Below are 288,358 nucleotides of genomic sequence, written 5' to 3' on the forward strand. Positions count from 1 at the left end.
TTCTACCTTGAAAGGCCAAGGAAGAATCACACAGCCTGTGAGCATAGGAAGACCATGTAAATCCAGCTCCTTACATCAGGAGTGAAGAGTACAGGGTCCTGATGGTATGTTGCTGATCCCTGGTCAGTTAGGTGAACATTGGGTTTTGCTCAGTTATCAAAGGAGCATGATTCATAAAGCTTTGGAGAAATTTGCTGACTGTCCAGTTCCGTTTAGTTGAGTTTATAAGACAGAGTGTTTCTTTGTGTACCCCAGGCTGTGCTCTGTGGCTTCTGCCTTTGTTTCTGTTGTTTCTGTCCACTGAAGGGCAGGGTGGAGAGTGAATGTCCTGTAACAGACATCAGAAGAAAAATTGTCCTGCACTTAGTTCAAAGACTTCTCAGGTCCACTCGACTCGTGAGTAGTCAGTGGACAGCATTTGAGACAGGGTTCTCAGCAGAAAACATCACACAACCTCCCACCATTATCTATTGGGATTCCACTTGTTATCTATTGGGCTTAACTGCTTTTTAAGAGCCAGATAGCCTCAGCTTGTGATAAACTTCCTCTCACGTGGATCTATGAAAGACACTGGAGTATGAAGTGACAAGTGAAATCATCTTACCAGCTTGCAGTGAGGGTAGTCTCATTGATAGACTTCTCAAACATGGTGGTAATTGTTTGCAATTAAGAAGTGCAGTGGTAGATTGCATCCTCCCTGGGTGTAGTTTCTTTTCCGTATGACTGCAATTCCTTCCACAAAAGAGGTGTGGTATACTTTTCTGTGTCTTAATTTGAAAGTCCCATGTGGTTTGCTTTAGTCAACAGAACATTAGTGGTTGAGACGTGATCAAAAGCTTGGAAAGTGTTGTGCATTTGGTCTTGCTCTCTACCTTCACCATAAGAAGAAACAGCCCATTTTAGACCACTGAGTCTAAGAAGGAGGATGAGAATGAGATGCAGTTGAGTCACTCCAGCTTAAATTAGCTACCTACAAATCAATATAGATGCTTGTGAGCTAAACAAATACTCACTGTATGCCACTGACAAATTATGGTTGCTTGTTATGTGTGATATTATTATAGTTATAGCTAACTGATGGGGAAGCATTTCTTTGAATAGAATAACCAGCTAAACTTCTGTTCAAACTGGAACATTTTGGAAGGAAAAGAGATACTATTAAAAATTACATGGATCGGGTATAGAGTGACCATACATTCTGGCTTAGACAGGACAGTCCCAGTTTACAAGTGTTATCTTAAGCATCTGTTCATCCTGGCAGAATTCTTGATGTTCCAGAATTAAATAAGTTAAAAATAAATAAACAGCCCATTTTCATTCAGTTTACTTATTTTGTTGCAATTTATTCAATGCTTGCTAGGAACAAAGCTGACCTTAGGTGACTTGCACTTGCTTAGGCAAGACAAGAAATGGATAAAACTGTCATCATTGTCTAGACTATTGACATTTGTAGATTTTATAATCAGTGTTATAACTTGTTATGGCAACCATGTCTGTTTCAGGTAGAAATTTAAAGTTCTGTAGGGGCATGGTTTGGACTTTCTTATGTCTTAAGTCTGGTCTGCCTTAATTAATAACTTAGTGAGGGGGACTTGCCAACTGTCTTGCATCTCCTACTTAACTCGGCCTCCATTATCTTTTCTTTTTTAATTTCTAACTCCTGTGAATTGGGAAAATGCTCCATTGCAATAAAACAGTGTCCATCAAGTGACAAAAGTTCCATAATGAAAATCTGAAAAAGTGACTAACTTGTAGTATGGTTATAGACAAAGGAGATATAAAACTCTGAAAAGAAAAAGGCAGAAACTGTAGAAATCTGTAGTTACACATTTTGAGGTTAATCTCTTAGGACTAACTACTGTTCTAAGCAGTGGCAATACATAGATATGTATGTCTGTATATATTGAGTGGGTGTGTATCTATGTACCTTGCATCATAAACTCTTACTCCTCTACCCCCAATTTTCTTGTGGTAATCAGACAGCACTAGATGGAAATGGGAAGGTTCAGCCTGGGACCTGCAGACTACTTAATTTTCATACACTTTTTTTTTTTTTTTTGAGACGGAGTCTCACTCTGTCGCCCAGGCTGGGGTGCAGTGGCCGGATCTCAGCTCACTGCAAGCTCCGCCTCCCGGGTTCACGCCATTCTCCTGCCTCAGCCTCCCGAGTAGCTGGGACTACAGGCGCCGCCACCTCGCCCGGCTAGTTTTTTGTATTTTTTAGTAGAGACGGGGTTTCACCGTGTTCGCCAGGATGGTCTCGATCTCCTGACCTCATGATCCGCCCGCCTCGGCCTCCCAAAGTGCTGGGATTACAGGCTTGAGCCACCGCGCCCAGCCTAATTTTCATACACTTTTAAATTGAAGTGAAAACACACATAGAAAAGTACACAAATCAGTTAATTACCACAAAGGAGACATAAGCATGCAACTTCCCAATCTACAAGGCTTCTGGAGGGGGCGTGTAGGTTTGAATCCCTGATCAAATTCTCAAAACGCGATTAGGCTTAGGCAGCACCAAATGTATTTAGCTTTAAAAAAAGATGCAGATCAAGGACTAACTGCATCATCACAGAGACTTCAGGTGCTCGGCTACAGCTTCTGATGACCCAAATCACCACTCATGGTGGCATTTTGGTTACAAATTTGATGAAAGGGTAACACAAATGAATCATATCAGCATAGGAAAGCAACCAAACCTGGGACTTTCAACCTAAATACCTTGCTGTGTATCTCTATTCTTTTGCCTTTAAATTATGAGTTATACAGTGAACAGTTCTAATGGCCATTCATACACCAGTGTTCAATATGTAGCAGGCCCTGAGAACCTTTTCTGTCTTCACAGTTGATGTTATAAAGAATAGAATATTGACCCCAGTAGCCCTCCTCATGCCCCTTCTCATTAAAACACAGCTCCTCCTGGTAAGCAGTATCATGACTTCCATAGGTTATTTTTAAAGTTTATGTAAAACAGTAATATACTGCATACTATGTTTTGGTTGCCATCTTTTGCTCACCATCAAATTTTAGAGCTTCATCAATGTCATTGCATGTAGCTATGGGTTTTTTTTAATAGTATTTCATTGCATGGGTATAGCACAATTTATTCATTCTACTGTTGATATTTGGATTGTTTCTAACTTAAAACTAGAATAAATAATTTTGGTATGCATATTCTTGCAAATTTTTTTTGGTACATATGTGCATGTATTTCTGTTGCGCATATGCTTAGGAAAGAAAATACTTGGTCCTGAAGCAACAATCATGTTTAACTTACATAGATAATAGTGTCTTTTCTGAGGTGGTTGTACCAGTTTATATTCCCAAGAATAAACGTTCTATTGATGTACATGTTCCAAAACTGGGTGTTGTCAATAATTTTTACTATTGCCACTATTGTTGGTGTGTAGTGGTAATATTATTGCATTTCGAATTCTAGTTCTATGTTGAATCATAAGGTTTAGGAGCTTTCCAAATATATATTGTTCATTTGAATATTCTCTTTTGTGGAGTGTCTATGTGTAGGTCTTCTTTATTTTTTGTATTGCAATGTTAGTCTTTGTTTTTCATTGGTAAGAAATCTACAAATTCAAAACATTCTTTGTTGTTTATAGTTACAAAAAGGTTCATTCTCCACCCTCTCTTGTCTCTTCATTTCATTTCAATGGTATGTTTTAATGAATAGAATTTTTCTAGTATAGTTTAATTTAGCCAACTTTCCTTTTATGGGTTGTACTTTATTCTGTTTCTGATTGTTTTTGTAATTCAGATTATGAGAATATTCTTTAATATAATCTATGTACTCCATTGTTTTATTATTTAAAAAAATTGAAAACTGATAGAACAAATAATTTCTTATCGTTCTTCAGGAACATCTTGAATATTCTTGGCTTTTGTAATTTTCATGTAAACTTTAGATTAGCTTGTTATTTTTCTCCCAAAATGTCTGTTTAAATTCTAATTGAGATTGCATTCAATCTATAGATCATTTTCAGGATAATTGACTGACATAATCTTCACAATAATGATTTATCTAATTGATGAACATGACTAGCTCTCCATTTGTGGAAGTCCTTTAAAAATTACTCTCAATAATGTTGTTTTTATTTTTTGGTTAGAGATCATATATATGTTTTTATAGATTAATCTTAGGTATTTGATATTTTTGGTACAACTGTAATTTATATCTATTTTTAAATTTCATTTTGTAATGACTGCTGGTATAGGAAAACAATTAATTCTTTTTTTAGAGATGGGATATTGCTATGTTTTCCAGGCTGGTCTCAAATTCCGAGGCTCAAATGATCCTCCCACCTTGACCTTTCAAAGTGCTGGGAATGTAGACTTGAGCCACTGCACCTGTCCTAATTTTTGATATATTGACCTTGAAACCAGAAATGTTCGATACACTTATTAATCATTTGCCTGCATTAACATATTTTATATATGTAATTATGTCATTTACAAATAACAGTATTGTTTCCTCCACTCTGATTCTTTTATCTTTTTTTTCCTTTTTTTCCCCCTTATTACACTGAGCATAACCTCCAGTGTAGTATTTAATACAAGTAGCATTAGTGGGCATTTCTATAGCATTCCTGATGTTTCAAGGAAAAATTTTAACATTTTCTATCAAGCATAATTTTGCTGTAGGTTTCTGTGTGTGCATGCTTTCTCCTTTGACAAATCAAGAAATCTACCTTTGTTCCCAGCTTTCTATTAGTTATTTTAAAAATTAATGTGAATGAATATTGAATTTTATTAAATGCTTTGTCTGTATCAGTTGAGATGATCATGGTTTTTCTCCTTTATTCTGTTAATGAGGTGTGAATTTCAGTGACTGTTTTCAAACCTTGAACCATTCTTTTTCCTAGAATAAGCCCAGACTCTTCATAATACATTATCTTTTTTATATATAGCTGAATTCAACATTAAAATGTTTTCCACCTATGATTATTATATCATCCTATGATTTTCTTTCCCTTTAATATGCTTGACAGGTTTTGGTATCAAAGTTATGCAAATCTCATAAAATGAACCTGGATGTTTTTCCTTTTATTCTAGTGTGCAGAAAAATTAAAACCTGGTGATAATTTTTTTCTTGAATATTTGGTGAACTAATTGATAAAGCCATCTTGATCTGGATTTTTTTTTCATTGATATGCTGTTAATTTTAAATCTAATTTTCTAATGGTTACAGGGCATTTAGTGTTTTTACATCTTATATCAGTTTTGATAAAGGATTTTTTCAAGTAATTTTTTATTTCAACTGAACACTGATGTGTATTTTTCACAAGAAAATCCTCATAATATTATCTTTATTATCTTTTTGATGTTTGTAATATTTGACCTAGAACCTCCCTTATCATTCTGGATATTGCTTATCTTTTCTTTTGCTCATATTCCTTAAATCATTTTCACCATGTGTTTATCAATTTGATTAGTTTTTAAAAAATCTTTAACTGATTCTCCTCATTGTAATTTTGGTTCCTATTTCTCTCTATTCCTATCTATATTCTTGCCTTTTTTTATCCTTCATCCTTAAGTATGATTTGCATTCCTTTGTCTAACTTAATAGGATAGCTGCTGGTAGTGTTCATTTTATGAACTTTTTTCTTTTTGAATAATAGCTATTAATATATGAAAACAATGTAAGGCAATAAATAAGTTATGATTCCATTTCTAAGAAACTTTAGCTGTATCCTACAAATTTTGCTCTTTTTCTAATCTTAATTCATTTCACATATGTGTGGTTTCTATCATCATTTCTTTTTTGATTCCTGGTTTGTTTAACAGTGTTCTGGTTAACCTCCAAAGATTTAGATATTTTTTTCAGTTACATTTTAAAGAGCTATTTCTAACTTTATTCCACTGTGGTCAGAGCAGAGTCTGTCTGATTTGTATCACTTACCAATTTTAGAGATCCTCTTTGTAGACAGCATAAGGTCAATTTTTGTAAGTGTTCTGTTTGTACTTACAAATAATACATATTTTTCAGTGATTAATATACACAGTTGTGTCTAGCTTATTCATTTTGTTGGTTAAATCTTTTAAAACATTGTTGAATTATTATTTTTTGATCTGCTTGATCTTAGAAACTACTGAGAGAAGTGTGTCAGAATCTCTGGTAAAGACTTGTTGAATGGTTTTGACCAAAATTCTGATAGTGGTATAAACAACGAAGTCTAGGCTGAGGAGGTCTCAGATGGAGATGAGGAACTTCTTGGGAACTGGAGTAAAGGTCACTGTTGCTACGGTTTAGCAAAGAGACTGGAAGGATTTGGCCTTTGCCCTAGAGATCTGTGGAACTTTGAACTTCAGAGAGATGATCTGAAATTGGAGCTTATGTTCAAAAGAGACATAGAGCAAAACATTGTGGAAAAATTGCAGCCTGACGATGTGATAGAAAAGAAAACCCATTTTCTAGGGAGAAATTGAAAACTGCTGCAGAAATTTGCATAAGTAATGACCTGAATGTTAATAGCCAAGTCAAAGGCGGAAAATGTCTCCAAGGCATGTCAGATCTTGGTAGTAACCCTTCCTATCAGAGGTCTGGAGGCCTAGGAAGGAAAAATGGTTTCGTGGACTGGGCCTAGGGCCCAGCCCCCTGCTGTGTGTAGCCTTAGAACGTGGTGCCTTGTGTCCCAGCAGCTTCAACTCCAGCTGTGGCTAAAAGGGGCCAAGGTACAGCTCAGACCATTGCTTCAGAGGGTGCAAGTCCCAAGCTTTGGTGGTTTCCTGTGGTGTTGAGCCTGTGGTTGCACAGAAGTGAAACATTGAGGTCTGGGAACCTCCACCTACATTTAAGAGGATGTATGGAAACACTTGGATGTCCAGGCAGAAGTTTGCTGCAGGAATGGAGCCCCCATGGAACACCTCTGGTAGGGCAGTGCAGAAGGGAAATGTGGGGTTGGAACCCCAACACAGAATACCCCTGGGGTACTGCCTAGTGGAGTTGTGAGAAGAGGGCCACCGTCCTCCAGACCCCAGAATGGTAGATCCGTGAACAGCTTGCATTGTGCACCTGGGAAAGCTGCAAGCACTCAATGCCAGCCCTTGAAAGAGCTGCCCAAGGCCGTGGGAGCCCACCCCTTTACATCAGCATGTCCTGGATGTGAGACTTCGAGGCAAAGGAGGGCATTTTGGAGCTTTAATATTTAATGACTTTTCCACTGGGTTTCAGACTTGCATGGCCTGTTTTAGGCCACTTTCTCCCTTTTGCAATGTGAACGTTTATCCAATGCCTGTACTCCCATTGTATCTTGGAAGGAACTAACTTGTTTTTGATTTAAAGGGTCATAGGTGGAAGGGGCTGCCTTGTCTCAGCTGAGACTTTAAACTTGGACTTTTGAGTTAATGCTGGAATGAGTTAAGACTTGAGGAATTGTTGGGAAGGAATGATTGGTTTTGAAAACTTCCCTTGTCTTGGATGAGACTTTGCCTTGGGCTTTTTAGTTAATGTTCGAATGAGTTAAGACTTTGGAGGACTGTTGAGAAGGCATGAATGGTTTTGAAATGTGTAAAAGACATGAGATTCGGGAGAGACCGGGTGCAGAATGATATGGTTTGGCTCTGTGAGCCCACCCAAATCTCATCTTGAATTTTAATCCACATGTGTAAGGGAGGGATCTGTAATCCCCCCACGTGTTGATGGAGGGAGGTGATTGGATCATGGGGGCAGTTTACCCCCTACTGTTCTCATGATAGTGAGTGAGTTCTCACAAGAGCTGATGGTTTTATAAGTGTCTGGCATTTCTCCTGCTGGCACTTCTCTCTCTTGCTGCCTTGTGAAGAAGGTACCTGCTTTCCCTTCTGCCATGATTGTAAGTTTTCTGAGGCCTCCCCAATTAAACATTTTTCCTTTATAAATTATCCAGTCTTGTGTAGTATCTCTATAAGATTGTGAAGACAGACTAATACAGTGGGTTTGTTATGTAGTTAAACTTGAATCATGGGGGTTTGTTTTACAGATTATTTTGTCACCCAGGTATTAATCGTAGTACCCATTTGTTATTTTTCCTGATCATCTCCCTCTTCCTACCCACCACCAACCCTCAAATTGGCCCCAGCATGTGTTGTTCACCTCTGTGTTCATGTGTTATCATCATTTAGCTCCCATTTGTAACTGAGAACATGCAGTATTTCATTTTCTGTTCTCGTGTTGGTTTGCTAAGGATAGTGGACTCCAGCTCCATCCATCTTCCTGCAATGGATATGATCTCTTTCTTTTTTATAGCTGCATAGTATTCCATGATGTATATGTACCACATTTTCTTTATCCAGTCTATCATTGATGGGCATTTAGGTTGATTCCAAGTCATTGCTATTGTGAATAGTGCTGCAGTGAACATACGTGTGCATGTGTCTTTATGGTAGAAAAATTTATATTCCTTTAGGTGTATACCCAGTAATAAGATTGTGGGTTGAATGGTATTTCTTTTTTTAAGTCTTTGGGTAATCAACACCCTGTCTTAAATAATGGCTGAACTAATTTACGCTCCCACCAAGAGTGTGTAAGCATTTCTTTTTCTCCACAGCCTCACCAGGATCTGTTATTTTTAGACTTAATAATAGTCATTCTGACTGGTGGTATCTCACTGTCATTTTGATTTGCATTGTGCTAATGATCAGTGATGCTAAGCTTGCTTTTATATGATTGTTGCCTGTATGTGTGTCATTTTTTGAAAAGTGGCCCTTCGTGTCTTCTGCCTAATTTTTAATGGTTTTTTTTTTTTTTTTGTATATTTGTTTAAGCTACTTAGAGATGCTGGATATTAGGGCTTTGTCAGATGCATAATTTGAAATATTTTTCTCTCATTCTGTAGGTTGTTCACTGTGTTCATAGTTCATAGTTTTACAGAAGCTCTTTAGTTTAATTAGATCCCATTTGTCAGTTTTTGATTGTTACAATTGCTCTTGGCATCTTTATCATGAAATATTTGCTCATGCCTGTGTCCCTAATGGTATTGCCTAGGTTGTCTTCCAGGGTTTTTATAATTTTGGGTTTTGTATTTAAGCCTTTAATCTATCTTGACTTAATTTTTGTATGTTGTGTAAGGAAGGGGTCTAGTGTTTCAATCTTCTGTGTATGGCTAGCCAGTTATCCCAGCACCATGTATTGAATGGGGAACCTTTTTTTCACTGCTTCTTTTTGTAAGGTTTGCCAAAAATCAGGTAGTTGCCAATTTGTGGTCTTTTCCTGGGTTATCAATTCCATTACATTGGTTTATGTGTCTGTTCTGGTAGTAGTGCCATGCTGTTTTGATTACTGTAGCCCTCTAGTATAGTTTGTTGTTGAGTAGCATGCTGCCTCTAGCTTTGTTCTTTCTGCTTAGGATTGCCTTGGATATTTGGGCTCTTTTTTGGTTCCATCAGAATTTTAAAAGAGTTTTTCCTAGTTCTGTGAAGTCTTTAATCCCTCTTGAGTAAATTTTTTATAAGATCTAAAGAAGGGGTCCAGTTTCAGTTTTCTGCATATGGCTAGCCAGTTTTCCAAGCACCATTTATTAAATAGGTTATCCTTTCCCCATTGCTTGTTTTTGTCTCACTTGTCAGATATCTTATGGTTTTAGGTGTGTGGTCTTATGTCTGGGTTTTCTATTCTGTTCCATTAGTCTATGTGTCCGTTCTTGTACCAGTACCATGCTTTTTTGGTTACTATATCCCTGTATTATAGTTTTAAGTTGGGTAGCATGATGCCTTCAGCTTTGTTCTTTTTGCTTAGGATTGCCTTGGTTACCTTGGGCTCTTTTTTGGTTCCATATGAATTTTAAAATAGTTTTGTCTAGTCCTTTAAAAATGTCATTGGTAGTTTAATAGGCATATCATTAAATCTATAAATAGTTTTGGGCAGTATAGCCACTTTTACAATATTGATTCTTCCTATCCATGAGCATGGAATGTTTTTCCATTTGTTTGGATCATCTCTGATTTCTTTTAGCAGTGTTTCGTAGCTCTCCTTGTGGAGATCTTTCATCTCCCTACTTGGACGTGTTCATAAGGTTTTTGTGTTTGTTGTTGTTGTTGCTGTTGTTCTTCTTGTTTTGTTGCTGGCAATTGCAAATGGGATTGCATTTCTGATTTGGCTCTTAGCTTTACTGTTTTGGGGGTGTAGGAGTACTAGTGATTTTTGCATTGATTTTATATCCTGAGACTTTGGAGAAGTTGTTTATTAGCTTAAGAATCTTTTGAGCCAAGACTATGGGATTTTATAGATATAGGATCATGTCAACTACAAACAGGAATAGTTTGACTTCCTCTCTTCCTGTTTGAATGCCCATTATTTTTTTCTCTTGTCTGATGGCTCTCTCTAGGTTCTAATACTATGTGAATAGTAGGAGTGAGATAGTCCTTTCTTGTCTTGTGCCAGTTTTCAAGGGGAATGCTTCCAGGTTTTGCCCATTCAGTATGATATCGGCTGTGGGTTTGCCATATATGGCTCTTATTATTTTGAGGCACATTCCTTCAATACCTAGTTTATCATGAGTTTTAAAGAGTTTTTAACATGAAGAAGCGTTCAATTTAGTGTAAAGTCTTTTCTGCAACTATTAAGATAATTATGTGCTTTTTGTCTTTAGTTCTGTTTATGTGATAAACCACATTTATTGTTTTGTGTATGTTTAACCAACATTTCATCCCAGGGATAAAGCCTATTTGATCGTGGTAGATAAGTTTTTGATATGCTGCTGGGTTTGGTTTGCCAGTATTTTGTTGATGATTTTTGCATTGATGTTCATTGAGGATATTGACCTGAAGTTGTGTGTGTTTGTGTGTGTATACGTGCATGCGCGTGTGTGTGTGTGTTTGCCAGGCTTTAGTATCAGGATGATTCTGGCCACACAGAATGAGTTAGGGAGGACTTCCAATTTTTTTTTTTTTTTTATCTTTAAGTTCTGGGATACATGTGCAGAACATGCAGGTTTGTTACATAGGTATATGTGTGCCATGGTGGTTTGCTGCACTTATTGACTCATCCTTCAACTTCCCTCCCCTTGCTCCCCAACCCCCAACAGGCCCTGGTGTGTCACTCCCCTTCCTGTGTCCATGTGTTCTCATTTTTCAACTCCCACTTATGAATGAGAACATCTGGTGGTTGGTTTTCTGTTCCTGTGTTAGTTTGCTGAGGATGATGGCTTCCAGCTTCATCCATGTCCCTGCAAAGGACATGATCTCACTCCTTTTTATGACTTTGTAGTATTTCGTGATGTATGTACCACATTTTCTTTATCCAGTCTATCATTGATGGGCATTTCTGTTGGTTTCATGACTTTGCTCCTGTTAATAGTGTTGGAATAAACAAACATGTGTATGTGTCTTTATAGTAGAATGATTTATATTCCTTTGGGCATATACCCAGTAATGAGATTGCTGGGTCGAATGGTATTTCTCTTTCTAGATCCTTGAGGAATCCCACACTGTCTTCCACAGTGGTTGAACTAATTTACATTCCCATCAACAGTGTAAAAGCGTTCCTATTCCTCTATAGCCTCGCCAGCATCTGTTATTTACTGACTTTTTAATAGCCATTCTGACTGGAATGAGATGGTATCTCATTCTGGTTTTGATTTGCATTTCTCTAATAATCAGTGATATTGAGCTTTTTTTCATATGTTTGTTCACTGCATAAATGTCTTCTTTTGAGAAGTGTCTGTTGATATCTTTTGCTCACTTTTTGATGGGGTTGTTAGTTTTTTTCTTGTAACTTTGTTTAAGTTCCCTGTAGATTCTGGATATTAGCCCTTTGTCAGATGGGTAGATTGTAAACATTTTCTCCCATTCTGTATGCTGCCTGTTCACTCTGATGGTAGTTCCTATTGTTGTGCAGAAGCTCTTTAGTGTAATTAGATCTCATTTGTCAGTTTTGACATTTGTTGCAATTGCGTTGGGCATTTTCATCATGAAGTCTTTGCCCATGCCCATGTCCTGAATGGATTGCCTGGGTTTTCTTCTAGGGTTTTTATAGTTTTGGGTTTTACATTTAAGTCTTTATTCCATCTTGAGTTAATTTTTGTATAAGGTGTAAGGAAGGGGATCCAGTTTCAGTTTTCTGCATATGGCTAGCCAGTTTTCCCAGCATCATTTATTGAAGAGGAGATTCTTTCCACATTGCTTTTGTCAGGTTTGTCGAAGATCAGATGGTTGTAGATGTATGGTGTTATTTCTGAGGTCTCTGTTCTGTTTCATTGGTCTATATGTCTGTTTTGGTGCCAGTATCATACTGTTTTTTTTTTTTTACTGGTGCCTTGTAATATAGTTTGAAGTCAGGTAGTGTGATACCTCCAGCTTTGTTCTTTTTGCTTAGGATTGTCTTGGCTATACAGGTTCTTTGATTCTGAATGAAATTTAAAGTAGTTTTTCTAATTATTTGAAGAATGTCAATGGTAGTGTGATGGAAATAGTACTGAATCTATAAATTACTTTGGGCAGTATGACTATTTTCACAATATTGATTCTTCCTATTCATGAGGATGCAGTGTTTTTCCATTTGTGTCTTCTCTTGTTTCCTTGAGCAGTGGTTTGTAGTTCTCCTTGAAGAGGTCCTTCATATCCCTTGTTAGCTGTATTCCTACATATTTTATTCTCTTTGTAGTGATTGTGAATGGGAGTTCATTCATGATTTGGCTCTCTGCATGTCTGTTGTTGGTGTAAAGCAATGCTTGTGATTTTTGTATATTAATTTTGTATCCTGAGACTTTGCTGAAGTTGCCTATAAGTGTAAGGTGTTTTAAGCTGAGATGATGGGATTTTCTAAATATAAAATCATGTCATCTGCAAACAGAGACAATTTGAATTCCTCTCTTCCTACTTGAATACCCTTTATTTCTTTCTCTTGCTTGATTGCCCTGGGCAGAACTTCCAATAATATGTTGAATAAGAGTGGTGAGAGAGGGCATCCTTGTGTTGTGCTGGTTTTCAAAGGGAGTGCTTTTGCCCATTCAATATGATATTGGCTGTGGGTTTTTCATAAATAGGTCTCATTATTGTGAGATATGTTCCATCAATACCTAGTTTATTGAGAGTTTTTAACATGAAGAATGTTGAATTTTGTCAGAGGCCTTTTCTGCATCTATTGAGACAATCGTGTGGTTCTTGTCTTTGGTTCTGTTTATGTGATGGACAACGTTTATTGATTTGCATATGTTGAACCAGCTTTGCATCCCAGGGATGAAGTTGACTTGATCATGGTGGAGAAGTTTTTGTTGTGCTATTGGATTCAGTCTGCCAGTACTTTATTGAGGGTTTTTGGCATCAATGTTCATCAGGGATATTGGCCTGGAGTTTTCTTTTTTGTTGTTGTTGTCTTTGCCCAGTTTTGGTATCAGGATGATGATAGCTTCATAAAATGAGTCCCTCTTTTTCATTGTTTGGAATAGTTTTAGAAGAAATGATACCAGCTACGCTTTGTATTTCTGGTAAAATTAGGCTGTGAATCCATCTGAATCTGTGCTCTTTTTGATTGGTAGGCTATTAATTACTGCTTCAGTTTCAGAACTTGTTATTGGTCTATTCAGGAATTCAATTTCTTCCTGGTTTAGTCTTGGGAGGGTGTATGTGTCTAGGCATTTGTCCATTTCTTCTAGATTTTCTAGTTTATTTGTGTAGAGGTGTTTATAGTATTCTCTGATGGTAGCTTGTATTTCTGTGGGGTCGGTGGTGATGTCCCCTTAATCATCTTTTATTTGTTGTATCTATTTGATTCTTCTCTCTTTTCTTCATTATTAGCCTAGCTAGCCATGGATTTTATTAATTTTTTCAAAAAAACTGCTCCTGGATTCATTGATTTCTTTGAAGAGTTCATGTCTCTATCTCCTTCAGTTTAGCTTTGATCTTAGCTATTTCTGGTGCTTGTGGATTAGTTTGCTCTTGCCTCTCTAGATCTTTTAATTGGTGATGTTATGGTGTATATTTGTAATCTTTTAGCTTTCTAATGTGGTCATTTAGTGGTGTAAATTTCCCACTTAACATTGCTTTAGTGCTGTCCCAGAGATTCTGATACATTGTCTCTTTGTTCTCATTGGTTTCAAAGAAATTCTTGATTCTGCCTTAAATTCATTATTTACCCAGGAGTCATTGAAGGGCAGGTTGTTCAATTTTCATGTAATTGTGTGATTTGGAGTGAGTTTCTTAATCCTGAGTTCTAATGTGTTTGCATTGTGGTGTGAGAGACTGTTTGTTATGATTTTACCTCTTTTGCATTTGCTGAGAAGTGTTTTACTTCCCGTTATGTGGTCAATTTTAAAATAAGTGCTATGTGACACTGAGAAGAATGTATAGACTGTTGATTTGGGGTGGAGAGTTCTGTAGATATCTATTAAGTCCACTTGATCAAGAGTTGAGTTCAGTTCCTGAATATCCTTTTTAATTTTCTTTTTCTCTGATCTGTCTAGTATTGATAGTGGTGTGTTAAAGTCTCTCACTATTATTGTGTGTCTAAGTGTCTATGTATGTTTCTAAGAACTTGTTTTATGAGTCTGGGTGCTCCTGTATTGGGTGCATATATGTTTAGAATAATTAGCTCTTCCTGTTGAATTGTTCCCTTTACCATTATATAATGCCTGTCTTTGTCTTTTTTTACTTTTGTTGGTTTAAAGTGTATTTTTTCAGAGACTGGTATTGAAGCTCCTGCTTTCTTTTGGTTTCTGTTTGGTTGGTAAATTTTTCTCCATCCCTTTATTTTGAGCCCATGCACGTCTTTGCACATGAGATGGGTCTCCTGAATACAGCACATTGATGCATCTTGACTCTTTCCAATTTGCCAGTCTGTGTCTCTTATTTGGAATATTTAGCCCATTTACACTTAAGGTTAGTATTGTTTTGTTTGAATTTGATCCTGTCATCATGATGCTGTCTGGTTATTTTGCACACTAGTTGATGCAGTTTCTTCAGAGTGTCATTGGTCTTTACATTTGGGTGTGTTTTTTGCAGTGGATGGTACTGGTTTCCCTTTCCATATTAATGCTTCATTCAGGAGCTCTTGCAAGGCAGACCTGGTGGTTAAAAAAAATCTCTCAACATTTGTTTGTCTGGAAAGGAATTTGTTTTGCCTTTGCTTGTGAATGAAACTTAGTTTGGCTGGATATGAAATTCTGGGTTGAAAATTATTTTCTTTAAGATTTTTCAATTCTGGCCCCCAGTCTCTTCTGGCTTGTAGAGTTTCTGCTGGGAGGTCTGCTGTTAGCCTGATGGGTTTCCCTTTGTAGGTTACCTGGCCTTTCTCTCTGGCTGCCTTTAACAGTTTTTCCTTCATTTTGACATTGGAGAATCTGATGATTATGTGTTGATTATGTGATGATTATGGGTTGATCTTCTTGTGGAGTATCTTAGTGGTATTCTCTGTATTTTCTGAATTTGCATGTTGGCCTGTCTTGCTAAGTTGGGGAAGTTCTCCTGGATAATATCCTGAAGTGTGTTTTCTACCGTCTTTCCATTATCCCCATCTCCTCCATGCACTCTAATCAATCATAGATTTGTTCTTTTTATGAAGTCCCATATTTAATGAAGGCTTTATTCATTTCTTTTTATTCTTTTTTCTCTATTCTTGTCCGCATGTCTTATTTCAGTAAGTTGATCTTCAATCTCTGATATACTTTCTTCTGCTTAATCAATTCAGCTGTTGATACTTGTGTATGCTTCATGAAGTTCTCATGCTGTGTTTTTCAGCTCTATCAGATTATTTATGTTCCTCTCTAAACTGATTATTCTAGTTAGTAGCTCCGCTAACCTTTTATTAAGGTTCTTTGCTTCTTTGCATTGGGTTAGAACATGTTCCTTTACCTCAGCAGAGTTTTTTATTACCCAACTTCTGAAACTTACTTCTATCAATTCATCCATCTCATTCTCCCTCCAGTTCTGCATCCTTGCTGGAGAGGCACTGCAATTATTTGGAGGAGAAGAGGCAGTCTGACCTTTTGGGTTTTCAGCATTTAATCATTGATTCTTTCTCAGCTTCGTGAGTTTGTCTAGTTTTGATCTTTGAGGCTGCTGCTTTGGATGGGCTTTTTGTGTGGACTTTTTTGTTGATGTTGTTGTTGCTTTGTTTGTTTCTCTTTCAAGGGTCAGGTCTCTGTTCTGTAGGACTGCTAAGGTTTTCTGAGGATTCACTTCAGGCCCTATCCATCTGGTTCACTACCATGCCTGGAGATGTCACTCAAGGAGGTTGGAGAACAGCAAAGATGGGTGCCTCCTCCTTCTGGGATCTCTGACCTCAAGTGGCACCAACCTGATGCTAGTAGGATCGTTCCTGTCTAGTCTGTCTGACAACCCCTATCAGCGAGTCTCACCTCGCTGGGTGGTATGGGGAACAGGACCCGTTTAATGAAGCACTTGGCTATCTCTTGGTGGAGGGGATGTGCTTCACTGGGGGTGAAACCCACTTGTCTGAAACTATCAGGAGGAAGGGTAAGTCTGCTGGTCCACAGAGTCTGTGGTCACCCCTCCCTCTAGGGGCTCAGGCCTTTGGAGATCAAGGTTCTGTCCATAAGCCTATGGCTGGAGTTGGAGTTCCTGCAGGGAAACCCCACCCAGTGAGGAAGGATGGGTCAGGGTCAGGCCTGTAGAGGCAGTCTGGCCGCAGTCTGCCACAACCAGTGTTTTGGACTGTGGGGGACACCTCTTGGGACCAAGTCATCCAGCCTTCCTGTCTCCAGCAGGGTAAATGCGTGGCCTGGAGCTATAGAGATGGACACTGCCCTTCCCCCACCCAGGGAGCTTAGTATGTTAGGCATTTATGAGTCCAAGTGCTGGCTGCTGCCCCTCCCCCAGGGAGCTCAAAGGGCTTAGCAGGCAGCTGTAGCTATGGTGCTAGTCTCCTCCCCCCTCAGGAGCTCAAGAGGCTTAGGCAGGTTCCAACTGAGAGGCTGCAGGGCTCTGAGTTCGGGATCCTAGGACCTGCTGGCATGGGTTTGTGAGTGGGTTGTAAAGTTCTGTGGAAAAAGCACGGTTTCCCTGGCTGGGTAGCGTGCTCCCGCACCACCTCCCTTGGCTTGGGCTGTGGGGTGGGATCTCCCCTGCCCTGTGTGGCTTTCAGGTGGGCCACTGTACCACACTGCCTTTCCTTCCTCTCCATGGATCATGCCAACCACCTAGTCAGTTCTGATAAGAGAACCTGGACACCTTGGTTGCTGGTGAAGGATTCACATGCTAATTATGGTTCTTTTCCATAGGAGTCTCTGATCACCGCTGTTTTCTAGTAGGCCATCTTGGCCCTGCCCCTTCTCCTTTACATTTTTGGAACAGTTTCAGCAGGAATGGTATCATGTCTTCATTGTACATCAGGTAGAACACAGTTGTGAGGTCATCTGGTTCTGAAGTTTTTTTGGTTAGTAGGCTATTTATTACTGCCTCAATTTCAGAACTTGTCATTGGTCTGTTCCGTGATTCAGTTTCTTCCTTCTTCAGTTGTCAGAGGGTGTATGTGTCTAGGAATTTATCCACTGCTTCTAGATTTTCTAGTTTATGTGCATAAAGGTATTCATAATGTTCTCTGGTGTTTGTATTTCTATGTGGTCAGTGGTATTATCCCCCTTGTCATTTCTGATTGTGTTCATTTGAATCTTCTTTTTTTTCTTATTAGTCTAACTAGTGGTCTATTCTCTTAATTAAAATAAAAAACTAGCTCCTGGATTCATTGATCTTTTGAATGATTTTACATGTCTCCGTCTCCTTCAGTTCACCTCTGATTTTGGTTATTTCTTGTCTTCTTCTAGCCTTAGGGCTGATTTGCTCTTGGTTCTCTATTTCTTTTCATTGTGACCTTAGGTTGTTAAATTGAGATTCTCTAACTTTGATGTGGGCATTTAGTGTATAAATTTCCCTCTCAACATTGCCTTAGCTGTGTCCCAGAGATTCTGATGTGTTGTATCTTTGTTATCATTAGTTTCAAATAACATCTTGATTTTGCCTTAATTTCATTATTTGCCCAAAAGTAATTCAGGAGGAGATTATTTTGTTTCCATGTAATTGTATAGTTTTGAGTGAATTTCTTAGTCCTAATTTCTAATTTGATTATGTTGTGGTCTAAGAGATAGATGGATATGATTTTGGTTTTTTCCATTTAGCTGAAGAGAGTTTTATTTCTGATTATGTGATTGATTTTAGAGTATGTGCCATATGGTGATGAGAAAAATTGTATAGTCTGTTGTTTCTGGGTGGAGAGTTCTGTAGATGTCTGTCAGGTCCATTTGACCCAGTGTTGAGTTCAGGACCTGATTATATTTGTTAATTTCTGTCTTGATTATTTGTCTGATATTGTCAATGGAATGTTAAAGTCTCCCACTATTATTGCATGGGAGTCTAAATCTCTTTGAAGGTCTCTAAGAACTTGCTTTCTGAATCTGGGTGTTCCTGCATTCGGTGAATATATATTTAGAATGGTTAGGTCTTCTTGTATAACATGATCTTCTTTATCTCTATTAATGCTTTTTATCTAACAGTCTGCCTGTTTACTATAACTATACAAGCTTCCTTTTGTTTCCTTTTGTTTAGTTTTCTTCAAGATATTTTTTAACCCTTCTACCTTCACGTTCTGTATCTTTATATCTTTGAGATGTCTCTTGAAACTGCATATAGTTGAGTTTAATATTTTAAACATTGTGATTGTGTTAACATTTGGAAATTTAACATCTTGAAATTTAACCTAAATACTGATATGTGTGGTTTTAATTTCACATCCTCAATCTATATTTGATGATGTTCAGCATTTTCCCTCTTTTCTTTGCCTGGATTAATTTTTCATTACATGCTTTCATCCTCTATTAGCTTATTATTTGTACATAATTTTACTTTTTTTAATAGCTGTTATAGTATGTGTCCTTGACTTAATGTTTGTTGTAAGTTTCTGTTTTTCTCTCTTCCCTGAGACTATGAGTCCTAAAATTCTTTAAGTCTTTTTACCTCCTTTCTGACTTACAGTATTGCTTAGGGGTGTATATTAATTAAAAATATGCTTAAGCCTCACAATCCATTATTGCTAATGTTTGTCACTGTGAATATTTATTTCAACTTCCCATACACTTATTCTTTAGGTTGCTCTTCATTTATTGTATCTCTGAGTTTCTCCCTGGGATAATTTTTTCTTCTGCCTAAGGAAATTCCTGTACTATTTCTTTGATAATAACGTTTCTGTTTTTATTTTTCTAACTTTGATGTGAGCATTTAGTGCTATACATACATTTCCCTCTCAACATATAGAGTGTACAAATATTTTCTTTTACATTTTTTTTTTTCAGGGAAAATATTTGCTGACTGTAGAATATTAGATTGACAATTATAGCTTCTGTGATTAATTCTGTTGAACTTAGCTTCAATTCTATTTTTGATTATTTGAAATTGAGTTGTCTTTTATTCCTTCAGCTTTTAAAAACAATCACTTTGGATATGAACAGACACTTTTCAAAAGAAGACATACAGGCAGTCAAAAGGCATATATAAAGAAAAGCTCAACATCCCTAATCATTAGAGAAATGCAAAACAAAACCACAATGAAATACCATGTCACACGAGTCAGAATGGCTATTACTAAAAAATAAAAAATAAATAAAAGATGCAGCCAAGGTTGCAGAGAAAGCAAATGCTTATATACTGTTGATGGGAGTATAAATCAGTTCAACCATTGTGGCTGCAGTGTGGTGATTCCTCAAAGAGCAACAAACAGGACTACCATTAGGCCTATCCATCCCACCATTACTGGGTGTATACCCAAAGGAGGATAAATCTTTCTACCATAAAGACACATGCACACGGACATTCATTGCAGCACTATTCACAATAGCAAAGACATGGAATCAACCTAAATGCCCATCAATGGCAGATTGGATAAAGAAAATGTAGTATATATACACCATGGAATACTATGCAGCCATAAAAAAGAATAAGAACATGTCCTTTGCAGGGATGTGGATGCAGCTGGAGGCCATTATCCTTAGCAAACTAATGCAGGGACAGAAAACCAAATGCCACATGTTCTTATAAGTGGAAGATAATGATTAGAACACATGGATTCAAAGAGGGGAGCAACAGACACTGGGGCCTGTTGGACGGTGGAGGATAGGAGGAGGGAAAGGATTAGAAAAAATAGCTATTGGGTATGGGGCCTAGTACCTGAGTGATGAAATAATTGTACCACAAACCCCCATGACACAAGTTTACCTATGTAACAAACATGCACATCCTGCACATGTACCCCTAAACTTAAAGCAAAAAAAAAAGCACTAAGTTTTTTTCTTTTGATAACTTTTTACATGTGTTTTAGTGGGTTTTCATAGCATTAATCATGTTGAGAGTTCATACTTTTCGTAAATTTGTAATGATAAATTTCCTCAGTTTTGTAGAATTCTCAGCCATTAGATTTTTAAATACTGCTTCCATTACATTTTCTTGTATCTCTCTTTCTGGGGTTGTAATTACAGATACATTATATTTTTTTCCTGCTGCATTCTTCTTATACTCCTTTGCCTCCTATTCCTTTTGTCTATCTTTTTCTGTTTTTTGCCTTTTTAAATATTGATCCTTCATTATTGATATTTTCTCTGACTTTTCTTGAAATTCATTAAATCTCCCTTTTGTTCTGTCTAATCTGCTTTTAATTTTATCTCTTTAATATCAGTTGCTTTATTTTTCATTTTTAGGATTTTGATGAGTATTCTTTTTCCTATTTTTGGAGAAAATCCCAATCTATTTTTTTAACTTAGATAGTTAACTTAAAATCTATGTCTTATGAGTCTATTATGAAGGTCTCTTATGGGTTTATTTCTATCATATGTTGTTTTTCTTGGCTTTGTAAAATGTTCTTGCTCTTCAGTAGCTGGTAATATTTTAAATTGGGTTCAGGGTATAGTATATGAAAGACTTAGAGATGATGTGAACGTAAAATTTTGTTTTCTGTTTTACCTTTCTTTGCAGAAGATTCATTTTTGTTTCTCACAGTCATCAGATCATCTTACCCAATTAGGACTGGAATTGATATGTCTGGACTTTAGGCTCATAAACAGGGATGATTTCTAGTTCACCCCTTTTTGTAAAGTGGTTGATTTCAAGGTTGATATCTAGTCCACCCCTTTTGGTTAGTCTCCCTCTTCTCCTTGCATTGTATGCCCTGAACTCAAATTCATATTTCTCTTTTGCTTTGACTGTCAAAAGCTCTGAAAAGTTGCTCAGTGTCTCAGCAGCATCTTGCAGAACTGGCAGATAACCTGGGTAAAAGCAAGTTCAGTTACCTGGTTTTTCTTTGTCTCCCAGATATTGGCCTGTAATTCTTCACTCTTTTTTTAAAAACTCAGTGATACATTCAAATGGATGTTCCCGTATACTTTTATCTAGCTATATTTTAACTTAGAAAGTTGAACATAATTCCTTGTCTCCCATTACTGGAACTGGAACTCTGCATTTAAGGGGATATTGAAGGAAAGGACAGTGATCTGAACATGACATGGAAGAAGTCAAGTTTGGATATGTTGGCAGAACATGGATGACTAACTTGTCTAAAACAGGTCACTCAGTATGGGGATAACAGGAAAAATTAATGTCCATTGAGATCAGATGGTGGGTTGGCCGTATGTACACAGGCAGAAGCTTAGACTTTATTCTTTTGGTGAGTGGTAAAGCACTTGGAATTTTGGAGCGAGGAATGAAATGATTTAAGAGGCATTTTTAAAAGATTAACAGAATACTGCCCTGCATGCACTGATACCATAGGGTATTATATCTGAGGTCAGGACGAGAAGTTAGTATCACAGAAAGAATATATTATCCTTGCTTCTGGTGTCTGTTCTTGCCCAAGTTTTATTTTCTAGAAACTCTAAAACAGGGTTGATTTCTAGTCTCCCTTTTTGGAATGGTGTCTCCCTCTCTCTGTTGCATGCCTTGACCCAGACTCAAATTCATAATTCTCTTTTGCTGTGAATGTCAAAAGCTCAGCTCAACTGTTCTTGCCTAGAAATGGCTAATTTATTTTACATTTGGATATCAGAATTTTGGGTGATGGGATATTCTGAATAATTATATTATATTAAAAGCCAGTGGTGTGAGGAGAAAGACCGTTTGCTTCCTTAAGAACTGAAAATCTAGGGGGCCCTCAAAATTGGCATATGTCTAAGCTGTAGATCTGATTCTTAGACTCCTGCAGATATCTGCAAAGAGTTGATTTAAGTCATTTTGAATCATTAAATCTAATGTTTCATGCCTCCCCCTCATGGCAGATTGTAAAGTCATTATTTACATTACACATACTCCTTTCTTCATCAGAGAAACTCCAGTGCTTTGGAACTGAGAATATCAGAGCCATAAGGAACATTAGAAATCATTTTAACTCAACTTCCTAAATTTACAGGTTTGGAACTAAAGCCCAGATTACTTATGGGACATATCCAAAGTCATACAGGTGGCTAGTGGCAGAACTGGCAATGGAACTAGTATAATTTGGACAGTAGTCTTCAAGAGTATTTTTTCATTCCAAAAGAAATTTTTGAAGATTTAACAGGTGAAGGGTAACTATGAATACATAAATTAGAAAGTTAGATTATTAGTTCTCAGACAGGAATATACTGACTTTTAAAATTTCTGTATAAAATTCTAAGCATATAGATCAAAGATGGAATTCAGGGTACCCCCTAAAATAACCTGCATAATACTATATTCTGTGCATTTGTCTCTGGTAAAGATACAGCTTTCTGCCAGTTCTCAAAGGAGTCCATGAATTAGAAAAGATTAAGAACTACAATGTATAACTTTTTGGATTAGAATTAAAATCTAGCACTCATTGATTCAGCAATGTTAGTTTAGTGCTATTTCCTTGCCAGATACTTTGTTAAAGGCTGTGGATATAGAAGTAAATGATGCAGTTTCCGCCAGGACAGACCCCACATTCTAGCTTGGGAGATAGGTTATGTGATGTGGCAAGTCGGTGAGACAAACTACTGTTTGGAATATCTCATTCCCAGTTCAGTTATTTGTATATCAGATCAGTATCATTGTGATGGCCTGAATAGAAAACAGGAGTAATTACAGAATTAATCTAATTGTAAGATTTCTATACAGACTTCAAGTCATGTGGGTGTATCCAACATTATCCAAATCTATTTTACCTAAACTCTGCACAGACCCAGATCTGGTTTCTACATATAAGGCCATGTCGTACCCATTTTTTGATCAGCCGTCCAGTAGAATATCAGACGTAGAAGGCGTTCCCAATAAAAAGTTAACTTTTGTCAAGAATTTCTTTCTTTTTGTAATTTTTAAAATTTTGTGTATACATAGTAGGTATATATATTTATGGGGTACATCTTACTGCCTTACATAAAAATTCGCAAGTCAGTTAAGTTTCCCTAGGGATAAATGAAGAGGTTTTTTTCTCCAAATGGACTATAGCAATAAAGAAGCTGATGGCTTGAGTTAATCACAACATTAGGAATGGCCATCCAGCAAAAATAACTTGTTTGGATAATTTTTAACTACACCAAGTACAACATTTCTTAAATCAAGTCCACAGTGCCAGCAGCTGTCAGTTTGTTTGGGCGGGAAAGTTTCCTAAATTGCTAGTTATATGAAGGTAACAAAAGTAGTGAAACATCTCTAAGGCCCTTCACTCTTGCTAAAAACACAGTGAAGGAATATACAGATGCAAATGTGAATTTAAAAATCAGAGTCTGTGAAATTGCAGAGGGTATTTTCTGAATAAAAGTGACATTTTTCCTTTATCCTTAAGGGTAAACAGTATATAGCATAAAAGGTAAAACCTCCACTGACACTTCTAGTGAAAATAGCTTCTCCAAGAATTACAGTAGATTCACGATGGTGTTAGTTTACCTTGAATAGAACAGTCTATCCTGGAGACTCCATCAGAGAATGTGCATAACATGATGATGAAAAAAAAATCTTTGACCTACAAAAACCCATGATATTTTGGAAAACTAAAAACTAGTATCCTAGTTCCTCTAGCATCATTTAACACCATAAAAGTTAAGGGCAACTGCTCGGAGTTGAGTTAAGCATGACTCTGGCTCAAATATCCATTGAGTGGTGCTAACAGTGAGTTCAAGAATGTGTAAGACATAGTCAACTCACCTTTAAGACTGAAAGTCTAGTAGTGATAAGTTTATTTCCTCTGTTTCACTGGATTGAAATGCAGTGTGGCTACATTTTTGAACATAAAATTTAATAAATTAAAATTTGTATGCAGCAAAATATACCAATTTAAGTGTATAGTTCTATAAGTTGACACATAGATATACCCGTGTAACCACCATCTCAGTTAAACATAGAACATTTCTGTCACCCAAGAAGTTTATTTTACACCCCTTTGCAGCCAGTTCCTCTCCTTTCCCCTCGCCCCATTTTGCCTTATATAAATGGAGCCACAATATGAACTCTCTTGTGGCTAGGTTCTGTTGCTAAGCCTAATATTTTTTAGATTCACCCACGTGTGCATAGTTCATTTCTTTTTCTTGCTAATACCTTGTTAATGAATATACCAAATATCAATATATTACTTTCAGCTTTCTTGGGTAAACATTTAACAATGGAACTTCTGGGTTATTTGATAAGTCCATGTCTAACTTTTTAATCAAGTATCAATATGTTTTTAAAATAATTGTATTACTTGATTTTCTTTAGTATTATGTATGTGTATATATGTTATATAATCCCACCGAATCTGTGACTTCTCTTTTCACTTTATTAATAGTGTCTTTGGAGTGCCAGAAACTGATGAAACCCACTCTATCCATTTTTTAATGGTGTGATTCATGTCTTTCATGTCCTGTCTCTGAAATCTTTGCCTACCACAAGATCAGAAAGATTTTATACTATATTTTCTTCTAGAAATAGATGTTTTGGCATATGATCAATATCTCATTAATTATTACATATGGCATTAGGTAAGGGTCAGTTTTACTTTTTAAATATAGATATTTAATTGTTCAGCCCCAGTTTTTGAGAAATTATCCTTTTCTTATTTATCATGGTACATGTTCATGGATGTACACATACACATATACAGTATAAATGTTCTTGCTATTTATATATTTTATGGATATATATTTATAAGCTATGTTCTGTTCTTTGTTTAATATATAATTACGCCAGTATTATCCCGATTACAATTAAGCCTTGAAATCATGTAGTTTGATTCCTCTAGCACTGTTCTTTGTTTTCAAGGTTGTTTTGGTTATACTAGGTCCTTTGCATTTCCATTCACATTCTTTATTCAACGGGTCAATTTCTATAGGAATACTTGCTGGGATTTTAATAGCATAGCATTACATCTATAGTACAATTTAGGAAGAATTAATATCTCAACACAATATTGACTCTTCCAAGGCATGAACATAATATATTTGCAAAGTTAGGGGCTCAAAAAGATTGAATGCCCTGAGCAGTCACACAGTTGATGGCAGAGATGGAGGAAGTCAGACACAGATAACAATCAACACACTGCTGAATACTTCAGACCACTGTCCTTAAATGTATACATACCATAATATACCTTCAGCTACTTCATGACTGATTCAAATGTTTGGTCATTTCCTGCCTTTCAGAGGGTACTTGACTTCCTTAGAGTATTTCTCCTTACCTCTTTGAACCACTTATAAAAACACATTATTGGCCGGGCGCGGTGGCTCACCCCTGTAATCCCAGCACTTTGGGAGGCTGAGGTGGGTGGATCACGTAGTCAGGAGATCGAGACCATCCTGGCTAACATGGTGAAACCCTGTCTCTACTAAAAAACAAAAAATTAGCCAGGTGTGATGGCGAGCGCCTGTAGTCCCAGCTACTCGGGAGGCTGAGGCAGGAGAATGGTGTGAACTTGGGAGGCGGAGCTTGCAGTGAGCTGAGATCGCACCACTGCACTCCAGCCTGGGCCACAGAGCGAGACTCCATCTCTAAAAAAAAAAAAAAAAAAAAAAAAAAAAATTCAGTTACAGTGGAAAAATATTTCTTCTTTACACAGCCACACTATGGTCTCTAATGTTTAAAAGAAGAAAATCAGTCAGGTGTGGTGGCTCATGCCTGAAACCCCAACACTTTGGGAGGACTGGGTGGGCAGATCACTTGAGGTCAGGAGTTAGAGACCAGCCCCACAAACACGATGAAACCCCGTCTCTACTAAAAACACAAAAATTAGCTGGGCATGGTAGGGCATGCCTGTGATCCCAGCTACTCGGGAGGCTGAGGCAGGAGAATCGCTTGAACCCAGGAGGTGGAGGTTACAGTGAGCCAATGTTCTGCCATTGCACTCCAGCCTAGGCAACAGAGTGAGATTCTGTCTCCAAAAAAAAAAAAAAGGGAAGAAAATCACTTACCAAATGAAAGGTTTCAAAAAATATTGGTATCAGTATGTCTCTGCTATGAGCTTAACTTGATTCAAAAATGGATGGACTGGAGAAAAGTGATAAAACAAATAGTTCAGTGTATCAATGAAGAGTTTTATTATGTACATGATTTGCTTTTCCTTTTGATTGAGGGGAATGGATGTAAGGGGATGATGAAACATGGATTATAAATTCCACAATACAGAAGAGCAACTTTCTTCTGTATTTCAACTTCCACTCAAATATTTTTTTTCCTTAAATTACCTTGTTTATAACGTATTTCTTACATCTTGGAGGATTTTACTTGTTTCTCTTTATTTTCATGGGTCTCTAGTTTAACACCTGAAAAAAAAGAAGTGTGACTTCTCTGGTTTGAAAGCAACTCAACAAATCAAGTAGTTTCTCTGGACCTCTGCTTTAATGTCTAATACAATAATTCTTAAGTTTGATTGAACATGAAAATAAGTAAATACACTACCAAATGGCCCTGAGCCTTTCTGCTGTTCCTTTACCTAACACTGCAACATGTAAACACAATGTAAACAAACACAGACCTGACTCCCAAAGCTTGAAAGATTCATGGAGTTTTCTACAAAAAGGCCTTCTCCAAGGGAGGAGTGAGGCAGAAAATTAAACAGCTCCACATACAGTAAAATTTCTTAAAAATTTTCTTGAGCCATGCTCCTCACCAAGTCCCATGTGACACAGTGGATTCTGTTTCCCCTTTTCCCCTCCTAACCTTTGATTTCTTCACTCCCAAATATTTTCTTCTCCAGGTACCCCTAGTTCTTTTCTTAGAACCATCTACCTGTTCTTGGGGCTTACCTCTTCATTTCTCTCCATTGCCCTTGGAAATACAACAATAAACCCAGGCCAAATTGTTCACAGGATCCTACTTAGAAGGTGAGGGAGAGTATGTTTATATTTCATTGCTGTGGTCTCCACCACAAAGGTCATCTAGAGTGAACTGATGTTCAGCTCCAGTAGCCTGTGATGAGGACTCAGCTACCTGCAGTGAATAAGGTTACTAGAAGAAAGGAATGACGGATCTTTTGCTTCTGAAACCCTGGTAGTGTGGGGATCTGTGAAAACACTAGTCTTACAACACCAGGACTCTACTTGTGGTGTTGCTCCTTACAAAATCTATGCCATTGAATATGCTTAACCAACTTGAAACTGCTTTGTCACCTGTAAAACAGTGATGATTTTTGCAACAAATTTTTACCCAGCTCAGCTCCCTGATAGACAGTATGCTTATAGAAATTTGTAGATGACTTCTCCTGAGGAATCTGGCAGTATGGTTGGGTAGAGAGACATATTATAAACGTAATTATAAGAGTCTCTTTAATGTTATTGTAGATGAAAGAACAGAGTGTGGGAGAGCAAATGGAGCAACACTCTTTCTGGGTAAACCATAATGTGTTTTGAATTAGTAGTGATATTTGTTCTAGATAACATAAGATTCAGATGTTATTACCAGAAAGGAAGTATAGTTTTTGTTCAAGAAGTATACATTCGAATGCCTTTAGGAGTAGACAAGTGATATAAATATGCAAAGTGAAGGGGGTAGGTGGAATATTAAAGGGCCCTGGGGCAAATTGGAGAACATGTGCCTGTTTAAAGCTATTTAAATTATTTAAAACTATTCTGATTAAACAAACAAGTGTCTTGAGGTAAAATAAGATTGTACTGTCTTTTTCTTGACTTTTAAGTTCAGGGATACATGTACAGGTTTGCTATATAGGTAAACTTGTACCATGGGGGTTTGTTGTACAATTTATTTCATCACCCAGGTATTAAGCCTAGTACCCATTAGTTGTTTGTCCTGATCCTCTACCTCCTCCCACCCTCCACCCTCGAAAAGGCCCCAGTGTATGTTGTTCCTCTCTATGCATCCATGTGTTCTCATTATTTAGCTCTCACATATAAGTGAGAACATGCAGTATTTGGTTTTCTGTTCCTATTTTAGTTTGCTAAGGATAATGGTCTCCAGCTCCATTCTTGCATAGGACATGATCTCATTCTTTTTTATGGTTGCATAGTATTCCACAGTGTATATGGACCAAATTTTCTTTATCCAGTCTACTATTTTTTTAATTATACTTTAAGTTCCAGGGTACATGTGCATAATGTGCAGGTTTGTTACATATGTATACTTATGCCATGTTGGTGTGCTGCACCTATCAACTCGTCAGCACCCATCAACTCGTCATTTACATCAGGTATAACTCCTAATGCAATCCCTCCACCCTTCCCCCTCCCCATGATAGGCCCCGGTGTGTGATGTTCCCCTTCCCGAGTCCAAGTGATCTCATTGTTCAGTTCCCATCTATGACTGAGAACATGCGGTGTTTGGTTTTCTGTTCTTGTGATAGTTTGCTGAGAATGATGGTTTCCAGCTGCATCCATGTCCCTACAAAGGACACAAACTCATCCTTTTTTATGGCTGCATAGTATTCCATGGTGTATATGTGCCACATTTTCTTAATCCAGTCTGTCACAGATAGACATTTGGGTTGATTCCAAGTCTTTGCTATTGTGAATAGTGCCGCAATAAACATACGTGTGCATGTGTCTTTATAGCAGCATGATTTATAATCCTTTGGGTATATACCCAGTAATGGGATGGCTGGGTCATATGGTACATCTATGTGACCATATGTGTACATCTTGAGGAATCGCCATACTGTTTTCCATAATGGTTGAACTAGTTTACAATCCCACCAACAGTGTAAAAGTGTTCCTATTTCTCCACATCCTCTCCAGCACCTGTTGTTTCCTGACTTTTTAATGATCACCATTCTAACTGGTGTGAGATGGTATCTCATTGTGGTTTTGATTTGCATTTCTCTGATGGCCAGTGATGATGAGCATTTTTTCATGTGTCTGTTGGCTGCATGAATGTCTTCTTTTGAGAAATGTCTGTTCAGATCCTTTGCCCACTTTTTGATGGGGTTGTTTTTTTCTTGTAAATTTGTTTGAGTTCTTTGTAGATTCTGGATATTAGCCCTTTGTCAGATGAGTAGATTGCAAAAATTTTCTCCCATTCTGTAGGTTGCCTGTTCACTCTGATGGTAGTTTCTTTTGCTGTGCAGAAGCTCTTTAGTTTAATTAGATCCCATGTGTCAATTTTGGCTTTTGCTGCCATTGCTTTTGGTGTTTTAGACATGAAGTCCTTCCCCATGCCTATGTCCTGAATGGTATTACCTAGGTTTTCTTCTAGGGTTTTTATGGTATTAGGTCTAACATTTAAGTCTCTAATCCATCTTGAATTAATCTTCGTATAAGGAGTAAGGAAAGGATCCAGTTTCAGCTTTCTACTTATGGCTAGCCAATTTTCCCCCAGTCTACTATTGATGGCCATTTAGGTTGATTCCACTTCTTTGTTATTGTGAATAGTGCTGCAGTGAATTTACATGTGCATGTGTCTTTATGATAGAACAATTTATGTTCCTTTGGGTATATATCCAGTAATGGGATTGCTGGGCTGAATGGTTATTTCCGTTTGTGGCTCTTTGAGGAACAACCACACTGTCTTTCTCAGTGGTTGACCTAATTTACACACCCACTGAGAGTGTGTAAGTGTTCGTTTTTTTCCACAACCTCACTGGCATCTGTTATTTAATCAGTTATTCCAGCACCATTTATTATTAATAATAATAAATAGGGAATTCTTTCCCCCTTGCTTGTTTTCATCTGGTTTGTCAGAAATCTGATGGTTGTAGGTATGCAGTCTTATTTCTGGGTTCTCTATTCTGTTGCACTAGTCTCTGTGTCTCTTTTTGTACGAGTACCATGCTGTTTTGATTAATATAGCCCTGTAGTATATTTTGAAATCAGGTAGCATGATGCCTCCAGCTCTGTTCTTGTTTCTTAGGATTGCCTTGGCTATTGGGGCCCATTTTTGGTTCCACATGAATTTTAAAATAGTTTTCTCTAGTTCTTTAAGAAATGTCAGTGGTAGTTTAAATAGGGATAACATTGAGTCTATGAATTGCTTTGGGCAGTATGGCTATTTTAACTATATTGATTCTTCTTATCCATGAGCATGCAATGTTTTTCCCTTTGTTTGTGCCATCTCTGATTTATTTGAACACTGTTTTGTAATTCTCCTTGGAGAGATCTTTCACCTCCCTAGTTAGCTGTATTCCTAAACATTTTTTTTTTGTGGCAATTGTGAATGGTAGTTTGTTCATGATTTGGCTCTCAGCTTGACTATCATTGGTGTATAGGAATGCTACTGATTTTTGTACATAGATTTTGTATGCTGAGACTTCACTGAAGTTGTTTATTAGCTTAAGAAGCTTTTAGGTTGAGCCTATGGGGTTTTCTAGGTTTTCTAGGAACATGTTATCTACAAGTAGGGATAATTTGACTTTCTGTCTATTTAAATTCTCTTTATTTCTTCCTCTTGCCCGATCACCCTGGCCAGAACTTCTAACACTATGTTGAATAGGAGTGGTGAGAAAGGGAATCTTTGTCTTGTGCTGGTTTTCAAAGGGAATGCTTTCAGCTTTTGACCATTCAGTATTGATGTTGGCTGTGGCTTTGTCATAGGTGGCTCTTGTTATTTTGAGGTATGTTCCTTCAACACTTAGTTTATTGAGAGTTTTTAACATGAGTGGATGTTGGATTTTATCAAAAGCCTTTTCTGCCTCTCAACCTCTGACAGTGATAATTTCATGCCTAGTGTATTTGAGGAAAAGAGAGAAATCCAGGCTAGGATGTTTGGGGGTGTAGCGCAGAGGCAGCTAGCAGAGTTAGTGGGAAGCGAAGGGAGAGAGCACTTTTGGAATTAAATGTGAAGAGCTTTCTATATTGATCTTACAAGTTTGGTATTTATCTTGTAGACAGTAAGGAAGAAATGAGTTCTTCCATTAGATGTAGTGACATATTAAGGTGTGGTTCTTAGGGTAATTTATTACCCTTGGGAGAGCAAGGAGAGAAGATTTGATGCCAAGAGCTCAGAGACATGTTGCAAAAATCCATGTGGGCACCTATGAGACCTAAATCAAGAAAGTAACCTGAGGATGAAGAGAGCATAGTAAAGAGTGAGACCCGGTTAAAGGAAAGACTTCTGATACAGAATTAAGCCTGTCTCCTTGGAGTTCTTTTTGAGAGATAATATGGGTTAAAGCAATTTGTATCCTGTACAAGGTGAGCAGATATGAGGTGACACTGACTTTTTAGATGGAGCATGGCTGGGTTCAGTGTTGGAGGGCCTGATGCTTTCTTCTTTCATTAGTCACAGCCTCATGATCAGCAGCCTGGGTACGTAGATTTATGATTAGATCCCTCAGAGGCCGACTTCTCGTCTGCAGACGACAAGCCCTGATGCAAGCCTAAACTCAGCCATTTCATCTCAGTCTTGGTACTCACAACTGCCTTCTGCCACCATGGATGGCTTCTGTGAGCATTCAGCTTTCTTCACTATGAGAACTAAAAAGAGCAGACACTTATATCTGTAGAAATGTTACTCCATGTAAAAAAATAACACTAATACATCTTACAACTTCTAGCTAGAATATGTTAGGCTGCTGCTATAGCAACCCTAAAAGAAAGTATTCAACAAACCCCTACCTAATCCCCCCTGGAATCCGAATACCTGACAGTCACCCTCCTAGTGAGGCTGTCTCTCTTACATTACACCCACAAAGTGAAGACCCAAAGCAAAGAAATAGAAAATAACATCTTCTGACAATCTGCTTGTCATTTAGAAAAAGCTCACTGTATAAATGTCATGGAAACAAGCTGTTCTTGCAGAAAGAAAAGAAGAAAGCCCTGCCTCACTTGCTTCCCTTTCGATTTTAATCTTCCTAATAAAAGGGTAACACAAAGCAAATGTTAAGTGTTTGAAAGCAAATATCTCGAGCTCAGCCACAGTGTAGTTCAGCCTGCTGGTAGGCTCCAAGCAGCAGGAGCTCCGGATCAAGCTTTCTAAGTGAAGATCAACTGACTGCTCAAGGTGCCACCAGGAGAACACTAAGAACTCAAGAGACTTCCAGGAGACAATGAGATTTTTCTTCTAATTGGGACCAAGGATCCTTGCTAGGATACTAACTTCAAGGCCAATAAATTTCTGTTCAATTAATAAATACTCATGGGCATATAACATGCATAATTCAATATGCTTTGAATTTTTGAGCAATACCAAGAAAAACGCAACCCTCTTCTCTGTTTACAAAGAAGAGGTCTTGTCCATTCTCAGCTGAAGCAGAAGGCAAGGTATGGTAAGCCCCAAGGTGAGAGCCATGGAAGCAGTCCAAGAGTCCAGAGAAAGAAGCCTTCATTTTCAGTTGAGATTAGCAGGGAAGACTACATCGGAAGTTGCATTTGAGCTGAGCCCCAGAGGACAGATAGGAGTCTAACAGCATGATTAGGGAACCAAAAGGGAATCCCAGGAAATACATTAAATGAAAGCAAAGGAAAGAACATGAAGGGCAATATTTGGGGTGAAGTCATGGCAGGCCTTAACTAGCATATAAGCATGGTCCTATCCGGACTGGAGTCGAGTCTTAGATGCATTTAGCGTGTGTTTCGTTAGCCAGTATCCACACCACAGAATCTGCTGATTTGCTTGAGGATTTGAGAGCTTTGTGGGAAAGGAATTTTGTGGGAAAGTCTATTGTGTATACTGAGGGTTGATCTGTATAAATGTGTCTAGTAAAGGGGTTGGAGAGACCATAAACTAAATTGTAAAAATAAACTGCAGAGCCTCTGGAAGAGAAACTTCCAAAAAGGAAGAAATTACACGTAATGCATTAGACTCAGAATAAGGGCCTAGGAGTCAGAGAGGAGTGACAGACCTGAGACCTCAAAGCTGTGTATCTGTGGAAAGGAGAGGATTGCCAAACTTTTACAGCTTGTAACCTATAAAACCCTACAAAGTGACTCCTTTAAGAGAATAATAGTGTAGAGGTTTGTATTTCCTAGTCACTTCAATAGCTTCTGTTAGTGGTAAAGAGGGGAATTGTTACAAGACAACCCACAATAATCTAAGAAAAAGATCAGTGATACTTTATATGGTTGAAGAGGAAAGCAAAGTAGTGGTGGCATCAAGGCAAACAGCAGTTGGTACAAGACTCTCATATATACAGATCCTCCAGAGAGGACTAGGAAGCTGGGGAAGGATCCCTGAAAGGAAATGGCTTAGGACCTGAAGTTATCCAATGGGAAAATGCATCAAACTGGAGAATTATAGGTTTAACACTAGGACACACAAACTGGTGAAGTACCAAGAACATTTTGAGCTATGCCAAAATTTTGTGGTTGATTCTATGGGTAGCTTTTCAAGGTGCATCCTGCAACACACTCACCCTGTGGAGTCTGGGGCTTGAACCAAGGTGTCTGAGATGAGAAGATACTGGGATATGCAGAATATTGAGGAGACTTACAGTAGGCTGGGAAAATGTTATGGCCTGATTAGGCAGGTTGGATGCTATGGGAAAGTGAAGAAGGTACTAACAGGAACCATCTCACTAAAGAAATATCAAAGTTAGAGACCAGTTGCTTGTTTGGTTGGTTGATTCGGCATGGGTGAGAGAAGAAGCAAGAACGAGTGAAGAATTTCTATGGAAGTTTAAGAGTCAAGAAAATACAGCATGGCTATTGGATGAATGGGCTTTAGAATCAACTGGATTTGATCCTTCCTGGGTCACTTATCAAAAAAGGACCATGGGCATTAGCCCTCCTAAAAGTCTTTTCTAATCTGTAAGAGGGAGAGAATAGTGTCTGTATCTTAGGCTTAGCTCTTGGATTAAATGATATATGTTACGTCACATAGTTAAATGAATATTTGTCATGAAGATGGACCAGTTTAAATAAAACTGAAGCATTTGTTTTAAATAATAAAAATAAAATATTTTTCTGTTATCGTAGTGATTTCTCTTTATGATCCAAGCCAGGAGTGCTCTAGGATAAGATTTGTGAGATGCTAATGATTTACTGCAATATTTCTCAAATTTGAGTAAGGACTGAATTTTTAAATTACCATTAGTATTGAATTAATTATTCTCCTTTTAATGTTACCTAAATGTGCATAAACATAAAACTAGAGATAAGCTGTTTATAGTTCTTTTACAAATATAAATCTAGGACAAATTTTCAAAATAAATAAAACTATAAAGCCAGGAAAACTCAAATTATAAACATTAAGGAAACACAACAAATGATACTGAAATTGCAACAATGGTGTTAGATTTAATAGTAAAATTTTGGGGTCACACATTTGTGTTTGTTTATTTGGCTTTTTGTTTTTACTTTGGACAAACTCACACAGATTTAATAATTCAGTTTTACTTTGGCCTATTCATAAAATTATGTTACTAAGACATTAAAATTTTCAACCAGTTGGCAGTTGAGGAAAATTATAACTCACACTATAACATGCTCTGGCAATAAGCAAACATGATGCACCAATTTTATTACTGTTCTGAATAACTGCAGAACTATTTGGTTCATTGAACATCAGGTTAGCATTGCAGTGACATTGAAATTGATATTTATTTCTAATCCAATCATTGCTGGAATAAGAAAAATAAAATTCCTCGTTGCTAATTTACTATTATTACTACTAATGAACTAGTACTCAGGAAAGATAATTTGCAAACAATAACTGCACATAATATCTTTTAAAAATTGTTTTTGCTTTATTTATGCTTTTGCTGGCCATGTGGTAGATAAATTCTATTCTGCTCTATTACAAGCATTCTTTTATACAGCATCTTTTGAACTTTTTGGACAGAATATAGTTGCAAACTCAAATGTAAATGTGGGCACTGAAATTATTTGGCAGTTCCCATTTTTAGTGTTGTTTTCCAGATTCAGACAAACTCATGTGGAGAGTACAAAATTCAGCCTGCAGAAGTATAATCTCAGTCGGTTTGAAGTATCTTAGGATTTAACCAGAGTCGTGTTTTAGTTTCAGGGGTCTTTCTTCAGGGATAAGGCCTCTGGCACATGCATTTGTTTCTTGGAGTAATGATCCAAACTGGTACCTGTTGAATTGGCCACATTTTTGTCTTGGTTTTATTTTATTTTTTTTTTTTTTTGAGATGGAGTTTTGCTCTTGTTGCCCAGGCTGGAGTGCAATGGCGCGATCTCGACCTACTGCAACCTACACCTCCCAGGATCAAACAATTCTCCTGCCTCAGCCTTCTGAGTAGCTATGATTACAGGCATCCGCCACCACTCTTGGCTATTTTTTTCTATTTTTAGTAGAAATAGGGTTTCACCAGGTTGGCCAGGCTGGTCTCTGTAGGAGATTGGTCAGGGTGGTGGGAAAATTGATAGGGAGAGACACAAACCTTCTTGGAAGGCCAGGAGGTTTTGCAAAAGCTTAAGAACAAAGGGTAGATAACAAGGGAAGGTAAAGGAATTTATCGAGATACATGTGTTTACTTGTGTCTCCAGAAACCAACCTTCACTCATTTGTGTGCAGGATTGCTCTCTACTGGGGGATTGACAGTGTTAATTACCCACAAATTGTGTTTGCTCTGAGCCTTTGCCATTAAATCAGTACCAAAATAAATATGAGTGTCTCTGGCTTATCGGGGCTGCACTCTCGGGGGTGGTGCTAAGTGGTGCAGTTCCCAAGCCATGCTGTCAGGTAAGATACCTGTGTCTGCATACTTCTTTCATCTGTCACTTGGCCAGAGTCTGCAGGACAGACTTGGCAGGTCTTGAACTCCTGACCTCAGGTAATTCATCCACCTTGGCCTCCCAAAGTGCTGGGATTACAGGCATGAGCCACTGAGCCTGGCCTGTCTGGCTTTTCATTGTTCCATATCGGGTACTTGCATCCTCCATAGTTTATAGCCTCAGGACGTCAGGCCTCCAAACTTTCCTTACTGTGTCATTGTCTCCTTCACATGGGAAACATTCTACTGCTCCTTCATGAATGGCTTTGGAAAGTTTTGCTTGTGTCTGGCACATAGATCATATTGCAACTTCATTGCCAAATGATGGTGTGAAGAACACTGTGAGGTTGTGTCTTTCTATCTGCTTAGACATAACATGCAAACATTGTGTCTGCTTCTACACTACCACGGATGTGAGCCATTCTGGGGATGTGTCATCTCCCTGAGTTCTTCCTGAGGATTGGGACACAAGTGTATTCTATTCTAACTCTAAGTCTACCTAAGGGTACCATGACTTCCCTGCATCTTGGCCTGCAGTAATGCCGATTACAAGTCCCTCTATAGCCCTCTGCAGTAACCTTTATGTCTAAACTTTCTTGGTTTCCATCTAGTTTTTCTCCCACAAATCTTGCAGGGGACTTTAACAAAATCTTATTCTAATTGGTCCAAGTAAATGTGCAGAGCAGAGGACATAAATAGAGTTCAATAAAAATAGGACCAATATTTTTTTCCTTTTTGCCTTTTCCCCACTTCGTATGGAAGTCCAGCTGACCATTGATACAATACCATCTATTGAAAAAGCCTTGATTTTCTCTACTTCTCCTGAAGGCTACATGTGTTCTAAATCAAATGTTCACAAACAAGTGTCTGCTTCAGGCCTCTCTCTTCTGTTCCTTTCATCTCTATACCTTTGTCCATGTTACACTGTTGTTACTCATTCTACCTTTACGGTAAGTTTTGAGATCAGAAAGTGAAAGATCTTAACATTTGTTCTTTAAAATTGTCCTGGCATTCTTGGACTTTTGCAGTTCTTTAAAAATGTTTAAGCTATCTTTTCAATGTCCCCAAAAGATCTGCTGGAATATTGGAAGGAATTATATTGACTCTATAGATCAAATAGATAAGAAATAACATCTTTACATTATGGAATCATGTAATCTATGAATATACTATATCCCTTTGTTTTGGTCTTTTAAAATATCTTTATAATAAATAATTTTCTGTGTAAGAGTCTTTTATATCTTCCACTAAATTTACTCCTAGATATTTGATTTTTTTATGCTATTGCAAATTATATCTTTTAAACATTTTTAATTTATAATTATTTGTTGCTGATATATAGAATACAATTGATTTTTCTGTAATCTTTTACCCCTCAAACTTGCACCTCTCTTATTAATTTTATAATTGATTTGTAAATTGTTTTGAAATATCTATGTATATGATCAAATTGTATTATAATTATGTTATTACAATAATACTGTGTTGACAATATTATTCCTTTTTAGTCTTTATAATTAATTTCATTTTTCTTTAGTGTTCTATCTAGAACTTCTAGAAAAATGTTGTTCTCCTCAAGATCTTAGAGTATGAACTTTCAATATTTTATTGTTAAGTAAGATTTCTGTAGGTTTTCTGTACATTTCGAAAATTAGATTAAGAAAGTACCTTTTTCTTTCTAGTTTGCCAAATTTACTCTAACAAATTGCTATTTAATTTTATCAAAAGTTTTTCATGAGTCTGTGGAAGTTATATATTTTTTCTTTATTCCATTAATGTGGTCAATTGCTTTGACTGAATTTCAAATTATTTTGATTGAATGTTGAATGATAAACCAGTCTTGAAGTTCTTGAATAAAACCATATAAATGAATGGATACCTACATGCATACATATGTACATACATATATATACAGATTTTTTGTACCAATATATTCCTTAATTTTACATTTGCAAAATGTAGGAAGAATGGCTGATAATATTTTTTCCTTATGATAATGCTTTTTCAGGTTTTTGTATGGAGATTTTGGCATCCTCATAGAATGAATTGAGAAGCTTTTTTCTACTTCTGTTTTTGTTATTATCTATTTAAATATTTTGTGGAATTTATTGATAAGTATATCTGATGTAGGAAGTTTCTGTGATGAGGTTTCAGATTATAAATTCATTTAGTAATATAGAACTCTTCATCTTTTCTATTGCTACTTTTGTCAGTCTTCATAAGCTATATTTTTCTAGGAAATTATCCATTTTATCTAAATTTTCAAATTGATTGCTCGTAAATTGTTCATAGTATTCTCTTAGTATCTTTTAATGTCTATGGTATCATGTGTGATGTCTCTTTTATCATTCATCACATTGTCTGTTTGGTATGGTTTGGTTTTGATCTTGAGCACACTTGCCAAATGTTTATTAATTTTATAAATCTGTTAAAGAACCAACTTTTCTCCCTGATGATCCTCTATACTTTGTTTTCTTTTTCATTTTTTATGATATGCAGCCTTTCTTATATATGTATTTAAAGTTACATATTTCCCTCTAAGCATGACGTTCACTGCATACCACAGTTTTGATGTTGTATTTTCATTACTGGTCAATTCTAAGGAGGTTGCACTTAAATTGTGTACACCTGTGTTCTGTGTCCAGTAGACAGAGCTTTCAAGCAAAAAGCAACAGCCTATGTAAATACTCTGAGGTCCAAAAAGGGTCTGCGAGGTTCAAGAAGTGCAGGAAGATTAATATTAATGAAGAAAACAGAAGGATGTTATCTAAAGCATAGAGTAGAAGCTAAGAAAATTAATGAACTAGAATATACATCCAAAAGAGAATGCCCAGAATGCTATGCACAGTAATAAATTGAGGTTAGGAGACATGGAGTATAGAATGAGGATGTCTAATGTAAAAATAATTCTAATTCCAGTAAAAGAGACTGGAGAGATGTAGGAGAAACTATATTCAAAAATAAAACATAATTTTTCACAATTGATGAAATGTGTAATTTCCTAAATTCAAGAAGCATGGTAAGTCTCAAGAAAGATAAATATCTACACAAATCATAATGAAGCTACAGATCATCATACAATTAGAATTCAAAATTAATAAGAAAGGAAAAAATGTGTATATTTTCAGAAAAACCAATACAAAGTTTCATTCCAATTATAACAATATAAGCCAAAAGGCACAGACTCTTATCCAGTATGCATAAAAGGACTTTTACAAATCATAAAGAAAATGAGCAATATGTATATGAAAAGGTGTTTCACTTCACTATTGATCAGATAAATGTAAATTAAAATTACATTGAGTTACTACTAGACATTGACCAGGATGGCTAATATTAAAAAGACCAACAGTATTAAGTATTGCTGATGATGTAGAGCAATTGAAACTCTCAGATATTAAATGTAAGAATGACAAATAAGTACAACCACTTTGGAAAATTGTCAATATTTAACTGCTAAACTTGAATATACTCACATGCCCTATGCCTCATCAGTTTCACTCCTGTGTATATATCTAATAGAAAGGCATGAATATATCTCCTAAAATATACATATTCATGGTAATATTATTCTTGTTAATCAAAATTTTAAACAACAAAAATGAATATTAATGGTAGAAAATATAAGTAATGTGATGTAAGTATACAATGAAAATATAGTAATAGAAATGAAAAAAGTCACTGTAACTAGTTTAACATAGATGAATCTCACGGACATAATGTGGTATGAAAAATGCAGTACACAAACACATACTATATAATCTTACATATATAAAGTTTGAAATAAGCTGAAGTAATCCCTGCATTTGTTGTTAGCAGTCAGAACAATGGTTACCTTTGGGGAGCAGAGGTAAATGCCTGAAGAGGTCATGACAGGAGCATCTGGGGTCCTGGTAAAGTGCTGGGCTGTATAACTTGTGTACATATATGCATATGTATATTGTCCAAACACAAGCATATGGAACTTCAGAAAACATGTTTAAAATGCTTAAAGGTATTTACTTCGTAGTTCACAAAAAGGAAAGTTTAAGTTAAAAATTGAGCTAAGTGTCTAACTTAAAAAGTTCAAAAAAGAATACTGTTTAACACCAAAAACTGAGAATGAAAGGAAATATGAATTAAAGAGGAAGTATATATCTCAGAAAAGAATAAGCCCAAATAAATTTTAAGGGAAAAAAAAATGAAATACCTAAGAGGAGTATTTAGTAAAATTTTAAACAGGAACACAGAAGATGAGTAAGGCAAAACGTTGGATCTTGGAAAAACTAATAATATAGATAAACTTTTGGGAAATGTCATCAAAGTAAAAATTACAGAGAAGGTACAAATAAGTAATTGTAGAAATTTAAATGAAAGTCAACAATGGGTGTAGTAGGTTTTTAAAACTATAATAAAAGATACCATGAGTAATTTTACTCCAATAGAACTGAAAACAATAGAATTGTTCTTAGAAAATAAAAGATTTTAAGTGACTCAGCAAAGTGGTCTCTTCAATAAACTCATAACTGTTTCAAATCAGTCAGTGAGTGAGTGGTTAAATATCTTTCCTTGGAAAACTACAGGCCAGGTGATTTTCCAGACAAGTTCAAGCAAACTCTCAGGTGATAGTTAATTCCAATTTTATAAATCTAGAAAGAGAAAATCCTAAATTTTGATAAAAAGGACCACTGTAGCACAATAGGTACTTTTATACTGCTAGTACAATATAGCAAATTAAAATTTTAGGCCATTGTCATGTACGAACACCAAAGCAAAACTCCTAAATAAACTACTAGCAAATTAAAATTATCAAAAAATACTTACAATATCATAACCAAATTTATACAAATAATGTTTCATAATATGTAAAGAAAGCCTGAAGAATTATTAAATAAAATGCCACCCAGTAGGAACAAAATGGGCAAAGAAATGAATAGATAATTAACAGAAGAAGAAACCCACATGTCCAATAAACATGAAAAGTTTTTACAACTCAAAATCATTAGGTGATAGAACTTCACAGCTATGAGACAGCGAAAGTTAAAAACTGTGTTGACACTAATAGTTGACAACTATATGATACAGTATAAACAATTTTCCCCAGTTGGTAGGTTGTAAATAGGTTCTATTGTTTTGAAGAACAATTTGACCAATTTAATAAATTTCAAGATGTGCAAATTGTACAGCAACTCCACTCCTAGGTATGTAGAATAGTGCTACTCAAAGTGTAGTCCTCAGGCAAGCTTCATTCTATGAACTGTTGTGACCAGTCCATGAGGAAATGAGCCTAAATATTGAGAGTAGGCTAAAACTTTGATAATAATTTGATATCGCTATGTCACCTATTTTGCATTATACAAACATATCAGTCTAGGATCAATTGGAAATAAAAATCTGGTCTTTCCTGATAGTTTTAGAAGCATTGTTCTAGAACTGTTCTGAACATTCTCATGTGACTTGAGAGGAGAGGCAATGTTAATAGTTTATGACATACTAGATGGATGGTATGTTAATGGATGGTACTCTTTGTATCTGTAGATAACTCTATGGACTCCTAGACTCCAGTTGGCCAACTTTAAGCCTAAGAGGTGTTACCACCTCAGCTCACCAATAAGCCAATCATGGCAAAAAGGAACCTGCATAATGTTGTTTGGTGAGCTCTGCCCTAGCAACACTCAGCACAAGAAGATGCACAAGAAGATGTGTGCAAGAACTTTCATATCAGTACTGTGAATAACCACAGAAATATCAAAACTGACTTAAATGCCCATCAGCAAAATGAATATATTACAATAAACTATCCAGCTATGCACGTGCGCGCGCACACACACACACACACACAAATGAATCTCATAATTTTGAGCCTAAAAGGGAATTATCAGAAAATGCATATAGTGAAGCATTATATAAAATTTAGACATATGTAAAAATAGAGGATACACGTTATAAAAAGTATAAAGAAAAGCATGAGGAAGAGAAATACTACGTTCAGGATAATGATAGGGAAGAGAGGGAAGGAAGTGAACAGGACAGGCGATACCCTAGAGTATAACGGATTTCTTCTGTAGTTATCAAGTTTTATTTATCAAGCTGGGTGGTAGGGTGAGTGTATTGTGTTTAGATATTTCGGTATTATGAGAAATAATTTATAATAATTTTTAAGAGAAGTTCTGGAGCCAACCAATTTGGCAACAGGAGAGTTCTACAGAAAGCTCCATCACAGAAATGATTCAGAGTGGTTGGAGCCCAGGCAAGAGGCAGAGACTTGAGATGTCTTTTTTTTTTTTTTTTTTTTTAAGGCACAGTGTTGCTCTATGGCTCAGGCTGGAGTGCAGTGGCATAAAGTCGGCTCACTGCAGCCTCCCTCTCGTGGGTTCAAGTGATTCTCACGCCTCAACCTTGTGCACCACCATGCCTAGCTAATTTTTGTATTTTTAGTAGTCATGGGGTCTTGCCATGTTGGCCAGGCTGGTCACGAACTCCTGGCCTCAAGTGATCCACCTGCCTCAGCCTCCCAACGTGCTGGGATCATAGGTGTGAGCCACTGTGCCTGGCCTGAGATGTGTTGATATGCAAAGAATACAATTGTTAATATTTTTTCTTTTTTTTTTTTTTTTTCTTTTTCTTTTTTTTTTTTTTTTTTTGAGATGGAGTCTCACTCTGTTGCCCAGACTGGAGTGCAGTGGTGCAATCTTGGCTCACTGCAACCTCCACCTCCCAGGTTCAAGTGATTCTCCTGCCTCAGCCTCCCCAGTAGCTGGGACTACAGGTGCCTACCACCACACCCAGCTAATTTTTGAATTTTTTAGCAGAGACAGGGTTTCACCGTGTTAGCCAAGATGGTCTCAACATCCTGACCTCATGATTCACCTGCCTCGGTCCCCCAAAGTGCTGGGATTACAGGTGTGAGCCAACGTGCCCGGCCAATATTTTCAACCTCATTCTAAACAGTTCTAATGTCAGCAGGCTCATTTTGTGTAAAGGCAGCCCATTCCATGTTGGAAAACCATGATTTTGAATCAAAAATCTACGTTTTTAGGTCCTACTCTTGATGGTTCTTGTCTACATAGAACGAATCCATTCTAGTCTTCCAAGTATATGAAAACAAGTATCATGTCTCCTACTAGTTTTCATTCCTCAGGCTAAACTCACTCTAAAAACTTCCTCTTTAACTTAGTAGTTAACCTTGCATCCTATCTCACGGAAAAACAGAGGCCATTAGATGTGAAACATCTTCTCCCACCTGCACCTCCAAGTAAATCTATACCTGCGTCTAGCTTCACAACCTTCCTTTCCTGGATGTTGGAAAAAACCATAATCTCTTTATTCAAGGCTAATTCTTTCCTTAGTGTTTTTGAGTCCCTTCTTTCCCATTTTCTACCATTTCATGAGTTATCTACCTTCTAGTATGCTTTAAAAAGTTTTTCCATTTCCTTTGTTTTCATTAATGTCAGTAATATCTGAACATATGTTATCTGAAAACTCAAATGAAAGTGGAGATCTTCTTTGACCATTCTGACATTTTCACTTCTTTCCAGAGGTAACTGACATTATATTTTTGAATATCCTGTCATAAGTTTTCTATGAATTTGTGCATGTGAATATGAATGCAAAGACATATGCAGGTTTATGCTTTAGATATGTGGGCTAATTATTTATTTTCCAACTATTTGTAAAACAAAACATTAATAGTATTCCTTGGAGAGCTTTCCATGAGTGTGTGTAGATCTGTATCATTCTTTGTACTTTGGGTAAGAACTACTCTTTTTAAATCTGTCCCCTATTGATGGTCCTTTAGGTTCTTTGTAATTTTTGATATAATTTTAAACTTGCAGAAAAGAGTTTCTGTATGCCTTTCACCGAAATTCACTGATGGTTAACATTTTTCCATATTCCTTTATCAGTTTCTCTTGTTCCCTCTCTCTCTCTCCCACCCCTCCATTTCCTGAACCATTTGAAGATAAGTTGAAGACGTTATGCTCCTTTATGACAAATTCTTGAATGTGTATTTCATAAGAACAAAGACTTGTCTTTTATAATCGCAGTATAGTTAGCGGAATAAGAAAATTTAAGATTGATACAAAACTATTACCTAATGTACAAATTCAAACTTTGCCAGTTGTCCTTGTAATGTCGCCTAGAGTTGTTTTTCTCCTGGTCCAGAGTCTAATCTAGAAAGATGACTTGCATTTAGTTGTTACTTTGTCTCCTGTAATGTAGAATATTTCTTCAGACTTTCTTTTCTAACATTTTTTAAGAACATAGGCTAGTTTATTTATTTTTCGATCAGTTTACTTGTTTTGCTCTATCAATTGGATTGTCCAATATTTTTTCATTATTAGATTCATATTATGCTTTTTGGCAGGAATAACACCTCCGTGATGAGCCTCCTTGTTGCATAGTATGAGGAGGCATACGATATTGGCCAGTACCATTATAGGCGGTATTACCTCATTTCTTTGGTTAAGGTAGTTTTCAGTAGGTTTTTTTTTTTTTTTTTTTTTTTTTTTTTAATGAGACAGAGTCTCACTCTGTCGCCCAGGCTGGAGTGCAGTGGCCGGATCTCAGCTCACTGCAAGCTCCGCCTCCCGGGTTCCCGCCATTCTCCTGCCTCAGCCTCCTGAGTAGCTGGGACTACAGTGCCCACCATCTCGCCCGGCTAGTTTTTTGTATTTTTTAGTAGAGACGGGGTTTCACCGTGTTCGCCAGGATGGTCTCGATCTCCTGACCTCATGATCCACCCGTCTCGGCCTCCCAAAGTGCTGGGATTACAGGCTTGAGCGACCGTGCCCGGCCTAGGTTTTTCTTTTATTTTTCTTAACAATAAAATTACCATTAACCCCATACAATTAGTGAAAAATGTATTGCAAGATCTTTCAAGATGATGTAAATATCCATCCTCTTCCCTATAATCTTTCACCCACTGTAAGAAGAGTTTTCCTTTTTAATGTAAACATAGATTCTTATTTTATTCAGTGGATAACAACTACTAACATTACTATTTTTTGACGCCCAAACTGTGCCAGATTTGGCCAGTGAAAACTTCTTCAGGCTGGCCTTCATTTCCTTTTGATATGTCCTCACTATTTTTGAACATTTCATACCTTCTGGTGTAGGAAGATGTTCCATGCTCATGTTGAACTTTCTGGTTCTTGTCCTGGACTGAGCTATTTCTCCAAGAATAATGGTCTGAAGAATCCAAGATCTGCTCACTAGATTTGAGATTTTATTGCTCCCAGGGCTTTTTAGCAGACAGAATTAGGAAATGAAGACCCAATATATGTTAATACAAATTGTTGATGAAAAGAGTCAAATTCTGTAAAATATTTGAAAAGATTTATTCTGAGCCAAATATAAGTGACCATGGGCCGTCACACAGCCATTAGGAGATCCTAAGAACATCTGCCTAAGATGGTTTGGGTACCGCTTGGTTTTATATATGTTAGGGAGGCATGAGACATCAAACAAATACATTTAAGAAATACATTGGTTTGGTTCAGAAAGGTGGGACAACTCGAAGCGGTGGGCCAGACGGGTTTCCAGGCTACAGGTAATTGTAAACATTTTCTGGTTGACAATTGGTTGAGTTGATCTGAAGACCTGAACGAAATGAAAAGCAATGTTCAGGTTAAGGTAAAGGATTGTGGAGATCAAGTTTTATTGTACAGAGGAACCTCTCAGACAGCAAACTTCAGAGAGAGAGAGAGACCGAGCAGGTTGTAAAATGTTCCTTGTCAGACCTAAAAGGATGCCTAGCTCTTAGCTGATTATCTCCTGGATCTGGGAAGGAAGGAAGGAAAGCAAAGGGGGAAGGGGATTCCTATAGAATGCGAATTTTTCCCACAAGAGACTTTGCAGGGCAATTTCAAGGTATGGCAACAAAATACATTTTGGGGTAAAACATTTTGATTTTCTTCCTTGTTACGCCAGAGTCATATTGGAAAGTAAGTCATAATATACATGGTCAAATAAAAACCCATCTGATGAGAAATTATGGTTTAGAGGGCATGACTCCCCAGACCCCTTAGACAGGAATTTGGGCAAGATAAAGAATCAGAGCTTCATCCTCAAAATCAGTCTATCTAGCTTTCTTGCCTTCTCTCTCTCTTCTTTTTCTTTCTTTTCTTTCTTTCATCTCTCTGTCTTTCTTTCTTTTTATTTTGTTTCTGTCCTTCTCTCTTGCTCTCTCGCTCTCTCTCTTCTTTCTCTCTTCCTTTCTTCCCTTTATTTCCTTTCTCTCACTCTCTGTCTCTTAACTTTTCAGTTCAGGGGCACATGTGCAGGTGTGTTTTACAGGCAAACTTGTGTCATGGGGGTTTGCTGTACAGATTATTTCATTACCCAAGTATTAAGCCTAGTACTCATGAGTTATTTTTCCTGATCATCTTCCTCTTCCCACTTTCCACTCCCTAAAAGGCCCCTGTGTGTGTTGCCTCTCTCTATGTGTCCATGTGTTCTCATCATTTAGCTCCCACTTATAAGTGAGAACATGCAGTATTATACAAACATATTTCTATAACTATTTATATGTCCATAAATTCATACTGATGCCTCTAATTCCCATCCAACACCACAGGATTCTTCCTAGCCTATCTGCCAGCATTCCACATTCTAAGTCCCTTCTTCAAGAGAGAGAAACTTGTTCCCACTGTCAGTATATTTATTCATTCGCTCAGTATGCAGAAAGTCATTTCAGAATTGCTAACCAAAACTACTGCGAAAAATAAGCCTAAAAAATATCTTGGCATTTATTAGACTTAGGTTATTTAGTGACAACTGAGGTTATTTAGATTGAGGTTATTTAGTTTAAGTAGGGTTAATTAATTCATATTATACCAGTGTTAATTTCTTATTCTTGATGATGTTAACATTAAGAAAAGTGAACAAGGGATTATAAGGAAATGCTCTATATTGTTTTCTGAAACTTGTCTATAAAAAAGGAATTACTAATGTTGTTTCTCCCACAGTGCACTCACTTGATATGGTTATTTTTTCATTTGGAATACAATTTGGTTCATTTAGTTTTGTTTGTATTTTGTTTTAGGGTTTTCCCCCTATTCTCACTGATAGAATGCTTTGAGTATATAAAATATTAGCATAGTTCAGAAAGTAAAAATTATTCTTAAAAATATACTTAGACAAGTGTCAGTTACTCCCCCTTCCCTTCCATCCTCTTCCCACCTACCTTCTGTAGATACCATTTCATTCCTTTCTGCCTCATCCTTCCAGTGTGTCTCTTTTTTGCAAAAATAGTTTTTTTACACAAATACACTATTTATACACTTTTGCACTTTTTTGCACTTTTGCTTTCTTTACATTTATCAATAAATCCTGGAAGTCATTCCATATCTGGTCATAGATATCTTCCCCATTTTTCTGTACAGCTGCGAAGTTCTTCATTTTGAACAAATTTTAGAAATGAAGGCGTTCATGTTGCATCCAGTGTTTTGCAATGACGGTGATGTAACTAAGAATCTCATGGGTATGTACCTTTGTGATGTTGAAGTCGTGTCTTCAGGGTATAAACCTGGAAGACAGGTTTCTGGGTGAAAAAATCAGTTGTTAGATGCTGTCAGATTTCCCTCCAGAGGAATGTGCCCTTTTACATTCTCGTAAGAAAAGTATGGAAGTATCTGTTCATTTTGTTAACAACAAAATATGTTCTCAAGCTTTTAGTTATTACCAGTCTGAGAAAAGTGATATTAATATATTTGTATAGTTTTAATTTGCATTTCTCAGATTATGAATAAAATGAACATATTTTAATTGTTTAGAATTATATATATATTTTGTAAATCATCTGTCTTTTGCCCATTGTCCTATTTTCTATCGGGTTTTATAATTTTTTCCTTTCAATTATAATAATTTTTTATAATATTAGGGATTTCAGTTCTTTATCTGTGTTGTGTTACAAATATTTTTCCCAGTATATCATCTGCTTTTGACTTTGTCCTAGGAGCTTAGTTGAGGTGTTCTCCTTTGTTATTCAAAGTTCTTTTGTTTTTATGTAGTTAAATTTATCAGTCATGTATTTTATTGCCTCTGCATTCCAGAAAGCCCTTCACTCTACCTGGGTTTTAGAAAAATTCACCCATATTGTCTTCTATTACTTGTGTGGTTTCAGTTTTTATGTGTAACTCTTGGATCCAACTGGAGTTTAATCTTCATATGATGTGAAGTATGGCTCTGGTTTTACCATTTTTTTCCCACATTGCAATCCAATTGTTTCAGCCCATTTATCATAAAGTACATCTTTGTCTCGATTATTTAAAATACCACCTTTATTATATAATGACTTTCCAGACATACTTGGCTCTATTTCCAGAATTTCTGTTCTATTTCACTTATCTTTCTGTGTATTATTGTGCTAGTTCCAAGATATTTTAAATATAGATGTTTTATACCATGCTATATTTTTTTCTGGCAAAAAGACCACCAGCCATAGCTTTTAAAAAATAAGTATTTTTATTCTTATTCTGTCCATGTGAACTTCAGTATCGACCTGTGTAGCTCCATTTTAAAAAGCTTGTTAATATATTTTAAATTGGGATTGCATTAAATTGTAAAACTGAGGAGAACTTATATCTTTCTGATGTCCAGCTATTCAATACAAGTAGAAGAGATGTTTTCTAATCTGTTCAGGTCTACTTTTTTGTCATTCAGGGATGTTTTAAAATTTTGTCATGAAGATTTTGCTCATTTCTTGTTAAGCTTATTCCTAAGTATTTTTTTTGTAATTATAAATTGGGTGTTTCTCACTACCATTATATATACCAATTGATTACTGTTGTGTGCATCAAAGCTATTGATTTCTGCATGCTATTTTTTTTTTTGATATGGGCTTTCACTCATGTTGCCGAGGCTGGAGTGCAATGGCACGATCTTGGCTCACTGCAACCTCTCTGCCTCTCGGGTTCAAGCGATTGTCCTGTCTCAGCCTCCCAAGTAGCTAGGATTACAGGCATGCGCCACCATGCCTAGCTAATTTTGTATGTTTAGTAGAGACAGGGTTTCTCCATATTGGTCAGACTGGGCTCGAACTCCGACCTCAGGTGATCCGCCTGCCTCGGCCTCCCAATGTGTTGGGATTACAGGTGTGAGCCACCACGCCCGGCCTCGGCATGTTATTTTTTTAATTTAACTTTTAAGTTCAGGGATACATGTGCAGGTATATATAGGTAAACTTGTGTCATATAGGTAAACTTGTCTGTTATGTAGGTAAACTTGTGTCATAGGGGTTTGTTGTACAGACGATTTTGTCATTTACGTATTAAGCCTAGAAACTCATTAGATACTTTTCCTGAGCTCCTGCCTCCCTCCCACCTTCCACCCTCAGATAGGCCCCAGCATGTGGTGTTCTGCCCTTTGTGTCCCTGTGTTTTCATAATTTAGCTCCCACTCATAGGTGACAACATGCAGTATTTGGTTTTCTGTTCCTGTGCTAGTGTGATAAGGATAATGACCTCCAGCTCCATCTTTATTCTTGCAAAGGACATGATCTTGTGCTTTATTATGGCTGCATAGTAGTCCACAGTATATATGTACCCCATTTTCTTTATCTAGTCTACCATTGATGGGCGTTTAGGTTGATTCCATGCCTTTGCTATTGCAAATGGTGCTGCAATGAACAAACATGTGCATGTGTCTTTCTAGTGGAATGATGTATATTTATTTGGGTATATACCCAGTAATGGGATTGCTGGGGTGAATGGTATTTCCATCTTTCGGTCTTTGAGGAATGGCCACACTGTATTCCACAATAGTTGAACTAATTTACACTCCCACTGACAGTGTATAAGTGTTCCTTTTCCTCCACAACCACATCAGCATCTGTTATTTTTTGACTTTTTATTAATAGCCATTCTGACTGGTGAGAGGTGGCATCTCATTGTGGTTTTAATTTGCATTTCTCTAATGATCAGTGATGTTGAGCTTTTTACCATATGATTGTTGGCTGCATGTATGTCTTCTTTTGGTAAAGTATCTGTTCATGAACTTTGTCCAATTTTTAATGGGATTTTTTTTTTCTTGTAAATTTGTTTAAGTTCTTATAGATGCTGGACAGCGGACCTTATAGATGCTGGACAGCAGACCTCAGATACATAGCTTGCAGAAAATTTCCCCCATTCTATAGGTTGTCTGTTTACTCTGTTGATAGTTTCCTTTGCTGTGCAGAAGCTCTTTGGTTTAATTAGATCCCATGTATCAGTTTTTGCTTTTGTTTCCATTGCTTCTGGTGTCTTCTTGAAATATTTGCTGATTTCTGTGTCCAGAATGGTACTGCTTAGGTTGCCTCCCAGAGTTTTTTATAGTTTTTGGTTTTACATTTAAATCTTTAATCCATTTTGAGTTAATTTTTGTATATAGTGTAAGGAAAGGGGTTTCAATCTCTGCATACTGTTTTTATACCCATTCACTTGCTGAATTTTTGTCTCATTTGAAGTATTGTTATTGATTCTGTGGAGTTGCCAAGTCGTTTTATAATATTTGACAGAAAATAAAGCTTTGACAGTTTTCTTATAGCTCTAATGACATTTGCCTAAATATATTATCTAAGTCTTCCAGCATAATGCCTTATTACTACTCTTAGTAATGTTCTGAAGTTTGTATTTATTGCTAACAAATATTAATATATCTTAAGGATCTTTCTAGGTGAGTAACTTTAGATCTTCCGAATACTTTAAAGTTGTTAATTTGTATATTTGTAACAATTTATTCAGCAGTTTCTCTATTTAAAGACATTTGGAATTAAAAAGATATTAAAAGCGCAGTTGCAGTAAAAGCTCAAAGACTTTCCAGCATGGCTATAGGTGCTGGTGTTACTCTAAAGAAGAGACTGAGTGGTGGGATTGTGTGGATGTTTACCAGGGACAAAAACTGTCCACTTCCACCCTCCTCCCAGCTCAAAATACATGTTTATGCCCCCAGGTCTTTATAGTCTGGCCTGGGATTGCAGGGATAATTTGGTACAATAATTCCTCTACTGAAATTACCATTTGATGGAATTTTTACTACACTTTATTTAAAATGTTTCAAGAGAATAACATGAAGAGGTACGTTCCTAAGTTTCACTGTGTGTGATATGCAAGAACCATACAAACACTAGGCTGAAAGCACAGGTTCCTCTTGCCTGGAGTCTTGAGAGGAATCTTCACCAGATGTCTGAAAAGACTGTGAGAAATATGAGAATGCTCTTTAATAGTATTCTGATTGTGAAGTAATGTGGCAATAGAAAAACACTTTGCACTTGGTCCAAGTGTCTTGAAGTGCATGCTCTCTCTCTCACGCTCTCACTTGCTCTCTTTCTCTCTCTCGTGCACTCTCTCTCTCTATGCAAGTGACACCAAATAGGGAAGCATTTTGATGTTTCTCTCTCTCCCCATAATGAGGGTCTTGGTAGCTCCATTCATTGGCAAATAGAGACTGATCTCCTGGGAGCAGTAGACACAGACCTTGTCTCACTTGCTAAGAAAGTTTGTGAGTTTTGTCTTTCTCTCAGGAAAGGGAAACACTATTACTTATTTATTTTTCAGTCTTAAAAAGGAAATTTGAGAATTTTCCAAAACAGGTATATGCATTTTAAATTTTAATAGGTTGTCTTAAATAGCTTTGAACCAGTTTACGAGTATTCAGACAAGTAGTATATGAGGGACCTATTTCCCCTTACCTATTCCATACTGACATGTGTTATACTGTTAACACTTTGTCTACTGGGAAAAAATAACACCTTACTGGTGTCTTACTGCACAGTTCTCTTATTATCCGTCAGTTTGGTATTCTTCACATGTTTATTGCCACTTTTGTGAGTAGCCTGTGGAAATCCTTTACCTTGCTGTTTTCCTACCAGATTTTTGTCTTTTACTTATGGATAGTCCATATAGAGAGATATAGATCTATCTTTATATCTTTATCTAGATACAGATAACAATAAAATACTATTATATCCATATCTATCTACATGTATATATTCTGAATAAAAATGCCTTTTTGTCATATAGTATTGTAAATATTTTTTCTCCTGTAATTTTACCTTATATTTCAGAAACTTTCTAATTTTGCCAAAAGCAAATGTTTAAATTTTTTCCTTTGTGACTTTTGCTTTTTCTTTCTTGTGTGAGAAGGTCTCACACACTGTTAAGTCATAAAAAAATCCTCCTGAACTGTGTGTGTGCGCGCATGTGTGTGTGTCAGGCTTGGATCGTTATCATCTGGGGGTAGAGTAACAGTGTGAAGTTTAGCAGTGTGAAGCGGCACTGGCTGGGGCTCTGGCACAGTGTTGAACAGCAGCGATGACGCTGGGCATCCTCCTTCATGTCATGAAGGAGGATATGTCTAGAGTTTTGCTGTTACTTAGTATCTTGCAGATATGCTTTATCAAATTAAATAAGTTCCTCTATATTATTAGTTTACTATAAATATTTTTTGAATGAGTGTTGAATTTTATCAGATGTAGCTTTGGCATTGAAGTAATTATGTGATTGTGTTTACTCTGTTACATGCTGTGATTATATTATTAGGGTTTAATATTTTTGAAAGGCGGATCGAACTTTCTTGGTCATGCTGTATTATTGTCTTAATATAGCTCTGGATATGGTTTTCTAATATCATATTGAGGATTTTTACATGGAACTTTCCATGTGGATTGGTTTGTAGCTTTATCTTCTGTTTTCCTTGCCTAGTTATGACTTTAGGGTCATATACTTAGTAAAATAAGTTGCCTAACTTTATGTTATTTAATTCTCAGGGAGATTTTATATAAAACACAAAGTATTCTTTCAAAGCGACTGGTATGAGTGCTTTTTGACTTGTTATATTTTTGACTACATTTCTATTTCTTTTATAGTTATTTTTCTATTCATATTTCTACTAGTTCTTTGGCCAATTTTGGTAATTTTTTTTTGAAAAACTATATTTTTGGTCTATTACATTTTGATCTGTATAGGCTACGGAGATCTTAAAGTCTCCCACACAATTATGCTTTTCCTTTTATTTCTGAGAGTTTTAATGTATATGTGTTATTATTTAGTGCATACACTTCATGCAGCTTTCTCTTCAGTATCAATTGAATGTTTATCAGTCTAACATGGCATCTTTTTGTGATTTTATACTTTTCATTTGATTTACTTCAGTCTGAATGAACATTGCTACCACATTTTTGTTTGGACCAGCCTGAATTCTCCCCTGTAACTTGGGTTTTAGCTTGACCTGTCATTTTATTTTATTACATAAAAAGCATATATATGTATATTATTTTTAACCTAAGCTTGTATTTTCTATCCTTTAAACAGGTGAGTTAAACTATTGGTACTTGTTGTTAGGCTATTAGGTTTCATCTTCTTGCTTTGTGCTTTCTCACTTTTTTATTTTTTAAGCTTTCTTGCCTTTTTTTGTCTTTCCAAAATAGTTTCTACTTACAGTTTTTAAATTATCAGAGTCAAGAATAAGAATGTGTCATTACCTTTATTCTCCTTTATATGTAAATAAGTTTTCATTAAATGCCTTTGCAAAGGGGTTTTTTTCCCTCTAAATATTTAATCATTTAAATTATTTAGGCAATATTCCACTTTTGACTAGTTTTCAAGTCCTCTCTATTATTTATACAGAAGAAATATTCTCCTACTGTGGCTTTTCTGAAAGAGAGAGGGGATAGAAATCTCATGAAGATACAAAGGATTCTCCACTTGGGCTGCTTCACATTTACTAGGAAATGTCCACCTAATATTTTTATTCCCCACAGCAACCTGTTTGAAGACCCTTGCTATCAGTGATCGCTGTCAAAGACACTTATGATTTTCAAACTCCCCTAAAATATGTTTCAGAACACATATAAATAGGTTTTTAGAAAAATAAAGGGAAAAGCTCCTTACGCAATCATATTTAAGTGGTGCCAGTATTTCTTCGTAGCATATCACTTCCTCCTATAAACTCGAAAATAAAACTGTTGGTTAATTGAAAGTCCTGTTATGTATTCATCGTTAGTTTCCTCTCTGAGGCAGTGTGATCTTATCCAACAGAAAGACAGGTTAATTTTAGCCTTGCATTCCCAAAGCCCACAAAAATATGAATGTTCAACCTAACAATTCCATTTAAGCAATAAGACAAAAGTGGGAGGAAATGAGATAGAGGAAGAATTGGGTTCATGTACAACATGGAATTGTGCACATTTTATATGTAAAACCTGAAGGCCTACCTAGAATAGGCCTGTCTCTTCAGGTTCTACATATAAAATGTGCTTGAGCAGGTGTGTCCACTCCAGCCCACTCTGAAGGGATGGTGGATGGTATGGGAATCATTAGGCAGAATAATGTAGACGTAGAATATTATGGCAGAAGGATTTTGGTACACAGGATGCCAAATGTTTTCTTACCGAAGCCATTTTGATTTTTCCTTTACAGTGAAGGTATAGTTTAGACTCCATCTTAGTATCTCATATCATCCCTCATCGACCACCTAAGGAGGTCTGGTGGCCACAGTCTCTTCAGCAGGGGAGGTGATGGGCCTGGATGGCTGAGGGTTCATTGCCTGACCCAGGTTCAGCAGAGGTAACAGGGGGCATCATCTCAAAATGTCGGTGCAACACCGAGTGCGTTCTGTGATCTGTTGGATTTTTTTTTTTTTTTTATGACTCAGACCCACATAATCTCCCACTGTGCAGGTGTACTTTTCCTTTGAGCCGAACCAGTTCAGAGTCTGCAAATATATATATTTACCTTAGGAGAGGACACTACATTTTCACTGCCCTCAAATATTTTTATAAGTGACAGGACGGACAAACAAGAAATATTATCTGGTTTATAGGCTTCTTTATTTGGGAGTGGGGGGCATGGAAGGAAACCCCAGGGAAATTGATAATTTAAGTTTTTGAGACAGGAACTTATTCCCTTTAACTCGTTTTAGAAACAGATACTCCCTTTCGTATTTGCATCTGTAAAATGGAAATAATTGTAGGGTTGATGAAGGAATTAAAGGATTAAATGAGACCTGTCTCCAACAGAGATGAAGAGTTGGGTTATGGAGAGCGACTGCTTTCCTACTAAGAGGGGGCAGGAAAGGCAAGTTATTAACAGAGTAGAGAAACTCGAACAAAGTGTCTCTCTGTTCTACTCTGCTTGGCCACAGTCTGCTGACCACAGCCACCCTTAGATGCAACTTTTAGCTGGACCTAAGGTTAAGTAAGTTACTTACCGCAGGTTAATATAGTACTCCTGACACGGTAGCCCTGGTAAGTCTTCTTCTTCCCTCCCTTCCTTCCTTCAGTCCTTCCCTTCCTCCTTTCTTCCTCCTTTTCTTTTCCTCCTTCTCTCCTTTCTTTCTTCTCTCTTGCTCACTCTTTTGCTCTCTGCGATGGAGTGCTATATTTCTTAGGCTGGTCTCAAACTTGTGGCCTCAAGCTATCCTCTTGCCTTACCCTCCTAAGTAGCTGGGACTATAGGCTACATACCACTGAGCTCAGCCATGGTAATTTCTAATCACTTGAGTGTCATCTTTTATTCCATACTACCACCTAGGGAGCATGAGCCTGGGGCAGAGGAAACCATAACTGGAGAAAAAGGCTTTTTCTGGGGGGAACAAATTCTAAGTATTTCTAAAAATACCTGGAAAACTATATGTTTTCTATTTGTGGGTTCACTGACTCGTGACATATTTAACAGAAGAACTAGAAAGCAGCATTGACAGGGCATGTTTTTCCTTCCTAGTCTAACAAACTGGAAAAGATCATGTTCATCAAGGCTCTAGCAGTAGTGACCATGAGATGGAGAGAAGTCCTTTGTATTAGACTGCTCGTTGCAGGGTCTTCCAGGACTCTCAACATCTCCCAGGATTTTATTGATCAAACAACCCGTTTGATAATTTTTTTCTTAGTGGATTGCTTGAAGTCAGTTAAAATAGTGGTGTCCAACCTCTTTGGCACCATGGACCAGTTTCATGGAAGGCAGTTTTTCCTTGGACTGGGGGTTGTGGGGTGATAGTTTCGGGATGATTCAAGTGCATTACATTTATTGTGCACTTTATTTATATATTACATTGTAATAGATAATGAAATAACCATAGAACTCACCACAATGTAGAATCAGTAGGAGCCCTGAGCTTGTTTTCCTGCAATGAGAAGGGCCCATCTGAGGCTGATGGAAGATAGTGACAGATCATCAGGCATTAAATTCTCATAAGGAGCTCGCAACCTAGATCCTTAACATGCGCAATCACAATGGAGTTCGTGCTTCTATGAGAATCTAATGCGGCTACTGAACTGACAGGAGGCAGAGCTCAGGTGGTCATGTGAGCCATGAGGAGCAGCTGTAAATACAGATGAAGCTTTACTTGCTGTGCCATCACTCACCTCCTGCTGTGCAGTTCAGTTCCTAACTGGCCAGGTCCCCAGGGTTGGGGACCCCAAGTTAAAACACATAAATGGCATGAGGGTGTGTTACACAGACTAGGAGAAGTGGGTGGAGGCTCAGGACCTACAGGGATGGGTTTGAAAAAGTAAATGAGCCCTTTGGTCCAACTCTCAGGTGACCTTCCCAGCACTCCCTAACCAAACATCCTCTACTTTTCTGGATCATATTTATGAACAGATTTTGTGGAATTCCAAGAAGCAGAAAGGGAGTATGTCAGAATCACAAAAAGGATACATATATATATACACAGTCATGTGCTAAAAGTTAGCAGCAGTTAATGGAGGTGTTTAATATTTGCTACCTTTTGCCGTAAGTAGTAATACAAGTAACTACCATCGTTTGATGAAATAGATGCCAGGCTTTGCAGACTGCAACCCCCCCACCCCCCGCATAGCTGTGTCTTTTTAGGCTCATTTTACAAATGAGAAAACAAAAGTCTCTGAGAATCAATGATGTTCAAGTACACAGCGCTAGTGAGTGTCAGGGCTAAGTTCCACACCCAAGTCTGACTCCTTCCACTTTGCCATGTTATTTCTCAAAACTGAGCAAAGCTCAAAAATAGGAGGACTGTATTATTTAATCCATTGTTCCATGTTCATATTAACCCTAACCCCTAGCTTTTTATCCGAATTCCCAAATTCTGTTTTGGAGCATAATTACTTGATTACTATAGATGTTTTGATGGAGAGACTCTTGGAAAACAAATAGAAAGGGAGGAGAAACTAGAGAGAAACACATGAGATTTCCAAAATGTATTATCTGTCATGCATTTGGCTCATCCTCATTTCTGTAAGAGCACAGGGTCTTCTTTCTAGTGAGTAACCTTGACACTGAGGGTAAGTGGAGGAAATGTAAATTATTGAGGAAGGTGGTGTCATTATAATTTAAAATGATTTGCAGAAGCCAAATGGCTTGTGCTGGCTGTAGAGAAACAAGACCAGGTTGTGGCAGGCTGAGATGAGACAAACAGAACTTAATTATTATTAAGAATTCTGAAAAGCAAAATGCAAGTGAAGGCATTTATCACCACAAGAGCAGTCCTCTAAGCAGCCCTCAGAGGACTCTGCCTAATGTTCAAAGCCATTTGGGAGGAGACTTGGTAGCTCTGCCTAAAGTGGGGTTGATTCAGCAAATCACAGGCCAGAATGTCAATGTAACCGATGGGTCCCCTCCTCCTTTTAAAACTGTGGTTATTTGGCATTTAAAAAAATAGAAATAAAAATGATATTTACCAGTTTTCATATACTCCACATAGAACAGGAAACGAAAAATTGATTTTGAAGGATAAGAGAGTGACTTATTCTAGAAGAGCTACAGTTAAAAAGAAGAGAATAAATGCAAGGTAAAGAAATAGAAATTAAAATCTTTGTCCTCTCTCATCTTTGACAAGAGAAGCAATACATTATTCTTTCCCTAGTCCCCTAATGTTCTGGGGTGATAGTGTTCATTGATCTGTAAGATGATAAACTTCAGCTGCTACTGTGCCTTTTAGTCACAACAAAGGTAGAAGATACAATAATTAACTATATACATTGTAAGAACAAATTAATGTTTTTACAAAATTTCTCCTTACATCCAGTGTTTATACCAAATGCTTGATATATTCTTGTATGGAACCCAAAATACATACAATGAGATTTTGATTTCATCCATGAAACAGAAATCTTGATGAAGTAGGATCTTGATGTACATTTAATTTGGCAGTATGTTTCTATAACCAGTGTTCTTGTTTTCTTTCACTTATTATTAAAAAAAAAAAATTCCAAGCCTCATCCTCATCCAACAGAGGCCTATATAAGCTATATGAATGGACTTTAGTTTCAGCCATTTTGGATAGACAGTAAATGGCAAGTGGTTCTCATGCAATCTAAAGCAATCATAGTTTTATATCCTTGATATTGAAAGGAACTGTTTGGTTTTTAAATTATTTATGCAGAATGTTATGAATGTTATTTTATCCATTGGACTATGTAGGGTGGATCAAATATATCACTCTAGTTTGTGCTAAAGAAGGAAAAACATACTAGCAACTTGAATGTTGTAAGGTTGACAGCAAAGGGTATGGTGGAGGGGGACAAAAGCTTCTGAAACAGATTGCCCTGAAAAATGGAATATTTTTAGGTTTAGGCTGATACAAGCAGGTTGCTTTCAGAGCTGTCTAAAAGAAGCCTTATTTTTATGACGCATTATCCCTACCACCATCAGCTTTCTTGTAAACTCCTGGGAATAACACCACATGAGGAAATTCCATATTGCTATCGTCTCACACACGGTTCTTCTAAACCCAGTGGATTCTTAGAGCAAATCTGCAAACAGCTAGGTTTGTAGCAATAACCACTCAGTTCTCTTTCACACAAACTGACCTTAACCATCCAGGAAACAAGTGTCCTAAAACACGTGAAATTTACTAGATGCTATTCACTTGTGTTAAATATGTAAGTAAGTACAGACCAAGATGAGATCACTTACTAGAGGGTATGTTAGGAGTTAGGCTTATGTATGTTCATTATGCTTTTGTATGCAAACATGTATCTATGAATACACACATGTAGGCCCCAAACACTTAAAGTGCATGCTTGGCCTTTCATAATAAGTAAATGGAAAGATACGAAATAACTAGTTTAGAACTAAAATTCTGCACCATCTGTTTATAGGCAGTGATGTACCCTGATACTTTGTTCCTATAAATTCGCTAGTAAACTGGGAATTAAAAAATTATTGAAAGCATCTCTACTCCTTATTTATTTGTATATGTTCTGATAAAAGACTCACTTTCTACATTTTGAAAAAAAATTGAATTAATTAAAAATGAGACAATGCAACACAAAAACTAGTAAGCTATGCTGGTTCAAATGATTGATGCAAATGACTCGTAACAAGAGAAGAATCTTAGGAATAGGGTATAGAGGAATTTAAAGTCTTTTTTTCCAACCAGCTAAACTTTTGGCTATCAAAATTATCAGTGTGCATCAGATGATAATCGGCTATTTTACCTTGAAAATAATGTGAGAAGTGAAGCTTTAGAAATGTCAAGTGACCAAACAAGTATGTGCAGAAATTAACTTTTTTTTATTATATATCATATAATGTAGTAGTAAAGTTTGTTTGAAGTGCATGAATAAAAAGTTAGTGAAATTACAGGAGGAACAATCTATATAGCAATAATAGGTGCATTCCCTGTGCATCTGAAAGAAAAAAAAAGAGTTTTCACTCATTTTGGCCTAAAACTTAGTGTTCAGGTTCCCAGGATTCTGACATCAGAACCCGGATAACGCTGATTAGAACCATAGGGGCTTTACAATAAAAGCTAAAATATTGACCATATGATGGCAAAAAGTCTTATTTTGTGGTTAACTTATTCTCTTCTAGCTACTCTCTGATGAAGTTGGTGGCGCTGTGGAAGAGGACCGCCGCCTCCTGGACGAGGACCGGGACCGCTCAGCATTGTAAGTGACATGCTTGTCGTAGCTCTCCATCTGAGCCTCAATGAAATCTCTCTGCTGCTGCCTGATGGTCTGGCTTATGAGCCCAGGGAGGGCGTGGATGCTACCAATCAAAGTCTCTAATTTTGTTTCCAGGGTAACAATCCTCTTCTCGAAGTCTTCACTCCTTTCGTTTAAGTCAGAAATCATATCATACATGATATTCTGGGTCTGAAAAACAGGATTGAGAAGGTTAATTATACTTGCCCTGAACACAAACAGAGGTTTAGCTTCAGTCTCTTGCTGGTGGCATTCAGTATAACAGGGGTGTCAGCAAACTGAACAGCTCATCTTGCAAAGTCAAGTCATTGTATCTGTTCAATACCAGGATTTATAACAGAAATACAAGATCTTTGGTTCAGTTGTAGAAAATGTGGAGCAAGTACTGCTACTGGTGGTATGCCCAATGATTGTAGGCAGTATCAGGATAGACAAAAACATTTCAATTTAATATTTATATATGTATGTTAAAGGTTGTCACAAAGGTTAGTACACATCAAATTCATTTTGCAACACATAATATTAGGGCAGGGGTAATTTTTTAAAAATGGGCAGAATCAAAGAACAATAAATAATACAGAAGGATAAATAATAATACAGATGGTATTGGGATGTAGCAGAAATGTTGAGGGTAGAATATAAATGAAGTTTAGGATTAACTGGTTTTACAATTTTGTAATTTAAAGCAATACATTCCTAAATATTGTTTGTTATCCTTTGTTCCAAATTATAGGCCTCTCTCCATTGGGTCAAGTGGAAATTTTACAGATAATTGAGAGAATATTAGTTGAGGGAGATACTAAAGTTACCAGTCTACCTTATTGGCTGAGGCTCTGACTTACTGGCTAAGGCTTAATTAAAGCTAAGTGGTTAAAATAGGAAAATATTTCTGGATTCCTAGTGAACCTTGAAATTGACTGACTGTCTTGATCACAGGATATCCATAACTCTGATTTCTAGGTGTATTTCCTGAGTAGCCAAGAGACAAAGAGAAAGGACTGATCAGCTCAGAGCTAGAAAGGGAAAAGGCTGGTGAAGGGGAGGAAAAGGTTTTAATCTTAGTTTAGTGCAGACTTTCCCAAGTCTGAGATCCTTTCATTTAAGCTGTCCTTCCTTCTACTTCATTTCTCTTCTATCATATGCTCTTCTTCTGCTTACCAATCTTTTAAAGATGGTAAATGAACTGATAAGGGAGTTACCATTCAGAATATAGGCACCTTGTTTCAGTTTGATCAGAGACATAGTGCATACACTTAATTTTACTACGTAGTCTTGAGAATATGTGGACAGCATCCATTCATTTACAAAAATACTGAGCCTTTATGGTACGTACAGTCCTGTGGTCATAATAAGTACATTAATAAAGAAATAGCATCTTGCCTCACAGTGGTACTCTTGAAGTAAAATTACATCTCTGCATCATATTCCAATGTGGTCTGTTCATTTTTCCATAAAAATATCCATTAAAAATCATTTAACCGAGGAGTGATGGAGCTTGCCCATCTTTTTTTCATATGTCCAAGTAACAGCCACATTTATACACATTAATCGAGGATGTCTTCATACATTTATATATGTGTGCTGTCCAGTTTATATGCATGATATATGCTCTCCTAGGGTAAATCATTAAATACTTACCATCTTCATCTAGTAGGTGGTATTGATATACATTGAAATGAATGTAATTTAGATGCATTATTTAATGAGACTAGGACAAATACTTGTAATTTTTATGGATTATACTTGAGGTTTTAGTAAAATCATGGCTGATTTCTCAAACAAAAAAACAGTTTGTAAGATGCAACTGAGAGTTGCCTCTTTCAAAGCATTTGGGTAAAAGGCTGAACAATTATATAAATGCTATTCTAATACCACCTTTAGGACTCACCCAGGAAAATGCAATGTTTTGATAGCTGACAAATATTTATGTTTTAAGGATGGGTTTTATGTGGGGAGAAACAACCAGAAATTGATCCGATAAATGTTGCAAATAAGGTAGAATAATTTGGAGACCGTTAATGTACTTTTTAAAAAGTGGTATGATTTTGAAATAATGAAATGGAGAAAGAACCATAAAAAAAAGATCACTTTGGGGTGATAACTTTCATTTTAGGATGTAATTTCTGGTATCTTTTATTTTTATTTCAACTTTGCATTCTTTTGAGTTTGCTTAAAATACATAGAACAAAATTTAATTGATGAGTCCTATTCATTCCTGAATATCGCACTCACACCTCGGATGCAGTTCTGCTCTCATTGGGATGAGATTTACATGCAAATAAAAATCCCACAGGTACTGTCTCCTACTCCACTTAAGCTTCTTATGGTACTTCCAAATCACTGTAACTAGGAATGTTTTTAGAATGGGGTTGAATAACGTAACAGGGAAAGAGTACATTAAATGAGAGTTATAGAAACATTCTTTTAAGTTGGACCATCATTTTAGGAGGCTTTTTTGGTTTGATTTATTAATTAAATTTGGGTTGGGATCCTCTTGAAACATGAATGATTAGTGGCTGATTTCAAAAGATGCAACTATGAGGGCTAAGCACCTCAGGCTTACCTTTGCCAAGTCCACCAAGGTGTTTGCTTGGTCATTCAGTTTCCTCTGCTCCATTTTTACACTTCTTAATCTAAAAGACAGAATCTGATATCAGAAAGGTTCCCTTCTTTCTACAGCCATCTTATGCCTTCCAAAGAGCATGCACAAAATTGACAAGAGCAAATAACTGCATGGATAATGCCTTGAATATTTGGGGTAAGTCCAAACTGGTTATGTGTCTGGTTCAATGAGAAGCATGCTTCCCCAACACCGCAAAAAAGAAAGGAGAGAGAGAGCAATAGATGAGATGTCCTTAGGACAACTATTTACCGGTAAAGTTGAATTCAGAAAGACTCATAAGGATTTAACCATATGAGACAAAGCCAAAACATTCCTTAAAGCCCCAGTATCATGACAAATAGACATAGGAAGAAATATGCAAAGCAACTGGAATTTCATCGATGTTGGAGCAATGAGCACCTTCCTATGCCTACATGACTAGATACAGGTATTAGCCCTGTTTAGTCTGAAATGGATTGGGTTAGGTATTTGAACCTGATGAAAACACAGTGATAAGTGAGATTCTTATTAACAACAAAAAAAACTTTTATTCAACCAGCAGCAAGATAACACAAAACACATAATTATTATCTTTTTTTTCACTGTATTTTGTTTAACTTTTATCTTGAACTGCCATTAAATTTGAAGGGAGGCCAGACCATTTCCTAGGAAAAATTTCCCTTAATTTTCAGTGTAGATAAAAGTCAGAGGACAATTATAGTATCTGGCAGATGGAGTCTCTACTCGTAAGATTATGTTTAGCTACCGTTAAATATCATTGTATGTACCTGATGAGGAGTCAATTAAGAGTCAAAAAATGGTATTAGAAAACATTTTTAGGTAAGAACTCTGCTATTCTTTAACTTTATTTACTATATTATTTTTCAACAAATATTTATTCAGTGTTTACTGTGTACCAAGAAAGATTTTCCAATAAGACAAATGTGGTTTATTGTTCCTTAAGCTAACAACTAAAAGCTTTTTCCCAAAAGAGAAGTAGGTTCTTCTAAACTATTTAATGAAAACAAACAAACAGTCATGCCAATCTTATTTTACTTTGATGACAAGTCATTTTATAAAGTATAGTTTTAATGCTAGAGAGAGTATTTTGTATTATTTTTCAATTGAAATGAAAGGTAATTTGCTAGAGAGAGTATTTTGTATTATTTTTCAATTGAAATGAAAGGTAATTATGTAGAAGGAATAAAAACTCACAGGGCAAGATTTTACTGCCAGGGAGATTTCTATAATATGTTCATAATGTTCAGTGATTTTGTTCTGACACTAGGATATGCAATATGTCACCAAATCTGCTCTACAGTGAAGATGCAGTGCCTTCTGCCAGTAGGTTTAGCTGACACCTACCTACAACACGATCTTTACCAATCTACAACAGTTGAAGGTTATAACTTCTCATTGCGACTATGTGTTTATTAGAACACTGGAACGAAGTTAACTGGCTCCTTTTTATGCTATTACAGAGATGGAATATGTCCTAGTCTAAAATAAATTTACAAGCATGTATTTAGATCCAATATATTGTTGAGAAAAATTTCTCTCAGTAATTAATAGGGTTACAATTTTTGATGTGTGCCTTTGGAAAACAGGCAACTACCCCCACCCTATACCCCCTAAAAAGAACACTTAGACATCTGTGGGTCATTACACAGAAGTGTACTAAAGAAAGAGCAATGTACAACAGTGGATTCCATCCTCACTGACTCTAACTGGACCTTTAGTTTCTTTACATATGAAATGAAGTGTGTTAGATTAGAACAATGTTTCTGCACTGCTGGATTCATACCAACAGAGGTATTCTAGATGACTTTAAGTGATACTTAAGATGGAAAACAGTTATTCCTTTCAGTTCTCTTCTAATTCTTCATTACTGCAAGAAAAACGTCACAGGCTGGTCCCACTCTGTCTTTGTCTCCTAACACCTGCTTTAAAAAAAAAAAAAAAAGCAGAATCTCAGCTCAGAGCTTTCTGCAGGCAACAGCCTATGGCTAGAATTCAATAGCAGTATTCCAACTATCAACTGACAATTACCTTTACCTTTCTTCGTAATATTTTTAATCCATTTGTATAAAAATGGATTAAAATTTCTATAAAGGAATTTGTATCAAGTTTCATTTTCAAATTTAAGTTGTAGTATTGGTGGCACAGAAATGATGGAAGTTTGGGCTCTGGACCAGATGCCTCCAGTAAGTAATGAGTACAGAGAAAGTCCTGAATTCTACAAGTCAGGTTAGAACAGCCAGTGGCAGTTTCTTAGCTTAAGTGGGTACTTCATCTTGTAAACAACGGGGCCGAATTTACTTCTCTTGGATTACTATACTATGTCTGACAGTAGAATTTTGCCCATTTTATTTTCTACTAATCTGGAAAGCTGACATAGAGTAGCCCTATTCGATTGGAATTCCTTTAGATTCCGGAATCATCTTGTCTTGTTGTTTGTTTCTTACACTGCCTGTAATGTAGGAGAGCTGATAGAAAACGCCTGCTTAAGCTGCAGCTGCCAGAATAAAAGGTAACATGCAGATGTGTATTACACTTTTCCCCCCAAAAAAAGAAGAATAAGAAACATATGTTGATTTCTTCCTTGTGAACTTCACTTATCACAGGAAAATATCATGATTTTGGATCACATTTCCATAGCAGCAATCAGACTACTAAAATTCACAAATAAAGGGTCTGCTGGGTGCATGCAGCCAGTAGAAAATTCTGCAAATGTTGAAAGGAGCGGCTCACACAACTTACTTCCGAGCTCTATTTTCATTTTGTTGAAATAAAAAGACAAAACAAAAGAAAAGAAACTGTAAAATATTCTGGAACAAAATAACACAATGTGGTGTTCAGTTGTGCACAGGGGGCTCGATTCATTAGCTGGAAGATCCTGTTATGGTTCTGCAGGATTTTGACATATTGGCCAAAGAGAAACACTATTCCATGATCCTTCTTCATTGCTACTATACTTTCTCATCTTAAAGCACTCAGCTTCCTCCTGAATAAGAGTTCAGAAGGAAGAGCATGCATAAAGTCATCATGGCCTCTTGATATGTGATGTTCAAGTAAACAAGAAATATTTTTGCCTAATATGAATGTGATATGGTTAAAAGAACAATATTTGAAACAAAGGCATTATAATTGTTTTTTTGTCGGGGGGTACATCTTTTCCAAATTAGGACAACTGAGAAGCCTGGGGTTTCTGAAAGGCAGGTAATCCAACTCTCATGATATACAAATCAAGTAGATTGGATTTCTTGGCTCTGAAACAAATTCATGTTGGTCCATAGTTGAAATAAAAGAACGATAAACTTTAAAGGTAAGGTTGCTACCAGAAAAAGCGTTAAAAGTTAAGAGAAAGACAACACTTCATGGCACTAAGTGACAATCTAAAAAGAAAATCACTGAAAAGAGGGCACAGGCCTGGACAGTTCAGCATCCAGCAGAGGACAGAGAGGCTACGAAGTTTGGAAAAGAGAAACAGAGTTGAGACAGCAGGGACTGGGAGAAGCAGAGGGCTGCTGAAAAAGCACTCAGGACAAATCAGAGAGTAGGAGAGGCCAGGAGTGATCTATCGAATGAATTTTAACATTTTTCTTCAGCTAGTAAGGTCTGATTGGACCCAGTGCCGACAGATAAGGCTGAGGGTCTCAGTGGATCTGCACAGTGGGCAATGGAAGCCTTGCCCTTAGGAATCGAGCCCTGTGTGCTTTCCCTATGACTTCACTCCCTAACTTTCAATACTAAGCTAAAATGAAAGGTAAGTATGCATGATGAGAATGATCTAGCCAAACAAAGCTTGTACGAATAAACACAGTCACACTTTTACAAAGCATACACGTCCCCCACCTCAACGGAAACCCGGTTACCCCTAGATTAATTTATAAAGCAATTCAGAGCATTTCTGAGTTGCCTGAAGCTTATCTGCTTTAGAAGTACACATTGCTACAGAAGAAACAGAATAAGAAATGTCTGACAGAAGCAGAGAAACCACAAGTAGCTTCCTCTGTCACTCTGTCCAAATAGAGTATATTAAAAGACCCCGTGCAAGCGACTCCACAGTACCCACCATTAAGAAAGGGCCGACACGCCTTGTAGGGTGTATTTGCAACTTGCTTAGTGACAGTTTTTAAGCTTCCCCAAATACTCTTTTTTATAACATTTTAACGTAAAAGTGTAATAACCTACGGCAAAGTTGAAAGCATTTTACAGTAAAAACCCTACATTCTCCCCCAGGCTTTTGAATGTGAATGTATTCTGAACATAACAGTCCAGAACAGTCTTATATTACAAGATATAACACGAATCCCCACTGCACATGGCTACAGAACCGTATTACAAAAACGATCACAGCATTTTTTTGGATTTGTTGTTATATGAAAAATTATTAAAGGTAAATCACATGTAATTTTCCATTTGATAGGTCAGACTGACAGGAAAGGACCCAGATAAGATCCTGGAGGCAATGGGATGTGTGGCTGCTCAACACATAGACCGACCACACTTGCTTACTGCTGTGCCATCTCACACCCTTCCGCCCTGGACATACATATCTTCTCACATGCACTAAGGTAAGATTTCTTTTTAACATACTAAATATAGGTTAATATCAAAATATTAAAGGTACAAAAATGATTTTGCCATGGTATGGCCTGTGGACCTCCTGTATGAATGTTGGGGTTACTGTGTAGTATGGTTTTAGCAGGGGAAGATCACTCTAATAGGAGAGTTGTGCGAGGTGAGTCCCTTGAGGAAGATGCCTGTTCGACAGGAAAATAGGTTGAGGAACATGGAGGCGAAAGCTCAGCATCTCTGGGTGGGGAGGCAGGAAGCGTTCTCATTCTCTTCAATCTAAACTTCAAGGAATCAAGATGTCTAGGCAAGTGCTCCTGGGTGGTGGTTCTGGGTTATAAGTGTAACTGTAAGGTCTAGAGCAAGTTCCCTCTTGTGAGTCGGATGGAATATAATGTTCCTTTCTGTGTTTTTCCTTATTTTAAGAGTATTATTTGAAAACTACAGCCTTGTGTTTTCCTTACAAAGGGAGGAAAACCATAGTGGTGTGTCAAGTCACTGAGCTACAGAGGAAAGAGCATCACTATCGTAGGAAAGTGTGTTAGTAAAGCTGGGGAAAGAGCATGAGTGAGTAGCAATGAAGGCCAGATACTCTACCATATGTGCAGAGCCTGCCTCTACTATAAATCTCTGGTTACTTGAGTTTTAATTTCTGTGGAAGTATGAATCTGTCCATAATAACATATTCTACATTTTCAGTGATACCTATTTAAGCAGGGCAGTTCAATGGACAGGTTTTGTATTCTAGGGTAGAAGATGAATGCTTAGTAATTTCCCACAAAATGTTAGTGGTACCATATTACATATGAATTACCTGAATATGCAAAATAAAAATTTCAGCCTTTGAGTTTTCTTGTCTGTTATACTAGTTGGGTCTGAGAGACAAATCTCATTGGATAGCCAAAGCATCTTGTATTTGCCCACCTTTCCATTATTACCCTGGTAGGTTTCATAAGGAAAGCCACTGTTCTAAGCCACAAATGTGACCATATCTGCTCTTCTCCATACAGAAATGGTATTAAGAGCAAGTCTGCATGGCATGACAATCGATACCCACATGAATAATACTTACAGTAAGGATGCTGCCAGCCTGGAGGAGAAAGACCCTGTGCTTTAAAATTATCAATGCATCGTACTGGATGTAGATTGTTACTTTAAAAGTCTATGTTAATTATATAACAATGGAACAGCACAAAGGACTTCAACAATAGTGGTTTGGATAAAGTTAAAATAATGATAAGAGAGTAAAAGGTCTATACAAACTAGAACATTTAAAATGAACACAGCCAAATTTCTGATTAAATACTAATTTAAAATTCAAGTATTAAATCAGTTATATGCACTACATTCATATAAATATGTTTGAAGCTATGTTTAGAAAATAAAGCTAAAAATATCCTAGAGCAAACTATCTGAATAAATAGGTTAAATTAGGAAACACCATCTTAGCAGAAGTTATTCTAAAGAGAAACTGAGAAGACATTTTAATTAATATTCTAGTACTAATAAGTGATTTTTAACCATTAAAGGAACTGAGGTTATTCTCAGGATCTTACTGTGGAATGATTAAATTGCCATATAACATCTTCTGGAAACAAACATGACAATGTTTTCTTTTTTCTTTCCTTATGAAACAAGAACAACCAAGTGCAAAAATTGAAAGCCAAGGACACAAAAGCAGGATAAAAATGAAAAATGATACTTACTGATGAATAGCTTGCAAGAATTTTCGTTGATGTTTTCTTACTTTTGCATGATCTATCTTTTTTACTAGCTTTGTATTTTTGTAAATTAGCCATGTTTCCCTGAGTACATTGGCAGCTGCATTTTTTACCTGTTAAGAGAACAAACAAAGCAGTTGATAAATTCCAGAGCAGAATCCTTTGTAACTTTGCTGGGGGTCATAGTCTTCATCCCAAGGATCATGGTGAGCTGTAGCTTCATTTAGTAACTATGACTCAAATGCTATTTTTCTTGAATCTATGTCTTTTTAGAAGTACCTGTATCTGCCTGGGAACAACACTTAAATGGAAATAGAGAGATACTACCACTTTCTTTCTGCAGTAAATTCTATCCTACTCCTTCAGGAAACTTCTTTTTTATTCAACTTTTTTTTTTTTTTTTTAATCAAGAGGTGTTGAGTTCTCCACTGTGTATTGCAATTGTTGTCTCCATGTTCTTCCTTTCCCTGGAGAAAGACAAAATGCCATGAGGCCAAGGTTAATCCTGTCCTTTGCAAACCTGCTTGGTATTTCTGGCTGAGTACTACTGGAAAGGCATGTTTCCAGTGCTGAATGTATAAGGACACCCAGAACTGATAGCCTCCCAGAGTGACTTAGCAATCTGTATGCTTGTTAGCACACTTTAATTAACTAACAGAGTCTGTGTTATGATTTTGTTGGAAATTTAGGTACACTGCATTTCAAATGGATGGGAAAAATGAAAAGGGTGAAAGCATTGCAGTAACACTGCCAAGACCTACAGTAGCTGATGAAAGGCATGGATACTTAATCCAATCACTTGCTTTCTTGATGAAAGTCTTCAACAAATCCTGGGTGCTGATATAGGGCCAGCAAGGGCAGATTCTGTCTTCTTCCTTGCTCACACTATGGGATCTGATGACCCACAGCTTTCACTTGGGCTTTTGGATTACTTACTATAAGAAGTCGTTCCATTTAATTCTTTTGAGTGATGGATAAAGGATATTTCACAAAGAGAGTCACAGCTTACTGGGGTGCTAGGTGGAGGAAGATAACTTTTTTTTTTTTTTTTTGAGACGGAGTCTCGCTCTGTCGCCCAGGCTGGAGTGCGGTGGCCGGATCTCAGCTCACTGCAAGCTCCGCCTCCCGGGTTTACGCCATTCTCCTGCCTCAGCCTCCCGAGTAGCTGGGACTACAGGCGCCCGCCACCTCGCCCGGCTAGTTTTTTTGTATTCTTTAGTAGAGACGGGGTTTCACCTTATTAGCCAGGATGGTCTCGATCTCCTGACCTTGTGATCCGCCCGTCTCGGCCTCCCAAAGTGCTGGGATTACAGGCTTGAGCCACCGCGCCCGGCCGGAAGATAACTTTAAGAAAGGCAATAACTGGATTCTAAGTACTTGACTTTGTACTAACCAAGTCAGGTTGAAGTGATTAGCTAACATCGTAGGACTTCGGTTTTCTTGAACATCAGAAAGTTAGAGATAATGAATATTAAAGTTCCCTCAATCATTAGATTTACAATAAGAATGAGCTTTAGAATTATACTAAACTGTGGGCCCAAGTTTGTATTTATATTTTTCACTTTAGCAAAGAAAACATCAGGTTTGATAACTGATAGTGAATTCTTTTCCATGGAACTAAAAAGTTTTCTTTCTGAGCAAAATTATATTGCTGGAACTCATTTTAAGAAAATGAGTGGTCTTTTTACAGTAAAGCTTCTTTTAGGAGTGACTGGTTTGTAATGCACTGCCTCTGGCTATCCATTAGACTCTGTACATGGAGAGAATCCTCAGACCAACAGAAAAATGATCAACACAGAAGCCAAGTGCCAGCAATGCATATAAGTAACACCACCACCATCCACAGTGAAGCTAAAAGGAGCTCAAGTCAATTCTTCGATCCATCTTCATACTTCCATTTCCTCAGACAGCAGGGAGAGCCACCTTTAGAAGCTTTTTGCATCTGATCCTCATGTCCTTTCAAAGGTAAGGAAATGGGTGCAGCATGAATAGTCGTTATTTGAGGGCCTCGCTTTTAAGGAGAGAGGAGTGGGAAGTGACTGGCCAGCAGTCTCTGGGGTTGGAATAGCCTTTCCCTGTGAGGAAAGAGAGAGGCTCAGACCTCTAAGCAACTATAGATACCTGGAAGATTGGCAAGGGGCCCTGACAGAGGCTCTCTCTCTGATTTTACCAGTCCAAGGCATAGAGGAGAAGCCTAGATCCCTGCCTGGTGAGGAAAGTGGAAAACCAGATAAGAACCCTGGGTAAAAACCAATGGGTCAGAAAAACAGCAATTGAACACAGCAGTGCACATTGTAGACTTTGGGTATTAGACCTTTGTCAGATGGATAGATTTCAAAAATTTTCTCCCATTCTGTAGGTTGTCTGCTCACTTTGTCAATAGCTTCTTTTGCTGTGCAGAAACTCTTTAGTTTAATTAGATCCCATTTGTCAATTTTTGCCTGTTGCAATTGCTTTTGGCATTTCTGTCATAAAATCTTTGCCTCTGACTGTGTCCTGAATGGTACTGCCTAGATTTTCTCCTACGGTTTTTATAGTTTTGCGTTTTACATTTAAGTATTTAATGCACCTTGGGTAATTTTTGTATAAGCTGTAAAGAAGGGATCCAGTTTCAATTTTCTGCATATAGCCAGCCAGATAGATCTCCCAGCATCATTTATTAAATAGGGACTCCTTTCTGCATTGCTTGTTTTTGTCAGGTTTGCTGAAGATCAGATGGTTGTACGTGTGTGGCCTTCATGTCTGTTCCATTGGTTTATGTGTCTGTTTTTGTACCAGTTTACTATGGTGTTTTAGTTACTGTAGCCCTACAATATAGTTTGAAGTTGGGTAGCATGATGCCTCCAGCTTTGTTCTTTTTGCTTAGGATTGTCTTGGCAATTCCAACTCGTTTGGTTCCATGTAAATTTAAAAATAGTTTTTTTCTAAATCTGTGAAGAATGGCAATGGTAGTTTAATGGGAATAACATTGAAACTATTTAATTACTTTGGGCAGTATGGCTATTTTCATGATATTGATTCTTATCTATGAGCATGGAATGTTTCTCAATTTGTTTGTGTCCCGTCTGATTTCTTTGAGCACTGGTTTGTAGTTCTCCTTGAAGAGGTCCTTCACTTCCCTCGTTAACTGTATTCCTAGATATTTTATTCTTTTTGTAGCAATTGTGAATGGCAGTTCATTCATGATTTGGCTCTCTGCTTGCCTGTTGGTGGTGCACACTGATTTTGTATCCTGAGACTTTGCTCAAGTTGCTTATCAGCTTCAGAAGTTTTCGGGTTGAGATGATGGGGTTTTCTAGATATAGGATCATGTCATCTGCAAAGGTAATTTGACTTCCTCTCTTCTTATTTGAATACCCTTTCTTTCTTTCCCTTACCTGATTACCCTGGCCAGAACTTCCCATACTGTGTTGAACAGGAGTGGTGAGAGAGGGCATCCTTGTCTTGTGCTGGTTTTCAAGGGGAATGCTTCTGGCTTTTGCCCATTATGATACTGGCAGTGGATTTGTCATAGATGGCTCTTATTATTTTGAGGTATGTTCCTTCAATACCTAGTTTATTGAGAGCGTTTAACATGCAGGGATGTCGAATTTTTTTGATGGTCTTTTCTGCATCTATTGAGATAATTATGTGGGTTTTATGTTTAGTTCTGTTATTGTGATGAATCACATTCATTGATTTGCATATGTTGAAACAATCTTGGATCCTAGGGATGAAGCCAACTTGATCATGGTGGATAAGCCTTTTGATGTGCTGCTGAATTTGGTTTGCCAGTACTTTATTGAGGATTTTTTCATCAATGTTCATCAAGGATATTGACTGGAAGTTTTCTCTTTTTGTTTTATCTCTTCCAGGTTTTGGCATCAGGATGATGCTAGCCTCATAGAATCAGTTAGGGAGCATTCCCTCCTTTGTGATTTTTTGGGATAGTTTCTGTAGAAATGGCACCAGCTCTTCTTTGTACCTCTGGTAGAATTCAGTTGTGAATGCATCTGGTCCTGGGCTTTTTTTTTTTTTGGTTGGTAGGCAATTTATTCCTGCCTCAGTTTCAGAACTCATTATTGGTCTATTCAGGAATTCAATTTCTTCTTGGTTCGGTCTTGGGAGGGCATAGGTGTCCAGGAATTTATCCATTTCGTCTAGATTTTCTAGTTTATATGCACAGAGGTGTTTAATAGCATTCTCTGATGATTGTCTGTGTTTCTGTGGGGTCAGTGGTGATATCTCCTTATCATTTCTGATAGTGTTTGACTCTTCGCTCTTTTCTTCTTTGTCTGTCTAGAGGTCTATTTTAATTTTTTCAAAGAACCAGCTCCTAGATTTGTTGATTTCTTTTTGAAGGGTTATTTGTGTCTCTGTCTCCTTCAGTTCAGCTCTGATCTTGGTTATTTCTTGTCTTCTGCTATCTTTGGGATTTGTTTGTTCTTGGTTCTCCAGTTCTTTTAGTTGAGATGTTAGGTTGTTAACTTGAGATCTTTCTGGCTTTTTGGTGTGGGGATTGAGTGCTATAAATTTCCCTCTTAACACTGCTTTAGCTGCATCCCAGAGATTCTGCTACGTTGTCTCTTTGTTCTCATTATTTTCAAAGAACTTCTTGATTTCTGCCTTAATTTCATTATTTACCCAAGAGTCATTCAGGAGAAGGTTGCTCAATTTGCAGTGGTTTTGAGTTAAATTCTTTTTTTTTTTTTTTTTTTGAGACAGAGTCTCGCTCTGTCGCCCAATCTGGAGTTCAGTGGCCAGATCTCAGCTCACGGCAAGCTCCGCCTCCCAGGTTTACGCCATTCTCCTGCCTCAGCCTCCCAGGACTACAGGAACCCGCCACCTCGCCTGGCTAGTTTTTTGTATTTTTTAGTAGAGACGGGGTTTCACCGTGTTAGCCAGGATGGTCTCGATCTCCTGACCTCGTGATCCGCCCGTCTTGGCCTCCCAAAGTGCTGGGATTACAGGCTTGAGCCACCGCGCCCAGCCTTGAGTTAAATTCTTAATCTTGTGTTCTAATTTGATTGCATTATAGTCTAAAACTGCTTGTTATGATTTCAGTTCTTTTGCATTTGCTGAGGAGTGTTGTACTTCTGATTATGTAATCGGTTTTACAGTAAGTGCCACATAGTGATGAGAACAATGTGTATTCTGTTGCTATCAGGTCCACTTGATCCAAAGCTGAGTTCAGGTCCTGAATATCTCTGTTAATTTTCTATCTCAATTATCTGACTAACACTGACAGTGAGGTATTAAAGTCTCCTACTATTATTGTGTGGAAGTCGATGTCTCTTTGTAGGTCTCTAAGTACTTGCTTTTTGAATCTGAGTGTTCCTGAATTGGGCACATATATATTTAGAATAGTTAGCTCTTTTGTTGAATTGAACCCTTTACCATTATGTAATGCTCTTCATCTTTTTTGATCTTTGTTGGTTTAAAGTCTGTTTTGTCAGGAACTAGGATTTCAACCCCTGTTTTTTTTTTCTTTTTTTCTTATAGTTTCCATTTGGTTGGTAAATTGTCCTCCATCCCTTTATTTTGAGCCAATGTGTGTGTCTGCATTTGAGAGAGTCTCTTGAAGACAGCATACTGATGGGCAGCTTGCCATTCTCTGTCTTTTATTTGGGGCATTTAGCCTATTTACATTGAAGGTTACTAGTACTTTGTGTGAATTCGATCCTGCCATCATGATGCTAGCTGGATACTTTGCGGACTTACTTATTTGGGTGCTTCATAGTGTTAGTGGTCTGTGTACTTCGGTATGTTTTTGTAGTGGCTGGTAACGGCTTTTCCTTTCCATATTTAGTGCTTCCTTCAGGAGCTCTTGCAAGGCAGGCCTGGTGGTGATGAATTCCCTTAGCATTTGCTTGTCTGAAAAGGATCTTATTTCTCCTTCACTTATGAAGCTTGCTTTGGCCAGATACGAAATTCTAAGTTGGAAATTCTTTAAGAATGTTGAATATGGGCCCCCAATCTCTTCTGGCTTGTAGGATCTCTGCTGAGGGGTCTACTGTTAGTCAGATGGTTTTTTTTTTTCATAAGTGATCTGGCCTTTCTCTCTGGCTTCCCTTATCTTTTTTCTTTCATTTTGACCTTGGAGAATCTGATGATTTTGTGTCTTGGGGTAAACCTTCCTGTGGAGTACCTTACTGGGGATCCTCTGCATTTCCTGAATTTGAATGTTGGCCTGTCTTGCTAGGCTGAGGAAATTCTCCTGGATGATACCCGGAAGTATGTTTTCCAACTTGGTCCCATACTCCTCATCTCTTTCAGGTACCCCAATCAGTTGTAGGTTTGATCTCTTTACACAATCCCATATTCTCGGAGGTTTTGTTCATTCTTTTTCATTCATTCTTTTTATTAAAACTTTGCTTTTTTCAAACCTATAGCATATAGGTAATGACAACATTGTTTAAAAGGCTATTTTGGATCTTCATTTTCAACTTCCATTTCTTTGTTGTTGTTTTTATCTCCTGCTGCTTTCTCAGAGGCTTTTTTAGCATAACACTTCCACTCCTCGCCAATTCAAGGGGAATGCACCAGGGCGCCATATGCTCTCAGCCGCCCTTGCAGCAGCAGGGATAGATTCGTTCATGCTTCACCCTCTCTCTCTGGTTTTCCTTTAGGTCAGGTGTATGAGGCCTGGGTGAATGTTGTGGCTGTGGAACAGGACATAGCCAAGTGATTTATTCATTTCATGTGTTAACCCCCTGGGCTGTGAGCCAAGGACAATGTGAAAGCTACACAGAATAAATCCTTTAGAATTTCTGTTCCCTTGTTAAGAGACATGCAGGAAACAAAATTATATAACTGCATAATAGTGTTCTTATTATGGATCTGATTGAGAATTCTTAACAGATTAACAACACCCACAGTGGACATTAATATGTATAATTATCCTTTGTGGGGTATCTAGCAACTTTAAAAATTATGTCTGGGTTTTGGAATTGCTTGTTTTCAAGTTTCTTTCCCAAAAAGGTATTCTGGGGCTCAAACTACAAGATTTCCTGTTTGCTCAGAATGGAATGAATAGTAATAATAATATATTTCCAAAAGATACAGCATGATAAATATATTGCCCCTGTAAGGTGATAAACTGCGAATCTATTAAGTAGCTGGTCCTGTCTTATTAAACTAGGAGATAACATAATGGTATTATGTTTTCACTTCACAATCATTAGTTTATTCTAGATACATGTACCTGTTGGCCATTTTTGAATTGCAGAAAGTCACGTAAATTTTTAGCATTACACAAAACAATCTTCTCAGTGCTGATGTACAGTAAATAGTGTTCTGCTTTCAAATACAGTATTTTACTTGGTTAATGTAGTCATACAGAGAAACGACTTTTATATAAAATTGTTCCCCTGAAAATCTATATATGGTGAATAATTTTTCATAGAAATTGTTCAGTTCACTAAAGATACAAACTGGAAGACTTGGAATGTTACATTTTTTCCTAGGAGAATAGCCTATCTTTTAGCATTCATATTGCTTTTTTCTTTAGAGTCATATTCAGATTTCAGAACATCTGTGATTATTATTCCTGTTAAGCAGCAGAAAAAAATGATTTCTTTCTAGATAGTGTTTCAGGGAATAGTTGTATTTTTCTCTAATAAGTTACTAGATATGGTTTTTAGAATTCATTCAGCATTTTAGAATTATTTTAAAAGTTTAAATTATAAATGAGTCCATTTAGAATTTCCATAAATAAGCAAATGAAATCAAGTTCCAAGTAAATGATACTCATTACATTGATGACTTTGTATAAAATAATGAAAGGACTGTAAAATGGCTATTATTTGCATATACCATGTTGAGTATATATAATAAAGGAATGGGTATCATAAGAAAGCAATTTGTTTTCTTCTAGTGTCATTTTAACATTTATATCTTTATTATATCTTTATTTAGTGACATCTTGCCTATAAAAATGGATCTGTCAGCAAGTCTACTATTTTTCTCAGACCTATAAGAGACTCCAGTCTCAAGAAAAATACTGCAAAGTAGTTCCACTTTTAAAAAGTAATAATGAAATAATAGAATTATTAAAGCATGATAAGTATTACATAAAATGTAAAATTTGAAACCAGAACAGTACTTAATGGAAAAGCTTTCAACACAGGTTGAAATTCTGACAATTCAGGCAATATTATCCAAAGGAAGTTTAAAGTATACAAGAACTTATAACAAAAAAGCTGTAGCATCATCAGAAAACTTTGTCAGTTTGGGAATATGCTTTTTTCTTTTTTTTTTTTTTGAGACAGAGTCTTGCTCCTTCACCCAGGTTGGAGTGCGGTGGCGCAATCTCGGTTTATTGCAAGCTCCGCCTCCCAGGTTCACACCATTCTCCTGCCTCAGCCTCCTGAGTAGCTGGGACTACAGGTGCCCGCCACCATGCCCGGCTAATTTTTTGTATTTTTAGTAGAGACGGAGTTTCACCGTGTTGGCCAGGATGGTCTCGATCTCCTGACCTTGAGATCCGCCTGCCTCGGCCTCCCAAAGTGCTGGTATTACAGGCGTGAGCCACCATGCCTGGCCTGGAAAGATGCTTTTAAATTCATAATAACTGAAGGAAGATCACCTAAATCCACAGATCTAGATTCTGGATCCATAGTTCTCTAAAGGGGCCTCTGACTGGACTTTAGGGGACCCATGAGCAAGAGCACAAGTGCATTTTTCTGCCAAGCAGGAAGCATCTGAGATTTCACCTGATGTGCTGAGTGGTCAGTACTGGAAAAGCTTAAAATCTTTGGAATACTCGAATATGATACTTTAGCTGTTGATCCTCAACAGTTAACACAGCTTGCCAACCATATTTAGTATACAGTATATTTTTTATATGTTATTCCAAAAAAGAAATTACAATATATTCAGTAGACTCCACATCTTTTAAGAGAGATTATCCTTTCTAAGATGTCAAATCCTTGCGGAACAGCACATGAAAAGGTGGTTCTCTCCTCCAGGTGATTTTGTCTCGAGGGATTTTTGGTTGTCACAAGTTGGGGGCAGTGCTACTGGCATCTAATATGTAGAAGTCAAGTATGGTGATAAACATCCAGAACACACAGGACAGCCCCACACAAAAAAGAATTATTCAGCCAAAAGGTCACGAGTGCCAAGGCTGAGAGGCCCTGGAATACAGTAACTACACGATAAAACCAACCTGGAATGTCTCCCAGATGAAACTGGTTGACCTCAGTGAACTTCACAGCATATTTTCTATCAGCGGTGGTGGATGGCAGTGTGATACTGTAAATCTTGTACTCAAAGTCTTTGTCTTTTCTAACTCTTAAAATGTTTTAATAATTAAGATAGGGAATATCAATATTCCAACATAATATTTAGAGAAACTATATGCTTCCTTCTTAAGAGGAAATTAAAATCTGCTTATGAAACATGGAGAAGTCTGCCCAAACATGCTAACTTGGCTTTCTTATTTGTGATTCTGTCACTTTTTTTTTTTTCTGTTAAGATTTACAGGCAAACATATGGGTGACATGACATTTAAGGTATTTTTCTGCCTAATATCTTAAGTGTAGCATTAACTTAATTCCTGAGAAAATGCATAATCTTCATGGTAAAATAATATGGATTACAAGGGTCTTAATGCAAGTGTTCTTTTGAATATGATAAAACTTGTGACTTTAAAACACAAACTGTGCCAGCATAGAGCCCTGAAAGGACGAAACACGCACATGATGTAATACGCAAAACAGCTGCTCCAATTTATGGATTAGATGTAGACTAATTTCATATGCACGTATTTTTACCTCTCGTAGATCTTTAAAAGGCAAAAGGAACCCAGGCCTTTATTTAGCTCCTCATTGACCTTTTTCCCTGCACACTCTCATACAGGGATGTTCACAAGTTTTGAGAACAAATTTAGGAGTTTGAAGAAAACGGGAGTAAATCATGGAGAGTAGAAGACGTTCCAAAGTGGTAACTGTAGGCTGAAAATGTAGCATCTGAACCTGGGAGGCTCTGACTGTCTACTATAAATGTGGACCTACTACCTGCAGTGAAGTAGCACAGTAGTGTCTGATAGGTAAGACTTAGCATGAGCAGTCAATTGCAATTCATGTTTTCATTTCTTAAGTATAATCTTTATAAATATATATTTGCATTAAAATGACTGGCCTATTAGGAAGTATTAACCAAATTAAACAAGATTACTTTTAAATATACAACCAAAATCAAGAGTGAGTGAAACCACTGAAAGGTGGAACTATGCTTGAAATATCTATTGATTCATTTATGGGTAAAGTTACCAAGTTGACAATGTATTTTGTTATTTCCAGCAACAGCCTGATTGCATTCCACATTGGGCAGTTATTACACAGCAAGATGACTCTATTATAAAATAATTTTTAGTTATTTTTGACTTTGGTATTTGTCTCAAGTGACTATCAAGAAAGGCTAAAAATTGAGTCTAATAAAAACCTTTCTCTTCTTGCATAGTTTTCTACCTTGATCTGGTGACTTTGAGCAAGTTACCTAACTCCTTTGTGTCTTAGTTTCCACATTTATAAAATGGCCAGAATAACAGCACTTCCCTCATAAAGCTGTTATGAGGATGAAGTGAGTTTATACACATGGCACACTTGGAGCAGTTCCTGGCACAGAAAGTGCTCTTAAACACTGTGATTACTGTTTTCTTCTGCTAATAATTGGACAGTGGTTGCCCAACTGGATGGTATACTATTTTTAACATCTCTTCTATGGCCTGTAAGTCAAGAAAAGAGCCTGTTTCTAGCCCTGCCTAGGGCTTCTAAAAGTTAGTAGTGATTTCATATTTGTCTTTGCGACCTTGTCTTGAGAACAGTGACTTGATCTTAGAAGTCCAGTAAAACATTTTCAATCACCTTCCCATCAAATTACTATTTTACATTAATAGTATGTTCCTTCCTACTCAATCCAATAGTTGGTCTCTTCTTGTATACCACACTTAAATCTAAAGAAGTAGGCATACCTAACATTTATGTGACTTGCCTTCATCCAAATACCAAGACTGCTCAATTACTTCCTAACTGACCTAAAGTTAGAAATAGTCTATTCTCAAAATGTGATAAAATGGAATTGATTCCAAGAATGCCTATACTTTCAAACCATATCATTTCAGCTTCAGATGTCAAAATAAAAACCCTATTTCCTAACAGTGAAAAAAACACAATAATATTCTTTCTTTGAATATATATGGGTAGTGACTTACTCTTTTAGTCAGCTGAGTATCCATCATGAAATTGTGCACGTGTTTTTCTGCTTTGGTAAGTTCTAGCTTCCTTGCCACTACAGCTACCACCAGGGCTGTGCAACCAGCACCCTGAAAACAAGGAGAGAAGAGAAATCCAAAGCGTTACTACTTTGTGTCTCAGACACATTAGAAAATGTTTTGCATCAAATGTAAAAGTTTCTCAGGATTAAAAAAATAGCCTTCAATAAGTATTACAGAAAATGTGTGATCAACAAATGTAAGCAATGTGCCTTAAACTGGGATTAAAAATTTAGTTTACATATTTTAAGAACAAAAGCATATTTGGAGAAAACATTTCCATTACAAGAAATAAATGGCCTAAAAGCAACTTGGTGACTTTTTAAAAAACAGAGCAAATCAGTTATATACCTATAATTATAATAGAAACAAAGAACAAATGAGTAGATTAGCATAAATGTATATGGAGTAGAAATAAAAATTTTTCTGTAAAGAATAAACCTCTAATCTTAAGAAGAGATCAGCAGGCCTTCAAGGTGATCAACTGCAATGCACCAGGAATCAAAGCAATAAATTATCTCAGCATATACACAGCTTCAGAGTATTCCACACACACAAGAGGAAGGATAACAGGAAGATCACAGTGATCTTAACTTGGGCAACAGAGATATATGAAGTGCTGAAGGTAAGGGGTAACCATTATACTATTTTATAAGTTTACTAACATGACATGAGGAAAGGCACAGGTCATCTTCATTTTGAAAAAACCAGCAGTGTTCCTTTTTGAATTACAGACCATTGTTCTGATCTCTTGAAAAAGAGAGTCTGTGTGGTGCTCCCGCTTTGTGATCAAGTTGTGCTCATTCCAAGTTGTGAGAGTTTTCTTTGCTGAAAGACCAGTAACTACTTGCTGGGGCCACTGATTGGAGGGCCCAGGCAAGGTCAAGGTGCTGCAGCCACTTCATCAGTCCTGGGCATGGGGAACCTCCCAGCAGGGAAGGGGGCATGTGAGGAACTAGCTCAGGGGTCTGTGAAAGGGAAGTCACACCTCCAGGGAGAATCTCAACCCTGAGAGGACCTCAGGGGTCTGTGAAAGGGAAGTCACACCTCCAGGGAGAATCTCAACCCTGAGAGGACCTCAGGGGTCTGTGAAAGGGAAGTCACACCTCCAGGGAGAATCTCAACCCTGAGAGGACCTCAGGGGTCTGTGAAAGGGAAGTCACACCTCCAGAGAGAATCTCAACCCTGAGAAGACCACAGAGCCATCGACATTGCCCAGCTAGTCTCAACAAACAGATAACAATGTAAATAGCAGGACACAGGCAGAGACCACTGGGTAGAGGCACAGAAAGTAGATGTGATTTAGCTATTGAGTTATAGACCAGAGAATGCATCTTTGGGCTTACTGCATGAGTTGCTGCAACAAATCTGGCAGGAGGGACAAGATTGAGGAGAAAAGGAGAAAAATAAATATACTACCTGATCATCATGATCATGGAAACATGGCCACAATGAGCAGCCAATACTGCTTTAATATATTTCCAGAGGGCTTCAATAGCCTGTTCCATCTTGTTCTATGAAGAAATCAGTATCCTCAGAAAGAAAGTGCTACTGATCACATGATCAGAGAAAGAGGTTGCCAAGTATTTAGACATTCTGATTTAGCCCTCTGATTTTAAAGATGAGACAACTAAAGCAGAGTAAATTACTATTCAGTTATAAACCTTGATTAGCATTGACATATTTCCTACTCTTTACTTCATCTCTTAATATCTATATCTATATTTAGGATCACATACAGTTGAATCTCCATATCCATGGATTCAACTGGATTGAAAATATTTGGGTAAAAAAATGGATGGTTGCATCTATACTGAACATTATAGACTGTTTTCTTTTGTAATTATTCCTTAAACAATAACAAGACTGTTTAGCAACTATTTGCACAGCATTTACATTGTGTGAAGTATCATAAGTAATCTAGAGATTAAAATACACAGGAGGATGTACCTAGGTTACATGCAAGTAATACATTATTTTATAAAGGACTTGAGCATCCGTGAATTTTGGTATTCATGGCAGGAAGTGGGGTTCTGGCACTGAACCCCCATCAATACTAAGGGATGACTGTATATTCTTATTTGTGATTATTCCATAGTCATGATGCATTATGAAGCACTGTATTTCAAAGCAAGACAGGAAATTCAAATTCACCTATTTTATATGATACAGTGTGAATGTCTAAAAATCGAGCAATATGGTTAATTATCAAAATAATCAACATTGTTCCTATTTTGTAACTGGCATAACTTTTAAATTGGTAGTTTTTAACCTTGACTATAAACTAGAATCACTTGGAGAGTTTGTAAAATTCCTAGTGCTGAGACTGTGTGCCTCACAGCAAATCTTCATCTCCAGGGATAAAATCCACATGTCTGAATTTTTTTTTAAAGTTCTCCAGGTGATCCCAAGGTACAGTCACTGGTTTAGATAAAGGAGGATATGGAGTGACTATGACAAGCTCCATTAACCTTCTATTAAAACAAGAGGGTCAAAATTCTTATAAGAGTCATTTGACTGACTTATGAAGACATTGAAGAAGTGATAAACAAGGTAAGTAAACGCAGACGGTGTGATGTTATTTTGATGTTTTGTGCCATATGCAGACAATGAAAGCAATTTTTTGACAATGAAACCCGTATTTTAGATATGGGTACCAGTGAAAGAAAAGAATGCCCTTTGGAAGCATCTCTACCCATTTTATTGACTTTCAAACATCTACCATGAAGTCTAAAGAGTTCTAGCAGGCTGATGAGACCAAATCAGTGACCACTCATGATAGCACATGCTGGACAAACACAGGCTAGCCTTTTGCAGATAAGCTCCTAGGTACGACTCCTCAATCGCTGGGTTCTATGGGAACTTGGCAGCTCAGGGCAGCAATGGTTCTTTAATAAGCAGAGGTCATAAAAACCTGAGGGGCTCCTAACTACTAGAGAGACAGCCATGAGAGGGTAATTGGCATAAGAAGTTGAATATTGTTCTCCCCTGGCAGGTGGCCTCTGCTGAGATCTTTCTGGAAAGAAATCAAAATCCTAACAGGAATGGAAAATCACTGGAATCAAGAGCCTTGGACAGTGGATTTTTATTTGTGTTTATTCTTAGGCTCCATTCTTTTCTGCTACTGGCCCGTTTCTCACCGGGTGTCGTCTAAGACATGGGCATTAAAAACGAGTACCTCTGTTGCAAATTGGAAAAGAAATTAATCCAATAATTTAGTAATTATCAAAACTATTATCTATATACCTCACTCCATTATCCCAACTCTGCCCCTGTAAGTCATACCCCCAGAACCACTTAGAAAACTTTTTGTTCAAATACAAACCCCTTAACTCTTTAAGTTTTATTTCAGTGAGGAAAACCATAAACTTACATCTCCCTAGATTATTAAGTCGTAAGATAATGTGATATGTATAGAATCACATTTCAAAAAAGTAACCTTTATTTTTTAATTTTTAGAGTTATGCAAGATGAAGCTGGCTCATTTCCGAAAGCTTTCTAGGTTCAAGGTAAATTCCTGCCAACACATTCATGGTTCTAGTAATTTAAGTAATGGCATATTATTATTGTCCATCCAGTGTCTATTTTGAGGACGATTCTGTTTCATCAAATGAATAAGAATGGAAATAAGTATGATTTTACAACATTTTCTCCAAAGCTTGTCACCACCACAATCGATGTAGAAACAGTTGGGACTAACATATGTTACTCTCTGAAATTAAAATCCCTGTATGCATTTAACAAGATGAGTCATATTCCTTTCACCAAAGTCAGAAAATGTATCCTGGTTACTTTTCTCTCATTTCATTTATCTTCTTAGAAAAAACTTAAGCAAAATCACTAACCTGCCACTTCAAGATGCTTGGGCATCTAAAAAGAAAATGAAGAAAATGCAGTGTATTTCAGAAGGCAATATATTAAAATCAAAGGTTTAGGTTTCCCTTGGCGTGTTTATCATCTTTCCTTCTAATAGAGAAGATGTTGAAAGAGAGAAAACGGGGTAAGTTAAGAGGGGCAGAGGGAGAAGGACTTTGCTTTAGAAAAGGTAAGTAATGACAAGTGTTGTTAATGTTTACTACCCTAAGCCAAGCCAGATCAAACTGAAAAGACAAATGACAATTAGTTACTATTACCTGTATACCTCTAGGGAAATCCCAACATGTGGGGATAGTCTTAGATGCTGCCAAGTTAAAATTAAAATGTAGTGCTTTTCTCCACTGTATTCTTCTCCATTACAGCACAGAAACTGTAAGCCCTTGGATGTAAAAGAAGTTCAGGTATCCCATTTCCCTCAAAATCATGTATCACGTAATATTTGAAAAATTAAAATAAGTGACATATTTTTACCCTAAATCATCTACTTATGCTGATCCTGCAAATACTTGCAAGAATCATTTTGAAAAACCATTTTGGGATCAAGCTTTAATAACAAGGATACAAGCCTATGAAAAAGAGAAATTCCTTCATATAGCACACTGAGGAAAGGTTTTGATTATTGCAACTTTGCAAAAGACATCTTCAAAAGATTCAACATAATAATGAAATTTATATCTTTTAAAGAAATTCCAGAATCTTTACCACTACAGAGAATGGCTCTGATAAAAAACACTAATATTCAAAATATTCTAGTCTTAAAGTATCCTCCTGTGGGATTTATAATAGCTCCTAAAAGTTAAAAATTCAGTTTGATAGCCAGTTTATTAGACTATAATTAAAATTTATCAAAATAGTTAATTTGAAAAAAATCACGCTTTTATGTAAAAATAAAACAGCTTTAAGATCTTTCACAAATCAGCTTGCCCTCCAAAAGTAAGGTAAAACAAATACCTCAACCCATTGCCTGTTTTTCTGTCCCTGGGGCTGACTGACTCAATGTCCTAGAACCATAAAAACATTTTTACTATACTTGACTGACATAAATAATTATTCTTTCATAAAAATATGTGAAACAATCAATTCTGGCAAATAACACGTTATAAACCACTCTGCTTTAATATTATATCCCATAGGAGTTCTGCAAGGTTTCCTCAGGTCATGAAAATAAATAAGGAAGATTTGAAGACAAATTCTATCAAAAATGCCCTCTGAGTGTCTTAAAATACAAGTTGATATTTGCTCTAGAGGGTGGAGGTCAATTTCAAATGTCCTCATTGTAAGGGAAGCGGGGAAAGTGTGTGGTGTTTGAGCCCAGTGATTAAGCCTGGGCCTGCACAACCCAAGCCTCCTTTATAGTGATTTGCTTGTTCAGCTCATTCTTCTACTTTTAGGAAACTGGTCATCAACAATGAGTCATCCCTTGGTTTAAATCTCCTGATCGCAACAGTGCCAGTGTGACTGCAGGTACTTCAGAGATAGGAAAGGCAGCTCTGCCAATTAAAAGTGCTGATAGTTTAGAAAAATTAGGTGAAATTCTGGAGTCCATGAGCTGTGTGCTAAAAGATCACAACTTCCAGCTATACTTTCCTGTACCTGGAAGAAAGCAGCTGTCGTATTTCTTAAGAAATTTTTTTTGCCATCCACTTATGAAATTTCTTGGGGGGAAGTGAAGATCCCTAAGAAAGGGCATTGGTGGGGAATTTAGCCTTATGACTGAAAAGACCCATCACCCCTCCAGCTGCTCTGCACAAAATAGAAACTATTGTAAGAATTTCAAGATACATTCTTGGCACCGGGGCTTTATTTGATGAGATTCAGTGAACACACCAGAAAGAACCAAAAAGCAAGCAAATCGAAAGTTAAAACCTCTTCAACATTATTTGATACTAAACACCCAATGTCAAAGTGTATAAGACATTTAAAAAAATCCTTGAGTGTTTTCCACACTCAAACATTCAACACCTAGGAATGGCTTCAGATCAGTTTCGCATGATTTCTATGTACACTGGAAGGGGAAAACAAATCCTCAGATGGAAAGAGAGAAAGTTACAGGAAGAGGAGTATAATCGGACCTTAGGTTTCGCATTCTTTCGTACCAATCATTTCTTTTTTATGAGCTGTAGCTAATTTGTGCTGTTTCGGAACACCCGCTTACCGACTTAACAGGGTAGCGTTACTGCTCTTCAGGATGCAAACTGTTTAACTGACAACTGACGGAGTCACCATGTGATGTTGAACTAACATATACACCATGGAATACTATGCAGCCATCAAAAAGGATGAGTTTGCGTCCTTTGTAGGGACATGGATGCAGCTGGAAACCATCATTCTTAGCAAACTATCACAAGAAGAGAAAACCAAACACCGCATGTTCTCACTCATAGGTGGGAACTGAACAATGAGATCACTTGGACTCGGGAAGGGGAACATCACACACTGGGGCCTATCATGGGGAGGGGGGAGGAGGGAGGGATTGCATTGGGGAGTTATACATGATATAAACGTTATGCACATGTACCCTAGAACTTAAAGTATAATAAAAAATAAAAAAAAAAAAAAAAAAAAAAAAAATAAAGTGGCAAATAAAAAAAAAAAAAAAAAGATTTCTTCAGCACAGGGCAAAGTTAATGTGGAAAGATTATCATCAAATCTTAAGGAAAAGGCAAGGCTGCGTAAAGACTTCCGTCCTGAACTGACTTGTTTTTTTGCTCCTTGAATAAAATTTTAAAATGTAATTAGCACAGTGATTTTCAAATTGCTATGAACTGCAAAAGCTTTACGCGGTGCTTCTGTTTGCCTAGAACTACTAGTGGGATGGAAGAAACCTAAATCACTCATGTCTGAAATGTTCTTAGTTTTGTTGAGGGAGTCATGCTAGATGTTGTCAAAGTCTAGTGGTTTATAAATCATTATGAGAGAACCATTTATTGAATAACAACCTGCATCCCTAGGAATGAACAGATATTACTAGATATTTAAAGATAATTAAGCCAAAAAATCCAGTCATCCATACTGTAGTCAAAAGGCTACCAAAAGTCACCATAATTTTACAGAAATAGAGAAGCAAAAAGAACAAACGAGAAATCATCCCATTGTTTATCATGACCTTTACAATAATAAAGAGTCAGGTCCTCAGTACTTCCTCAAATAGCAGAAAGGTAGAAGAATAAACAGAAAACAAGTAATTACAACCATAATGGTTTTCTCTCGAAGAGTACTGAGTGATTTTCTTCTATTAGGCAATCCCATGACTTATTTTATAAAAATATTAATAATAAGAGATCTTGGTCTCTTAAGCTTTAATTCCCATATTGGTCTTGGATTTCTACATTCTCCATAGGCGTGTCTAGGTCACTTCCATCCATATGCTCTTGATCCCTAAGGAGCTGATGTGAGATGTAATCAATTACCAGAAGTGAATCCCAGGAAGACTGCCCTGTAGCCTAACTCCATGGGAATCTGCTTAGTCTAGAAGAAGAGATAATCCAACTCTACAAAGCATCCCAAATAGGTTACTCAAATATTAGTGAATTTCTCTGTATGCAAGTAAATCAATTTTGATCAAGTCAGTTAGGAAATAAGTCTGATCCTTATGAAGGAGAGGAAATGGAGCTCCTCAAGCTCAGAATAGAAGGACTCTTTTTACCATGAGCTTACAGGGCTGGAACAAAGTCATCATAAATTCCATTATGTATAATATTTTTGTATCCACATATATTTAATGGTACTATAACCTCTTTTTTTTTTTTTGAGACAGAGTTTTGCTCTTGTTGCTGAGGCTAGAGTGCAATGGTGCAATCTCAGCTCACCACAACCTCTGCCTCCTGGGTTCAAGCGATTCTCCTGCCTCAGCCTCCCAAGTAGCTCGGATTACAGGCATGTGCCACCACACCCGGCCAATTTTTTAGTAGAGACAGGGTTTCTCCATGTTGGTCAGGCTGGTCTCGAACTCCCAACCTCAGGTGATTCACCTGCCTCGGCCTCCCAAAGTGTTGGGATTACAGACATGAGCCATGGTGCCAGGCCATAACCTCTCTTTTTTAAGCAAAGTAAGATCAATAGTGAAACCTAAGCAAGAGGCAGTTCAAGAAGGTAAATAAAAGATTTGTACTATCAGATGAGACTCTGAAGGAACAATTTTTGAGACACGAGGAACAAGAAAATATCAAGGAACGATAAACATTTTGTAAAACCCGGGCAAGGTTAACCTCAAATTTGGCTCTCATTCCATGGCAAATAAGCTTGTACACATGACCCTTGAGTCACACCTGATTCGAGAATAAAAGAGGGTACCATCTCCACAAAAAGTAACACTAAGGAGGTTGTTTCTAAGAAGCACTAGGGGAAAGACTCCTCTGCAATTACCAGTTTTTATAAACAGCATCATTTATATCCCTTGTGGGATTCTTATGGGCCTTCTAAAAATACGTCTATGCAAATTACATTTCCCAAAGCATTATACCACATAATAAAATGCTATTATTTGAGGAATAAAAGGGAAGTGATCCAATAGTAAACAGATAATACAGCATACCAAGTATTATATTGTTTTAAAAGTTTACTATAAATAAAACTATCATTTTTCTTTTAAAAGCAAATAATGTTAAAACATGCCCCCAAATTATATTTTCTACAATTGGGACTTGAAATGGCCATCTCGTTACTACTGGGACATGAAAATTGACCCTATATTTTTATTTTCAAAGTTAGCTGCCTTATCCCAGTTGAACACTACTGAGGCGTAGAAGGATGCTGCCTCCCTGTCTACGCCAAGGGCACTCTTTCCTTCCCATTTAGCTGTGACTCTTGGAGCAGTCTTCCCAGGCGGCTTCTACAAGGGTGTGCACCCTCCACTGGCCACCACTCAGAGGCCCTCAAATGGCAAGCCTCTGCACTCTCCTGCCAGCCTGTGAGTGAATACAGTTAGAGGTGTTGAACAGGGTGCCTGATTTCAGAAATTCTGAGATTTTGGAACTTGCAGCACTCGTTCACATCCTCTTGTAGACAGAAACCTCACAAGGATCAAGATGACACTCTTTGCAGTAAGCAAACATTACAAAGTAGGTAAAGAATGCAGACAAGCGTAGGTCATTGAAAACTGTGCACCAACAATTTGAAACTACCTCTGGCTTAAATATTTAGAAGTTCATACCATATTATAATCACAGCTTGCTAGCCTCCGACTTCCTATACCTAAAACAAATGGAGCAAAAAAGCGGTCCTGGCTAGTCATGTGTGGAGGGGCAAAAAAGATGTCTGAGCCTGTTAGGCACGCCAGCCAGAAGAATGATGGCATGTCAGCAGCAGACCTTTCCCAAGTGTTCTACAAGACCTGGCCTCCTGTCCCTGCCTCATGCCAGGCCGCTTTCCCCTTTTGCTCTGTGTACTCCTGGCCCAATGACCTGGCTCCAATGTACTGAGCTCCTTCTTGCCTCATTGCCTTCAAATAAACCATGTCCTCTTCCTGGAATGCTCTTCCCACCTCGCTCCCTGGGTACGCACCCTCCTCACCTCACCATAAAAGTCAATTTTCTAGCGATGACTTCTCTGAGTAGATCCCATCCCTCTCCCCCAGGCACAAAACAGGTTAGAAGCTTTACTAGTTCACAGATGTAATGAACCATAATTTTTAAAATGTAAGTCTTCCCTCGTAAGCTCCACGAAGGCAGGGCAGTAAGTTTCTATCTTCTTTTGGTGTATTCCTAGAACCTAGGTCAGTGCCTGGCACTCAACAAACATTTGTTAAAAGAAAAATAAATATTATAATTAATATATCTTTAACCCTTCAATACATTTCAAGATAGTTATTATGGGTCATATTCTACAATTTACTCAAATTTGCACAGCTAGTAGGAGACGGGAGGACACAGACTTAAAGGACTTCCTGACTCTGAAGCCAAAGCTCCAACATCAAATTAGTTCATCAAATGACTGCACGCCCCCCAAGGGGCAAATGAACAGCTCTGCCTCTTCAACAGAATTTCATGATGAGAAGAATTAAGATGAAAACTATTGACATTCTCTCTCAACACAAAATTGATTTATTTATACTGATTTCCTGCTGATGGGGAAAAAAGTAGCTCACAATTACTTATGCACGTGGACTGAGTGGTTTAAGTGCCTTCTTGAGCGTAAATAAAAGAGATGTGAAGTATAAAGACACTTACCATAATTCCAGTAAGTAAGCAGACTCCTTTTCCACAGTATGTGTTAGGTACCATGTCACCATAACCAATGGAGAGAAAAGTTATTGATATCAACCACATCGCTCCAAGGAAGTTGCTAGTAACATCCTGTTGATCATGGTACCTGAAAAACAGCAAACAAAGCCAGTCCTTTATAATGAATCTCCAATATGATAGTTAAGAGTGGTTTGGTTCAGTTCAATGAATTTACTGTATCTTCTATAAACTGCTATATTTAGAAGTTTTCAAAGCTTGTGAATATAAATAAAATTAAGGTTCCATCTAAGCAATCCACGACATCAGAAACTGCCTCAACTCTATAAATCATCTGAAAGAGACTGGAAAATATGAAACAGATTTCCTCACTGGTGTAAGATGATACAGGCACGTTTATCTTGCAGACTCCTCCGGCCTCTGCCCATGTCTCGTCACTCCTTGCTCAGCTGATGTGCCAGGCTTAGGAGACAATATGCAGCTGCCCAATCTCACTCCACTTCTTTGTAAGCAAAATGAATCATGCTGTTCCCTTTGCTTGGACTGTCCTTTGCTACCTTGATTTCCTGAAGAGGGCTAACTCCTCCTCATCTTTCAAAGTAAGTTCAAGTGGAAGCCTTTTCCGTCTTCTCTTCCCCTCAGTGCCTCCCCTGTGCTCCCTGAGTATCGTGCACATCCCTGGATCACGGGACCATATTATAATAGGTCAATCTACCTGGATGTCCTTCATCCTTGAACACAGAAACTACTTCTCATCACAGAGTTCCTGCCCATAACCAGAGCTTAATAGAAGTTGTCTTACCAGTTACACACAAAGAACTTACAGTGGAAAAGAGGGAGAGGGATACAAAGTATCCTAATCATTCTTTGAGGTGTCAAATTTTACTGGTAAGGAAGAAAGCTTTTATATCAGAAACAGGTATCCTATCACACTTTGGCTGAATTAACAGTACTGAACAGTAACCCTCTGTGCCCATGATCTGGATACTGGTTTCATACAACAGCATGTATGCATACGACAGCAAGGCCATGAGAGTTGTCACCCTAGAAGAATTTGCTCTGGACGCACATTCTGTGTGGTCATGGGGCAGAGAGGCCCTGCTCTGATTTCTATGACAGTCAGGCCCCAGACTCTGGTCACTAGAGGACTTCCTTGCTTTTCAACCACCACTGGGAAAGACCACCACTCCTTCCCATCTCTCAGATAACACTCGGAGGGCTTTCCTTTCCTCATTTCTTGTTCTGCAAAATATACTGGTAATTGCGCTGTACTCATCATCTCCTGTTTCGCTCACTCAGTCCTGCCTTTCAACTCAATTCTCCATCTGTGTCTGTGCTTCAGGGCTGTGGTGGCACGGAGGCTGCTCCTAGCCAGAGCCCCAGGATTACCAGCCCCAGGATTAACCCTATATGCAACCTACACTGGGCCATGGCATTCTCTATGCTTTTTTCTTTTCTGTCTTTTTTTTTCTTTCCTGTCCCTCATCTCATGCCAAGCTTCCTGCTTCAAAAATTTAAAAATGCAGATTTATCTTATAGGGTATAAGCTTTTCTCCACAATATCAGTAGATCTTACACTCTATCTTTGGACATACAAGAGACCTATTCTTATCACATCTGTCCCTTTGCCTTCTTCCAAAGAAGAGAGAAGCTGAGAAATTCTGTTTCCTGCTACTGTGGACTAAGGAAAGAGCCTCTGGGCTAGAGTGAGTGGAACCCCAGAGAAAGGGCAATCACTGATCTCCTGGAATCAAAAGGAAGGGCATGTGAACAGGCAGCCAGCCTGGTTAGGAGCATCCTGCAAGTTTCTGGTGGCAGAGGTGCAGAAATCACCACTGTTTTTCACCTCCAAACAGCCTCCATGACCTAGCTGTCGAGTCCCCTCTCCCCAGAAAGTCTTGGTGTAGAGACTGTCACTGTCCAAAGGAAAGTAAAATGTATTCCTAGCATTCCAGGAAGACGGCTGAGTGCATTTTCCCTGAGAATCTTTGTTATCTTTGTTACATACCTAGGAAGATGCTCTGTGATCCGTGCTATGCTCAGCCACAAGATGAGCTGAGCGGGATTCTATGGACTGCTCTGGGAGCCAGCTATGCATACGTGTAACAGAGCTTCAATGGGAAGACGGGGTTTGCCTTCCAAAATCAAACTCTAGAAATCAGCTCTGGATTATAACCTATTAATAATATTGGGGCTCTCTAGTAAGTATCCCTCACCAAGCAATTTCCTAAAACAGGAAATATATTACCCTGTCATAAGTATGGGCTGTAAAGAGAGTGGAGGCAAAATAGTTCACTTCCTATTCAATTTTTAATTGTGAGATAAAGCTTCTTCTTAGCATGATTCATACACAGATGTGATACACTTAAGAGTTAATGGCTCTGGTTCCCTGATGCATATGTATGTACATACCATACTTACTGAGTGTTCACTATGTGCTCAGAGCTTAACTTGCATTTTCTCATTTGACGTATGTTTTAATGCATGGACAATCTTTGGCGAAACAGTACTATTCTTGACCTTCTCTGTATCAGCAAAGTGTCCTTAGATACTTAGTTTCTAGACACTTAGAAAATGTGCCTGGGTCCTCAAGTTATTTTTTCACTGCTACAGTGAGTGACCAGAACATTGTTATTAATATCTAGCTAGGCTGGCCAGGCACGGTGGCTCATGCCTGGAATCACACCACTTTGGGAGGCCAAGGTGGGCAGATCTCCTGAGGTCAGGAGTTCAGGACCAGCTTGGCAACATAGTTAAACCCCATCTCTAATAAAAATTCAAAAATTAGCCAGGTGTGGTAGTGTGCGCCTGTAGTCCCAGCTACTTGGGAGGCTGAGGCAGGGGAATCACTTGAACCTGGGAGGCGGAGGTTACAGTGAGCCAAGATTGCCCTGCCACTGCACTCTAGCCTGGGTGACAGAGCGAGACTCCTTGTCAGAAAACAAAAACAAACAAAAACCTACCTAGGCGTGTGGTTTTCATAGAGCAGCTAACTATGAAGAGAAGTAAGAGATTTCATATGACAAAGCTTTCTAGGGGTACCTTCATGGCCATTGCTGCAGGGAAATTTCAACTTTGGCATGGGTGTGAAAGTCTAATTTTTTCCTCCTGCAGCACTTTTTATTAAAAATGTTTTTCAGAGTTGGGGGCAATAAATGACTAAAAACTACAATGAAAAGCATCCACTGGAACATTTAGGCAAGGTAACTCTTTAGACACCTTTAATAAATGCTCAAATCTTAGATATACAAATTTCTTCCATCCTTATTGGCCAAATACTCTCAAGAAATATATCATTAAATCACTCAGTGAATATTTACTATATGCTGTGTGCATTACACTGCATCAGAGACTGTCATCCTGCACTGAAGGGCTTTACATAGAAACAAGCATCTTTCTAGAAGTTGGCATTTTAGGGTTTGGGATTCAATGATAAGTTATCCTTTTTGCTTACAAAATAATAAACCTGCCCTAAAAAATAGCTCAGAATAGAAAAATAACATCTCATACTAATGTTTACGTTACACTCAGACATACATGATTGTGAATATTCAAGATGAGGTACTCAGGAACCAAATTAGATACTATAAGAATAATCTCCTATTTTGTTTTTCAGCAACTCAGAAACAAATATTAGACTTTTCACAGGATGATATTATAATTTAGAACATTCCCAGGTTTTTAATCTATGACAGATTCACACACTGTGAATGATTAATATATATGTTTAAAAATATTCAAAACATTTTTTACAGAAGTTCACTTCACACACTTAGACAATTCCAAACTTCTTCTCTACAAGGAGAACTATTCTGAGAAAGGCATGAAGAAATGACTTGTACAAATTTCAAGTTTTGATCAACATGAATGCTGATTTAATAAAAACACATTCAATAAGATTAAAATTAGTGCAAGATGCCCGATAATCCCAAGCTTTTAAAATGAGGACTCTGGAGTTTTGGCATGAACTGCATGCTTCAGAGACAAAGATTGTAAGATCAGTTTTAATGTTTTAAAAGAAGCAAAATGTTCCTTTTCTTAGTTTCTATTCCAATTCATTTCTTCGTTCATTGCTGACTGAGGGTCTCACACTCTGTCTTAGATTACAAATATGACAGCTTTCTATAACGTCTGTGAGAGTTCACAGGAGTTATCTTTCCCAAGGAATCAGTGCCTTCTTCCCCATGAGAGCGGCGGCCTCTGGCCTGCGCTCCTGCCTAGCCTCAGCACCCACACACTAATGGCCGGCAGTTATGCTGTTCTCCTTTACAGCTCTCTTTCTCTGCAGGTGTGTTTCCTTCTGCTGGGAAACACATTCCCCCTTCTCTCTAACCCTCGTTTGTACTTTGAGGATCTGTTTGTGGGTCCCCTTCTCCAGACTCCCTGTAGCTTTTGGTCAGCATGATACTCCAAGCCTGGTTCCCTCCCTGTATCCCAGGAACATCTTGTAGATATCTCTAGCACCATTTGATAAATGTTACTTTGGGTCATAAGACAGGTAATGTGGAATTTGCTCATCTAACATGCCCTTAGAATAGAAATTATGAAGAATTTGAAGACAAAGACTATGCCTTATTCATTGTGGTATAGTCACAGATGCTTATAAAAATATAGCAGGGAATTAATATTTGAAGTAATTAGTGTGACAAAGGGAAACATGTCCTCAACTTGACTTGCCCTAGGCCACATGCTAGATTTTTAGGATCATATACATAGACATTCAAAAAGTCGATAAAAATAATTCTTGCTCATCAGTGAACATAAATTGGATTTGTCATGTTACGTTCCAAGATCTGTGTGCAACTTATAAGGTATTTTTATACCTGTAAAAATAATTCAGTCATGGAGGTTAACAGCTAACAAACTGTGTTCATTAATCCTTTTCTATTAAACTTACAAGTAATACTAAAAATGGCAAAAATATCTCATCTCAAATGTCAGCTCTGGTCTCAAATGTCAACCTTAGTGAGAAGTATTATGGAGATGTAAATGCAAGTGATCAATCCACCATCAGTTCTCTTTCTGGAATCCACCTCTCTCCTGAAATACCATTAAAGTGACAGCAATGCATTTTTTTTAAAGGTGTAAACCAACAAGAACAAAGGGAAATGAAAGGAGACATCAGAGAAGAAGAAACACATTCTTATGTGAATTAGTGTGTATCTTGCTTTCAGCCAAGATGGAGCAACAGAGAACTAGATTTACACTCTCTCCTGAAACAACTAAAAAAGCAGATAAATATTTGGTACAACGGTTGTCAAGACATTGGTTATCTAGCAACAAAGGACAGTGATTCTTGAGATGGAAAACAACTAAACTGAAAAATACAATTGCCCCCACTTTAATGACTAAAGAGAATCTCCCAGGTGCAGCTCAGGGAAGGAAACCTGGCACTGCCTGGAGCTCTCCCTCTGTTGAAGGACAGAGCTGGAAATCCAGGGAGGTCAAGAATTCAAAAGGGCAAAAATCAAGAAGGAGAGACCTGTACAGAGACACATGCAGAGAACTTCAAAGGGTTCTGCTTGGTTATTCAGCTGAAAACTCATCTATGTGAAGTGATGCAGTCTCGCTTCAAGATAGACTGCGGTAAAAGATACACTATCAGGTGAAGAAAGATTGTGCTAACATAGGTATAGTATGCCTAAGTGTGTAAGTGCAGTCATACCTGGGGGGATATTACAGGTTCAGATGCAGATCACTGCAATCATGCAAATATTTCAATAAAGCAAGTCACACAAATTTGTTTCCCAGTTTCTAAAAATGTTATGTCTATACTGGTCTATACTGTAGTTCTGTTGAGTGTGTTATAGCATGATGTTTTAAAAAACAATGTATATACCTTAATTGAAGAGTACTGTATTGCTCAAAAATTCTAAGGATTGAAGTCTTCAGTGAGTCATAATCTTTGTGCTGGTGGAGGGTCTTGCCTCAACGTTGATGGCTGCTGACTGATCAGGGTGGTGCTTGCTGAAGGTTGAGATGGCTGTGGCAATTTCTTAAAATAACACAGCAATGAACTCTGCCACATCGAGGGACTCTTTCTTTCAGGAAAGATTTATCTATAGCATATGATGCTATCAAATAGCATTTTACCCACAGTAGAACTTCCTTCAAAATTGGAATCAATCCTCCCAAACCCTGACACAGCTTTATCAACTAAGTCTATGTTATTTTCTAAAGCCTTTGTTGTCATTTCAACAATGTTCACAGCATCTTCTCCAGTAGTAGATTCCATCTCAAGAAACAGTTTATTTGCTGATCCATAAGAAGCAAAGCAAACTCCCCATACATTCAAGTTTGATCATGAGATTGCAGCAATTCAATCACTTCTTCAGGCTCTACTTCTATTAATATTTCTAGTTCTCTTGCTATTTCCATTATATCTGCAGTTACTTCTTCTGTTGAAATGTGACTCCTTTCAAGTTATCCATGAGGTTTAGAATCAACTTCTTCCAAACCCCTGTTAATGTTACTATTTTGACCTCCTTCCCTGAATCACAGATGTTCTTAATGGCATGTAGAATAAGTGAATCCTTTCCAGAAGGTTTTCAATTTACTTTGCCTAGCTCCATCAGCTATAGCCTTACAAAATGTATTTTTGAAATATGACTTGAAAGTCATAATTACTCTTTGATCTGTGTGCTGCAGAATAAATGTTGTGTTAGCAGGCATGATGAAAACAGCACTAATCTTGTACATCTCCATCAGAGTTCTTGGGTGACCAGGTGCATTGTCAGTGATCAGTAATAATTTGAGAGAAGTCTTTTTTTTTTTTTTTTTTTTTTGAGCAACAGGTCTCAAAAGTGGCTTAAAATATTCAGTAAACGATGCCAGAAACAGATGTGCTGTCATCCAGGCTTTGTTGTTCCATTTACAGGGCACAGGCAAAGTAGATTTAGTATAATTCTTAAGGGCCCTAGGATTTTCAGCATGGTAAATAAGCAGTGGCTTCAACTTAAGAGTCCCTAGTAGCATTAGTACCTAATAAGACAGTTCATGTGTCCTTTGAAGCCAGGCATGGACTTCTCCACTCTAGCTATGGAATTCCTAGATGACATATTTTTCCAATAGAAGCCTATTTCATCTACACTGAAAATCTATTATTTATTGTAGCCACCTTCAACAATGATCTTAGCTAGATCTTCTGGACACCTTGCTGTCACCACATCAGCACTTCCTCTTTCACCTTGCTTTTATGTTACAAAGATCGTTTCCTTCCTTAAACCTAATGAACCAACCTCTGCTAGCTGCAAGCTTTTCTTCTGCAGCTTCTTCACCTCTCTCAGCCTTCAAAGAATTGAAGAGAGTTAGGACCTTGTCTGGATTAGGCTTTGATTTGAGGAAATGTTGCAGCTGGTTTGATCTTCTATCCAGGCTACTCAAACTTTCTCCATAACCACATTAAAGCTGTTTTGTTTGCTATTATTCACGTGTTCACTGGAGTAGCACTTTTATTTTCCTTTGCATTCACAACCTGGATAAATGTTTGGTGTAAGAAGCCTAACGTTCAGCTTATCCCAGCTTTTGAAATGCCTTCCTCATTAAGCTTAATTATGTCTAGCTTTTGATTGAAAGTGAGAGAGATGCAATCCTTCCTGTCATGTGAACACTTGGACGCCATTGTAGGTCTAGTTGACCTCATTTCAGCATCATTGTGTTTCAGGGAATAGGAAAGCCAGAGAAAGGTGAGAGAGATGGGGGAACAGCTAGTTGGTGAAGCAGTCAACATGCACAACATTTATCAATTAGGTTTGTCTTCTCTTATGGGCTTGGTTCATGGAACCCCAAGATAATTACAATTGTAATATCAAAGATCCCTGATCATAAATCACCATAAGAGGTATAATAATAATGAAAAAGTTTGAAAAACTACGAGAATTACCAAAATGTGATACAAAGACACCAAGAGAGCAGGTGCTATGGAAAAAATGATGCCGATCGACTTGGTCGATGCAGCATTGACACTGTCCTTCAGTTTGTAAAAAATGCAGCATCTGTGAAACACAATAAAGTGAAGCACAATAAAATGAGGTAAGACTGTGAGCTATAAACCCCAAAGGAACCACTGAAATAACACACTGAAAAAGAATAGCTGAAAACTCAATAAAGGATAGAAAATTAAATATTAAAAAAAACCCAAGAGAGCCAGAAATAAAGGGGAAAAAAAGGACAGAGATGGAGAAAATAGGAAACAAATAGCAAGAGGTGAGATTTACATAAGCCTGTCTGTAACCACATTAAATATAAACGGTCTGTGTACCCCCAATTTGAAGGCACAAATTGTCACAGAACCCATGGAAGTGTCACAACTTGGAGAAACCAAGTATCACAAAATGCGTGGATCAAGTCCGAAGCTTAAAAGAGGGGAACTGACTAAACCTAAGTATAGAGGATGGTGAACACTCATGTGCCTGCCCTGCCTGGTACCAACAGACACCTCACAGGAGACAGGTTCATTCTCTGGGGATAGACTGGATACTCAGAGACTCAGGGTAGCCAAGGGCAGAAGAAGTGTTTGGGGCCTTAAGTTCAAGTTTCTAAGCTGAACAGTAGCATTTCTAGTCTCTCTCCTTCACTTCCCATATCTGACCCTAATATTAGGATGTGAGACTACAGAGAAAGAATATTTTTCCCTGGAGAAACTGGACTTCTCAGAAAAGACATGAATGTGTTAATATCAAGAATTCCTTCATGAAAAACTTAGCTATCACCCCACAGTGATTGTCATCAAACAGCCCTTACCGAGCTTCCAACTGGCTTCCAACTGCCATTCTTAATACAAAAGAATGGCAAATGATCAGCACACACTTGAATCTGATTTCTATAGAAAAGATACAAAAAGGAGGGAGGAAGAAAGAAAAACAGGAAGGGAAGGGAGGAAACAGAACAAACCTGAGATGATGTAGAGTGATGAGGGGACAGGATTCTTGAACTATGTAAATTATACTACAAAAAAGCTAAACAAAAACCTTACTATGCAGCCATAAAAAAGAATGAGTTCATGTCCTTTGCAGCGACATGGATGAAGCTGGAAACCATCGTTCTCAGCAAACTAACACAGGAACAGAAAACCAAACACCACATGTTCTCACTCATAAGTGGGAGTTGAACAATGAGAATACATGGACATGGGTTGGGGGCTGGTGAGAAAGGAGGGGGAGGGCATTAGGACAAATATCTAATGCATGTGGGGCTTAAAACCTAGATGATGAGATGATAGGTGCAGCAAACCACCATGACACATGGATACCTACGTAACAAACCCACACGTTCAGCACATGTATCACAGGAACTGAAAGTTAAAAAAAAAATTGCATTGATAGGAAAAGGAAAAGCGGAATACAACTATACAACTCCAAGTTATAATGAAAAAGTAACCATAATACAGTTAGATGTAAGTTGACAGAAATTTCCCAGAAAGTAGAACAAAAAGACAAAAAGAGAAGGAAAGAGGAGAACAAAAAGGATACATTTTTAGAGAATTAAAATAGAGGTTCCAACAACTATCTTTCCAGAAGGATAATATGGAAAGTGGAAGAAAAGAAATAAAAATGTTCTTCTATTTCTTTGACAGGAAAACTGGAAGGCACGCATCTATCTCTAAAGGGAAGATTCTACTGAGAATATGTATATGAAATAAGAAATGACCTAAGTCAAAGCAGATCACTGTAAATTTTAAAATACCAGGAATAAAGAGAAGATCTTAAAAAGTTTCTAAGAGGAGAAAAACAGACTGAGCTAAACATTCAAATGCTTGCCTCTAACATTATTTGTTTCAAGTAGTGTGTATGTGTGTTGGGAGGAAAAGAGATAGGCAATGCATCTCTCCTTGTTTTGTAGAGGGGAGTGATGAAAAATCTGGGAGTAGGAACTGAGCAGGCATAGATCAGGCCTTCTCTGTCTTTGGCTTGCCTGCAAAGCAGGTGTATGGGGTTTTCCATGTTGTAAGCTCACTGGGGACACAGAGTGACTCCCTCAGTGTGCGGGTATACCTACGACTTTTTTCAAATTCGGTGTAAGTCAGCAGAACATTAGAAAGTCCATGTTGCTGTAGGGCAAGTGGTGGTGTCCAAATCTGTTTAATTTCAATAACAAAGCTGATATTTCCATGTCCACCGGCTGCAGGCTCAGAGAAGTGAAAGGAGTATGATAAACGGTCTCCTTCCAAATTGCAACTATGTGCATGTAGTTTTGATTTAAAGTAAGGGCAAATAAAATAAGCGCTTCAATTAATTAGAACATATAAGCATAAAAAGGAATTCAAAGAAGGCACATATCTAAGTTCAAAAGGAAAAGAGCTGAGTGCCAATGGCTCAGAAAGAAGAGCTAACATGTATCTCTTACTTGTTGCTGATATTCATGCATAGCTATTCACTGTAGCTGCATATTCACCTGTGGCTGCATATTGAAGTCACCTGGGAAGGGTTAAAAGGAATCCTGTGCAAAGCCCCATCCATAAACAATGAAGCCGAGGTCACTGGGGGTGAAGCCATGGCACAGGGATTTTTTAAAAGCTCCCCAGATGATTTTAATGTGCTATCTAGTCTGAGAACCATCAATTAGCTTTATTTCAGGAGGAGTTTCTCATTCAATAACATAGTGAACATCTATCTACACGTAAATAAACTTTTGGAGGTACTGAAAATATGTAGATGAGTAAAAATAGTAAGTGTTCATGAGAAGCTTAAAATTTAGTAAGGGAGAAAACTGGTTGCAAGGAATAAGGTAATATGCAAGCTGTAATAAATGCGAACACCAGATGTAAAGACCTATCAAGAAAAAATATATGTAACAGATTGAAAATGATGACATGAGTGTCTAATAATGTTCCAACACTGACACCTAAAATTACAGTTCTAAATTCAAATAAAATGTAAAATCCAGTAAGTCCAAACACTTTAATAAAAACCTCCCTAAGTGAGGGTGCTCTGAAGTATAAATGCTGTAGTTTTATGTATGAAACTACTCTCTCTGGAACTAATTTATAGAACATATGAGAATGTAAACTGCCCCCAATCTATCTGACATTCTCATAGTCCTCTCCTTGCACTCCTATGCTTTCCCTATAACTGAGTTATGAAAACTTAAACATGGGTTTCGGATATTGAGGATTTCAATATAGACTTCCTTTAATATCAGTAAGTAAACAGAAGCAGCAGCGGCAACAGGCAGTATAATGTTGCTACATCTAAAGCTCGGCTTTAATTTAGGCAGGATTCCATTTTTTTTTTTTTTTTTTTGAGACAGAGTCTCGCTCTGTCACCCAGGCTGGAGTGCAGCGGTGCGATCTCGGCTCACTCCAAGCTCCGCCACCCGGGTTCACGCCATTCTCCTGCCTCAGCCTCCCAAGTAGCTGAGACTACAGGCCACCACACCCGGCTATTTTTTTGTATTTTTTAGTAGAGATGGGGTTTCACCGTGTTAGCCAGGATGGTCTCAATCTCCTGACCTCATGATCCGCCTGCCTTGGCCTCCCAAAGTGCTGGGATTACAGGCTTGAGCCACCGCACCTGGCCTTGAATTTTTATAAATTATATAATTCTTCATTGACTCTAAAATGCCAAAGTGAGTATTTTTACCTTGATTTTATTTTGCTCCTTTAACTTTGCACTTTTGGAATGTTTTCCTCTCTTCACTGAGAAAAATGTAAAAACTAACCACTTTTCTCTCTCACTGTGTGTGTGTACGCGCACGTATGTTTGGAGGGGCATGGTTCTGTAAAAGGTCCGGTTTCTTTTCATGCATTAACCTTGGCTAATGAGCATTTCATTCACACTTGGGATATAGACAACTTACTTTTTTGTCTCCAGACCATCAGTGGCTATGTTCTAAGAGCATAAGCTTACTTTAAAATAAAGTTCAAAGTCCCAGTGAAAAAGAAGGGAATAATGGAACATATACAAATTTTCAAACTTGAAGAATTACATTTCTCATGTTTCCCTGATATGTTCCCTAGATGACAAAGAGGTTTTGTCTTCTAACTCTATTATTCACTATACATTTCCATTTCATATTGGAATAAATGACTTCAGCAATGACTTATCTGTCAATAAAAGTCTCAGATCTCACACCTATCTAACTTTCTTTACTATGTTAAAAACCTATAAGAACACAGATGGTATCAATAATTTCCCCCAATTTATATATTATTAGAAAATTACATTTGAAAATTAAATGTTGATTACTACTGAGCAAAAATATGTCCTTATTTAAAATGAATTTAGGTCTAAGCTAAGAAAATTATAAACAGTTTTTTGGTATATACAATATCCAGTAGGTCAATCTGAAGTCAAGTGGGATACACAACAGTATTTTGTTAAATGCGTAACAGATACACAGCGTCCCTAACCCAAGGCAGCAACAAGAAAAAAAACTCTCCACTAATTTCCATAATTCCCCTGGGGGTGCTATTACTCCTGTTCTGAACCACTGGCCTAGAGCTTTGGGGCAGCTGGGACTCTAGTAATGGCCATCAGAAAATCTGGAGCTGGCTTCATATCAACACATCTGGAAAGCATTCACTACTAGAAAATCTTGGAATGTGCCAAAAAAGTCTGAAGAGAATTATATTCTCAAGCCCCTGATACTTTCTGGGAAATCAAAAAATATCAAAATCCAGAACAATGTTTTAACCAGGACTAGCATTTCTGACCAAGTTTCTCCTTTCTCCTGTTTCTTTTCTAACTTCCAGACCAGTGGGTATTTAAATCTTGCGGGGCAACCTCTATTCATTCAGTTCCTGCTGCGTGCCAGGCATCCTGTGCACACTGTGAGCTCCTCCAAGAGGAAACTGGAACCCCAGCAGACAGATGGAGCCATGCTCGACCAGGCCCAAAGATTCCCTTACCCAAAAAACCACTTTTTCAATAACACTTAATCTAATCCATGTCTGATGCATGCCAGGCTCTGCTGATAGCAGAGAGAGCATGTCGACACTGGCCTGGCGGATTCTATTTTTAGAAGCCCCCACCATGATTTTCCATGATGGGTAGCAGCCAGCTGATGCACAGCACCTCAGAGTCAAAGAACAGCATGGCGGGCAGTCACTAGGTGGCAGTGCCACACCAGTTTATCCCCACGGCTGCTCTGTAGAGTTCAGCCAGATCGGTGCCAGAGAAGGGCTGTGAGGGGATGTTGTGGGAATACCCTGCAGGGAAAGCCCCCACCCTGGGCACCTGGAGATGGTGTTCAACATGGGAAACAGAAGTCATGGCTGAAGCAAACAAGTCTCAGGCCATTCCTATGCCCAGCATCCCTGGGGTGTTACCAAGAATTTTAAGAGTTAAGGGCTCTCCTAAGGTAAGAGTGTATGTGTGTGTGTGTGTGTGTGTGTGTGTGTCTGGATGCTTAGTCTATTCTAAATCCAATCTAACGTAGCAGATCTGAGGAGGCAGCATCTGTACATTTCACCCCTCAGATTCTCAAGATCAAAGACCAGATCTTATCTCCTAAATCTGTAAGGAAAAAAAAAAAAAAAATCCCTGTGGATATTTTTAACTAGGCAATGTTGGAAATGAACTTGCATTTGAAGATATAAAAGTCAGGGTCTTGTTCACTTGCTCTGAGATAGAGGCAAGGAGGGATTGAGCTGGGTTTGGAGGTGCTGCCCCATCTCTTGTTCTGTGTGACCCACAGCAGTGCATCCTAACGTCTGAGCCTCACTTTAAGAGAAGAACAGACCATCTACCTCACCAGGTGGCTGTGAGCCCAGAGATAACAAAGCACTATCCAAATCCTCATCAGTGTACAGACTGTATGCTCCACATTCAGCAAGTTCTCTATTTACGTAAAAGTAGATACAAAGAAAAGTCATTACTTTTGGAAGCGGGCCTTCTTGCACAGAGGCAAGGTGACATACCTGAGGGCTGCTCAGAGCATGTGCAGCTTTGGTTTTGCTCCCTTCTACCCTACACTACGTTTTGCTGCCACTGCCAATGAGCACAATGACTAGTATCACAAAGAGCGAAAAGAGGACTGCAGAAGGAGACGAGGGAGAGGAAGAGGTTAGTCCAAAGGTCCCTTGGAAAGGCAGAAGCAACATGGGGTGAGGGTACAGCAGGCCACAAAATGAAGGCAGGAAGAAAGTGGGAAGTTCAGCGACAAGAAGTCCAAATGCAAAAAGAAAGCTCATGATCGTTCTGTGCCATTTTATTCCTGGGCCCCCTCAGCTGCCTCTCCTCCTACCAACGCTAGCACTTCAATCCCCAGGGTGGCAGGCCGAGGGAGGACGTACATCTCTGTGTCTAGTATCAGTCACGTATTCCTGAGAATTTTTGGACAGGGCTTCTGTTTAGGGCTCTCAGTCAACTGAAAAAGAAATATGCACCACGGATCCAAATCAGCCGGCTTAAGGTAGCCCATCTACAGTAGGCAGTGACCACAAATTGATTAGAAATTTTTAATTTTCAAAATACAGCAAATGAAAATTCCTACATAGAACAAACAATGACAAGAAGTCTTAGCCTCCACCACTTCATAGTTTCAAGCTATGCTTCTAGGGAAGCAGAACATTCCTGAATGTCATTGCATTATTCCTCGGAGAGAGATAAGAAGCAGGGAGTCAGAAAACTGAGCCACCAAACCCAGCGAGCAGAGAGTGTTCTCAGATGAAGAGGATTCCAGAGAGGCTGAGGGGAATGAGCACAGATTTTCTGGGAAGGTCATTTTCAAGGTTTACCAGTTAAATTTTCCCACTTCAATTCTAAAAATTAGTCTTAGAATGCCTCCTAATTGCACCTTGCTTGATTCAGCATGGGCAGCTAAAATATAGACTTCAATGCCAAAATTTCAGGAACTGAGTTAAAACACAGGTCTAGGTTCATGCAGGAGGAGCACAGCGTAGTGAACAAAGCCATGTCAAACTCAAACCATCACCACTAAGACCCACCAGTCCCCTACTACATAAACACTCCAGAACACCCTTGTAGAGATCTGCAACTGACATAATATGTTGTGTTAAAGCCAGAAAAATATTTTTATACAGGCAGAAAATAAAAGAAAAAATGAAGGGAAGAAAAGAAGAGTTGGGTAACAAGAAAGGAAGAGATGGGGAGCTTGAAAGTGAGAAAGTGAATGAAAGAGTGAAAATAACTGCAAATAAAGTTTTATAAACATATAAATGGTTGGAGAAAAATCACTACATAAATCAGGAAAACCCCAAAACTTTCAATGCTAGCCAGCCTACTAATTACTTTAAAAGTCAGCCTTGTTTTCCAGCACTATCCACAAATAGATCATGTAGCTTTCACCAGTTCCTATAAAGTTTCCAACTAAACCAGAAAAAAAAGGCAGCACACCAACATGGCACAAGTATACATATGTAACAAACCTGCACATTATGCACATGTACCCTAGAACTTAAAGTATAATAATAATAATAATAAGGCAATTCAAAATTCTTTCATTATTCTTAAATATTAATATTCTTGGAATTTAAAGTGATAAAAATGCTTCCTGGTTGAAGGTTTTCACCTGTAAAAGCAAAGAGGAAAAAGTGTGCCTTCATAAAGTGTGCTATATACTTGGCCCATCAAAATACACTTTTGTAAAATGACTAGCAATGACAAATACAGCAGACATTTTCCCAAACAGAATCACAATTTTGGCTCACCATATTGGTGTGATGAACTTTTTTTCCCCATAGGTAATGCAGGAATCAACAGAATGGAATACTGCAAAGGGAAGCCTGGAGAGAGGATAGCCTCCGCACTTTGACTGTTTTGCAGTTAACCAAAGGCCATCAAATATCAGAATTAAATCAAACAAACCCATGAGCTTGAGCTCAGTTGTGCAATGTGTGTCAGTCATCTCTCTTCAAAACAAGCACAGGGCATCTTCTTAAATTCCACTTCCGTTAAACTATACTTCCCAAACACGAACCTATCAAACCCAGAGCCACTTCCTTCTATTAGAATAACAAAATTAGACTGATAGTCAAACTCTTAGCCAAATACGATAGCTGGATCTAAAAGCATTCAGTTCTCAGTGCAGTGAACTTAAATGATAAAGGGCTACTAGACAGGTAAAAGCCAAAAGGATCAAAACCAGCTTTCTCCTCCATTCTACCAATCAGGCTAAGAATTACTATGTGCCCAGCTTGGTAACCACAGGGGTGCTCCAGAGGATATAAATAAGTATTTGTATGTGTTCTACATAGGCTTTGAGGAAGCTTATAGGAAATATCTGACCTGGAAGCATATTAGAACAGGAAATAGCAGATGTACTGCAGCATTGTTCAAAATAACTTTCTGCAAAAATAATGAAATTATTCCATATCTGTGCTGTGCAACATAGTGGCCACTAGCCACATGCTGTCTACTGAGCACCTGAAGATGAATAGTGTCAAATGAGGAACTAAATTTTTATGTCATTTTAATAAATTTAAATTTTTATTGATTGATTGATTGAGAGAGAGTCTTGCTCTGTCACCCAGTCTGGAGCGCAGTGGTGTGATCTCGGCTCACTTCAACTTCTACCTCCCAGGTTCAAGCAATTCTCCCACTTCAGCCTCCCAAGTAGATTACAGGCAATTAAAATTAAATTTAAAGGCCAGGTGTGGTAACTCACGCCTATAATCTCAGAAATTTGGGAGGCTGAGGCAGGCGGATCACTTGAGGACAGGAGTTAGAGACCAGCCTAGCCAACATGGCAAAACCCTGTCTCTACCAAAAAAAATTACAAAAATTAGTCAGGTGCAGAGTTGCATGCCTGTAATTCCAGCTACTTGGGAGGCTGAGGCAGGAGAATAGCTTGAACCTGGGAGACGGAGGTTGCAGTGAGCTCAGATCACGCCACTGCACTCCAGCCTGGGTGACAAGGCAAGACTCTGTCTCAAAAAATAAATTAAATTTAGCCATATGATGTTATTGGCTGCCATGTTGGACAGCAAGGACCAGAGAGCCAAGTTGTGAGATCCGCAGAACACATATATAAACGCTTTGATAACATGGCTATTTCAATTTAGCAATTAAGATTCACCCCGAACTTCCTCTTTGCCAAAGTAAAATAGGTCACAGAAGATATCATACTTGCCCCAACTTCCAAGATTTATATATACATATTTGACACAATAGTCTACGCTTTTCTGTCGTTCAGGTATTTTGTTGTGATGCTTCTTAAGAAATGAATTTAGACTCATTTTTATATATTAGTTTATTCAGACATGTAGTACTCCTAGTTCATAGGAAGACTGCACACAAGTACTGGGGCCAGGGGAGGAGGCCAGGAACCTCTATCCAATAATTCTGACATCCACAAGAAGTGAAGAATTATCCTAGTCTTCACGGGCTTGCAAAGCACCCCTGTTCTTTTTTATTAAGCCCATGTTGGTCACTTCCCGTGATCCTGCCCGTACTGTGGGAAACAGCTGATGCCCAAGTTGGAATCCACAAAAAGGCTATTGCAGGTTAGATGCTTTTGGGATTCATTGCTTTCCAAATCAAACAACTAGTGTGTCTCTCATTACCCAGTATTGAGATTCTGCTCACCTGGCAGGTACTGAAGAAATAACAGAAGCAAGTCTTAATTTACACATTTACAAGATAATTGTATATCTTGTTTAGTGATATGTATATTGATAGCAAACTACAGGGAGAAAGTCATGGAATCGGTATAGAGCTGATCTTTTTATTACTTTGTGTCTTGATGCATGTCAAACATTTTAAAACAGATGCTTCCAATAGTGTGACTATTTGTATAGCTACTTAGCTTACACAGAAATAGTTTTAAAACACAGTGTGAAGAGTAATGCAGCCAACTAAGGCTTTCTTTTGCTCTGTGCAATTTAATTAACGTGTTTGTTTCTTAACTTGTGTATTTTACTTATAAGTAGCATTTCTGTAGTGTCTCACGGATACAAAGGCAGCTGAACACTTCATTAAAATGTTGACATCTACAATTGAAAAGGGGTCTTATAATAACTGTCACCCATTTTTTTCTTAGTAAATGGAGATAAGGTATGTTGTAGGGCATTTTTGCTTTTATTAAAGATTTATCTGATCCAATTTACATACACATTATCATAAAAGGTGCTTATCCTGAAACCACTTGGGCATAGCTGAAGAAGGCCTGCTGCTCTTCCTAGAAATCCCCCAAATAGTCCCTGAAATAGTTTTTCTCTTTGCTCCCACATTGCATATATACATATACATGTATAGACACACACACATACATGCAAGCACATACATTATGTTACTACTGTATTCAGAATTGTGACCTCCCATCATGGACAAATCATGAACCATCTAAACTTTGTGTTCTAAATCAACAACATGCTGGTTTAGAAAAATAACACAATGAAGACCCACACTGTAGACTTGATGCAATGTGGGGTGCAAGGAGAAAAACTTTTTCAGAGGGTGTTTGGGTGAGGGGAGGTTCTAGGAAGAGCAGCAGGCTTTCTTCAGCTGTGTCCAATCCCCAGACTCATTTGGTGGGACAAGAAGGTGTTTTTGTGAAGCTTCCGGTCAGCACAGCACCCAGACACCCAAATGGTGCCCTCTCACCAGTGCCATTTATATGGCACACAGCTGCCCCTCTCTCACCAGTGCCGTATAATTATATGGCACACAGCTGCCCCTCTCTCACCAGTGCCGTATAATTATATGGCTCACAGCTGCCCTCTCTCACCAGTGCCGTATAATTATATGGCTCACAGCTGCCCCTCTCTCACCAGTGCCATTTATATGGCTCACAGCTGCCCTCTCTCACCAGTGCCATTTATATGGCTCACAGCTGCCCTCTCTCACCAGTGCCGTATAATTATATGGCTCACAGCTGCCCTCTCTCACCAGTGCCCTATAATTATATGGCTCACAGCTGCCCCTCTCTCACCAGTGCCCTATAATTATATGGCTCACAGCTGCCCCTCTCTCACCAGTGCCGTATAATTATATGGCTCACAGCTGCCCTCTCTCACCAGTGCCCTATAATTATATGGCACACAGCTGCCCCTCTCTCACCAGTGCCGTATAATTATATGGCACACAGCTGCCCCTCTCTCACCAGTGCCGTATAATTATATGGCTCACAGCTGCCCTCTCTCACCAGTGCCGTATAATTATATGGCTCACAGCTGCCCCTCTCTCACCAGTGCCACTTATATGGCTCACAGCTGCCTCTCTCTCACCAGTGCCGTATAATTATATGGCTCACAGCTGCCCTCTCTCACCAGTGCCGTATAATTATATGGCTCACAGCTGCCCCTCTCTCACCAGTGCCGTATAATTATATGGCTCACAGCTGTCCTCGCTCCGTATTTCTTTCATCTGTTAAGATGGTAGCTTCAAATACCAAGGTGCCTGAAATCAAATCGGACAAGCTGGAGTCACCTTTACCTATGTCTCATCCCTCAAATCAAGGAACCCTGATGTTCTGGGGCATCCACTTTAAAACATTCTCAAATTGAGCTTTTTTTTTTTTTTTGGCCTGGCCTCTGCGTGCCACTCCAGTCTTAATTTTTGCTTGTCCTGAACTTGCACCCTAAGCTCCAGCTGAAGTAATTTCAATTCATGGGGCATATATTGCTCTTACCCCTCCAGGACTCTCATATGCCGTCTTTTTTTTTCTTATATCTTAATCCCCACTTTGGCCTGTATTTTGGTCCTTCACATTCCGAAGTCAGTCATTTCTTCATACTCTAACCCCTCCTCCTCCTAAGAAGGGGTTACATATCCCTTGCTGTCTGGTCCATGGCACCTGGAATTACCACTACTTGTCCTGAGGAGTGGTCTCTGTGTCTTGCTCAAGGCAATATGCCCAGTGCTGGTTAGAACCATGCCTGTTACATGGTAGATACTCAAAAAAGAGAGTCTTAGTGAATGAGTAAGTGGGAGAATTCCCATTTCCACTGCCTTATTCTAGTGATGAGAAGACAAAGGCTTAGTCCATTGTAACAGGCATCTTAACCAGTCTACCTCTTTCCTTGACTCCAACCTCTCTCTCTCTATCATCCTTCTCATTGTTATGTGAGTTATCTTTCTAAAACAAGATGGTTCCCCACTGCTTAGAATGAAAAGTCCAATTGCTTTAGCATACACACCAAGTCATTAATAACTGAGTCGCAACTCACATTTCCTGACATTTCTTCTTATCACCAGCCACATGCCAAATTCTGCTGCCTTTGTCCCTTGGCTTCTAAATGTCTACCTCACTTCTCCATTTTCAACACCCATCCCGTCTAAAAAGTAATATCCTACTTCTCTTAGACTCAAGTCTATATGTACATTACAACACTTGTGTTAAATTGTAATTTTTGTGTTTTGTTTTTTGTTTGTTTTTGAGACAGAGTCTCATTCTGTTGCCCAGGGTGGAGTGCAGTGGCATGATCTCGGCTCACTGCAACCTCTGCCTCCCAGGCTCAAGTGATTCACCTGCCTCAGCCTCCTGGCTAGCTGGGATTACAGGCATGTGCCACCATGCCTGGCTAATTTTTGTATTTTTAGTAGAGAGGGGGTTTCACCATGTTGGACAGGCTGGTCTCAAACGCCCAACCTCAAGTGATCCACCTGCCTCAGTCTCCCAAAGTGCTGGGATTACAGGTGTGAGCCACTGCGCCTGGCCTGAACTATAAGTTTATTTTGCTATTTGTCTGTCTTTTCCAGTGGTCACTGAGCATCCAAAGGTGGGCTATGTCTGAAATCCCATTTACTAGCTCAATATTTGGCTCCCAATAGGAGCCCAATAAATGTTTTTTATAATCAATTACAAGAAGCCAAAATTATATAAGCCTAATCACTAAAGAAACTTCAAATGTGGAAGTTAATTGCTTTAACTAGGAACATAAAAGCAGAATAAATCAAAATTAATACAGCTGTTTTTATCTTGGAGCCAACAGAATACGTTACATAGAATATTTATGCTCGCCGGGCGCGGTGGCTCAAGCCTGTAATCCCAGCACTTTGGGAGGCCGAGACGGGCGGATCACCAGGTCAGGAGATCGAGACCATCCTGGCTAACCTGGTGAAACCCTGTCTCTACTAAAAATACAAAAAACTAGCCGGGCGACGTGGCGGGCACCTGTAGTCCCAGCTACTCGGGAGGCTGAGGCAGGAGAATGGCGTGAACCCGGGAGGCGGAGCTTGCAGTGAGCTGAGATCCGGCCACTGCACTCCAGCCTGGGTGGCAGAGCGAAACTCCGTCTCAAAAAAAAAAAAAAAAAAAAAAGAATATTTATGCTCATGCTTATTTATAGGCTTGTATAGTTTTGTATTGTAATCTGTTGCAACTTGAAGATTGCTCATGTAAGTCTCAACTTGAACAAAGTAACAAAATTTAACAAATTCAGAGAAAACCTGGATTTTATATTAATTTTGATTCATTATTCTAAACCTATTAAATTACCTTAAAATTATTAACCTGTCTCCCCAAGATAAAAGAACAAGCTCCTCAATAGGAAGGATACTCTGTATTTTAAGCATTTGCTAATTTGTGATCCTTGTGTTTTTGCTTTTTTTTTTTTAACTCTTCAGTTGGAATTCTGACTCTAGAAGAAAGATATTCCTTATATAATCCCCATGTAGCAGCACTTAATGATTCTAAAGTTCTTTCCCCATGTGAACAATGAAGACTATATGACAAAATGCTGGAAACTGCCTCCCAGACATACATCCTGAAGCAAAAAACAAATTTTTCAACTGCTGTTACCGTACTGAACAACCCAAGTTATGACCATGCATGTGTAATCACAGATAAAGAGGAACATGCCTCAATTCCAAAGGTTCTAATGATGACAATGCCCATAAGACAAAAGGTAACACAGAACTCTGCATAAATAAGTTGATAAGGCTGGGAGGTAATATATTTGCCTGATTTTAATGGAAATCAACAGAATAACTCATTACATAAAATAAAATGTACCCACAATAGAAAAATAGCACATATTGGGGAAAAAAACAATAAAAATCTCAGTATTACTCTATCACTTTCAGTTTAGAGAAAGAAAACTGCAAAGTACTGAAACCTACATTTCTTCTCCCTGAGTCCTTTCTCTGCATATTCATTGTCTATTTGTCTACATTTATGAATGACAAGTGGATCTCAGAAGCCATCCAGTTCAACTTTCTCATGTAATGGCCTAAGATACTGAGGCCCAGAAATGTGAAGCTTGTCCAAGATCACAAGGCTCATTATGAGCAGAGAAGAGTGATAACCCAGATCTCTTCCAAACACACGTTCAGGCTTCTTTTTAGTAAATCTGAGGTTCATGCACTGGAATATAGATTTCAATACCTGCCACCCATGGATCTATTTCATGTGCCTTCTCAGATTATTTCTACTATAAAAATTTTAAGAGCTTCTAAAATCAGTAACCTTCATTAAACTGCTTTCCTGAGAGCCCGAGGGCAGAAAAATAATTTTAGTAAAATCCACTTATTCATAGGAAATTAAATATTTCATGCAATGGATAACTTGAGATCCTTGTGTTCTTGTTCCCTTTTAACTCTTCAATCTGATTTAGACCCCAGAAGCAAGACAGTCCTTACATAATCCCAGTGAAGCAGTGCCTAGTGATTCTCAAGTTCTTTCTACATAAGAACAATGAACATTATGTGACCAAATGCTGAAAATAACCTACAAGTCTTCCACTGAAGCAGGAAAATTTCAATCAACTGTTAGCACTGTATTAATGAAACCCATGTGCTTAAGCCTTTTTTTTTTTTTGAGACAGAGTCTCTCTCTGTCGCCAGGCTGGAGTGCAGTGGCATGATTTCGGCTTACTGCAACCTCCGCCTCTTCTCCCGGGTTCGCAATTTTCCTGCCTTAGCCTCCTGAGTAACTGGGATTACAGGCATGTGCTATCATGCCCGGTTCATTTTTGTATTTTTAGCAGAGACAGGGTTTCACCATGTTGGTCAGGGTGGTCTCGAACTCCTGACCTTGTGATCTGCCTGCCTCAGCCTCCCAAAGTGCTGGGATTACAGGCGTGAGCCACCGCACTCGGCCTTAAGCATTTAAATAACTAGTCACTCCTTTGTTAAAAAACACCTTTAAAATCTCTTGTGCTGGCATGAGGTCCCTCTAAATGACGTTCCAATTTACCCTTCTGACCATGCTCACGCACTATGTTCTTAAACAGAACTACTAATTGTGTGTCCTCTCCTCCCCCTTGCCCACATCTCTCCCTCAGTTCAGAAGTGTTTCATATTCAGAAGGTCCTGTTCTCATGACACTTATTTTATATGCCACAGTGTTTTCCATCCCTCTCTCGGGCACATATCCTTTAGGCCCTGCACTGCTATTACTGGTGCACATCTCTCATCTTTCCTCCTAGACTGTAAACCCTAGGAGCAGGATTTATGGTCTGAGTCTTCTGTGGTTTGCCAATCATAAGCCCCAATAGTATCTGGCAAGGCATACTTCAAAGAGGAGGTGTTCATAGAGTTTTACTGCATGAGGGCAGGAAGGAGACAACTGTATCCCAGGACAGAACCACGGGAGCAGTTTGTCATATCATTGAGGAAACTGAGGTTCAGCCTGGTTGAAGGGACTTGCCAAAGTTCAGCCCATGTAGGTAAATTCCTTATGATTTCAGACCCTATAACCAGGTAACTTTCTGCATCAACTCCATTTTTAAATGCATTGTTTTTCCTTAAAATCACTCCATAAATGTCCGTGTCCTCCAAACTTGAATGAACAGAAGTTATCCTTTTCTTATATTGACAAATATTGACTCTCTCTCTATAGATATACAGTCAATATATGAAAATTATATATATATGTATATATATAATCTGTTCTGCTGTAATAGAGACACACTGAGAGGGATGTCTGTCCTCCATGTGAAATCACTCTAGATTGTGGTTTCAAATAATGTCACTTTTGTACTGTTTTGTTTATTCTGTTCCTAACCAGGTTGTCACTAACTTCTGTTATCCTCACTCCAGTGGCTTCTCTTTTTAATTTGCATTTCTTTGAGAAATGGGATTCTGAGCTACACTAAAATAGTATCCAATGAAAGGCAGAAAGCTATCCCTGAGTCCACCAATTATTTTTTCTATGAATACAGTAGATAAGCTTTAAAACATGCATTTTTGGCTACTCAGTGGCAGTCTTGTTTCTTTCTCAGTTTGAATTCTGGAGGGACAGGATGTGGGATAATAGATCTCTAGGAGCAAATTGAAGTGACCCGAAGTCAAGTGCCTCGTTTACTAAGCTCTTGTTTTAGATACATGTATCAGTGATCTATGTATGCCATGGCAGCATATCTGTAATAGCTTGCTGAGTTAAAAACAAACAGAATTATACTGTCATACGAATAGTCCCTGTTTTGAAAAAAAATTTCTACATTTACATACAGTTTGAAAGGATGCCACCCTCATAGTATCGTGACATTTTTCCTAGGAAAATAGTGTTTATTGCTAGGGAGGAGGGAAGACTTAACGGTATGTTTTTAGTTTAGTTACTTCTGGAGTTTTGATTTCTAATTTTTCTGCATTATTCTCTGAGAACATGAATTACACATTGATGCTAATTCTATGAAATCTATTGAGACGTATTTTATGGCATCACATATGGTCAATTACTGAAACAGTCTATGCGTGCTGGAAAGGAATGTATCTACTAGTTGTTGGCTACAGGGTTTAATATATGTATACTAGATCAAGCTTGTTAAAACTGTGTTATTCAAATCATCTATAATCTTTTTCATCTGCACGACTCATTAAATACTGAGTTGTATTAACCTTGCACTATAATAGTAAATGTGTTAATTTCTCTAGTTTGCTGTTTTATTTTATATATTTTGAGGCTATACAATTAAATATATACAAACAAGTTTAGAATTATTACAACTTTGCAGTTAATTGTAGCTTACATTATGTAATGATCTTTTTTATTCCTACTGGTTTTTGCTTTTAACACAATTTTTATCAGATATTAACATAGTGACACCAAACTCGTTTTGGTAAGTATTTACCTGTTGTATCTTTTCCAGTCTTTTATTTTCAACCCATTGACATACTTGTGTTAGATATAACTCTTGTAAGCTTTATATAAGTAGAATTAAAAAAATGAATAATATCATTTGTTGTGGTCACTAACATCTGTGAGTTTTAGCCATCACATTCTGTTCAAATTTCTATTAAAAAATTCCCTGTTTGTTATATGCTCCCTTCATACCACACATTTTCTATTCTCTATTTGCTTAGATGTTATACATTCTATTTTTACTACTTCACAGGTTATACTTATAACTTTTAATAAGACATACTTGATTGCAGACTTAAAATTCAAAGCCCCCCCACCAAGCTTCCCCTGAGTAGTGCAGGTGCATGGCCCTTAGAAGGCTTTAAATCTAATCACGCCTGTACCATGTCACCCAGCTCCTCAGTTCAACCTTCTTCACCCTCCCAAGTACTCATTTTTAGTGTTGTTTTGTTATTTGTAGACCCTGTTTGTTTACATTTATCCAGAGGGCTATATTTTCTTTTCTCCCTATTCCTTCTCACATTTCAGATGTCAAAAATCCTTTCTGGGATCTCATCCCTCTTTTTGAGGGAAATACTTTAGAACTCATTTTAGTGAGGACTTGGTGGTAAATACTCTCACTTTTTAATTATCTAATGCGTTTATTTTGCCTTTGTTTTTAAATTAAATTTATGAAGGCATAGAAGTCTTGGTTAGGAGTTAACTTATTTCAGCAGTTTAGAAATATGGCAGTATATTCCAGCTCTAGTTTTTTATGTTAGGATGTTCTAGGATCAGCAATCATTGTGGCAAGTTTTTTCCTTTCTTTTTCTGACTCCTTTTAAGTTCGTGTGTCTACATGTAGATTTCTTTTTTCTTTACTTGGCTTTGGATCTGTTAGGCTTCCAGAAACAGAGAATTCGTATCTTATTCTTTTAAAAAATTCCAGGCCATGCTTCCTTTTTTGTTATTTTCTTCTTCTGGAAATCCAATTTGAGACACTTAAAACATCTCATTGTGCTCATGTGTTTCTTCATCTCTTTCGTGTTTTCTATCTTCTTCTACAGAGATAAGGAATATGCAAATTTTGACAAATATTTGTTCAGTTCCATCGTCAAGTTTACTACATCTCTATAAATTAGCTGTGTCCAATCTGTTATTAATACTTTGCCTATCCACTGAGATTCCTCTTTGGTTCTTTTAATTTTTGTCCCAGTTTTCTTTTTTTTTCTTTTCTTGATAGCATACCTCTGTCTTACGCATTTCATTTTATGTTTCTTTAATCAGTTTAGACAGAACTTGTTTCCTCCTCTACATATCTGAAGTTCTGGGGGACACAGTATTGCATTTTTCTGTTTGGTGTTTCTGCTCGCTCACTCTGATGGTGGCTGCAGCTGCAGCCTTGGGTGGCTGGGTAGAGGGAGGCTTACGTCTTATGTCAGAAAAAACACCCAGTTGAACCTGAGTCAAGGTGCGTCCCTTCAGAGAGATTTGTGTTTGCTTCTGCCATGCAATTCAAGGGGTTGCCCACCAAGGATTTAAATGCTGATTTCTCAACTTGTAATATAATTTCAAAAGCATGTGTGAGTAGGCCTTTGGTTACATATTCTTTAGGGTAGACCACTTTCTACCCCTATAACCTCACCAAGCATACACACCACCCAGCCTGGGAATCAAGGCTGTTTTTATGTTTGTTGTTTAGCTTTCTTTCTGTGGTGGGAGATTTTATATTTAGTCTATTCTTTCATTATAGGTATATCCCTTTAGAGCAGTGGTTTTGAAATATGCTGTCAAGTTCTATTAGTACATAGTGAAATCAATTTAGTGTTGTGGTTCTTAATCTTGGTGGTGCATTAGAATCACCCAGGGAACTTTTAAAACCCTGACTCCTGGGCCACAACCCAAGACCAATGAAATTAGAATCACTGAGGGTGGGACCCCGGCATACATATTCTTATGGCTTCTAGGTGTCAAGACTGAGAACCACCATTATGACTAGCATTTTGTAATAAAACAGAATGGAGTACAATAGAAAAAAGAGTAGTTAACATTGATCCTTAGTAAGAACTGTGCACATTGCTACAAATTCTGCTATTCAGTGTGGTAAGAGAGAGACTATATACCATCTTCTAATATAAATTATATTCTTACTGTGGTTTTCTCTTTAAAAAAAGAACCTAAAAAGGTTAAGGCTCTTGATTACCAAGATTAGAAGTGGTCCTCAGAGTAGCTGAAGCGTGAGAGCCAGCTTATTACTTGCATTTCTGCTGATATGTTTACATACATACATGTAGGCATGTGGAGATTTCCCCTCCTTTCTTGGACATTTAGCTCTGGGCGTCCATTGGTCCAGCTTCTCTAGATGCTACATAAAAGGTTATGAGAATATCAAGTCTATCATTTTTCTGAATATAAAATTTCAGATTTCTTTATATACCGTGCTTTTTTCCTTTGAATTGTATTTGAATGCATGCACTATAATGTCTAAGTTAAATTTACAGTTAAAATATATTGTAATTACTCTATTAACATATTTTATAATGACACTACAGAAAGTTATTAAATGTGCTTTCCAACGCACTTGTTGCTGTACCAAGGCTGTCACATTTATCTGTAGAAAGAGATTCTCTAACATTAGGGTTTTGCAACTTTAGTTGTTCAGTTCATAAGAGCAACAGGAGTTTTCAGACAGGCAAATAAGAGAAAATAGAACTTAAAGAGGTGCCAGGGCAGCATTTATTTTTGACCAAGTGCTAAGGTAAGATGGCTGGTAGGCATGGTGACAGCATGCTAGGGGAATGTCTGAAGCATGGTGACATCACCATTTTCCCCCACAAATGGGGACAGGAGGGAGCATCATAGAGACTGTTTGTTGTTGTTACTGTTGTTGGCATGGCTAAACTACCCCTGGGAGCATTAGGGCACCTTCCCAAAGATCTTCTAGGTAAATACATATATTTTTAAGCGAGGCGTGAGATTAGATATTCTAGCTGCTAAGCCCCTTTTCTATCCTGTCCTCAAAAGATCAAAAGATGCAACAGAAATATTTTTTCTCTAATACCACTATGTCCCATCTCTGGAATTCTACACTTTCCTCTATTATAATCCTCCCAAATGCCAATGACCCAGCCAAAATTCCATCTAGTCACACCGAATGATGGGAATTAGTGTCCATACAGCAGTTCATCCAAACTGAGCTGACGCTAAGCATCTCATTATGTAAAACTTTCAACCTCCCTTTATGTTACTATCTGGCACTCCTACATTTTAAACTGTAAATATAGTAAGCGTGTTTTACTGGAATCACTATGCTCAGAAATGTCACACTCAGACCACAACACTCAAATGTGGCAGATTGCTGGCAATCTGTTTTCTTTCTCCAAGGAAGTAAAAGCTGTACAGTTGCTTTAGAAAAAGATAAAGAAAGAGATAAAGGTGAAAGGAATTATATTAACAGATTGGTGTAGATAACGTGGGGCTTTGTGTTTTGTTTTAACTGGTCACAACATTTAAACATGTTATTATGCTCCTAGAACTGGATGATAATCTTCTGGAATAGGTAAAAACTAAGAGAAAAAGAAATATTTAAGAAAAAGAACTAAGAAAGAAAGTTTAGAAAAGCCAAAAACAAATTTACTGACGACCCAGAAAAGATCTTACTCAAATATCACCCAGGCAAATAGATCCATGATTGCTTCTCAATGTCCTCTTCCCCAGACTCCTGATTTGCTACCTTCCCAGCAGAATGAAGATCCCCTTACAACACCAGAGAGTCCTACAAAAATGTTGGTTCTTTAATTTTAAACTATTGTATATTATGGGATCACATGTAGTTGGAACAGTCAAGTTAATCAGAAGGATTTGAATTATGTAACACTTTCAATAGTCCCCAAACTTGTCAATTTAACATTTTTATTTTCTACTTTTAGCTCTTGCCATATTTAATCTGAAAGAAGATTAACTGTTTTGAAGGAATAAACAGATTCTGCAGAGTACTGTTTATTTAACTATTGAGTCTTCACTACAAAAAGAAGCTAGACTAAATTAGCTTTTCCCCCTGCTATATTACAAAGCCAGTACAGTAATATCACCTCAACTAAAAGTGCTAAAATGTCAATAAACAACCCCTGCATTCATTCACATCCTCTCTTCCTCCACTTCTCTCTGTTCCCACTGTCTCTTTCTCTAGAGGCACTGTTTTCAATTCCTCAACTGTTGTTCCATTGTTCTGGGAAGAAGTCCATTTAATTCTGTGTACCAAATTTACTATGTTTTAAATGATTTCTTGGACAGATTCTATATATATATATCCAATTAGACTGTTTTGGTGCCAATTTCTCTTCTTGATACCTTTCCTTGAATGAAAGACTTGTACTTAAAGCTCAGCTTTTCTTGTAACACATGCATGCATACACACACACCCATTTTATAAATAAGAAAAAAAAAAAACCCCACAAATAAAAACCTAAATCTGTGCTGTCCAATATGGTAGCCACTAGCTCAAAATGCCACTTAAGTAAAATTAAATAAAATAAAAAATTCAATTCCTCAGTAATGCCAGCCACATTTCAAAGGCTCAATAACCTCATTTGGCTAGTGGCTATCACATTGGATAGTGTAAAAGAGCACTGCCATCACTGCAGAAAGTTCTATTGGATAGCACTGTTTCAAAGTTTCTATAGATTTTAGAAAAAATGCTAGGAAGCTGAACTGCATGATTCACTCATTGATTTTTTTCCCTTTCATACTTGTATGCCTTTATTTAGCCAAATTAAAAATGTACAGATATGTTTCATTAAATGTCAATGTTACACATAGTACAAAATATAAAGAAACAAAGTATCGTGAGGAAAAAACCAAACAACCCTCCAGCATGTATGTCTAGGTGGAATTTCATAATAAACAGCAAGGCCAAAGTCAGGACTCTGAATGCTGACTTTAGTTGATTTTCTAAGGCCTTATTCATCTGATCAAATGGCATACAAGTAAACCAAGATTGTTTAAGTTGAGGCATTTGTTGCCCTCCTAATTTTACTTTCATTTCATGATTCCGTAAGGGGAACAAAAACAATCACCTGAACTGATTATACACTAAAATACAAAACACTGTGTTACAGACTATCTCACAGTTGATAGGAAACCATTCCTAAATCTGTTACAGTGATTAAACACCTAAAACCTAAAAAGTACTACAAAACCCAGTGTAAAATACTGTAACCACTTTGGTACTTGTAAGTCCAAGCTGACAGAGTACATTCTTAAGGACAATTTCTCATTTCTGGTAGACATGCAGGGTGACGATGACCTACAGGTGTCATTTCATATTTCAAGTAAAATGAGATGACCGGGACTGATCCATTACAGCAGGAGGTGTGAAATGCAGCTTTGTAGAGCAAATGCACAAAGATTAAGACAAACAAGGTACAATGCGAACCAGTTCCAGGTTGTCAGAGATAAAAACCCCTACTTGAGAGAAAACAGAAACTAGCCAAATTTAAGGCATCCTTACAAAGAAGCGTAATGACCAAAAGTAAAAGTCCAAATGCTCATTAACTTATCTACTTAAGGAATTGTGCCTTCTTGAAGATAACCCAAAATATGATTTCACTGTAGAAGCAGCAACTAAACTGTTTTCATATTCATGTAAAAACATAAAAATACTTTAAAATGATTATCACTTAACAGTTCACATTTACTTATGATGTAGAATGCTTAAATGAAAAGAATGTAAAATCTGTAACTTAATATATAAAATTATAATCATCCAAATAACATTATAATGATCTTAAAAATATCTAAATCATTTAATTTTTTTAGAGTAAAAATAAAGCAAATTCTGTGATGCCTATACTCGGCTCTTTGATTGAACTAAAAGATTTTCTCCTGCTTTCCAAAGGAGTTTTGTTTAGAGTGAGACACCATCCACCTGATAGAATACTATGAAGTGATGAAAAATAATGTTTCTAGACTACCAGTTTCTGGCCCAAAGGAGTTTGAGAGTCACCGCTCCTATACTCACAAGAAAAAAAAAAAAAAGTGAAAAACTAAAAACCAACATTTTCTTAGATCTAGCAGAGAATTAAGGCCACAAGACAAGCCACCACCCTCAAAACTAGGGACACAGGTAGATAAAGAAAACCCGCAGCTTACCTGGAACAAAAACCACCCAGAAACCACCTCTGAAGCCAGCCTCAGGTAATGATACTTAAAAGGTAATTGACTATAATTGCTAGAGACGGTGCTCTCCCCAACTTCAGAGAGAAAACAAACTCAGGAAGGCTGATCCTGGGGTGAGGGCGGAGGAGAGGGGAGTGATGGGTTGAGAGTGGCATCACACTTTTCTAAGTTTAATTTGCAGGAGCTCCAATAGGATCTTAGGATAAAGATCACAGAAAAACCCCCTCCTGCTTCCAGTGGAGAAAAGGGAAAAGTAACCATTATATAAGCCCAGAACATTTTGTTCTTAACAATAGCTTGCCCTCATAGGAAATTATTTTACCAGACTCTAACCACCTTGGGTTTCACCAGAGCCCAAACACTTGGGAAAAGGGAAATACTCAATTACAGACACCTCATTCCCCATCTCCCCACCGGAGTGATCTGGCACTTGAGGGAAGGAAAACACCTCACTGCAGCCCCTTCTAGCCTTCCTGTTGCATCTAAATGGGAGAGGAAAAAAAACCTGAGAAGCATTGATGCAAGTCACAGCCCACAGACCTGTACTTACTAAACGACACTAATCACCAGACTACAGAACGGCTCCTTTCTTCTCACAGCTAACCACTACATCAATAGGGCTCTTGTATAAGACCAGGGGATTACAACAAACCGGTTTATCCCAGCTCCTTTTACCCAGTATCTTATGTCTGGCTTTCAACACAAAATTACAAGGCATTCCAAATAAAAAAGTTTGAAGACAGAGCAAGCATCAACCAGACTCAGAAATGGTAGGAATGTTGGGGTTATCAGACTGGGATTTAAAATAACTATGATTAGTATGCTAAGGGATCTAAAGGAAAAACAGGCAGCACACAAGAATAAATGGGTAATGTAAACAGAGAGATAGAAATTGTAAGAAAAAAACAAAAAGAAATGCTAGAGATCAAAACACTGTATCAAAAATAAAGAATGTCTTGATGAGCTTATTAGTAGACTGGACATAGCTAAGGAAAAAAAAAAAAAACTCTGAGCTTGAAGATATTTCAATAGAAACCTCCCAAACAGAAAAAAAATAAAAGTATAATTGATTTACTAACAAGGACAGAAAGTGAAATCATGTATAATACTTAATTAATACTACAGAAATCAGAAAAAGAGCAGAAGACAAAAAATAACAGAACAAGAGCAATGAATAGAAAATAAAGAAAAATATGATAAATAGTAATACAACTATACTAATAATCACGTTAAACACCAATGGTCTGAATACATCAGTCAAAAGAGGCTGTCAGAGTGAATAAAAACAAGACCCAACCATGTGTTGTCTGCAAGAAATCCACTTTAATAGTAAAGGCACATATGAATTAAAAGTAAGGTAACAGAATGACTTACCATGGTAATACTAATCAAAAGAAAGTTGGAGTAGCTATATTAATTTCAGAGAAAGCAAACTTCGGAGCAAAAAAGCCTTTCAGAGATAAAGAGGGGCATTACATAATGTTAAAAGGTCAGTCTTCCAAGGAGACATAACAATCCTGATTGGGTGTGGGCCTAACAACGGAGCATCAAAATATATAAAGCAAAAGCTGATGCAACTGCAAGGAGAAAAGAACAAATCCACTATTATAGCTGGAGATTTCAACATCTCTCTATTAGTAATTCACAGATTCAACAGGCAGAAAATCAGTAACGATGTAGTTGAATTGAGGACCACCATCAATCAATTGGATCTAGCTGACATTTATAGAATACTTTACACAACAACAGCAGAATACACTTGCTTAAGCCCACATATTCACTAAAATAGACATATTCTGGGCCATGAAAGATAACTCAAAAATTTTTAAAGAATAGAAATCATACAACATGTGCTCTCAGACCAAAATAGAATTAAACTGTAAATCAAAAACACAAAGATAACTGGAAAACCCCAAATACCTGGACACTAAACAATAAACTCTGAAATGGTATATGGGTCCCAGGACAATTCTGAAGAGAAATTTAAAAATATTTTAAAGTAAATGAAACTGAAAATACAATGTATCAAAATTTGTGAGATACACCAAAAGCAGTACTTGGAAGCAAATTTATAGCACTGAATACAAATATTAGAAAAGAAAAAAGTTTTAAAATCATTCAAGCTTCCATCTTAGAAAATGAGAAAAAGAGAAGTTAACCCCAAAGTAAGCAAAACGAAAAAAAATAAAAAATAAAATAGAGCAGAGATCAATGAAGTGGAAAACAGGAAGTCAATGCAGAAAATCAGAAAATTCAAAAGCTAGTTTTTTGAAATGATTAATAACATTGATAAATTTCATGACAAGCAAATGAAGGAAAAAAGACAAAAATTACAAACATTAGAAATGAAATAGGGGGCATCACTGCTGATTCCATAAAGTTTAAAGGATAGCAAAGTAATATTATAAACAACATTCTGCCCACACATTTGACAACCTAGATAAAATGGAACAATTCCCTGAATGACACAATCTGCCAAAAATCACACAAGAAAAAAAAATAACCTGAAGAGGCCCATATCTATTAAAGAAATCCAAAAAACTACTAATAACCTTCCAAAACAGAAAGCCCCAGGACAGGATGGGTTCACTGGTGAATTCTCCCAAACATTTAAAGAGGAAATCATACTAATTATCTACAATGTCTTCTAGAGACAGAAGCGGGGGTGGGAGGTTAAGTTTCTAACTCATTGTATAAAGCCAGGATTACCCTAATACCAAAACCAAAGACATGATAAGGACATAAGACTATCGACCAATATATCTCATAAATGTAGATGCAAAATTCCTCAAAAAATGTTAGCAAGTTTACTTAGGTAAAGTACAAAACACTTATACCACAGCTAAATGGAATTTATTCTGTGCATACAAGGCTGGTTCAACATTTGAAAATCAATGTAATCCATTAATCACATCACCAGGTTAAAAAAGAAAAATTACATAATCATATCAATAGATGTAGAAAAGGCACTTGACAAAAATCTAACACCCATTCATGGTAAAATCTACCAGGAAACTAAGAATAGAGGGGAATTTCCTCAACTTGGTAAAAAACATCTACAAAAAACCTACAGTTATAATTAGTTAATATCACACTTAAGAAACTAGATGCTTTCCTGCTAAGATCAGGAACAAGGCAAGGATGTCTGTTCTCATCATTCCTATTCAACTTTGTACTGAAAGTTCTAGCTAATAAAGACAAGAAAAAATAGTACACAGATTGAGAAGGAAGAAATAAAACCATCTTTTTCACAGATAAACGATTTTCTCTGTAAATCCCAAGGAAGGGACAAGAACACTGGAACTAATAAGTAAGTATTGCAAGGCTGGAGCATACAAATATAATATCCAAGTCTATTACTTTTCTATGTATCAGCAATGAAACAGAATTTAAAAAACAAAATACCACTAACACTACCACCAAATAAATGAATAATAGTTATACATCTAACAAAATATGTATAAGCTCTATGACGAACACTTCAAAGCACTAAGAAATCCAAGAAAAGCTAAACAAATATTCCATGTCCATAGATAGAAAAACTAACAATTGTTGAGATTTCAGTTCTTCTAACTTGATTTAAAGATTCAATGCAATCTCAACCAAAATTACAGCAACTTATTTTGTGGATATCAAAAAATTGATTCTAAAGTTTATATGGAGAAACAAAGAACCCAGAATAACTAACATAATTTGAAGGAGAAGAGTAAGTTTAGAGGAATAATACCATTTGACTTCAAGGCCTAGTATAGTGTGACATTAATCAAGACAGTGTGGTAATAGTGAAAGAATATACAAATAGACCAATGTAACAGAATAGGTGGGGTAGAAAATACCCTTATACAAGTATAATCAACTGATCATTGATATCGGCAAATCAACAGAGAAAGGACAGTCTTTTCCACAAATGATGCTAGAACAACAGGGCATTGACATGTTAAAAACCAGCTAGATACAGACCTTACTCCTTTCTACTCACAAAGAAAACCCCAAAACCCTTAAAATGGATCATAGACTCAAATGTAAAAAGGAAAACTATAAAAATCCTAGAAAATATATTAGGAGAAAATCTAGGTTTGCCAATAACTTTTCAGATACAACTCCAAAGGCACAATCCATGGAAGAAAACATTGACTGTGCTGGACTTCATTAAAATTAAAAGCTTCTCTGCTAAGGACACAAAGTACTAGCCACAGACTAGGAATATCCAAGAGATACAAAGAACACTTAAAACCCTACAATGAGAAAATGAACAACCCGATTTAGAAAGTGGGCAAAAGATCTGAAAGACACCACATCAAACAAGATATACAGATGGCAAATGAGCAAATGAAAAGACGCGCCACACCGTCTGTCATTAGGGAAATACAAATCAAAACAACAATGAGATACCACTACATACATACTACAATAGCCAAAATGGATTCTTTCTATTCTTTTTAGATTTTGGCCATTCTAATAGATACACAGTGGTATCTCATTGTTGTTTTGATTTGTATTTACCAGCATTTGTTGTTGCAAAAACCAATGTTGATATAGATATGGAGAAAAGGAACTCTCATTCATTGCTGGTGGAACTACAAAATGGTATGTCACTTTGGAAGACAGGTTTTCAGTTCCTTACAAAACTATACATATTCTTTCCATATGATCCATCTATCATGCTCCCAGATATTAACCCAAATGACTTGAAAACTTATGTCCACTCAAAAACCTACACATGAAATGTTTGTAACCGTTATATTTATAATTGCCCAAACTGGGAAGCCACCAAGATGCCTTCTAATGGGTAAATGAATAAACTGTAGTGCATTCAGGCAATGGATTATTTAGCACTAAAAAGAAATGAGCTATCAAGCCACAAAAAGATATGGAAGAATCTTAAATGCATATTGCTAAGTGAAAGAAGCCAATCTGAAAGGGGCATATACTCTATGAATTCAACTACATGATATGTTAAAATAAATAAAACTATGAAGACAATGAAAAGGTCAGTGATTGCCGGGGATTACGGGGACAGAATAGAGAAAAAAGGGATTAACAGGTAGACTGATGGGATTTTTTAGGGCAGTAGATATATTCACTGCATTAAAAGATTATTTCTTGAGAAATTAAAAACCAACAAATAAATACATTTTTACATAATTTTCACAGTAGTATTAAAATAGAATATATCTCAATGAAATTAGTTTATTTGATCTTTACCTGCGTTTTCAAAATGCTTTTATAATAAATATGCATACTTTTTATGCAAATATGCAAAAAACTAAGTTAGGCTTAAAACATGTTTTTCTAAAGAGTTCAAAACTAGTATTTTCTAGATATAAGGAATAGGATTATACTTTAGGAGGTATCAACTATTCCATTAGCATAATAAGGTACTGCAAATATATCTGAGTAACTAGCAATTCCCATTAAATGATAGAGCAGATTCATTTAATAATTGTCCCTTTAAGGGATTTTTATTTATTCTATTTGTTATTAAAACACATACATTCATTATTCTAATGAGAAACTCCTCATAAAACAGACTGAAATGAAAAACTACAGTCTAACAAAATCACTTTGTAAAATTGAGACCTAATACAGATTAAAGAGCTATCAACTTTTCATTGAATAAATATGAAAGATATAAAGAAACAGAGGAAGAGAGAAGAATCCTTGAGCAGCTCTTAAAAGAACTGAAATGAGTACAGCTCTGCCTTAACTTGAGACAGAACAGGCCCGAGGTATTATGGTGTTTCTCCTTTACCTTCTCATACATATAATGCCCTTTTCTAGGAGTAAATGCCCATTATGATGTGTTTTTATCTCACAAGAGATAGAGGCACAGTAAATGTAAGTCTGAATTAGCACTTTTAGATTAATGGTACCAATTTATCTATAATGGGTTGACTCTGTTATAATGCAGTGCTAAGAAGGCCCAAAGCCATCATTAAAATATTAAGCAGAATAAAACACTTAGCTTCCAAAGGCCTATGGGTCATTTCATTTATTCCCCACCTTATTAATAAGGCTATCCCTTAGCATTCCAAACTTATTTTCAAAGATTTTCCAAGAAAGAGATTTCCTTTATCTGGGGAAGGCCCCGTTTACCGACAGCTGCAAGGAAATGCTCCAGGAAAAATCAGCACATATGTGAAGAATATTCCTGTATAGTGCTTTTATCAACAAATGGAGTAAACTGCTCCAGGGTACAAATTCTATAAACACTGGGACCAATATTAACATAATAGGACTCTATAATAAACAAGAGTGGGATTGGTTTGACGGGAATTTAGAAGCCAACCAAATACCCAAACAGCAGCTTGGGCTATCTGCGACATCTATCACCCATTAGCTCCACCTATGGGATTGTCCCCACAGTGGCCAGTCCCACTCTGCTCAGTTGGTCCAGGTCCTAGTGAATGTTCCCCCTTTGTCTTCTTCCTCCCCTGCAGTCTGAATACTCCCATCAAACCCACATGTCACAAATTTTTTGTTATTGTTAATTGGAAAATATTTCAAAGAAATTGCAAGGTTCTTAAAATACCAGGTGAGCAGAAAATAGAGAACTTGGTGAGCTAGAAGTCAGGGAAGTTCCAGGACACATTTGCTCTTGGAAGAGGAGAAGGTACAGGGGGAGAAGAGAACAAATAAAGGAAATATGGTGAGTGCTGTGGCAGGACGGAGATGAATCTGGGTGCAGGTGGGTGGCTGGCGACAGGCGTGTTCCCACTTGGTTCAGTTTAGATGGGATCATTAAAAAGTTCCCCATTCCACAACAAGCAAACGTTTCTTGTAGTCTACAAAATGTGAAACTTTCCTTTCTCTGTGAGTGTGTAATGTTTCCTCCTACGGAACAATTCAGAAAGTTAATTTTATATGCTTCCATTAGAGAATCTAACTAAAAGCTGAGGGAAATGATTGGAAAGATAAAACTACAGTCACAAAGGGAATCCTGTAAGACGTGATACACTATGAGCAGTCCGGGTGACTCTTTCCCCTTCCCCCCTATGTGATACCAATACAAACGTCTAAAAAGAACTCAGTTGGCTGTTATTCTTCATTCTCTAACAGCAGTAAAAATGACGACAGTTTCAAAACTTAGTTCAAATGACCACAAATGTTCTAGATATTCACATTCAGCACAAATTTTAAAAATGAGGCGAGGCCTATAAAATCATCAATGAATTCTATCATACGTTTAAAGAAGAATTAATACTCACACTTCACAAATACTTGCAAAAAATGGAAGGAACATTTCATTTAATTAATTCTGTGAGTCAATATTAACCTGAGATTAAATCAAAGACATCACCAGAAAAAAAAAACTATACAACAATATCTTTTATGAATATGGATTTAAAAAAACTCAACAAAATACTAGCAAACCAAATTCAGCAACCCATACAGGTAAAAAGAATTACACAAAATGACCAAGTGGGATTTATGACAGGAATGCAAGCTTGGATTAACATCTGAAAAATATATAAGCATCTTGATAGACACAAGAGAAGTATTTGACAAAATCCACCACCCTTTGGATTTGTTCAAAGTATAAATGGGAAGCCACTGGAGGCTTGTGATTAGGAAGGTTATACGATCATTTTCACTTTTTTTGTTTTGTTTTGTTTTTGAGACAGGATGGAGGGCAGTGGCATGATCTCGGCTTACTGCAATCTCAACATCCTGGGCCAAGAAACCCTCCTGCCTCCGCTCCCCAAGTAGCTGGGACTACAGGTATGTGCCACCATGCCCAGCTAATTTTTTTTTGTTTTTTGTTTTTTTTGGTAGAGATGGGGTTTTGTCATGTTGCCCAGGCGGGTCCCAAACTTCTGAGCTCAAGTCATTCACCCGCCTTGGCCTACCAAAGTGCCAGGATTACAGGTATGAGCCACACTGCACCTGACCTTTTTTCACATGTTTTAAAAGGATCTTTGGCTGCTGGTGGGGACCTGAGTATGGGTGCAGGGGTGGCCACAGGGAGCCAAGGTGGAAGGCAATTACAGGAGAAATGCTTGACAACCTATTTTCCCTTAATAATGAGAATGGTGGTGACCTGGACTACAATGGCAGCTGAGGAGGTACTAAGAAGTTGAATTCAGGACATAATTTTTAAGGGAGAGTCAGTAGGATTTGCAGACAGACAAAAATTTAAAGTGAGTCTGTCAGCCTGTTTGTGTGTTTTTCCTGCAGCTATGATCTGAGGTTGGGTCCAGGCAGAGCAGGTGGAGCATCTGATTTAACCAAGGCTGGTTTTTCCAGGTAGGTATGGTGAACGGAGAGGATGAAAGGTTATTGAGGATGTGTGCAAAGGAGGGATTGTCAATCACTATGGACCATGTAAACTGGTAAGGTCAACAGACTGGCATTTGACACAGAGGTGTAAATATTTTTTAAGTAATAGGAGGTGTCCAAAAATTAGGATGCTTGAGATGAAGATTTTGAAAGTGTAGAGTTTTATTTACCGGGAGCATCAGCTTCGCCTGGGAGCCTATAAGAAATGCGGAGCCTAAGCCCCCATACCAGGCCTGCTTCTGCATCTAACTGCATTTTAACAGGACTTCCAAGGGACTTCTATGCACGGTAAAGGTTGTGAATCACTAGTCTAGGGTAGCACTATAGGAATGGGTGGCTGAGGTGGAAGAGAGGCCAAGAGCAAGAAAGCCAAGAACCTGGGAGTCTAGGATATGCTGTCTGTGTGGGTACTGATGGCATCAAGAATGATGACTGCTGAGGTGGTGGAGAAAGTTAGTACATCTTCAGGTGGAGCAGCCAGGAGGAAAATATGTGGAGAACTGCAACAAGAAAGAGCATCTAAAGCATGTGTTGCAAAAGTGCTGTCCTTTTAAGGAGCATGAGCAGGCGGTCTTTGAAGGAGCAAGGAGAGAGGGTCATTGGTCTGGAAGCAGAAACCAGGAGCAAGAAAGACGCCAGCAGCACCTCCAGTGAGGAGGTAATCAAGGTGTTCTGGTGAAAACAACCACCACCTGAGAAAGCTTCTGGAAATGCAGTGTCCTCAGAGGCAACCAGTTTGGGTTACAGACTGTAACAGTAACACACCATCTGACCCACTGCTGTCAAGGCGCCAAAAGCATCATAGCGGGCAGGTTTTGTTGCTTTGGGTTCTCTTAACAGTTCCAATATGCTTTACAAATATCTGAATCTCTAAACAGGAAATGCTTTAAAAGCAGGCAAAAGTTTATTTACATAATGTCTGCGTGGATATGAGACAGCAATATATGCATGCAACCGCAAAGATGTATAAGAGTCTTGTAAAATAAAAATGATATAAAGTCTTTATATAATGACTTTTAAGACTTTAAATAAACCCTTATATAGAATTTTAAAAATATTAACTTATTTGAATCCTTGTAGTACCCATATGAGGTAGGTACTATGGTAGCCCCGCTTTGCAGATGAGTACGTAGAGGGACAGGAGTCGGAGAAAGTTCCACAAAATCCCAAAGCTGGTAGGCAGTGGGGCTGGGATCAAAGTCAGGCTGTCCAGCTCCAGGACAGGGGCTATGCTCTTTGCCACTGGCTGCCTCTCTTCTACTCCATATAGAAAAGTTGCTTTGGAAAAAAAAACACACACACACACACACACAACTTTTTAAAATTACTTTTTTGTATCACTCAGAGGCTTTTTGGGCAAAAGAAACCTTAAACAAATTACGTTTACTTCCAAGGTAGACCTATCTCAACTTCATTCCAGACAGACAGGAAATCAATCTTACTTTTAAAGCGCCTTAGAAAAGTCCACGTCATTTCTTCCCTTAATAACTGGTTCGAGCGTCAAAGACTTCCAACTACCAAGATATTCCTCCTTATGCTTAACCTGAAGGACACATTGCTGTTGCAATTTAAGCCCGTTTTCCTTTTGTAGCTCTCTGAAGGCCAGCCTGTGAGACCCTGAAATTTTAAATCTATTTCATTTCAGCAACACTTTCCTCCTTCCTTTTTTTTTTCCCCCTTTCACATCCTAGAAATTTCCTGTGGCTGAATCATTATATTCACTAGACTATGTCTAAAACTCACCAACTGTGATTTCCCTCCTAATCTTTTCTTAACTTGGAGGATCAGCAGTCAGGAACATCATAAGGTATGGTGGGAGCATCATTATGTGACTTGAATGGAAAAATAAACCTCCATGGTGAGGCTTTGAGGACAAGCTCCAAGGAGATGTGCTGTTCTTGGGCCTCATTCTCAGTAAACACAACCCAGAGATCCTGGCTAAGCATGTATACATGGAGAATGGTGCCTTAGGCCCCAGACTCTTTGCCAGTGGCAAACAGTCACCTCCACCTGTGTCACTGTCACTACACTAGCAATGACCAGACCCCATGCAGTAATCACGGTAATATAATAAGAATTCAGCAACTCCTATGTCTGGGTACATTGAGTGTCTCAGGGGCTGAGAACTTACGAATTACCAGAAGAAAGCAAGTGTGTGCAATGACCCGCCCATGTGGATTACAGCCTATGCTGGGGTCTTAAATTTACAATGTAATATCTTTTGGAGTACCTGAAATTCCTTTAAAACATTTGAATATCCATCTTGGCTATCAAATAAATAAGTAAAATGAATTTAGCACAGCACTAGTCCAAGACGCTCATCTGCATAACACAATGGACTGCTTAGAAACATGGTGAGCATAACCCTGTCTACTTCCCCAGTGCCTCCATTAATGTTTGGCTAAACTTTATGCACTTATTATATAACCTCAAACTCACTAAAGCCTGCACAGCTGACTCCTACCAGGCCAGCCAACAAAGTTAGCTAACAGGGTAATGCTGCATTGGGTCTTGACGGTCAGCCAAGCCTGAAGAGCCCAGTCCCATCACTTACCTGCCAGGCAACCTGATAGGCTACCTTAACTCTCTAAATCTCAGACCCTCTAGCAGAGACATTAGGATAATCTGTATTTCTCGACTTTTTGTTTTCATTATTACTCGTCTAAGAAGACTTTTTAGACACCTGTTTCCCTAATTGCCCTCCACGATATTCTAACACCACAGGATACTAACAGGTCTGATTTGGTACTTTATGACTATTTGTATTTTAGATGTAAAAAGTAAAATGTGTTCACCACTCCCCAGCCAGAACCAATGTCTGCCCTCTTACGGGCAATATCACCCTAGAATGAATGAGATAATGATGTCTGTTTTTCAAAGTAGCTCAGCAAAGAGTTAGTGAGCACTAGGAGGCACCAGACATAGTCTGGATCTTTTCTGTCTTGGAGCTGATATCTGAGTGGTTTACAGAAATATAGTCATGCATCCCTGAGAATATGAGAACAGTTATCCTTTATTATAATGCATCGCTGTACTACACATTACTTGATTGTGCAAAATAATGTACATAGATCAACAAAACGTGATCACCTACTGAAGATACATCTCCAGAGTGCCTCCTGACAACTGCCAAATCATTGCAACATCACAAAGGCACAGAAGTTCAGGCTGGAAAAAAACCAATTAGCTAGTCTACCTCTTTCATTTTGAAAATTAATTAGTAAACCAGGTCCACTTTTCAATTTGAGTGTGTTTGTTTTTTCACTTCAGTTCTCAGGAAGGAAGCCTACAATAAAGCTACAAGCAGTATTTAGAATGCTGACAGGCAGAATCTCCAGATAGACCCTTTATAAACAGGTTTATGTCCTTTTTAAAATGTTAAACTTCAATGAAGGAAAGACAAATCATAAAAATTAAACCATGCTTTACCTTGATGATATATAATTCAAGAATAATTTTTAAAAATTCTAGTATGAGACTTATACATGTAGAAACATTGAGGAAACAAGCCTTATTCATTTTCACACAGTTCCTTATTTCTGAACTTTTCAATGAAGTATGGAGCTACAAACACTAAAGAAATGAAAGCTCGCATATATAGTCCCATAGTCATTTCATGGACATAACTGAAGGGAATGTTACCCTCTCTTTTTTTCCCTGCAAATTAAAGTTCAAGGTTAGTCGTCCTTAAATGAAAAATAATTAAATCATTGTTTTCCAGTTGCTTTTAGGAAAAAACCTCGTTTCCTAATTTTTACAGAGGCTGAATGAGTTCACAGAAGACTCATTCTCATAGCACTGCAAGTCGTGTCCTCCCTGTGTGAAAGAACACAAAACCCTGCCCCAAGGAGCGAAAAGACGGAACAGATGCTGCCGGGACAATGAAGAGGGAAGGCAGCACAGAGCAGGAAAGGGGACCTATCTTTCCGGGCTGCACAGACGCTATTGTTAGAGAGAACATACAATCCAGCCCAAGGACGTGTCTCTTGGAGCTGCCAACGGTATGTAAGCAGCAGCAGCAGAGAGAGATGACAAGGGGCTGTGACAGGTCACTTGGTGTATCAGCTTTTGTAACTCCACATGAAGGAGGCGGGGAGAAAGTTCAAGCACGGCCCACATTCACACATGCACCTCAAGTTCAGCTGTGATTCAAATGCTTTTAGAAAATCGATGTCTTACCACTAGTGTTTCTTTTTAGTAACAGCAACTGTGCTGCCAGTCAACGCTACCTCTAGCAGAAGCATGTACTCATCAGGCAGATCATGGGCTAAACCAGAAAGGGCAGGTCACTCTTGGGGAGGATGGAGAAGAGAGAGGCAATCAGTGTTTGTTACTTTAATCCTGCTCCCCTGTCCACCTCCTCATCTCTGTTGAGCTCAAATTTCCCCTGGACTAGATACAGGGCACCCTTTTTTGTCTACTTGTTTTTGAATGCATGTCAAAACCCCCAGATCCTGTGAGGTCTGAGATCTGAGCCGGGGCTGCATGTAGCTTCAGCCTCACCCCTCTCAGACAGCGCAAGAGTTATCCTCCAGCCCACTCTCTAATGTATTTCATTGGCTTATCAGCTCCTCATGGATCAGTTACAGTGTGCAGAGCATTGGGTGAGGCCCTATGACTTATCTGCACAGGAGTCAGTGGAATTCAGTGGAATGTCAATAACTCGCCAGTGTTCTCTCCCTGGGCCTAGAATAGAGCCTGGCATCAAGCAAGCACTCAATATGCAGCTGACAGATGGTTAAACGAAGCAATGCATGAATGAGAAGTGGACTCCGCATTAGGGAGCTTATGGTCAGGTGGATCCAACGTGAATGGCCATAGTAACATAGTTCCAGAACGATAGCAAGGAGAGGTTCTTAAGTAGGTTAGTGAGCATTTTGAAGCTCTGGAGAGGAAACACAATGCATTTAAAAATTAAACTGTTCCAAATATCTTAAACAGAAGGAACCCCACATTCGCATCAAGTAAACTCTGGTGCCATGAAAGAAAGCATCTGCCTGATTCTTCCTTCTTGTTCTGGTAAGACTGGGGGCTGCAGGGTCATGGGTAAGCCAAGAAATTCAGGTTTAACCAGCCAGCAAAGGCACAACTATTATTATTATTTCCTCTGAGGGAATTTGTATATATTTAAAAATAAAATAAATTGACTCAAGAATATAACAGGTTTTTTCAGGAGTTGGCAAGTGCATTCTTTAAGATTTCAAGCAGGAATGACCCTTTGTGTGGTTGACAGGAGGCAAGAATTAAATTAATAGTTGAACAAGGTAACCTTGAAAATCCCTCCCATCCATAACTTCCAAAATCCTGTGACTCTGACGCAGAGAATGTGTGCATTTTGTGACTGCTGGTGTAGGTCCTGTGGAATTAGCAATGTAGGACCCTTTAGACATGCACAAGAATCAGACTATATTAGCCCCTAGCTGAATTTCCCTAGTAATTGCCATGGGAATTGGAAGTTGCAGTATTTTGGGATTTATGCAGAATCTGTAATATTTAAAAGCATGACAGTTACGCCCCTTATTCACACCATGGCCTTGGGTAGAACAAATTGTAGTTATCTTTCATTTACTGAATTTAGAATTTTCATCATTTCTTCACCAGGCTTGCCTTCCATACATAACTTTATCTTTCATTTCACAGACGCCCAGGGCCATCTGATGTGAATTCCCCTAACTTCCCTTCCTGTGACTTGAGCCTTGACGTATTTGTCCTTTCTTCCTCTCCCATTATATAAACAATGTCTTTAGATGGAGGTATACTCAGGCTTGTCTTGACCACCTTCTTCTCTTCTACCTTTCAACAACTGGGCATCTACAAGATAAAATCCATCACTGCCCCTTCTTCAACTCTCTCCTCCTGTGTATATATTGTAAGTACCGACTCCATTTGCTACTTAACATACATTGGAAATCTTAGATTCCTCTTCAAACTTTCTCTCTGGCCTCTGTCTGGGTCACGATCCACCCTTTAATGGAGACCTCTTCCCACTAGCCTAGGCTACATGATAGCCTCTCAGCTGGCTTTCTTTTTTCCAGTGCTTCGCCTCTCCCAACTGCCTTTCAAAATGCTGCCAGGGTTTTCCTTCTAAAATATGAGCAGCATTTATATTACTCAGATAGCTAAAACACTTTAGGCCTGCTCTAGTGTCTCTAGGCGAGTTTCTGAAGGCATAAGATGTAGGCAGTGACACAGGCCAAATTTTTAGGAGGCATTTGAGATGAATTTCAGTAGCATAGAGCCTCAACATTTAAAAATATAATATCTCTTAGGAATTTATTTTCATTTTGATCCTCCCTTTATTCTTTCAGTATAGCTAAGAACAGGTGTCAGTTTAGTGCTCACAGGCCAGGATCATGCTTCTGATACGCGCTCATCTCCCTTTTTAACAAGCCTGCAGGTTCAGCTCAGAGCATTAGTGAGGGAACAGTGTCAAATTAAAATGTTGTAAGTGTTTGGTTTTCTGAATTTATTCAGAGCAAGTAATACAGGTTTATTATTATCCGTACTTATGGTAAGTCAAAGTATTTAAGAAAAATGTCAATGTAATAAAAGTTCTAATAAATAACAATGCCATTGGCATAAACATCACTAAGAAAGAATTTGGGAACATACCTATGGACTAAAATCCAGACTCCATATTTTCCCATGCATCAGTTCCAATTTAGCTTAATTTCCAACCGCAACCCTTCTTCATAAATTCTTCACTTGGACACAGATACTTCTCTGACCCTTGAAATTGCCCTGCACCTTCCCTTTCTCCATGCCTGTATTCATGCTGTTCCTTCTGTCTGGGATATCCCGCCTCGCTTTTTGGCCTTTTGAAACTGGATTTATTCTGAAGTCTCAAATCGTTTTCTTTCTAGAAAGTCTTCCCCTGAGTTCTGAAATTATGATTTAATGACCTGTTTGCTTGTCCCTTGATTACAGTGACTGCTTCTCTCTCAAATGACAATTTGTTTACACATGCATATACCTACTATATTGTAAGCTCCTACAGGGCAAACACTATGCCATTTTTTATATTTATGCTCCCCACAACCAAGTAGAAATGCCAATAGATATATGTGTAAATAAGATAATGGTAAGAAATTTTATATCTCTTTTCATTGCCTGCCTCTGGACCTGTCTGCAGGGTTTTTTCCTCTCCTAATAAATGAATACCTTTAGAAATAGGTCTTAATATAAATAAGGGCAAATCTAACTTACTGATTGGAATGCAACTTAGGAAACACTTCCTAAGTCCCTGGAGAAGTAAGCTTTTGATTAGCCTCTTTATTTAGGCTCATATCATACCATTCTGCTTTTCTTCTTGTGTCTTTTTTGGCGGATATAGGGGTGAATGGGAACCTATATTGCAATTTAATTAAATCTGAGGACATGATGAGGAATGACCTTAAAAATCAGCAAAATATCCTAAATTAGCCCCTGATTCTCTTATCCAACAACTATTTTCTGATCACTGGTTCTGTTCCAAGTTTAGTGCTTGGTGCCAGGCACAGAGAAAATAAGAGCTATCATCACTGCCCTAAAGGAGTCAAGCTGTGAATCAGCGGTATGGTACTCCATGAAAATTTGGGAAAATATCCCTTGTTTTACTTCAGGTAATGCTTAAGAGACAATGCATTCATTGAATACCAGCTTTGTGCCAGCTTATGTGCTGGGAGATGTGGATACTTCTATGTTTTAACTTTACTTGCCACATAACATGAATTGTAACTTTTACCTTCTAAGACTGTATCTGGCCAAAGAATAACCACGAGGCTGATAAAACTTATTATAAAAGCACCAATCATTTGTCTGGCAATAGAACAACCAACTTTAACAGAATGTGCTTTCTGAGAAATTAGTCAGATTAGTGCCAGTCATCTATAAGTCTCTGACGATGGTCTGCCCACATTTGCCCAAAGAAAACAGCCCACAGCTGTACACAAGGCAAATCCAGGAGACCACATGGTCAGACTTACTGAAGGGTATTTAAAATATGACACTTAATAATATATGACCTTGGTTTTTTTTTTTTTTTTTTGTTTTATTTTGGAATGCCTAGCCATTTCTAATACATAACAGACTTGTACATTCAGTCTTTTTTCTCTTTTTAGGGAAGAGTAATTGTCTTAAGTCTGTTTGAGCTGCTATATCAGAATACCATAAGCTGACTGGCTTATATAAAACAGACATTTATTTCTCACAGTTCTGAAGGCTGAGAAGTCCAATATCAATTCACAGGAAGATTCAGTGTCAGGTGAGGGCCCATTTCATGGTTCCTAGACAATCACCTTCTCTCTGTGTCCTCAAAGAGCAAGGGGCTAGGGAGCTCTCTGGGGTCTCTTTTTATAAGGACACTAATCCCATTCATGAGGGCTCCACTCTCATGACCCAATCATCTATGAAAGCCCCCAGTTGCAAAAATATCAACACACTGGAAATTAGGTTTCAACATGAATTCTGGAGGAACATAAAAATGTATTCTATCGCAGCAAGACATGTCTAAAATAGCCCCCCTGATTTGGAGACACCTCCTGTAGCAGCACAAGTTCTCTTTCTGATTGACTCACATTCTCTCTTTGTGCCTAGCAGTGATGTTGGAAAAAACTAACGAGCAGAATAGTTTTAGTAGAATACCAGTGACTACTGACAAGAAAAAACTGGGAAACGTAAGGGTGGTTCAAATGCCTTGGCTTCTTACAAGAAAGACCAAAAAGATTAATTTGACTTTGAATCAAGGTGGCCAAACTACAGATACATTCTTTTTAATTTATGGCCAGGTGCGGTGGCTCACGCGTGTAACCACGCCTGTAAACACTTTGGGAGGCTGAAGCAGGTGGATAACCTGAGGTCAGGAGTTCGAGACCAGCTGGGACAACATGGTGAAACTCTGTCTCTACTAAAAATACAAAAATTAGCCGGGCATGGTGGCGGCTGCCTGTAATCCCAGCTACTCAGAAGGCTGAGGCAAAAGAATCACTTGAACCTGGGAAGCAGAGGTTGCAGAGAGCCGAGATCACGCCATTGCACTCCGGCCTAAGTAACAAGAGCAAAACTCGATCTAGAAAAAAACAAACAAACAAAAAACAGATGCTGGGGAGGTTGCAGAGAAAAGGGAATACTTATACACTTCTGGTAGGAATGTAAATTAGGCAGGCAAATCACCCAAGGTCAGGAGTTCGAAACCAGTGTGACGAACATGGTGAAACACCATCTCTATTATAATACAAAAATTAGCCTGGCATGGTGGCAGGCACCTATAATCCCAGCTACTCGGGAGGCTGAGGCAGGAGAATAACTTGAACCCAAGAGGTGGAGGTTACAGTGAGCTGAGATCGTGCCACTGCATTCCAGCTTGGGCAACAGAGCGAGACTCTGTCTCAAAAAATGTTAAAAATAAAATTAATTAATTAAATTTATCTTAAGAACACCTAACCAACACGTTGGCTTTTTTTGTTTTTGTAAAATTTCATGTATGTTGGTTCACTAAAAACCATACATCAGGATTTATTCCTTCCTAGCAAAGACCATTCTATAAAAAAGAAACATATACTAAAATCAAGAATATCCAAGGCTATGTGCAAAATAGATCAAAAAGTAGCTAAGACAAATTAGACTGTATTGGAAAGATACAAAAATCTGCAGCATTCAAGAAATCAACTTGTTTTGAGAAAGAATCACCACTACAATTTTTAGTCATATCCCAAACTGTCTTAAATACGAAAGATATGGCCATCAAAAATAATGTGGAAGGGGAATATTATTTTTACTTAGCTTGAAAATTGCCATAAAATGATAGTCCTTTGGCCCACAGCAGACCCAGCCAAAATGAGCCAGACCTACAGCCTGTCTGAAGGATCAAATAGAATGAAGAAGTGGGGAGAGGCAAGCTACAATCTGAACATAATATAGAATTCTTATCATGCTATTAAAGTTCTGGATTGCCTATAAAACATGTTCTGTGAATTCTTTCTTAATTTAAAGTAAAAATGTTATCACAAACATGACATTGTCTCTGATATCTGCTATCTTAGACAAATTATAGCTTCTTCCTTTATACTCTTCTAAGGAATGAACGCTGTTTATGGAAAAGGTAGTATTGCTTAAGACAGATAACAGGCAAACTTCATAAGAGGTCTTAGTAGAGATTCCTATTAGAAAATCAAACAGGAATTATTTTAATCTTTTGCTGGTCCATTTCTCCCATGTTAAGTAACACAGGCTTTACTTGGTAGAAGCAGCCCTGCATTTGGAAGCAGAGACCAGGGGACAAAGGCAACCAGGGTATTTGATTATAGTACTCCACTAAACAGTAGCAATGAAGGTTATTTTATCCTTAAAACTGCCCTGCTTTTTGCATAGCTCAGTTTACATGCTGCAGGGAGAGATATTGCAAAAAGATTTTACATTATTTCCCTAGTCAAAGGAAAGGCATTCCGCCAATGTCCAATGACTACGTTTTGGAGGCTGATGTTCCAAGTCCATCCCAAGACCTGCTCCTCCACAGCTTTCAGATTAGATTTCTTAATGACTCAGTGTTGTACTGATGTTACCCAAGGTCAACGAAGTTAAAATCTAGGAGAACAGATTCCTCAAGAGATCAGAGCAATTCTTTCATATCTAACTGCATTCTCTGTAGATGAATGGAGAAGGTAGCTTTGTTTTGAGACAAGGTCTCACTCTGTCTCCCAGGCTGGAGTATAGACTCATGATCATAGCTCATTGCAGCCTCAAACTCCTGGGCTCAAGTGATCCTGCTGCCTAGGCCTCTTAAGTACTTGGGCCTGTAGGCACATGCCACCACACCCAGCTAATTTTTTATTTTTTAACTTTTGCAGAGATGGGGGTCTGGTCTTGAATTCCTTGCCTAAAGCAATCCTCCCACCTTGGCCTCCCAATTGGTGGGATAACAGGCATGAGCCACTGCACAGGCCAATAAGGTAGTTTTTATTTAGTATATGTAAAAATAAATTACTCATGCATCTAGCTAGTACTAGTCAGAAAGACTTAGGTTACTGAGTATGGTACTTGCACCTATCATCACTGGAACCAATGTCAATGTTTGATCATTGGTACCAAAAGTAGTTTATATGTAGTCCTAAAGATATTACAGTGATTATTTGGCAGGGGGTGGTACCTCCAGATTTAAGCTACAACAAATAGAAATCCATTGTCTGACCCCAAAGTAAAAATTTTAAAATGCTTTCACACTGTACTTAAAACAAATTTGACAAAATGATGCTACTTTAGATAAGAGGTTGGCAAACGTGTTCAGCATAAGGCTAGGTAATAAATATTTTAGGCTTTGTAGACTACATATAGTCTTTATCACATATTTTCTTTTTCCCCAAAACAATAAAAACAATGTAAAAACTATTCTTAGCTCTTAGGCTTCACAAAAACAAGTGGTGGGCCAGATTTGGCTCAAGGGCCATGGTTTACCAACCCCTGCTTTAACTAGCATACCACACTAAAAAGAATATTTTCCTTTTCTTAATTCTTGCAGCTATTTTTCCCTACAAAACATTATCAATAAGAAGCACAAATTAAGACACAGTCTAAACCAGATAAAATCTCTAATAAAAAGTTAAACTGGATAAAGAGCTATGAAAAAAAATTCTTATGTTCTTGACTTCCAAATTTAGTCGACGCAGACACATTCAGTTATGTGGTTACTTGAAGATATGCTTGTATGAGGAAGTAAAACATGGGGGTTTAAAACTCATGATCCTTTTTTCCCAGACGCAGTGGTGCGGATTAGCAGAAGTTCTGCAGACCTTAGTGAGCAGCATTTGCAGAGTGCATTTCCAAAAGGAGAAATGCTAGATTGCTATTCCTATTAGTGAGGCTTTCAGGAAATACCCAAGAAATTAAATGCACAGCAGGACCTAAGTTGAGTGGCAGTGATCTTAGCACATGGACAGTTTCATGAAAGGAAAGTTGAAATGCTGCTTTAAGGGTTACTCACAACAGTCACAAAAACTTTGGAGCTCTGTCACTACTGTTGCCTCAGAACAGGGTTCCCTTGCTTGCCAAGGCCCCCCCACTCCCCACCAGCCCCACTTGCCCCATGGCAAACCTCAGACAATGATGGCAGCTGCATAGCTGCTGAGAGCCCGTAAGGCAACATCCAAGATAAAAGATGAAGAAAACTCTGTCTGAAGTCTGTGTGCTCCAGCAGAATAAATGGAAATACTTCCAGGCTGAACACAGAGAAGGGTTTCAAGCAGTGCTGAACCATGACTGTCACGTTTCTGTGAAGCCCTCCTCTTGTCAGTCCAGCACATAAGGCAGGCTTTAGATTTCCAAGACCCATTTTTCTGCAGTCTTTCAGATATGCAGTAAGTGCTATTTTTGCTCCTGAATCACAGAAATTTTAAATTAACGCAGATTTCCTTATTAACCTTTGTTAACTTATTAAATGGTAAAACCCTGAGTACTTGCAAATGAACCAGATAAAATAAAGATGGAAGAATTATTTCCACATTTAATAGATAATATTCCCATTAGTAATCCTCTTCATAACGACCCTTTGTAGGGTTAAATTTCAACACTTTAAGTCCCTCATTAAGTATTAATTAGCATTCTTCTATTGCTATAACTGATAGGTACACATCTGTGCAGAAACATTTACCCCACAAGTCCTCATGGAATGACAGCAGTTAGTGTTCCTCTTGGCCTGATAGGATTAGATGACTTGTAAGGTTTTATCTGACCCAGATATTAGAAGGCTCTGAGCTCTGTGGCTATTCAGATAGTATCAAATACCCCTTCTACCATTGAGGAGCTTGGTTCAGATGAGGCTTTTGTACCCCATTTTTACATGGTATAGAATACCCTAAGCACTTAATGAACACCTTTGACCTGCAGAGAGAACTCATCTCCTAACCAAATCAGAGCCAGACAAAAGTTTCAAGCAACTACACCACTGACTACTGACTACAGTCTCCCTGGTTCTTTTTCTGACCACATCAAACCTGTCTACTGTGGCACCTTCATCCCTTTTACCACCCAACTATCTATCAGGCACCTACATCACAATAAATGCCAGTGACCTTGGTAGGGCTGAAAGAACAGAGATCTGATGATACAGTAGGCGAATGATGGATAAGAGGAGGAACAAAAGATATCAGTGTCATATTTCAAAAATGGAATCTTTAAACAGGGATTAAAAAAACCTAGCAGAGTGGCTTTTCACTTCACACTGACACCTCCCAACTTCTCAGAACCCATCTTAAAAGCAAAACAAAATAAAACAAAACAACAAAAACACCTTACTAAATAGTAGAAAGCACAGTAGGCAGATTATCATAATGACAATAAATATAAGAATACTCATTCCCTTCCAGTCATGTAGTAAGCCAGAAATTCTAAGGGCTGATCACCATTAAATTAGATTAAAACTAACGACCAAAGCTGATCTTTTTATATTGGGTATTTCATTTGATAACATTATGTCCTCCAGGACAAAAGCAGATTAATATTTAAACCAGATTAAAATTACTGATCTTTCTCTACTGGATGTTTCATTTCGTAAGATGCCCTCTGGTATAAAAGTTGTTATTCCAAATAATACCAAGTGGGCATTTAGGATGATTCCCCACAAATGCCTAGTGTAACCCAGTTTTGTTCAAAAACAGTTTATAATTACTAATATGCTCAATCACAATCATTTCTTTAAAGCAAGAAAGTCACTAAATTTAATTTTCCCCATGATCACTGATATAAAAGATATTTTCTGCTAATAAATTGGTTCTAAATAATATGTGCCTTATTTTGTGGCTTTCATATTTAAAAACCATGATTCTTACATGAGGTTTTATATGAAGTTCTAAAACCAGAACATTAAATACCAAAAGTCTGCAAAATCTTATTTTTAAATTATATCTTCTGTTAGAATATTAAATACAATTTAATAAACTGAAACAGTATATTTTATATGACACAGAAAGCTTTTAGAAGACTAAATCATGAGCAGAGATGTGAAGGCAAAGATATTAGACAGTAGTCACTCAAACATCTTTTGCTCCTGCGCTACTGAGAATATCGTATGTCAAAATCAATTGCCACATCCCTATGAGCTGTACTATAATATCCTGTCACTGTGATACAAAGCACAGTACAAAGAATGGTCACGGTCACAGAGTCATCATTTGGTCAAGCAGCCTGTGGCTAGAGCATCGTCCTTCCAAAGTGATGACTGTGGACGGTCACAAAACCCAGCAAGGTCACCTAAAAGGGAGGGAGGAGCTTGGTTTTTCACAATGTCTAGCTACATCCCTAAAACAGGGTCAGACACATTACATATGTTTGCTTTTGGTTATCAAGAAAGCTGTGGATCAATCAAACCAAATTACTACCTCAAGTAGGAGAGAAAATAAAAAGAATCTTAAAATCCCCATTGGAGGCAATTCAGGAACACTTAATCCTAAGTGAAAATATGACAGATATTCTCTGGGCTTCATTTTTCATAGTTACCACAACCATCAAAGCAATGCAAGAACTAGAAAGACTTTTAAAGCAGGACTGAAAAACAGTCTTTTTTTGCTCTTTCCTCTCTTTGCTGTTACTAGAAAATAGTGGTTACTAGAAAAGAAAGAGTTCAGGGTAGGAAAAGGGCAGCAAGGAGAGGCATGTGAAGCACGAACTGAACACGGGAGTTAAGCCTCTTCAAAGAGCTCACAGACAGCTGTGTGTGTGTAGCTGGCTTTTTTCCTGCATGGCTTTGGGAGGCAAGGCAAGACTGACTTAGAGAAAGCCAAGTGTACATAGCCTCAGCACATTCAAAAACAATGAGAATGAAAATTAAAACACAAGCCATGGAAAATATTTGCAAATCATATATTTGATAAAATACTAGTAATCAGAATATACAAAGAACTCTTAAAATTTAATAAGACAAATGCCCCAGTTTAAAAACAGGCAATTTGAATTGCCATTTTGCCAAAGAAGATACACAAAGAACTAATGATCACATAAAAGATATTCACCATTATTATTAGTCATTAGAGGATTGCAAAGTACAACCACAATAAGATACCACTTTATACTCACTAGAATGATTATAAGACGATAAATAAATGTATATTAAGACCACATATTTCTGTATGTTTATATACACACATTAAGACATATGCATATGGGTATAAACAGACACACTGGCATTCTATATATCCATATCCAGATATGACATATGTATGATCTAATATACACACACACACACAACTGACAATGTTGTCAAGGATGTGATAAAACTGGAACCTTCATACACTGCTGATTGCTGATGGGTTTGTAAAATTAAATACTCTTAGATGGCTACCTAAGAGAAAAAAAAAAAAAAAACATGTTCACCCAGAGAACTGTGTGCACAAGTTCACAGCAACCCTATTCTTAGTAGCCAAAAACAAAACACAAACTAAATGTAGATCAACTGGTGAATGAGTGACCAAATTGTAGCATATTCTTACAACAGAATAGTATTCATCAATAAAAAGGAACAAACTTCAATACACACTACAACATAGGCAAACATCAAAATCTTTAAGTAAAAAAGACCAGACGTAAAAGACTATATATTATTTGATTCAATTTATATAACAGCCTCAGAAAGGCAAATCTATGGAGACAGAGAGCATATTAGTGGTCACCTGGAAGACTGCAGGAGGGAGCAGGGATTTATTGCAATTGGGCACAGGGATTATGAAAGTTTTGGAGGGTAATAGAACTGTTCTAATCACTGTGTTCACTATGTTCACTATGAATTGTAGTGATGGTTGCATAGCCCCTAAAATTATTGGCTTGTAGACTTTAAATAGGTGGAGTTTATGGTGCATAAATTATACCTCAATAAAGTTGTTTCAAAAAATGACAAAGATCCTTTTTTTCTTTTTACACTGTAGCCAAAAATCATGATAAAATTCTACATAAAGTTTTTAAATTATAATATTTATTCACCAATCAATCACTGAATAATGGCCACAAACTCAAAATGGCTTTGACTTTACCACCACACTATGGTTTAAATATCTGATGACTGGGCCTTTTTCAGTATCCCTAATTATTTGACAGTGATCAGACTATTTATTGACCCATGGGATTCTGAATGAGAGACAAAACAGCACTGGAACTAGCAGGGTGGGACAGACTGATGCCCCTCTCCGCAGTGCCTCAGGAACCATCCATAGACTAGATATCGCTCTACTAGTCAGCAAGCAGTGGAGAAACAGTTCACATAGTCCCTCCTAAGAGACTCAAGCCAAGAGGCTTCCTTGAAAGACAGCAGGTGCTTTATTAGCTGACACCAGCTTGGGGATACAATACTAAAATCTACCTCATTCTCCATTCAATTCTCATAATAGTAAGCCAGTCCATTAACATGGCCTAAGGTTATAAAAGCTTAACATTATAATAGAAGGCAGATCTGTCCAAGCTCAGCAAATGTTTAAAACTTGTACATTTTATGGCATGTAAAGACACTTTTGTCTTGCATTTCTATGGTTATTTTAATACAATTAAGGAAACATTTTAAAATAAAGGGTATAAAATTTTAAAAAGTACAATGCAGAAAATCCAGCAGTAAGTAGGAAACACTTGTATTTTCTCCAACCAAGCCCGATCTATGTCCAAGAAATGTATTAATTTTCTTAAAGACAAAATGGCTTGAATGTCAGCATGTTTTCATTTAGACTTTATGTTCCTTCTTTTTATCTGGCCCAGTCGTTTTGAAGCTGAATTACATTAGAATGCTGCCCAGAAGTGCACACATGCATGCTGTCTAATGTACTATATGGATAATTACAGGAATTTTCAAAGTCAGAAGACACTTAGGATCTCTATTCCACGAAATATGTACATCAGCATGGGTGACAGGATGAGGAGGACCATAATGAACTGACTATGAGATCACTGAGGTTGAATTCCTGAGATGCAGAGCTTTTCATGTTTTTTTCTACGTGAATTTAACACTGCTGGTATTTTCAATCTGCTTGCTTTAAACTAGGATCTCAAAGCCCCTTGCCAACAAATATTACTCCTCATTATTCTCTCAGGAGGTAGACCAAAAAAAGTTAAAAAATAAAAACAAGGCCGGGCATGGTGGCTCACGCCTGTAATCCCAGCACTTTGAGGCCGAGGTGGGCGGATCACCAGAGGTCAAGAGTTCAAGACCAGCCTGGCAAACATGGTGAAACTCTATCTCTACTTCAAATATATTACAAATTAGCCAGGCATGGTGGTGGGCACCTGTAGTCCCATCTATTGGGAGGCTGAGGCAGGAGAATCGCTTGAATCCAGGAGGTAGAGGTTACAGTGAGCCGAGATTGCACCACTGCACTCCGGTCTGAGTCACAAGAGCAAGACTCCAACTCAAAAAATAAAACTACAAAAAACAAAACAAAAAGCACATCTACATAAGAAAGAAGAGAAAATTGAATTTGAGAGAGTACTGGATTTTCTTTCCATAAGACTTTAATGACCAATTTATTTGGCAAACATTATACTTAGCATTGATGTTTTGCAAGTCACAGATGCAGGATGAATGCTTTCAAACTGCCGACTTTTATAACTTGAAAGGGCCCATTTTAAAGTTATGACTCATTTATGAGCCTGAAAATGCTATATCTGTATGTATGAATCAGACCCACTTGGAAGTATAAGTTTACAAAGTATTACATTGCCGTCAACCACAAATTACAAATCCATTGATGAAATGCTTAGAGTTTACTTGGCAACAGCTGAGTCTTCAAGTGGTAAGAAATAATCTCATTATCCAATAATTATCCAATATTCCGTAATAAATCAAGGTGGATATATTTTCCCAACATTGCAATGCATATTTTATGACTACTTTTACAACTACTAAAGAAACTTGATCCCAAGTAACATGTTTCAAATTCAAGTAACTCATCAGGAAATTGGCACCTCTAATGGCCAGTGCTGGAAAAAGAGTAGGCCTCTGGGTGATTCTCCTGAAAATACAAAATAAAATCATGGCTGGCAGACCAGGAAAATGAGCTAGCACTTTAATATGTAGCTCCCTATTTCACATTCATCCTATGTAAATAATAAAAAACCACAAATAGAACAAGTGAAACTTTCAGATGCCATTCATCCCTTCCTCCATGACAACTGGTTTATGTTATATAAACAGATAAAAACCAACTGAAACTGTTTTGAAATGGAAAACTTGAAAATTAGAACACAGATCATTTAAGAACTCTACACAGAGTTGATCACATATTGAAACTTAGTTCATTTAAAAGCAAGTTCTACAAAGAAGTAATGAACACACATGGTGTTAGAGCAACAGACTAATACTGAGTTACTAAAAGACATCCACTGCAATGCTACATTAAGTTACCAGATGTAAACAACTACCATCCATTTTTTTTGTTTTATTGGTGCTCAGAGACAAGAGTATTCACTTTAACTTAGTATGTACAAAATTATATTCAATGTCCATATTCCATATGCAAGAGGGACCCCAAATTACATATTCTCTATAGGGATATAGAGAAACTGGGACCCCAGATTTCATATCCTCTACAAAATAGTGCTAAGAGACTAGAAATCTGTCTAGTTACAAAACGGGATATTCTCTCATCCCACAGGAGCTTCCCCTTAGCAACTCCTTCATACTACTGATGTCAGAAGACATAACCAATCAATCCTTGTGCTAAAAGCAGTTATTTTATATAAAACTTATGTTGTATGTAGTTTTATTATGGGGCATGATTTGACTGTAATATTCCACAATATACCATATGTGATGGTTAATTTTAGGTGTCAACTTAACTAGATTCAGGAATACCTAGAGAACTGGTAAAGCATTATTTCTGAGTGCGAGGGTGTTTCCAAAGGAGATGGGTGTGTGAGTCAGTGAACTGAGTGGGGAAGATCCAACCTCAATGTGGGCGAGCACCATCCTGGCTGGTGGCTAGGAGAGAACAAAAAAGGCAGAGAAAAGGTGAGTTCCTCTCTCTTTCTCTCCTGGAGCTGGGACACTCTTCCTCTCTTGTCCTTGGACATCAGGACTTCAGGCAATTCCAGCCTTTGGACTCCAGAACTTGCGTCTGCATCTCTTTGAATTCACAGGCCTTCAGCTTTGGACTGAAAGTTGCACCACTGGCTTCCTTGGATCTGAGGCTTTTGGACTTGGACTGAGCCACAATACCAGCATCCCCTGTCTCCAGCTTGCAGACGGCCTCTCCTTGGGACTTCTCAGTCTCCATAATCCTGTGAGCCAATTCCCCTAATAAATCCCCTCTCATATATTTATATCTATATCCTCTTGGTTCTGCTTCTCTAACAGACCATATAATAATAAAGTATGTTTCAACTGCATTTCAGGAATCATCTTCCAGGAAATTAAAAACGAGAACAAAATAATACAACATAGGAGAGTATTAGTGACAGGGTGACAAAAAAGCAGAGTGAAATCTACCTGGATTATTCTAATGAAAGAACAAAATATACTTTTAAGACACTGAAGAGTAGATTTTTTTTCTTTTTTCTTTTTTTTTGAGACGGAGTCTCGCTCTGTCGCCCGGGCTGGAGTGCAGTGGCCGGATCTCAGCTCACTGCAAGCTCCGTCTCCCGGGTTCCTGCCATTCTCCTGCCTCAGCCTCCAGAGTAGCTGGGACTACAGGCGCCCGCCACCTCGCCTGGCTCGTTTTTTTGTATTTTTTAGTAGAGACGGGGTTTCACCGTGTTAGCCAGGATGGTCTCGATCTCCTGACCTGGTGATCCGCCCGTCTTGGCCTCCCAAAGTGCTGGGATTACAGGCGTGAGCCACCGCGCCCGGCCAAGACACTGAAGAGTAGATTCTAAACACAACTGAAATTGAAGTCTCTATTCCTCAGGTTCTCTATGCAAATTTATCTTCATCTATTAATTTTCAGTGATGACGAGAATTTATTCTTTATTCATCTAAAATGCAGATTATTCAGAGCTATTCAAAAGTTGCATTATGCTTCTCCAGTTTGTCTACTTTCAAAAAGAGCAATCTATTGTTAAGTCATTTTTAGAAAACATTCCCTCTTAACAAATGATACCTGGTTAATAAATATTTAAGTGCCCTGAGAGATAAAATAATGGGAAAAGATCACTTGGACTCGGGAAGGGGAACATCACACATCGGGGCCTATCATGGGGAGGGGGGAGGAGGGAGGGATTGCACTGGGAGTTATACCTGATATAAATGACGAATTGATGGGTGCTGACGAGTTGATGGGTGCAGCACACCAACATGGCACAAGTATACATATGTAACAAACCTGCACGTTATGCACATGTACCCTAGAACTTTAATTAAAAAAAAAAAAAAAAAAAAAAAACAGAAAGGAAAATTGTTGGCCACTTTTTTAACCAAATGACTCTTTTCCATTCCAAACATTACCTGGAATCTCCAATTTATTACGTATTATCACAATGTTTGCTTTTCTGCTTGGGAACACTACCACCTAAATTCCTAACTCACCTTTGCTCTCTATTCCTTTCCATCCTCAATTTGACCCCCTACCACAGAATTACAAAACTATGTCAAAAAGGAAAAGATTCCATTGAACACAGAAACATTATTTTGAATTTCCAAACTGTTGTCAGGAAGTTCAATTCCTTTCTATCTCCAAAACTTCGGTATTGTCATATGTCAAGTATGTTTCCCAGAGAGCATGGCCAAATAAATACTCCTTTCCCCTCTTAGGTATTTCTAATGCATATACATACATTAAATGCTCTGAGAACTTTTACAGTGAAAAAGAAACCAAACTCCTTCTTTGTGTAACATAGCACTGACCCACAATATCCAGTTCTACCTCTTGCAAAATAGCTACTATTCTTGCTCAGAAACTGTGCCCAGTAAAACACACTTTGGGGTGAATAGCTGCCTATTTATGCTCTCTTAGAGAAGTCTGAAAAGGTACAAGTCAGGATTGGATAATTCCCAATTTTCAGGACCCCAAGCTCTGTGTTTCAGGTTTCTTCTAAAACATAAATGTTCCTGAAATTTCTCCTAATACATTCTGATTAAATGCCTTGGCCTGGGACCCCATGAACATGAGATCGCTTAGCAGCACCAGGCCACACTTCTCGGGCTGCTTCAGAGGACAGCGTTTTTCCTAGGACTAATGCCTACCTTAACACAAAGTCAAATCATAACCAGAGAAAGAGTAGATTACTGTGGTCTGATCTGGGGAAGTTGCTTATTAACAAATGCAGGCCACAGAAATAATAATGCTAGATTCTTGCTTCTCTGCTTCCTCCTATCAGTCACCAAAAAAAAAAAAAAAAAAAAAGAAGAGAGAGAATTTTTATTACCCACAGGTAAAAAATTTCAGAGGTGCATGATATGCCAGGGAATATAATACCACAAGGAATAAATGCCTCCCATAGGATGCTGTCCCCATTAGTACAGAAAAATTTCTAGAAACTTCTAGAAATCCTGAATCTTGTGCTCCTAGAAGGACAGGGATAGGTTTTTAATGCAAACTTCTCTAGAAAGCTGTTTCTCTTTTTCTCTAGCTCTTTCCTTTTAAAAAAGTCCAAAACTCTAAGTCTCTTTTTAGATTCTAATTAACTAAAAATATAAATTTCTATCAGATGTGAATCTCCCCTTTTTACATGGAGAGGATGCTTGGATGGACCAAAGATGGAAGTGGTAGGATTCATTCAAATCCAAATCCTAAACCAAATAAATAGAAAAGCTGTGTGTTGTATTTGGTATCGCAAACTTCACATAACAGGGGAAAAAAGGGGTCAGAAAACAATCATCAAGGAAGTGTAAGATGCTGATGACATCATGTTCCAAATTGCAAATTTATGGAAAAACAAAAATTTTTTTTTTTATCTTTGTATCTTACAAATCACAATCTGGAGAATTTGTGCAGTAAAATGGGAAGTTTAATAAAAACCAAATGTGGAAAATCTCCTATTAACACAATGTTGGTTAATAATTTTTTTTTCTTTTACACATTTGCGTAATGATCAAACATTACCTTGGGAAGAAGTCTTAACAAACCATTTAGCTGGCAAATGAATAAACGAAGGCAAAGAGACCCGAGATGTTTGGCCTGAGGTCACTCAGCCCCTAAATTGCACAACTGGGACTAAATCCCTGTGTCCCAATCCAGAGTTTTGGCCTCTGTCTCCTCCCCACCACGCTGTCACAGATTTGCTTCCTTTATGTACCTGCTGGCTACACACTCTCATTCTGGCTATGAAATGAACAGTTTTCACCTTTGATTGCCTCTTTACATGGAAACAGGAATGGTCATCACCTCACAATCTGAGCATATTAAAAAACACACAGACGTGGGGCTGCTATGCAAATGTGGCACAGCTTGCCTTTGGCATTCTGTATTTAGTGATAATGGGTTAAAACAGCTAAGATGAACTGTTTTCGAAAAGAAAATGTATGGCATGTGCACAATTTTGAGGCTCTCTTAATCGGCCTTTGGAAGCAGATGCACTAGAGAGCACCCATGGAGATGTCTATATTGTTAGACCTGGCTGTTTCCCTCATTGTTACATTGTTATGCATAATTTTTAATTAGGGCTTATCTTTATAAAATAAATAGGTATGTCAACTAGAGTTTTGCATATTTATTCTTCAACCATCATAAGGTACATCTGCTCCAGAAAATATCATAAGCCTCTAAATACCATGATTGCTAGGAAACAAAGCATTACCATAAGGAGTCTACCTTTCTTTAAAAAGAAAACGTTAATCCCTCAAATGGCATAGTTATCCGGAGGAGTTCTAAAAAAGGTTTAGAGACATGATATTAAAAACTAGTCACTACAAAATTTCTGGTATAAGCAGGTGGGCTCAACAAACATGCTGGCCTCAGCTCCTTCCCTTAACAACCTTAAAATGATTATAAATAATACTAAAACAAGCAGACAGCAAAGAAGCATAAACCCATAAGGACAACAAGAATGAATGACAAAAGAGTAGTAAGAAAAAAAAAAACCAAGCTAGACAGCCAATCCACAGATGGCCACTGACTTACCTGACATGAGAATGCAGCAATCTATGGCAATAGTGGTGAAAAACCAAGAGACAACCGCACGTGCACTGAGAGCCAACCCCCTCATCCATGACTCAGGCACTGTTGGCACCAGTACCTCTGCAGGTGGGGATAACCATAGAGCTTCGAATGGGATGACAGGTTCAAAAAAGGCATAGAAGCATTTAGACACATAGATGTCCTCTTCTGCTTTGTAGAAACACTAACTGTTCTTTGGCAACCTGGCAGAAGTCTGAAAATCTATTATCTGGAGACAGTAAAACACAAGGTCTGTGGACCAGCTGCAGGACATCAGACACTGGAGATAGCAAGCTACTGTACTGATACCAGGAGAACAAGCAAATGCTCGCACAGTAACTGCTGAGACCTCTTCTTTGCCCTGTGTTTCAATTCCCAAGACGCTGTCACCTCAGACTTCTGCTTTCATGGCAGGAGAGCAGAAAAGACCTCCGATGCACTGGTCAGATGGTCAGAGAAGACACAAAATATATAAAGGTATTGAAATTGGTGTTCTATGTCCCCCAATCAAATCACCCTTTAATGAAGCCTGCAGTTGACAAATCTGAAATGTGTACGAAAAGCTCCTAAAACAGAAGCCAAGACAAAAGAAAAATGCACCTTTGAGGAAACAAAATGCAAAGAGAAAAAAACTTCAAAAAGTTATGATTAACATCTCCAGAGAAAAGTTTCTGTGAAACAAAAGCATGATGCTATTTTAAAAAAGGCATTCAGGGATCAAAAATTAGACACTGGAAATTAATACTTAATACAGAAGAAATAAAATTCCAATTGAAAGTCTGAAAGATAAATTGGAGTTATCTTCCATATATACAGCAAAAACAAATGTAAAACTATAAACAAAGAATAAGAAAATTAGGGAATAATATAGGAGGGCCATTATCCACACAACAGAAAATAGGAACAAAAATCATTAAATAATTCAGAAAAGTCTCCAAAAATTGAAAGACATGAAATTTCGAGATTGAACAGGTCCACCAAGTTCCCAGTACCATGCATTAAAACAGACACATGCCAAGATACATCCTTGTGTAATTTTAGAATACCAATACTAAAAGCCTCCAGAAAAATAAATAAATAAATAAAAAAGGAGCATGGCATCAGACTGCTAGACCCTGAATACAGAAGAAAATGGAGCCTTCAATATTCTGAAGGAAAGTGATTTCCAATCTAGAGTTTTATATCCAGCTGATTACCAATTAAGCATGAGAGAAGACTAAAGACTCCCATATCTGCAAGATCTCAAAAATATCTCTCTTATACACTACCTTTGCTTCAAAACTACTGGAAGACAGATTCTACCAAAATAAAGAATGAAGAAAGAAGGTGAAATGGGGTTGAAGAAAGGGGCTACTCAGCATACAAAACAGGCAAAGAAAGTCCCCAACATGATAGAGATGCAAGTCAGAATGTTCCAAGAGTCATTTCTTCAAGGTGAAATTGACAAATTGCTGAATATATTTGAAAAGAGTAAAAGGTATTTATATAATGTCAGAGAATTTAGAGATGATTTAGTGATAAGTATACAGAAAACTAAGCAAATAAAAAATGAGGCAACTGTTTCTTCCAGGAAAAATAAAAAAAAAAGTGCAGGAAAGGAAAAATGATTATGATATATTATCTTGTTCAGCTACAAATTCAGTTTATACAGTAACAACAATGTAAATATAGAATATAGATTTTAGGGTTTATATATCTTACTGTGAGATAGGGAGATAAAAATCACTTTTCCAGGGAGTGGTGAAGTTGTGAAAAGAGTGTGTTTACATACGCAAAAAAAAAGAGCAAAATCTCCGACTTCCCCAGAAGGAAGTTAATAGCTCCAAAACAACAACAAAAAATCTAGATGCAGCAACATAAGCAATTTTATTTAAAAATATGAAAAGCAGTTACCAAGAGAATGGCTAAAAAGATTTAAAGTGAATGCTTCTGGAAAGCTGGAATGGGCTGGGGGGTGTTCAGGGTTCACTATGTATAAATATATATATAATTTTTTTTTTTTTTGCAGCAACTCTCATACAGAAGTTTTTCTTCCTTAAACTATCTGAGTGTATAACCTTGACTTTCAAAAGCCAAATTAAAAAAAAAAAAATTTGGCTGGGCACAGTGGCTGGCGCCTGTAATCCCAGCACTTTGCAAGGCTGAGGCGGGTTGATTACGAGGTCAGGAGATCGAGACCATCCTGGCTAACACGGTGAAACCCCATCTCTACTAAAAACACAAAAAATTAGCTGGGCATTGTGGCGGGCGCCTGTAGTCCCAGTTACTCGGGAGGCTGAGGCAGGAGAATGGTGTGAACCTGGGAGGCAGAGCTTGCGGTGAGCAGAGATCCTGCCACTGCACTCTAGACTCGGTGACAGAGCGAGACTCTGTCTCAAAAAAAAAAAAAAAAAAAGAAAAAATTCTACAAAGACTAACATCTGAACTTTCAACACTCCTAGAAATTTCTAAATCATTCCTGTATCTCTATTGTTAATTTCAACTTGAATTTTCTTAACCAAGATCCTGTGAGGGTACGCCGTAACCCATTATGATACAACTCTTCCTGTTTATGTCTTAAGTCTATTTTTCTTAAATGGCAAAGTTAACAATTTTAGTGTGTAACTGATTAAGATCACTGAGCCACTCCTGAAATCTGAGAATATATGCCTAGATCTAGATCACCAGAGCGCTTCAGACATTAACACAAATACACATTGCCTCTTCTTACTAATTGTTGAAAGTTCAATAAAAACTAATATGTATACCCATAACCTCCTATCAAGTAATCATTTGAACACTATTATAAACAAGCTCTAAAACAAACACACCACTAAAGCCCAGGCATCTTGCATCAACACTGTTTCACAGGATTTCTGTCTCAACAACAAACAATGCTCATCAGCAATCAGGCACGAAAATGAATCAATATTACCATGAAACTCATATTTCCAATAAAAGTGTCCTATACAATTTCTAAGTCTCCAAATTTTGGCACAAAATTATAAACGCAGCCCTCTACTGAAAACTGAACAAATTAGAAAGAAAATACACCAGCATGAAGGCATTTGCTCTATGAAAAAAATCTACAGAAAACTTTTGTCACAGTCATTTCAAAGAAGCCTGTCAGAGAATCCAAAATTTTCAAAAGTGAGACACTACTCGTCTCAAGTCTAAAATGTTTTTTTTTTTCTTACTTGTGAAGATAGCATCTGGTAAATTAGGTTCTCAGGAAAAGAGACAAACTTACCTTTCACAAGCTCGGACAGTCCATGCGGCAATTATCCATAATGAGATACTAAAAACCAAGAGTACAGTTCCTGGGCATATAGTCATTAAGGTCTTCATAACAAAACGTGTATTGAAGTTTATCTTATTAAGTGCTCCAATGCTTCTAGAGGAGGCATCAGTGAAAAGTTTGCTATGTAAAAGCATGACTCTGGCAATCAGATAGAGTCTTAAGAACATTGGTATAGATAAAATAATATCCACATCAGCGGTGGTTGTGGATGGGGCATAGGAGAAGGCAAGCCGGGCCGTCCATGTGAACGTATAATTCCCAGGTATGGGATGAATAGCACACACCAGTATTTCCAAGCAGATGAAGAAAATACGCTCATAAGTCATGGCTATTCTCCAGTCATCTGCTCCATTGTCCACCATGAACAACTGAAAAAATAAAGTAGAAAATCAGCTTCAGTATGGCATGAATGGTCCACAAGTGTTAGTGCAGATTTTAAAAACACACAACAGATGACTTTTAGCAATCATGGCAAGCTAAAGGTTATAACTTTTAAATGCTAGCCAGGTACACTATTTTTAGTAAAGGGTATTGGTATTCATTTTGTACAAATTAAATTAAAAACTTGCTACTCAGGAGCTAAAACTGTTTTGAAGTTCACGTTCCTGGACAATCATACAAATAACATCATTTTAAAACAGGCGCTTGGACCTATCAGTTATGAAACCCCCCTCAGATGAAGTCGAAATGGACTCGCCTTATAACAAGTTGTTTTCCTCTTTCAGTCTGGATTTAAAGCCTTACACAACTCTAACTATATTCTCAGTGGAATCTGTTTAGGGTGCCTCTGCAATCAGTTATATCCTATAATGCAACAACACATGAGCGTTCTTACAGGAAATCTTATTCTTGGCTTCAGAGAAAATCGCAAGAGACCACAGACAAATGTGGCAGAAACATTTCTTCCAGTTTCCCCACAACTACTCTATTTTCTGTCTCTTTTCTTGTATTTGTCCATAGCTTTCCCTTGAATTATTCATTTATTTCCAATCTTTATTTAATAAAAATCCCCTTTTCCTCCTGTTTCTGTCGTTCCTCACACCACAATCAATGAAAACAAACAAAAATTTTTAAGAAGAAAAAACCAGAGAGAAAGCAAAGTAAATAAATAGATATATAGATAAAGAGTAGAAGGGACAGAAAAGAGTATCTTCCTCTCTTCCCTGGCTCTCTGTAAACAAGTCCTCCAGGCCCTGGCAGTCTGGAGACAACCAGAAGCATTTGGAAATCTGTCATGGCTTTTCTGACTGCCACAAAGACTTGCAAGGGATACTGACATTTAGGGCCCAGAAGCCAGGGATGCCAACCATGCTGCAATGCTGAGAGTCCCATGTATTAGGAAGACCTTTGTTTTGAGAAGCTATACATATTCCAAAGATACTGTCATTGCTGTCTTTGGAAATTACTACCAGGGACTATTACAAGTCACATAAATAAAATAGTACTGTTCTTTAAATCTACATTTCCATTCTTACCAAAAATGTTATTATCCAGCTTCATTGTCTACTTTCTTCACCAAACTTGGCCCTGAATGACCCGGCAGTGTGCAAAAATCAAATCCACTTCCAAATGGGCTAAGAATCACCAAGACTCCAAATAGTCAAAAGCTGTGTGGCAAAGTCTCAGCTGAATTCCAATAAAGGTATTCCCCATAATGTTCTGGACAACACTGCAAACTCAAGATAAATACCTTTCAAGGTATTTATCTGATAAAGAAATGTCAATCTGGATTTATCACTCTGATATACTGCTTACAAATAGCCTCCTCCTTCTAGGACTGGCCCTCCTTCCATTCTCCCCAATGCACTTGCTCCTCTCACCTCACTCTACTCTCTTTTTTTTCAGCCCCCTTTTCATTACCCCTCTGCTCACTTCCCTAACTGGGCTGGTTCTCTCTATTGAGTCTCACTCCTTCAACCATAATCCTACTGCCATTCTCAGCAGCATCACCCTTTACCTTTAGGTGATCCTGTCCAGGTAACTCCCAGTCTGGAACCTGATATCCAGGCTGCTGCAGGTGGCCTATGGCCACCACCCACCTGTGTCTTCAAGCTCAGTTGAACACTTAGAATCACCTTGTGATCATTCCCACATCCACCATGGGTTGTTTTCCTTACGGGCCACCACTGTTTCCCTTTTTCTCCGCATGCACATTCCCCACAGTATCAGAGGAAATACCCTCTATGTGATACTTTAGCCACAATCCCACCTACAGACACATCTTTCCTCCTTATTTCCCTTCTCTTTTGCTTCATGTGTCTAAAGCAATGTTTCACCAAAATCCAGTTCTCCTGCATCAATAGCCTGTAGTCTAGTTCCTGTACCTCTTTTCTCTCAGCAGAGTCTACAAAGTCAAACGTCTACTGTTTACTAAAAACAAAACACCCAAACAAAGAGAACCAGGGCTGGCTCCATGCCTAGTCTAGGTTGTGTTTGTTTTCTCACTTCATTCTCAAACAGCTTCCCGGAAGATCTTGCTCCCATTAGCCTCCCAAGACTACTCTTACTAAGGTCACTAAAGACACCTTCATTATGAAATCTGATCCTTCCATCTGAATTATTATCTTATTTGTTCTGTCATTCCTGCTTCCCTAAAAATTATCTCTTTCCTTGGCTTCTGTGACATGTTGCTTTTCCATCTGCTGCAACTCTTAAGGATCTCACTGTCTTTCTCTCCATTCTGTGTCCCTACTTGGTATGCTTTGGATGTGTCCCCACAGTATTAAACATCACACTACTGGAGTCCCTCTCTGACTCTTCTCTCACTCTCTACTTCCCTGGGTGGTCTGATCCTTCACTCTCCATTACCAGATTCCTCCTATTGAAGAACATCTTCTATTTTCTAATAACCTTTTTAAAATGTAATTCAAGATTAACACCATTCAAAGGCCCACCATGGCCTGATGGGTAAAATCTAATCTATACCCATAGCATACAAGCCATTCTGCAATCTGGTTTTGCCTATCTCTCCAACTTCATTGCCTACTATTCTACTCACATCTCCCTGTGGTTGGAGATTCCAGATCACACCACCTAATCACGCTTCTGGGTCTTTGTACATTCTGTCCCATGGCCTGGAAAGCCTCCATCTAGCAAATTTGTATTCCTTCAAGATCAAACTCCACATCACCTCCTCTAGCATGCAGTATATGCCCTATAAAAATCTGGAAACTCCCTCCTTTGTTCCACCATGATCCTCATATGTGTCTCTTATTGATGCTGTCACATTAAGGACAATACAAAACTTCTTCATAAGATTGTCTCCCCTGCGTGTTAGTGAGACTCCATGTCTACCTAGTGGAGGATAAGAAATGCTGGATAAATAAATTTCCTTGTTATTTCTTAGTTAACAGTGACTATCCTAATCACTGGATAGGTCCTAATATCAATTAAATGTGCTTGTGGAAGCTGAGAATACCAAAGCACAATGCAAGTGAATGTACGACACATTCACCTAAAAAACAAGTCATTGCAGCAGCGTAATTTTGCAGTTCCATAGAGTCCAGATAACTTTCCTCTTTGGTAACTTCTGCAGAAAAATGTTCTATTACACAGTTGTTTTCTACTATCAACGGTCTTAACACCTGAAATGATTTTATTTTTTTATTTTATCATAACATATATTTTAATGCTGAAATTGAGGAAAAATATTTACTTGTATTTTCTACATAATCCTGACCCTCAATGTTGCTTGTTTACTCATTTATTTATCCAGTATACTAAATACTATGTGGCAGGTATTGGTCTACATACCAGCCATACAGCAGCATTTATGACAAACAGAGAATCTGCCCATTGAAACTAACTTTTGCTAGGAAAAAAAAAAAAAAAAGAACGAAAGAAAAACAACATAGTCAAAAAGCAGACAAAGAAATCGAATAAAGTAATTATGCTGTTGGACACTGTTATGAAGGAATGAAACAAGAGATGAAACAGAGAATAATATATTAGAGATGACAGTAGATGTGGTCATCAGGGGAAACCTCTGGATAAGTACCATTTGATGTAAGATCTGGACTAAGAGAAAAGCCAGTCGTGTAAACAACCAGGGGAATAATATTCTAGGCAAAGGAAACAGCACATGTAAACACCCTGGGCTTTATAAAAAGCCCTAGCATGCATAAAGAAATGAAGGAACATCAGAGTGGCTGAAACTTAATGATCAAGGGGCAGCATGAAAGGAGATCAGTTTGCAAATAAGTTTGAAGAGACCAACTGGGACCATATAAGCAGGCCTTTGTTGACCATGGTATCCAGACAGGATTTCAATCTAAGCCCAGTGGGAACCCACTGAAGGGTATTAGGCAGAGGAACGATGTCATCTGATTTATAGCCTGAAGAGCTCATCCATACTGCTCTGGGGAAAATAGGGTGAAGAGGGGCAAGTGTGGAAGGAAGGATAAAAGTTAGGAAGCTCTACTGCATTTGATTGGTTGTGGTACCTTATCACCTAAAATGGGGGACTGTCATGGAAATGCAGACAATGAGTGCATTGAACATAAAGTTTGGAGATCTTACAACATCCCAAATTCTCTGGGTCACAGCTAAAGCAGTGTTAAGAGAAAAGTTTATAGCACTAAATGCCCATGTGAAAAAGTTAGAAAAATCTCAAATTTAAAACATAACATCACACCTACGGAAACTAGAGAAACAAGAGGAAACCAACCCAAAAGCTAACAGAAGACAAGAAATAACCAAAATCAGAGCTGAACTGAAGGAAACGGAGAAGCAAAAAACCATATAAAAGATCAACAAGTCAAGGAGTTGGCTATTTTCAAGAATAAATAAGATAGAACACTAGCTAGGCTAATAAAGAAAATAGAGAAGATCCAAATAAACACAATCAGAAATGACAAAGGGGATATTACCACCAACCACACAGAAATAAATAAAAAAATACAAACCCTCAAAGGCTACTATGTACATCTCTACGCACAAAAGCTACAAAACTCAGAGGAAATAGAAAAATTCCTGGAAACATACAATCTCCCAAGATTGAACCAGGAAGAAATGAAATGCCTGAACAGACCAATAACAAGTTCCAAAATGAAATCAGTAATAAAAAGCCTATCAACCAGAAAAAGCACAGGACCAGAGGAATTCACAGCCAAATTCTATCAGATGTATTAATGTAAGTAAGAGCTGATATCATTCCTACTGAAACTATTTCAAAAAATTGAGACAGAGGGACTTCTCCCTATCTCATTCTAGGAGGCTAGCATCAACCTAATACCAAAACCCAGCAGAGACACAACAAAAAAATAAAACTTCAGGTAAATATCCTTGGTGAACGTTGATGCAAAAATTCTCAACAAAATACTAGCAACCAGAATCCAGCAGCACATCAAAAAGCTAATCCAACACAATCAAACATGCTTTCTCTCTCGGATGCAAGGTTGGTTCAACATATGTAAATCATTCAACATGATTTATCACATAAACGGAGGTAAAAACAAAAATCACATGATCATCTCAATATATGCAGAAAAGGTGTATGGCCATACCACCCTGAACACACACAATCTCGTCAATACATGCAGAAAAGGTTTTTGGTAAAACTCAACAGGCCATCATGTTAAAAACCCTGAACAAACTAGACATTGAAGGAACATACTTTAAAATAATAAGAGCAATCTATGACAAACCCCTAGCCAACATCATGCTGAATAGGCTAAAGCTGGAAGCATTCCCCTAGAAAACTGGCACAAAACAAAGATGTCCTCTCTTACCACTCTTATTCAACATAGTACAGGAAGTCTTAGCCAGAGCATTCATATAAGAGAAAGAAATAAAAGGAATCCCAACAGGAAGAGAGGAAGTCAAACTATCCCTGTTTGCAGGTGATATGATTTTATACTTAGAAAACTCCATAGTCTCTGAACAAAAGTTCAATGATTTAATAAACAACTTTAGCAAAGTTTCAGGAAACAAAATTACTCTATAAAAATCAGTAGCATTCCTATACACCAACAGCATTCAAGGTGAGAGGCAAATGAAGAACACAATCCCATTCATAATAACCACAAAAAGAATAAAATAGCTAGGAATACAACCAAACAAGAAGGTGAAAGATCTCTGTGATGAAAATTACAAAACACTGCCCAAAGAAATCAGAGATTACATAAACAAATGGAAAAGCATTCCATGTTCATGGATAGGAAGAATCAGTATTGTTAAAACGGCCATATTGCCCAAAGCAATTTACAGAATCAGTGCTATTCATATCAAACTGTCAATTACATTCTTCACAGAAATAGAAAAAACTATTTTAAAATTCACATAGAACCAAAAAAAAAAAAAAAAAGCTGAATAGCCAAAGCAATCCTAAGCAAAAAAAAAACAAAAAAACAAAACAACAACAACAACAACCAATACTGGAGGCATCATCACATTACCCAACTTCAAACTATACTACAAGGCTACAGAAACCACACAGCATGGCACTGGTACAAAAACAGATATAAAGTTCAAGGGAGCAGAAATATAGAGTTCTACACAGTGCAGACATAATGCCACGCATCTACAATCTTCAACAAAATTGACAAAACCAGCAATGAAGAAAGAATGCCCTATTTGATACAAGGTACTGGGAAAACTGGCTAGCCACATGCAGAAGACTGAAACTGGATCCCTTCTTTATACAATATACAAAAATCAACTCTAGATGTGTTATAGACTTAAATGTAAAACCCCAAACAATAAAAACCCTGAACTATAACCTAAGAAATATAATTCTGGACATAGGACCTGGAAAATATTTCATGATGAAGACACCAAAAGGAATTGCAACAAAAACAAAAATTGACAAATTTTAATTAAAGAGTTTCTGCACAGCAAGGAAACTACGAACACAGTAAACAGACAACCTATAAAAAGGAAGAAAATATATGCAAACTATGCCTCTGACAAAGGTCTAATATCCAGCATCTACAACAAACTTAAACAAATTTACAAGAAACAAACAACTCCATTAAAAAGTAGGCAAAGACATGAACAGACTCTATTCAAAAATAAGACATACATGCAGCCAACAAGCATATGAAAAAAATGCTCATCATCACTAATCATCAGAGAAAGGCAAATCAAAACCACAATGAGATACTCTTCCACACCAGTTAGAATGGCCATTATTACAAAGTCAAAAAATAACAGATGTGGCCAGGCATGGTGGCTCACGCCTGTAATCCCAGCACTTTGGGTGGCCGAGGTGGGCAGATCACCTGAGGTCATGAATTCGAGACCAGCCTGGCCAACATGGTGAAACCCCATTTCTACTAAAAATATAAAAATTAACCGGGTGTTGTGGTGTGTGCCTGTAATCCCAGCTACTCAGGAGGCTGAGTCAGAAGAATCACTTGAACCCAGGAAGCGGAGGTTGTAGTGAGCCAAGATCGTACCACTGCACTCCAGCCTGGGCACAAGAGCAAAACTCTGTTTCAAAAAAATAAAAAACTAACAGATGCTGGTGAAGTTGCAGAGAAAAGGGAATATTTACACACTTCTGGTAGGAATGTAAATGAATTCAGCCACTGTGGAAAGCAATTTGATGGATTTCTCAAAGAACTTAAAACAGAATTACCAGTAGACCCAGCAATCCCATTATTGAGTACATACCCAAAGGATTATAAATCATTCCACCATAAAGACACACGCATGCATATATTCACTGCAGCACTATTCACAATAGCAAAGACATGAAATCAACCTAAACGCCCTTCATTGGCAGAGTGGATAAAGAACATATGGTATATATACACTATGGAATACTGCACAGCCATAAAAGAATAAGATCATATCATTTGCAGCAGCGTAGATGGGACTGGAGGCCATTATCTTAAATGAACCAATGCAGGAATAGAAAATCAAATACCACATATTCTCACTTCTAAGTGGGAGCTAAACAGTGAGTACGCTTGGACACAAAGAAGGAAATGATGGACATCAGGGCCTACCTGAGGGTAGAGGGTGCGAGGAAGGTGAGGATCAAAAGACTACCTAGGCCGGGCGCGGTGGCTCACACCTGAAATCCCAGGACTTTGGGAGGCCAAGGTGGGTGGATCATGAGGTCAGGAGTTCGAGACCAGCCTGGCCAACATGATGAAACCCCGTCTCTATTAAAAATACAAAAATTAGCCGGGTGTGGTGATGCATGCCTGTAGTCCCAGCTACTCTGGAGGCTGAGGCAGGAGAATCGCCTGAACCTGGGAGACAAGAGGTTGCAGTGAGTCGAGATTGCGCCAACGCACTCCAGCCTGGGCGACAGAGCAAGACTCCATCTCAAAAAAAAAAAAAAAAGAAAAGACTACCTATTGGATACTATGTTTATATGCTTATTACCTACATGATATAACCCAAACCCCCGACACACAATTTATCTATGTAACAAAGATGCACATGTACCCTTGAACCTAAAATAAAAGTTTTTAAAAATCCATTTAATAGAGGCACACATAGAGTTTTCAATTCTTCCACAAAGAAAACTGCTGTATGGCATAGAAAAACACCTAAGTAATGTTCTCAGTTTCTCCCTCTTAATTAGTTTTCCTAGTCTCCCTTAAGAAAACAAAAGCCCTTTCTCCTGATTCACCAAATAATAAAATACTGACTACCATCTAAACAACAACAACAACAAAAGTAGAAATCTTGTCAGAACTTGCTGATGGACTGAATGTGGGAGCAATAAAAGAGAAGATGCAAACATGGCTACTGTGTTTCTACCCTGAGAAACACAGCGGATGGTAGTGCCATTTCCTGGGTACAATGGGCCCAGGGCTGGAGAGAGGCCAGGAATGTAATAAATAAAAGGTTTCATTTTGGCCACTTACATCTGAGTATATACGCCAAGTGCAGGTCACTCAGAAGAGAAGTCTGGACTACTGAAGTAAATTTCAGAAAATTGTTATTTGGGTAATTTTATGAGATCAAAGGAAAAATCAGACAAAGTGAAAAGAACAAAACTGTACTCAAGGCCAAGTCCTGAGGAAGCCCAGACGCGGAGGATATTTGGAAGGTCAGGACATGACAGGATCTGAAAAGCAGCAGGCAGTGAAGCAGGAAGGAAAGAACTGTCCTAGGAGACCAGGGTACATGCTGTCAATTAAAAACTGTACAGTGGTATTTACCAGGTTGAGAGATATGTTAATGCACTCAATTCTATAAAGAAAATGAAAACATTTGCAACATCATAGGTGTTCAACGCTTATACAATGTCAAGTATGAAAATCTAACTGTAGAAATATTCTCATTACATTCCATATAATCTTTAGAATATATATGATCTAAGTTCACTTCTAGGGGAGTTAAAGTAATGAGAAGAACTAATATTATTTAGTTCTTCTATAGTCATTTTCAATTCTGAGGCTGTTAAGAGAAGAAAGATTTTAGGTCAAAAGAACAGTTTAATCTACCTTAATTCTAGGGGATGGTTAACAGTCTTGGCCAGAGGTCTAAAGTAACTTGAAGGCATAACGCTGAATATGCCCTCAGAATATGTCCCACGACGAGCATGAACTTTCCAGTGCAACTGTTTTGTATTTGCTCTGATAACCAAATACAATATACTTCAAGCTCATCATCACAGGTTAGTGAGCACTGACCAGCCATCAACGAAGAGGGACTGGAGTTTAGCAGGAGGGGCCTGTCCACAAAGAGGGAACTGCGTGCACCAGAAGGAGCTCGGCTGCAGAACCCATCTCCTATCTACCTTCTGCATGTGCTTTTCCTCTGCAATGTAACTGCAAGCTCTTGCAGTCTGGGACAATTCATTACACATCTTGGGTTTACTTTCTAGAAAATAATCCAGGGCATTGCTCAGCATAAAACTGGGGCTTAAAAATTACACACTGATAAAACTAATTTTAGTCATGTATTTGTTAGGAAAGTAAGTAGAATAGCCAGGAAAATTCTGAAAAGGAAAAGTAACAAGGGAGAAGCAGCCACACAAATTTTAAAACAAATTAATAATTAAAACCAGGTGGTACTGGCACTTAATATAACTGAAAGCCTGATGGAACAGAACAGAAAGTCTAAAATAGACCCAATATACTGGGGATTTCATAATAATACAAAGGTAGACTCTCAATCAGTGGGGAAAATATAGCTTATGGAAAAATGATTCTAAGTAAACTAAGATGATTCTAAGTGATTGAATCTAAATGATTCTAAGATTCTAAAAACTAAGTAACCACCTAGAGAAAGGCAGAGTTAAACCCATGCCTCATATCCATACCCCCCAAAAATTCTAAGTGTTTGAAAGATCCAGATATGAAAATGAAAATACTAACATATTAAAAGAAATCAGGTAAGAATTATGCTGTAACCTTGGAGAAAGGAAGGTCTTTTTATACAAACTTCAGAGACTTAGGATAAAATACTGCATTTTATCTTTTAATGTATTTAATGCATTTGACTGCATTAAAACTTTTGTTTTCTGCAACTAACTAAAGCTACAATAAAGAGAGTAAAAAGACAAACACCAAACCATGGGGAAAACGTTCACAACAACTATCACAAAGGACTAATCTCTCTAATACGCAGAAGTTCCTAAACATTAAGGAAGAGACAAGCAGCACAGTAGAAAAATGAATGCAGGATACAAGCCTTAGGTCATGGAAAATGAGATAAAAAGGGCTCTTAAACTTACAGAAACAGATGCCCAACCTCAATCATAAGAAGAAAATGAGATACCATTTTTTGACCTGTCAGATTGAATAGGCAGTAAAAGTTTTATAACATGTTATACCATTAAATGTATGAGGAAACAGTACTCGCATATCTCTCAGGCAGAAGTGTAAATTGGTACAATCTGAGGAAAGCAATTTATCAGGCTATAAGCATACATTCTCTTTGATAATGTAATTCAATTTCCTTAGAATAAAATCTGTCATATCAATATATTTGCAAAAGTGAAAAATAGTGAATGTACATGATTATTTGTTGCAGCATTGCTTGTATATTAGCAAAAAACTGGAAATAATATGAATAATCTAGCAGGGAAATGGGTTAAATGAATCATGAATGGCCACAAAATGAATAGTATTCCATTAAACAAAAGACGAAGAAAGGTGTTATATGCTATTAAAAAGAGGTATCAGGTAAGTACTGAGTTTTTTTTTTAAGCAAAGTATATGCTATTATTTGTGTAGATCTGTTAAAGGGGAGAGGGTATATTTGTATTTGTATGTGCAAAAACTATCTCTGAAAGAATACTCCAGAAATTAATGATAAAAGTCACTTAGGGGAGGTGAACTGAGTGGTTGGGCACTAGAAATGGATGGGAGACTTTTAATTACGTAATATTTAATGCTTTTTTATTTTTTTACTTTGCAGATGTGAGTAAATGAATATAAGTTAGTTAATAATAAAAGTAGTTTTTATGGTTAAAAAACAGAGGAGGGAAGAATGAGAATAAACGAGGCTGTCAGACATCCAAATAAATTCTAACAGTATACATGTACACAACTTCAAAACTAGAAAGTAATCACTGACTTTCTAAATGCCAGTGTACACAGCCAAACACACTGAATCAAACTTACATCTAAAATATTCTGCTTACTAAGACAGAACCTTGAGCCACTATGTTACATAACTGTTTTCAACAGCATGAACAAAAATAAATAAGATTTTCTGGTTAACCTTTAAGCCAAATATTCAATAAAACCAAGCTCTCTTTTTTTCATTCATTTACTGAATGCTTCTATTTGTAAGGTTCTGTGGATACAAGGATTAAAAAGCCTCTCAGTTTTTGATGCGGAAGAGCAATATACATGAAAGATTTATATTTAAATTTCCATTCACATATTTTCTTGTGGTAAGTACTACAACAGAGAAAAAAAGAAAATGCTGAGGAAATACAGAGGAGGTCAGAGGAGGCTCCATCATGGAACAGTATATGGTGCTTTTCCCACCAGAATCTTCACATAACCCATGACAAGGAACTTCAATATCATTTTTAGGACATTTTTGGGATCATGACCTCAAACAAAAATGCACAGAAATGTATTCATTCAAAAAAGCCTCCTTCCTTAGAAACTAGCATTTGGATGTAACAAAGTGAAGACACACACACACACACACACACACACACACACAAAAGAAAAAACACTACAGAAGAAAGCCAAATCATGAGGTTTTCTTTATTAATGTGTTGCTAGGATTCAGTCAACAAAGAAGTGAGACTACAGTTGCCCATCACAGACCATGTCAAAAGACAAACAGAAAGGGAGAGATGACTTTTCAACGGTCTCACTGAGATTTTGTCCAAGATCCTCAGCCCAGAACTGCAGGCGGAAAAAAAATAGAAGAGCTATGTTCAGAAATCACCAATTCTGAGCAAAACTCAGAAGAAATGAGCAAAGCTGATGCTCGTCATTCCCTTACCATCCATCCTGGAACCTTCCTCTCTCTTGAAGCCTCATGCCCATTCCAGCAACCCTGTTCACTCTTGCCACCCCGAAATTTCTCTGCATCCAAGGAGGAGGAATGTGAAACTAATTAAGTATTCATCACTGAATTGTCCACTCCTCTCTGGGAGAAAAGTATGAAGAAAAAACTTGTTGGAATGCAGAAAACTAAGGCTTAGAGCCTAGATATGCTACTAACTTGTTATATGACCTTGGGAAGTCATTCAAACTTTGCTGACCTTATTTCTGCTATCTGTAAAAATGGAGATGTTATTTGCTGTTTCAGAAAGTCATTTTAATAATAAAATGAACATATATCATATGTTGTAGGCATATGAAGTGGCTAACCCACTAGTATTCCCATCCTTCTCTCTTGCGTATCTCCACTACAGAAATATCAGTTTCCCCGACTCCTTTGCAGTTATGTGTAGCCATATGATGCAGTTCCGATCTGAAATCATAAGCAAAAGGTTGCTCGAGAACTTAGTAGAATATATTTGCTTTTCTGGATTAAAAAAAGACAGACATGGCTGACATAGACCTCTTCCTTCCCTTCCTCCAGCCTTAAATAGAGGTGATACTTGGATCTGCAGCAGCCACCCTGTGACCGTGAAAAATAGACCAAAAGAGTCCCAGTAATTCCAGCCCTGATATCTTAAGCCACTGAACCAGCAGCCACCTACCCCATTTGTTAAAGTCACCATCAGGTGGATTTTCTGTTACTTGAGCAGCTGAAAGTATGCCTGCATTTAATTTAATAGTCATTAAAGTGCTATGTAACGATTTATAAAAGAAAAACAACATTTATTAACTTAAAACACTTTATGGAGAGAGCAGCCAACAATACAAAAGAAATGCATCTCAAATACTGAAATTTAAAGTACAATAACCATTGAGTGGTAGAGTTATTTCTGGGGTGGGTGGCTTTTGTTCATGCCTTTTAAATATCAACCAACTGCTCTGAATATCTGGTAGTGTGACTCACAGGAAACACACACACACACACACACACACACATTTTGGAGCCAGAGAAGCTTGAATTTAATTTCTGGCTTGACCACTTACTAGCTGAGTGGTTTGGGACAATATATTTAATCTCTCTAAACTTCAGTTTCTTCCGCTACAAAAAAAATAAAAATAAAAATAATATCAACCTTACATGATTAGTATGCGTTAACACCAGCTCTGCTGTCCCTAGTAAAAGTGACCAAATGAATAACTATTAGCATTCCATGGACCTTCAAAGAGGGACAAGTAGATGAATTAAATAACTTGTGATATAAAGAGAGGAAAATTAGCCATGGAAGAGGAAGAAGGGAAATTGGCAAGGAAAGACAGATCTAGAGCAACATCAGTATTGGGAAAAGCTCTAGGAACTCCAGCTGCACCTATTTTTGAAAGAAGTATTCTTGTCATTTGCTAAAATAATGAGTTTCTGAAATTGTCTTCTCCTGACTTAGGCAAGAGCTTTATCTACAGGTCAAAAATCCTAGAATCATCCACCAGGATGCAGTGATAGTTAAGGTTATGTATAATAAATCCATGTTCTGCTGCCCTTAAGACTTAATCAGAAACTTACTCCCCTTTCACATGTTTCTTACCACCAGGCCCACACCTTCTGTGGTCCCACAAAAGGCACAGCATGCATGTTGACATATTATCATGCAATTATGTTCACATTCACATTACTTTGGAATTTATGCAAGTTGCCTCTAAAAATTACTTTTGAACTTGTCTGTTAAGATAATCATTTTCCCCTTTTGGTTCTCTCAACAAAACTGACATCACAGAAAGCACTGTGGTGTATGGATTATGTGTCTGCACTCTAATTGAGTCAAGCAGATCTAGAGTTGATTTTGACATGCCACAAGTGATGAGCTCTGTAACTGCAGAAAGTTACTCAAACTTTCTGAGCTCCAGTTTCATCATCTATTAAGGATGCCTCATCATAGGACTACTAGGATAGTGCTCAACAAATGTTATTTTCTTTCATAATAGTTCACTTCAACACTGTGTCAAAATCTGGCCTCCAATCAATGTAACCTTAACTATCTACAGGTAGACTAAGGAGGGACGAACACAAAGAAAAACATCACTGATTGTAGCTACTGGAAAGGATGAAAATCAAGGTTAGATGAAATGAGAAATTCAAAGCTCCTCCAAGGTCAGTTTCTACTTATTTTAATGGTTTATAAATTTTGGTATGTATCATCAAATCATTTCTGCAAGATGATGGGGAACCAGTCATAAATAAAATAAGCCTGGCAAGGCCTCAAACCATGAAATAATAAATATAAGCCAATGTGTTTGATTCTAAAAGTTTAATCTGAAATGATAAAAACTCTACATTTTCATTTGAAGCATTACAGTAATATTGCTACATTGCTAAAATGTATTAGCATCACCTTAGTTATTTTAAGCACCTAAAAAGCTGGCTAAAAGCTAGGTCACCATTATTATCTCATTTGCCCTTAGAAAGAGTCCAATTAAAGCCCAGGCAATTGAAAGAATTTGGTCATGGTCACAGTGTGAGTTATTGAAAAATCTGAAGTTAAAGTTCAGGTCTTCCAGCATTCACATCATTTGATGGGGGCATCAGGCTGTACTGAAAAGTTGGAAGCAAATCAATGTTTATAAAGCAAAAAAAATGCTTACCCACTAATTTACATTATGATTTCTCCAATGTCACATCTTCATCGCTGGTCTTAGATGACCTCCTGCTTTCCGGCAAAAGCAAATATTTAAATAAACTTGCACATTACATTCAATGCCACATGGTAACAGAAATAGATTACATCCTAGTTTAGTCTTTTTCCAAGTTAGATATTTTTCATTCTGAAAACTTCTTTAACTTCAGTTGTATAGAAACTCAGAGTCCACATGGTATTTGGGATGAAACTTGAAGGCTGTTTTAAAGTATGCTTAACTCACACATGTTAACAGGACCAGGTACTGTTCTAGCCTGTTGTGTGTATTAACTCATATAAAACACGAAGCAATTCCAGAAGGTGTATACTATAATTATCTCCACCTTGGAGAAGAGAAAACTGAGGCTCAGAGGTTAAGGAACTTGCCAGGGTTACATGGTACAGGGCTAGCATATGAACCCAAGCAATCTGGCTTCAGAGCCTGTGTCCATAGTAAGCATACTGCGACTTGTCACATACTTAGCCAGTATAAAATCTTTTTAGGAAGAACACAGAGACAATGCCAATGACAACGTTAAATGAACCCATATATTCTTGACCAGTTTGGTTATCTAAGGCCCTTGCTTTCAGCAAAGGAGAAACAAACATATACAATGGGGAAAAAAATCAGGTACTTAAAGGAAAACAATTATTACATTAAGTAAATGAGGTATAGCAGTAAGCACTGACAGAGAGGAAAGACACACGCACGTGCGCGCACACACACACGCACACACACCCACCACTAAAAAGCAGATACAAGGTCTCAAAAAATCCAACAGTCTTAACTCATCTAATGAAAAATCAAACATTCTTACACACCTCAATTACCAGAGAACATCACTGTATTACAACACAATGTACAGCCTCAGATTCCAAATAACAGTGTTGACCTCAACAAAGACTCTCTGGGACTTAACTGATTCTCTTTTTGAATGCGGGGTAGGGGGGTGGGGTGTTAAATCATTATTTAAATGATGTCTAAATTTTAGAAATATTCCTATCCAGATTGTTAAAATAAAAAAAAAATTGATAAAGAGTAAGTCACTGTAAACTTCAAAGTACTAAAACAAAATGATGGTCAGCCTAGAAGTCTACACAGAATTAACCATCCCTCGGGGGGAAAGGTTGAAAGACATTTTGAGACACACACAGATGGAGAACAGAAGTGACTGCTAAGGAGTGCTCTGCGCGCAGCAAGAAGCAAACAGAAACCAGAAAGAAGGAGCTAAAGAAAGAAACAAGTAACCATGCTAGTAAGTCTAAACACAAATTGACCATACATAATTATAATTATCAACATAACCGTATGATTAATTTGGAGGAAGTCAAAAAAGCAAGGTAATGAATAAAATGCTGGACATCAATAGTATGATGGAAGGAGGAAGGGAGACAAGAATGAAGGCCTCCAAGGGTTGTTACACTGTACAGAAGAACAGAAATTCTGATCAACCTTAAACATTGTTAAATATACATATTTGCTAAAAATTTAAGAGTAACCACTAGAAGAGGGGATATAAATTGCATAACATCTAAACTGCCAGAGAAAGAAATTAATGTTTAAATACTTCACATCACCCAAAATAAGGAAAGAAAGGCGAAAGATAGAAGCAGTGAAAACATTACGAACCCAAAATAATGTCAGAAATAGGTACAAAAATAACAGTTGCCATAAAAATGCAAATGAACTAAACTATACATCCAAAATATAATGTTGAGTAGAAAAAAGCAAGTTGTAAAATAACAGGTACAGCATAGCATCTATGAAATTGAAAGAATGCAAATACTATATTGTTTATAAATATGATTCTATTTAGTGAACACATAAGAGCATGGACTGGAAGGATACACATGAGTTTCTGAATGGCAGTTGCCTCTACAGACAGAAGGAGGGTAAAGAGACTAGGAAGAAAATGAAGGCTATTTCAACTGTAATATTCTTTTTCTCCTATGATAAATATTATCTGGGTGGGAACAGAGTGGGAGAGCAAAGCCCTCTACTGCCAACTGGTAAAAAGCTAGAGAGCCTTTGAGAATGAACATCTCTGAAATGTCAGGAAGTCTAGTCTCTGAGTCTCCCTCAGAGCTACAGGATGGGGGGCCTTTCTTCCGTCCTTTCTAATGTACAACAAAGAGGCTCTATTGGAGCTGAAACCAATGAAGAAGCTACCAAAGAAGAAAGTCACCAGAATGATTCTTCAGGCTCAACTGCTCAGAGCCTTAGCAACTGGGAACACATGCCAGAAGCATGTGATACATGAGCCCAAAGTCTAAGAACAAAAACCACAGGGAATATTTTTTTTAGCAGTTTTTAAATTTTTTTCTAACTGAAGCTCTCAAACTTAGTTAGAATACAGTATTATGAAACACATTAAACTCAGTTTGATAACAGTCAAGGTTAAGCAAAAATGCACTAAGCTGTAGCTCAGTGTTTAATTCCAAAAACTTCCTTTTTAAAACATTCTACTTTACCATGTAATGGCTGCCATATGTTGTTACATTAATAGTTACTTCCCTGATTTTACAATAACATGACAAAATAGACATTAAGTGGCAAGTCTGTCACAAGCAGCCATGCCAGTGATTAAGCACAAATCATGGGACTAGCTCTGAATACCCACATGGTAAGACCTGTTGGTCAGGGCTGGTTTTGATGATTTTTAATAAAGATTATCCATTTGTATTACTTGGCTTCAGAATTAGACAAATATTATTTCTCAATGCTATATCTTGATTAAAGAAAAAATAATGAAATGGCCACAATGAAGTTAGGTTTTCTCTAGAACACAAGTTAGGCTCCATTTTTTTCTACCCTAAATGCTATGGGGAATGACACATATCCAGAAAGTATTTCAAGATTGCTAACTGGCCTAACACAAAAGTACAGCATCCTAAAGGTAGGATGAAGAAAGTAAGGACCGTAGAGAGCAAAAATCTACACACGTCTTAATGAGGGTTCTCCATCAAAAAGAAGAATAACCAACCTGTTGATAAATGAGGGGGTAGCAAATAGAGACTTAAATCTCTCAGAATTCTGAGAGGCAGAAAGAATATTTGCTGACATGTTGGTCAACTACTCCCTTAACTTACAGCAACCCTTGCTCCTTCTTATATTCCTCCATAGGTGCTTATATTACAAACACATACAATAAGAATGAGAGAAATAAATCCTGGCTCAACCTTTCAGATGGCGGGAATTTTTAAATTCTGTATTTTTTATCACATTAAATTCAAAACTAAGGATACTACTAAAAAGTTGGGATTTGAGGCTGCATGATTTTTAAACGGCAAACAGAATAAAAAATATGAAGCAAATTTTTTAAAAGAAAGCCATTTTACTATATATTTCTACATACCAAATTTTTGGGAAGTGGTAGAAAGACTGGTTATATCCATTACAAATAATAATTCAATCAAATGTGACTGAACAATTGTTTTTTTCTGCCTACATCATATGCCAGCCCCTGCTGGACACACAGTAATCAGTGAAATGGTCCATGATGTCTAAGAACTCAAAATACAAGGGAAGCAAAATCTGTGTAAATACACAATCACTATTTCATTTGAAAAGATTCCACCACTCTCAAGCAATGTGAGCAAGTCGCTTAACCACTTTACGCTTCACTTTTCTCAATACGATAATAATAACTACTTTATGAAACTGTTGTTTAATTATAAGATAATCCAGGTATGGCTCTTAACAAAAAAAAAGGCTGAACAATTACCTATGTGCATCATCATTATTATTTATCATACATTACATTATTATTACAGGATACTAATACAGAAGAAGGACAACTAAGTCAGCCTTTGGGGTCATGAAAAGCTTGCCAGAAGAGGGAGACCTGAGCTGAGCCCAAAGGCACCTGGGTGAAAGTAGTGTATTCTAGGTAAAAGGCACAGAAGCAGAAAGAATGGCACAGTTTTGGCTCTAGCTCTCCAAACAAGCCAACATGATTCCAACAATGTGTGTGTGTGTACATGTTGTAAATAAACAATGAGGCTGAAGGAATGGGAGAGGTAAGATCACAAAGAACATTATATGCCACAAGGAAGAATTTGGCTTTTCTCTCACAGTATGCAACACTATAGGCATTGATGATGATGCCCACGGTTGATGTCAGTTACGCAAATCAAGTACTTGTACATTTCAAACATACAACAGTACAACAAAAATTTAAGGTCTGGTGGCTGGGGACTAACTTCTGTGATGTTATGAAGGAAGGGAGAAAGGGAGAGAAAGAGCAAAAGGGAGGGAAAGAAGAAAGCAAGAGAAAAAAGAGGAAGATGGAAGGAAATGAAGGAAGGAAGTAAATACAGGTAGGAAAGAGAGAAATTGGTGACCTGACAGTTTATTAACACTTCAGACTCACTAATTTCAACAGAAACAAAATAGGGCAACACATTTGCATGCCTTTAATGTTTTAAGATAGAGCATTTCAACTCACCACGTTCATCTCACATTTATTAAAATAAACTTTCTTAGACAGGGACGGATCTGTACATGTAGAAAAAAACATAATTAAGACCAGTTCCTTAAGGATTATTTTTGAAACTGAATAACTTTTTAAAATTTTTATTATTCTTTCTTTATTTTATTTTTTTTTTAATTGAGATGGAGTCTCGCTGTGTCGCCCGTGGAGTGCAGTGGCCGGATCTCAGCTCACTGCAAGTTCCGCCTCCCGGGTTCCCGCCATTCTCCTGCCTCAGCCTCCCGAGTAGCTGGGACTACAGGCGCCGCCACCTCACCCGGCTAGTTTTTTTTGTATTTTTTTAGTAGAGACGGGGTTTCACCTTGTTAGCCAGGATGGTCTCGAACTCCTGACCTCGTGATCCGCCCGTCTCGGCCTCCCAAAGTGCTGGCATTACAGGCTTGAGCCACCGCGCCCGGCCTGAATACCCTAAGTTTTTAAGAGGTATTTATTTTGTTTTATGATTACAACTGACAGAAAAAGTGGTACCACTTTTCTCATACATTCCAGATAAAATCACACCTCACAGTAAAGTCCTACAGCACAAAGAAAATATAAAATCACACCTCACAGTGAAGTCCTACTGCACAAAGAAAAGATAAAATCACACCTCACAGTAAGGTCCTACTGCACAAAGAAAAGATAAAATCACACCTCACAGTGAAGTCCTACTGCACAAAGAAAAGATAAAATCACACCTCACAGTAAAGGTCCTACTGCACAAAGAAAAGATAAATCACACCTCACAGTGAAGTCCTACTGCACAAAGAAAAGAAAAGAACCTTTAAAGCCACAGGTTTGAATTTGATTCTCAACTTCGCTCCTTACTGGCTGAATAAGAATTACAATGTAGATGAAACGAGACAATGTGCGCAATGTACCCAGCACAGTGCTTGTTCCCAGTAGGCACATGATACAGACTAGTTAGCTAGTTTAGCTTTCTAAAAAATAGCCATAAAGCATGAAGCAAACACGTCCGGACTTCTTGTATACTGCACCACAATTTTCCTCATTAGCCATGTTGGTGGCCTTTGTTCCTGTGCCACATGCATTTAAAAGCATTAAGTGGGCCAGGCACGGTGCTCACGCCTGTAATCCCAGCACTTTGGGAGAGGTGGGCAGATCACTTGACGTCAGGAGTTTAAGACCAGCCTGGCCAACATGGTGAAACCCTGTCCCTACTAAAAATACAAAAATTAGCCAGAGTGGCTGCGCACGCCTGTAACCCCAGCTATTTGGAAAGCTGAGTCAGGAGAATCGCTTAAACCCAGGAGGTGGAGGTTGCAGTAAGCCGAGACCATACCACTGTACTCCAGCCTGGGTGACAGAGCAAGAATTTGTCTCAAAAAAAAAAAAAAAAAGTCATTAATTGGGGCTTGGTATGTCTTCGAGTATCTTCCCTTTGCCTCACCTTCCCCTCTAAGACCATATTCATACCCAGGCAGTCAATCTTTTAGCATATTCCTTGAGGAATATCACTTTCCTCTTGTTAGCTTTACAGCCATATCTAATATTTGAGAGAATCACCAAATACTATATGAATCAGAGAGCAATAAGAAAGTACGGGATCTACACACACAGAGTACACTGTCAGGAGGAGAGTCAAATTTGGAAACAGGGGACTTAAACTAAGAAACACTTATGCAAACCCATCAGATAACATCACAAAACCCAGCTAAACAGTTCTCCCACTAAAGGTCACAGAGTGGTTAAGTTATCACAGCTTAATACCTGGGCAAACTAGAAAACACTTTTCTTAGCTACTCATTTGCACCCCCCTCCCTTGAGTTTTTAGAGCGATTGATTCTTAATTGACACATATTAACTAAGATACTAATTTGTTCTATGAACTTCATCTGCTATACTCAAGACGGTTCACACATTGATAAAAAGTTCATTGAAACAATTTTGTAAACTAGGTGTGACATTAAACACCAACAACCCAGACAGAAATTCTGAACATGAGCAGACAGGCCCAATCACCCGGATTTAACTGAAGCAAGCTGCTAATCCTTGGAGTGGCCAATTTCCAGGGTTGGGCATATGACTGGAGTTGTGAGAGCAAATGCCATCCATCCATTTATTTTGCAGTAGAAAGTTTATTTTGTGGCACAAATGGAAAAATGGAATAAAAGTCTCCTCTAAGACAAGAGAACTACTGACTCCTGAGAGGAAAAGTAGTATTGTCTTGGGTGGCTTTTCTCCATTAACATTCTTTGTCTCCAGCACCCACAGAAAGAGACCATCTACGTCTAATGCTTCAAAGCAGAGTTACTTGCATCTCCAAACACAATCACATGGCACACAGAATATAAATGCCAATATATGAGTAAACATGAGATTAGAGATTAACTATTTTCCCAAGAGAAGCAATAACCTCACATAGATATCTACACATGGAACAATTAGGACTCAAGTTCAGGCTGGGGAATATCCACTACAGACAAAAATTTACTTTTATTTAGTAAACCTCTACATGGCTGTATATCACAGAAAGGAGCAGAGGTGACACTGAAGGGAGTTAGAGACGATGGATGGCAGGGATGGTCACTTTTAAGACTAGCTGATAAAGCTGGAAATCCTTTTTTTTTTTTTTTTTTTTTGAGACGGAGTCTCGCTCTGTCGCCCAGGCTGGAGTGCAGTGGCCGGATCTCAGCTCACTGCAAGCTCCGCCTCCCGGGTTCACGCCATTCTCCTGCCTCAGCCTCCCGAGTAGCTGGGACTACAGGCGCCGCCACCTCACCTGGCTAGTTTTTTTGCATTTTTAGTAGAGACGGGGTTTCACCGTGTTAGCCAGGATGGTCTCGATCTCCTGACCTCGTGATCCACCCGCCTCGGCCTCCCAAAGTGCTGGGATTACAGGCTTGACCCACCGCGCCCGGCCTGGAAATCCCATTTTAACAGCTCTTGAAGGCATGGATTGCACTGCAGAATAGTAATGGTAAACAAAAAGAAAACATATGCCAGGTCTTCAATGTTGCTACCCTCTGTGCAACCATTTTAAAGCCTATTTCTGATCCATAATTAAAATATAGGAAACATATACAGGAGAGAACATTAACTTCATGGTTAATCCATTAACAGGATAACAATCTGTCATTCTTTTGCAAGTACAATTGTCCAGATCCATGAATACTGTCATATTATTCCAGGTTAAAAAAGAATCTGAACCATCAACAGACTCCCCATCCCTGCATCACCCAGCACTGCGATGAGGACTGGCTCCTGTCCTGCCCCTCTCCTAGCTCCGTTCCACAGCAACACTGGATGGCAGCATACACTGGCATAGCTTATGTTGCTTCTGAGCAAAAAGATGTGTAACTGCCCTTGAGAAGGTAAAGCACAGCCACAGAAAACCACTCGAGGAGGCTTAAAAACCAGTACCAAACACAAATGTTGCTCAGGAAAGGAAGAGAATGAAACGTCTGAAATAATGACAAGGCCTCACAATGGAGGTGAAGTTAGAGGTGAGCTGAAAAATGAGAGGGTATTTTGTAAAATCAAGAATTAGAAGAGGACGATCACAGTAGGACATGCTGTGATCCTCTTGGAGGGACACAAGGGAGCCCAAAGAAGGGTCTCTGTGTCTTATTATACCAGTGAGATACCTAAAGCTAATCTGTCACGATTAGAGCCCTTAGATTCTCATGGCTCTCCTAAAATTACCACTGCATTGTAAGCACAGCACCACTGCATCTAGACACATTTGTTTTTGTATTTCTTTCAGCCAAGTCTTACAACCAAACTATGAAATCTGTCTCTTTCAATACAGCTATAAAAAATAGAAACGAATTCACTGATTTCAATGATTTCAACCAATGATCTCTGACTGTACTGCCAGTCATTTCATTATCTATTTTAATAATTTAAAGTCAGACAATACAACTAGTGTTAAAAGCTAAATTTCTTTAGTGATACAGAACATTATGGCAGAAAAAGAGCAGAAAAATTTTATGCTAAGAAAAAGCACATTAATTAGACTATTATTAGCTTATTAGATTGCCATACCACCTCCTCTTAAGACAGGTTATTTTGTCCACATTCTTAATTAGCTTTTGGTAAACCAAGAAGAAGGAACAAGGAGGGTTGCCCCCACACCACAGATGAAAACAGTGACAATTTAAATGGCCTGACACACAAGATGTGAGAACCTTGGATTTATCCACTTCAGGAGTGTTCACCAGGCTGCTCAGCCCTGAGAATGTCCAGCAGAATCGAACATGATGCCTGCCCCCAGGGAGCTGCCCTCTCAACTGAGAAACAGAGTCTGATAAGGGCTATGGTAATAATGGCCTGCATTAGTGCACCCCAAAGGCCACATGTCATACCAGGCACTTCACTACTCTCTCCCACCCTAACTGCCCCCCAAACCAGTCATGCAATCCTCACAAAAACCTCATGATGCCTCATCCCCAGTTACATATGAGAAACTAAGGATTACAGAGGTCATGATGGTGAACACAACAATGAAAATACTAATGTTACAGTGTGTGTGATTGTTATGTGTCTAGCATTGGGCTAAGTATAGTAGAATTCTCACAGTAGCTCATGAAATGGGCCCTATTACCCCATTTTCCAAATGACAAACTGAAGCTCACACCTATTAACAGGTCATGGGAAATCACTGGTGAGAAGTTAGGAAAACCTGGGACTGAATCATGATCCCTTTCTCTTTGATGCTCTGTAGCTCTCTGTATTGAACTGCAGGAATCTACATTACAGACCATCGCCATGAAACAAGAGAGAACGCCAGGGCATCATTTGAGAATTGTTGTGACAGCACCATGTTGGTGTCTGTGGCAGACATTTCTGCAACAGCAGAGATGGACCAGCAGAAAGAAGCAGGGGGAGGGAAGCAGGAGACTACATTAATCCACGTTAGAAGAATACAGAAACAATTGACACAGAAATTCCCAAAAGGAATCCTTGGGATGAGTCCAGGCTGCATGTTGTTATTTACAGTTTCACTGTATTGTGTATTAGAAAACACAGGTAATTGTACTACAACTCATAATCTCATGGAAACTGTTAATTAAGATGGGACTAAAATAAGTCAGTTAAAAAACATACTAAGTGTAAGCTAAAAATAAAATGATATAAATTGAAAAATAAATTATGTAAATGACATGTATACACATTTCTATACTTATATATTTTTACACTTTACATATAATATAGATGGTATATATTATGTTATTCATTATACCATCACAATATAATTATGCTATATAACAGTTATAAAATATTAATATGCTATATAATATATAAGCCATATAATAGATGCTATAAATATAATATGCTATATAATATTTATAAAATATCAGTAAGTATATTCCTAAATGAGATTGCAGGAGGACCTGGGAAGAGTCAGTAAGTTTGGAAATCAGAATGAAGGCACAAGACTGTCAGCAGAGAGCAAAAATAATGCCAAGGACACTAAGGAGGGAATGGCCATAGTATCCTGATGACTCTTGCAAGTATGTGGGGAGATGGGCAGAAGAAAAGGGATGGCGAGGGTCCTCCCTGGGGCCCCAGGTGGACCGTGGTGCCCTTCTCTAAGACAGCAAATGTCAGCTACCACTAGGAGGCCTCAGAGGAATGACAAGCCTGGGAGGTGCTGAGCTGCAGCCCTGAGGGACTTCCAAGGGGAGTTGCCCGTAGGCAGCTCAGAATGGAAAAGATTATTTGCATGAAATATAACTTAAATCACTAGAAACAGCAATAAGGAAATTAATAAATTATACATGCTGCCAGAACTTCAGACCAAAAGAAAATAACAAACACTCTTTACTGTTTCCCACCTTAATTCGTGGCTTTCTTACGGCAAATATAGAGTTAGAGAACAGTCAGCTATAAAATACTTTCTTCACAACATAAAACAAATGAGTCTCACTTCATGATTGAGGCAAGCCACACCGACAGTGTCATAGAACATCATAAGCCACAATGAGATGCCTAGCTTTTCTGAGACTAAGTTATGTAGCACCAAGGGTCAAACAAGGCCATTCTCTCCTTACAACCCCTCCCAAAAATGACTCCCAACCCGGAGGCACCAGAAGTTTCAACTACAGCCACTCCACTTGCATGTGATGATCTAAATTTAATTCAACACACAATTCCACCTCAATCCCAGGGGTACAACTCCTACACAGAAGACTGAGATATGGGCCATAACAGAGAGTCTATTACCTACAAAAATCTGCACTTCCCAATCAGCATCTACCTGAACCTCTGCCCACCACACACTTTCCTTAGTAAAAATCAGAACTAAGAATAGCTTTTGATGCAAAGGCTGTTCACTTTCAGGCACGTTTCTTCTTGCCTTTGCTTACCATCCTCTTCTGCAACTCAGAGGTTGGCAAACTTTTTCTGTAAAAGGCCCAGAAAGCAAATATTTTTCATTTTGCCAGCCATATGGCCTCTGTTGCAACTACTCAACTCTGCCACTGTAGCACAAAAGCGGCAATAATCAATACCTGAACAAGTGAGCACGGCTGTGTTCCAATAAAAGTTTTTTTTATATACAAACATGTAGGCCAGATTTGTTCAGGGGGTGGATTTGGCCCATGGGCTGCAGTTTGCCAATCCCTGTTCTAATTAAGCAAATATTTGTCTTCTCTGCCCAATGTCCCTCTTACCAGAACTTTCAGGCACCTTGAAACATGGTCATTATTGCCTTTTTCCCTCTTCCCACCTTGAGATCCTTCCAGACTCTAGGCTCTGCTTCCTTGTGAAGGCTACAGTATTTACTTAATAATAATAATGACAGAAGAGCAGTAACAATGACAGAAGAATAATAACAGAAGTTAAGATTTATTGAGCATTTATGATGTGGCAGGTATCACGCTAGATTCTTCATAAACACTGTCTCACTGAATCCCAAAAACAATCTAATGAGATAGGTACAATGATCATTTTCATTTTACAGATGAAACAATGAGCCTGGGAGGGGTAATAACTGTCTTCTTACGGTCACACAGAGTAAAACTGAGTTCTAACTCAAATCTGTCTGGATCCAGAGCCAAAGTTCTTAGCTGGTGTCTGGGCTGCTTTTCAGAGGCACACATGTCTGTCTAGATAGAAGGCATCCCTCGGGCTTCTCCCCTTACACTGTCCTCCTTGGGGTCTATACTCTGTGCTGCCACCCACACCCTGCTGGACAGTGACAGGCCCAGCCAGGTGGCATCTATTACCTTCAAGCAGCAGCTCTTCTGCTTTTCACAAGCTTTTAACATTCAAAATAAACACGAGGACAAGCAACAGATACCATCCAACATGACTGGAAAATGTTACACTTAGGCTTATTTTTCCACCCTCCAATCATAATGATGCACATAGGGGGATTAGAGAGCATCAGGGATCCTCAGTATGTCCCTTAGGATCAGAGTGGGAATCCTGACATGGCTGGTATTCTCAAAACACATCAGATGTTCCCAGGAATATTCCTAAATGAAAACAAGGCTGGGGAGGCCGAAAAAGGGAGAGATTATGTACACACAGCCAGTGGTGGTCTCAGTGAGCACTGGGTAGGGAGAGTTGCTCCTCAAAAGGATCCAATAGGCAAATTTAAAATAAAGTCAATGAGATAATTTTAAAAAAATTTTTTTAGGAGACAGGGGCTCGCCCCTCTGCCCAGACTGGAGGGTGGTGGTACAATCATGATTCACTGCAGCCCTGAACTCCGGGGCTCAAGCCATCTTCCCAAGTAGCCGGGACTACAGGCATGCACTACCACGCCCAGCTAAGTGTTTCATTTATTTATTTTTGCACAGATGGGGTCTTGCTATGTTGCCCAGGCTGGTCTCCAATTCCTGGCTTCCTTCAAGCAATCCTCTCTCCTCAGTCTCCCAAAGCATTGAGATTACAGGTATGAGTCACCATGGCTGGCCAATGAGATGATTTTAAAACTTGTTCTCTTTATCTCCTCAGTAAGGGAAAGTACACTTGTAACACTTCATTGTAATTTCCCCCATTGTGTTTAAGAAAAAGGTTAAAAATCATCAACGAGTTGGACCCCACTGAATGTACAAGTCATCATTCACACAACAGAACAGAGAGGAAATGTGAGCAAATTCATGAACATGTGCGTTCAGCCTGGAAATGCAGCTACAGCATATGTCGCAAGGGCATCTGAGCCTATCGTTTCTCCATCAGCCTCCCCATCCTATTGCTTTTCATTTGCTGAATTGTGTTCCCATATGGCAGCAGGTCATAACTGGGGTTTTGAAGACGAGGCTTCTGCTCACCTTCCACCACACGGATCACCTTGCTGCGGCCACCTGCATCCTTGCACACTAGTGCAGAGGAGACCTCTTGCTGCTGGTGAATGCTGCAGAGCAGATGCTCGCCCACTGAGTGCTCTGTGCAGTCTCTGTGCAGGAAGGATGTTCTGAACTGGGCTTGAGGGACTAAGTCCTACACACATGTCCCCTTTCCTTCTGTGGCTACTTGTATAAGACACATTTGATGGATACATGACTTCTAAATAGCTGCCACTGAACAATCTGTACACACAGCAGCAGACGGAGACAGTGAACACGACAGTGAGTGGGCTGGACCTTCATTCCCCAGCGTAAGAAACACCCAAAGAACACGTTTCAGACGTGAAGCAGAATTTGGTCAAAATTTAACAACGGAAAAATAGGTACAGTTGTCAAAAAGGATAAAAGAGACTGTGTGAAAAAGATATGCTGAAGGAAACATACATATATACACTGTGAGTCTTTTTTTTAAATGATATAAAAACTCCACAAGAACCAGTGAATACAAAATCAAAAACAGTTTTAAAAAATAGTTTTTATCCCTGAATGGTGTTGCTGTTGCTTTCTTTTTGCCAAATAATAATAATAAGCATACTGGAGATTTCTCTTCGTATCACACATGCTTAAACTGTAGACACCTGCTCCAACGCATTTCCATCAAATATTCTCTTTGATGTTGACAAATAAGAACAACTAGTAAAATCTTGACTAAAATATCACTGATGAAGTAAAATTATAACTCAAAATATTTTTCAACAACACTAATACATTTGCAACATTACCAAGCATTTCAAGCAGTAAGCTAAAGGTTTTAAACCAATGACATGTACAACTAAATAAATATAACTCCAGGTATTCTTACCTCAAGAGACAAACTGACATGACTTTTTCCAAGTGAGAGATTAGATTTACCTCTATGAAAATTGACTTACAGCAAGTTTCTAAAAGCTAAGACTTTTAAGTCTTAAAAACCTCATAGCTAATTCCACATAAATAAAACAAAGTTTTCAGTCAACACTTTTGCTTGGGTAGATACCTAAAAGTATTAGATGTATCTTTGAAAAAGCATGAAATTACTATTATACATCCCACAGTCATCACTTTTATGTCACATTATATGCATACAACCTCAATACTCAGCCTCATTAGCACTTTTTAATTTCTTAAACACACTACTATCAATTTTTTAAATACTCTACTATCCAAAGCTAGGGTATAGTTTCCCTTCGCCACACAGTAAAAAATTAAACAGTTCATGAATTAGCACCTATGCAATTTTTAACCCTGTGACAGGAGACACTATTCTAAGAAAAGTACTATCCAAGGTGAAAAGCATGATAAGCATACTATAGTGTTTTATGCTTTCTCCTGAAAAATCAGTATGTCTTTGTCAAAACTAATATGCAAATATTGCATAGAATTTCCCCTGGAACACGAAAGCTTCCTGACAGAAGACGACTCACTCAGTAACCAGATAATAAAGTCTCAGTGGCCAACTGACCTGAAAACAATTCCATCTTAAGACCAGATAATCACTAGAGATAGTTACATAATTAGGCAAAAATGCCCAGAATATTAAAGAAAGCAAAGGACACATTATTGATATAGAATATCAGTTGTTAGAATGGTCTACATAATTCATTCCAAGTTGACAATGTATAAATCCCAATGTGTCCTATAAATTCGAAAAGCAAAGTCCAAAACTCACTCAACGATAACACATTATTCTAAACAAAGAACGGACACAATGTAGATTCAATTAATGATTATTTGAAATAAAACAGAAAAGATACAAGCTCCCTGATAAAAAGCAAAACAATCACTGTACCCAGAATATTTCGAGATGTTATTTGTCATATTTACACAAAGAAATTCTTCCCAGTTCTTTCAGACCACTGTACTCCAAGCACTGTGGTTGAGGGTAGCAAAGAAAACAAAACTCTCACCAGAAATAAACCCAGTCCAGAAAAAGAAAAAACACTTTTTATTTAAATATCCTGTAGACCTACAAAGAATACAGACAGAAATACTGCCAACTACAGTCATTTGCATGTATGCCTTAGGCTGTTTACTACCTCTTATCCCCTTTCAGCAGGAGTTTAATACCAGAATTTTCCATCATCCAAATTATTCCTTTTGCTTACTTTCCGGAGTGCTTCACTTAATTCTTTTAAGTCACGAGGGTCCTAATTAGTGGTGAGGAAAGGCAGTCAGCCATGACGCCTGAAGAAGTTAATGTAGCATAGAAAGGGCCTTGATTCCAAAGTGAAACCACACCCATGGTAAGTTTACGTGGAAAATGGCCATTTTAGTAAAAACTGTTAGCCTAACATCGCAGTACCTGAACACTCATTATAGATCTGAAACCTAACAGACAAAATTATTACTTCTCTCCTAAGATAGTCAACCTCCTCACAGGAAGATTCAGAACTAAACCCGTTTAAAAAAACAAATGGCTGTCCTTAATAGACAGCAAAAGCTTTCATTTAAAAATATGCACGTGCTTGCATACACACACCCTAGATTAAGTGTTAATAAACTAATAAACACTGCTTGAATGGCCCTTTTTTTTTTCCTGTTCTCTCTCATAAGTTTCGTATGGAAAAAAAAAAAATCACTGTTTTCTAAAGCCCAGAAAAGCTTTAGAAAAGGGCTCCAATTCCACCCCTTCCACCCCAACAAACTCCAAAATAGTGAACAATAACCAACCGCTGACATGTAAATAGCCCTTACCACATGCCAGGCAGTGTTCTAAGTTATATATATATATATATATATAAACTTACTTAATCTTCATAACAACCCCATGAAAGAGGTACTCTGTATTCCCCATTTTACAGAGAAGGAAATTGAAGTTCAGAGAGATTAAGTAACTTGTCCAAGGTCACACAGCTGATTAGTGGCAGAGCTGAGAATGAATGCACAAAGCCACAAGACTATGTTGTAAAAACAGTCAACACAAAGGAGAGTCCTATTGCTCTGCTCAGCAGGAACGTTTAGAGAGAAAAATTGTCAGAAATCATGGTTTTTAAAGCTTCCCATAATGAAAACAATTGGGAATATTTGGAAACAAAGTTATCTTCCAATATTGCTTTCCCATTGTTTCTATATAATTGTTTTTAACTATTCAAAAGGGATACCCTTTTAGAAGCCTTTTTAGCCAATATTTCAAAACCAAGATCATGGAGAATTAGGAAGGTATAGGAGACCACAGGGAAGCAAATTGCCAGATTTACACATCACGGTACTCAATGCTACCTGGCACTCTTGAGCCTAGATACTGCAGAAATCGCTACGTCAGTTCAATAAACCACATTTCATACAGTGGTTTGAAAGCACTTGAAAAATAAAAGGACTGATAAAAACTTTTGGGAGAATAATTTTACAAGCTATCGGTTGTCTTAAATAATACCCTTTAATTCAGTAATTTCTCTCTTGGCAGTTTATCCTTAGGAAATCACCAGAGATGCTCACAAAAGTTAATCTGCAAGGGTATTTGTTATAAAAATGTTTAAAATATGTTATTTCTAATTTTTAAGTGTCCAAAATAGGGAAAATAATTAAATTGATTACATCTACATAATGAAAGAAAACTTGCACCTACAATATTAAGAATGTTTAAAAATGAGGAAAAAACAATAAAAAGTTATATGAAGAGAATATAAAATTTCCTTATACAGCAACATATCAAATAGCATGTTCATATACTTTATATAAATACACAATATCATAAATAATAGTCATCACTGGGTGGTTAGACTAATTTATATTACTTCTCATATTTTCCTATGTTTCACAAATTTCCTAACATGAATAGTTATTAATTTTATAATCTGAAGAGAAAAAATAAAATTTTTAAGAGTAAAGGGATTAGGTCATGAAGCCTATATTATACACTAAAATTACAATCAAATCAGTCTTCTTTCTTGGATATCACTAATAGACTGAAAGATCCTGACACTGCAGTATATACAGAAAATGTGGATTTTAACAAGGGATCAGACAGTCCTCATAACATTCTTGTACACAAACTAGAGAAATGTGAGGTGGCTAACAGAGTTCACAGAGTTCAAACATCACGGATGAGCAGATGGCTCACAACAACAAAAAGGGCCTACCTCTAAACTCCGACCTTGTCTTATCCAAAGGTTCACTTTTCAGACTCATAGCTAGCACAAAAGTAGGAAAGAAGAGTCAAATATGTCAATGACAGGTATCCAAACCAAGTAAGAGCCACCAATATTGACCACGCTTCTGGAACAGAATCTAGCACCAATTTAAACTCTGGAGTCTTCCAATTCTAGAGATCATCCATACGCAGGATTTTCAAATAAACAGCATTGATTCAAACAATTCTGACAGGCTGACATGCTGGTCTGAAATCAAGATGCTATTTAAAAGGGTTACTAAACGTAAAGCTGAGCATTTAGCTCAATAACAATTTTACAATTGTCACTGGGCAAATTTCTGTGAAGCAATGACCATTTCAGACTAATAAGAGTCAGTATAATATAGCATTTTTGATGAAGAGAGTTAACCCCACTGGAAGATCCTATCTGAAAGTGTTGGTCATGTTTCTGACCTTCTCATTTGAAGAGGAAATTCAACATAACTGAGTAAGTCCAGAAGGATGTGATCAGGTACATTCAATGTCTGAGAAGGAATATTCAAAGAAATTGGGACTATTTAACTAGGAGGGCATTTAAATGGATCTGATGTTAAAATGTTTGCTCTGTGATCCTGTGAAAAGGGAAATCAACTTATTCTTTTATGCTAGAACTTACAGTCTATTTCTGTCTCTACCACTCCACAGAAATGGCTCATCAAGGTCAGCAATGACCTTCAATTTTCCAAATCCAAAAAGCACTTCTCTATCCCATATTAACAGACCTTGGTAGCATTCAATATAGAGCGCTATGCCCTCCTTAAAACACTCCTATCTCTTAGACTCCTTTATCTCAGGGACAATTCATTCTTGTCTCCTCTTTCTAGTTCTTACTTTACTCAACCTCTAGATGTCAGAGAATGATCAACTCTCAACCTTCTCATTTTTCTATTCTCTCTCAGTGATTTCATCAATTCCTGTGGGTTTAAATAGTCTCTGTGCTGATAACTACCATATTTAAATATCCGGTACAGACTTCCTCTGCACTCCAGACTCTCATATATAATCAGCAGAATTTCAAATATATTATGCCAAAAGAAATTCCTGATTCTACACCCTGCTCCTCAATTTGAGTCTTCCCTTCTCAGCACAATACACTCAGCTGCTCCAGCCAGAACCCCATCAATCATCTTTGTAATGACCCTTGCCCTTACCTGCCACATTCTGTCCAATGGGAAGTCTGTTCTATCTCTAACACAGACCTCCAATCAGCCCACTTCTCATCTCTATGGCTGCTACAAGCAAGAACGCTATTAAGCCAGGTGAGCATCATCTCTCTCTATGAAACAGCTTGCCAACAACTTCCTAATAGTATCCAGGCCAATTCTGACAGCATCAAAACAAGGCCTGCTTAAACATTAAGCTGGATTATCAGCCTTGCCTGCTTTAAACTCTAAGACTTCCCTCCTGCACGTCGAGGAAAAATAAAAAAATCCATAAATCTTTACCATTGCCTCAAGATCCATGAAAACCAGGTCCCTTTATCCCCTCCTACTGTATTTGGTACCATTCTGCTCCTGCTTGGGCTACGCTATGCTAGTTTGCTCTCATTTGCTTCAGCACAGTAAATTCCTGGTCATGAGACCTTCACACAGGTTGTTCCCAGACTCTGGCAATACTGGCTACTCCTTTCCATTTATGTCTCAGTTTAAATGTCACTTCCTCAGAAAGTCCTCCCTTGATGGTCCTGTCTGATGTATGCAACCCTTGTCTCCCAACTTTCTATCTCAGCCCTTTGTCTCTCATCTAGGGAATTTATCACAACTTCCAAAAATTTTATTATTGATTTTTGTCTCTCTTTAACCCCTCCTCCTTGGAATATCAGCTCTAAGAGGAAAGGGCCCCTCCTGTCTTATTCCTCATTGCATTTGCAGACCTCAAAAACTTTTAAAATGTTGAATATGGAATAAATAAAAATGAGACTTCACCTGAACATAAAATCTTACTAAAAATAAGAGCTAAGAATGAAACAGCCTTGTACATGTATGAACTGACAATCTCGGGAAAAGAGTTTAAGCAGGAACTGGGTGACTCACTTTTATTAAAAATGACATAAAGGACATTCTCATGCTGGGTGGGATGCTGAGTTCAATAATAATTAAGATCCCTCTGTGTGTTTTCTAGTTTTATAAATAGAATTCTTAAGGAGTTTCAGGTTGAAAATATATTCCCAAAGTAGCAAATATTACATTATTTCTTAATGAGTAGAAACTCTCTCTAAGACAACCCCACAAAACCACTTCATATTCTAACCGAATATAACGTCTCTGAAGTTAAATCAGTGCAGGCTGCCATGGTGCTCCCTGCCAAGTGTGGTTTGGGATGATGACAGTCCACAGTGCCTTTATCTCTGAACTGTACAAAACATGGCCCAGAAACAGGTTGGATGCTCTAGAAAACCCATTTGTGGTAAACCTAAAGTTCCACTCTTCATTCATTTGTGATGCTGCTCTGTAAACACACCAGGATCGCTTTATTTAGTGTTACACCCATTAATAATGCAGAGATCTTTACACAGGCAGGCAGAGAAAATTAGTCCTGAGTGATTTCGTTACTACAGTGTACACACAAAGTCAAAGGGACTGAGCATCTCATTACTTCTGATGTAGAAGTTGCTGGCAATATAGACATTAGTCACTGAGCTGAAAACCACTCAACAAAGGAATTCAGGCAAGTTTTCTACCTCACTATCTTTTGGAGTCTTACCTTCAACCTGTTGCTATAATTTTTATCTACCTCATAGGTACATGAAACCACCATAGCAGAAAACTTAAGACTAGTCCAAGATAATTTCTTCTACTTCTTTAGCTTCCTTCATCTTCAACAACCTCCTCCAAATCTTATTTTATTTTATTCTATTTATTTATTTTGAGACAGAGTCTTGCTCTGTCACCCAGGCTGGAGTGCGGTGGCGCGATCTGGGCTCACTGCAAGCTCCGCCTCCCGGGTTCAGGCCATTCTCTGCCTCAGCCTCCTGAGTAGCTGGGACTACAGGTGCCCGCCACCACCATGCCCGGCTGATGTTTTTGGTATTTTTAGTGGAGATGGGGTTTCACCGTGTTAGCCAGGATGCAAATTTTTAAAACTGAAATAATAAAACTTTGGCAAACATTTGCTTCTGATAACTCCATTTGCTGGCAGATTAGATAACGCACTGCTACATACTACAAAATAGACGCAAAGAAGCCTGAGACCTTGAGCTTTGTCCTTAAACAATTTGTCACCATAAAATGTTTTGCAAGAAAATGGTAAACTTTTTAGATTTCTTTAATAAATCTTTTTATAGCATCCAGTGTTGACAATGCTGTGGAGGAATAACGTGTGAGAAAGCAGAGACATAAACTCTGACGGCCTTTCTAGAGGACTAGTGGGCAATACCTTTCCATTTAAAATGCAAACTCCCTTTGATTCAGCAGTCTCACTGCTGAAAATTTACCATATGTACATACTCTAAATAGATTAAATATGTAAGGATGTTCATTGTAATATTACTTGTAACAGCAAAAACTTAGAAAACTCCAAATTGCCTATCAGCTCTCAGATAGTAAACCACAGTACATCCATAGAATAGGATCTTATGTACCTGCTTAAAAAAAAAAGAAATAGGTCCCTACTGCTGCTGAGGATAAACCTCTAAGATACACTACAGAATATAAGCAAGGCATGGGTGTACACCTAAATATTCTGTATTGAAGTTCTGAAGGCATATATATATGTAACTTAAAAGTGGTTACCTCTGAGAAACATGACTGAGAGAATATGACTCACTTTTTATTCTAAACTCTGCTGTACTATTTGAATTACTTTTATTATGTGTATTGGTTATTTCATTAACAAAAAACAGTAACTATATGCAGTATTTCCTGCATGGTCTGCAAACACCTGTTTGCTCTCTGTAGAAGTAGAAAAGAGAACATTCTTTCCTTCTTCTTCAGACTTGAGCCTTCATATAGCAAACCACAGAGCCTACTAGTAGACAGGGACCACCCCTCCCCAACCAGTCCAGGTGAGGCCCCCCCACTCACTCTTCCTCTTTTCTGTGGCCTTGGTGCATGAATGAAGAGAAATTTTCATTTCTGTTCTTCCGATTACAGAGCTATAGAGTCCATCTCTGAAAAGCTAACTTGAAAGATGATGAAAAGCATTATTCCATCATAAAACATAACAAATAAAATAACTGCTTTCCCTAATGCTATTTATTATATAATTACAGTTGTCCCTTGGTAACCACAGGGGATTAGTTCCAGGAACCCCACGGACACCAAAATCCAGGTATACTGAAGTCTTTCAGCACTTTGCAACCCACATAAATGAAAAGTCAACCCTCTGTATGAGGGTTTTACAGCCAGTGAATACTGTACTTTTGCTGATCCAGAACCCACGGATATGGAGGGCCCACTATATTTACTGAAAAAAAATCTGTGCATAAGTGGATCCACACAGTTCACCTATGTTGTTCAAAAGTCAGCTGTATATTACAAAAACAAACAAATGAAAATGTTTTCCAATTCAAAGTATATCACCTGCCATTCTTCCAAGACCCATGAAAACCAGACAGATCAGGCACTAGTCCAATGGGTTTTCTGTCCCCGTTTAGAATCTTATGCTTGCCTACCTCAAAATACTAAACAACTCTTTCATCTAAAATTACCTCTATAAGAAAAATAATAGTATACTAAAGCTGAAAAGATGACATGGAAGCTACACTGAAAATTTCTGATGTTGAAGATCTTAAAGAATAGTTGAACTTTATTTTGTACTTATTCTGTCAGAGACTTATCTCCAACCTCGCTGCGGGGTGGGGGAAAAAAAAGAAAAAAAAAAGTCACTGAAAAGCATGTTTCTGTTTTACCTATAATTTGACCTGGAGACTTGAGGTAGGGAGGCTACTTACTTAATATCAAGGGACCTTTCCAAACTGTATAAAAATAATCCCTACTATGTTTTCTTTTGTCAGAAGGTCATGATACATAGGCATCTATTAAAATTTCTTTATGTGTTCATTCATATATTTTTTAGCTTTACTGATAGATACAGAAAACAAGTGCATTATCACCTGAAAAAGTCTAATATCTCCTTAGCTAAAAACTACTACCACTAAATCTGATATTTTATAAGTATTACGACCAAAAATGTGATTTCATTTTTGGTAGTGAGGTATAAAAGTAATTAGTAAAATGAACAAAATTGTTGCCTGGTGCACTGAGCTGTCTGTGGTACTGAAAAATAACACCAAAGCTGAAATTTACTGAGCTGGTATCTTACAAAGCCTCCCCATACTGTTTTAATTCAAGCACTTCCGTCCATGACTCACCTGAACCATCTTATTTTGCCAGAGTGTGTATAAACATTTTATAAAAGGTCACACAGACTTGCTTTCCAAGGTTCTCCATGAAAATGCCAGGGCCTCCTCTTGCCTCATTAAGCAATTCCAGAGGACATAGAGCCAGAAAGTCAGTTATAACACTTACTTTTCCTGAATGCAGTGAGAAATCATATCATGCACCAGAAATCTACACTGGCTAGCTTTAACTATCTGATTATCATACTGATATGCTAAAAAGCAAAAGCAAAACTGTTCTTTTAGATTATATGCTACATCCAAGGACACGCTATGAATGGCAGCATAACCTTGCATTTAGTTTCTTAACTCAAAGTTAATTGATATATTTGGAATTATTTAGCATGAGTTGGGAAGTGCTCATTAGCTTAAAACTTTTTATGAAAAAAATACATGTACAGCAGTGACATCAATAAATAAAAAAGGAGGGGGCGTAATTCATCATCTTCCACGCATACACACAAGCCTGGGCAGTTGGTTTCATTGCGTTTCAGAGTAAGGTATTTGACAGCCTTGTTGACGCTCTCCTCTGGACGAATTAGAACATCTTTACTTTTTTCTGGTTCTTGACTTCTATTTCAGGGTCTTCACATTTATTTGACCCTTCTCCATTTTATTTTATTTTTTAAATAAAAGTATCTCGTGTAAGAATTTGGAGTTTCAGCTGAAAGGAGAAATCCCTCTACATAATACACCGAGTAAAAAACCTACATCCAAAATAATTAAATGATATGATCCAAGCATCTATTTTGAAATTATCTTAAGTGTAGTGGGTTCAACAGAAGCCACATATCATATAAAATAAACCCACTTTTAAAACATATAACATTCTATAACGTTTATGTTGCCCAACAGTAAGGAAGTTCACTGTGCATATTTGCCGTGGAGGGTCATTCCATGTCATTTTTCTCACTCATGCAATACATACCCTAATCAAAATACATGTGCACATGCATAACTGAAATCGTCCTCAAAATTAGCCAATGAGTGGAATGCTTTCAAGCATTAATCTATAAAAATATGATGTTTTTATTAACTTCTGTAAATTTTAAGCGTTCTAATATCAATTTTTTTAAATAAAATAGTTAATATTTGGTAGCTCTTCTTAGACTCCTATGAATTACTTCAAAAAATCTCCCAGTGATTCTTAAAGAGTCAGTGTTTTCAAGACACTTTGTTCTTGATGTTAATACCAGCAAATGTCCTCCTCCATGAATGTTTGTTTAGCTGTATGATTTTCAGAAAGAACAGGCAATAACACAAAGACGATATTTAATAAAACCCAGCAAGGTCTCTCATTTCAGAATCACTAAGCAAAACATTTTTCAAGTTAACTTGATTTTTAAAAATATGTAAGAACATTGTGGAATAATCTTTTAAGTTTAAGTGAATTTATATACCAAACTTTTGGATTTAGAGGGAAACTGCAGAAAAAGAAATATCCATGTTTCAGGGTTTTTGGCATGTAGCAGCAGATCGCAGAGGGAAGCATTATGGCCTGGAAGCTAGGACAGGGCTGGTTCTCACTGTGCACTGTCTAGCTGTGTGGCCCGGCAAGCCACCTCTGCTGATTTCAGATTCCTTATCTGTAAACTGAGTCAAAGGACCATTAAACCTATTTTGTTCTTTCCAGCTCTAATTGTCTACTCTTCAAGTCAAAATCAAAAGACAAATTTCTAATGTTTAAGTTGTATTTTAGTATCTCTTTAAAATGTTCAAAAGAATCTCAAAAGCCCACCATCACTAGTATTGAATTAAAGATGAATCTATGTAAACTGTTAAAACTTTTAAAAATTTAAATGTGTTCATCTCATTTTGTCAGTGCAGTTTTGTTATTTATTTCCGAGTAGTCTCACCCTTTCTAATTATCATTCTCCATCCTCATCCATTCAAAAACACATTTTTCAAAGTTTTACAAATATAAAGGCAAGGTGAAGTAATTTCTCTCTCCGCACTTGGAGTGATGTGCAGCATTATTTTGTCTGGGCAATCATTAAAAATGATTTCTCCCATATTTACTTTGTGTTTGCTAGTTACTAATTTAAAATTAATTTAATTTAAATTAATACTAAATGACTTCAATGGCAAATCCTATATAAGGTTTTAAATTGAAAGGCAGCTTAAAACTGAGGCAGTCTAAAGGAAGATGGCCTAAATTAAGGGTCTCATAGTACCACCAAATGTCTAACAACTGCTCAAAAAAGAAAGAAAGAAATCAGAAAACACATAGTGCAAATTCTCACGCACCAGGACCACAGGCCTGAGCCACTGCGCCTCCCACACAGTGCAAATTCTAAGCTGAAAAAAATCCCAATCTAATTTTCGAAAACTCTATACTTAATTTAATTTAAAAGGCTTAATATTCCTTTGTAGGCTAACGACTGACAAGATGACCCATAAGTTTGATAGAGCATTCTGATATGGATACTAACAGCCAAATACAGAGCTCCTGGCTGCATTTAAACAAAATAAAATTTAGGAAAAAAAAAAAAAAAACTCACAAGGACAGTGGCCTTAACTCTTAAATTACATTTTAAGAAATACTTAATGATTGGATATACACAATTTGCATTCTAAACCTACAACAGTTTTTTTTTAATGGTGGGGGATTTAGGAAATGGTTAGATCTTTTCCCATATCTCATTTACATAAATTAGCCAGCAACTCATCACTCAATTTCCTTCTCTATGCTAAAGTATAGAAGATTATATAGATACAATCTCCCATAATGACGCACCCACTAGGAAGAGGTGTCTCAGACAAGAACACAAGTTCATTCTAGATTAAAACTAGAGCATAACTGGCCTTAAGGAACAAAATGTAACTGATCTGGAGAAAAGGATCCACCTACGGAGGAGAAGTAAAAATCTTAGGAGTCCAACAAATACATCTCAGAAAATGCTGCAAGCTTATATGCTACCCTGCCTTGTGTTGTTTTCCACTTCCTGAAAGAACAGGTCAGGTGCTAACATAACAACACAGCGTGTGTCTTCTGTAACCTCAAGCAAGGACATGACGGCTTGGAAAAAGCCTCTGCTGCCTGGCGTTTCTCTAGGCTGACTGCAGGGGCTTTGGGTCATTCATAAACAGCAGGACCTAAGTTACCTGTATTTCCCTGGCGTGGTACACGATGATCAGACCGAGCAGGATGATCGTGGAGAGACTGATAAGGCATTTCAGAGCTAAGGAATACAGCGACGCCTGCAACACAGACAGAAGCACTTTTAAGAAAGAAGCACTTTTAACCACCTTCCAGGCCCCCAGAGTCAGTCAGTCCCCCATAGGTGGACCTGAACTCACAGAAGGAAGATAAGGGCAGAGGGGTGCACCTGTCTTGGCTCTGTGATCTGTCAGATCATTCAGCCTCAAAACCAGAAGAGATGAGAGTAGACCTGGACAGCCGCGTGGCTGGGCTGCCGGGTCCACGCCATAGAGAAACGAAGCGTTGCTGCTCCAGGCTAGCAAAACCAGAGAGGAACTTACTCCTGAGTTCAAGAGAGCAGGTTGAAAGGGCCTCCTAAACATAATTCACCAGGGGATGAATACAGATGGTTTCCACCGACTCCCAGAACCACTTACTAAAGGTGCGCGAACGCGCTGGCCACTCTTAACTGCCTCGAGAACTTTGGCTGCACGCGGAAAGGGTTCATCTCCGAGTTGTTTAGCTGACTAGGGATGTGCGTCCTGGACGCGCCCGCTGTCCTGGCGGGCTCCCTTGCTAGTTCTGGGGAGGCTGGGACCCGCAGGCAAAGGATCCCCGCCAGTGCCCATCCCAACCACCCAGTGCCCGACTCCAGTAGCGTGGGCAAGGGTTCAAGCCTGTACCTTGTCGTAGGCGCCCCACGACAGCTCGGTCTCGATGACCATGACCACGATGCCGAACATGCCGAAAATGAGCGCGTAGTCGCTGAGCCGCTTGCGCTTTTCGAACAGGGCGCGCCGGTGGCCCAGCTTGTAGCCGATGTTCTGGTTTTTCTTTTTGCTGGACTTGGTGCCACTGCTGCTGCCGTGCCCGCTCCCGCCACCGCCGCCGCCTCCTCCGGTGCTGCCTCCGCCGCCGGTTCCATAGAGCGCCAGGTTGTTGGAGTTGTTGTGCTCGGGCTTAGACACCACGATCTCAGGGGCTGAAGACGAAGCGGCGGCGGCGGCGGCAGCGGCTGCAGACGGGGAGGACGCACCGCCACCTCCTCCGACAGACGTGGGGGGCTGCAGGGGCTGCGCCTCTGAGTCCATCTCGTGCAGGTTCCGGCGGGACGCGCTCAAGTTGCTGAGCGGCCGCATGACGCCCCCGTTGTACCTACAGCTGCTCATGGCTATTTCGGTGAAGGGGTTGCTCTCGCGGCGCGCCTGGGGCTGGTGGTGCTGGTGGTGCGCCGGGTGCGGGTGGTGGTGGTGGTGCGAGAGCGGGGGCCCGGAGCCCAGGCTGCCAAGGCTGCCCGTGGGGCTGGCGGCAGGCTGCAGGCTGTGGCACTGGTGGTACTGGGAGGCGGACGCGGGCTGCTGCGCGTACTGCTGCCGGAGCGCACTGGCATGGCTGGACGGCGTCAGCTCGCTCACATTGAGCTGGCTGCCCCGGCGCGACGAGCAGCAGCAGCAGCAGCACGACGAGCCCGACAGCGGCGAAGAGGTGCGGGTCCGGAAGGCGCCGCCGGGAGAGGAGGTGCGGAGCAGCAGGGACAGGTTATCCCCCGCCCCCGCCGCCGGGGCACCGGAGGAGGAGCAGCTGTTGCACCGGAGGCATGGGCTGCTGCCGCCGCTGGCCGGCTGCTGGTGCGCGAGGTGCGGGTGGTGGTGAGCGTGCGGGAGGGGCGCGAAGGGCGGGCACGGCTTGTCCTGGCTCTGTTGCTGCTGCTGGCAATGCAGGTGTGAGGAGCGCGGCGGCGGCGGCGGCTGCTCTGGGAAGAAGCCGCGCTGGAACTGCAATGGGGTTTCCATGTCAGGGCTGTTAAAGCTGCAGGGAGACCAAGCGGTGGTGCACCCTGCGCAATGCGTTATGGTCGGGAGCGGGGACTCCTGCTGCTGGTGCGAGGAAGGGCCCATGCCGGCTCCGGTAGAATCCAGGCGGCGAGTCCGATTGGTTGGGCGCACCAAAACAATGGGCATGACATCACCTGCGGGGACCGAGACTGAGTTTGCGGCGCGCGCGGCTGAGGGAAGCGTGTGTGGCAGAGAAAGATGGGGAGGGGAATCTGCAGGACAGAAACCCTAGGGGGTGCAGTCCAGAGCCAGGGCGCTCCAGGGCAGGGATTCCACCTGCTGATTGCGTGCGCCCCTCAGCCCTGCGGCAGATGGAGAGCCCCCACGCAGCGCAGCTGGGCTGCAGGAGGAGGAGAAAAGAGAAAGGCGCCCCTCCCTCCCGTGCCGCTGCCCCCCTGACTAGTGCCGGATGCGCTGCCCGGATCACCTGCGCCAGCCACTGCAGCACGTCGGGCCACCCTGGCCAGGGGGCAGGCGCAGGGACGGTGTGGAACCCTGACCACTTCTCCGCCTGCATGCCTCGTAGGGCTGCAAAACAGCAGCCCCCTCGTCCCACGCCCGCTTCTCCCAGATCATCCCGCCGAGAGTGGGCTGCCGGCTGCCCGCCAAGTAACTGCGGGGGCACCGGCTTTGGGGAGAAAAAGTTTGGCGGCCGGCTACGCCAGTGCAGTAGCGTGTGGGGAGAATCCCGGGGCCTGAGCCCTGCCTCGGCCGCTGCGGGATCATAGCCGACCCCGCGCCCGGATCTTTCCCCGCCGGCCGGCTCTGGAGTCTGGATTGGGTGCGCGGCGCTCTAGCCCGAGTGCGCTGCGGCGCGGGTAGGGTTAACAGCCTCGGCACCGGGGCCGGGGAGGGTGGGGGCGGGGCCGGAGGAGGGGATCCCCGCAGTCCGCCAGCGGAGCCGGCAGGGCTTCCCGGGTCCCCCTGGCGGGGGCGGAGGGCTTTCCCCGCTACTGCCAGCTCACATTTGCGCCTTCTCCGGAACATGAGGGGCTGGCGCCCCCGGCCGCCGGGTGCTGGGCTGTGGCGCTCAGGCCCTCCGGCAGCCCGAATCCGGAGGTCCGAGGGCTTCCCAGGCGGTGGAGAGGCAGGCGGCTCGCTCAAAGGTGTGGGGGCTGCTCAGTCACCGCCGGCCTCCAGCTGCTCTTCTGCTCCTCTTCCTCCTCCTCACCTGCAGCGCAGACACAAAGCAAAGACCGGTCACAAATAACGCAAACATCGAGCATCTTTGCCAAGTCCTAATTGCAGCGGCGGGTGGGAGAGAGGCCTGGCACAGGCTGATTCACCCCGGTAGTTGCAGCCTGGCAGAGAAATTATTAAGAAGGATAGCTTGGGCTGAATAATCGCTGCCCACGGACAGTGCTGGAGTTTTGGTGGAGTTTAGTATCATTATTTATTTACTCTCTAATAAACTAACACAAATTGCACTTGGTGTCTCACAAACTCCCTGCGCTGTGTTCTTCTAGGGGATGCAGCAACACCATGGTGATCCTTTTGAAGGTTGTTTCTGCTCCATCTTAAGTCTTTACATTGGCATTTCTTTGTGAATTCAAATTCCCGTCTCCCCCTAAAGAAGATGAAAGAAATTGGCCCGTTGAATATCTGTTTCCATTTTAAATTATTTTAAAGCCTGATTTTTATGACAGAGACTATTACAACGAATTAGACCTAGAAATTAGAGTGAAAGCGGATCACTCTCATTAGGTCATCAGTTAATTGGAATTCTCAGCTGGATCCAATGTCTTGATATTCTACTCGGCAGCTGCCCTAAAGTTGCTTACCTGGTCTCTGCTTGTAAGAGTGTGCGTGCGTGTGCTTTCAGTGTCACGGAGTGAATAATTCATTTTATGATATTCTTTGGACACATGTTAAACAATTTTAATTTTTTGTACGTGCAAATAAACATTCAGCAGAAAAAAAGGGGTGGGGGGCGCAGCGCTGCTGTTAGTCCCATCGCCCTGGACTTGAGATAATGAATACTGTCCAGACTTGAATTTCTCAATGGTCTTCGTCAAGAATATAATTTAGTGGCTAACACTCAGAGACAGAATTTTGTTTTTATCATCTATTGTTATTTTTGTTCTGTATCTTCAAAATGGCAATTCAATAAAACTTGTTTAGGATCACGAAGCTAATTGAGTCTTCGGGGCAGCTGAGTAGATACTGCATGAATTGTGTGGAAAGCATGACTATTAAAAACAATTCTGAGAAGTAATTTGAATTAAAATAGAAGTTTCCCTATGAAAAGTTACTAACCTGGTCTGAAAAAGAAATTCAATTCACGCAGAAAATCCATCAAACATGTATTAGGACCCTTTTCAACAAATTATACAGCTTTCCAGTTGCTGTGGGTAGCGATTGAGTGAAAATGTTTGATTCATCCTTAGAAATCTAAATACTTCAAAGGAACATTATGGTAAATTAATAAATATTTTTATTAGCCATTCATAAATTTAGATAAAAGATTACATAGCCTCCACCTCCGAAATACCACAATAGTTATTGCCAGCATTAAATTAGATATAAGGTTCTACAGTTTCTGAATCGTCATAAGAAAAATGATGGCTGCATCCCTTGTGTCAAACTGACTTTGTCAAATAGCAAATTCAGGGCTTCAACAGAGGCTCTAAAAACAAAATAATAGGTAAAAATATATCTTTTGCCATGTATATCTCTATGCTCTAGTATGGGATCAGTTGCAGTGTCATTAATCATGTAGAAATCATGTAGAAATAATCATCTCAGAAATTGCCTACTGAGATTTATGGCAATGTTGCATGGAGTTCTCACTTCTCTCCAAGGGGGTACACAGGAGGACAGAATGCACAAAATTCAGAAGAAAGTGGAAATTTGATCCACAACATGAGGGACTGTCGGAACACCAAAACTCAGACTAATAGTACTTCCGGCTAGCCACTTTTTTGAAAAAGCTCATAAAATAATTTAATAATGTAAAACTCACTGTGATTGGACAGACAGTAAATCAACTAGACATTTATCGGCTTTCTGTTAAGAAATCCACTGATTACACACACTCGAAAAGCCATCTTGCTAATAACTATCTGTATATTGAGAGTGTGATAAACCTGTATTACTATGATGAAAAAACACAAGATAATTTTGTGTTTCATTTTTAGTCTGAATCATAACTTCATTGTTTAAGACATTTTACACTATTAGGTTATAACAGGCACATTTAAGAAGTTCTTGTTTTCATCATTCCTCTTTTAATAAAGTCAACAAATTTTATGTTTATATGTAGACATTTAAAATGTGTATGACATAATTTTTTCTTTTTTTTTTCCTATACAGGATTGTAGAGATACATGTAACATGTAAAGTTAAATGAAGCAACAAAGGCAATATTCTTCCACATGGATAGTCCTTTGCACATAGGAGATATTTATTTATACTTGCGACTATAGAGAAGAGAGGAAGTAAATGAAGAAACATTGGGGGTAAAAAAAAGACGCAGATCAAGAGCCATGACTTCCAGTGATAAGCTTTCAGAAAATTAAATTTGCTTCTTTTTGTTCTATTAAGGCATATAAGTGAGAGAATTTCCCTAGATTAACACCAGAGGTCATACTCATCCACAAAATGTATTTCAAATCTAATCAATTAAATATATTTCCAGCATCACTTTTTAATAAAAATTTCCTATTTTTTTCTTAGGGCCTACAACAATTGCTTTCCCATATTTGTTGAATTTCAAGCTTGTGAACACACACACAAACACCCATCCCGCAAACACACACATTTTCTTAGAAGAATGTCTTTTTTCAGACCACAGGAGCTTGGGAAAAAACTTCATGTTGTTTGCACTCCAATCCCTTATTTTACTCAAATTTATATTAGGCCATTGTTTATGATTATCTTCTTTATAGGACTGTCTATGCTATGTCTTTTTGTTGTACCTTAAAAAGCAGGGTTCTCTTGACTTTGGGTGTTTTTGGTATATTTCCAAAGGCAATCAGACTAGGGGTCCCTGGCATCTGTTTCCCACATTGTGTGGTCTGAAGGAAAATTTTGACCTACAAAGTAAGTGTTTTTCTGATAATTATTTTTTTCTTTGCCTGGGTAAGTCAACTACAATATTTGGTGCTGCCAAACACAGAGGTTGTGATGAGACACTGCCACTCTGAACTTACTGTCCTTAGCAATGAATGCAAGTGGGGAATCAGGATAGTATCAGTTATTTCCTTAGCACAATAACAATTCCATGTTTCTGGAAACATAACAATTAAAAGGCCCTAAAAACACTATTATTTTTAAATCACACATTGCCCCACTTCATAAGAAATCTAATTTGAAGAAAACATAAACATCATAATTATTAAATGTGGTTCTTCATACTTCTGCATTATGATTATAAAGTATCAAGATGCGAATGAGCGTATTGGTGAGGGTCTTATCAATTTTTAGCAATGCCTCTATTTTTTTAGGGGCTAATTATTGTGTTAGGGCCTATCCATTCACTCCCTAAATTTTCAATTTGTCCTATTCTCACCCTTGTCTCCCACAGTTCCTTAGATAGTTAGCATATCTATAAAAGTCTCCTCAATGCCAGCAAAAAAAGACAAAGGTAAAACTCATACTGAGTTTGCTAGAACTTAACTTGTGTTAATTAAATGGGTGAACAGGTAGAAATCATTGTGTATGCTAAGTCTTATTAAAATAATCTGTGGATTTCATGAACAAATATCCTTTGGCAGCTAGAAACACAACGCTCGCATCTAGAAAGTCATAAAACTTAGCAGAGAGCACATTCTACTTTATAAAGTAGTTTCTCATGTGTTTATTTTATTTGCATCTCACAACAAACCACATGGAAGGCAGGAAAAGGTTTTATCATCATCTCCATTTTACAAGTAAAGATAATATCTGAAATGCAGTGCCTGCCCTACCCAAGGTGATACAGCTAGTGAGTAGCAAAGAGAGGCCAGAGTTCAAACACAACCTTCTGAATTTTTCTGTGAGTCTGTTTTACACGCTGCTAGCTCTTCTTCACAGCCAAAGAAGATAGTAGCCTCTCATTACTAGAAACTGCCTGTGAAGGGCCTCACAGATATCTCTTCACTGGCTTTTTGGTTTCTGTGATTCTTAACTATTGTCCTCTTGTTGACTTCACTTGATCAACAGAATAATTTGTGAAGATATAATCCAAATGTAGATGAAATAGCTGTGCTGTATGCCTGCAGGTCCAAGGTACCTAATTAAAATGTGTTTAAAAAATAGAGATACTGATGCATTCAGACACACTCTTCTATCTACTTTGCTGTCAGCCTGTAGATTCTTAATTTTTGGTAATATTGACACTGGCAATTGTCAGTTGTTTGAAATAAAAAGGGAGGAGGAGCAGGCTCAAATTCTTCACCCCGTAGCTCAGAGGAACTTGCCTGCAGCCTTGCAGGCATCCAGCTTGGTTCCTTGGCTCCTACTCTGGCAGACTGGTCCTCTCATCACTTCTCCTTTTATGCCAAAGAGTGAGAGCCAGAGAAAGGAAGTCAGGCTGCACGCCACAAGGAGAGAAAAACCAGTGTGTCCCACAGCTGGCTTAAAGAGTTAGCAAAACTGGAACCAAAGATATTAAAACTAGCCCTGAATATTGAGGTCAAAGCTTACACTTGGTAATCTCAAAAGTTCTCTGGTTGCTCAGTGCTAAAACATAGGGAGGCTAAAAACTGAAAGTTTATTTTCCCTTTGAAATCCAGTGTATATTTTCATAATTATTTTCTTCTTCCATACAGGGTTAGGGCACGAGATATATTGACTCATTTTTTTCATTTCCTGATCATAGCCCTGTAAATTCTCTTTCCGTGTGTTACTCATGAACTCCCTATTCCTACATTTGCCTTATTCTTATCTACCTCTTGCCAAAGAGGCTCAAAAAATCTACTACTCTTCATCTAACTTTATATTATTCTCTCTCTTTCTGGGAATATTTGTAAATCCCAGTCCCCTAATAATTGTTTTAGTGCCAGGAGTTGGTGCCTACTCATACAAAGGGAAAGAACCACAATTTGCTAAGTTAAATTAAACATAACAATGTCACCAGCAACCAAACACTCCAGATAACTTGATAAATAAATTATCAAGGTTTGCATATTCATATTTATTTTCTAAGCCAGGGTTGTCTTAAAAATGAGTCTAATTCCAGATTACTGCTCTTTTGTCTTATGGCTGTAAATCCATTAACACTTTTGTTCTACTGTTTTAATTATTAATGTACAACAATTAGGTCACACAAAACAATATGCATTAAGTAAAATATCAGGGGAAAAGCACAACAGATATGTGCTAGACAATTTAATGACAAAACTTACTATTTAATACAATGTATTTCTCTCACTACTTAGGATGAGTCCTTCCTAAAACCTGTTTAATTAGTTGAAACTACTGGATACTTTCACAAGTTAAATTATCTTAACAAGTAGTATTTCCTAGCTCATATAACTGAAAGTATTATTAGGTAAAACTTCAATGCTATTTGATTCAGAGGTTAAGACATCATCAGTGTTTCAACCAGTGTTTCAGTTTCCTTAGATATTTTATTATTCTCCTCCTTCATATATATTGGATTAATCCTCAGGTTAACTTATCTCATGGTAGCAAAAAGAGCTGTAGCAGTTTTAGGCCTCATATCCATACCCAAATCATTCAGAGGGAAGAAGGTCATCCTCTGCCCCAACTTTTCAAACAATTTTCTAGTATATCTAATTAAACCAGCCTCCATACCCAACTCTGAACTATAAAGAATGGTTAAAGGGAGGTATGATGGGAATGACTCATCAAACAGAGAATATTGATAAATAAACAGAAATTATTTAAAAGAATCTAATTGAAATTTTGGAGTTGAAAAGTAGAATAACCATATGAAAAATTCCATGATAGATTTGAACCAGCAGAAAAAGAATCAATGAACTGAAAAATACACTGATGAAGATTATGCAATCTGAAGAACAAGAAAAGAAAGCATAATAATAAGAAAACCCCCAGCACCTCAGAGAAATGTGAGACACCTCTAAATGCACCAAGAGACATGAAATGGAAGACCAAAAGGAAAAAGAGAAAAAAGACAGAAAAAATATTCAAAGAAATAATAGCTGAAAACTTTCCAAATTTGATAAAAAAAAAAATTCATCTACACCTCCAAGAAATTCAACAAACTTTAGGATAAGCATAAAGCAATCCGTACCCAGAAACATCATAGTCAAAAAGGGAAAATTTTGGAATAGGTAAAGAAAAATAACATGCCAAGTACAAGAGAACCCCAGTAAGATCTACCACTGACTTCTCTTCATTAAATGATAGTGACCAGAAGGCAGTGGGATGGTATACTCAAAGCACTGAAAGAAAAAAAAAAAAAATCTGTCAATTAAGAAAATATTTAATAACATTAACAAACATTAAGACAACATACATATTTTCCCAGAGAAATAAAAACTGAGAGGATGTAATGCTAACAGACTTGCCTTTCCAGAAATGCTAAAGAAAACTTTCAGGCTGAAAGCAGATAACATCGGATAGTAATTTGAATCTATACACACACAGAAAAAGAGTGCCAGTGGTAATTATGTGGGTAACTACAAAAAACAATATAATTTCATATTTTTGAATTTCTCCTAACTGATTAAATGAAATACCTTAAAATAATGAATATATAATTATACTGTTTGGTCTATAATATAGAAATTTAACATATTTGACAATAACAGCACAAAGGATTGAGGTAGGAGAAAGACATATTGAAGTACAGAAATGACACCAGATGGTAATTTGAATTCACAGGAAGAAATGAAGAAGACCAGAAAAGGTAAATAGGTTAGTATAACAAGTTCTATAAATACATATCTATTGTCTGTTATACCATGCAAACAACAACCATATAAATACTGGAGTGGCTACATTAGTATCAGCCAAAATGGACTTTAAGAAAAAAAAATGTAACTGGAGACAAAGAAGACAATTTTATAAGGACAAAATGCCAGTCCATCAGTAAAATACAGCAGTTTTAAATACATATGTGCATAAAAACAGAATCCCAAGATACATTAAGCAAACTGACAGAATTGAAAGCACAGTCAATTCAATAATAATAGAGACTTTAATACTCTACTTTTAAAATGGTTAGAACAGCCATGCAGAAGATTAACAAGAATACAGAAAATGTTAACAGCAGTATAAACCAACTGTACCTCACAGACATTTACAGAACACTCTCCTCAGCAACAGCAGAACACACATTTTTCTCACATACACAAGGAACATTCTCCAAAATAGACTGACTTGACCATTATGCAATCTATGCATGTAACAAAATTGCACTTCTACCTCATATATTTATACAAATTTTTCAAAATCTTGGGAAATTCAGAAATATGTAAATATTAAACAGCACACTCCTAAATAAGAATCAAAGAAGAAATCACAATGGGAATTAGAAAATATTTAAAGATAAATGAAAACAAAATCACAACATGCAAAAACCTACAAGATGCACCTAAAGCCATGCATAAAGGGAAATTCTTAGCCAGAAATATGTAAATTTTATTTAAAATCATAATATTTCAAATATTAATTTTTGAAATATTTCAAATCAATAAGCTAACATATTACTTTAAGAAACTGAAAAAAGAAGAGAACAAGGCAGAAAGAATCATAAAGACTAGAAGTTAATAACGACAATAAAAAAACAGAACATATCATTGAAAATAAAAATTAGTTTTTGAAAAGATCAATAAAATTGATGAACCTTTAGTAGACTGACCAGGAAAAAAAAGTAAAAGAGAAAGACAGAGAAGAGCATATTACTAAAATCTGGAAATAGAGGGCATCACTACTGACCTTACAGAAATGAAAAGGATTATAAGAAAATGAGGTAAACAAGTATATGCCAACAAATTGATGACTAAATAAAATGAGAAAATTCCCAGAAAATACCAAAACTGACCCATGATTAAGTAGAAAATTTGAATAGGCCTGTACAAAGTAAAGTAATTGTATTAGAAATTTTTTAACTTTCTATGAAGAAATGGCCAGGCCCTGTTGGCTTCACTGGTGAATCTATAGTATACTTAACACATAATTAATAGTAATTTTTCACAAACATTTCCCAAAATATAGAGGAGGAAAAACACTTCCCAACCCATTTTAAAAGGCCAGTATTAACCTAATATCAAAATGAAAGACATCACAAGAAAACTACATTTATGTATATAGATGCAAAAATTTTCAACAAAATACAACCAATCCATATATAGCAACATAAAACGTTATTATATACCATGACCAAGTTGGAATTATCATAACAACACATAGTTTAGTGTCATGAAATCAATTGGTGTAATACAAGCTATCAATACAATAAAGCAAAATAACCATATAATCATCTCAATGGACACAGAAAAAATATTTGACAAAATCCAAAACTCTCTCATGATAAGCACACTCAACAAAGTAGGAATACCAGGAAGAGGTTGAGTAGGACTTCCTTAGCCTGATAGAAGACATCCATGAAAAAATCTACTACTAATATCATACTTACTGGTGAGAAACTAAATGGCTTTTCCCTTAAGATCGAAATGAGAGACAATATCTGTTCTTCCCACTTTTGTTAAACATTGTATTAGAAATTCTAGTCCGTACAGTTACGTAAGGAAAAGAAATAAAAGGTATTCAGATAGATAAGCAGTAATTGAACTATCTCTTTATACAGGACATGACTGTGGATCTAGAAAATCAAAAGGAATTCACTAAAATGCTCTTAGAACTAATAAACAGGGTCAGCAGGTTTCTAGATGTAAGGTCAACATCAATACAAACCAACTGTATTTCTACACACCAGTAATGAACAATCTAAAAATGAAATGTAAAAATGATTGCATTTGTAATCAAAAATAATACAGTAATTAGAAACATAACAATAAAAGTACAAAACTGATACTCTGAAACTAAAAAAAAAAAAAATTAAATAAAGAATGCACAAATTAATGCAGATATAATCTATGTTCCCAAGACAAAATACTTAACATTGTTAAAATGGCAATAGTCTCTAAATTGACCCACAGATACAATCAAATCCCTATCAAAATCCTAGCCGATTGGGTTTGGGAGAAATTGGCAAACTGACCCTAACATTCATATAGAAATGCAAGTAGCCAAGAATAGACAAAACAATCTTTAAATAGAATAAAGTTGGAGGATGCACACTTGTTGAGTTGAAAGTTACTACAAAGGGATAGTAATCAAGATAGTATGGTAATGGCATAATATAGATATGTAGGACCAATGAAACAGAATTGAGAGTTCAGAAATAAACCTTTACATTTATGACTGATTGACCTTTAATAAGGGTGCCTAGATAATTTACTGGGGGATAGAACAATCTTTTCCACAAAAAGTGCCAGGAAAACTGAATATTCACATACAAATACATGAACCTGGAAGCCTTCCTTACACCATGCAAAAAAATTAACTCAAAATAGATCAAAGGCTTAAACGTAAGGAATAAACTGTAAAACTCTTAAAGCATTTGAGTGAATCACTGTGAACCTGTGACCTCAGCAATGGTATTTTAGATATAACACTAAAAGCATAAGCTACAATAGAAAAATATAGACAAATTGGGCTTAATCAAAATAAAAACTTGTGCTTCAAAGGATACCATCAGGAAAGTGACAAGACCACCTACAGAATGGGAGAAAGTATTTGCAAATCACAGATGTGAAAAAGGACTTCTATCCATAGTATATAAAGAACTCTTATAACTCAATTATAAAACTAATAAATATGTAATATGTATTTCAAGATAACTAAAAGATTTTGAATGTTACTACCACAAAGAAATAATAAATGTTAAAGTGATGGATATGGTAATTATTCTGATGTGATCATAATATAGTGTATACATGCATCGAAACATCACACTGTACCCTATAAATACGTACAATTCTGTGTCAAACACAAATAAAAATAATTTTAAAATTATTTTTAAAGAATAAATAAGCCAAAGGCAAAATCTCTGAATAGACATTTCTCCAAAGAAGACATAAAAATGGTCAATGGGCACATGAAAAGCATAGGCACAACATCATTGGCCACTAAAGAAATGCAAATTGAAACCACAATTAGATACTTCACGCCCACTAGGATGCCTACATTTAAAAAGACAGACAATAACAAGTGTTGTCAAGGATGTGATGAAATTTGAATGTTCATACACTGCTAGTGGGAATATAAAATGGGACAGGTGCTTTGGAAAACGGTTTAGCAACTCCTCAAAATATTAAATGTAAACATACCGTTTTACTCAGCATTTTACTTCTAGGTAAGTACTCAAGAGGAATGAAAATGTACATCCATACAAAAACTTTTACATGAATGTTCCCTGCAGCATAATCCATAATAATCAAAAAGTAGAAACAATTCAAAATCCATCAACTGATAAGTATGTAAATAAAATGTGGTACAGGTTGAGTATCCTTTATCCAGAATGCTTGGGATCAGAAATGTTTCTGATGTTTTATTTTTTTGAATTTTGGAATATTTTCATATACATAATGAGAGATCTTGGGGATGAGACCCAAGTCTAAACACATAATTCATTTTTGTTTCATATACACCTTATACACACAGCCTGAAGGTAATTTTATACAATAAGTAATTTTGTGCATGGAACAAAGTTTGTGTACACTGAACCATCAGAAAACAAAGGTATCAGGTGTGGAATTTTCCTTATGGTGTCATGTTGGTGCTCAAAAAGTTTCAAATTGTGGCACATTCTAAATGTTGTATTTTCAGATTAGGGATACTCAACCTATATACCCTTAAAATGGAATATTATTCATCAGTAAAAATCAATGAAGTCTTGATACATGATACAACACGGATGAACCTTGAAAACACATAAAGGAAAGCCAGTCACAAAACACACGTTACATGATTCCATATACAGGAAATGTCCAGAACAGGCAAAGCTAAAGACAAAAAGTTACAAAATTGGTTGTCTTGGGCTGGGGGTGAAGGAAAACAGCAAACTGGAGTAAGTAATAATAGGTACAGTATTTCTTCCTGGTGTGAACAAAAATATTTTAAAATTGGAGTGTGGTCTGTGAAACCCCGTCTCTACTAAAAAAAAAAAATACAAAAAACTAGCCGGGCGAGGTGGCGGCGCCTGTGGTCCCAGCTACTCGGGAGGCTGAGGCAGGAGAATGGCATAAACCCGGGAGGCGGAGCTTGCAGTGAGCTGAGATCCGGCCACTGCACTCCAGCCTGGGCAACAGAGCGAGACTCCGTCTCAAAAAAAAAAAAAAAAAAAAAATTTGGAGTGTGGTGATGGTTATGTAACTCTGGGAACATACTAAAAACTATTGATTTATACACTTTAAATAGGTAGATTGTATGGTGTATATAAATTATATCTTAAGAAAATTGTTAAAAACTGATGCAAGCAATGCCCAAATAAAACTGAATGCTAAAATGAAAGTATCAATTTAAAATGAATATTGGTTAGGCAACCTTTGATCTATAAGATTAGGAAGAACAAGAAAAAGTTTTTTGAGGTGGCATAAGTGACTATCACCTATGTATTTTAAGATAATTGAGGATTCAAGATTTTTTCTTGTCAGTCTCTATCCAGAGAGTTTGTAAATCCAAATAGTATCATGGTTCAATGAATGTCCTAATAAGAATTTTAGTATATGAATAAGCTGTGGCATTTTAATTGTGGAATTAAGATTTCTCTTAATGATATGTAAGTAGAGGATCAAGTATAGTTTGTACCGAATTCTACAGTTAAGAATCACTGTCATGAAATGATCCTATCAGTGAGAAAAAAGTGGGAGTAAAGCATTCTCTGAAGATGACTGGTACTGGCTACTTGTGGCCATTAATTAATTTTCTTTGTAACCTCTTAGCTCTCCTAACACCCTTTGGTATCTCAGACATATACATACAGCATCGTGAGACCGAGCCTTTTGTAGAGGTTGTCGGTGGTAATTTAGAAAATATATGTTCTCAGTTTTGAGAGTCAGCAGCAAAAGTGCACTCAATACCCAGCCTGCTGCATGTGGTTTGGCTTGTTTGAAGCACACATCTGAAAGGACTCAGCGGTCAAGAAGACTTACATGGGCAGGCACTCTGTAGTTAGCAAGGGTCTCACTTGATATTAACAGGTGGTTGTAATACTAGGATCAGACTTACTTGAGTGCTCACTTCAAAAGAGAAGCTAAGGGAGTGGGAGGCTTCCCACTCTCTTGGGAAAGCTGAGCCAATAGTTCAACACTGTCTCATGGATGGTTATCTAGGGTCACTTAGAGGTGAGGATAGCTTTGAAGCAGTACATATGATCCCTGACTATTTCCCATTATTACGAAGAACTAATTTGCTCATGGGGTTTTTCTTTTGGTTTGTGTTTTTAGCCAAGGTAAAGGTAATGTTTTTATTTAAATATATTACATATTTTATTAAGAATTTAAAAAAAAACACTGTTTTTAGTGGTCACATAGACAATGGAAAAAAGACATAGAAAACAAAACACTTTGTTCCCAAAGATAAATTACGTGAAGTATACCAAACCATTGAAATAAGATTAACGAAAGTTTTGTCTAGGTTATTAAACATAGTTCCATGATGAAGAACTCATATTTCCTTGTCTAGATTTCAGTATTTTGATTATCCCAAGATCTGGACTTTGGAGAACACATAAAGCAGACACCCTAGTAAGTGGGCTTTCCCCATAAGTGGTAGAATCTGATGCAATTGATGAGTACCATTCTAGGGTTTTCTTAATACTGGTGATGTTAACTTTGATCACTTGGTGATGATGGTGTCTTCCAGATTTCTCCACTGTAAAGTTACTGTTTCTCCCTCCATAGTTAATAAATATCTTATTAGATTCTTTGAGATTATGCAAACCTACCATTACTCATCATAATTTCACCCAGTAATTTTAGCACCAATCAATGATTATTTTCTGTAACAATTATAACTGTGGTGTTTACCTAATGGTTATGTCCTCCTTTAATAGTATCTTCTGTGTTGATTAGCTAAATTATATTTAAAGAAAGACATGTCCCTACTTCCTAATGTACTTATTTATTCAATGAAATATTATTATAACAATGTAAAGGTAATGGGTGTTTTATTCTATGAGTGATCATCCATTATCATTATTTATTTTTTTCTCAAATGATTCCAGCCTTGGTCATTAAGAGCTCCTTCAGATTGGCTCCTGTGTCCTTTTGGCATGGCCCCATTATTTTTTGAGCAGCTCATCATTCTCTGGCATCACAAGATGTTCGAGGCTTAACTTAGTATTTTTTCTGTCCCAGCCCTGGAGTCAACTATGTTTCCAGGTAGGCCTAGTTTCTTTTTTTTTTTTTGGAGAATGAATTTAAAAACCAAGATATGCGTACAAAGGTATACTCATTGTTACTGCCATGTCATTTTTACAGGCCCTTTCGGCTATCAGAGATACAAATATATTCATGTATATGAACCCATACACACACAGCTACATTTAATAGCTATGCCTATCTACGTGTACATATATTTAGAAGTAAATTCATATTCATACACCCAATTCTCATGTAATACCACAGAGTTCAGTTTTGCTTTTTTCTTTTCCTTGTTGCTCTTTAACAACGAAAAATCTGGCCCTCATTACTCACAATATATTTATTTATTTGCTCAATCTTAGTTACAGAATAGTTAGCACATTCCCAGACAGAAAACAAATTTACTCACTAGCAAATGATGTTTGTGTCCAGTTCTGTTTGTCCTTAACCTTATAGTACATGTTGACAGAGTCTGGATCTATGTCCCTGCCAAATCTTATACTGAGATGTAATCCCCAGTGTTGGAGGTGGGGTCTGGTGGGAGGTGTTTGCATCATGAGGGCAAATTTCTCATGGCTTGGTGTTGTCATTGCATGGCTTGGTTCTGTCCTCACAATAGTGAGTGAGTGTTAAAGAGATCTGTGTTTATTTAAGTTTATGCTTTGTCCATGTGATGTGCCTGCTCTGTCTTTGCCTTCTGATTAAAAGCTCCCTGAGGGCTGAGTACAGTGGCTCATTCCTGTAATCCCAACACTTTGGGAGGCTGTGGTAGGGTATCACTTGAGGTCAGGAATTGGAGACAAGCCTGGCCAACATGGTGAAACCCTGTCTCTACTAAAAAAAAATACAAAAATTAGCCAGGTGCAGTGGCACATGCCTGTAGTCTCAGCTACTACTCAGGATGCTGAGGCAGGAGAAACGCTTGAATGCGAGAGGTGGAGGTTGCAGAGAGCTGAGATCGCACCACTGCAGTCCAACCTGGGTGACAGAGCGAAACTCCATCTCAAGAAAAATAAAAAATAAAAGCTCCCTGAGGCCTCACCAGAAGCCAAGCAGATGCTACCTCCATGCTTGTATAGCCTGCAGAACTGTGAGCCCATTAAACCTCTTTTCTTTAGAAACTATGCAGTCTCAGTTATTTCTTTATAACAATGCAAGAACAGACTAACACACGTCATAATTAATGTTTTTCAAAGTTAGGTAGGTAGGTTCCTTCTGCCCCCCAATTCCTTCAGTGTTGTTCTTATCTGTAATACAGCTAGCTTCATTCGCTGCTATTTGTATTTTATTTTTATTTCACCTACATCTTGGTTGATTTTAATTAGCATTCATTTGTCTTTTGGGGTTTGTGAAATAGTGCAATGATTCTAAGTGTCAGAGTTATGCAAACAGGTATACTCAGAGAAATCTGAATTCAGGAAGGTCCCTACTCCATTGCCATTCTGTTATTCTTTTTGCCCTTTTCCCATCCATGCCTTGTAGAAAACCAATTTTATTAGTTTCTGTTTTATCCTGCTTGTATTTCTTTTGTACCAGGAAGTTGACACATGTATATTTTTTTTTCCACAAAGGGTAGTGTATTCTTTTACCCTTTATTTTTTTCACTTAACAAGATGTTTTGGAAATGTATCTATATGAATCCAGAGAGATGTTTCTCACTCTTACAGTTACACAGTACATCACTCTGTGGATGTAGCATTGTTTATTCAAACACTCTCTTATTTTGGGACATTCAAGTTGTTTCCAATGTTTTGCAGAATAAAAAATGCTGAAATGAGTAACTTTGTGCATATGTGTTTTCAAATTGATGAACGTGTATCTTCAGGGTAAAATCTTAGCAGGGATATTTCTAGGTCAAAATGTAAGTGTATATGTATTGTCTCTTGATTAAGTTCTGCCTACATAAGCAGCACCTAGTCTAATAGATTACGCTGACTTTCTTTTTCAATTAATCAAAATTAAATGGGCTGTAATTTTTCTGTGGCAATTTACAATCTGGGTTTTTTCATGTGTAATAAAGAATTTAGGCCAGGCGCGGTGGCTCACACCTGTAATCCCAGCACTTTGGGAGGCCGAGGCGGGCGGATCACAAGGTCAGGAGATCGAGACCATGGTGAAACCCTGTCTCTACTAAAAATACAAAAAATTAGCCGGGCGCGGTTGCAGACACCTGTAGTCCCAGCTACTCGGGAGGCTGAGGCAGGAGAATGGCGTGAACCCAGGAGGCGGAGCTTGCAGTGAGCTGAGATCCGGCCACTGCACTCCAGCCAGGGGGACAGAGTGAGACTCCGTCTCAAAAAAAAAAAAAAAAAGAAGAAAAGAATTTAGCCTTGGCCAAGAAAGGTCTGACCTTTGTCCTTGGCTCCAGGGAGGTAACCTCTAAACCCGTAGACTCTCCCAAGTGATAGGAGTGTTTTTGTTTTTCATGATGGACTCCTCAGACCATACCTTATTGTCTGGACTAAAGAGATGACTCACGGTCAGTCCCTTGGGTCACATATCAGCTGACTCCTGGGAAGGGGGCAGCTGAGACTGAGTTCAGCCACATGGAAAATAAATCCATCCATCATGTCTATGTAATGATGCCCCAATAACTCTGGACACTGAAGCTTGGAAGCTTCCCAGGTTGTTGATACTCCATTCATATGGTCACACATGGATGCTGTAAAGGGTAACACATCCAGAGGACACAGAAGATACTTGCTGCCCTCCCAGACCTTTCCCTCCACTCTTCCTTTCCATCTGCATTCTTTTCTGTGAGTATACAGTCTACAGGGAGTTCTGTCAGTCCTTCTAGCAAATTATTGAACCTGAGGATGGTTTTGGGGACCCCTCATACTTGCAGTTGATGTCAGAAGTGAGGGAAGTCTTGGTGACTGGGCTCCTTACTTTGTAGTTAGACCCAAACTCCTTGCAGTTGCTGTCAGAAGTTTGGGCCAACCTGGCAGTCTTGAAGACCATGCCCTCAACCTCCCATTTTGGCTAACAACTCTGGGTGGTTCAGCACTTCTGCAGGTTAAACTCGAGATCTCTGGGTTAACAGAAAGAGAACTGGAAGATAATGTTAGTTTCAGTTCCAGTGGATGTTTAAAGAGTTAAATATAAACTAGAATCCTTTACCAAAGAGTGAAGAGAAAGGTGCTCTGTTCTCAGATGTCTCCAGGTATAGGTGAGGAAGAGAAAATCCCCTAGGACCACATAAATAGGAGGAACTCAGACTATCAGGCATCCTCGCCCATCAGATAGCAGAGGGATCAGACAGCTTCTCGAAGCACTTTATACAAAAAGCAGATGGATAGATACTCTACCCACCATAGGGATTTACTGCTGTCTTTAGAATTGTACCACTCATTCCCTCACCACACCCTGCTGTTCTCCCACACCATGCATCTTTGTCCCCAAGTAGCCATGGTATTTGAGTCTTTGTCCAAAGCCCACTTGGAGAGATGAGCATTCTTTCTGCCACTCTGACTTCATTCTTTTGCCCCTCTCTCCTTTCTATATCCAACCCCCAGTAAAGCAGACCCTAAAACTCTATATGTATTATTTTTTATAGAAAACTTGAGGGTCTTACATGCACCTAAAATTCCCTCTAAATCCTACCTCTTATTTTAATTAAGTCACAGTCGAAAGATGTATTCAGGCCACAAGCTACCTTTCATTCATTTCTACCTATGTTCATTTATGCTTTAATATTTATTAGAACTTGGAAAATAGTATATCTCAATAATCAGATATAGACAAGAACTCAGTTATGTAGCACTCTCTCACCAAGCATCCCATCATTCCATAATTTAGCTAAAGACAGAACAAACCACAGCCCTTTGGAGACAAAATCAATGTCAAGAAGCCTGTGTTGGCTATTCATAAGCAAGCCTTCAGACTTTCAGTAATCCTGATTGATTTCCTGACCCACTACATATCAAAACTTTAAGAAGAAAGGCTTATTGAATTTGATAAATTAAAGGTAGCAAGAAATGAAGATGTGACAACTGATTCCTTGAGAAACTAATGGTGTATTTATAAACAGAACTTAACACAGCATAAGAGCTCAAAAAAAAAAAAACACACACATTGGGAGAGGATCAGGAAGAATAGCTAATGGATGCTGGGCTTAAGTCCTGGGTGATGGGATGATCTGTACCACAAACCACAATGGTATGCGTTTACCTAGGTAACAAACCTACACATCCTGCACATGTACCCCTAAACTTAAAAGTTTGGGGGAAAAAACCACATTGGAGTAAGTGGTCATTTATACTTGAATAAGCCCCAGTGCCATCCTTGAATTCAAGATGAGGCTAATATATGTTTCAATGGTGATCCTAAGTGATCAAGAAGACTAAATTATGTATACCATAGTCTATTAAGAAAGAACATACTTATAATATGCCATTCAAGAAGAATTTACCTTCAAAGTTATTTTTTAAAAAATTATCGGGCCATAACCTTTATCTTAGAATGTTGGTTTTCTATGAACAATTCTAGATTTCTAAGAATTTATTGTAATTGATTTTGTTAAGGCTTTACTGTGGGAAGTCTACTTTCAGGTCACAAATGTTAGTGACCTAAAGTCTATGAAATCTTTCTGGAGGGAATCTTTCCTCTACATTCCACAAATAATCATCAACCCCAGCTCTAATATGCACACATCATATGGCTTGCATGAGATTCATCTACCATGAATTTAGTGTCTGTGTACCAATTTCCCTTCTTGACAGCACACTGAACAACTTTTACATTCCTATGGATAGCACTTCAAATGCTGGAGCTTTACAGTTAGCTGTCTTTGATTATACTAACATATAGAGTCAGTCTTTTTATTTATTTATTTTTTTTTTTTTTTATTTTTATTTTTATTTTTTTCCTGAGACGGAGTCTCGCTCTGTCGCCCAGGCTGGAGTGCAGTGGCCGGATCTCAGCTCACTGCAAGCTCTGCCTCCCGGGTTTACGCCATTCTCCTGCCTCAGCCTCCCGAGTAGCTGGGACTACAGGCGCCCGCCACCTCGCCCGGCTAGTTTTTTGTATTTTTTTTTTTTTTAGTAGAGACGGGGTTTCACCATGTTAGCCAGGATGGTCTCGATCTCCTGACCTCGTGATCCGCCCGTCTCGGCCTCCCAAAGTGCTGGGATTACAGGCTTGAGCCATCGCGCCTGGCCCAGTCTTTTTAATAGTAAATATTTTTCCAGCTTTATGAAGGCATTACTCATAACAGCCACAATACAGAAACAACCTAAGTGTCTGCCAATGGATGACCAGATAAAGAAAATGCAGTATATACTTATAGATGATGAAATATCCTATTCATCCTTTAAAAAGAAGGAAATTTTGCCCTTTTTGACAAGAATGACTCTGGGGAACATTATGCCAAGTGAAATAATCCAGACACAGAAAAACAAACAATGCATGACCTTATTTATATGTGGAACCAAAAATGTCAAACTCATAAACAGAGAGTAGAATGGCAGTTGCCAGGGACTGAAGCAAGGGAAAATGGGGAGATAGTGGTCAAACGGTGCAAAGGTTCAGTTATGCAGGATGAATACCTTCTGGAGACTACAGCACAGTGACTACTGACATTAATATTGTATAGTATACTTGAAGTTTGCTAAGAGAGTGGATATTCAGTGTTCCTGTCACACACGCACACACACACACCATAGTGGTTTGAGGTGATGGATATGTTAATTCGCTTCACTGCTGTAACTATTTCATCATGTATACATATGTCAAAATATCATGTTCTATACCTTAAATATATACCATTTTTACTTCTAGAAATGTAGATTATATTCTGCCTATTGATAATTTTAATGGAAGACAGCTACTTGTAAAAGAAAATTAGGCAAGGGAAATGTGCATGTCTATGTGTGTGTGAATGTATGTATATAATCTATAGTATATACACATATATATTTTATAACAATTTTTAGATCACAGACATTTGGCACATAGTCAGTGGGCTACAAATTATGAAAATATTTGTACAGTACATTGTAATTTGGTTGTCAAGGGGAAGATTGGGGCAACTTAAATAGAACACAATTAAACAGTGACAATCTGCTTCATGTTTATGCAAGTCTTCATTTGGAGTTCTCTTTTCATAGGTGAAAAATGTTGGGACATGGAATCAACAAAACTCACAGACTTAATTAAATTTTTTAGCCTTTTTGGTGAAAAAAATGGCTTCTACTTTATTTTTAGTCTTTCATTGTGCAATAGAAAGCATCTGGACTTTAGAGACAGAAAGTCCCGAATTCAAATCCTGGCTTGAGTCATATATCCATAGTCAAGTTTTTCATTTTTCCAAGCTAAAGTTCTGCTATATGTGGCAGGATGAGTGAGAAATTAACCTGCCTGTTGTTTTCACTCTTCCTAAAGGAAACTGGCCCAATTCAGCACCATCCTTCTGTTGTCATGGAGGTCTATGGGCCCAATATTGCCATATATCATGCATTTTATTTATTTGTTTGTTTGTTTGAGACAAGGTCTGGCTTTATTACCGAGGGTGAAGTGCAGTAGTGTGATCTTGGCTCACAGCAACCTCCAGCTCCTGGGCTCAAGCCATCCTCCCACCTCAGCCTTCCAAGTAGCTGGGACTATAGGCATACACCACCATGCCTGGTTAATTTTTGTATTCTTTGTAGAGACGGGGTTTCTCCATGTTGCCCAAGGTGGTCTCGAACTCTACAGCCAAAGCAATCTGCCCACCTCAGCCTCCCAAAGTACTGGGATTGCAAATGTCAGCCACACCACCCAGCGCATCTCCTGCATTTTAAAGAGAATCATGAAATCCAATATTTTATGTTAAACTCTCCCAGTTGTTAAATATTTGTAGTTTTTTTTCATTTTTAATACAAGGAAGTGTGGGTAGGGCATGTCTGCTGCTCAGAGCTCATCTAATAACACCAGTTTGCATCTTCTGGCCAGGACCATGAGGAACTGAAACTGCATTATCTAGCAAGGGTGTAGAGGTTGACAGTAACCAGAAATGAAGCCTGGAAAGGGGGCCGGGGTTTTCTGTGTGGACAAGACCTCAGCCTTCACAAACATGGTACTAGGGGCCGCAACTCCTCAGCTTGAGATGGCGGTCGAGGTGACCCTGAGGAACCACATCAAGTATTGTTGTTTAGGGAATCTTTGTGATGATTCCTCTTATGTGCATTTGGCAAAGAAAGAGAAAAACTACCAAAGAAGTTGTCTACCTCTTAATAGGCCAACGGTCTTAAGCACAGAGCAACAGGGAAGGCTGCCACCAATGACTGACCACATAATTCCCAGGGTTCTTTAATGGCCCAAGGTCAAAGAGACCTTCCTTGATTCCTGGAATTCACATTTTTCTTTTTCTGGGTTTTCTCTCTCATTTTGCTGGAACACATCCTTCAGTAACTTCTAAGACAGGGTGCACTGAAAATCAACAAATATCTACTTCTTACCTCATTAGCCACCCCATCTTCAGCCTAGTATAGGTGCTGTCCCAGGCTGCTAAGATCAGGTTGCAGGGCCTGGGGACAGGACAATACAGGCTTCCACTCCCATAGGGAAACCCTAAACCCAAGAATAATGCTGGTTTTCCAAAGCTATCATTGCAGTGCTATTCTTTACCCTGCTCATGGATTATATCCACTTCTGTGGGCTGATTCTGGTACCAAACCTCCCCATATGGTGATGTAGAATAATAGGAAGAGCTACGTAGGAAGGAAGACCTGAATTTAAATCTTGATCCATCCATTTTCTTGGCATATTACCTATGTTTTCTAAGTTTCAACATTTTTATCTATAAAGTGAGGATGGTGCATACTTCTCTGGAGTGTCATGAGAATGACCTATATTTGGTACTTACTAAAGGATATTGAAAGGACCTTTGGAACACAAGCTTGATGTGCCCCCAGATACTCAAAATTTTTTACATGTGCAATAAGAATACTCTATTTATTTGTCCCTAAATATGTGTACATATTTAGAAGAAATCAGTGGCAGCTTAGATCTTTATCATCACTTCCCTGTGCTTATTACTAGTTCAAGTCCTCTTAGCTCCAACCAGTTTTCAGTATTAAGATTTAAGAGAAATAGCATTTGAATAATTTGTATTCGCCTACCAAATTGGGCTTGAAAAATAAAAAGGAAAACATGACTTAAAATATAGTCGTTGAAGCACAATGTTGGCTTAATGCACCTTAAAAAACCCTACTCATAAAATGTCCTGCAGGCCGGGCGCGGTGGCTCAAGCCTGTAATCCCAGCACTTTGGGAGGCCGAGACGGGCGGATCATGAGGTCAGGAGATCGAGACCATCCTGGCTAACACAGTGAAATCCCGTCTCTACTAAAAATACAAAAACTAGCCGGGCGAGGTGGCAGCGCCTGTAGTCCCAGCTACTCGGGAGGCTGAGGCAGGAGAATGGCGGGAACCCGGGAGGCGGAGCTTGCAGTGAGCTGAGATCCGGACACTGCACTCCAGTCCGGGAGACAGAGCGAGACTCCGCCTCAAAAAAAAAAAAAAAAAAAAAAAAAAAAATGTCCTGCAAAAAGTACTCAAAGTGCATAGCTGGTTGATTTTGCTCAAGGAAATGACTTCAAAGCTTTTGACAAAAAATGAAAATACAACCAGCCTCTCTAGCTGAGGCAAATTCAGTGCATTTAGTATTTTATTCCCAATGACTACCTTTATTAAAGGTACAATCCAGACATATCGCATTATGTTTTTTGCCTAATGACTAACAGCAGGCAAAAACGTTGAAAACTTTTAATATGTGAGATTATTTGTCCCAGAAAGACAAATCTAGTTAGACTGAAGTTATGAGTTCATGCTGAGTTCTACAGAGTAAAATTCAATACAAGCCAAGAGTGGGAATTTTTTCTTGGATGAAAACACTATTGACTGTGGTCATTCACCAAGACCAACTTGAAATTATCACAAATCAGCCAGCCTGTGGCAAGATGAAGAATAAGAAGAACTTTGGCTACATTCTTGAACTTTGAATATTCATTCAAAGTAACCATTAGCTATACTGCCATAGAGAATGCAAGATAAGAAACCTTTCCTGATTAAGCCCAGTAAAGAAACTTTGTGCTCTTGATATTTAAATAGGTTGGATGTCAACAGGTTGTACTGTAAATAACTGCAAGTTGCATGTAAATGTTCTTTTCACCAGCTACATGGGACACCTTTATTTTGGTATCACCACTTGAATGTCTTCTAGGAACCTCAACCTCAATAAGTTCAAATACTGTCTCAGCTGTTCATCCCATACCCCTCTTAGACTTGACCAACCTCCTACATTTTCTATCTCTATTTATAACCCCCATTTACATATGGGATACATTTCCTCACTCATCATATCCAATATTTCAACAGGTCCTATCAACACTGTCTACAAAATCTATTTCAGATATCTCCATCTTTGTTCCAGTGATCATCCCCTCTTGCTCTGACGACTGCATCAGCTTTGTAGTTTTCTTGCTTCCACTCCTGCCATCCTCCAATATATTCACTACACAGAAGATGAGATGTTTTTTAAAAAATGTCAAAAATCAGATCATATTACTCCATTGTTTAAAATCTTTCCACAGCTTCCTATCAAACTTAGAATAAATCCAAAAGTTCTTACCATGGCCCAGAAAGTTCTCCATGGTCTGGGTTCTGAGTCTTGTCTTGTGCCTCTCTTCCCCTGGCTCTGTGTACCTTTACTACACAAGCCCCTTAAAAACTCCAACTTCATTCTAGTATCAGGATCACTGGATAAGCTATTTTCTTTTCATGGAAAGTGCTTTCTGTTACTCTGAATGGTTGCCACATCCTCCTCATTCAGCCCTGAGCTTAATATTACATTCTCCAGAGGTATTTGTTTCTGCAATAGCCATCCCCAGCACCCTATCCAGGTGTTCTGCACTACTGTTCCTTATTTGGGTTCTTCATAATGATAAACAAATTTTAATTATTGTATTCATACATGTTTATCTTTTCCACTTGCCTCTTCTATAGAATGCAAGGTTTGTGAGTGTTGGTAGAGTATCTTGTTCGATGATACATTCCTAGTACAGTGATGCACATATACTTAGAAATGAATGAATGAGTAAGTAAAACTGGTGACAAGATGACTATTATTTGAGCACTGTTCATGTTCTAGCTATTCTAGTAGGCATTTCAAATATAATACTCAATTCCTTTACAAGAGAATTCATAACAAAGCTTTTTCAAAAACCTAGATATCATTTCACTTTTCTGCTTTCCTGAACAAATCATACATACATATGTTTATAATAATTTCCTATGTTCTTCTTGAGATGTCCAAGGCCAGATACTTTGTCAGATCCCAACATGTTCTTTTTGTTTAATGATTATTTCTTGTAGTCCTGTGTTTTAAACATGTTTGTTTCCATTAAGCACTTTGCAAAACAAGGTAAACAACTAATCTTCCTTATTCATGTGCTTAAAGGCAGTTATGACCATCTTTTAGCTTTGAACCACAAAATGTCCATCTGTGACAGACTGGATTAAGAAAATGTGGCACATATACACCATGGAATACTATGCAGCCATCAAAAAGGATGAGTTTGCGTCCTTTGTAGGGACATGGATGCAGCTGGAAACCATCATTCTTAGCAAACTATCACAAGAACAGAAAACCAAACACCGCATGTTCTCACTCATAGGTGGGAACTGAACAATGAGATCACTTGGACTCGGGAAGGGGAAAATCACACACTGGGGCCTATCATGGGGAGGGGGGAGGGGGGAGGGATTGCACTGGGAGTTATACCTGATATAAATGACGAATTGATGGATGCTGACGAGTTGATGGGTGCAGCACACCAACAGGGCACAAGTATACATATGTAACAAACCTGCACGTTATGCACATGTACCCTAGAATTTAAAGTATAATAAAAAAAAAAAAAAGAATGTCTTCAAGGGATCAATTTTCAATCAGTTTCATCATTTAGTTTTTGAGGGATTGGCTTGACAGTAATACTAGCAACATAATTTGAATCAAAACCGGGCTCAACTAGGTTTCTTCCAGTCAATCCTGAAGATTTTTTCTCATTCCTAATCTCACGTGACCTCGTAGTTTTTGAAACTATCCATCATACTCCATTTCTTTAAGCTCTTTTCATTCTTGCTTCTTAGGGCTCCATGTGATTCTGTACCTCTTCCCATATTTCTAACCACTCTTTCTATATCTTTTTTCTCTCTATTTCTCTTGAGCCCTGAACTTTGGCAACACTCACGACTCTACTGTTTGTTCTGCTTATTTCCACATGAATTCATTCTAACAGATGAAAACTGCACATTTTATGAAGACCAGCCCAAATCTCTCTCTAGATTTGTCAGTAGTCGGTCTGTATTTTTTAGATTGCTGAGTCAAATGATGGCATGTGGAGTATGTACAACCCAATGGATGACATTAATATTCTCAGAATTAGGGCCTAGAAATCATGTAAGAAAGTAAGATAAAAATAGGGAATTCAGAAAGCATTTAGGAGTTTTGTGAGGCAGTTAGCTGTCATCTTGCAAGAAATGCAGGCTTCTGTCTGCGAAGGAGTAAGTAGTATTTTACGGCCTTTAAGTGTCCTGAAAGCTAAAGAGAGGCAGAATCCTATCTAGTATTAAAGGATGTTTGTTACAACCTTTGTAGGAATACAGCTGTGCATAAGGGGAACTGGAATCTGGGAGAAACCAGACAGCTGAAGGGGAGGAAATCTGAGTCCCCAGTGGTCATACCGGGCATAAAAAATATGCAATGTGCCCGTAAGTGGCACAAGTGGAATCACCCTTGAAACACATGAATTTCAGGGCATTTGTCCTCTTCAAACATCACTGGTTAATAATCAACCTTACATAATTCACATAGGTCAATTTTGTTTCTTAATGGGTAGGTAGTTTTTACTCATGGGATAGTTTAGAAACACAGAAACGAAAACAATTAAATGTATAGTATTAGTACTTTAGTGTTCAGGACAAGAACATTTTTATATTTGATTATTTAAGTGTTTGGAATGTATAAGAAACTTCAGTAATGCTAGAAAATTTAAGTTTAACCATAAAATAGAGTCTAAACTGTAAAAGTGATTTTATACTTCTGACTTTAAGTTGAAAGTCATAAAATGACTAAATTTATTAAAATTATGAACATGTAATAAAGGGCATTATATATATGCATGTGTGTATGTATGTGTGTATATATATCTATATATGCACTCTTCATTTGTATTCTATGAATTGTCTATCCATGTTCTTTGCCCACTTTCTACTGGACTTATCCCCATTTTTTGACAAAGAGCCTGAGGCTCAGAGAAGTTAAGTAACCTACCAACAGTTACACAGCTGGCAACAGCCAGAGCCTTATACTCACACACCCACATATATCAGGCATATGGAGCAGATACCACACAGTGGGTCAGAGTTGTCTGGGGAGGTCTCTAGGAGGTAAGCTTTCTTCATTTGAGAAGGGAAATAATAAAATAATAACTAACCCATTAAGGGTTGGCAAAAAGACTGGCCCAGAATCAGCAGATTATTCTCTGATTAAGGTGTGAAATAATAAGTGCTTTAAATATGGCAGAAGTTTTGGAAATATAAAGAATTCAACCCACAAAACATGTGAAGAAATCTTGATTGCTGCATTACTGGATAAGAAGAGTGATATCAATTAGGAATCCAAGTGATCCACCCTAAATGACTGGGATAAAATTAAGGTAATTTAAAGAAGGTGAAGGAAAAAACAATGGGCTCAGTTTCAGTTGCGTATAGTTGACAGTTATGAGTAGACAACTAAAGTTAAGCACAATGGCATTTTTATGTGTAAGGGGAACTTTGGTCTATTAAAAAACTTTTTAGTTCCTTGAATTTGAAATTCATGTTGAATTTATTAACTTAGAACTTTTAAAATGTAGTTTTCCTTAACCCCTTAAACTTATAAATATTTTATTTCTTATTTTATTTATAAATCTAGAAAACCATTTAAAATAAGAACATTTCAAGAAATTCTTCGAATGATTTCTGGTAAATTCATTTGTTTTACTAACATCATAACAACAATAACTGCCATCTACAGAAATGTAGAACTACATTAGCTGGTGACTCTTCATAAAGTCACCTACATAGAAAATATTGGAAGCCAGTCCCTATGACACCCCAGACAAATCAAATAGACTTTGCTTGTACGTAATAAATTGCCCAAAACAGCAAAGGATGTCTGTTTGTAACTTTTACAAGAAACTTTATTTTTAAAATAACCTTCAGTATAAACAACAAGAGAGAAAATGGCAGAATGAAATGCAGAACATAAGTCAGATACAAACAAGCAAAAGGATAAAGAAAACTCATTTGTGTTCACATCAACCTTATCGTCTTGTAAGGTTTTAGCCTGTCCTATTTTCATTTGGTGGCAAGTTTGCCATGTTTCCGCCCTCCCAACTCCCGTGTTTTATCTTCACATTCCATTCTTCCTTTTTTGTTACTCAGTTTAAAATAAACAAGTATTCCACTTCTTTCATGTGCTCTATATCAGCATTTATTCTTTCTGATTGTAAACTTTTAGAGGGCATGAATCACTGTATGTTGCCAAATAAACATGATTTTTCTTGGTAAAAATGCATCCACTCAGGTTAACAATGCTCAGACTATTGTGAGGTGAAACCAGGTATTGTGTAAACCCAGGCAGGAAGAAATGGAATTTCCCCAAGGAGCAATTAGGTGAACTGACACTGAGAGGACTCCTTCCCAGGTTATATTTTGGGTTAAACACCAGCGAAAGTAGGCAAAAAAGAGTAGCATTTGAATAAGCAGGTGGAAAGCTAGGAAAGAATGGTTCTTTGAACTCTGGGAATGTTTAATTCAATATATTAAAGCAGTTAAAACAAGTATTAGTTTCCCTCCCTGGCTTTCAGCTGATGTCCTCAGCCCATAACCAACAAAAAGTGTGTGAGTAGTTACTTCAGCAAGTGTGGTAACAAACAGCTTGTGCTCGTGGCTTGCTGGGTCCATATACAGATAGTTCTGTAATAGCAGGGTGGCCAGACAGAAGCCCAGGACTACCTCAAGATCCTAATTTCTTCAGATTTGGTTAAATATCAACCCCAAATGAACTACCAAAGCTCTACTGTGATAGTTAAGTCAGTTCATAATCTATTCCCAGCTTTGTTGGCCAAATCACTGCTCTATGCATTTCCCTATCATTTAACCTTACCAGTTACTAAATTTTCCCAGAATCTTTAATTCTACTTCCTTTCACTTGGTTCTAATACCTTGCAAGGGTTGAGGTTAGTGGAGGGGAGTTCTCTTTTGTCTAATAAACTCCTGTCTCTCAAGACACAGCTTGTTGCTAGTGTGGGCATTGGCACCTCCCATGCAGGCAGTGGGCCATCCGCTTTCTGCACTAATTAATTATCAGTCTGTGTCTGTCACACATCCTTTTCTACTCAACCCTGATACTAACTGTAAACTCCTTGAGGACAGAGAACATTCTATACTTTTAATCTGCATGGCATTTGAAATGAAAAATTCTAGACCTAAAAAATAAACACATGAAATGAATAAATTACTGTGATCTTTGTCTTTTCTGAAGTCCCAAATTATTCACATCTATGTCTCCTTCATGGGACCTTTTGGTTTTTATCTTTTATATTATAGATATTTGGATACATCGAAATTTCCAGCTAAACTCTGCACATCTTGAGGGAAGGTCTGAGCTTGGTTCTCTTACAGCCCCAGCTGGTTGCACAAGTCTTTCGGGTGCAGATGCTCAATATATATTTAAAAATGAACAGGGTAAATCCATCAAAGGGCACTATCTGAGTAGAAGATCATGTTGTATTTGAGAAAAAAATGATTATTTTTCAAGAAAATCAGTCCTGTTATACAGATATAATTTAAAGTAAGTTCACCAACAATAGACTGATGATATGTTTATAGAGAACATACTTGGTCACTTGTTAATGAAGAAAATTAATCACTGTTTTTATGTAATCAGTGCTTCAAAAGTACTTGAGAGTACTTGAAAGCAGTTGATTTTCTTAAGTAGATTATTTATACTATGAATTTGCATAGTACATTCTGCATAGAGTGTAAAGCTACATTTTATCACATCCCCTTAACACTACAAATTCTATGTTAGCAAAGTCCAAATTAACGAGGCTTCTTTGTTTCCTGATATTAATATTAAGAAAATGCCAACATGTCCCCATGGCCTGCATGTGGCTGACTCACTGCTATGTGAAGCTTACTCCAAGCCACATTGCCTTCTTCACACTAAGAAGGGAAAACAGAACTTTCACAGAGCAGCAGCCGCTTCCTGTGGCCACCACATCTTCTACTTTCAGTTCTCTCTTCTCACGTCTCCAAACTGTGAGCTCTACTGGCTCTTTTTTCCTCTCAAACTTCTCCTTCATTCATTTTTCATTTTCTTCCTTCCAACCCTACCTTTTGTTCTTATCTATGGCTCAAAATTCTGCTTTATGGTCCGCTTATACTCAGAAACTTGACTATTCCTTCAACTGTTGAAACAGAGCTGTCAGACTTCCTCTTGGCTCTGCAGCGCTTCAACCAGTGATGGAGAACAAACGGTCCCCTAGAGTACCTGAAAATGTAGCGAGAAGTTCATTCACAGTGATAAGGTAGATCTGCTTTGTAACTAAAGATGCATGTATAGTTGTTCTCTTCACACTTTGCCATCTACTTAATAAACATTGAACCCCTGCTAATTTTCTTTGCATTCAGTTGAGATATAGAATATAATAAGTCAAGGTCATCCCATCTGGCAGGGAGCTATGGTTTAATGAGAAAGATTCTGCTCACAGGTAATTACCACATGAGTAGCAAGTCCTTCAGTGTGGTATGTGCCCACAGGAGCCAGAGGAGAATGGAACTACAGCTGTGGAAGAATTCTTTGCAAAAATTGGCTTTTGAACTACACTTCAAAGGTTGAGTGAGAATTTGTCAAAGAGATTGAGAGCGGTGTGCTCCAGGAAGAGGACAGCCTTGTGGAGGCTTGGAGGTGTGAGAAGTGTAACATGTTGAGAAAGGCACACATTGGACTCTTACCTAGAGGGTGGGTGGAGTGTTTAAAGGTGGCAGGAAATGAGGCCAAAAAAAAAAAATGTTGTATGATCACAGGAGCCATTTTAAAAGCTCTGAGTGATATGTTATATACAACTGAAGGTCTTTTAAATGAAAAGTTACACAGTCTAACTTTCAGAAATGTAATGAATATCTAAACTAAGTCTGGGCATTGCTAGGGGTTCAAAAATGGTCTGGGGCATAAATGAAAAACATGTGGAGCACTCCATTAGGAGTGAGTGTGTGCATGTGAATTATAGAGGTTGTTGGCAGGAAGTACCTGAGGACAGATCTCATCCCAGGAACTTCCTGAACTAAGCTCAGTAAGCTTGACACAATGCCCACTTCTTAGCTGGAGGGGAATCTGAGTGGGACATCAGCATTATATCTCATGCTGGAACTCGCCTCTATTTCAGGCAACTAGAAAAAGGTCAAAGTTGTAACAAGAGAATGAGTGGTACGAGGCAGTTGAATGGGCTATTTCAACACATTCTGTAACACTCAGGGGCCTTGGTGTCTAAGAGAGCCAGACTCAAAGGGGAAAGAAAGAGAGTTTCCCCTTCACTGTTGCAAACCTAGATTAGAGGGTGGTGCTCTCCTGGGGGCTCAGGGTTGTGGCCTGCCGAGAAAGATTCTGCACAGCAGAGCAGCAGGAGGAATAATGTCACCCTAAGTGCAGGACACATCAGCATCAGGGCCACCAGGCCCAGCAAAGAAGCAGCAGTAAGTAGGGGCAGAGGAAGAAGAACAGATGGAAGAGAACTTCTGGGAATGCCAAGTTCTTGAGGGAGCTGGGTGTGTTAGGGTTCTCCAAAGGGACAGAACTAACAGGAGATATATATGTATATATATAAAGGAGATTTATTAAGGAGTATTGACTCACACGGTGACAAGGTAAAGTCCCATAATACGCCATCTGCAAGCTGAGGAGTGGAGAAGCCAGTCTGAGTCCCCAAACCTCAAAAGTAAGGAAGCCAACAGTGCAGCCTTCAGTCTGTGGCTGAAGGCCCGAAAGCCCATGACCAACCACTGGTGTAAGTCCAACAGTCCAAAAGCTGAAGAATTTGGAGTCTGATGTTTGAGGGCAGAAAGCAATCAGCACGGTAGAAAGGTGAAGGCTGGAAGACTCAGGAAGTCAAGTCCTTCCACCTTCTCCTGCCTGCTTTTTTCTAGCCACACTAGCAGCTGATTAGATGGTGCCCACCCAGACTGAGGGTGGGTCGGCCTCTCCCAGTCCACTGACTCAAATGTGAATCTTCTTTGGCAGCACCGTCACAGACACACCCAGGAACAATGCTTTGCATCCTTCAATCCAATCAAATTCACACTCAACATTAACCATCAATCACGCTGGACTTGGCAAGGGGCTGGGAGCTGCGCATCATCAGCTGATGAGTGTAAGGTACCAAGGCCATTCAAGGATAAATACCATTTGTATCCATGAAGAAGAGAGTTACCAGGGAAATGTAGGCTATAGAAAGAACATGTACCTAGGAATATAAAGAAGGAGACACAGACACATTGGTTGCAAGGCTGTTGGAACATTCAGTGTAAGGAATAAGGAAGGCAGTAAGTAAGGAGGGCAGGCATGAACAGAGAACAGGGCTGTGAGAACATAATTAAGGATTGTAGAAAGCAGAAATATGCACTTTTTTGGCCAGCTAAAGAGCTCTTTCATAACTGTCTTTTGGCATTCGCTATTCTAGGGCCGGCAGTATGAGGAGCAATGATCAGAAGGATCTGAAAGTGACCCCTGGTTCTCATTCAGGGTTGCCTAAACAATAATCTAGCTGGGATGAGTTGTGGGGTTGAGGAAGGTGTTCCCTAAGGAAGGGCTGCCCCAAAGTTCAGCTTCCCACAGGAAAGGTGGCTTCTTCCCTGCAGAAGGGGGAGGCAGTTTCCCATGGGCCTCAAGGTGACCAGGCACTGGGCAGCTGATTTTCCGGACCATACCTATAAACAACCATCACTCAAACAGACTGCTTGGTACCAAGATCTTTATCCCCTCCACTGACAATGTTGCACTCACATGTGTACTGTAACAAAGGAGAATGAGGGTGGAGAGACGGAAATACGAGCTTTCCTGTACATTTAGCAAAGCATCCCAGGAAAGTCGGAAGATGAGTGGGGGTGGGGGTGGGTGGTAGGGCAAAAGCTCTGCCTTCTCTTCTCCTGCTACTTCATGGCTTTCTCAGTTTCTTCTGTCCTCAGTTAAATCTATGGTATGTGTGCTGCTGTAGATCTGCCTCACACCCATTAAGGAACCCACCCAGCGTGACCTAAGGTAGAGACTTAAGAATGATTCAGCAGCAGCTAGCATACCTGGGGTTATAAATTGTAGTCATAACACTCCACACAATTAGGATTCTGGTTATACCACAGACTCACCAAAAAAACAAAAGCCACCCACTCATAAATTGACTTTTACATGACAGTGATGTAGAATGAAAGGTTCTAAGAGTTCCCACAGAAACCAGTATGAGCCTTAATAAAGTACATAACATTTATTAATGTGCCCAAAGACCTCAGGATCGACCTCTATATAAAAGACCGCTTGCCTCTTCAATTAGTAATAACCACAGGTTTTCTGGTGAAAGTAGAGTGAGTATAAATATGTCAAGCACATACTAATAGACTACCAGATTTAGAGAGTAGTATTTCTAGAAGAGAATTAAAAGGATACTAACTGCTTGTCATGTCCTCATTGTATATTTACATATATCTGTTTGATTTACTAAATCGGACTACCTGAACACTCTATTTAAAAGTGAATATCAAAAATGCCTTTGCCCAAGTTATGTCTCATCTTTGGTCCCAAAGAGGACATAACACAGAAGGAGAAAGCACAGATCGAAACACTTAGAATGCAGTGATGACTGACTCACTGCCAATATCAGAAAATTGCCTTTCATTTTATAAATTTAGTTTGATATGGATTTAAATAATTTATCTAATTCTAACCTTCTGTGTCCTACACAATTTTTTTCTGGCCAGTTATTTCTCAGCTCTTATGATATAGTTAAAATTAACTCAGCATTTTTTTTCTTTTCAGAAAAGACATTTGACTTTTGTCTGTGCTTTGAAGTGACGTAATTATGACATCTGTGTTAACAGATCAAAAAGCAATGCACCAAAAGTGTTTATCCAAATCCCATTGTCTAGTGAAGGACATCCCAGAAGGGCAGCTTGGTTCAGGGAATCTGTGGGTGGCACTCTGCTCCCGCATAGGCTGATCTGAAGAAGACCAATTTCTAAATACTGATTTTGAGTGAGGCAGATGAGAAAATTAAAACCAGTGATACTCCAGTACACGCTAAGACTTTGTTTCAATTGTGAATGCTCACAATTTGTCTTGCAGGGTAAGTCCTGGGATCATTTCTCTACTTCTCACAGTATCAAAACTAAGAATTGTTTTCATTTGGGATCAGGGAAAATGTGGCATTTTATTGGTGTAAAACATTGTTTTTGTTTCCTGTTTTCATCACACTTCACCTCTCATTTACGTATGTGTGTTAGAGACAGTGATTTGTTCACAGCACCTTTAATCTGTCTGCTTTTTGAACAATATTTGATAGGAGGAGCCAGGTGGAGGAGGTAGAAAAGTACCTTATTTTTGGCTGTGTTTTCCTTTAGCCTTTAAAAAGCATCTTCTCTATTCCAAGTCAGAATCCACTATTAGCAACAGAACAGAATGTGGTGTATCCCTGGAAAATGGCTGCTATAGCCATATTCTCTTACAGTAAATGGAAAAGCAAAAACAGGACCAAGGATTTGGAATACACAATAGATTGAAAAAAAATCTAAAATTTCTTTTAAAACGGAACTTTCTCACAAAAATCCTTTATTGGAATGCTTCAGTGTGTCCAGAAGTCTATGAAGGCAACCCGATGTATGGAGAAAGCTGAATTGAAATCAGGGTCCATAAAGGAAATTCTAACCATGGTGTGGCAAGGTTTGGTCTTTCACGGGCTTTCAGAGGGATTGTGGACAAGCAGTTTTCTAGAGGCACTCACACTTGAACATGGGCCCATAGGCAGAACTGACCATGGCACTCCCTATCTGGAAGCCTCTGAGGGCTCATGTTGGTATAGAACAAAAGCCACACTCCTTTGCCTTCCCAATCCAGCAGAAGCTCCATCACTTACTACTCACGCCTGAGTACCCAAGGTCCAGCCACTTCATCCTTCTGACTGCCCTCAGATCGCACCTTCCACTTTCAGCCTTCTGCCCCGTTGTCCATGACGTATCCTCAATCTGGAATGTTCCCTATCCCCGTGGCCTCTGTGAAAATGTACCCACTACCTTAGGTCTAACCTCACATGTACCTAGGCAGAATTAATCCATCCCTCTAAAATATTCTCACCCTCTTCCTCAGTCTGTATCAAACTCCCATTCCTTCTCACAAACACCACACACACCTGTCTGCAATCCCCAAATTTCAAAATCTTCCAAATTCTGAAAGCTGAAAGTGTTAATATTTTTCATAATTCATTTGGCAGAAAACCCCAAACTGAAGTTACTTTGTAATTTTGATTTATGTCACTAATATGAGAATTCATGCATTTAACTGCAAAAACCAAAAACCTGAAGTGTTTGTCCACAGACCCAGACACCACTGGAAGTATTAGACAACATTTGATGTATATAGTACTGCCATAAGACCCACGTGGACTCCAGGAACCAGAAGTACTCCTGTAAATTTACTCTATTCCTCCTCCCTTGAGTTCACAGAACCAGATGGGATGCAATTCCAGTGGGGAATTCAGGTGCATGCCAGACCTGGGCACAGATCCAAACTCACATGAACTCTGCTTCCTGTTTCTCTCCTTTGAAGCACTGTAGAGTCGCCAGATGGTGACTATGTCAGTGTATGTCATAGGAATTTACTCCATTAGATAAGAAGCTTGTCCACAGGTCTTTCCAAGATAATTCCATCTCTGTTTTTGGCTTTTGCTGAGATGGCTGATGATGAAGGCTTTTAAGCTTCCTAGACACTCCTGGTTTAATTGAGAGTATCTGTAAGTCACACTCTTAAACCCTTTCAAGTGCCTTTTGTGTGACTGAATACTCTTAGTCTGAATAGTTTCTGAACTATTAGCAAAAGGCTGTGCAGCCACACTCTCAGCTTTTTCTCTAATGGATGGTTTTCTGACAGTAAATAATTTAATTTTATAATCTTTTGCAATCTGGATAGGTTGAGAATTTTCCAAATCATCACATCCTGGTTCTTTTTTATTCCCTCAATTTATATCTCTTTTCTTACATGTTACTGTAAGCAGCAAAAAGAACCCAGGCTATACATTCAACACTGTGAATTTCCCAAACCATCACATCATGATTCCTTTTCCTTTCTTCATTTATCTTTCTTGCATTTTACTATAAGTAACAAAAAAGCTGTACCTTCAACACTTTATTTGGAAATCTCATCATTTAAAAAATCTGCCTTCCACGTAACTGTAGGACACAATTCTGCTTAGTTTTATGACACTATGTATGAACAATCCTCTTTCCTTCAGCTTGCAATAACAAGTTCCTTATTTCTTTTTGAGCTATCACCAACAGTGCTCTTAACATCCATATTTTTACTAACAGTCTGTTCATGATGACTTATGTATTCTCTAAGGCCATTTATGTTTTCTTTACCCTGTGCTTCACTTATTTCTAAGTTCTCACTAGCAGAGCCATTAACATTCATATTTCTGCTAACAGCCTGTTAAAAGCAATCTAGGCTTTTTCCGTAACACTCATGAAAATTCTTCCAGCTTCTGCCTACTGCCCAATTCCAGAGCCACTTCCACATTTCAAGAATTTGTTATAGAAGCATCCTAATTCCGGGTACCAAAATCTGGATTCCTGTCTATTGCTACTGTACCAGATTATCACAAACTGAGTGGCTTAAAACAACGTGACTTTCTTATAGTAAAAGTCTGTATGTAGATCAGAAGTCCAAAATGGGTTTCACTGGGCTAAATCGAGATGTTAGCAGGGCTGACATGGAGAATCTGTTTCCTTGCCTTTTTCCACCCTTCTAGAGGCCATCCGTATTCCTTGGCTCTGATTCCCCTCTTTCATCTTCAAAGCCTGCAAGATGACATCATTTTTTCCTTCTTTCATAGTCACATTTGCTTTTGACTCTGACCATGGCCAATAAGATGCTCTATTTTCAGGATGTGTATGATTAAATGAGGCCTACCCATGTCATTTAGGATAAGCCCATATCTCAAGGTTCTTAATTTTAATCATATCTGCAAAGACCTTTTTTTTCTATAAAGTAACATACCCACATGTTCTCATGATTAGGATGGGGAGGGGGGCATTATTCTGCTTACCACAATACTATTTACTTTATATTTCATAGGTGTTGGTACAACATACGAAGAATACATCATAATAAAAGTTATTCTTTAATGAAGATGACAAAAAGATGGTCAAATTAACAATTATTTTGATGTATTGCTTTTTAGCTCATACTCTGTGAATACCTGTTAGTTAATCTGTTAGATTCTAGGAAGATTGGGTTTATAATAATAGTGATAACATTTAACATTTTATAAGACCTTATAGAACACAATGTGCTTTCAGATATCACTGTTTCACATATTAAAATATTTGATAGGCTGGGTGCAGTGGCTCATATCTGTAATCCCAGCACTTTGGGAGGCCAAGGCGGGCAGATCACAAGGTCAAGAGATTAAGACCATCCTGGCCAACATGGTGAAACCCCATCTCTACTAAAACTACAAAAATTAGCTGGTGGCACATGCCTGTAGTCCCAGCTACTCGGGAGGCTGAGGCAGAAGAATCGCTTGAACCGGGGAGGTGGAGGTTGCAGTGAGCCAAGATCGGGCCACTGCACTCCAGCCTGGTGACAGAGCGAGATTCCATCTCCCAAGCAAAAAAAAAAAGAAAATAATAAATAAAAAATAAAATGGATTGTTTATATCATGATACTTATTCTCTATACTAAACATGGTTTCTGTCATGTTTTCCAAACAGAAAAGAACAAATCATACCATATCTTACAGTAGATGTGAATTTTTATTAAATTAATGCAATTTATACTATACATGACAAAATTAACATTTTTCTCATTACTTTTTAGGTTTTATTACCTTTGAAAATTTAAGAGCTTAAGTGGCTGAACTTGAAATGTCAACTCATTATAAGTGCAGTATTTGGTGCTTATGATCGTACCAAAATGAAATGGGTACACTCTTATTATTTCTAATTTATAGATGAAAAAACACTGGCACAGAGACATCAAGCAACTTTACTGAAGTTTCACAGGTGGGTAGTAACAAACACAGGTTTAAACTCAGGAAATGTGACTCCAGAGACAATGCTCTTAACCACTGCGCTTTGCAGTTTCCTACTGAGGAGCTTTACTGTTTATGGTAGCTTTAAAATTAGGTAACTCTAACGTAAACTGGGGTTCCTCATTTTCCAGTAGGAGCATGGACTCACTTAAGCATAGGCATTTTATTTTTAGCAAACTAATGCAGAAACAGAAAACCAAATACTGCATGTTCTCAATCATTAGCAGGAGCTAAATGATAAGAACTTATGAACACAAAGAAGGCAACAAAAGACACTGGAGTCTACTTGAGGGGGAGGGTAGGAAGAGGAGAGGAGCAGAAAAGATAACTGCTGGGTATTGGGCTTAATACCTGGATGATGAAATAATTTGTACAATACCTCCTGTGACATGAGCTTACCTATGTAACACAATTTTACATGTACCCTCAAACCTATAATAAAAGTTAAAAAAGAAGCATTTTATGTTTTAGAATATATTACCGTCAAAACATAAAGTTATACTTAACCTCTCAAATAAATAACAAGGGAGAGACTGTACAAGACCACAAAGGTCCATTGAGATCAGTTTCTGTCACTTTCAAACCTTTCACATGCCTAACTGCAGCAGCAATTAAAATACTCTGTTACTCAGCTGTCCTGGAATCAAATTTATGTGTGTGTGTGTGTGTGTGTGTGTACAGGGGAGTGTATGCATATGTGCATGTGTATGCATGCAATATGTCCTGAAGTTCAACGAAAAGAGCACTGGGAATGAAAATATTTTATTTATAATCTCTGAACTGTAATTAGTGTTTTCACTTATAAAATAAATAGATATGACTACATGAGATTTGGGTCTCCATCAGGTTCTGAAAATTTACCTTCTAAATAGACTTCAGATAATACATTAAGAAAAATCCTAGTTTTTAGTCAAAGATCATTACAAACAATTCCAAGTCTTTATTTTTCTACTTACTAGACATTATTTGTCTTCCAATAAGTGAAATGGTTGGTCTAGAAGAATTTTAATGTCTCTTTAAGCCCCAACATTCTGTCATTTTCTGGTTGAGGAACTCTTACTACAGTAGATTCTACAAATGAACTAATTTTGAAATACAGCCAAGAAATTGAAAATTTAAACTGGTGTCTTTGGCCGGGCGCGGTGGCTCAAGCCTGTAATCCCAGCACTTTGGGAGGCCGAGACGGGCGGATCACGAGGTCAGGAGATCGAGACCATCCTGGCTAACACGGTGAAACCCCGTCTCTACTAAAAAATATATATATATATATAAAAAACTAGCCGGGCGAGGTGGCGGCGCCTGTAGTCCCAGCTACTCGGGAGGCTGAGGCAGGAGAATGGCGGGAACCCGGGAGGCGGAGCTTGCAGTGAGCTGAGATCCGGACACTGCACTCCAGCCCGGGCGACAGAGCGAGACTCCGTCTCAAAAAGAAAAAAAAAAAAAAAACTGGTGTCTTTATGTTATTTGCAGCTTGTGAGTTTTACTGTAACAGAATATGGGAGAGAACTTCCAGTTGTCTTAGAATGTTATTGAAAACTTCTAAGCTGAGGAAACTGGGTAATAATTTCTACCACATTCTGCAGACAGAAGCTAAATACATCTTCACAGCTTCTGTAAAATATCCAGTGACGACCGGGCGTGGCAGCTCACACCTATAATCCTAGCACTTTGGGAGGCCAAGGCGGGCGGATCACCTGAGGTCACCAGCACGGTGAAACCCCATCTCTGCTAAAAATATAAAAATTAGTCAGGCATGGTGGCACACACCTGTAATCCCAGCCACTCAGGAGGTTGAGATGGGAGAATCACTTGAACCCAGGAGGCAAAGGATGCAGTGAGCTGAGATCACGCCATTGCACTCCAGCCTGGGGAACAGAGCAAGACTCCCTCTCAAAACAAACAAACAAGAAAACAAATCCAGTGACCATTATATCTGAGAACTGATGTAAGAGAGGGCAAGAGGTCCATTACAGAGAGAACAACAAAGGAGATTTCATGGCTGAGAACACTGGAATTTACCCTTCCTTCCCTGTGCTTTCATTCCCTGCCACCAAGTCAAGTGAGGAGGCTCCAAGAGAGCTACTCATAGACAGTAGAGCTGTATTCCAGATAAGGAGATCTGTATATCCTTTAACCCCCAACCTGTACCACAGTTCCTGAGCTTTTAGAAGCATGTAGACCTGCGACCTACCCATGCTACTACCAGAAGATGAAGGGCACAAAAGAGTTCTTAGCATCACTTGGGAGTCTTGGAATTTGGGGGCACACATAAACACAAGACTCCTTATATAGAGAAGATTAAGGTGAAAAATTGAGTAGAACGAACCTTCAATATAAGGTGAGGAGAAAGAAGAACAATGAGGGTAAATTGCACTTTTATGGTTTGGAAAAGCAAGACTTTCCCAGCAATCAACTCAATGCTAAAGAAGGTATCTGGATTCAAAGGCATCCTAAAAGCATCTCTCTATGCAAAGATGTGGGAAACAATTGTAGAATTGAGTGAGATGGCTAATGTGTAAGCTACTTTTATTTCTACCCACAGGGACAGCAGGAGCATGGGAGGATTCTAAAGGGCTCAGCTGGAGCCTTTCGCACTCCATCAGAGATCTGTGCAATGGGGGACATCAGAGATCTGCGGATGGGTATTTCCTGTTGAACCTCATGTAAAAGCTAACATTTCAATGATTTCCATGACAGAAGACACTTGACATCTAAATGAACTGAAAAAGAGCATCAACTAAAAACAAACAAACAAACAACACTATTCTTTTACCTGTCACTATCTCTATCCTTATGCTTTCTCTGGAATGAATGGAGGAGATACATGAAGGATAGAGAGGAACAAACCATGCACCCTACCCCTCTAAACCTGCTTGTGGGATAACTAGTTGGGGCCAGATCTGGTGGAGAGGGATACGCTTGGGACTGGATGCACTTTTTTTTTTTTTTTTTTTTTTTTAATACAGTCTTGCTGTGTTGTCCAGGCTAGAATGCAGTGGTGCAATCTCAGCTCACTGCAAGCTCTGCCTCCCAAGTTCATGCCATTCTCCTGCCTCAGCCTCCCCAGTAGCTGGGACTACAGGAGCCCGCCACCACGCCTGGCTAATTATTTGTATTTTTAGTAGACAGGGTTTCACTGTGTTAGCCAGGATGGTCTCGATCTCCTGACCTCGTGATCCAGCCGCTTCAGCCTCCCAAAGTGCTGGGATTACAGGCGTGAGCCAATGCACCCAGCCTGGATGAATATTTTATTTAAATTGGACTGAATTTTGTTTTAACCCTCACTAATCTAATACCCTATAGAACCAAAAAAAGATCTAGGACATGGCTGTGATAACATCCAGATCCAAGGAAGAAAGAAGGACAGGGTATGCTGATTTTACTCTATGAAATTCACCCATTTAATACATCAGTTATATGACCGTCCTTGAATCTTTTCCTGTTTTATGGTTACTCATTCATGTTTTGGGGTATGAAGAAGGGGATCTGTTTCTATTTATGTGTTAAAACTTCCATTTAAAAAAAAGATGGTGGAGTAACAATGGGTAAACATTTTCTCCACAATTCCCATGAGCTTCAAGGAAGGGAAATACACAACTGGAAATAGAAGTCTTTCTCAGAGCTCTGTATCAAAGAAACAATGGATTCCTTCCTTTGACTAACAACCAGGAAGAAAATGGAGAGTTTCTGTAAGCAGGTTATATGAGTCACAGTTAGCACATAAAAATATTATAGAATGAGACAGTGTGTGATGGGACAAAGCATCTTTGGTTTAAATTTACCTTAATAAAAGAAAAAAATGGACATTTTGACACAATAATGAAACAGTATCAAGCATTATATGTTACAGTGTTTGATGTAGAAGCGAGGAGCAATTGTGTTATACTACATTCAGATTAACCTGGATGTGCAACTTCAGACTTTTGCCTGAATATATAAAGATTTATTTATAATAATCATGATAAAGGAGTAGAGATTCACATATACAACAATGATTTTCTAGTAGCAACTCACCTCAGCTTTAAATATATTTATGGGCATAAAACCATCCTCCTTTATCACTCTGAGCTTCAGGCTGTATTCTAAATTGCTATGTATGACAGAGTTCATTTCTACGATGAATTTCCACTGTGCTGAGGCAAACAGCCAACTGATGACAGAAAGGCAGTACCAAAGGCTGGGTCTAAACTGCACGGAGACATACCAGTGTAGCTTCTGCTTTCTCTGTCTTCACAGGGCTCTTCAGGGAAATAGCTCATCCCCTTAAGAAGCCTCTCTGCAGGGAGATTCAGGGTAGACACAACAATGAAGAGGTCTGGAAGTCCATAGTGTGCGGAGAAGACCAGAGGTGGGAGACTGACTGGAAGAAGGGGCCAGTGGGCTTAGCTGCTTTCCCGCTCAGAATATGAAGGTCATCCTTAATCTATTTTGTCTCCCCTATTCTTGGCAATCACTCATTCTCTGGGCGGGAATGAGGATATTCCTGAATATACCCCTTAGCCTCAGGATTTATACAGAGGTCTGTGTATGTTGGGGGCACAGAGGAAATAAAAATGAAATGATAAAATCACAGAGTGGCATGGCTGATGTCTCACTCAGTATCTTTGAGCCTCAGTTTACCCACAGTTCAATCACCACTGTCCAATGTCTTTTTCAGCTGTAATACTTAAATAGTTCAGTGAGAATAATTAAAAGGAGCATAATCAAAACATGAACATAATACATGCTTATATAGGAAACAAGACTTTCCCAGAAGCTTAATCCAAGGATTATGTAAGAACATTTATAAAGGAAGATAATCTAAACTATAACCATGATTTATACTCACAGTGTATAAATTTAGTCAGTGAACCCTGAGTAAATCTAGATTACAGAAAGAATGTAATTACAGTGCCTGCCAACTTGTGAACAATAATATAGTATAATAAATTATACATAATAATTATATATGAATTATCATACATAATTATGTATTCTTATATATGCAAAATTACATTATTTTATTCATTGTTATGATAAGTGTATAATTACATATAGTGGTATTATAGTACAATATAGCTACAGTTTATACATTATCAGAAGTTTCAACTTTTTCAGATCTGGGGTTATACATACATACCTTAAACAAGATACATACTCTGTCAATACGTATGTAAGTGGCCATCCTTCAGATTTTACTGAGAAATAAAATATTTTTGATGAGAACATCAAACAAACAACGAGTGGTAATAAGGATTTGACAGTGGTCATAAGGATTTGATAATATTCCAAAATAAATTATGGGTAAAATCTGAAAGTAGGGCACTTAGAGAACCTGTCTTTAAACTGTATTACCTTTTCCTTAAAACACAGCATTATCCTGCCTAGGCAAAAAGGAAACTAAACTAATAAGCATCTCCAGAAAGTAGAACTACAAAGAGTCCAACTGAGGAGCAGACAGGAAACGAGCAGGACATTGTCAGGCGAAGAGCAGACAATCAGTATGGTGCAGAGATGGAACAAAAAAACACAGGGAGTGTGCACGGATGTATCCTTCTAGTACACCATAATCAACATCCACATGTACTGTTGGTCTGTTGCTTTCGTTTGCTCATTATCCCTGCCCCCTCCTAGTCCCGTATCTCTTCTCTCTTCAGTGCTTTACAACTCATTTCATAGTCACACTTGTGCTGCCGTGAAGATGGGCAGGCACATTGCCTGTGGCAGGCAGTTGCTAAGAAACATATCACGCCCACTTTGCTAAATATGTGAGTATTGTAGAATTTGGTATAATGGCTAATGTGTAAGCTACTTTTATTTCTACTGGTATTTCACCTCTTTGCTCTGAATCATCACCTGAGTTCTCCTGTGACATAGGACCTACTTCCAAAATTCCCACTCACTCTAAGACTTTCTGTAGCACGTAACTCACGGAGAGGCAGGACTCTTCAGAATGGTCAACACCACCATGGGAAAGCTAAAGCCAAAAACAGAAGAGGGAATGGGATCAGAAAATCCCCCAAAAAATGTAAGTCAGAAAGAGGTTAATTTCCAGATACAACAGATTTGAGATCAGTAATTATAGTCTAAGGGAGAATGGATGACTTTTGCTATCATTGCACACTTTAAATAATGAATAATGTAATCGGCATGAGCTATTTCAGCTATTTCGATTAAGAAGCCGGGATCTCTAAAGTCAAAGTTACCTTGGGAGGGGTTGCCTAAACTAAAAGGCAAGCTAACAAGACACTGCAGGTCTGATGATATAAGCTCTGTAAAAAAGTGTATTTCCTCAAGCTAGGCTTGAGACATTACACAGCTGGCTTCCTGAGGGGGGGAAAAAAATCAGATCAATAAGCTTCCAAATTTCTATAGTCCGGAGAAGCCTCTATTTTCTTTTTATTTTTCCAAGATCTCAACGGCCCATGGCTCAAAAGCAGAAATTTATAGTAATAGCATAGGGCCAGTAGAAGTTCACTAGGAAGAGAGACGAAGGAATTGAAGGAAATGAAAAAAAAGTCTGGGAAAAAGCTGCAAGGATGTCACTTTGCTGAAAAGCCGCTTCTGGAAAGCATTAGATGATCTCAAAGGGCCTTAGCATGAACTCAGGATCTGGAATTTATTCCATAAACATTTACCAAATGACTGCAGTTTTCAAAGAACACCCTGGACTGTTCCTTTCCTTGCCTTTTTCTTGTGCATGTGGACTCAGGTGTGACTACCTACACTTATATTCACAGATGAGTATAGATGACCAGACCTGAGTCTGTACACACACATATATGGTTTAACATTATAATTGCATTAGAGCATGTTTTAAATGATGGCTGAACTAGACAGTGATATGTATTAACATATTTAGAGATATGGTTTTGTAATATGACTGGTTGGGTTACATTTTTCATATGGATTTATTTTGGGGCCCATGATAACAGCTTTTCATATATCATTATTCCTGAGGACTCTGGGTTTCTGAATCCAGAATAACACAGGATCAAAGTGAAACTATTATTCAGCAATTCCTACTGCTGGAAAAGTACCCAACAATTGTGTATCTGCAGGTCTGCTTCTCCCCAGCTGGGCAACGTTGAGTACAATACCCAGCTTCTTTGAGCGTACATGTTGGTATCTGTAAATCAAGGGGGTTAAGTCAGTCTAGTGGTTTCGAAATCTTGTTTTCTGAAGTCCTAAGTTTCCTCAGATGTATCTTAGATACAACCTCAGGGCCCAGGAGGGGCTCCAATGGCCTTCGATCCTAACAGAATAGTTCTGCTTCTATCTGTCTGATATTTTGGGACTCTGTACAGAATGTCATGGGAAAAATTATTACTAAAAATAAATTTATAACAATCCATATCTATTAATTTTATAAGGTACCATGCTGCATCTCCTATAACTCAGAAGAGCTCCTGGCCATTCAATTTTGGGGCTCCTGATAGATGGAAGATATGCCAAAACAGGTTACAAAACACACACTATATACGTGTGTGATGAATATCTTTCAGGGCCATGTTTCTTATTGCTGCATGAGTAAACGTATTTCAAGATAGTCTCTCAACTTGAGGTTCCCTGGTAAATATAAGCCCCAGGCCAAATGGTTTTTTTGCCTCCTTCCAACTCCCATCCTCAGGACAATACCTGATTCCTGACAGCTTCCCTGCTCTAAATATCAACATAACTTAGGTAACTCTGCTGCTAGGATTTGAATGTTCCGATAAGGTCACTCCACAGAAAGGCTTCTCTATCAAGGACCCAGAGAACTCCAAAGTGCTTTTTATCTGTTTCTATTACATCTTCCTTGATACAACCTTTAAAAAGTATGTTAACAGGGTTAGTCTATTTCAATAAACACATCATTTCAATAAGCAAAATATTTGATTAGCTCAAACCCAACAAAATAAAGAAATCTGGATAGTTCTCTGAATTTTCTGTAATGGGAGATGATAACTATGCCTATATTTAATCAATGTTTCTGATTTTGTGAAATGGGAAAATACAGTAAGTGTATTTTAAAACCACTAAAATAAGTAATAAAATATGAACATGAATCACAAATAATAACAGCCCACTTTTAAAACAAAAGTTACATATATATATATATATATATATATATATACACACACACATACACATACAGTTTCTGCCTTCCATGAGTGGTATACTCTAAGGCTGTTTATTTGAGTGTGTTTTCATGCTATGCATTAAACTTGTCTCTTTGATATCTCTATAAAATAAATATGAGCCCTATATTTGACCAGATATCCAAAGAACTCAAACTATTAAGTACCTGTAACTAGTGAGAATGTTGCTTGAATTAATTGAATTCACCAGGTATAATAGTTTATGAGAAACATAACCCACAACACAGCATACAAGGCCACAGAAGATCAGGAGAATGGAAGGTGCTCAAGTCTTCCTGGGACAAGGATGGTTGAGAGCAGTGAAGCATGGATTCTGGTTCCTGTTTGCTCCCAATATAAGAAACCTAGGTTGGAGTCACCATTACCATCAGATCCTGTTGATTTAGTAGCCTATGAATCAAGCTCAGCTGTGGGTGAGGAGGCAGTAATTAAACCTCTGTGATCTTGTTAGAGGAACTAGCCTCAGTGGCATGCTCAAATATACTGGTTTTAGTTCGTTTTGGTATTTGTGGATTTAACCCTCATGGTTTAGAGGGTCCTCAAGAGCACCTGAAGGTCCATGCCATGTAGCAATTTATTGTTTTGTAAAGAAATTAATTTGAATCTTATGCTTCAGAGTGTAATGTGCAAGAAGGAGTCACCTGGCAAGTGAGTGGGCCTGGGTTGTCTCTAAACACCTACACTTCAGGCTGGCTATCATTGTTCTACACTTTGGCTGCCTGTACAATAACTTTTTGGTGGTAAATTTCATATTCTTTCTGAAAAGAAAATCTTCTGCTAGTTCAGTGAGGAAAATGAAGGGAAAATAACATAAGTAAAAAGCATGCTTCTCAGCCAGAAAGTAAAAAATTTTAAAAGTGAAAAGTTATGCAAGAAATGGCAAAACTATAGAGAGGATTAAAAAGATCAGTGGTTGCAGGGTTTAAGGGTGGGGAAAAGAGGAATAGGTAAAACACAGGACATTTTTAGGGTAGTAAAACGGTATGACACAGCAATGGTAGATATATGACATTATATATTTGTTAAAAGTCATAGAACGGTACAACACGCAGAGAGAACCCTCACGCGCAACATGGATTTTAGCTATAACCAAAGTGCATCAATATCAGATCATCAGTTGTAAACGTTCCACGCCAAGGCAAGATGTTAACAGTGAAGCTGTGCAGGGGCAGAGTGGCGCACAGGAACTCTGTATGTATTTTCTGCTCAGTTTGTTAATAACCTAATATTGCTCCAAAAATAAAGTCTATTAATTTTATTAAAAAGTTGTCAGGGGCCGGGCGCGGTGGCTCAAGCCTGTAATCCCAGCACTTTGGGAGGCCGAGACGGGCGGATCACGAGGTCAGGAGATCGAGACCATCCTGGCTAACACGGTGAAACCCCGTCTCTACTAAAAATACAAAAAAAAAAAAAAAAAAAAAGTTGTCAGGAGGCGGCTCCCACCTCATTTTGTTCATGTCCGATACAACATGAACAGCTACACAAAACTGTAGAAACAAGAAAAGTGATCCGTGAAATCATTTTAGTGAGTGCTACTGCCTGTGCCAAAGATGTTGATCAAACAGAAAAAGAAATGTTCATCAAAGTTGATCAGTTATTTGGTTTTGTCAACAACAACAAAAAACACTTTTTAACTAAAAAGTGATTTTAGAAGAAGCAAAAAGCCTGTAAAAACACTTCATGAAGCAACCAGTGAGACTTTGAGACTGATTCTTAGGAATTACACTGACCTTTCCCATGAGTAAACTTTAGGAGGTATTCCATGCTATGAAATTAATAGGAGAAAACCACTTAGCTGCAAAGCCTGTCTTCAGAGTTCAAGAGAGGAAACAGACATATTAAAGGGAAGATGCCTTTTGCAAATGTGCTTATCCAAGAAGGAAAAAGATGATTTATAGTCTAAAGAGGCTGAAGGCAGAACATCTCCTTGGATATCTTGTAGATTGGCCCAGATCTCAGGGTCACCTTCCCGAGGGAGCTGCTGTGACCGAACTTCATGCTTCCATGAGTACATTTCATCTTCATCTTCATCTTTGTCCACACGTCAGCACATTTTTATCATCACTGTAGCAGTTTTGCTGATTTAAGTTACTAGTAAAAGAATATAATCTAATACAGGATTGAGCTTATTTTAGTTCCTGGCTTTGTTTCTACAGCTATATACATACAAATGACTTGAGCTTGTATATCTAGAATTATTAAGGGTCTGAGGAGTTCAATTAAAATTTTCAGCTATAGTTAACTGTTGTGTGGAGGGGGAATTAAATGTTCCTTGAAGTTAATCAATTGAGGATTCTTGAAGACCTTGAGAAGATTCCCTTGTGAATGAAAAGGTCTACTTTAATTTGAAGGAGGTGACAATCTTCAACGTTCCAGCAGAAGGAAACAGGAAAATGAAAAATCTATGGCTTTCAGAATAAATGTTTGAATGATGAAACTAAATGTACAGGAGCCATGTAAGTGGGAGCCAAATGAACAAAAACAAAGGGAAAACATAACAGAGACTCAGACTAATATTTCTTTTCTAAAGAGATCAAAACAAGATTCTAGAGAGGCAGGGTAGCTTATAAATATAATAGCAATACAGCAAATGAGAAAAACATGTTTCTAGCTTAAAATGTAATTAACTAGGCACTATGCAATTACTGACAACTTGTGTTTTCCAGACTTATCATAGATCTTCCTTGGGCTACATATGTTACTGAGAAAATTAGCCATGTTACATAGCAGTAACATTAAAGACATCACTTTGAAAAGCAGCACATAAAATAAACATTGCCTTGAAAACTGGGAGGTTGCTAGGAAATTATGTCAAGTGCAATATTCTCCAGTTGTGTCTGATTTTTCCATTTTATTTCTTCCACAATCATTAGGGCTTAACCCCTAGAGGAATTTACACAAGGATAGCTTACAGACCTCTGCAAATACAACTTTTCCAGGGGTTGCATTCAATCCTTAGAAGGGCTTAGACATTACTGCTAAGAATTTTGGGCAGAGTAAGCTGTTTTGGAAAAAGGCAACACTTGGGTTCTTGACCATTGGGGGTTTGTACAAGAGAACATGGACTAGGCTGGATCCACATATATGTGTGTGTGTGTGTGTGTGTGTGTGTGTGTGTGTATCTCCTTTTTTATTTGACAGGATGAATCAAAGGAGAAAAGGCTTAGGGGCAAAGCCAAATCAAGTGATTTGAGTTATTTTAAGAAGAAGTAATTTATTGCATTGGTTGCCAAATTGAAAATGCCTGGACAGCCTGTACAAAAAGCCAGCAGCAGGAAGAAAAGAAATTGTTCCAAAAACTCATGACAAGAAGCAAGAAGAGAGCGGGGGCAGCGCCCCCTTGTGAATTAGCATGACAATGGCCCTGCTCACCAGGAGGCTCTGAAAACCAGAGAGATTTCTCTTACCAAGTCTTCTAAGAGCTTCCTTTCCATTCATTCTATCTACCCACTAGAGGTAGATCCCCGATTCACTGATATGAAAAGAAGTAGATAACACACGTAAATAATTCATACTGAGGTCTGGATTTTCTTTCCACACTAATAGCTACTATGTGTACTGCACTTTCAGAATCCAAAGCATTACTGCATTCATCATTTTATTAAGCCTCATGACGCCACATGAGATAGCGTGAGTTTTCTCATTTATAGATGAGGAACTCAGGCTCAGTGAAATTGTAACTGTTCCAACCTTTCAAATACAGTAAGTGGCAAAGCAAGAACTCGAAAACCCAAATTGAATGTACTGAAAATGAAACCAAAGGTTCATCTCTAATCCATGCAGAAAAACCTTATTAGTTACAACAACAATAAACTAAGTGTCTAGTAAATGGCTAGGTAAATGGCACCTAGCTCTGTGCTAGGTAGCCTACACAAAAAAGCTTGATAAAACCAAAGCAACAGAAAAGAGAAATCTTCAGATCAATGCAAGGCACAAAGTAGAAAGAGATAACATGAGAATAATTTTCTGAGAGAGACGGAGCCTGCCAAAAACAATGAAAATGAACTTTTTAAAAGGAAAATTATAATTTCATCGAACTATAAAGGAAAAAGACTCTGCCAAGGGGCAGTAGCCAAATGCAGCCATTCGCTGGATAGGTTCCACATTCATGGTCATGGCTGTTAAACTGCTGAGCTTCTTATTTTATAAAGTAGTCATTGCTAGTAGAATCACTTTAATTTCCAGAATCTAAAGAGTAGCTTCATCAAACACAAATGAGACAGTAAATGAAGGGCTATTTTATTTACATTTTTAACTCTTTCTTCAAGTACAAAAAATATGTCTGGACTAAGTCACTTTGAGCCAGTACCACTATCTTTTTAGGAGGAAATTTACCAACACCTAATGTTAAAAAAAAATATGCTTGATGCAGAGACACAAGGTCAGCTTAAACAAAGTTCACTTAGGTTTCACGTTAATATAAGCTTATCTCACAAAGTCACTGCCCAAATTTGCAGAAAACCAGATTCTTCCACCAGAAAGTGCCCCTGTTTCTAGGCTTGTATGAGGCAGGAAACTATCAAGAGGCAGCAAAAGAGGGTAGACTTTGATGAATAAACTCCAATCATCAGGATATATTGTACCTTAGATAGTGCTGTACCTCATTTCCTGGTACACACTTGTTCCCAGAGAAAGGGAAATGAGTTTTGCTTTTAAAAACAGAACATTTTACTAGACACATGGAACAGAGTTGAACATAGACTCCCATTTCATATGGCCCACTTCGCCCTCAGCTTCCAACTGTGCTTAATACACAGGAAAGTGCAACTTTATCTGCCCATTTTCATACCAAGTGTCACCTTCCTAAGAACTTACAAATTATGAAATATTCATGTCTCAGTTACTACGTCCTATCTCTCTGTTCATAAGTTCCCAGTATTCTCTGAACATGTTTTAATAAATGGTCATTTGAAAAAAAATTAACCTTTGGAGTACTTCAGTGGGGATCCTGCACAGTCCCCCTGAAACTGTGTTTCTAAGAAAATGACACATTCTACAAATATTGAGCTATCCTCTGTTTATCATTCAAGTAACAGATACTTTTAGTTTATCTGGTCCTCACTTTAATGTGTTTAAACTTTTTTCAATAGAGAAAAGGAAATTAAATGCACTGCTTCTGCACTGCTAACCTGCTCTTTCACAAAGCACCTTTGAAAGGCAGCCTTGTGTTTGCGTGGGTCACCCCATTTACCATGTGGAGCACTGGGGTGGGAGCACTGTGGTTTCTGTGCATCATGGTGGCCCCATCTCTCGCTCTCGCTCAGTCTCTCCCCCTCTCTCTCCTTCTTTCTCTCTTATGTTGGTATGCAAACACAGAAGGGCACTTTGGCAAGAGGTGGAAAGAAGGACTTCAATGGTGAAAAAAATCTCACAAGGTGAAGAGAATATGAATTTGCAAAATGTGCACTATCATATGCATGCAACAATAACCTACGACAGTAAGCTGTATGTGCTAGAGAAGTGGCACCGAAAGTTTTAAGAGGGGTTAGGGCCTGTAACTTGAGAGGAGTAAGGGAAGTCTTTTGTGAAAGAAGCTGCATTTGGGTTGAAACTTGAAGGATAGCAGAGTTGTGCTCTCCACCTGTTGCCATTCCACCTCTATTTTCATCTTTCAAAATCCAACCTATCCCTTCCGGCTTCAGTCTGGACTCTAGGCTCTCTGTAAATCCATTCCCAATGTCACACCTGTACCTGCTCATATTGTCTTTTCACTCTTTGAGCCAGGAGTCACTTTGCACTCCACTATGGCATCCATCATACTCATATTACACCTGTCTGTGTGTTTTATGGTTGACTCTCCTAGACAGCTAGTTCTTCCCCACTTTCCATATCCCTGTTAGCACCTAGCCTGGCATGAATGATAGGTCCCCAGTGGGTCTCTCTGACACATGAATGAATGACTTTATCTGCCTTTGTCTTCATTACATCCACAGGCCTGTAGTGTCACTTGCCTGCCCCTCCTACAGAGGAATGATCCAAACAATTGTTGCCTCATGTCTTCTAATATTTGAGGAAAATATATAAAACTCACCATATACACAAAGCAATTTGGACTCAGGGCATGAGCTTAGTAATTTACATGCTGGTTTCTTACAGGGTAATATATAATTTGCAAGGAAAATCCAGTCTTAAAAACCTGCTGTTGTGTTACTACACTGCTTCTTGTGAGCAGTAAAGCTGAATGCTGGAATTGGCCTTGATAATTGAGCCTAGTTATGTTATGGACCTTGAATTTAATTTTGAATTGCTATTTACCTCTGAAAAATATTGTCCCAATTTTGTCTGCCTTGGGTAAAACTGCTGGCCCATATGAAGCATTTAAAAGGTAATACGCAAGCTCTCAAATAGACATAAGTTAATAAATATAATTACTAACATTCTTCAAATTAAATAGATTTGCAGCTAGTTCACTAGTGATAAGAATATAAATCAGACAATAAGATTAATTTAATTTTCAGCTCCTTCAGGCCTAAATCAAGTGTTGGAATTAAACATTTCAATTTCTTTAATAATTTTGAGTCATGGAGTAAATAAAACTGTACAATAACCAATTCCTTTGACAGAGAGTTGTTAGAACACGAAAGTAAGTTTTCTATAAATTATAATTAGCAAAATTTCACTTTTCTCTTCAGAAAGGAATAATGTAGCATAACGTTTTGGTTTTATAAATCAAGACTTGAAACAGAGAAATTGGGATTTTTAAATTTTTCATTTAGTCCTAATCTATCCACCTGTCCATCCATCCTGGTGTGAGCCATTAGCTGTGGGCTCTCTTGGTGACTTGCACAACTATTATGCAACATTTAGCATCTTTCAGCTCCAACTCTCACTATACTCATTACCATTACCACCCATTCCACACTGGCTTCGGCCAGCTTCACACATGCTATGACAGTACCTCAACCTGACCTGTGTGCTACTGCTTCCTGTTCCAGTGGTTCTGACACTGAGGTGTGGTAACACTCGTGATACACATATGTAACCTAGAAGTTCAAGAGAACAAATGACCATGAGGCTACTTTTGACAAATACAGGATCAAGCATCAGTCACCTGCAACATGGCCAACTTGATAATGCAATATTGTATAGTCTCTCTTCTTCTCTGCTTCACTTCCCAACGCCTTCATTCCCATTCTTTAGAATCACTTCCAAATTAAACCGCTCATATACAAGTCTTCATCTCAAGCTGGACTTTAAGGGAGACCAAGGATAAAACAGCAGGTATCAACATTGGCTGTATAAAGATATGACAATGGGCTTTTGGAGCTAGATCCCCTACCAGTCAAACAGCAATGCAGATCCCATTGCTGGTGGTCAGTGGGTGGTGGCAATCCCCAGCATGTGGTGGCATCACAATTATTCTCAGCTGTGATAAACTGAGATGGGATAGACAGGAGAAACTTCAGCAAAGCCTGATAGGAAAATCACAGTTCCTTCTCTAGGAGTAAATAATTTACACAACAAAGAGACTGGCTGACATATGCACATATACATATATATGTGTATGTGTGTGTGTGTATCAGGAGGAATGAGTAGATTATGTATGGGAGGGGATCATGAGGATTTTGGATTGGGGTGTGGGGAGGAATCAAGTTGATGTTCAATGTCCTGGCAGGCACCCATGGATCCAGTCCTAATATGCTGCTGGATGGTTCACTGAAGCTTGGCCTCAGTGATGGTCAATATTAAATGAGGTGGAGATGCTGAAACTGTCTTGGCAGATCACTGAGGGTAGATGGCTTGAGGAAGTAGAAATGTTAGAATAAATTTATTATATACAATCAGAGAACTCACCCCTGACTATTTCCAGAAAGGTCTAGAGAATTGTCCTTTCATTAAGGTAATCAGGAACGCACTGGTGAGAGAACACTGACATCTTTGAGACCACAGTGAGAGTTGTCCCCTGTAGGACACAGTTTACTATAAGAGATGTGACCATGGGAATGGGTTTTGCAGTATCAATGAGGATATGATTCTAGAATGGCAAAAGTAAGGTGGGTGACACTTAAGCATCAGAGGAAAGGTTGACAGAATTATCATAATGGGCAACAAGGCCAGACCAAAATAGCAATCAGACCCATAGGACCTAGCATTACTAGGAGCAATACATATATAAACATACATAACTAGTGTATTGCTTATTTCTTTTAAACCAGGGGTTGGTGAGCAGAATTATAATGTCAGTTGCTGCAGTGGAATTAATCAGGATTCCTCATTCAGTCTCCAGATCTAAGTTAGTTCACAGACTGAGAACCCACTGACTGATGAGGAGGCTGGGAAAACTTGAGATAACACAATGACACCATAAATGCATAAATAAATATTATCATTATCCTTCCTTGAAAACACCTAAAGTCACTTACAGATAACTGCACTGGGTCAAAGATAATATACAGACTTTGCAAGGACTATGGAACACAGGGTATAACACTGATACTACAGGAACCGAAACATGATCACCGTCCCTTTATTAAAGTGTGAATGGATTAGGTGTGGTGGCTCATGCCTGTAATCCCAGCATTTTGGGAGGCCGAGGCGGCTGGGTCACCTGAAGTCAGGAGTTCGAGACCAGCCTGGCTAACATGACAAAAACTCATCTCTACTAAAAAAATACAAAAAATTAGCTGGGAATAATGGCACGTGCCTGTAGTCCCAGCTTCTCAGGAGGCTGAGGCAGGAGAATCACTTGAACCTGGGAGGCAGAAGTTACAGTGAGTTGAGATCGTGCCACTGCACTCCAGCTGGTTGACAGAGCGAGACTCGGTCTCAAAAAAAAAAAAGTTAAGTGTGAACTGATGAAAGGTGGGTAGTAAATGTATTTCTACCCTAAATACATTTCCATTGGGTCCTCAGACCCATCCTGTGGCTATTTTCCTAGTCCCTAAAAGTATAATTGAGCTACATATCATTAGTATCTAGCAGAACTCTTACTTTTGTTCTCTGACCAGTAAAGCATGAACCATGTTTGTAGAAAGAGCCAAATGTGAGCCTTATAACCACCCCACCCCCAATTACAGAGAAAATTAGAAACAATGTCATGTTCCAGAACTGCAGAGATTAGTATCACTATCAGGGACTTTAATTCAATTTATCTGTTTGGCCTCTGCAAAACCAGCTAGAGCATGATACATGATAGCGGGCGCCCATAAAGTTAACCAAGTAGTAGCCCCAGTCACAGCTGCTGTGCCGAATGTGCTATCCTCATTGGAGAGATCAACATAGACTCTGGCACTTGGCAGGCAGCCATAGATCTGGTGAATGCTTTATAGTTGGCGAATGTATCTTTCTTAATCACCATCAGTAAAAGAAATCAAAAGCAGTTTGCTTTTATGCAGTAAAGATACCAGTTCAAATTCACCATGTGGCTCCAGGGCTATGACAACTCTACTTCTCTCTGTCATAATGCAATCTATAGAGACCTTGATCAATTTGACATACCAAAGAATATTATGCTGTTTCACTGCAGTTGACAACATCATTATTAGACCTGATGATCAGCAAACAAAAATTACACCAATAAAAAATATGCATGCCACAGGGTAGCGTTTGAATCCCTCTGTCACTTACAAGTATATTGCTGTATCTACCCTTTTAGACATATAAACCTATTTTGTGGTAGTGGGCTGGAAACCTTTAAGAATCTCTCCTTTGCAGTAAGCATGTTAATCTTTGTCGACAGAGGGCACTGGAGGGACATTTCAGGAGAAAGGGGCTTCTCTTCCTGGTCCAGTTGTGCTGCTGTTTTGCTTCTTTTTGTTCCTACTGTGCAACTAGCAGAAGAGAGTGTGTGTGTATGCATGTGTGCATACCCAGCAGTGCCTTGCCATAGCAGCACCCCCAGCACAAACAATCCCTTTGGGAACTTGCAGCCCCAGCCCTAGTCATGGCCCAGAGACCATGTGGCTGAGGCCTTCTGGATGTATACACAGAACCTCAGGCTCTGTGCTACCCTTTGAGTGAGTAAGCTCCTGATGCCCTGACTCCCTTGACCCATCCAAAGCCTGGAGGTTTATTTCTCTTGGTACCCCACCACAAAGATAACATACATCCCAAGGAAGGAACCCCCACTCCATGCTGAGCAGGCTCCTGAGCCTAACACTTTATGTGAGCCCTCCCACCAGCCTGCCTTGGCCTGCCTGCATCCCACAGAGGTATCTCCTGTTTGCTCAGAGATCGTAGACCATCTCTGGCCAAGGCAAGCCAGTGAATTTCTCTACCATCCAGGAAGCTGCAACTAACTGCACCTTTTCTGAGAATTTGAATCCCAGCCTTGCTGAGGAGACTACCCCCTGCTCCTACCAAACAAGATTATTTTTTCCTTGCATGTTTTCCCTCAACCCTAGGCTATCCTGTAGAGTTATCTTTAAATATTTATAGTCTCCTGTTATAATCAAGAATTTCTAATATTAAACTTTCCTGTTCAAATTATTGTGTGATTTCCATCTTGCGATTAGACCCTGACTGATACAATCTTAAAAAAAAAATCAGCAATCTGTTACTTTGGCAAATACTTCAGAGGCCCAATGGTCAAATGTCAGGCAGGGTCATCCTCTCCAAGGTAGAAGACAAAGGGTTGCAACTCAAAACCCTTAACACTCAAAAGCAAGCACAGCACTTGGTAGATATCATTGGATTTTGAAGGTAACATGTACACTACTTGGGAAAATCTCCCTGATCTATTTTTCTGAAGACTTGAAAAGTTCTCAATTTTGAGGGTGTTCCATAGAATAAGGGGTTCTGCTTCAGGTTCAGGTTGTGGTACAAGCTGTCTGCCATTCTGACAGGAGTTCTACTATTAGGGCTAAGGATGCTATGTGAAGTCTCAACCCCAAAAAGAGAATTGCAGCACAGACCCTTAGGATTCTGGAGTAAGGCCACACCTTTTGAGGCAGAGAAAGACTTGCCCTTTGATAAACAGCTTCCGGCACACTCGTCTGCCCTGATTAAGATGAAGCACTTGATAAGGGACCATCAAGTGACTGTGTGATCCAAGTTCCTATCATGAGCTGGATATTATAAGATTCACCAAATCATAAGGGTGGGTAGGCTCAGTAGCAATCTACTGCACTGCAAAAATGGTACATTCACGTTCAGTCTGAGTGGGGCCAAAAGGCGTAAAGAAGTTGCATGATAAGCTGGCCCAGAATCCCATGACATCTACTTTTTTTGCACCAACCCTCCTCCAATAATTTACGTCTATGGCCTCATGAAAGGTGTCTTATAACCAACTGATGGAGGAAAAAATCCTCAAGCCTGTTTCACAGATGGGCTGGCCCACTATGTTGGCTCTAGCTGAAAACAGGTTGCGACTGTCTACATCCCTCCCACCAGGAGTAGCCCTAAAGAACAGTAATGAAGGGAAATTCTTCCAGTGGGCAGAGCTCAGTCTAACTCTATTTTCCAACTATACTTTCCCTCTCTTAAGTAATTTTATTCAAAATGAAGTATGTAACAGTTAATTTCTTTTTATGTATATGATTCCTAAATTAAATCCCAGCCAAAACTTTTTCCAAGGGCAAGCCACAAATTTACACCTGCCAAGAGGACATCTCTGCTGTGTATACAATTGATTCCAGGAATTCAACATGTCAGAAATATATTATCATTCCTTCTGAATCTACTCTTTATAATAACTTCCAAACTTCCTCAGTAGTTATGCTTTCATTACAATCTCATTTCTTTTTCTAGTGCCCTACCACCAATCAATCCCTAATTTCTATTGTCTGCCATTCTACTTCTCTCAAATCTGCTTTATTCTAATATTTGCATTACAACTTAAGTTATTAAATACATTTTTATTGCTACTGGACCTACTGCAATAGGTTTTTATATGGTCTCCTTAACCCTGTGCACATGATTATAAGATTTATTTTCAAAAAATCCAAAGGATTATAAGTCATGCTGCTATAAAGACACATGCACACATATGTTTATTGCAGCACTATTCACAATAGCAAAGACTTGGAATCAACCCAAATGTCCATCAGTGACAGACTGGATTAAGAAAATGTGGCACATATATACCAGGGAATACTATGTAGTCATAAAAAAGGATGAGTTCGTGTCCTTTGTGGGGACATGGATGCAGCTGGAAACCATCATTCTCAGCAAACTATCACAAGAACAGAAAACCAAATACCGCATGTTCTCACTCATAGGTGGGAATTAAACAATGAGATCACTTGGACACAGTAAGGGGATCGTCACACACTGGGTCCTATTGTGGGGAGGGGGTGGGGGGAGGGATAGCATTATGAGATATACCTAATGTAAATGACGAGTTAATGGGTGCAGCACACCAATGTGGCACATGTATACATATGTAACAAACCTGCACGTTGTGCACATGTACCCTAGAACTTAAAGTATAATTAAAAAAAAAAAAAAAAGATGAATAGGTAAGGCAATCACAACCCAAAAGACCAGCCCAACCAGCGAGAGCTGAAGCAGGGCGAGGTATCGCCTCACCTGGGAAGTGCGAGGGGGAAGGGAATCCCTTTTCCTAGCCAAGGGAAACTGAGACACACAACACCTGGAAAATCAGGTAACTCCCACCCTAATACTGCACTTTACCAAGGGTCTTAGCAAAGAGCACACCAGGAGATTATATCCCATACCTGGCCCAGAGGATCCCACACCCACGGAGCCTCCCTGACCCCTGAGTAGCCTAACTGGCAGACATCCCCCACTAGGTGCACACCAACACCTCACACCTCACACCTCACACGGGGAGGTACACCCCCGAGACAAAGCTTCCAGAGCAAGAATCAGACAGCAACACTCGCTGTGCAGCAATATTCTACCTTCTGCAGCCTCTGTTGCTGATACCCAGTCAAACAGGGTCTGGAGTGGACCTCAAGCAAACCCCAACAGACCTACAGCTGAGGGTCCTGACTGTTAGAAGGAAAACTAACAAACAGAAAGGACATCCACACCAAAAGCCCATCAGTATGTCACCATCATCAAAGATCAAAGGCAGATAAAACCACAAAGATGGGGAAAAAGCAGTACAGAAAAGCTGGAAATTCAAAAAATCAGAGTGTATCTCCTCCTCCAAAGGAACACAGCTCATCACCAGCAACGGAACAAAGCTGAAGGGAGAATGACTTTGACGAGTTGAGACAAGAAGGTTTCAGTCGATCAAACTTCTCAGAGCTAAAGGAGGAACTACGTAACCAGTGCAAAGAAACTAAAAACCTTGAAAAAAGAATGAATGAATGGATAACTAGAATAATCAATGCAGAGAAGACCTTAAAAGAAATGATAGAGATGAAAACCATAACAAGAGAAATACGTGACAAATGCACAAGCTTCAGTAACTGACATGATCAACTGGAAGAAAGAGTATCAGAGATTGAAGATCAAATGAATGAAATGAAGTGAGAAGAGAAGCGTGGAGAAAAAAGAGTAAAAAGAAATGAACAAAGCCTCCAAGAAGTATGGCATTATGTGAAAAGACCAAATCTACGTCTGATTGGGGTGCTTGAAAGTGACAGGGAAAATGGAACCAAGTTGGAAAACACTCTGCAAGATATCATCCAGGAGAACTTACCCAACCTAGCAAGGCAGGCCAACATCCAAATTCAGGAAATACAGAGAACAAATTCAGGAAATACAGGAAATACAAAGATACTCCTCGAGAAGAGCAACTCCAAGACACACAATTGTCAGATTCACCAAAGTTGAAATGAAGGAAAAAATGTTAAGGGCAGCCAGAGAGAAAGGTCGGGTTACACACAAAGAGAAGCCCATCAGACTAACAGCAGACCTCTCGGCAGAAACTCTACAAGCCAGAAGAGAGTGGGGGCCAATATTCAACATTCTTAAAGAAAAGAATTTTCAACCCAGAATTTCATATCCAGCCAAACTCAGTTTCATAAGTGAAGGAAAAATAAAATCCTTCACAGACAAGCAAATGCTTAGAGATTTTGTCACCACCAGACCTGCCCTACAAGAGATCCTGAAGGAAGCACTAAACATGGAAAGGAACAGCAGGTACCAGCCATTGCAAAAACACGTCAAAATATAGGGCTATTGATGCTAGGAAGAAACTGCATCAACTAGCGAGCAAAATAACCAGCTAATATAATAATGACAGGATCAAGTTCACATATGACAATATTAACCTTAAATGTAAATGGACTAAATGGTCCAATTAGAAGACACAGACTGGCAAATTGGATAAACAGTCAAGACCCATCAGTCTGCTGTATTCAGGAGACCCATCTCACATGCAGAGATACACATAGGCTCAAAATAAAGGGATGGAGGAAGATCTATCAAGCAAATGGAAAACAAAAAGAGCAGGGGTTGCAATCCTAGTCTCTGATAAAACAGACTTTAAACCATCAAAGATCAAAAGAGACAAAGAAGGCCATTACATAATGGTAAAGGGACCAATCCATTAGGAAGAGCTAACTATCCTAAATACGTATGTACCAAAGACAGGAGCACCCAGATTCATAAAGCAAGTCCTTAGAGACTTACAAAGAGACTTAGACTCCCATACAATATAATGGGAGATTTTAACACCCCACTGTCAACATTAGACGGATCAACGAGACAGAAAGTTAACAAGGATATCCAGGAATTAAACTCAACTCTGCACCAAGCAGACCTGATAGATATCTACAGAACTCTCCACACCAGAGCAACAGAATATACATTCTTCTTAGCATCACATTGCCCTTATTCCAAAATTGACCACATAGTTGGAAGTAAAGTACTCCTCAGGAAATGGAAAAGAACAGAAATTATAACAAACTGTCTCTCAGACCACAGTGCAATTAAACTAGAACTCAGGATTAAGAAACTCACTCAAAATCACTCAACTACATGGAAACTGAACAACCTGCTCCTGAATGACTACTGGGTACATAACAAAATGAAGGCAGAAACAAAGATGTTCTTTGAAATCAATGAGAACAAAGATACAACATACCAGAATCTCTGGGACACATTTAAAGCAGGGTGTAGAGGGAAATTTATAGCACTAAATGCCCACAAGAGAAAGCAGGAAAGATCTAAAATTGACACCCTAACATCACAATTAAAAGAACTAGAGAACAAGAGCAAACACATTCAAAAGCTAGCAGAAGGCAAGAAATAACTAAGATCAGAGCAGAATTGAAGGAGATAAAGACACAAAAAACCCTCCAAAAAATCAGTGAATCCAGGAGTTGGTTTTTTGAAAAGATCAACAAAATTGATAGAACGCTAGCAAGACTAATAAAGAAGAAAAGAGAGAAGAATCAAATAGACGCAATAAAAAATGATAAAGGGGATATCACCACCGACTCCACAGAAATACAAACTACCATCAGAGAATACTATAAACACCTCTACGCAAATCAACTAGAAAATCTAGAAGAAATGGATAATTTCCTAGACACGTACACTCTCCCAAGACTAAACCAGGAAGAAGTTGAATCCCTGAATAGACCAATAGCAGGCTCTGAAATTGAGGCAGTAAATAATAGCCTACCAACCAAAAAAAGTCCAGGATCAGATGGATTCACAGCCGAATTCTACCAGAGGTACAAGGAGGAGCTGGTACCATTCCTTCTGAAACTATTCCAATCAATAGAAAAAGAGGGAATCCTCCCTAACTCATTTTACGAGGCCAACATCATCCTGATACCAAAGTCTGACAGAGATACAACAAAAAAAAGAGAATTTTAGATCAATATCCTTGATGAGCATCGATGCAAAAATCCTCAATAAAATACTGGCAAACCGAATTCAGCAACACATCAAAAAGCTTATCTACCATAAGCTTTTTTATGCAAGGCTGGTTCAACATTCGCAAATCAATAAACATAATGCAGCATATAAACAGAACCAAAGACAAAAACCACATGATTATCTCAATAGATGCAGAAAAGGCATTCGACAAAATTCAACAGCCCTTCATGCTAAAAACTCTCAATAAATTCGGTATTGATTGAACGTATCTCAAAACAATAAGAGCTATTTATGACAAACCCACAGCCAATATCATACTGAATGGGCAAAAACTGGAAAAATTCCCTTTGAAAGCTGGCACAAGACAGGGATGCCCTCTCTCACCACTCCTATTCAACATAGTGTTGAAAGTTCTGGCTAAGGCGATCAGGCAAGAGATAGAAATAAAGGGTATTCAGTTAGGAAAAGAAGAAGTCTAATTGTCCCTGTTTGCAGATGACGTGATTATATATTTAGAAAACCCATCACCTCAGCCCAAAATCTCCGTAAGCTGATAAGCAACTTCAGCAAAGTCTCAGGATACAAAATTAATGTGCAAAAATCACAAGCATTCTTATATACCAGTAACAGACAAGCAGAGAGCCAAATCAGGAATCAACTTCCATTCACAATTGCTTCAAAGAGAATAAAATACCTAGGAATCCAACTTACAAGGGATGTAAAGGACCTCTTCAAGGAGAACTACAAACCACTGCTCAACAAAATAAAAGAGGACACAAACAAATGGAAGAACATACCATGCTCATGGATAGGAAGAATCAATATCGTGAAAATGGCCATATTGCCCAAGGTTATTTATAGATTCAATGCCATCCCCATCAAGCTACCAATGACTTTCTTCACAGAATTGGAAAAAACTGCTTTAAAGTTCATATGGAACCAAAAAAGACCCCTCATTGCCAAGACAATCCTAAGCCAAAAGAACAAAGCTGGAGGCATCACACTACCTGACTTCAAACTATACTACAAGGTTACAGTAACCAAAACAGCATGGTACTGGTACCAAAACAGAGATATAGACCAATGGAACAGAACAGAGCCCTCCGAAATAATACCACACATCTACAGCCATCTGATCTTGGACAAACCTGAGAAAAACAAGAAATGGGGAAAGGATTCCCTATTTAATAAATGGTGCTGGGAAAACTGGCTAGCCATAAGTAGAAAGCTGAAACTGGATCCTTTCCTTACTCCTTATATGAAAATTAATTCAAGATGGATTAGAGACTTAAATGTTAGACCTAAAACCATAAAAACCCTAGAAGAAAACCTAGGTAGTACCATTCAGGACATAGGCATGGGCAAGGACTTCATGTCTAAAACACCAAAAGCAATGGCAACAAAAGCCAAAATTGACAAATGGGATCTAATTAAACTAAAGAGCTTCTGCACAGCAAAAGAAACTACCATCAGAGTGAACAGGCAACCTACAGAATGGGAGAACATTTCTGCAATCTACTCATCTGACAAAGGGCTAATATCCAGAACCTACAAAGAACTCAAACAAATTTACAAGAAAAAAACAACCCCATCAAAAAGTGGGCAAAGGATATGAAGAAACACTTCTCAAAAGAAGACATTCATACAGCCAACAGACACATGAAAAAATGCTCATCATCACTCGCCATCAGAGAAATGCAAATCAAAACCACAATGAAATACCATCTCACACCAGTTAGAATGGCAATCATTAAAAAATCAGGAAATAACAGGTGCTGGAGAGGATGTGGAGAAATAGGAACACTTTTACACTGTTGGTGGGACTGTAAACAAGTTCCACACTAGTGGAAAACAGTGTGGCAACTCCTCAAGGGTCTAGAACTAGAAATACCATATGACCCAGCCATCCCATTCCTGGGGATACACCCAAAGGATTATAAGTCATGCTGCTATAAAGACACATGCACATGTATGTTTATTGCGGCACTATTCACAATAGCAAAGACTTGGAATCAACCCAAATGTCCATCAGTGACAGACTGGATTAAGAAAATGTGGCACATATACACCAGGGAATACTATGCGGCCACAAAAAAGGATGAGTTCGTGTGCTTCGTAGGGACGTGGATGCAGCTGGAAACCATCATTGTCAGCAAATTATTGCAAGAACAGAAAATCAAATACCGCGTGTTCTCACTCATAGGTGGGAATTGAACAATGAGATCACTTGGACACAGGAAGGGGAACATCACACACTGGGTCCTATTTTGGGGAGGGGGCAGGGAGGAGGGATAGCATTAGGAGATACACTTAATGTAAATGACGAGTTAATGGGTGCAGCACACCAACATGGCACATGTACACATATGTAACAAACCTGCACATTGTGCACATGTACCCTAGAACTTAAAGTATAAAAAAAAAAAGCCCACATAATGTACTGTCATTCACTTTCTTCCAGTGAATCAGTGGTTCCGAGCTGTCAGGTTCAAGCTCCTTGGTTTAGCGTGCAAGCTCTGGCGTCTACCTGCCTTTATAAACCAATTTTCACCAATTTCCCTTCATAAAGTCTTCCTACTTCAACACAAACTTGGGCTGTATATTAAAGCAGAAACTAGAGAGAGTTAAAGCCAAGTAAATCTGTGTTCCCATGGCAGCCCTTCAGCTAAGTAACTGAGATCTTGGGCCACACCTTTATGCACTGTGCACTGACTGTGATGTTCAGCGTTTCTCATCTAAAAATTAGTATAATTAATACCTACCATAAAGCCTTGCTGAAAAGGTGAAATAATACATATAAAACATGAAATAGAGTCTCTGATACCTAGTAGGAGAGCAATAAATATGGTCTACTGATTTCTTTTCCCTTTTTATATTTGTCCCAAGATGTACATTTATCCCTGCTTTCAGAAGCAGGTCAATTTTTCAAAGTCAACTTGTTCAATGGCAAGAATACCAAACTGAATTGTCTTTTTGGCAAAATGTTTTCAGTACATTGACATATATCCAAGTTTACTGCCTCTGGGCTTTGCTAAGATTGTTCTATCTGCTTTTATATTCTTGTCTATGGAGCCTCATCTGGTCCTTTCCAACCAGAAGTTTTCTCTCTCACATTTGAAATTCCACAGTGGCTTGTATTATCTCTCACCTAAGTGCAACAAATAATGCCCCTGAAATGCAGAGTAACACTTGCTTGGGTACTTTATTCAGCCTTCTTATGGCAGCTATATTATTGAGGCATTTCAGAGAAACCTTGTTCTAAACCCAGGCCTGGTTGTAAATTGTTTGCAATGGTCTCATTCCAGAAGGCACCAAACTCTCCAGAATGCTCTACTTCTAATTGCTTCAGAACTCTCAAATTCAAGGGTAGTGTCACAAGACCTAGGAAAAATCTCCTTTGATTTTTATTTCTCTAAGAGGGATGCAGTGTTAAATAAAATAAAATATTGCTCTTTATTTTGCCTTTCTTTCTTTTGACAACCACCATTATCATTTTTCTAATTACTTCCAAAACCCTAATACCTATCATTTTCTTGAATTTCTTCCAATATAACTGATATTCCAGGTAGCTCTCCTACAAGATGGAGAATTTCCTTATAATTAGATACCTTGTGCTTTTATATTTTTTCTGCAGCAGCATCTATCTAATACAGTACCTTGAATATAGTAGGTCCTAAATAAATGTTTTTGGAATGAACAAATATATGTTCATTGTATTGTGCTAATCCCCAAGGAATTTATCTTGTAGGTGGAAACATAAGTTATTTACAAATGTACTGTTAATAACTATGCCAAGTCAAGCATGATTATAAGTTCAATAGTATGAAAAGAAGGTATGGTAGGTGAGATCAGCAACCCAACTAAGATTACTTTTGATCAGCAGCCTACCCTCTATCGAAAGTAGTTCTAATAGATACTTTCCAATTTTTAGGAAAGTAGAACAGAATGGTAGAAATAGACTATGTCTCAAGTTTGACAATATGGACAGTACTTTGGTGCCATATAATGCCAAGCATCAGCATTTTCCAATCTAAAATAAGGATAGTAATTCACATCTCACAAGGATTTTTTTTGAAGGGTATTAGAGATAATGTAAGTAAAGCATTTTACATTTCCTGGTCACTTAACAAACCTCAGCTGTTACACTGATTTAGTCAAATAAGCAAATGCAGTTTCACACAGCATAAAACCTGTCTTACTCTACGGGCTCAAATGTGTTCAGTGCTGAGTAGATTAATCCTACAGTCTTCGTAGGTTTCTACTGAATAACTTCTCAGCCAAGAGGCTACCCAGGACTCAGACTCCTGTCTGGCAGAAGTGCTGCCTGGAGCCAATGGGGCAAGTTATGTCAGTGTGGCTCCCATGCTGGCTTGTTCCCAGAGCCTCCGTGCAGGTATGAGTGGGTAGCTGGAAACAGCTCTCGCCTCCCAGAAAGGTGACCACCAGGGAGGTGGGAGAATGGCAAGTCCAGATACAGACACTAAAGGGTGTTTCATGGCACCAGCATTACGGGAGAAATAAATTACAAAAGAGCTTTTTGTATACAGAGAAAAGACCCAAGAAACATGTGCTCGGGAGGCATGTGATGAGAGACATGACCATATGGACATTTATGTCATCAAATAATAATTCTAACCATGATGAAGGTAGCTATCAGGTTTTAATTTTCTTTATTTAGTCCTCACAAGAAATAGTGAGATAAAGTTTTTCATTCCCCTTTTATAGAAAAGGATACAAAGACAAAGATTAAATAGCAGACCAAGGTTACAGAGCTAATAAACAGTAAAGCTGCAATTCAAACTTTAGGAATCAGCAAGAATCATTCCTGGAAGAAAACAGTGCTATTGGAGACCTTGTTTACATAGTAATGTAAGGACTCTCAAGAGTAGTCTATAGGCCCCAGTTACAAAACAAAGTAAAATTAAAAAAAAAAAAAACATTTAATAAAGGAAAGTTTACCTTTTGGAAAACATTTTCCAAAAAAAGTCATTACTAAAAATAATAAATTTTAGCTTTCGCTTGTATTTTTACACCACTATCTAAAGGAAAATGAAGTAAAACTCTTGTGATCCCCCATTTTGAGAGGCACTGATTCAGTCCAACACAGTCATGTGGATAGCACTAAAATTCAGGACAGTTCATTGACCTGAGAGCAGCAAATATGTGCTTTTAAAGTATTTTCTGAAGTTGATGAGAATTATGTGAAGTGCCCTCTTAAGGGAAATGTTATTTGTAATCCGCATTTATGCTTAACAATATGTGGATCCACTCCTGTCAGAGCTTTGTTAAAGGAGCAGCTCATCAGAGAAAATATTCTACAATATAATCCCTTACAATAAAAGCAAATCACCAAGAATAACTCCATTTCTCTTTTCCTTTTCTTCTTATCAAACTTCTACTTATTCTTTAAGAATTACCTCAAGTCTCACTACTTTTATGAATAATATCTGATCTTCCATTGCTATAACTTAATTTCTCTTTTCCTTAGACCTCTATAGTGTTTAATGTCTGCGTCATTCTTGACATTTATTATAGTAGCAAGACAACATTTTGAAATATTCTCCAATGTGATTGCCTTAATTATGTATTTTACTCTAAAGCCCTTCTGTAATTAAAACAAGGTCTGGAGGCTGAGACTATTACCCCGGAAAGAAAAAACAGAAAAGCACTCAATGAGAACAAAGAGTTGATTTCCATGCTTTTAACTCCAAAGTACACTTTTAAAAACATATAGTAGAGACAATAATCTTGAAAGTAACTTTTATGAAAGAGTTAGGAGTAAAAAGGTTTGGGGAATTTTCAGAACTTGGCCTGGAAACCAAGAGCCAAAGCCTGAAGGAAGAGGTCATAGTTTTCCCAAAAATAAAATATTAAAGAATTCATGGTTTTGTAAGAAGGAAGGAGCGTCTGACTATGAAGAGAGTAGGAGGGCTGAGTACCCGGGAGGAGTGGACAAAAAACACCATTTTTGGAAGAATCACCACCAGACTTTCTGGGGCATAGCCCAGGTAACCAGCATCTCATACTGGAGGTTATTTCCAGCAGGACCCTGTGTGTAGGGAGTAATGACTGAAGGTAGTAGATGACTGGGTAGATAGACCTAGAGATACCTTCACAAAGTCCCACATAACCTAATTGGGTTGTCATGGCCTCCTCAAAGGACCACAGAAGTGGCTGAGGATAAACTGGAAGACTCAAAGGACCTGAAGTTGCAACAGAATACAAGGACCACATGACTGGAGGTGAGACTAGAGCTATCGGCAGTGGTTGCCAGTGCCCAGGGATGGGACTAGATGGGACAGGCTGTGTCTTTATGGAGGTCATTGAGGACAGACGACACAGATATTACATCCTTTCCAGAGGATAGTAGGACACATTAGTACCTATCCCCCCAGAAAGAAACTGAATCCCAAGAAAGAGTAGAAGGAGGAAAAGGGAAAAAGAGACAACTCCGAGAATTGTGTTTAAGCTCTTTACATTTTATATTTGCTTACAATTTTTAAACATTTAGAAATAGGGCTCCACTCAGCACCGATAAGGAAAATCCTACCTCTTTTAGCACAGTAATGGATTCAGAAATGAGCCTGAAATTTGAGCCTAAGCCACTAGTGTATGGCATTGTCTGAGCCAAAGTAATTGGTTCAGGAATGACCATCAGACCTAAGTTGCTCTAAACAGGATATTTGTGTATGTGTGAATGAGAAGACCTGTAGCCTTGGTGCTGCCGACAAATATAGAGGAGGCAGGCTTAGGATAAAACCAACCTTATAGACGCAGAGATGGCAAGAACAAGAAAACCAAAGAAAGAAAGAATGAGAGGAAGGAAGAAAGAAAAGGAGTGAGGGAGGGTAGGGAGAAAGGGTTTCTTAGTGACATTATTATACTGTTGAATAAAGCTTCACCCTGAAAACAGCCCCACTGCTGGGTTAATTACTAATAAATTCTCTCTGTTTGTTATTCAGGTTTAGTCAGGTGTTTCTGATAGCTTCAACTGCATTTCCTAATGTATACTGATAGTGATCAAATTTGCCTTGGCTCTATCTTATCAGCCTGTTACAGAGATTCCCCATGAAAAACACTATACCTGAAGTGAAGCCACACAAAGAGAGTGATCACACATGATGTAGAAAATCCTCACCACCATTATTACTTGTTAGTTTACATTTTTGTTTATACAATAGTGCATTTGAATTGTAGAATTTTGGAAAACAGAAAATTTGAAAAAGAACAAAATTAATCACCCATGGTTTTACTACCCCAAAGCAACATCTGGGTATATTTTGGCTTCCTCAATTTGATTCTAGGTTTCTATTCAGGATTATTTCTTATAGAATATTTGTGATGATATTTTATATCCTACTTTTGGATGCTATTTTTTTCACCTAACAAGCAGTTGTAGGAATAAATTCCAAAACCGTAAAGCCTGGAAAACTGACCTAAATTTGGTTTTTGATCTCCTGGTGATCACTTAGGGTATGCTGGGACTGCCACCAGCGTTGAAACTGGTGAGCCAGCAGGCCCTGGCTGACTGATGAGAAGAGCAGGGAGGGGCCAGCAGGGTCCACCAGGCTGCTGAATGACCTGGTGGTTCCTCACACTGTCTGTGGCATCTATGGAGCAGGGTGCCCTGTGGAGGGAGAAGGCACTAGAAGCTTGGTCCTCCAACTGAGAGTACTTCTGTGTCCCTTTCCTAGCAGAGTCATCTCTGTGCAGTAAGTGGCATCTTTTGTCCACATTAAAGAACATATATTCTTTGCCAGTGTCTGCTGGTTTCTTTTCCTGAGCCTGTCGTGACAACCCTGCAGTGGATGATGATAATAACAGCATCTAGCGTCTACGGACCACTTACTCAGTGTCAGGTACCGTTTAAGCAATTGACATACACTAACTCCTAATTTTCATGGTAATTACACAGAGTAGGTACTGTCGTTTTACAGTCCATCATTTTCATTTTACATTTATTTATTTTTCCATTTTCTTTCAGGGAATGGAATATTATTTCCATTTTACATATAAGGAAACTGAGATACAGGTGAAATAACCTGACCAAGGACACAGCTAAGAAACAGGCTTTTATCACTGTGTTACAAGCCTTGTTATATACTATAAACTTATTATATAATACAAAATTTCTTGAACATTTTTCATGTTATTAAAACTCTGAATACATATTATTGTAATGACTAAATCAATATTATATCCTTTATATAACCAGACCTCTATTATGAAATATTTAGATTGTTTCACTCTTTTATTTAATAAATAATGCTGTGGTAAATATATTTGCAAAGAAAGATTCTGTATTTACAGTTTTTGGAGGAATACATTCTCAGAAGTAGTATTATGAAGTTTAGTGGTATGACTATTTTAAAGCTCTTGGGTTATATTGCAAATTACTTTTCAAAGGTGATGTACCAATTTACACACCTAATGTAAAGTAGGAGAGATTCCTCTTTCACTGAACTGTCACTATCATCAAGTAGTACAACATTCTTTTCTCTGTCACTGATGATAAAGAGCAATATTCAATACATTGTTTCATTAATATCAATAACAAAACTCTGATTTGCTTTTATATTTTATAATAATTAATAAATTATTTTTAAAGATTATTTCTTTATTTGAGAGACAGAGACTTGCCCTGTCACCCAGGCTGCAGTGCGGTGGTGCAATCACAGCTCACTGTAACCTCCAACTCCTGGACTCAAGTGATCCTACCACCTCTGCCTCCTAGTAGCTAGGATTACAGGCATGAGCCACCACGTTCAGCCACAGTTTTAAAATATCGATAGAATAAATTATCTGAATAGTAAAATTAATACCTGAAAATTCAATCCTATATTTAAAACATTATATTGAATTACAGAAATAAATTAATTATCCTTTAAAAGAATTCAAATACTACACAACTTTTTAAATATTCATTCTTTCCTCAATACAATACTAAGCAAGCAGCTAAGGAGGAAATATTCACAGAGAGCCCCTGAAAGAAAAGGACCTGCCAAGGCCGCATGTAAACAGAATTACGTCTAAATGTTTGCTTTGTATCTTTCAGTTAAGAGAAACAGTGAAGAATATATACATGGGGAAAAGGAAGAAATATATATGGTCACATTTTAATGTCAAAATATGAAGATGTTTCTCAAAAATTAAAAACAAACAAACAATATTTACTTATTCTTTCCACTGGGTCTCTTGGTGCTTAGCTTAACTTTTAAATGCCCTTTCTAGTTGATGACCTAAACGAAAGCTTTGAGAAGCTATAAATAGTTCCATCCATTCTGCACCATGCTCCTCCCTCCCTCCTTTAGTGCTTATGGCCTCCCTTAGGAATGTGTTTGGGCCAGATGGCCTTCAGTCCAATTTCGTGTAAATATTCATTTTTAATGATGATAATTAAAAATACTAATTTGCTGTTACCCAAGGCCATTTCTACAGAGACCCCTTGGTGCTTCACAAATGCTAATGAAGCCTCAGAAATAAGACTTTCTCTTCTAGTCTTACAAAATGCCTAAGGGTTTGTCCCTAAAGCAATATTCTTAGTGTAAGCAATGACATCAGCAGCCAAGGCAAGATTCCAGCTTCTTCCTTCCATCAGCATGGTCTTCAGATACGAGGATGAACTCGCATTGTTTGATACCAGTGTGCCACCAGGAGGGGACAATCAGTCTCTTTTCCAGGTTGGAGATGACTTCTGATAGGCTATAAGAGGTTACTCATTCTTCCTCCTTTAACTCAGAAAATCTATTTATTTATCTGATGGCTCAGAACAATGTTTTTCAAACCGAAGGACAAACTCATTAAACAAGGGTTCTTCATTTAGGTTCTTTAGACCACCAGAAAATCTGGGGATAGAATACAGTGTATCTATGAGCTTAGGTGGGGAAAACAATGACATCTTTATTTTTGTTAATACCGATAATACCACAGTAGTATTGGTAGTACTTAGGACTATTACCAACAGAAATTATAGATATTTTCATAGCACCTTAGGTTATACAGGAATCTTGAAATATTGTTTATGCACATTACTACTTTGGGATTATGGTAGCTTATTTCAAATTTTAATTAAAAAGCTCATATATTGCTATATCACACATTTGAAAATATTTTAATAACTACATTTCATTGTAATAATTTTCCTATTCTATTATCATAGTTTCCCTTATAATCCCATGTATTTTATTTTATGCACAAGACATAACTCTAGCAGAATACATACACAAGTGTACATGAAACATTCTCCTGGATAAACCATATGTCAGGCTGCAAAACAAGTTTCGGTAAGTTTGAAAGGATTGCAACCATATAAAACATGGTTCTAGCTTCATGAAGCTAGAAATCAGTAACAAGGAAAATCGAAAAGTTCGCAAATATGTAGAAATTAAACTACACACTCTGAAACAATCAATATGCTAGAAAAGAAACCACAAGGAAAATTAGAAGATATTTAGAGATAAAAAAGTAAACAAAAACATAGCATTAAAGAAACTTATGGAATACAGCAAAAGCAGTGTTCAGGGCTAAATGTGTAGCTCACAAATGCCTACATTAACAAAGACAAACATCACAAATCAATAATCTAACTTACCACCTTAAGAAACTAGAAAATGAAAAGCAGACTGAAGCCAAAGCTAACAGGAAGAAAGAAATAATAAAGATTAGAGATAAATGAAATAGTGACAAGAAAAATCATGAAGAAAATAAATGAAACTAAAAGTTGATCCTTTAAAAAAAAATCAATAAAATTGATAAACCTTTAGCTAGACTAAGAAAAAAAGAGGGAAGATGCAAATAACTAAATTCAGAAATGAAAGCTGGGTATATAACTACTGACCTTATAGGAATAAAAAGGATTATAATACTATAAAAAATCATATGCCAACAAATTATATATAATAACCTGTATGAGTGTAAATTAATGGAAATATACAAGTTACTAAACTGATTTGAGAAGAAATAGAGAATCTCAACACACCTATAACAGCTAGAGATGTAATCAGTAACCAACCTTCCATAAAGAAAAGTTCAGCACCAGACTAAACTGGTGAATTCCACCAAACTTATAAAAAAGATTTAACATTAATCTTTCCCAAACTATTCCAAACTAACAGAATAAGAGGGAACATTTTCTAACTCATTCTATGAGGCCACACCAATACCAAGTCCAGATAAAGATACCACAAGAAGAGAAGACTACAGGCCAATATCCTTTAAGAATAATAAAATAATTCAGCAAAGTTGCAGGGTACAAGAGCAAAACACAGCACACTTGTGTTTTTTATGCCAGCAATAAATAATCCAAAAAAGGAAGTTTAAAAAATAATTCTATTTACAATAGTATCCAAAAGAATAAAATGCCTAGAAATGAATTTAACCAAGAAAATGAAAGCCTTGTACACTGAAAATTATAGGACATTGCTGAAGGAAATTTTAAAAGACCTAAATAAATGGAATACTTCCCATGTTAATGATTTACTATTAATTCTGTTAAGATGGCAGTACTAGCCAAAGCAATTTAAAGATTCAATGCAATTTTATCAAAATTTCATCAGTCCTTTTCTCAGAAATAGAAAAGTTGATTCAGACCAGGTTCGATGGCTTACTCCTATAATCCCAGCACTTTGAGAGGCCAAGGCGGGCAGATCACTTGAGGATAGGAGTTTAAGACCATCCTGGCCAACATGTTGAAACCCCATTTTGACTGAAAATACAAAAATTATCCAGACGTGGTGGTGCATGCCTGTAATCCCAGCTACTTGGGAGGCTGAGGCAGGAGTTTCACTTGAATCTGCCAGGCGGAGGTAATTAAGCAGAGAGATTGCCCCACTGTACTCCATGCTTGGGTCACAGAGTGAGTGAGACTCTGTCTCAAAAGAAAAAAAAGTTGATTCTAAAATTCATTGGAATTGCAAGCTAAACAATCTTGAAACTGGTCAAACAGCCAAAATAATCTTGAAAAGGAACAAAATTGGAGGACCTGTACTTGTGATTTCAAAACATAAAATTATGGCAATCAAAACTGTGTGGTACTGGCATAAAGATAAACATACAGACCAGTGAAATAGAACCAAGAGTTCAGAAATAAACCCATACTTCTATGACTAATACATTTTCAACAAGGGCACTAAGATCATTTGATGGGGGGAAAGATTAATCTTCTCAACAAATGGTGCTGAGAAAACTGTATATCCACGTTCAAGGGAATGAAGTTGTACCTCTACTTTACACCATGTGCACAAATTAACGCAAGATGGGTCAATGAGCAAAGCAAGGGGCAAAAATCATAAAACTCTTAGAAAAAATGTAGGAGTAAATATAGATTTTGGCAATAGATTCTTAGATAGGACACAAAAAGCACAAGCAATGAAAAAAATAAGCTGAACTTCATCAAATTTACAAAGTCTTCTGTGTCAATGGACATTATTAAGAAGGTGAAAAGACAACCTACAGAATGCGTGAAAATATTTGCAAATCATATATCTAATAAGGGTTTATTCTCTAGAATATAAAGATACTTACAACTCAATAACAAAAAGACAATGCAATTAAAAAATGAACAAAGGGCTTGAATAGAAATTTCTCCAAAGAAAATATACAACTGACAACAAGCACATGAAAATATGCATAATATTATTGGTCATTAGAGAAATGAAGATCAAAACCACAATGAGATACCATCTTACACCCATAAGTGTGGCTATCAAAAATATTATGACATATATATATATATATATATATATATATATATGAAGTAACGGCAAAGATGTCAAGACATTGAAACCCTCATATGTAACTGGTGAGAATGTAAAATTGGTCTGTGGAAAACAGTTTAGTGAATCCCAAAAAGTGTAACACAGAATTTCCATATGACCTAGCAATTCCACTCCTAAGTATATACTGAAAATAACTGAAAAGAGGCATTCAAACAATTACATGTAAACATTTGTTTATAACAGGACTATTTGCAATAGCAAAAATGTAGAAACAACCCAAATGTTAAACAAATTGTGGTACATACACAGAATGAAATGTTATTCACTCCATAAAAAGGAATGAAGTACTGATACATGCTCTTGCTTGGATGAACCTTCAAAACCTTATGCTAGGTAATGGAAGCCAGACACAAAAGAGCACACGTTGTATAACATCATTTGTATGAAATATCTAGAATGACAGAAAGTAGGTTAGTGGGTGCCAGGGAGTATTGGGAGAGGATAGTGAAGAACAATTGCATTTATTGATTGACTGATTGTATGATTTTACCTCTAATCTCTGTGCACCATTACTCAGAGAAAGAGAAAACTTCAATTTAGAAATAAAATAATAATCTACATCAAATGAGAAAAACTAAAACAGAATAAAACACAGCATAGGAAAACTTGTTGATGATGTCTAAATGTTTTGTGCTTTACCATGAACCCTTTCTAGTTAGAAAGCATCCTACTGTTTGAGTGTTCTTCTTTTTTTTTTTTTTTTTTAATTTTACTTTAAGTTCTCAGATACATTTGCAGAATGTGCAGGTTACATAGGTATACGTGTGCCACGGTGGTTTACTGCACCCATCAACCCATCATCTAGGTTTTAAGCCCCGCATGCATTAGGTGTGTGTCCTAATGCTCTCCCTCCTCTTGCTCCCCACCCCCGACAGGCCCCGGTGTGTGATGTTCCCCTCTATGTGTCCATGTGTTCTCCTTGTTCAACTCCCACTTATGAGTGAGAACATGCAATGCTTTTCTGTTCTTGTGCTAGTTTGCTGAGGATGATGGTTTCCAGCTTCATCCATATCCCTGCAAAAGACATGAACTCATCATTTTTTACAACTGCATAGTATTCCTTGGTGTAAATGTGCCACATTTTCTTTATCCAGTCTATCACTGATGGGCATTTGGGTTGGTTCCAAGTCTTTGCTATTGTAAATAGTGCTATAATAAACATACGTGTGCATGTGTCTTTATAGTAGAATGATTTATAATCCTTTGGGTATACACCCAGTAATGGGATTGCTGGGTCAAATGGTATTTATGTTTCTACATCCTTGAGGAATCACCACACTGTCTTCCACAATGGTTGGAACAATTGCTTTTAAACTGGCTTTTCACCCTCTACTCTTTTGGCCCTTGGTATTCTCTAGGGTTCTGTCCATGGGTATCTTCTGCACGTAACACTGACTGGCTGATGATTCTGAGCTTACCAACTGTAGGAGCACCAGTTATTGTATAATTCTAGACAAGAGAGAGAAACCCTGTCTCTACTAAAACACAAAATTAGCTGGGTGTGGTGGCACATGCCTGTAATCCCAGCTACTCAGGAGCCTGAGACAGGATAATCACCTGAACCCAGCCTATCAACTGTCTTTCTCCGCTCAAGGTACCATAACAAAATCCTACAGACTGGGTAGCTTGAACAACAGAAATTTACACAGCTCCAGAGGCTGGAAAGTCTGTCTGTTTTTATCTGGTGTGTACCAGATAGGAACAGGAAGATTTCACGTGTACAGGGGTGAAGGTCAACAACACCAAAAATGGAGATGATTGGCCGGGCGCGGTGGCTCACGCCTATAATCCCAGCATTTTGGGAGGCCAAGGCGGGTGGATCACGAGGTCAGGAGATCGACACCATCCTGGCCAACACGGTGAAACCCCATCTCTACTAAAAAATACAAAAATTAGATGGGCGTGCTGGTGCATGTCTTTAATTCCAACTACTCGGGAGGCTGAGGCAGGGGAATCACTTGAACCAGGGAGTTGGAGATTACAGTGAGCTGAGATTGTGCCACTGCACTCCAGCCTGGCAACAGAGCAAGACTCCATCTCAAAAAAAAAAAAAAATGGAGATGATCTTTTACCTGTACTCAACTATCTGGATTAGTCTGTTATATGAGTAGCCAGTGAAAAATTATCAGACATAAGATGAAAACTCACAATTTAGAAAGAGAATAGCAAGTTGCATAACCGAAGAAATAGCTCCTCCTAAAACAGAAGTTTTTAAAAAATCCAATTATACACACAAACATGCATATTCATACACACAGGCTTTCGCTGTGATAATGGCATACTAGGTGATTTGCACTAACCCTTTTGCTGAAGACGATTGAAAAACTTGATTTAAAAGTCAGAAAAGATCTTACTTAACATCAAAGACCTAAGATATTAGGGAATTTCTGGCAAACAGAATAGAACGAAAAGAGATGAACTAGAGCCCTCCTTTTCAGGGAGTAATTGCCTTTGTAGAAAAAGCACCTGAGAGGGGTGGAGTTCTTTAAGGTGAAAAAGTGTGAGGTTCAAGGTCCTGAAGGCACCAGAAACAGAGAACCTGAAGGACATCCCCTCTTCCTGGATGTCATTCTTACTCTGGCCGACATGCCTATACTTGTGGAAACAGTTTGAAGACAAGCTGACCTCTAGGGTAAATTTCAGGACCTGGAAGGACAAGTCAGAATGTAATGTCCAACAAAGGTAAAAACCTAATGTAATGTATACTCTAATGTGGTAGGGACACTCGGGAGTTGTACTCTTAAACTGAGGTATTTTGGTAGATCATCTAGGTAGCTCATAAAGTCCTCAAGCCTTAATCTGGGACTGCTTTCACTCCTAGGTACCTGGAATACAAAAAAGAAAATTTCTTTTTCAAATGATCTAACCTGGCATTCAAGCTTCTTCCAAATATCTGGAAGAAGGTATATTCCAAGTCTCAAATTATTTCTTACAAATAATTTCTCAAAATGTTTAGGCAACAACGAAAGACTATAAGGACAATAAGAGACATAAAAAGAGGACAATAGTCAAATCAGTACAAACAATTGTCAATAGAAACAGAAACACAGAAAATCTATATTTGTGAATCATCAAATGTAGAAACTACTGCAGTTATAGTTATTACAATCAATGAAATATCAGCTGAATTTAAGATTATAGCAAATGTGGAGAAAGTAAAATGTGATACTGAAGATTCAAAAACTAATGAACTAAAAATAATAGAATTGAAAAATACAATAATAAAAATTAATAACTCAATAGATTTAACTAAATTAATAAAAATTAAGAACTCAATAGTGTTAATAGGGTTTAACACTACTGAAGAGAAAATTAATAAACTAGATGATCTATCAGAAGAATCCATGTGGAATGAAGCATGAGGAAACAAAAATATGGGACACATATGGGAGAAGATAACAGACATCAAAAGACACAGCACAATGTACACTAAATTTGAGTTTCAGAAGGAAAAGAAAGAGAAATGAGGCAGAAGCAATGCTTAATAGAACTGGTATTTGAACTCAGATTGATGAAATAAACCAGTACCTATTCAATAGTTCTAAAAAAGCACTTGCAGAATAAAAAAAAAACAAATTCACATGATGGTGGAACTGCAGAAGAGAAAAGACAACAAGAAAATCTTAAATGCAGCAGAGGAGCAGATTAAATTCATAGGAGTAGCATAGACTATAACTGACACCTTGACAGTGATTTTGGAAGCCAGAGCAAGTATAAACATTTATTTAAGAAAGTACAATTAGAAATGGAATTGAATTCATTAATTGAATGCAATAAAATCTTTCCCACAAAGAAAACTATGACTTCATACAGCTTCTCCAGCAAGTTCTATCAGATATTTTTAAAAATCCAATGTCACACAAAGCCTTCTAGAGAACAGGAAAAAGGAGACAGGGCTCTCTCTGATCTTTCCTTATTTTATGATACCAACATAACCTTGTTACCAAAAACCAACAAAAGCAGTATAAAAAGGACACAAACGTAGGCCAGCCTCAATCATGACCACAGATGCAGATATATCTCATGCAACGGCCATAAATCTTTACATTTTAGTTCACATGGCATAAGAATGTGTAAGCAAAAAATTGTTGGAAATAAAAGACAATAAATGTGATTGTATTATTAATTTAAAGTAATATCAAAAACTTAAAAAGACATTCATAATGTCTAGCTTGATTATAAATAGAAATAAAACGTGATCTTTAAGTTCTCTGCAACATTTATAAAATCAATATTTACAAAACAGGGCATGTTCCATCCCATGGAAATTTCAACACATTCTAAAACACAGATGGCTACATTCTTTTGTTTTTTATTATAATTCAACTAAAGTAAAAATGAACTCTCCCCACAAAGGAATGATTAGATTACGTGACATGAGAAAGAAATAAATTAGAAACAAATCTATGACCAAAAGCAATAAACAGTGGAATTAATAAATAAAAAATGAGGCCGGGCGCGGTGGCTCAAGCCTGGAATCTCAGCACTTTGGGAGGCCGAGACGGGCGGATCACGAGTCAGGAGATCGAGACCATCCTGGCTAACACGGTGAAACCCCGTCTCTACTAAAAATACAAAAAATTAGCCGGGCGAGGTGGCAGGTGCCTGTAGTCCCAGCTACTCAGGAGGCTGAGGCAGGAGAATGGCGGGAACCCAGGAGGCGGAGCTTGCAGTGACCTGAGATCGGCCACTGCACTCCAGCCTGGGCGACAGAGCGAGACTCCGTCTCAAAAAAAAAAAAAAAAAATGAAATCCAGTCATAGAGACTGAGAGAGTACTAAAACTCTGGTATGTCTGCCAAAGGGCCAGAATATGGATATCTACACGAAGACACAAATACATAAATATTAGTCGTGAGAATGGCATCACAAAAGCATTTACATAAAAGTTTTTTTAAATGAGAATGAAAATTATATAAAAACTACAGCATCCTAGATAATCCAAATTAATGGGTGAATTTTCAGCAATTTTTTATAATTTAAGTATTTATATAAATTAAGTATTTATAAGAAATATGAAATATTAATGGACCCTAGAAAAAAAACACAGAAAATTATCAGAATTACAACTTGACCATGGACACCAGATCCAGATACTTAAATTTCACTCAAGCCTTCAAGCACATAATTTATACTCTTATTTTTAAATTTTATCTGCTTCAGGTCACATACACTTAAAAATTATTTAATCTTAAAGCTAGAACTGCCTTTGCTGCAAAATCTGACTAGGATATCATCAACACACAACACACACACAGAGACAGAGAAAGAGAGATTTCTCTGAAAGGAGAATTGGAAGCAGTTCCTACCAAGCCTATGTTCAACAGTTAAACAGAACCATAACAAGATTCTACAAGGTCTTAATATCAATGTCTTGGAAAAAAATTTGCCACACTCAAATAATCATGTGAAACACAAAGATCTTCAACAAAATTTAATAGAATTTCCAGATTTCTCAGTCTTTAAAATGCCAATTTAAGTGTAACTTTCCATGAGTGACATTTGGCAAGTACTGTAGTCATTTATTTATTCATCCTAAAAATAGTATATATTGAGTATCTACCATGTTCTAGGTGCTGACATCTTCATCAGGGATGAAGCAACTTGCAAAATACAAACAAACTCTCAAAGAACTCACATTTTAATGGAAGAAACACATAGCAAACAAATAAATGCATTATACAATATAATGTTAAGCATATTTCCTTGTTAGGAAGACAATTGAAACCTGAGTAGAAGGACAAAAAGCAATGGATGAGGTACATAGGTGGTCAGAAAATACTTCTCTAAGGTATTTGAGCACTGACCTGAATGAAATAAGGAAGGAGGCACAGGGTTATATGGTTGTAGGGTATTCTCTAAAGAGGAAAATATCTAATTTAAGGGCAAAAGAAGGGTTGATGTGCTCAAGGAACAAGAACAAAATCAGGTTGACAAGAATGAGAACAGGACAGGCAAGAGTTTTAGGAAACGAGGCTGGAGAGGCAGATCATATAGAACCTCATAGAATTTAGATTTTATTTTAAAAGTGATTATAACCCCCTGGAAAGCTTGAACCATGGAAGTAATAAGATCTGATTTACATTTAAAAGGGACGCTCTGAGTATTTAGGGGCAACAGATTGGCTGGAAGAAAGGGTAAATGTAGACAGACCATTACCAGGCTACTGCAGTGCCAGGTAAGAAATTACGGTGACTTGATGTAAGGAGTAGCAATAAAGATATTGCAAAGTAACTGGAGCCAGGATATATTTTGAAGGTGTTTCTAACTGAGTTTGCTGATAGACTGAATGTGAATTATAAAGAAAAAGAGAAGCCAAGGATGACTCTAAAGTATTAGCAAACAAACCGAAAGGGCATTATTATTATACTCATTAATAAAATTATAAACTCATTATAAAATTAATAATTTATAATTATTCTGTGTTATAATGAAAGTTTGGGCCAATGCAATAAAACAAGAAAAAATGAGAACTAGGGGGTCACTTCCAAGATGGCCAAATAGGAACAGCTCCGATCTGCAGCTCCCAGCGAGATCAATGCAGAACACAGGTGATTTCTGCATTTCCAACTGAGGTACCTAATTCATCTCATTGAGTCTGGTTGGACAGTGGGTGTAGCCCACGGAGGGCAAGCGGAAGTAGGGTGGGGCATCACCTCCCCCAGGAAGCGCAAGGGGTCAAGGGATTTCCCTTTCCTAGCCACGGGAAGCTGTGAGTGAATGTACCTGGAGGAGCAGTACACTCCTGCCCAAATACTGTGCTTTCGCCATGGTCTTCACAACCAGCAGACCAGGAGATTCCCTCCTGTGCCTGGTTCAGCAGGTCCCATGCCCACAGAGCCTTGCTCACTGCTAGCGCAGCAGTCTGAGATTGACCTCGGATACTGGAGCATGGCAGGGAAAGGGCATCTGCCATTGCTGGGGCTTGAGTAGACGGTTCTATACTCACAGTGCAAACAAAGCAGCAGGGAAGCTTGAACTGGGTGGAGTCCACCACAGTTCAGCAAGGCCCACTGCCTCTCTAGATTCAACCTCTGGGGACAGGGCATATCTGAACAAAAGACAGCAGACAGCTTCTCCAGACTTAAATGTTCCTGCCTATCAGCTCTGGAGAGCAGTGGTTCTCCCAGCATGGCATTCGAGCTCTGATAACAGACAGACTCTGCCTCCTCAAGTGTGTTCCTGACTCCCATGGTGCCTGACTGGGAGAAAACTACCAGTAGGGACCAACAGACACCTCATACAGGTGGGTGCCCCTCTGGGACGAAGCTTCTAGAGGAAGGATCAGGCAGCAATATGTGCTGTTCTGCAGCCTCTGCTGGTGATACCCAGGCAAACAGGGTCTAGAGTGGACCTGCAACAAACTCCCAACAGACCTGCAGCTGAGGGGACAGTATGTTAGAAGGAAGCCTAACAAACAGAAAGGAATAGCATCAACATCAACAAAAAGGACATCCACACCAAAAGCCCATCCATAGGTCACCACCATCAAAGACCAAAGGCAGATAACACCACAAAGATGGGGAAAAAACAGAGCAAAAAAAGCTGAAAATTCCAAAAACCGGAATTCCTTTTCTCCTCCAAGGGAACACAACTCCTCGACAGCAAGGGAACAAAACTGGATGGAGAATGAGTTTGACAAATAGAAGTCGACTTCAGAAGGTGGGTAATAACAAACTTCTCCGAGCTAAAGGAGAATGTTGTAACTTATCACAAGGAAGCTAAAAACCTTGAAAAAACGTTAGACGACTGGCTAACTAGAATAAACAGTGTAAAGAAGAGCTTAAATGACCTGATGGAGCTGATAACCACAGCACGAGAACTTCGTGACACATGAACAAGCTTGAATAGCTGATTCGACCAAGTGGAAGAAAGGATATCAGTGATTGAAGATCAAATTAATGAAATAAAGTGAGAAGACAAGATTAGAGAATAAAGAAATGAACGAAGCCTCCAAGAAATATGGAACTATGTGAAAAGACCAAATCTACGTTTGATCAGTGTACCTGAAAGTGACAGGGAGAATGGAACCAAGTTAGAAAACACTCTTCAGGATATTATCCAGGAGAACTTTCCCAACCTAGTAAGGCAGGCCACCATTCAAATTCAGGAAACACAGAGAACACCACAAAGATACTCCTCAAGAAGAGCAACCCCAAGACACATAATTGTCAGATTCACCAAGGTTGAAATGAAGGAAAAACTGTTAAGGGCAGCCAGAGAGAAAGGTCGGGTTACCCACAAAGGGAAACCCATCAGATTAACAGCTGATCTGTCTGCAGAAACCCTGTAAGCCAGAAGAGAGCGGGGGCCAATATTCAACATTCTTAAAGAATTTTCGGCCAGGCGCGGTGGCTCAAGCCTGTAATCCCAGCACTTTGGGAGGCCGAGACGGGCGGATCACGAGGTCAGGAGATCGAGACCATCCTGGCGAACACGGTGAAACCCCGTCTCTACTAAAAAAATACAAAAAACTAGCCGGGCGAGGTGGCGGGCGCCTGTAATCGCAGCTACTCGGGAGGCTGAGGCAGGAGAATGGCATAAACCCGGGAGACGGAGCTTGCAGTGAGCTGAGATCCGGCCACTGCACTCCAGCCTGGGTGACAGAGCCAGACTCCGTCTCAAAAAAAAACTAATGGGAAACGCGAAATAACTAGAGAGAAGAGTGAAGAGTTGGGGTTTATAGTCGAGCCTGACTGATTTACAATTAATATTACGCTTGTATGTGGTTAGTACATGAGAACTACAGTGCTGAGTCATCCAGTAATGATTGTCTGGCCTAATTGAAGATTTCTAAAACTTGACCTATTGTTACACTGATTGAATTGAAATTCAAATCCACTGATTGAGTTGAAATACACTGACTACATTACCAGTGATATATTTTGCTCACAATAAATATGTCAATTCTTCCAAAAAAAAAAAGAAAAGAATTTTCAACCCAGAATTTCATATCCAGCCAAAATAAGCTTCATAAGTGAAGGAGAAATAAAATCCTTTACAGACAAGCAAATGCTGGCAGATTTTGTCACCACCAGGCCTGCCTTATAAGAGCTCCTGAAGGCAGCACTAAATATGGAAAGGAAAACTGGTACCAGTCACTGCAAAAACATGCCAAATTGTAAAGACCATAGATGCTATGAAGAAACTGCATCAATTAATGGGTGAAATAACCAGCTAACATCATAATGGCAGGATCAAATTCATACATAACAATAGTAACCTTAAATGTAAATGGGCTAAATGTCCCAATCAAAAGACACAGACTGGTAAATTGGATAGAGTCAAGACCCATCAGTGTGCTGTATTCAGGAGGCCCATCTCCCATGCAAGACACACATAGGCTCTAAATAAAGGGATGGAGGAAGATCTACTAAGCAAATGGAAAGCAAAAAAAAAAAAAAAAAAAGAAGAAGCAGGGTTTGCAATCCTGGTCTCCGATAAAACAGACTTTAAACCAACAAAAATCAAAAGAGACAAAGAAGGCCATTAAATAATGGCAAAGGTATCAATTCAAAAAGAAGAGCTAATTATCCTAAATATATATGCACCCAATACAGGAGCACCCAGATTCCTAAAGCAAGTTCTTAGAGACCTACTAAGAGATTTAGACTCCCAAACAATAATAATGGGAGACTTTAACACCCCACTGTCAACATTAGACAGATCAATGGGACAGAAACTTAACAAGGATATCCAGAACTTGAACTCAGCTCTGGACCAAGTGGACCTAATAGACATCTACAGAACTCTCCACCCCAGATCAACAGAATATACGTTCTTCTCAGCACCACGTCGAACTTATTCTAAAATTGACCACATAATTTGAAGTAAAACACTCCTCAGCAAATGTAAAAGAACAGATCACAATAAAGTGTCTGTCAGACCACAGTGCAATCAAACTAGAACTCAGGATTAGGAAACTCACTCAAAACCACACAACTACATGGAAACAGAACAATCTGCTCCTGAATGACTACTGGGTAAATAACAAAATGAAGGCAGAAATAAAGATGTTCTTTGAAATCAATGAGAACAAAAACACAATGTACCAGAATCTCTGGGACACATTTAAAGCAGCGTGTACAGGGAAATTTATAGCACTAAATGCCCACAAGAGAAAGCAGGAGAGATCTAAAATTGACACCCTAACCTTACAATTAAAAGAACTAGAGAAGCAAGAGCAAACAAATTCAAAAGATAGCTCAAGACAGGAAATGACTAAGATCAGAGCAGAACTGAAAGAGATAGAGACACCAAAAAGCCTTCAAAAAATCAATGAATCAGGAGCTGGTTTTTATAAAAGATCAGCAAAATAGAATGCTAGCAAGACTCATAAAGAAGATAAGAGAGAAGAATCAAATAGACGCAATAAAAATGATGAAAAGAGTATCATCACCGATCCCACAGAAATACAAACTACTATCAGAGAATACTATAAACACCTCTGTGTAAATAAACTAGAAAATCTAGAAGAAATGGATAAATTCCTATACACATACATCCTCCCAAGACTAAACCAGGAAGAAGTTGAATCTCTGAATAGACCTCTTCAAGGAGGACTATAAACCACTGCTCAAGGAAGAGAGGACACAAACAAATCGAAAAACATTCCATGCTTATGGATAGAAAGAATCAATATCATGAAAATGGCCTTACTGCCCAAAGTAATTTGTAGATTCAATGCTATCCCCATCAAGCTACCACTGACTTTCCTCACAGAACTGGAAAAAACTACTTTAAACTTCATATGAAACCAAAACAGAGTCCGCATAGCCAAGACAATCCTGGGCAAGAAGAACAAAGCTGGAGGCATCAAGCTACAGTAACCAATACAGCAAGGTACTGGTAGCAAAACAGATATATAGACCCATGGAACAGAATGGAAGCCTTAGAAATAACACCACACATCTACCATCATCTGGTCTTTGACAAATCTGACACACACAAGCAATGGGGGAAAGATTCCCTATTTAATAAATGGTGCTGGGAAAACTGGCTAGCCATATGCAGAAAACTGAAACTGGACCCCTTCCTTAACCTTATATGAAAATCAACTCAAGATGGATCAAAGACATAAACATAAGACCTAAAATCGTAGAAGAAAATCTGGGCAATACCATTTAGGACACAGGCATGGGCAAGGACTTCATGTCTAAAATACCAAAAGCAGTGGCAACAAAAGTCAAAACTGACAAATGGGATCTAATTAATCTAAAGAGCTTCTGCACAGCAAAAGAAACTATCACCAGAGTGAACAGGCAACCCACAGAATGGGAGAAAATTTTTGTAATCTATCTATCTGACAAAGGGCTAATATCCAGAATCTACAAAGAACTTAAACAAATTTACAAGTAAAAAACAAACAACCCCATCCAAAAATGGGCAAAGGATATGAACAAACACTTCTCAAAAGAAGACGTCTATCCAGCTAACAGACATATGAAAAAATGCTCATCATCACTGGTCATTAGAGAAATGCAAATCAAAACTACAGTGAGGTACCATCTCACTCCACTTGAATGGCGATCAATAAAAAGTCAGGAAACAATAGATGCTGGAGAGTTTGTGGAGAAATAGGAACGCTTTTACACCGTTGGTTGGTGTGTAAATTAGTTCAACCATTGTGGAAGACAGTGCAGCAATTCCTCAAGGATTTAGAACTAGAAATACCATTTGACCCAGCAATCCCATTACTGGGCATATTCCCAAAGGATTATAAGTCATTCTATGATAAAGACACATGCACACGCATGTTTATTGTGGCACTAGTCACAATAGCAAAGACTTGGAACCAACCCAAATGTCCATCAATGATAGACTGAATTAAGAAAATGTGGCACATATAAACCATGGAATAGTATGCAGCCATAAAAAAGGATGAGCTCACATCCTTTACAGGGACATGGATGAAGCTGGAAATCATGTCTCAGCAAACTATCACAAGATGAGAAAACCAAACACCATGTGTTCTTACTCATAAGTGGGAGTTGAACAATGAGAACACATGGACATAGGGAGGGGAACATCACACACTGGGGCCTGCGGGGGTGTTAGGCTAGGGGAGGGATATCATTAGGAGAAATATCTAATGTACGTGATTGGTTTTGGGGTGTAGCAAACACCCATGGACCGTGTATACCTATGTAACAAAACTCCACATTCTGTACATGTAACCCAGAACTTAAAGCATAATTTTTAAAAAAGAACAAATGAGAACTATAGATGTTGGAAAGAACGAGACAAGCTTTTGCAATTGATATGATGCCCACCTAGAAAATGTACAGAATAAACTAAATGAAACTTTAAAAACTAGTTGGAATATTCAGGAAGGGAACTGGGTATAAGGCAGAAATGCCAACATCAACAGCTTTCCTTTATACCAACAATACAATTAAAAATATATATGAATAAACCATAGAGAAAAAATATACAAAACTTTATGGAGTAAACATTTACTCATTGACAACAAAAGGTCTCTAGAATTCATCAAATGAAAAAAGCTCTAGTTTATAGAACATTTAATATTAGCCCTTTCAAAATTACCTTATACAACTTATGTGAGTTTGTGTGTGTACATACATATATATGTGCATATATGATATGTACACATATATATACACACACATAGATATGTGTATATGTAGTTGTAGCTATAACAAAACTCATAACACTAAGCTGTTGGTGGCAGGCAGAGAATGAGAGGATGCTGCTCTTTGAGGGAAGGTACTGTGTTTTTCCTCTTTCCATAGTGTTGTTTATCATAAGCATTATAAAACTTATGATCAGAAAAAAATAAAATTATTTTTATGCAAAAGCACAACCAAAATTCCCAGTAATAGCTGATCTAACAGCTAATCTTTATTAAATGGCAGATATTGCACCAACTTTACATGTATTAATTCATATACTCCCCATTAGCACAATAGTTCCTCCCCAGGACCTTAGTAATCATAGTATCCACATTTTACAGGTGATAAAGTTGGGACAAAGAGGAAATGCAACCTGTTCCATTTCACACAGCATGAAAATGGTTTGGAATTGACACAGCCAGATTCAGAAGCCCAAGCTCCTAACCACTATGTTATACTGACTATACAATTTTTAAAAATGTTACATATCGTATAAACACTACAAAAGTAGTCCATACAGAGGAGGAGGAAGAATAGAGTAAAAAGAAGATCCTGTTGAAACGAAAAGAAGAAGCATAAAGTAACATGACAGATAACTGAAAAGTTAAATTTCCTGCTATCATGTTAGAGGTTAAACTTCCCTGCGGAGAGAAATCACTCTCATTATATATATACCTTGGGGTTAGAATTATATTTTTTACTTTCTTCTTTGTGCTTTCCTGTATTTTTCAAGTTTTTACACTGTCTATTTACTTAGTAGTAATATTGTTACACTGAGTGACAGATTCATCAGGTCTATCAAGCATAAATTACCAACTTGCCAATTATGGAAGTAAAATATAAAACAGGAAAATAAACAGTTTGAGATAATAATTTAATCCTCAATGATTCCCATTGTGTTTTAGTTTCATATGTTAACATACCAACATTTTTAGTATTAGTGGTTTCAAAAGTATGAACATGCACAGAGAATCCTTAAAAGATACCAGATAATTCAGCCTTTATACTATGTTCCAATATTCTTGCATTTCAACTTCATATATATGTCACAATTTTCAGTACTAGTGGTTTCAAAAATATTAATATGTACAGAAAATTCTAAAAAGATGTTAGATACATCAGATTTTTATAATATGTTAGCACATTCTTGTCCTAAAGACTGAAATTTGATATAAATGTCAGGATTATTACCCACATTTTCAATACATTATTTGTCTAAAGCAAACTGTTCTGTACTGGCTAATTTGCCTGAATTTATTAGAGAGTAAAAGCGCCTCACAATTTGAATAAGAGCTCATATGATTATTTATTATAGCCCTTTAAATAACCAACAATTACTATAAAATTATTTATGTCTCAATAGAAATGAAAAGTAGGTAGCAGGATTAAACTGCCTGGATCAGATGCTTGTCAAAACAGCAGAAACTCTCCAAGTATCAGACCAAGGAAGTGCCGTTTAAATGCTAGGAGATCAGCATGTTCTTATGAACAGCTTATAATTACCTAGAGAGGGGAAAGAACCACATTCATCAGGACAATGACATTTGCAAATGCTATTCTGAAACAGTCTAGTGGTGACCCTCTACTTCATTCTTTTGCTTTTCTTGATTAAATTAATATGCAGACAATCCAAACTGATCAAATATTGAGAACTACTCTTTTCACTATCATTAAAATAAGACCTGAAACAATCAAATTAGTTTGCAATGTGAACTTGGTCTCTATTTCAGCATCTGATGAGCAGAGTTTCATTTTTATTGAAAGGAAAGACATTCTTACAGTTAACCACATCCTACCTCTGGGGTTCATAGATGGACCTGGGGCTCCTGAATGAACACTATGGGGTATTAAAATAATCTGCAACTAGTGGGAGTTTGTTTGCATGTACAATTATCTGAAAGGAAGGTCTACAGTGTTCAGCAGTTCTAGAGTAGGTCTATGATATCCCCACAACCCAGCACCAAAAAAAAAAAAAAAAAAATTAAGAACCACTGGGAGAAAACCTGCGACTTAATCAGATAGTAAGAGGAGTCTGAATTAAGAACTTTAGAGAAACCTCTTTAGCTATGTTCATTTCAGGAAAGGCCATGCATCAGGCTGGTAACAAAGAATCCGTTTGGAAATTAGGAAAGGGGACTAGGAAAGTTAAGTGAAACTTGTATCAAGCCAAGTGCCTTTAGGGTAGCTTACGTGGTTATGTGCAAGCCTTAGCTGTAGGTCCAACAGTCAAAGACAATTCAAGAAAATAATAATCACTCAGTAGGAAACTGTGTATTTGAAACCCAGTTGGTGCACTTAGAGAATACAGCATCTAATTGCTTACAAAAACTTGGTTTTTCTAAATGCAAAAAGAGAGAAGGCACTCTTAAGAAGGAGAGGGCACTCTGTGTGAAGTGGTGTCATGTAATGATAGCTTGGAGGAGGACTTTTTCAAGGCTTATGGATGAGCTCATGATTTGAAAGAAAACCTTATCAATTGGAGGGACCCGTGCACCTTCTAGTCTCTCAGGATCCTCAGAGAATCTCCCCGAGACAGACGGCTGGGAGACCTGAGGCATAGTGCTTTGTCTCTCTTGTTTTTTTCTTGCTGCTCACCAACCGGAACAGTCCTTTTTGTGGTATTCAATTACATTTGTGAGTCAGAAGTTCTCACCTTGAGCTCTAAGATAGTGAAAATGAAATAAAATAAACCAGTATTGCCTCACCCGACAGCACCGTCACCAAGGTTCATCTCATAAGAACTAGATCAAATGGCTCTATCTGGGCAGAGAAATGACCCCGAGACCCGTGTCAGAACTTTAGTCTAGATTCTAGAGAGTGGTTCTTGTCTTCTAAGTCTCCATCTCCCCAGGAGGCACCTCTGATCATGACCTTCTTTTTCTGCTCTTTTTGGTTCAGGCACCATCTGCAAAAGCCCTGACCCCTTCTATGGAAAAGTAAAAGGAGTCAGTCGGTATTTGCACAAAAAAGACTTCATATTAGCTGTGAAAGTGCAAACTGCAGAGATAAAAGTCTAGTGAGGCAGGACATGAGAGACCTGTTATAATTAGCTTTGCAGCTTTGCAAGCTGTTTTTTAATTTTATATAAAACATTTGATAATCATGGAAATGGAGAACCTGAACCCAATTCTAGAACTTCTGTGTTGAAAGGATAATAATCATAAAATTGTGTATTAGTATTAAAGGCTGATGACTAAGATCAGGAAAATGTAGCTAGAAAGGCGAGCTAATGTATGACAAATGAGTTGGTGCATTGGTCTGTACACTTTTCTCTATTCCTCAGTTCTTTGGGTTGTCCTCTAATTTGGCTTAGATGGTTTTCCAGGATGCATGAGCTTTGGTGAGTGGGCACACACGTGTGCCCTGTGTGCAGTTTGGGCAGCAAATGAGGTGATTTATGAAGTATCGAGAGGGAAGTGCTAGGGGTGGGATCAGAAGGAAGCAGCATT

At 38.2% G+C, this 288,358-nt stretch overlaps 1 protein-coding gene and 1 long non-coding RNA gene across 7 annotated transcripts; one reads left to right on the plus strand and one right to left on the minus strand.

The window, feature by feature from the left end:
- Positions 1-59,365: 59,365 nt before the first annotated feature.
- KCNN2 (potassium calcium-activated channel subfamily N member 2) lies at positions 59,366-199,156 on the minus strand. Of its 6 annotated transcripts, XM_033181523.1 has the most exons (9): positions 198,951-199,156; positions 196,834-198,119; positions 196,114-196,209; positions 155,631-156,049; positions 90,000-90,141; positions 79,897-80,007; positions 68,688-68,815; positions 62,365-62,434; positions 59,366-59,972 (listed from the first exon to the last, which is right to left on the minus strand). In XM_033181523.1, the coding sequence occupies exons 1-9, from the start codon at positions 198,970-198,972 to the stop codon at positions 59,685-59,687; spliced, it is 2,562 nt and encodes an 853-aa protein (XP_033037414.1). In that variant the 5' UTR covers positions 198,973-199,156; the 3' UTR covers positions 59,366-59,684. The 6 variants fall into 6 exon arrangements, with proteins under 6 accessions (XP_033037414.1, XP_033037415.1, XP_033037416.1 ...); XM_033181524.1 differs by lacking the exon at positions 198,951-199,156 and having other exon boundaries at positions 196,834-198,245; XM_033181525.1 differs by lacking the exons at positions 196,114-196,209; positions 196,834-198,119; positions 198,951-199,156 and adding an exon at positions 168,060-168,154.
- LOC117066011 lies at positions 65,953-70,701 on the plus strand. Its single transcript, XR_004430134.1, has 3 exons — positions 65,953-66,169; positions 66,833-66,980; positions 70,450-70,701. It is a non-coding gene; the product is annotated as an uncharacterized LOC117066011 (long non-coding RNA).
- Positions 199,157-288,358: the final 89,202 nt, after the last annotated feature.

This window comes from Trachypithecus francoisi, unplaced genomic scaffold (genome assembly GCF_009764315.1).
Source record: "Trachypithecus francoisi isolate TF-2019V2 unplaced genomic scaffold, Tfra_2.0 Lachesis_group2, whole genome shotgun sequence".
Lineage (NCBI taxonomy): Eukaryota > Metazoa > Chordata > Mammalia > Primates > Cercopithecidae > Trachypithecus > Trachypithecus francoisi.

Excerpts from the sequence above, each read along its gene's own strand:
- KCNN2 (XM_033181523.1), bottom strand. The coding sequence starts at position 198,972 with ATGTTCCGGAGAAGGCGCAAAT. Across the intron at positions 156,050-196,113 it reads ACCACGCCAGGGAAATACAG|TTGTTCATGGTGGACAATGG; the intron begins GTAACTTAGGTC and ends TTATTTTTTCAG. Across the intron at positions 62,435-68,687 it reads TTCTTGCAAGCTATTCATCA|ATTAAGAAGTGTAAAAATGG; the intron begins GTAAGTATCATT and ends TCTGTCTTTTAG.